The 288,358-nt window shown below is 40.6% G+C and overlaps 8 protein-coding genes across 14 annotated transcripts in view; 1 reads left to right on the top strand and 7 right to left on the bottom strand.

Moving 5' to 3' along the window:
* The window catches only part of LOC121954181 (plexin-A1-like), a 230,490-nt gene extending 190,277 nt beyond the window's left edge, over positions 1–40,213 (bottom strand). For all 4 annotated transcript variants that reach the window (XM_042501521.1, XM_042501533.1, XM_042501523.1 and 1 more), the window contains exon 1: positions 40,116–40,213. The gene's annotated coding sequence lies outside the window, so the exon portion shown is untranslated. The remainder of the gene's footprint in view (positions 1–40,115) is intronic.
* Positions 40,214–93,487: 53,274 nt separating this feature from the next.
* Positions 93,488–156,670, bottom strand: LOC121954162 (MICOS complex subunit mic25a-like). 2 transcript variants are annotated; one of them, XM_042501520.1, is made up of 9 exons: positions 156,436–156,670; positions 155,003–155,099; positions 154,490–154,544; positions 152,764–152,920; positions 133,045–133,128; positions 124,944–125,014; positions 111,435–111,570; positions 99,261–99,280; positions 93,488–93,797 (listed from the first exon to the last, which is right to left on the bottom strand). In XM_042501520.1, exons 1-8 carry the CDS (start codon positions 156,517–156,519, stop codon positions 99,266–99,268), a joined length of 699 nt encoding a protein of 232 aa, XP_042357454.1. In that variant the 5' UTR covers positions 156,520–156,670; the 3' UTR covers positions 93,488–93,797; positions 99,261–99,265. The 2 variants fall into 2 exon arrangements, with proteins under 2 accessions (XP_042357454.1, XP_042357448.1); XM_042501514.1 differs by lacking the exon at positions 99,261–99,280 and having other exon boundaries at positions 156,436–156,667.
* A 1,605-nt stretch (positions 156,671–158,275) lies between these two features.
* Positions 158,276–164,992, bottom strand: LOC121960530 (transmembrane protein adipocyte-associated 1 homolog). Its single transcript, XM_042510289.1, is given in 14 exon segments — positions 158,276–159,235; positions 159,238–159,395; positions 159,494–159,574; positions 160,848–160,930; positions 160,933–160,952; positions 161,160–161,220; positions 161,341–161,451; positions 161,567–161,645; positions 161,839–161,912; positions 162,826–162,912; positions 163,370–163,476; positions 163,479–163,501; positions 163,676–163,859; positions 164,817–164,992. Coding segments are annotated over 13 exon segments (1,167 nt in total). The 5' UTR covers positions 163,849–163,859; positions 164,817–164,992; the 3' UTR covers positions 158,276–159,125.
* A 720-nt stretch (positions 164,993–165,712) lies between these two features.
* trim107 (tripartite motif containing 107) lies at positions 165,713–169,375 on the bottom strand. Its single transcript, XM_042496005.1, has 2 exons — positions 169,259–169,375; positions 165,713–167,873 (listed from the first exon to the last, which is right to left on the bottom strand). Exon 2 carries the CDS (start codon positions 167,860–167,862, stop codon positions 166,357–166,359), a length of 1,506 nt encoding a protein of 501 aa, XP_042351939.1. The 5' UTR covers positions 167,863–167,873; positions 169,259–169,375; the 3' UTR covers positions 165,713–166,356.
* A 332-nt stretch (positions 169,376–169,707) lies between these two features.
* zgc:123305 lies at positions 169,708–186,047 on the bottom strand. Of its 3 annotated transcripts, none has more exons than XM_042501501.1 (20): positions 185,979–186,047; positions 180,344–180,544; positions 180,135–180,230; positions 179,740–180,008; positions 178,391–178,498; positions 178,152–178,260; positions 177,281–178,031; positions 177,061–177,154; positions 176,639–176,826; positions 176,448–176,541; positions 176,230–176,299; positions 175,945–176,037; positions 175,584–175,642; positions 174,389–174,539; positions 174,139–174,287; positions 173,877–173,963; positions 173,254–173,406; positions 172,854–172,968; positions 172,349–172,452; positions 169,708–171,225 (listed from the first exon to the last, which is right to left on the bottom strand). In XM_042501501.1, the coding sequence occupies exons 2-20, from the start codon at positions 180,533–180,535 to the stop codon at positions 171,078–171,080; spliced, it is 3,030 nt and encodes a 1,009-aa protein (XP_042357435.1). In that variant the 5' UTR covers positions 180,536–180,544; positions 185,979–186,047; the 3' UTR covers positions 169,708–171,077. The 3 variants fall into 3 exon arrangements, with proteins under 3 accessions (XP_042357435.1, XP_042357426.1, XP_042357418.1); XM_042501492.1 differs by lacking the exon at positions 185,979–186,047 and adding an exon at positions 182,442–182,803 and having other exon boundaries at positions 178,152–178,257; XM_042501484.1 differs by lacking the exon at positions 185,979–186,047 and adding an exon at positions 182,442–182,802.
* A 2,462-nt stretch (positions 186,048–188,509) lies between these two features.
* LOC121954133 (myosin regulatory light polypeptide 9) lies at positions 188,510–194,497 on the top strand. Its single transcript, XM_042501472.1, has 4 exons — positions 188,510–188,615; positions 191,733–191,936; positions 192,899–193,060; positions 193,611–194,497. The coding sequence occupies exons 2-4, from the start codon at positions 191,753–191,755 to the stop codon at positions 193,784–193,786; spliced, it is 522 nt and encodes a 173-aa protein (XP_042357406.1). The 5' UTR covers positions 188,510–188,615; positions 191,733–191,752; the 3' UTR covers positions 193,787–194,497.
* A 1,162-nt stretch (positions 194,498–195,659) lies between these two features.
* On the bottom strand, positions 195,660–203,794 carry LOC121956524 (flocculation protein FLO11-like). The gene is made up of 3 exons (XM_042504791.1): positions 203,509–203,794; positions 200,784–201,025; positions 195,660–199,580 (listed from the first exon to the last, which is right to left on the bottom strand). The coding sequence occupies exons 1-3, from the start codon at positions 203,525–203,527 to the stop codon at positions 197,985–197,987; spliced, it is 1,857 nt and encodes a 618-aa protein (XP_042360725.1). The 5' UTR covers positions 203,528–203,794; the 3' UTR covers positions 195,660–197,984.
* A 4,803-nt stretch (positions 203,795–208,597) lies between these two features.
* dlgap4b (discs, large (Drosophila) homolog-associated protein 4b) lies at positions 208,598–241,168 on the bottom strand. Its single transcript, XM_042501462.1, has 12 exons — positions 239,901–241,168; positions 239,541–239,755; positions 236,651–236,752; positions 234,700–234,850; positions 231,761–232,016; positions 231,212–231,364; positions 219,437–219,876; positions 218,621–218,709; positions 217,173–217,660; positions 215,074–215,165; positions 211,241–211,411; positions 208,598–210,272 (listed from the first exon to the last, which is right to left on the bottom strand). Exons 1-12 carry the CDS (start codon positions 241,098–241,100, stop codon positions 210,030–210,032), a joined length of 3,600 nt encoding a protein of 1,199 aa, XP_042357396.1. The 5' UTR covers positions 241,101–241,168; the 3' UTR covers positions 208,598–210,029.
* Positions 241,169–288,358: the final 47,190 nt, after the last annotated feature.

Raw genomic sequence — 288,358 nt, 5'->3', positions numbered from 1 at the left:
GGTTTGAAAAAAACGCCAGTGGGCACTGTTACATTGACAGCAAGCAATTTATAGCCAGGTCTGCTGAAGGCTTTCCTGTCATGGTTTGAACGGTATCAACACACTATACAGAAACCCTTTATTGTAATTCTGTCTATATAACCATAACCCAGGCATCAGGCTCTCGTGGCAGCACAGCAGGTCACCCAAGATACACTGCCTCCCCTCAGGGAGCTACAATCACAATGCATACTATCAGGGTAAGTATAATTTTAGCAGACAGAAATATTAAAGCCCTTGAGTGAAATGTGTGCTGCATATACAGCATGATTCTTAGTCTTGAAGGGTCTCTATCTTACACAACACTCTTTCACAGCCAATTCCACCCCCTCCACGCAAACAGCAATCACAATCAACACAATCAAAACCTGCCCGTCTATGCTATGTAGTCACCTATGGGATTAAAGCAGCGTTTAGACAGACAACAGTGCTGCATCAAAAAAGGAAATCCTCATATTTATTTTTTTAAAAAAAGAAAAAAATGCCTAGGCACAATGTGCGTTCTTTTTCTTGATGCAACACTATTTTCAATGTGAACGCAGCCCCACACTGCCCACATTTCATTGCATCCGGCCGCACTTCTTTCCTCACCGCCATCATCGTCCTCTCATACCACCTAATTCTGATAAATGAAGAGCAGGGGCTCCGCAAATACACATTTACTTAGGTCTGCTTTCATTTATGAGCTTCTCCCGAATACACAAATATATTTCACATAGCACACGGTGTACCCCGCAGCTGGTATCCCTTGACAACTTGGGATGCAGACAATAGAGGCGGTATATTAAAAGGGCAGGAGCGAGATAATTTATAGGGTGGTCGTTTTACGTAAAGGACAAGGAGGAGGAGAAGAGGAGGAGTCACAAGGAAAAGTATTTGCTTCTTTGGGCGTCCTCCAACGACAATGCAATGATGAGGCGCGGGGTTCTCCGGGCGTGTGCCGCCACTTGACAGGCCAATCATGTTCCCGCAATGCCAGGACATTAGTTCTCCTGTAAATGCTGATTATGCAAAACAGAATGCAACTCTCCCAGGGACCCCGTGCTTCAATTTCACCTTGACTATCAAAGTGTCTGCACGAAGGGTGTTTTACGACTACGCCGAATCGGAAAAGATGAGAGACACTGTGGAGAGATGAGGAGGGTAGGAAGAGGGGGAAGGGAGATAAAGGAGGGCGAAAACATGAGATAGAGGAAAATCAAAAGAAGGACAGAGACAGGAGAGGCAAAGAGGAATGTGAGGTTTTCCTTTCTTTTACTCCTTATCTCAGTTTCTGCCTCCTGCTCTCCATGTGGTGAGCCACAGGAACAAGGCTATCTGTCTATCAAGCACCGAGCGTACAGGTCAGGGAGTGTGGTCAGTTTATCAACCTCAAAGGGATGAGTGAGTGTGTTCAGAAACCGGTTTCTTGTATTGTGTTAATGCACCTATCCTTGGCTGGCTTTTAGCCATAGAATCAGGTCCGGATATTGTCCAGAGATGCCCTTTCACACATGTAGGAGACAACAGGAGATTGTGTCAGACGCGCTCTGGAAATACTCTGTTTGATTTAGTTGAGGGGTGGCACCTGGGTAGAGCATGCATGAGGCAGGATATGACACCAGGGTCACCTAAACTACAGAATCTCTTGCCATTTCTTGGCTGTCTGTGGTGAATTTAGCATCAGTCCTTACTGAGAGAAGTTCCTGAATGTCACCGTCTCACCTGTTAGACATTTTTGGCATATTCTTATAAATGACCTCTTTTTCACCTTTGGATGTTTGCTACTTTCTGGTTTTGCATGAACCAAATGACAGAAAAATCATCATCACATTCACTCGCTCGTCGTGAATTCTCCAGACAATGACCTGCTCTGTTCACACATGGGGCCAATCGGTCATTACGCAGACTTTGTGCTAGGGAACTGACGGGGTAAAGTACAATTAATCCAGTGCAACTGTCATTATATACAGCTCCTCCTGGTAATGTCTAGATAAGTTTCAGGTTGCAGTGCATGAGTGAAAGGGGCTCTTATAAAAAGTCAGGTAGTATGTGTCTGAGAGAGAATGTGAGTAAATACTCAGTGAGAGAAAAATGCACTTTTGGAAGTATTGAAAGAATTAAACACCTCAGTAAGAGGAGTCATTAAATTGCACATCAATTTTAGTCGCTGCTGCTGCAAATAGTCTGTGAGAGAGAAAAGAAAGAGAGAGAGAGAGAGAGAGAGAGAGAGAGAGAGAGAGAAAAGAGAAATAGTAGTGGCGACATTCGTGGAATAGCAAACCATAGCTCAGCTGAGACAAAGCAGCCCAGGTTCAGGGAGAGGTGGTGTCATCCTATTTCCACAAATGAAAGGCCAGGAGAAGAAATATAGGAGAGAGAAAAAGCAAGGTGGGGAAGAGGAGCATAGTGAGAAAAATAGAAAGCGAATGTAGGAGAAACTGCACGCACCAAAAGACATAGAGAGAGGAGAGCAGAAGGGTGAGTGAGGAGCAGCAGGAGCCAAACAAAAGGCAGCACCTCTGCTGCATTTTAATCAGAGCTCTACCTGCGCTTGAATCAAACGCCAGGGGAGCCCCGTGGATCAAGGCGCCTCGGCGCGGTAACTGCAGACAGAAGGGCCTGAGCTGCAGTTATCAGATATACCCTCACTCTCCACTCTGCAAGATTAAAACGACTCAATGCAGACGCCGTCCTCTTCGACATAAGCAGCCGCAATAAAGTGACGAGCCGGCCTATAAAAAAAAACTAATTTCTTGCTCAACAGTACGGCCGCGCCGCATGACGAGAGCAGATGCCAATTTAAAACGTGGTAGCACGTAGGGAGGCCGGCTGCCTCATTTTCCTTTGTCATTTCTGAGTGAGGAAAAAGATACAATGAGGCAGAGTGAGCAAATGAGAGAGGCAGATAAAGAACGAGAGAGAAAGTGGAGGAAAAAAATCATCCCCACAGTAATTCCTCTTCATTTAGGCCAGCCACGGCTTGATGTAAGAGTGTGTGAATCGCACAACAAATTGCATCTGGGGGTCTCCGGCTGCTTGTTATCTATCCCGGTAATAAGACGATGACATCACGACACACTTTAACGAACACATTAGTGAAAAGAACATGGAGTGAGCCACTTCAAAACTAACAGGAGAGCAAATCAGATGGACTGAAGACAAATAATGTGTTCACAAATTGGGCGGCAACCTTCTCTTTCTCAGTCCCTCCACTTCCACTCCGTCATGGCTGACATGCCCAACTGCTGAGAACATAGTCAATCGCTCAGCTTCTTACACATTCTCCTTTTTTCTTAAATTTCTCAATTTTCCCTCTACCTCCTTATCCCCCTAAGCCCTCTTCAATTTCAATTTCCTCCCCAGCTGAAGTGAAATGGTGGGAAGAGCGCTGAAACAAGGTTGCGGAGTCATATCTGGCACGATCAAGGAAAAACATGTCAATCATTTTGGGCTGGAGCGTGTCTGTGGCTTTGGGAATGGGCAGCCACCATAACGGGAGAGCCGAGGCTGTTATCACATCAGGGAAAAGCATTAGAGAGGACGGGCTGTAAGGGGCCAAGTTGATTGGATTTGATATCGCGACTCCCTATCAATTGACAGGACTGTACTGTGTCCCGATGGGCATTGGGAATCAGAATGAGGGATTGGAAAGGAGGTAGAAGACATAACAGAGAGGGAGGAGGGGTCCTTCCACAGTCTGACTTCATTTTGTTTATTTGGCTTAACGGCGGCGGGAATCTTGAGAAGAGAAGGGGGTGGCGGTGTGCTCTCGTGTACGTTGTGAGGAAATTCCAGATGCTGGTGAAGTAGCAGTGAGCTGCTGGTGAGCTGAGCTGGATCAACTCTCCCTCTCTCACCCTCTTCTCCAAAGCAGCTAAACCTGTCCATTCAGATAATGGTCGCGGCTTGGCCCTAGAGCTGTGCTGATTTATTGCCGGTGGCATATCAATTACAGCGCTTGCCACCGGAGGGGAGACAGAGAAGGAGAAGGTGGCAAGAAAGGGATGATGAGGAGGAAAGAAGAGAGTGGACGAATTCTCGGCTGCTGCGTCACAACATGTGGGTCACATCTGGGAGGAGAGGAAAAGGTGAGAGGGTCAAATTGAAGGTTTAAGAAAGAAAGCAAATATAGAAAGCAAGATGGATATGTGTGAGAATGAGCATCTGAAAATGAATGCAAATTCCCAAGACACACACACACACTCATATATGCACAAAGTCAATTATTGCAACCCAACCATGGCATAATCGAGGAGGTGACTGAAAGCAATACGGTTTAAAAGACACACACTGGGTGCACTTCAACCCACACACACAACTGATCTTCGTGTCTGTGCACAAATGGCCTCAATATAGGCACACAAAAACACTTTATCCAATATGTTATGCGCATGCAAATGAAAACACACATGTACAAAAACCTAATGGGTCTCTATCTTAATCTGCCCTCCACTTCTTCACTCAGCAGCCAACGCACTCCAGAGATTGGAGATTTGCCCGGGGGAGAAAAAGGAGATGGGTGAGGGGTGGGTGGAAGATTGAACAGCACGAGGAGGCGGCAGGAAGCGGGTGGCGGGGTGTGTGTGGGGGTAGGATGGTTAGAGAGAGGAGGTAAGATAGAAGGGGAGCCAAGCCCTGAAGCCTTAATCCTCTCCCAGGGTCTGCCTAATCTCACCGCCACTATCTGCATATGGGAAGAATGGATTACCATCCCCCGACACGCTGACGGACGGATGGGTGGCAATCCCCGGACAGACAACACACTCACAGACAAACACACAACAAGTCTGACTGAAGTTACTGCAGAGGATGTGGGTTGCTCTCTAAAAACTATTTAGGTGCTTTGTGCAAATACACACTCAAACCTGTGCGCAGACACACACACAGGTACGAATGTTGCAGGCTAGTTTTTGCAGCCTCGTTAGCCTGCCAGTCTGACATATGTCCCAATGAGAGGCTGTCTCAGAGGCTGAGAGGGCTAAAAGAGGGGGGGGGGTCAGACAAGCAATCTAAAGCTGAAACAGTCCTCTTAACGCGCCAAAAACTCAAATCTCAACACTGCGACAAAGCAATCACACCGTCTGCTGAGGATTATCAGAGAATGTCAACATTATTGCAATAACTCACTTGGATGTTATCAAAAAATATCAAAGCCCATTTGTCTTTGTCCATGGAAATTTGTTCATAAAGGTCCTCATTTTTCAGAAACAGACGAATGACAGCAGAAAACGTGTTAATAACTTGGTATGGACAGTATTTCTGGAGAGCCCCTGGGGCCAATGTAACAAGAAACAGTCGACTCAACATGTGATTTTCGTTTTTGTGTCATTACTTCATATCATTACTTTATTAAGGAGAAAAAAAGTGACAAAAAAAAGCATTTAAGAATGAGAAAAGAATATCCAAAATATGAGCTAGCACTTTTAAAGTGCCAAAATCAACCGCCCTTATATCGTATTCGAGTCATCCAGAGAGCCAAGACAAATTTCAGAGGAGGTAAGACCAATTTTCAAGAGGTCTGACAACAAAGCAGTATTATATATTGTGGTATCTTGTATCATTTCCTTCCTGCCTTGGCCGGGGGAACAAGCTGACTGGCAAGTCTTAAGGCATATAAAAAGTCCTTATGAGTTCTGTTTTAGTGCCAACGTAAATCAGTTTAGTGGAGGACAAGCGTCAATGCCCTTTCTCGCTCTCTCTGTGGCAGGTGGCCTGCCAAAACAAATGCCTTGTTCCAGAGCACAAAAGTGGTGTGTGTGTGTGTGTGTGTGTGTGTGTGTGTGTGTGTGTGTGTGTGTGCGTGTGCGTGTGTGTGTGTATGTGTGTCTCTGTAAGGAAGTCAGGCACTGGAACAAATTGAGCCCCCTGTCTTTAAAGCACCTTGCTGGGCTGACTTTCAAACCATCAGCCCGTCTGGAGTGATAAAACCTGATCTGGACCTGTACAGCGTCTACCCTTGACGACGTGAAGGAGTTAGGAAAAAGCCACGGAGCAGAAACACTTGCCTCAAACATCGACCTCGCTTCGTTCTGCATTAGTTTTGCTCAAGTAGGTCAGCCAAGAATAAATTCTTTACAGCAGACGCTTTACAAGCTGCTCCACTCTGTTCCATGGAATAATGGAATCTGAAGACTGTAAAATGTTTTTCTGAGAAAGTATCATGAGCCGTAGAGTCATAAAACACATAATAATAAACAATCATTAAAAACATGAAAAACAGGCTTTTAGACTTTACACCACAGATTTTTTTTTTGTTAGCCTGATAATCTGTAATAATCTGACTCGTGACACTTATTTTTCACTGTCCTCTGTTTGTTCCCCAGGCTTGGATCAGTATCCTGCACAAGGACGAGGGTAGAATCTGACAGACAATCCACTCACACATTCAAGGGCTGGAGCTGCAATAAGTGCAAGGACAACTGCTTCTCTGACACCCGATGTGCCTTATGGATAACAGACGTGTGTGTGGGTGTGTGTGTGTGTGTGTGTGAGACAGCTGCCACTTCGAGACAGTAGACAGACTGTGGGCACTACATCACACAAATTCTTCTCCTCCTCATTCCCTGTGACAATAAACACTCTCACACGCTTGTGTTTTCAGAGGTAAATGGGATTATGTGCCGACAGACGTTACTTCAGACACTCAGTGGTATACAAGTATGTGGTTACGTGTGTGTTGCAGTCGGTGACAAATGTTTGCCTGTGCTCTGAAGCTTCAGCACACAGTTGTCCCTGCTCTGCCTGCATTTGTCGAATACGACATGGAGGGAGAAGGGGGTCATCGGCTACTGTGTGTGTTTAAGATGAGGTCTAAAGAGCATGAAAGACTCACTACACACACACCATGGCAACATTAGCCCTTTTAACACAGAGATCCTGCAATCTTTCCTCAATAAAGACCCTTCATTACACCAGACTTTCTTTTATTAAGCATAATGCCGCCCCAGTGTGTGATTTTAGATTGCACACCATGTTAAAGAAGCATAAGAGGCATGACTGGCGTGAGTGTAACACAAATGCGTCAGCCTCTACTATGAAATAATATAAGCATTATGCAGCGCTTTATGAAAAATGGCATAACATTGGCACAGTGGTATAACACTGCAATAACAATAATTTACTGTTCCTGTTGCATGACGTTTGATCACGCCCTCTGGGTGGCGGGTTAAGAAGCTCCCAGCCCTCGTGCTCTTCCTCTTTGAGTTAGCTGCTGACTGCTATCAGCTGCTTTTTAAATCTCTCAGTGTTGGGTCGCACACATAACACGTCAAAACGTTGCACAAGTCCTATCCTACAGGCTTAGTTTTTCGCAGAAAAGTCAATATGGCTCTGATACTATATCTGCTGCTGGCGTAATTGCAGAATGGCAACCCTCCCCATTCTGTGATCATACATTTTACACAGAATGGCGCGGTGGAATAACGGTGCAACATTCCTACCTTGAACACGCAGTGTAAAAGCAGCTTAAGTCTGCTCCGAACTGGAATGCAAAGGGAATGTGCTGTGGTCTGGGCAAACCTCAATGTGGAATTCATCACCTCGTCAAACAAACACATACCGTGTATATTTGTGTGTGTAAGGTAATCTATGTGACAGGTGTGTGTGTCTTGCCGTATCCTTCAAATCTAACCCTACAAAGCTAGTGCTATTTTGGCATTAAAGCAAAGAGTGATACAGCCATTGTGCTTCTAGCACTTTCTGAGCAGCTTGAGGTGGTTGGATAATAAATGGCACCATCTTGGTGCTCTGAACAGTTTCTGAACATTGTGTCTGATTTGGCGGGTGAACACAGGGTGGAGCGCCCCAGGGTGTCTCCCAGGCATGCAGCCCTTGTCATTCCAATAAGACATGAGCAGCAGACAAACTGTATTTGTCTCCATCTTTATATCTCCTTATATCTTCTCCATCCAATCCTCTCATCCTAGCGCCATTTCTTTCCGTGGGTTTTGCAAAAGAGCTCGCAACTCTCTCTGTATCTCTTCTGTCACGTTCTCCACCTTTTATGACTCATAGCAGCGCAGACACCCAAATAAAAAACAAACTGTTCAAACACCAAATTTATAGCGATCACAACACACTGAAAATGAGCACACATTTTCTCCTCCCCGTTTCTTCTCTCAGGGGTGAAATTCCTCGAAAAACAAAGGGCTTCATTCCAGCTGCTAAGACAGAATGAACCAGCCATCGCATAAAACCTGCCCACATTTCAAAAAGAGAGCATGCAGACACACAAACACACTGATGCAGGCACCGTCAGATTAGTGGTTTACTCTTAATCTCTCGACTGTGTTTGTGCGACTGGGTCTTTCTTTCCATGACAAATCCTGTGTCTGTCTGTGTCTGTGTGTGTGTGTGTGTGTGTGTGTGAGAATGTATGTGTAACAGTGTATGTGTGTGTTTATCAGTGTGTGAAGGTGGGAGAGGTAGGCAATATGTAGGTCAAGGCCGCAATAACCCTGATAGGAGTCACAGAGTTACGCATTAATCGTGCAGGTTAGTGCAGTGTTTCACCACTGGCTCAGCAGGGCAATGTCACACTGAGCCTGTACTATTGTCTGTAGCATAAAGCTAATGCTGCATCTGTTTGACGTGGCTTTAAAAGACCAACAGTGAGGTTAAACTATCAGAGGAGGTGATGACACGCAGCAGCAGGTTGTTAACTTGACGTCATCCTCCATAAAGAAGTACATAATATGCCCATGCCTCCCTATGAGGATTAAATATTACATTTCCGGAATGAAATTACCAAAAATGTACAACTTTAAAATCTAGTAAACCTAAAGGAGCTCTATAGGATATTCAGCGCATGAGACATTATCAGTGAATATCCTTATTGTCTTGGCTGCTTGCCATTATCTGTCTGGCACTAGGCTGCTAGTACTGCTGTAGGAAAGGAAGGAAAAGGTAACAAAGGTGTGCCATGGGGATTTCAAAATTAAGACGGATCCTTAAGGTGACAATACAGATTGATGTTTTTACTTTGCATCTATGATACTGGATCTTTGATGACTGAATCCATATATACTAATCCAGATTCATATATCTTTATATACATTGCACCACTCTGTGCGTGTGTGTGTGTTGTAATCTGAGCTTTTATGTTCTCTGTTGTGATAGACGGTCTGGCCGTGCATGTATGTAAGTGCATGTGAGTCCCTGTGTGTGTATTTCACTGACAGGCTGATCGCCTCTGCTATGCATTCTGCTTGTTCGCACATTTTGCGCTGTTAACATTGTTAGCTGCTAGCCACCGCTTCAGTCCCCTCCATGTTGAGAACTGTGTGCAGACAATCTCTGAATCAAAGATAAACTCTGAATATCTTATAAGAAACCTAGCTGTTAGCTACATTTACATTTTTTTAAATACCTTTTCTTCATTTATTTGCTCCATTGCTGATTACATTGTGTCCAACATACTGCACCTAAAGCAAGACAGTGTAACTTTTGTAAAAAAGGGAGAATAATAATATAGTAAAAGTTTGATTCATAGCCTTAATCAGTTCAATACACTCACTAAAGATTTACTTGGCCTATCTTATGGTGAAAAAATGCTAACTAATGTAGCATCCACATTTGCTAAGCATACTGTTACAAGGTGCGGTTTAATGTCAACAACTCTCAAGAATGCAGTGCTATTTGGATTGTCTGTGTGTCTGACCCTGGGTACAATCTGTCCAGCAGCCAAGGCCTGTTGGTTCTTTAAATGACAATTTAAAAAGCTCTGTGAAATTGCAATTTGTGAGACAAAACAAAACTGCACCTGCACAGATATTTTAGGAAACTACCCTGCTGAGTGTGAATGGTGCCGGGCACTGTTATTGCTAATCACAAACCCAGCAAGCACCTACATGCCACCCAATGACTTGAATCAGCACTGAGCAATACCAGTCACAATGCAGGTCAACCTCAAACAACCTGGTGGTTTTCCAACAGTCATTCATACCACCAATTAAGTTGTGGTTAAAGCTTTCGAAGCGGGTTGTGCAGGTGTTGATGTCATGAAACCACAAAATGAGGACAGGTTCAGTCAGTGGACGGAGTCAAGTGGGAGCCAAAATGGTTAACTGTGGACATAATTGACGTATATATGAACCGGCCAAAACATATTGCTATTATACAGTGTAAACAACATGTTTTGGCTGGTGACTGATGAAGTGACTGATCAACTGAAACTGATGTGTACGCCCATGAAATCATATTTTTATAAAACCAGCTTTAAAGCACACTCATATATAAAAATATGGCCTATATAAGGTATGTCCATTTACAATCAACCCATGAATAGACTGTTCTGAGCTCTTTCTGCTACAGCAAAACCGGTGCATTCCTCCATAACGCTGCTTATATTCTCCCCGCTGAGTTCACTTTAATGGAATGCAGCCTGCTCTGCCCAAAACAGCCTATTACCAAACACTGCTGTCCTGAACTGCAACTCCCTCCTTCTACTTTCTCTTCCTAACGCCCTCCATTTATGAGCTTGATTGACCCTTGCCACTAGAGTGCTGAAGTGGGCTTGTGCTGCACTGCTTTGTAAAAACTTTGCCAGAGAGTGTTGATCGTTGTAAAAACAGGCATGCTATTATAAATCCTCTCTCTGAGGATTTGAGGACAGTGCTGTTCATGGCGGTAGTGGGTGGAAGAGGACTCGCTTCAAGGAGAAAGGTATTAAAAAGAATCACTGTCTCCTTTTGTTTTAATAGCGCTATAAAGGTAGCCTCCCCTTCTCGGACTTAATGCTGCCAGAGTGAGCTTATGTGGACCGCCAACATTGTCAGTGCTAGATGAATGATCAGCTCTCCCTGGGATTGCGCAAGTATTTGAAAATGATGTATCAGCTTTAAACCAACAGCGAGCGCAGCAGCTAATGAGAAAATATTTCAAACTGCTGATAACAACTCCAAATTGACATTAATCACAGGCAAGTTTCAATCTTGGAGAACCACAGAGTCGATAAATCGAGGATAAATGGAAATGGAAAAACAAAAAGGAAGTCCTCAGTACAGTCTGCTCTTGGCTGCGTCATATCTGTGGCATCACTGTTTTTTATGTTCACAGGAGGAATGATATGAAACACGAATCTCCAGATAAAGACTATCTAAACCAGAATCCTTTTTGATTTCCATATTGAGATTACATCATAAAAAGGCCCACATCTGACCTGAGCACTTCAAAGACTTGACACAAGTCCAAGACTTAATCTAGCTCATATCTTCTCAGCTCATATCAGACTTGATATGGTCTCCACTTATTAAGTTTATTGAAACAGACAAGTGACCATCTGCTCTCCTTCTTCCCCCTCAGTCTGATTCATTACGTCATCTACACAAATAAATGTCCTGCTTTGTTGTAATGACAATACACAAGCAGAAGCACTTGTATGCACACAAGCCAGAACTCTCAGCGTATCTGGGCTGGTTCACTATTGACTCGGACAGCATCCTTATCCATCTTTGGCCATTAAGGCCCATACTGTTTCCGGATGTGTGCTGCTGAGGAGTATAAGTAACCATATCATTGGCTATGACCACATGGCTTTATCCTATGCTCTAAATGCTTTAAGACAGCCGTGTGGCTTGTGTCACATGGTGTTTAGCAGATTTATGTCCACAGATAGGTCACAAGACATCAGAGTTAATGCAGATGTGGGTTCAATTCTTTAACAGCGAAACCATCGAAAAACAATTTGACAGTCCATTTTAGATGTTGTGGATACTAAAAGGGCACAGACAGTAAGTCTCCAACATTTAATGCAGGTCACAGTTCATCATAGGGATTACAAGGGTTAACCATTAATTGATTAATCGCCAAGAAAAACCTAGTTTTGACCAGTTCTGCATGTTGTTGCATAGGTTAATTTTGCTGCTTTTCAGTTAACTGCACTGCACACAAACTGGGTCTGGTGGGAGCTAACAAGCTGCACCACATCGATCACCGCGAATGAAACCGTCCCAACCCAACAGCTCTGCTTTGGAAACATTGTGCCCATCCTCAAGACTCCCCCAAGGTCGCCATAGTGAGTAAGTGGCTTGATAATGAGCCCAAAATCCCTTTTAGCATTGTTGTATGTTATCACTATTAGCTCTGTTAGCACAGTTAGCAGTGTCAGCATGGCTAGTGGTGTTGACATTGTAAACAGTGCTAAAGAGGTTTTCAAAATGAAGTTGCCTGCTGTTGGGGACTATATGGGGGGAGACTGGGCACAATGTTTCCACAGAAACTCTGGATACAAGCGGTACGCAGTGCAGAGAAGCCAAGGCTAACGTAAACGTAAATGATGAAGACCAGAGGGTGGGCTGTGAGCACTGTGTTTCAACACATTAATGCAGCTCGCTGGCTGTCTGTCGGCAAAGCCAACAGAATATAAAGTAAAAAGCAAAAGACTTACAACAGCAAACACTAAAATTTCACCACCTTTTAATACGGAAAGCCATGCTTAAGTTAAAGCTAGTGTTAATAGAGCGCCCGAGTAAAAGTGAAAGGTCTCTTGTATTTCATGTCATTTTGTCGCTTTTTTTTTTTTTTTAAACAATCTGACATCCACTTGTTTCATTCCTTTCATCCCTTGGAAAAAGATAAGCTTATTTCTAATTTACTGTATATTTCAATATGAAGAAAAAATCATCTTTTGTTCTGCATTGAAATCAAGAAACGCTAGCGCAATTAATGAGCCAATCTGCCACCTAAAACAAACTGACCCGCACGGTCAAACTCATCACAACATACAGGAAGATTCACAACAGCATACACACTAAACAAAGACACAGTCATGCCCAGGAACTCAGTGGGACAGGACCATTCATTTTGTTTAAATGGCACTGTTATATCTGAGTCATGTGAGGCCAACGGCAATTATCTTCAGTCGCGCCGTTGTGGAGCTAAAACAAAGGAAGCTCGTCTATCCCAACTGTTTTTAGCTCAGGAGATATTCCAGCCAACAGACAAGTGTGCGTGTGAATGCATGTGCACTCCCGTGCGTGGCGTTCAGTAGGAAGAGAATAGGGGCTTGTGAGCTCAGACGATTTCCTGTCTTGTCCCAGATCATCAGCACATACTGTATTCCTGGTGAAGCGCGACACACAGAGCTGCATGCATCACCGCTTCACTATAGAGGCGGCGACTGAGACGGAGAGCAAGACTGGTGTGTAAATGTGTGTGTGTAACTAATACCTTCAAAAACAGTTAGTAGTAACTACCTCGCGTACAATAAGGACACTTTAGTCTGCACTTTCTCCTGTCTTTAACTACATAAGGGAGTTAATGCACAGTAAATGATGTCTGCAGAAAAATCTTCTCATGAAAGAGAAAAAAATCTGAATGAGAAACGCAGCTGGAGAAGAGAATGAAAAAATATAACTGCGAGAAGCAGGAGATGGAGTGAGAAAAGGTGTAATAATTGGGGGAGATGAAAATGGTGCAGGTGAAAAGGCGAGGTGATGGAAATGGAGAGAAAAGAGGGAGAGATAGAGGGGTGAGATGAGAAGAGTTGACGATACCTTTTCAGATAGCCGGTGAGGCGGAACGAGAAGGAATGAAGAGAGATAAGAGGAGAACAGTCTGTGCATGTTCAGCTAAAAGGGAAACTTTTTTTTTCCTAAGGTAGTGGGCAACTGAGTGCCTGTCACATAACTATACCCAACACCACTTCAACTTAGACTAAGTACTTCAAAAACAAAATACTCTTTATGGTGCCGCACTACAATTTCCATAAGGATTCTACTTTTTTTTTTAGAGTTTAATCAAGTGTTTCAATAGTTGCGCATTTATAACATGAGCTTAAAATAGGAGTAGCTGGGAGTTATTTTGGCTAAAACCTGTCTGGTGCTCCTATTGAGACAGAAACGGGAGGTTGGGGTGTCTCTCAGCTGATTTTAGTTGCCTTAAATTGATCTTTTCTTTATTATTATTATTTCCATATAGAGTAAAAAGTCCAGTCATCCAGTCAGGTTTCATAGAGTTCACACAACATTACAACCTGCAGCTTTTTTATTTTTTGTTTTTGTTTATTTTTTGATTGTTAAGTATGGGTTTTCTCCCAGTTCTTTTTTGTCTTATTTTGGTCAAATTACCTTGTATGAAATAATATTTCTCCTTCTTCATAAGTATAATATGCAGGATTCTTGTTCTTTTTTGTAAATAAGCTCACCAGAAAAAGTGAGAGTAAAAGCCAACTTTACTCTCCTTGGGCATTTTGCCTTGCTATATTTGCGTTTTTTGGAAGCTGTGTTTCTGATGTCTGCTGCTTACAGTCTGACACCTGGTTGCTATCTTTTTATAAAGCCCTACCCTACCCCCAGCACTGGGGATACACACCCATAAATGCCCCCTCCACAGAAAATAAGAAGAAAAAGAGAAAATACAGGCAGAGGACAAAGCCTCTGCAGACAACAAAGGTTTTTCCTATACATTCATTTAATCGTGGCTTTAAATTAAACATCTACTGCCACAAAGTTGGACCATTCATTAGGAACACTCTTAGAGAGCGGAGCAGACACTGGGCACAGATGGAGCAGCAGAACATCTGGCGCACTAAAGAGAAACCTTAATTGTTTAATCTGCTGGGTCTAAAAGTTTGCGTTCATTTGTAGCTGCTGCTCCTCTCATTTATCAGTCTGATCAGATCTGACCAGATTGACAGATCAATTATCCAGCCTGCGAGTCACAAACTGCTGCTGATAAAAAAAAAAAAAAAAAAAAAAACATAGATAGAGATAGATCCACCTGCACTATATTCAAAGAACCGCAAAAACCTTACGATTTAGAAAGGGCACACAGAGGAAAATCCTGTATATCTTTAAGAGGAATTTACATCTATCTTAACAATAGGCATTAACTAAAACAGTATGACATGTAATATGACTGCTCTGACTTTTGGTAAATGATATTATTTATGGCTACATATTTTAGTTCGCACTGTTGCAGTCAACCCACTTTTCTTGTAAGAAACTATTTTTTATATAAATATGGGATGTACATAAGAAGCATAAATGATAGTATAATGTTTACAGGTTTAACAGATTTTGTTTTTGGCTACAAAAGTTGATGATGAACTACCAGGAAGCCTCTTTTCTACCAAAATATCCCTCACCAGGACAAAAGTCTTAGTAGAATTCCTGTCTTCAGTCCAACACATCCATTTCATGATCAGAGCCTTTCGAGAGGCGTCTGGCTGTTCTTGGAGCCCTCCCAAAAAGGAAGGGCTGGCCCTACTGGTCGATCCAGAAGAACGAGTAACATCAGCCATTGTGAGTCAGTCACAGGGCAGACAGGGGGAGGTAGCAGCGAACAGAAGACAAAACACTCAGCAACCTTGAGCACACGTTCATTAGGTCACATTACCGAGACTGTCTCTCAACTTGGCAGACAGCACAATTAATATAGCAGCCGCTAGTGTAAACAGGGCGTGTGTTTGTGTGTGGGAGTCTGACGGCCTTTGTGCCCGTCTAAGTTTACATTAGACGTTTGTGTGTCTAAATGTAGCGAGAGAAGGAGGGAGGGAAAGAAGTGTGAATGAAAAAAAAGGAGAAACAGGCAGATGAGAGACAAAGCCAAAACTGTGTCCAAAGAGCTTGCCGGTGCTGTTTCAGCAACAGGGCCCAGGACGAGGTAGAGCCTCGGAGGAGGAGGAGGAGAGCATGGGGGAGGATAAGAACAGACACGGAGAGAAAGAAAAACACAGAGGGAGACGTGTCGGAAAGACAGAAATGTGAGCACAGAGGAAGAGAGATAAGGATAGACTGGTGGGAGCGGGGGAAGATGAGAGGAAGAGTGGTGAGTGAGAGGAACGCCAGAGACAAAGAGGGGAGGAGAGGAGAGAAGACAGGAGAGAAGAGGGACTAAATATATCAGCATCTTGTTCAATGCTAGGCTGGATATGAAAAGTCTTCTATAACTATGGCTTATAGGACAACCTCTGCAGCGGATGCTGCAGGCCTGAAGCTGCACACATGCCCTTCTTTGTTTATGTTTGCCAAACTTTTTGACAAATGAAGTGAGAGGGAAGACAAACTTCTCTCTACGAAGCCCCACACAGAGTGTACCCTACTGAGGAAATGAATAAAACTGTCTCATGTCTGAATATTGCTGTGCATGACAGACACAGCCTCACTGGGGGACAAAATCATTGCAAGATAAGAAATCCTCTGCTCCCTGTGGTTTTAAATGTGTTAAATGTTATTTGCCCCAGTCTGATTACGTCTCCGCTCTGTTTCTATTGCATTCCAGCCTGCTGAATAAGCACCTCGCTCCCTCCACCCCTTCCTCTCCACTCTTAGGCAGCCATTTCGCCATAGTGTACAAATATATCACACCAATACCGGCCAGGCAAATGACCTGCCATGTTCCATAGTCCCCCAGGGACCTACTGCCACTCATAACTCCCCGATCCCTCGCTTATTTCAGCCACTCAGCGCCACTTTCAAAGCAGATTGAAAATATTGCTGAGGCATTATTTGAGAGCCATTATGGTGTTTTGTTTGGGTATTTATGCAAGCTAGGTCTCTCGGCTTCAAAGTGAAGTAGATGGCATCGGTAATGATGCAAGAAATGTTGGGATATATGCCACGCTGTGAAGTGTAGGTACAAAACTGGATGGAGAACAGACACGTTTCCTCAATTTGAAGTCGTATAGGACAGGCACTGCGGTAAAATTAAAGTGATTGATATCATCAGAGCTGAAATTTTCTGGTCAGTTGGTTGATTAGTTTGTTCGATACGCTGTTATTGGACCAAATTCTAATTGCTTAGACAATTGCTGGTGTTATTTTCATGACTGACGCCATGTGACCACCACTGCGTGGTCCCAGCTGAAAACGGCTGTTGTTGTTCAGAACTTGTACATGTATGTAACATTTGATCTTTCTTGTATCTGTCCTGCCCCTTTTCTACTGTGATTGGAGGGCTGCATAAAAAGTGACAGTGACAAGTGCAGCGTTTACCCAAAGTTAAACATTTTTCAACTCATTTTTAAAAAGCAAAAAAAAACCAAGATATTGCCATCGTTGTTATCAATGTATTCTCTTCAAGTCAGTAAATGAGATCAAGCTTTGCCCTCGGTGCGCTGTCTTAATGAACATAATAAAAGCAACCTTTTGTTCTCTCCCAAATAACTTTGCACAGAGCAAAATCAGTTCTACAAAGCTCTGGAATTAAACCACAACCTAATATGTCTTTGGTACACGTGGGCCTTGACCTATTATTTGACAAACGCTGTTTGATAATGGGATTCAGCACTAAGCCCGTCTCCATCGCCGCGCTGCAATCCACTTTCCTCTGCAGGTCGGCTGACCCTTCCCTTGGTGTGCTGAAGGATGGCTTGTATGATCTGTTCTGGCTTGTTAAAACTCCTGATTTCACAAGGGGGAAAGGTTAGGGCTCACACAACGACAAGAACCTGTCACCAGAGTCATGCTTGTGACCTCTACCCACAATGGGAGACATCCTCAGAAGATCCCTGCATCTATCTGTCTTCTTCTCTCTCTCTCTCTCTCGCTCTCTCAAGGAATACTCATGTCTCGATCTACACGCCTCATTTGAATTTCAACGACTGCCTTAAACCCTGTAGCGACTTACACACACACACACATACACACAAACAGTCAGTTTTTCAGCTCAATCATCCAAGAGAAAGCACATTTTTTGAAAGAAGTGACTCATGAATTGTGAATGTGTGAGTCGGTGGGGTGTCTTGCTATACACCCTGACCTTTCCAAGGAGAGAAAGAAGTGAATCCATTTCTCCTGGTGTTGTTTATATGAAGAGCGAGGCAGCAATTATTAAAGCCTAATGAATAACTGGGCGAAAAACAAAGCGCCGATACACTCTAGCCATTTTTGCTCCCCCCAAAAGGCTACATTAGCATCTTAAATGCAAATGACACTCTTACTAGAAATGCAGACAAGTCGCTCTTGGGGGGGAGAAAAAAAGACACACTACCACAGTATGCAGCGTAAACATGAGCTAAATGTAACTGCCTTTGAGGCGGTGGGCATTAATTCCTGTAAAGAGGGACAAAAACCTGCAGAGCTCTATGGCCACAAGGACAACTGTTGGCCAGTAAATTGTTGCTTATTGCAGAACAGATGAAGACAGTTTAAGTTCAATTCAGTTCAGCAGTCTTTATTTGATCTCATTTTTGAGTACTCACATGCATCAGTCTGTCACTAAAGAAGGGATATTGTGCAGCTACATATGGGGCTTAACAAGCACACGAGAACATGAAGCTTCTTTGTAAGCTGATTCGCTCGGAAAAGCAGGAGGAGGGAGGAAAATAGACTCAGAGTAAAAGAGATCGACAGATCATGTAGGGTGACCACAACCGCTTTGACCACCACCAAAAACCTCTTAAAGCTGTTATCATGTCAAATAAGAGAAATCCTGGAAAGCCTCAGCTGCAGCGCCGCGCTCTGAACATTTATTTTACAAGCTCCCCGGCTGAGCACACAACCAAATCTCTCACTTCACAATGGATTTCTGAGTCATCCATCAATGTATGGAGTGCTGTGGTTGTGTGTGAATGGATGACGGTTGGCGACGCTCGAGGTGCTCCGTCTAGAAAGCGTGATTCTGCGTGGCCTAGATCTGGCCTCGGAGTGAAAGGGGCTGTGCGATGCCGCTAATTTGGGTCACTGTGTTGCTGGGTTGCGGGCCTGTATTCCTCCAGGAACAAATATGAATGTGTGTGCATAGAGAGCATGCATGTGGGGCTAGTTTATCCACTGTCTGTTTTGCAGCTGCATGCATTTCCTGTGCTAAGCCACGACTGTCTTCTCTCTCTCTCGTTGTAATATGGCCTTGATTAGCAGGCCGGTGGCTGTCGTGGTCTACTGGCAGACTTATTCCAGCTATGTTTGGGCTCGGGGTCCTCTGGGAGAAATATGTCAGCCTTATCCGCAGCTTGGACGAGACCCTCACAGCCGCCTCATGCTATGAACATGACAGGACGTGATGAGAAGCAGGGAGGGGGAAGATGTATGGAGTTTGAACACAGGCAGGGAGCTAGAAGGAGTGCTGCATGCAATACTTTCTTTGTCTCCTGTGGTCGTTGAAGTACGGCCAAGTATTTAAGCGGTAAATACACACAAATGTGCACACAAAACGTACACACACTTGGCTCTCTTGACAGGCATAAACCTCAACAAGAACAACAGTGAAACAGGATCCTGAGCCCATCTCCAGAAACTGTGAAGTCAACAGTCTGTTACTAAAGCGCTCCCAGAACATTGGAAATAGGGGAAATATAGATTTCCCTGACAGCCGCTGTGTCTCTTTAGCCTCTCGGAGCACGTCCGCTCTCATGCACTAACTCAAAGTGATCTCCGAGAAGTGGCACTAAGAAAGCATTTTAGTTTCCCTCTGTGATGGCAGCTTAAAAGTGGCAGCTCTCTTGAGCGGCAACAGGAGAAAGATGGAGAGTTTAGAGGGAGACTTAAGAGGCAGAGCATGCGGTGTGACGATAGTAAGAATGACGCACAAAACCACAGTGTGAACACAGCAAGAGACTTTGCTTTTGACTCCTGTTCCACCTGTAACGCCTGCACGCGTACTATCACAGAGAAAGCAAGCATGCACACAGCAAAGAGGGCATTGCAGCTGATGCACAGAGTAAACACAAAGTAAACACACACACACACAGATGTGGGGCTGGGGCTTTACCACAGTGGCGCCGGGGCAGGGCAGGCGGCAGCAGCAGCAGCTACTAATTAAGAGTGGTTGGCTGAACAGCTATAGTTAGGGCTGGAGCTGGAGGGCTGAGGAGAATAGGGCGACAGGTCTGACACCGTGTCTGTGTGAGTCTGTGTGTTACTCACGGCCCCGGGGCTATAGGCAAGGGCCCCAGTTCAAGTCTTGCTGACTCAGATTCAACACTGCTTGTCTGGCAGCAATACTGCTGGTACAGCTAGCAGGGGGGGAAGAGCAATTTGCTCCGTCTCTGTTACTTTCTCCCTTTCCCACACACTTTTTTTTTTGTGCCACATTTTTAGCGCATCTTTCAGTTTCACTTCCTCTTTCCTGCTTTTCTTTCCCTCGCTCCACTTTTCCAACCGCCCTATCATTTTCTCCCCTCTTTCCTCCCCACTTCCGCACACAGTCAATAACTCAATAAGCTTTATTGGCGGTGAATGCGTTTGTGGAGCAGAGGTGGGGATTACAGTGAGATCAAAACAGGAAATACATTTGTTTTTAATGGTGAGCGACTGATGAACTCTTCCTCGACAGTGATACTCCAAATGAACCGTTCCCCGTCTCGCTTTTATTCTAGCTCTGTTTCGTTTCGACTTGTGGCTACTAGATGTTCCTGTTCTGTGGCTGCAACTGAAGTCAATCAAACTTGTTGGGCAACTCTGAGAATGAACAGCTCCACTGTTTCAGTGCATCCCACTGCTAAGTGTAAACACAATCCTGAGAAATAATGCTTGTCACAGCCTGACATATCATCAATGCCACTTTAACAGTTGTCTTTTAAAACGCAGAACTTTGAATAAGTTTGCCTTCTCAAGGAAGAAATATGGACATATTTGTATTGTGACATAAAAAGCAGTTATTGTGTACTTTTAAGGCAATTTATTGTGTTAAAATGATGTGACCATATTAACATACATTAAAAAGGGCCTTCTGACAGTGTAAGAGGCTTGGCCTAGGTCTTAGTTATTTAGCGTGCCGGCTAATCCTATTGTTGTTGTCTCTGGAGCATAAGTGGCAAGCTTGATGTTAAATCCTTGCTTTTGTCTCTTTGTGTCTCATTTGCTGCCGTTTAACGCCTAAAATAACAGTCCTTCACATTTAAGTGTCGAACAGTTTGAAAGTCAAGTGCCATTCTCATGCATGCATACCATAAACATATACAGCAGAGTGACGCCGTGACTATCAAATCAAACACGCCGAGCATTCAACTGTGGCTACCTACTGACTGACTCACTTCCAATCCGCTGCATTCTCAGCATTTCTGAACTTCCAAGAACGATTAAGTGACATAGTTGACATTTGGATGGCTCAAACCGTGGGAAGGTTAATGGTATGAAATCGGCAAGTTGCCATTCTTACGCACCGGGTCGTACACAGCAACTTGAATTTCTTTCTCAGGACTGAAGTTTACTGTGCTACATACACACCAACACACCCAGACAAACACAAATACACACTTGCTCCTTTGTGTTTGCAGTCTAAACACAGTGTTATGGGAGAGTGTGTCAGTTTATTGTTTGTATGTTCCCTTCTCTGTGCTCCCTGATGTTTACCTCTGCAGAACAATGGACTGGCCCGGGAAAACTTCAGCGCAGGAGGTCTGATCCTGTGTGTGTGTGTCTGCATGCATTTTTCCAGCTGGGTATTGTAATTCTGATTGCATTTCCGTGATTCCTTCATAACAGTCTCCGACTGCCGTATGATGTACAAAATACACTTTTCCTTTGCAATCTTTGACTACCACTGTGCCACCTCAGAGCCGTGTGAACAACTTGGATTAGTGTCTATATTTCACTGCATTTTCTTTAAATCCGGCTGTGAATACGGTGTTATATCTCATTAGTTACAGCATGTCTGTAATGTTAAGTTAAATGTGTCTGCAACTCAGCCAAAGGAAAAACAAAATTTGCTCAGATCTATAATAAGTTTTAAAATCCATCATTTAGTCTGTTGGTGTGTGAAAACACAGCATTTTTTTCTGTGTCCTAACGTTACCCTTTAGCTGTTATTTTCCAGTGGCAGAGAGAGCACTGCATGCTGCAGTCTGTTCATGAGGAAACACACTATAAAATGCAATGACGCTACATGAGCCAAGATGTCACCTCTGCCGTACACTGTTGGATCATACTAACTTTAGTAACAAATAAAGCTAGGCATCAGTACAAATAACCCAGTACCTGGTAGTTTTGAATCGTCTGTCCCCGAAACTGCTCACACTCCTGCAGCAGCACCTACAATCCATACAGCCTGTGTGGTCTAATGAAATTGAGCAAGGTGTATTTGACAAAGTTTGCAGTCTAGTATGCCGAGATATTACCAAAACATCCCAAATTCCAGCGATACACCACACACCAATCCATTCACATTATGGGTATGTGCTCTATTTGTATCTGTATCACTTAAAGGTTACTGGTATTAGTACTGGTATCATAATCTTTTAAACAATACCCAGCCCTTGTTACAAAAATATCTCCAAATTTTTGGGGGGTAAATGTCCTCTGAAAGCACCAAAAGTCATCGCTAAAATATTAACTTTTTCAGAAAAAGTACTTAATATTTCATTCTGTCAATATAACAGCACTATTTTCCACATCATACATGTTCTATAGAATACTGACATGTCAGTCAGCGAAACACCACTTTACCCTGACATCTTACTTATGTTTAAATAGAGAGACACAAACACTCTACAGAGAGGTCAAACGGGCATTATGTGTAGCTACAGGCTTCTAAATAAGCCAGCCTTACACAGAAACTATTGTGTGTGTGTGTGTGTGTGTGTGTGTGTTTGAGTGAGATCTGGGCCTCTAGCCAGCCAACAGCTGGGCTAACTGTCTCGTGTGGGCTTACCACTGAGGCTAAAACTGATACAGCTACTGTGGCTAGAGGACTAGACCCTAACTTTACTATGGCTTAAATTTGAGAGTTAGTGCAGTGAGTGTTACTTTAGCTACAAGTGGCATTATCAGCGTACGACTGATGCAGGAGAAGGCACCTATTCACAAAGATTCCCCATGGTCTGCTCATTTCAAAAAAGAGCAGATTCATCCAACAATTACCAAATCGGTGTAAAAAGAGAACTCATTGTGTTTTATGAGATGAGAAATTGTATCAAAAGAGTGTCAAAAAGCGCAGCATGTGATCTTGAGTAAATGCCGTGTAGCTTTTCATTACGAGAGCTCGACACAGAGACTGAGAGACAGAGAGAACAGAGAGGCCTGCGTTGTGCCCATCCTCACTTTGGCCCGGTGCCAGGCCTGCTCCGACAGAGGATGAGAGAGAAAGGGAGGGCGCTGTGAGCGTGTGTGGATGTGTGTGTGAGGGGGGCAAACATTCCCCTGGCAGGATCCCCGGGACCCGGCGGAGGGCAGGGTTCAGCCGGTGAAGGAGAGGCTGCGTGCCCGGCAGTCAATTAGCGGCTTGCATTTACACAACAAATGGAGCTCCCACGGTTTCTCTAGCGCTCACACGCGCGCACACATGAGTGTATCCACTCAGCGCTCATCAGCACACGCCGACGCAAGGTCAGAGAGATGTGGAGGGAGGAAGAGAAAGAGAGAGGAAGAGAGAGAGAGCAAGAGGCCAGCTATCTGCTGGAGTGGTACTCTACAAACACTAACTCATCAGCTGTATCAGAAACACAAGCAGAGCCACGGTGAGCACAAAGTTAAAAAAATCCCTGCTGCTGAACACTGCAGCTGTGAAGCAGACACGGATACTTGTTCTCACCTCTTTATGTCCTTAGATTAAACACAAGAGATAACAGAATGGGGAGAAATACATCATGATCTGGACTGGAGTTTGGGTGCTTGTTTAAGACAAAACTAGTTATTTGAGGATGTCCAAAGGGAATATGTCACTTTTTTCACTATTTCTGGACATTATATAACCTCAAAGGCAAGGCCCAACATAACTGACGGCCGGGGGCCCGAGGGCCAGTGCAAGTTTATGCCAGACAAGCTGACTGTCCGCTCACTAACCCTTCTGAGAGAAATGTTAGCAAGTGAACCGCACCGCCTACCTGGACAGCACATGTGCGTCACGAAAACTTTTTCTTTTGATTTCAGCCCCCATGTTAACAGGTTGGAGCAGCCACACAGTCCAGATGAGCAGCGTGACTCGGCTGCACATGATCTTGAGATTTGGTGATTCACCAGTATTTTTCTGTGTGACGTGCATTTCTCAGCAAAAATATACAAAAGTTATCAATTGGTTGTAACATTGGCATTACAATGCAGCACACACTTTAGAAACCGTTTCTGTCTTTATATAAATATAAATGACATTCATATATAATAACATGAAAACGTGGAAAAACAGCTGTAATTTATATTACCAAAATTATAGGAAAAAGAGCAATGGTGTTTTTTGGTTTCTGGACCAGTGAAAAAAAACAAGAGATAACCAGTAACCAGCCCACCGCACAACTTTCCAATGATAACACAGGTGAAGAATAAAGGCAGTCAAATCACTGCCTACCACTGATCCACATCTTAACATTAGCTCCCTTTGCTAACCTTGATCAGCAAAGTCTTTACCCTCCGTGCACATGTGCGCCCTCCTAGCCTGTGCAAATATTTGGGTGCTTTGCAAAATCACAGAAAATAGAAAACTACCACGGCAGGAACAGAAAGCATCATTCACTGGGGCTGACAAATAAACCCAAAACAAAAATTTACTTAGCGTGTTGTTAATATAACTGAGCTGGCAGCTGCCAAAACATTAACTGTGTACAATAAGTGATAGTGTAAAGCTGAGGTGAGGCCTCTGACCAGCAAACCTGTACTCAGTTTGCTGGGAGAAGGACAGAGAGAAGGAAAGAAACAGAAAAGAAGGAAGAGGGAAACACTGAAGAGAGACAGTCAGGAAGAAAATACGGGGCAGGAGTGACAGACATCCCTTCAAACGTTTAGCTTCACCCACAAACCTTGTGGAAAACTGCCATGTCAGGGTGACGTGTGAACAGGAGCTAAAGTCAATACTGTTGACTCAATAAAGTTGATCAGATAATACCCTGTCAGAACCTGGTGAAATTCTCTTCAATCTCTCTTTGCAATGTTAGCGTGAAGAAAAAAATCACAAACTTTCCAGGCCAGACAAGGAAAGGGCTGCATTACACTTCTATGTAGATTGAGCAAACCAATAATATCAGGAGACTCAGGGGTGAGAAACTATCACATCATGTTTGAGTGCATTCTACATTAGGAGACCCACGAGTACTGCCATAGCACTATTACAGGATTTCTGAATAAACAGGAGTAAGAGGGGGTTTAAGACAAAATGATGGAGAGAAAGAGAACATAATAGCTCTACAATGACCCAAAACATGTTATTGTTGTCACGATAAATGGATCAACATGGGTTATCAGCTATGGGCTTATGACCCAGTCATCTTTGGTATTAAAGGGTAAACAGAGGTTACTACAGCAAATATGCGATTACTTTAATACGGTCCTATGATTTTCCAGATGTGGACACCGTAGACGCTATTGCAGAAGTTGAAAAAAAATGGAATGAGCTGTGAGATGCAAAATATCATAGAATTTGCCAAATTGTGGATGAAGTTTATAAAAATCACAGTTTTCCCTTCAATTATAAGCCTTTTTTCTGTCTCAATCAATTGAAAAAATATATATAATGCTATGTTTTGGTCTCATTTATGGGTAAGCTGCTTCTGTCCTCTGCTCTCTGTGTGTTTCACCAAGGCTCAGCTCCTACACTCGAACCAGCAGGGACACCAACACCACGGGAACAAAGAGTCGCCACCAAGACTTCGCTCTGTCCTGCCTGTGTCTGTCTCCAACTTTAACCTCACAGAGATGCAAGTGATGGCTGGCGGGGTTAGGTCAAACCTTATCCTCCTGTGCTTCTGGAGTCGTCTGGGAGCAGCACCTGATGATTCTGCGTCAACCTGCCCGTCACTCACATCTCTGTGCCCCTAAAGTTGAATACCTCCGTATACTGACCCATATGCATTGAAAGGGCCCAGGATACACAATCAGCTTTGTGTGCTTTTGAAAATAAGATGTACAGTGTAAATATATATATATATGGAAATAATATTAACTGGGTTATAGTTGTCGTGAAGTATAAAACACGTTACCTGTGAGTGAATAATGACAGTATTGAAAATAGTGTAAGAAATAGTGTAATGTAGTTTTACAACAAATATACTGATATTCATCACATTTTGAATATTTTCTTATTGGACTGAATAACATTAAAATGCGACAATTATGTTAGGCGCACAGAATTACACCAGCTCGTTAAAGTTCTGCTTTTGCAGGAGTGTGTACGAACCTACAGCGGACGACTTAGGTGTTGTGTGAATGACAGCAAAAACGTATGGATGCTGGTGTAAATGACTGAACACCAGTTGATCCTATAGACAATATCTATATCTTATAGATTGGATATTGGGTGACAGGAGCCAAAGACGGGAGACAGAGGTCCTGGAGACAATCACTGTCTCTGTCTGTCTGTACTTCCTTTGCTCCTCCCAACCATATGTCATTCCCTCCCATTGACATTCAGGTGAGAACTGCCCTGTCTGCAGACGCCATATCTGTGTGTGTGTGTGTGTGTGTGTGTGTGTGTGTGTGTGTGAGAGTGTGTGGTAGGGAGCTCAGCAGTTACAGTGGAAGCGGCCTGCCAAAGTTAATGGGAGGAAGACGTGGGTCTATACTGCTGTTGATGAGGTCGTGTGAGTTTGGAGAGTGTGTACGTATCTCATCACCGGCGGGTCGGCTCACTAATGCACGTGTCTCTCTGCCTTTCCGCCCTCTACCTACTCCATCCATTCATCTCCCTGCCTATACATCAATCTATCAGGGACAATTATTGGTGAATCGAGACCAGTGGTAAGTGGATGAGAGGTGACCTGCGCCATACAGCAATCAAACCCCAATCTCTCGCTCTCTCTCTCTCTCTCTCTCTCCATCGCCCTCCCTTTCCCTCTCCCTCCAGCTGTGCTCTGAATAGGCCCTTAAATCACTCTGCCCGGGCCCTTTGATTGGTTGACCTCTCTGCATGATTAAACAGCCATTTTCATCACGTCCTCCATAGGAGAGTGACAGAATGAAAAAGAGGGAACGAGGGGGAGAGACAGACACATGGATAAAGGGGGTGAGCAAGCCCAACCGAATGGGATCTCTCCATGTTGATGATGACAGACGTTTGGATCAGAGTAGTGAGAGACTGAAACTCCACTGAGTGTAAGCTGGAGGGAATATCACCTGAAAGTAAAATACCCACTGTGAAATCCAGTGGACATGACTGGCATGTCAGGACGCCTACCATGAAGGACAGGTGCGCACAAAGCTCAATATCACAGTTGAAATGACGGGCTAAGGCTGCACGATGCTACCTAAAATCTCTAACTAAGTCCTCATTCATCCACCTAGTGCTACACTTTATTCTGTTATAAAGTTAAGCATTGTAATGTTTCTTTAAATACTTAACAGTTACTTCTTCCAAACGTATATCAGTTTGTTTTCAGAAGCTACATGAACAACTTAGGGTGTCCCACATATTGATTTTTTTGTGGCAGTCTACCACAGGTAAAACGTCTGCCGCCACATATTGATTTTATACAGCCAGGTTTCCGACACATTTTCATGAATAAAAATTCCAAAACTTTTTAATGGCTTTTCAAGGACCCATAATAAAAAAAATTGCCCCACTTTCCCAGTGTTTTTCAATATCAGATTCAAATTCGATTCAAATGTAATTTCAGCTAGCTGGCATACATGAATGGAGAGAGGGAATGCGGGGGAAAAGCTGAAACGTCTATGATGGTAAAATGGTTGTCATGCATCGACGCATATTAAAAGTTACGCCACAGCTATAGAAAATACATTTTCTGTTATGTTACATTATGTGGAAGGTTATTCACAAAATTCCATGACTTTTCCAAAACTTTCAAGGTCGTTTTTTTTTTTTTTTGTTTTTTTTTACAAAATTCTAAGACTTATCTAGGCCTGGCAGATGTAATTGTGAATGTCCATGACTTTTCCATGACTGTGGGAATCCTGTGTATCCGGAGCTGGACCATACATTAGGAGAGCTGTTGAAATATATATTTTATTGGTTGTGACACACTCCCAGCACACAGAAGAATGCCACACTGAGAAAAATGGGGGCAAAACAGCATCACCCATCTGTTTTAACCAAATATTCTCTGGTCCAGTGACCGAAAAACGCGAAAACACAGAATCTGTTAGCCAGTTAGCGTGTCGCTCTCTACAGAGCCAGATGTTAACTTCCCATCACTTGTTTAACTAACTTTAGCTGTTTCAATAACAGACACTCGACTGTCCTGCTATTACAGACATGTAAACTAACCACAGACACCTGCTTTGTTCATGGACTCACATTGCAGCACTGCTGCAGAATAAATACAAAGGAAACACTGGAATGGATATTTGGCATCATATTTTTTTTGGCCTGCTGTTCTGACTGGCCTGTACAATTATAGAGGAAACACTGGAGTTTAACCAGATTGACTGCAGTCTGACTTGTCGGTCAAACGTCTGGTTAGATGTTTAGTTCTAATAGCCATTTTCAGTTTAATTATATGAATTCAGATCACTTGTGAATCATTTGCGATTTTAGTTAATTTAAGCAAGTAAGACATGCCTAATGATGGCAATTTCATAAATATGAGTTATAGTCCAGCCCCTATGACAAGCAGCATTATTTAGAGGACTGTTAAATATACAGAAACAATGTCGTTACCCTGAGCAGCTTGCAGAGCGTGAGCAGGAAGCATAAGGTGCAATTTATGCATCGTTCTGTTTTATGCTGCCATTGAGTTATGCAGACAGTCAATATGTTGCTCAAGAGGACTTCAACAGAGATGGTGATGCCTGTACAGTGACTCAATCACACTGTAATGTGGGGCAGATAACAAAAGTTATTACAGGGTCACAATCATTGTGGCTATGACCAGCAGACTGTAACACTAATTCCCTCACCAGTCTAAAGAGTCAGAGTTTAATTTCCTCCTCTTCCCTGAAATCAAACTTCTTGTCCGATAAAATCGCCACCCCCTCGTAACATCTGTTTGGCTTCCAAATAAAAAAAAAAAAAAAACCCGTAAAGCCAGTGTGGCGGGGTGGCACAAGCAGCGGCAGCTGTTCCAAATGCTGCATTCACTCCTTAATTAAAGTTTGACTCAGCTTCCCTGAGTTTTTGTCATCCTTTTTTCCCCAACACTCTCTTTTCCTCTGCCCTGCTTTGCACACAAGAGCTTCTCTCGACAACATTATTTATTATTCTTTGGTGCGAGCTGCCTTGTTGCTGTTCTGAGTTAGTTGCTGCTGCCAAGTTCCCTCCCTTCACTCCTCTGTTGTCTCCTTCTTTTCCCTCAGCCGTTTCTGGCCGAGGTGCGGGCTCTGGCATCATTTTGTTCAGATTTCTCCTATCCCGCCCTTTCACAAATCTAAACGCTCAAGGCTTTTATGTTGATGCAGCTACAAGCAGACTGGGAGACGGGCTACTTTTGAAAAAGTGTCTGTGCTGTGGCCAAGTTTGACTGCAGCACTGATTGCCGAGGGCAGGATGAGGTGTGCCTCTTGAATGAGCTAAAAACAGCTTGTGCCATGTTTTGAGAACAGCACATGTGGCGATGGCTCGGAGATGCGTCTTATTTTGTAGTTTGGGAAAAAGAAAACTCACGTATGGCCAATTTTAAAGTTTTGTTCCAGCTTGATGATGTCTTTGCTTGGAAAAGTTGCCTCTTCTGCCCCATTTTGTCTGTTCTCAAATTAACCACTGGTTTTGTGCGATTGTTTCCAAGGTTATAGTCATCATTCGGTGCTGCCTCAAGTGCCAGTTGGACAAATACTATCTGTCATGTGTCAGAGGGCAGGCAGAGCGAGTCTGCTGGTGCACAAGGGGCCGTGTCACGCTGATCTCAAGAGCCAAATGAGGTCACACTCAGGAACAACGCAGAGCCGAGCCGATCAACCAGAACAGCCGCATTCCTCCACATGCAATGGGAGCCAAGGAAATCATGGATCTCGGTGAAGCAGGGGTGGGAGGAGAACGGCCCTGAGAGAAAGGCATGGAGTGAAAGGAAGCAACTCCTCCCAGCTGCTACGCATCAGCACATCACACCAGTCACAAGTTACACACCCCATTGCATTTGGAATGCGATGGCCCGACAAGAGCTGAATGGTATCGCTGACACATTCCTTCATGTTTGCTGGCTGCTTCGTCACATGCTTGGCCTCCTGAGCCGCACCAGAAAATCCAACAGATGAGGGGACAAACTCGTAGTTGAAGAAACAGCCGAGGAGCAACGCTTATCAAATCTCTTGCTACTCTACCTCTCTTCACATGGGAGTTACTGCTGACCTATGTGACAGCTCCTGGTAGGGGGAGAGGAGGTCGGGGTTAGAGGTCACCGAGCACAACTGGAGCCATCATGGGACAGCAATGTGTAGCTCGCACTCACACCCACCTAAACGCCCCTCCCCCATGATGCAGTAGCAGTTCAGAGGTTTACCCCAGGCTGGGCAAAAAAGCAACATGAGGGCCCTGGCAATAAAACCTCCATGGCCTCATTCCACCTTTAAAGTAGGGATCAGTCTAACCTCTGACCTCCCCCCATCCCACCCCTCCTTCCAGTTTGGGAGCCTTTGGAGGAGCTGCTCTTCTATTTCTGGTTACAATCGACACCCCAACCCCCTTACCGGTGGTCCACCATTGTCTGGCCTGAAGTACTTATTCCCAAAGTGCCCCAGCTCTGCTTGCCTCTCCTCTGCAGGGGGCTGAGGAGGGAGAGACGACTTAAAAGCACCCCCGGGAAGTCAGTGCAGCACGGAGGTAACCCAGGTCTGCTAAAAGAATTAGGCCGACGTTCGACACAACATGCCGTCGAGTGGTTTTCTCCTTAACAAGCTATGTAAGGGAGGAAAGGGAGGGAACAGGTTTTATGGTCCTCGAGCACATGTTTCCACTGAGGGAGCAGAGGAAAAACAACCGGTCTTTTAGGAGCATCCTAAAAGTTTTGTCTTAAGTTGTTGGATGCCAGAAGATTATTATCCAAGCCATGCATACCAGGAAGTTGGAGGTCACAAGAGAAGCAATGTTATGCACTTTATTTGTGGCCGTTTTGCATTGAGCTGCCTATGAAAAGTTAGTGTTATCATTAGTCATCTAATGCCACTAACCTTTGGAAAGTATTTGCATTGATTTGCAGGAGGTGGGGGTAGTATTACGGGGTAACTGTAGCGCCTGTGTGAGTAGAGAAAAGTCCCTTGTACATGTGTCTATGGTCGACATGCTATGCAGTGGCACAATGCCAACACACAATGGAGGCCAGGCTTGACGGGCTACTCATCTCTTCTCCCTCTTTAACCCTTTGAGAAGAGCACAAAAGAGGGAGCTGACAAAGAGGCCATGGAAAGAAAAGGAGGTGGTAGAGGAAGGAGGTGCGGGCTATTCTTTGCTGCTTCAGCACAGTTTTAAGGGGAGTTTCAGCCTGCATTTGTAATTTGACAACTTGAGTTTGGCTCCAGCATAAGCATGGCCCAATGGATGCCAGGAATCCAAACAATTTCTAAGGCAAGGACATAACACTGTGATTAGGGCTGGAGAGTCGGAGCCTTGTTCCTACTACGAGAATCAAACGGGCTCGCACTATTGTTTATGTTCCAGTTGTCTTCAAAATAACATTTTCTGTGGAAACAACATCTGTTACTGTTGTTAACAACAATCATTTGTAATCTGTGGTACAGTTACAAATGAACTAATACTGCTTTCAGCCAGAGATTAGAATGTTTTTTTTAGTTGGCCCCTAAACCTGACAGGTCCCACTTGGCCCTAGTGTGGAAAAGTGGCTGCTGAGAGTTAAACATGGGGAGGTGAGAGGCTGGGAAGTGCTCCAAAGTGATTTAGAGCTAAAGCTACTCAAAATCTACCCTTCTTTTTGCAGCTGAAGTGGGATCGCATAGTGGATTTAAGAAGGCTAACTGCCCATTCTGTTACGCCGAAAAGCGAAAATGTTTTATTCCTTTATTGACTGGTTTTGTGAAGTGTGTGCCTGCATAAGACCTCACAAAACACACTCACACAACAAACTAGCCAGAAGCACCAGCCCACATTTTAAGAGTGCCAGGCACTCGGGGGGAGGAGGGGGGTGATAAACAAAATGAATAAATAAGCACTTATCTCCATCTGGTAAAAAACACATGCAGGTGCTGACATCAGAGTGTGTGGTTTATGAGCCATGCAGCTTGTGTGTGCGCACACACAAAATCACAAGAGAGCAACTCAGGGAGAAGAGAGGGAGCGTGATCCTGCATGCGTCCAACATGCATATGCACACACTTTCTCAATGCCCACCGCTGCCTCAGGGTTGACACCACCATGCTGCTGACCTCTTTGGAATACGTCGCCCTTCCTTCCGCTAACACGAGGGTTATTGCTGGCCAGCTAGTCCACAACACAGCCACAGTAAAGGGGCCAGACAGGCAGCTAGCTGATTTATAGGCTAGCCCACGGCCATGCTTTCCCTGGGCAAGTGGCTCTCTTCAAAGGCCCGCCTTCTATTAGTCTTATTTACAGCGCTGGGGAGAACAGACCGCCTGAATTATTTAAGATTCCCTTTGGTAAATACAAACGAAACCAGGAGGGTGTGTGAGCGCGAGGAGGGGGGAACGAAAGATGGAAGACGGGAATGAAGAAGTAGGAGCTGGAGAGACTGAGAAGGGGGGAAAAAGAAGTGAGCAATTATGAGTTGCTGCACCATTAACATTAATCACAACAATAAATGGCTATGTGCCTGTGTAAACGCTTCCCTGTTTCATCTCCTGCACAGTGGAGACTGTTACCTTACATTAAACACGAGGAGTCCCCATGCTCCCACACACACAAACACGTGCACGTAGCATCCTGCATACCGTCGTCCTGTATAGTGTGCGCACTGACGATGTGCTGCTTATCTCAATGCAAATACATGCACAGGCACACACACACACACACACACACACACACACACCCACACACCCACAGTGTGCTGCCTCCTCTCTCACACAGTGGTTCTCATTAACAAGCCAAACATGCCTGAAGAGGCAGACAGACTCTAGTGAGCACGGTAAACAACCAGTAGGCTCCCTCATCTAAACTGAGACTATCTCAGCATCAGCAACACACACTTTCTGCCGATGACACTGACAGGCGGGGCCAGATGCAATGAACTCAAAGATCTGCTGTTTTTTCCACTGAACCGGTGGAATCTGGTGTTCTTTGCTCAAGGGGAACTCGGGAAGGCAAACATTGAGTATGAGTGATGGCCTTGACATATCAACATTTTAGGCATATTCTGACATAACAGAAAAATATTAATACTGTGACGCCTTATCATATGCATAAAAACTTTTGCAATCCATAGAGAACTGTGAACCTCTATATCGTATTCATTGCACACGATAGCTAATGGTCACAGCTTTCATTTTTCACTAATTATCAACAAGACACCATGAGTTTCTATAAAGAGCAGATCAAATTAGAATTATTTCCTTCAAGGTGATTTTGGCTTTAAAAACCCTGACATGTACCAATATTTAAATTGAAAAAGAAAATAACAATTCCCAATGACAAATTTCACAGCCGCCTATGGCTTCCAAGATAAATTGAATGCTGAAGCAATCTGCAACTCTGCTTCTCTATCACACAGTTCTACCAAGCAGCAACCTGCTGGGCTGAGAAATGAAGCCAACATGTCAGTGCCAAAAACTGCAGTTCTTCTAATGCACACTTGAGGCTGGCTCCAAAAGCGAGTAAATCCCCACAGACCTCGTTGTTAAAATGCCAAACTTTAATTCGGAAACATATATGTTTACAGCCTGGTACAAAAAACGGTTTTGGTTTCTATAGATTATTTCCCTGTCCAAGACAACCATCTGGGGATACATTTTTATATAACTCACCAATTTCACCTTATTTAGGCTTAACCCTACAAATATTTATATATTGTTTATTCTTATAGTTGTTTTATGCAAATATCTTTTCAAGTCAAGCACCTTATATTGCTATTTTGCATGAAAGGCACTTTATAAATAAAGTTGAATTTAACTGATCTGAATTTAAGGGTGTGGCTGCTCTAAGTGACAAGCTGTCAATACGACCCAATATGGTCACTTCTGGCTCAAAATAAACCTAGATGGCGAAAGTCAAAATGCCAAACTTCAAATTTTAAAACAGGAGTCCACAAAGTAGAGCTGGGTATTGTTTAAAAACGTATGACACCATTTCCAATACCAGTACCCCTATAGTAATACTGATGTTAATAAAGTACTTCATCTAATATTTTTTTCCAGGAATGGAGGCATTTGAATGGCAGCATTTAGTTGTGTTAGCAAATCCATACAAATAGTCTTTTTTTCTAGATCTAGATACAAACAGGGTCAAATTCAGGTGTTGTCTGACTGGAGAAGTTTTGATACAACTTGGTGCTGGATTATTTTGGTCGATACCCTTACGGTCCATTGTTTTTATAGTCTACGGTTCTTACTTTTTAGTGAAGTCTGAAGACTGACTGGTGATCCAAAATCAACAACAATATGCATCTTGTACAGTGATTTTGGAAGACTCACTCCACAGAAACTACACAAGGAAGAGAATACAATTTACACAGGAAGAACACAATAACAGAAAGTACTATGTGTAACCAGCCATGTCAGCTGCGCAGTCAAGCAATAAGATGAAAGAACAATAATGCAGATGACAGTATAGATGTTGTCTTGTGTTACAGGAAGGAACTGTGACTTCCTGATGTACTGATCAACTTCCACATCTCTTCTCCTCAGGAAGAAACACAACAAGAGAAGCCATTTTTTATGTCCACACAAATCGGGGACCGAAGCTGCCTGTCTGAGTCAGTGTCTGAGGGGGGATGGACAGAATGCTGACAAGAGCATTGGCATGCCGCAGAGGAAACCTCATATGCCGAGGCCGTGCCCACTAGCTGCAGGGGCGGAGGGATTTCTACACAAGGCCACTGGGTCAGAAGTGGAACCGGGGTCAACACTGCATCTTTGGACCTTCAGGCAGAACCTTCAGGATGACTGTAACTCAATCTCGGTGGTGACATGCCAGGGGACTGAGGGTCAAACACAACCAGTGTTCCTTTGGTTTGGATGAGAGCCCATTCCACATATTATGAGACGCTGTCAATTTGATTTTACAAGAAAATAAATCCAATGCATTCCTCCTGTCAATAAAATTAAGTGCCTGCAAAACGGTGAACAAGTTCCTCGTGCCCTACTTAAGTCAATCTCATCACTCTGCGCTACATGTCGACCAAACTAATCAACAACTCTTTGAACAAAAAGAGAGCGTGTAAATTCTGTTCCCCAACAGATTACACAGACTACAGTGGAGACAGAGTTTATTTTCAATTTGCAGCCAGATTAGCAGGCATGTTTTTGATACTGTCAGAACTGCAGAGATTTTTCTTTTCCAAGTCTTCGTGAGTGAGTGGCCTTTTTAGTGCCTGCTTCAAAAAGCATCCCCCGTACCCGAGCAGCTGTCACTTTCAGCAGGCACTGTGGAGGACGGAAGCGGGGGAGGGGCCCTTTGAAGGAATGGTTAAAAGTGGGCGATAAAAATAAACTGGGAGAGAGGAGAAAATTAATTATACATAACAGACAGTTCACTTGGATGAGCACGACAGAGACGGAGAAACTAAGGCTGCTTCCCTCAAAGAAAAAAAAAGCCATTTTCTGGCTGAGGAAATTTCAGCTCTGCCACCGCAGTGGTCATATTTATTTGGCAACGTCTGAAGTGCGGGATGTAAAGAGGAATCTTTTTTTAAGAAGGTCAAGGCATCAAAAAATACAGACAAGGCTTTCATTTCAAATTCTCCACACTGGCCCTCACTTCATGCATCCTCTCTAATTCGAGCGGTTTCCTGGGACCGAAGTAAAACCGCCAGCCCTGAGCGCACCCTCCTTCTTAAAAATGTGATGTAGCTTGCAGATAGCTCAGTCTGCCTTTAAATTCGCTTCTGATTGGCACTGATGAGGGTTTATGCTGCTGGCTCACCTGCAAACTCACCCCTTGATATGATTCGTAATGCACTAGCACTTTGCAGTTCAACACCGCCCACTGACTCTCAATCCCAGCTTCTTATTCAGGCCAAATGGAGGTCATTCCTATTTGAGCAGTCAGTCAAGACAGGCCCGCCAGGTATTGGCGAGTGAGTTTATTTCATATTAAGGCTTGTCGGCTGGAGAGGTGTTAGCACCATGAGAGCTGAGTGTGTGTGTGTGTGTGTGTGAGTGTGTGTGTGTGTACGACAGGGCCTTCGGGTAGAGCCCCGCTGCTGGTCCCTCTTTAGTGTGTTTTAATATTGCTGCTGCTGTGTGGCTCCTCGCCTCAAGGCACCACACAAACCCCACAAAGACCAAGTGAAAACACTCAAATAGAGAGACAGAGAGAGGGCGGGACAGGCCTCAGAAAGAGACGGAGAGGCGACAACATGGAGAAGCAGGAGAGGATGTGACAGAAGCAAGGAAGGAAGGAAGTAAAGATCCAAACAGAGGAAACTTAGAGTGAGGTGTTGAAAAAGTGCAAAAGACAGACAGATTCAATGAAACACTCTCGGAGCACAGCGCCGGCTAACCTCTTTAGCAAGACTGACACAAATGAAAACTTATGTAATAAAAACATGCCGTTTCCACCGGCTAGGATATGAAAGCAGATATCGCATTACAGCGTCGCCGTGCCAAGGAAGCCCTCGATCATACATGGGCGAGAGAGTTTAGGCTATGGCGTACCCGACACTCTCCGACATAACCCCTGTATTGGTTTGAGAGGAGATCCTCTTTCATTTGGAGTAAAGAACTTGTGCAGCGAGCCAGGGTAGGAGAGAGGACTAGCTGTCCCACCAGAAATGATAGTTGATTTTTTGCCAATATTCAATATGCTAAAATATACAAACTCATTTGGTCAATAACCGATACAGATATATCCACTTTTTTGCGCATCTAATTTCATCAAGTCTCTTTTGTGATGGAATTAACATCACATTATGCACAGATGGAGACATGAAATACAATGTTTTTCAGTGTACTGGTAATATTCACTCACTGTGTACAATAAAAGCATGTTCAAAGATTCCAATGATGTGTCCGATTGTCACCCTGTTGGCCAATTCTGATATTTCATTTTAAGCCAGTATCAGCCGATACCAAGGATGTGCCTGTTTTATTGTGCATCCCTATAGAGAACCAGTTAAAAATGGAAAAAAGGTGAATTTTATGCCCGCATGTATAAAAGAGGATGACGGTGGAAGAGTGGGTTAAGCCACATGTACATGATTTCTTCTCTCGAAAGATGAAGAGAGCGATGAATGGAGGGAGGAGAAAACCAACATGCAACTAGACCAGGAGTAAGAGTGTAGGAGAGAGGATGGGGAGACAGAAAGGAAAAATGAAGGTAAGAAAAGGGCAGAGAGAGAGGCGGCGTGGAAGTATGGAGGTAGTCGCAGACAGCGATGGGGCTCCTGACAGGAAGAGAGACGGGGAGAGGGAGGAAAGAAAGCCTGAGTGGCAGCATAAGTCTGGAGGCAGGAAGAACGGCAGAGGAGTAGGCTGAGAGAGAAGGCAAGAAGAGGAAATGCCTAAACATGAGGTTGTCACACTGGTTTAAAATGTCGAACAGTAAGGGAAACTGGAAAAGGAGCTGGATCTTGCAGTCTCACACACACACACACACACACCGTGAGCGTGAATGCAGTCCATATATCGACTCGCCGCATGAAAGCAATGAATCACAGCACAGCGTACCCTGAAGAATACAGTTATGCACTTAAAGTCGGTTCACATATATAAACAATTCCAATGACCCAGTGAAGTAGTTTCTCACTCCGACTGAGAAAGTCCCATGTGAGCGTGATGGAATTTAATTCCACTCCTTTAATTCCTTTTTCTGAAATCCTTCATTATATGAGACAAAATATTCAGGGCCAGTCTTACAGTGCCAAGCCACGATTCAGTTCTCACTTGAGCACAGCTCTTCTGCTTTGTCATCCATCTACAATCTAATTAGACCTTAAATATGGCACTCATTGAAAAGTCCTGAGGAATGCGACGGGGGGAGTCGAGCCACACAAAGGCAGGACCGGTGGGGTGCAAAGTGCACATGTCAGCTCGAATTCCAAAGTTTGGACATCACGGATTTACCCTTCACGGCAGCAGCCAGACCGGACGGGGCAGACTTTCAAAATGCATGACACTGCTGGTCTATTGTGGGGCAGATCTGTATCATAATTAGGGAAGATTGAGGCAAATTGCTTGTAATTTTCTGGCTGGGTTGCCAGCTTTCATGTGAAATGCCATGCAAGGTCACACTTGAGCCAAAAAAAATGATTTTCTGAGGATCTCAGCTATGGAAGGTGGGAACTTTTTGAAAGCATGATGGGATAATCATCTCGCTTCTCACAGATTTTCCTCAGTTTGATTCCTTATTTTGGGTCACTTAAGAATATGTGGATGTTTGGATATGTCACTTTTCACCTGAGGAACCTGGAACATTTTGTCATTTCCACCCATGTGCCAGCTAAATAAAACAAAATGAGACTGCGTAGCCCTTGCACAAAGAGTCATCGCTATGTTTGGTTACATTACTGCCACTCCTCGCTGTCAGTCACACACCGGTGTAAAGCGATGCCTGTTTTGACTGAACCTGTTACCTCCGTTGTGTGGTTGGCGAGATGTCAGTCAGTCTGGGGTTGAATGATGTAAAGCTGTGACTGGGCACCACCTCCTAAACAAACACTCATGCCACGGTTCAAATCCCTCATCATTTAAACGTGAATGATGGTCACTGCATTTAACTGTCAATAAGAAGCTGCTGCTGCTTGACTGAACAGAGGAAAATTGGGTCATGTCACTTATGATAAAGAGTTATCATGTTAGTCACATAACGCCTTGTAAGAGAGCTGCCACATAAGATAAAATACACTGATCGGTGAAATTAAATGCACAATGTAGGAGTTCAGCTTAAACATCAGATGGATTTTCAGTGATTTTTTTGTGAGAGGCTCCAGTCTGGCCCCTTTTTCTTAAAAAAAAAAAAAGGGTTAAAATCATGTCTAAGCCCTTGCTCGTCTAGTATGATTCATGAATACACGTTTAAAATGGGCTCCAAATGAATTCACGTCGCGCGCGGGGGTCGGGGTGGGTAGTCTAATTTGGTTAACCAGGATTTGATTAAAAAATAGAACTGAGGAGAATCCGATAGAGCAATGAGAGCATTTTCAATAGCTGACAACCAATGCGCACTCAACACACCCACAGACAGCCCTCACCACTCCATCCCTGCTCAAAAGGGGATTTCAATTGCTGTCGAATAACAAAGCTCACAAATTGCTCTCTCATTCGTTAGCAGATTAACGCTCTTTTCACACCACACCAACACAATTTCTAATTATTTCAAGGCTAATAGCTGAATCGATTTTTTTTTTAAGGCAAGCACCACGTCCCTCTGGAGAACACAACTCCTCCCTTAGGTCCGTTTAAGAAAGCCAGGATGTACAAAATGTGTGTGGGGGGGAAAACACAAGCATGGAAGCAAATGTTTAATGTAAAGCCATGCAGCTTCCTCCAGTCTCCCCGGACTATTTATCCAGGCGACAGTGAGTGTGAGCGCCGTGAATACCTGTAATTATGTATGGTGGTGGAGGTGGTGGCATTCCTCCTCTGAGGCAACGCAACAGCTACCCGCAGCCCTGATAAGCCTGCTAGCTGCTAGACGCCAAACACTGAGGTTTCTTTTACTACAAGAGTCCACATATTACTGCAAGACGAAGCTTTTCCAAAGCAGAAAAGTGTGTTTTTGCTGCAGCCGACGCTCTCCAACCAGCTAGAAACTCACCTCACACTGCACCAAAAAAAAAAAACCCACCCATATTTCCATACTTTCAAGCACAACGAGCTTAATGTGAAATAATTAAAAAGAGAAACGTCAATAACAATGAAGTTCGCTTGCTAAAGATTAGTTCGGCGCCTAAATTACCCGCAGTTTAACAGTTTGGTGCGGATCAATCCGACTGGTGGTCACACCGGGGCGCACATTCAACACACCGCTAGCACAAACACAAGCCTCCACACACAAACACACACACACACACACACACACACCTTAATAACTGCATGGTAGAGATACTCCAAATATCCCGTTTTCACGCCGAGGTTTGGTCTGCAAACTCGCTGTGAAAACAGAAGCCGAGAGCGTTGGAGACATGAAGAGAAGCGAGGAGGGGAAACACAACGACAAACTCACCACACGGAGCAATGGAGAGAGAAAAAAAAATGTAACCTAAATATTTCAGCCGGCTCCAACAAAAACTACCTCCTTCCACGCGACAAAAAGCCTCGCGCCGGTGTTTTCTCGGTACTTACAGGTTCAAGTGATCCGCAGGTTAGATATCCTCGCCATGGTTTTAAATTCCAAAACTTGGGGACATTCCTGTCTGGTCACGGAGCGGCGGTGCTCTCTCTCCGGCAGCTCCCTGCGTGTGAATGGAGAGGAGAGGACAGGAATGCAACTCCGGCTCCAGGAGGGAGGAGAGAGGAGGCGCTCTGCTGCTGCAGGGCCGTGCCGCACCCATAGAGGGCGCCCCCGGGCCGGGCCGAAACCCGGTCTGTGTGTGTGAGCCTTACATTACATTAATATTACACAACCAGTCGTGTTCCTACACTTTCACATAATAGTTGATTTTATGATGTACCCTTTAAGACAGACCCTTAATTTTTCATCATTGTGTTTACATTTAATTTAACCCTTTGAAACCTGGATCGACATCAGTTTTCTTGTGCTGCGTACAGATGCCTTTCACAAGCTATATGATCCTTTGAAACCCGGGGAAATTGGTTTGATTCCTTTAGATAACGTGGGAGGAAAGGAGATGACCAACTTAGCAAGTATTGTCCCGCAAATTGCAAGAAATAAAAATGTAAATAAGAAGTAAAATGTAATAAGAAAATTATCTTTCAAAAATCATTTTAAAAAGGCGGGGAGGATTATGAGAACATTATCCAAAGAAATTAAGGAAAAATGTCCCGAAAACTTTGTTCACAATTATAATAATCTTATAGGCCTAATTAAAATAATGTTACAGAAAAAATACTAATAAGATGAATGCATTTATTTATTTATTAAGCATTTTAAGTCTTTTAGGCTCTTTTGTTTTTGTTATTGTTTTTTTTCTTTTTGCATATTTTCAAGTAAGTTTCACTTTAAGCTCATTTTTAAACAATATGATTGTTCAGCAAAAATGCAGTTGTGTTGGGGAAGTTTGGAGAAAATGAGACTTGGATTGTACTGTACAAGTCGTGTGAAAGTTTGTAAGCGGATTATTTGATACGGTTTTGCTGTGTAACCCGGCCCCCTATAACTCCAAGTTATCAAGACTTTTATCCATTTTCAGTTGTCTTCACAAATTCAACATAACATTGAGTAAGTAATGAATATACCTGGGATCACTTGGTGAAGTATTCCTTTAACATTAAGTTTTTGGCCTTACATTTATTAGTTGGTCATGTTCTCAGCTGTATGTGAATGTGTCATGTTCTGAGATGTCAGTTTTAACATTTTCATACAGTAAATAAAGTGCATTAAAGATTTTGAAAATTGCATAAAGCACTTTTCTGTCCATCTACTGTGCCTATGTGATAACTTTAATTATCTTTGTGATAGTTTAGGTGTCATCATACTTGACAGGTAAGAGAAATTGTCGGAATACAATGCCAGGAAATAGATTTTTTTTTTTTTCACGCATAAAAAAGCAACATTTTCTCTGTGTCACATTGTGGCATGGAACACCTGACACTGTTTAAAAGACCTTGAGGGAGTCTCACATTCACTGGATAAATACTCCAGAAGTTATCATTTAATGTTACACTAATGTCTGTCATCATACACTGTATGATATTAGCACAGGGAGTTAAACAGAGTTCTCTTTCAAACAAAGTATTCAGTTACTACTGAACTCTAGCTTGGCGCCAAACTCAAAAGTGCAAATAAGTAGAATCATAGACATAAAATCATTAAAATAACAGTAACCTTGTCATTGTGATCACAATATATTCTGAAACAGCTTTCTGACTCAGAGTTTGGACAAAAAACAAGGTTAGGAACTGGACATCAGCAAATGAAAAGTATTGTGTAGGGCTGACAGACTGGTGTTGGGAGGGGGCAGAGGGTGACAACAAATATTTGCAGGACAACTGAGTGACATTGATAGCGAGTAAAGCCCTGACAGGCACAGTTTGGCCCTGATGTGGTGCAGAACATTGGAAACCTGCAGGTTACATCTACAGCAGAACACGTCTAAGCTAAATTTACAGTGAACGGTGTTTCAAAATAGAAAATGCCCTGGGAGATGATGGGAGACAGGTTTGGTCGCAAGCTTCCCAAAACAAGGCGGGCTCCTAATTAAATGAGGAGGCCCCGGGCCTGGCTGTCGCGTCCCATCAGCTGACACATTCACGCCGACTAACTTATACCAAGTGACACTCGGATGACAGATTTTGGATACAAGCTGCGCCCGTGAGGCTATCTCGCCAACTTTTAATTCTTAACTCTTTTCTTATGATAAGCAACCACAAGACAGTCAAAGTGACTTTGAAAGCTGAATTTCAATATTCATCACGCAGTCAGTGACTATCAGGAGCTTAGACAAAGTGTGTATTGGGCACTGTTCCATGATGTCTCTGCAGCGAGGAAGCTTTTGGGATAACAGAGTTATTCAAACAGGCAGCTCAGGTTACCAATTGCACTCAGGAGAGCAGAGAGCAAGATCTGGCACTAACCACACCACCTGGCCCTGGACTCTGAGTATGTGTTAGAGAGTGTGTGTGTGTGTGTGTTTCAGAGAGGTAGGGGAGTGGGGGGAGTGTATTTTTGATTGAGAAAGATAAAGACATTTGTGTGTTTTATGTGAATAAAAGAGCAGCTGAATTTCAGCACTTGCCAGGAAATTTCCCCCTGAGTCTGTCACACCACCCTGCTTTCAATGGTTTTCAAAAGCCCACTGTCTGCCATTAGAGATGGTTGGTTTGGCCATAGTAATACTAAGAGATTAGCTTCACTTACCATGTGAAAGGCTTCTGGACAAAGCCTTTCCCTATCTTACACTTAAACACTACCATATTGATTAGCTCTGAGTTAGTGAGTCCATCCAGTTCCACTTCAGGGCTACTGTAAGTTCTCATGGGAATACTTTTATGGATATAAAACATATCAGACTGAGTACAAAGTTAGTCTTGTGCAAACCATGATCAAAGACTGCATGCAAAATGGGCTTCCTTTCTGCAGTATTATAATACAGTCAGAATAAAGATACAGCATCTTAATGATGCCTAAATAAAACACTTCTCCATTTTTATACCTACAGTGTTTTGCATACAGTGCTGTTTTTTTTCTCAAAGAGCCAAATTAATCTTGGCCGTCATGATTTGACTAGACAGTGCACAGGCCGAGCAGCTTGGGCTGAAAGCACAGAGAATATTAAATAAATGTACGCAAGGATGTTTGGTGGTTTGCCGCTGTTTTGCTCTCTATTTGCTTGGTGTTTTTTTTTTTTTATTCATGCACTATTAATGGGCTTGTGTTTGGCAAGAAGAACAAACGTTTTAAGTGAGCAGAGAGATACAAGAACTGACTGATCAGAGAAAGAAGAGTCCCAGTTGTCCTTGAAAACACACAGAATACACTAACCTGCATCTGTGCAGAAAACACATACACATAACTGTGCAAACATACAGCCAGGCGAGGATGTGTGCATTAGTGCTGTGCAGCCACATACATGAAACAAAGAAACATACATAGATTCTGCAGCCTTTCTATGTGCACTAAGCAGTAAAGATATACAAAACAACAGACTGTGTTCGTAGAGAAAACACATTTAAATGATCACAGTCGCATGCACTACTTTCATGATAAGTAAATGGACGATAATGAGCACAAATGTTTTAATCCTAAAAACCTGAAAGATGATCGTTTGTTCCTCACCATCAGTCAATAGTATCCCTTTCACTGCCCGTGAAACTCGATCCCTCTTACTTAAAAGCCAAAAAACATCTGATCTCTGCCAATTAGGTGAAACTAATCAGATTTGAGTCAGCGGGTGAAGTGCAGGTTTGGTGGCCTTGTAACCTGAGGTGGCACAGCTCTGACTAAACAGGTAATGAGCCATTAATTGGCTAACAACAAGATGGCTAACTGTTAGATAGCAGGATACAGGATATCATCTGGCTATAACTGCCTGATCTGTTTGTTCAGTCGATCCGATCCCATTTCAGCTCTCAGGATCCTTGGCCGTTATGGAGCCACGCCATCCGCACATGCTGCTGCCAGATCAGAAGAGATAAAAAAACTTCTTGAAATACCGGTTTGAAGGGAAAACATACTGCCAGTTAAAATACAAAAAAACTGCTCTGTCTGTCTCTCTCTGTTGAGATTTAAGACGATGATTAGATGTTTGAACTGTTTGGGTAATTACCTGCTAAAATACCTTCAAGATTCTTGTTTTTCTTGTTTTTCTGTGACAAGATGATTACCAGCATTTGTTACGTGTTTTCTTTTTATCTCACAGGGGCTGACTTAACATGCATTTATAACAAGGAAACATGTCCTCCTTGATGATGAAATCCCCCTTAAAGCCATACATTCATGGGGACTGTTGTTTATAGTTAGTAAAAGTATATATTATTATAGTATAGTAATTTAAGGGAATGAATTTGTCAACAAACAACAAAAATTCTTCCTGTGTCCGCCTTGGCCAACCTCCTCCTTGTTGTTAGTCCACTCATATACAGTATGTGTTCAGAGTCTTTGGTGGAGTCATGATGATCATATCATTAATATTTCATTCTATTTATGTTGTTATAATTATTTATTACAATCTTCTTGTGTCCAATATATATATATATATATATATATATATATATATATATCGGAAAAATGTTGTCTTATTGCCACATCAGAACAAAAAACAGTTAAAAACAGTATTTTATTTGATTGATTTTGCGTACGTGCCATACATTTCCGATATCATCAACACTAATTTTAAAGAAATATCCTTATTAAAGGGATACTTCACCCCCTTAAATAATATTGCATTTCAATTCCTCACCCTGTGTTATGTTAATTCATAAAGAATTCATTGTTTTTTCACATCCCTTCACAGTTAAAGAAGAATCCAAAATCGAATAAAAGTCTTGATGAATTGAAGTTATAGGGGTCCATGTTTAACAACAGCAAAAATTATATTTAAAAAATCCTTTTACAAACTCTCACACAACTCCTACAGTGTAATCAAAGTGTCCGTTATCATTGTATGCTAAATACTTCCCAAACAGACAGCTTTTTTCTAAAGGGGAACTTCTGGAAAGTGAAACTTGTCTATGCTGTCTTTCATTTCAATTCAATTCAATTCAATTCAATTCAATTCAATTCAATTCAATTCAATTCAATTTTCTATGTAAAGCCAATTATAACTAATCACAATTTGCCTCGAGGGCTTTACAACATAAGAAATCTCTCTGTCCTTTGACCCTCACAGCAACTAAGAAAAAAATCTCCCCAAAAAACCCTTTAACGGAAGAAAAAAAAAAGCCAAACTCCATTGACAAAATTAGTAAAATTAACTTGCTGAACACAGGAGCTGATGGTGAACCACTGCTTTGATTAGTTAGCTTGCTTATGTTGTTGTGTATTATTAGTGCTTTTAACAGTTAGTTCTGATTCATCAAAATATTTCCTTGATGTGACGATTTCAACAATAGCATTGAGGCCAATTGATAGCTGCAAAAACATTATACATGATAAATACACTGAGGAAGTCAGAAAATGCTTCATTTTTTTTACCATTGTCTTTGTGCCTATAAACATAGAATGCATGGGAAAAATTCAAAAGCTTTCTCGCACTGCCTCTGCTGTGGGATTACACTTTATGTCTATGTTATCAGGTGTTAGCAAAGAGGAGCAAACCAGACATGAATTTATGTGAAACCTGTTGCAGATCATTAATGCTTAAATGTGAGAAAACATTTACTTCAAGTGAATCACAGAATCACATCTCAACACATCGGCTCATTAGGAAACTTAGAGATCAAACAGTAGCATAAGGAGACATCAAGAAAATCATTAGAGCATTGAGCAACCTGGAGTTGGCGGAGGTGAAAGTGTTTATGCATTTCAACATTATGCATATGCTGCATGTTTGAAATAGTAATGTCTTAAGTAAGGTAATATGAGTTAAGAATATTTCCGCCTTAATTATTCATTCAGAGTGCATTTCAGTTGTGGGAAACCTTAAGAGACTCTGGAGACTTGTTCTTTAAATTGTGCAACCTTATAGGCAGGCTCATTGGCTATGATTTAATGTGCATCTTTTCATAGACCTCAATTATCAATTAACTGTAAGTGCACACCACTGGGAATATCCTCAGTCATGTCCACCACATTAACATCCATTAGAAGTGAATCACCTGTCTGCTGAAGCTGGAGCTCCTCAGCTGCTGAATGTTTTCCTCTGGGCTGCAATCTGTCATGGTGGAAAGAAAAAGACTGGTACGATAATAATTCGGAATTGCTCGTGAATCATTTTACGGTGGTCACAAATCTCAAAATTAACAGTTTGGATCACACTGAAATGAGTGCTAAGCCTGAAGACGGATCCTTCTGATTATGAATGTGACAGGTTGGTAGAGCCCCCACGAAAATACAGAAAATTTGTGGCCTCATTAAAGGTAAACTGCACAGCATTTTACTAAAAAGCAATGCATAGACACATACAAAAAATAATTCCTCTCAATGATCACTTAAGACCCCCTAGAAGTGTGTTGCGGTGTATTTCTCTGCAGAGACCCTGCTGTTTACCTGTATTGTCTTTTTATTTTTTTAAAATTATTTAACTGTGTTCAGGACTTCCTGAACCAACCCTGTGTTACTAAACTGCTTTCCTAACCATGTTGTTGTGGCAATGGAATCAATGCCTATATTATGTTCGGAGACGGTTTTTTTTCAGGTAACAAAACACTACAGTCATGCTTCCTCCCCAACCTCCCCAACCACCTCCTTATACCGTATAAGGAGGTGGTTGGGGAGGTTGCGGAGGAAGGAGTACACAACCAGATTCCTGTCTAAGGTTTAAGCACCAAATGTACTTTGGTTAAGGTTTTGATTTCTATTAAATGTTATTAAAAAAGGGGGCATCCAGTGGCTTAGTGGATTGAGCAGGCGCCCCATGTATAATGGCACTGCTGTGCCACAGCGGTTGCAGGTTCAAGTCCAGCTCACAGCCCTTTGCTGCATGTCGTCCCCTCTCTCTCCCCCCTTCACACTGCTAATCTGTCCTATCTAAAAAAGGTAATAAAAAAATAAAGTTACTATATGTGGAAACTGTATTTCAAGATTGCCCTTTTGGTGTAAAATAATTTAAATATAATGTCAATCTAGATTTAGTGATACGTTCAGTATCAACATTTTTAAGACTTGCCACTTAATTACCAACATTTCCTCAATATGTTATTAGAAAATGTAAGCATTAGATTTTCCTAAAAATGGATTTTCATTCAAAAGGAGGCTACAAACATCACAGACAGAGTGCTTAAAAAACAAAAAAAATATTGCAAGGCGAAACGCCAAATGGACAATGGTGATTTCATAGCAAGAGTGATTCTGGGGTTGGCTTTCACTTTCCATAGCCAGCTCTAAAGGAGAGGATGGGGTTGAAGAGTAAAAGAGACTTGGCCTTTTAACCTGCTGAACACAAAAGTGACAGCAGTTAGCTTAGTTAGCTTGCTAAAGTACTGGCTCTTTCATGACAACAAATGTAACATCCCAACCATGATAGCTTGCAGTATAAGTGCAGCGGAGAAAGAAGTGTAGGGAACAAGTGAAAAGTTTGAATGTTGTATTTGCAAACAGATAATGACAATTCCTGCGTAGTATACCTTTAATTGCTTAAAACACATACGTCCCAGCATGTTTCCATATGTTGAGGAATTTCAATTAGCAGCAGAAGTTTTATAATGTATATAATTGCTATGAAAAGCAATAATGACCTTGATATCACATGATTAGAGCAACAATATTATAAGCATATTGTGCCAGAACACCTCATATGGCGTTTCACTTCAAACATAACAACAGTATTATTGTCTGGGTGCTGTGTGTTGAGTCAAGCATGATGATGAAAGGCTACTTCATGCTAAGCTAGCTAGCAACTCTGTTTTTTTCTCCCCCTGCCCACCTTTTTAAAAAAGCTTCAAAGAAACACATAGATATTTGGTGCAAAGTTTATTTTGAAGTTCCTAATCATAATTAAAATCTAGGTGAGGCGAACGGAAACTAATTACTTACAAACAGCCTCTTTGTGTCATCTCTCAGCTGCCATCAAACAACTAATGTGGCCTTTCTGCGCCGCCTTCTGATGTGCGCGCCTTGGGGTGTTCATGGTAGTGAGACCAGCCTTTTGATTAATCGTAACACACTGCATTTATGATCAAAATTACAGGAACTTGTATTGTGACTTTCTCTTGATGTTGGCTTTTTTCTTCCTTTTCTTTTTTTTTTCAATTCACAGGCACTGGATTTGGAGGACAAGAAGGACAGAAGGAGAAAGAGAAGTAAAGACGGGAGCTTTGATGTTTCTAGATGTACAACTGCTTTTGTAGATGTCCTTTAAGAGTTTTGCTCACTTTAAACTACAATCACACTTTTCTGCTCAGTGTGCAGGCTTGCAATAATAGCATATGGTATGGCTTAGAAATGATCACAAAAGTAGTCCCTTTAGAGGTCCTTTTTTAAGACAGTGTGTCTGTTACACATGCAATATTTTATGATTTTATTAAATATCTAAACAACTATTGGATGGATTGCCATGGAATTTAGACAGACAATCATAATCCCCGCAAATAGTCCAAGGAGACTTTGGTTAACCTAAGAATTTTTCCTCTAAGACCCACAAGTAGATATTTTAGGTTTATGGTGAAACGTCTCTACAATTATCGGAAGGATTGCCATGAAATATATATATATCCACAGTGCATAAAGGACAAATCTTTATGGCATTGGTGATCTTCTGGCTTTACCTTTACTGTCATAAGTATATTTTTTTAACATTTGGTCAATACACTATGACCAAATGATATCCCTGTTAGTCTCAGCTGTATTTTTTATTTAGTCCTAATTAGCAAATGTTAGCATGCTAACACACTTTAACACACACCCTCTAAAACCTGAAGTAAATTGCCTTCCTTGTGCTGCCTTTAGACGCCTTTCACAAGTATTTAAGCCTTTGAACCCTGATCAAATTGGTGTGGTTTGATCGTCAAGATGGCAATGAGCAACTCGGGAATAACAGTTTCACAAAATAGTAGATTTGGATAATTATTTGAAAAAGGTTAGGGAATTTTTTTTGTAATTATCATAGTTACATATTTAAAATTATGTTACAAAATTCTTATAGTTTTTAAGCACTTTCTCCAGGTCATTTGTTTTTCTTTTTTGTTTTGGTGGCATCGTGGGCATGTTGGTGTGTTAACGTTAGGAATTGACTCAAAGCCTCACATAGTGGCTAGCATGGCTGTACACGAATACTCTATGGGATTTTCCTAAATGTCAAACTACAGACTTATCCAAAAGTAATCTGCGAAACCTAGGAAGGCGAAGGAGTCATAGTACCTATGAATGGCTAGGACTAGGATAAGAATGTCAGGGCAAGCCAGTCAGAGGCAGAGTGAGGCAGGCCATTCCTTCACTTTTCTAGGAAAGGCAAATTCACTTCCGGGACACAATGCGCAGGTGAAGTCAGTAATAAAAAAGGTAGGGACTGGGTGCCAGGCCATAAGCATCACACATCCTAAAAAATGAAAATGGCAGACACAGTGGTGAAACACCGTAAACTTGAAGTGGACAAAGTCCATTCCAAAACTTGAGACAATCTGGAGTTGTCTTTTACTTTTGCTGGTGATACTGTTTACAAACAGCAACCGTCAATTCCTGCTAAGTAAACCTTTGACATTAGTGGCACAGAATTCATATGTATTTAAAATCTTGATCATATTTTTATAGGGCAGAAACAGAAAAAAATCCCCAAATGTTTTGAGGCATATAGCAGGTTACAATCAAACCCCTTATTTGCCCTAACCATTCCACTCTGTATGGTTTCAGTCACATAAGAAGAGTTTCATCATAAGCGCTGGTCTTGGATCAGCTCAGCCTTTTTACATTAGGATGAATGAGACACTCCTGTTCTCTGGGAGACTTGATACATTTTGGTCCAGACCTTTTCCTGGGTACCCGTGGGAGACAGTGTGTCAAAACGTCTTCTTCTAATGACTGCCTGCTTCGTCTAGCTCCTTTAGAACCGGGGGCCTTATGCCAAGCTTTTGCCCATGCCAGGTTTTAGGTCTCGGTGACAGTAACAGTTTTAGTCACATCTTGGCAGGTTATGCTTATGCCGAGGGTTTCTCTGAGCAGGAAGTTTGGGGTTTGGCTGGTGTTATATTAACAGGGTCTGTCGTCTCAGCTGGGCCCAGAGCTGAAATCAGATCTCACACACCTCTCTGCCTAACAGTGATGAATCGTGTTGCCTCCTGACCGCTGAGAACTTGCAAAACAACATTAAAACCCAAGACGCACATTAAAGTTTATACCAAAAAAGTCGCACCTGCAATGATTCTTTTTTTTATAATGTGTAAAACAGAGAATACTTACAGCTGATGTCATTTCCATTTTGGAACTGCTTTGCAATGATTAGGCACCAAGTTGAGTTCTTACTGGAAAACAAAAACAATAAATGTTGTCTTAATGCTTTTCCCCATAAATTACCTGCAGTTTCATCATCTCCCGGCAGCTGAAGCTTTTGTCATCGACAGCGGCAGGTTACACATTGTTGCCGCGTCTTTTAGCCCTCTCCAGTACTGTAAAGCTTGGTCCCATCTTGCCCTTGACAGAAGAACTTGTCACCCTCACACAGTAATTATACCACAGCTGACGTCTCCTCTTTCCATTGAATTATTGAGAAGGCGGAGAGGACACAAGATCCTATGTAGAGAGAGACAACACTGTTCATGTCCCAGTGGCCTTGGGGTGAAAAAAAAGTCTACAATGGACGCTGTTGCGCAGAAACACACTGCCTGTAGATTATACTGTTCCCACAGTCAGCTTGGGTCACCTGGAAAGGTGTGTTTGATATTATTGCACATACATGCTCATTACGCCATTTTTTTAGTTACTGCATTAGACACATTTTGAGTTCTAATCCAAAAAATAAAAGTAACAGACTGAAAAATGTGTACAGCAGTTTTCAATTATGTACACAAGCTTCTTTGTATGTATGCAAGACTTCCAGGATGGAGTGCCAGCTTATGCAGGATGTGTTTTACACTCCTTTGGCAACTTTAAACTACGGAAATATAAGTGATTTCTAATCTGTGGTGCCACTAGGAATACTGGCGCCCCAGAAAACAGCTCAAGAGCAGCAAACACAAAATAAATGTGAGCCATGGTAAAATCAGATGGGCCATCCTGTCCTTTTAGGATTGACAATAGAAATGTCAGCACAGCAGACTTCAGCAGTCAGAGTGCCCGAAGATCTGAACTGTCATTACACAAGAAATGCTGCCATGATTCTCTCATAACGCAGACTATGCTTGTGCAGACTCTGCAGTTCATGATATCTACCAGAAGTGTGAACTTGAGTCACATGACTTGAACTCAAGTCAGACTTGAGTCACAAATTTATATCTCTAGATTCAACTTGACAAAATTCAAAAAGGATTGTAACTCAACTTAGACTTAAATACCTTTTTATGTGGACTTGAGAATGGAAAGAAAAATAATTATGAAGTGAATAAACAAACTTTCCCAGAAAACATTTGTATAAGTAACAGTAACAGTAAAGTTATAAGTAAATGATCACAATAGCAACCACAGGAAAAAAAACTTTCACCTTGTTCCTGTTCACAACTAATCTCTTCACGTCTTGGTTGCCATGGCACCATGGGGATTGTAGTTCATGCGGGATGATTTTGCTTTATTCTGCCTCCTCTCTGTGTGTGGGTTAAGGTTTTCTACTTGACAATGTTCTACTTACAAAGATGCAGACTCTAGGGAATCACTCAAACATTGTCTGGACAAATCAACAAGTGCTGACACGTCATAGTGAGATGAACTTGTGTTTGACAAAATCGTCACTGCGCCTCAACAGAAGAGACAGTCGGACTAATAAATACCATTAGTCCATCAGTCAAGACCATCATTTCTCATCATGTCTATCAGCTACTCAAGCTTTAAATGAAACATTTTCTGAAAATATTTTATGGTTTGGAGAATGTTGTTTTCCATCTTTTGAGAGGGTCACACGGTGTCACACTTCGTGTCTCTTACGTAATCCACACCGGGGACCTTACATAATCTATTCGATGGTAAGACCTTGAGGTTTCTGTAGGATTGCACTTGACGTATTTGTTTACCTGAGACTATTTCAGCATTTCCATGGACACACAAGCAAACACACACACACTCACACACTAAATTTCTCCTTTTCACTCCAAACTGTCTTCCGCACAGGAACCCATTACAGAGAGAAAAGGTGACATGTAGGAGTAGCACAGGATGGCTGGCCTCAGTTCAGTGCCTCCATCTCCACCCCTGACAGAGCAGTGAATGGCCCTCACTCACAGCTGTCCTGGACTCACTCAGCCAAGCACAGCTCAAACCCGCAAAACAACACGATATGCTAGGATGCTAAGATGCGCCTGGCAGTGTAATTTTCCTCCTGGAGGAGATAGAGGGACAGGGAGTTATTTAAATGCTAAACAATGCAACCTGTCGCTGTAACCCCAGACAGCTTCCTGATGACTTCCTGTTTGGATTGGTCATACAGAAAGCGATGCATGAGGCCATTTGAGAAAAGTGGAGAAATTCTATGAGGTTAGAGGGCTGATGGTGCACATACAGGGTCATTTTATTGACTTGGTGCATGTAACCAAATATTAGGTCAGGGATAAACTGTATCTGCATTTAGAACAATGTGCATAAACGTCAAATGTAGACTCGCTCCCATGTTGAAAATGAGATGCTTCTTCCATATTTTTCCTATTCATCCAATGCTGCTGAGACCAATTATGAAAACTCAGAGAGTGCTTTACATTATTTGAATATCATTATTGATTTTTTTGTCTTGTATTTATTTATATCATCATTCAATTGTATCTGAGGCTTTGGCAATATTGTTTTACAAATATTCATGCCAATAAAGCAAATTGAATTAAATTGAATTGAATTGAATTGAATTGAATTGAATTGAATTGAATTGAATTGAGTGCTTTACATTTGATCTTATTCCTTTTTATAATTTTAAACAAACAGAGCAGCAGCCACACTACATCACCTACAACTTGAACAGCATGAACAAAGTTGAGCCTTCCTGCAATCTAACGCAGAGCACAAGTAAAGCTGTCTCTGCACAGCTTCATCTAATATGACATACAGCCTGGTGCCATATGGAGGAGGAAAAAAAAGTACATGCTGTGTAAGAGGAAAGCTTAATTAAGGTTATATTACCAACCTACAGGGCCATCAGCTGATGTGACAGCTAATGAAAGGAGAAAACTGTAGCGCTACATGCGTGGGAGTTCATAGAATTCTTTGAGTTTAGTTCATTTGAGTTTTAAAATTTCCCCAACAGCCCCATCGCAGTTATGTTTGACCTCAACTCTTTGGCATTAGTTCCTTTTGTATGAGAACTCTCCATATGTACTGAAGTCTCTGTTTTAAATGTGTGCTATTAATGAAAGAACAGGACATTGTCACTCTATTCTCAGGTTTTAGTGATGAGGTTGATGAAGGCAAAGGGGAGTTAATGAATGGATGAGCTAATATGTTGTCTTGGAAATCAATGTAAAACTTGTACATTTGTTAATTAGCTATTTGTCTTGATTTAAAGTTGCACTTACCAATATTTTGATTGTAACAGTAATATGAGAGGTGACAAAATCAGAGAATTATCACCTGACTTTCATCAGCGTAATTTTCTGCAGCAAGCAAATGTTTTTAACAAGAACAAAGAAAAGTTCTGATAAACATACTGTATAATCGCTGTCTGGTACCAAAAAGTCCAAACCTTACTTAGAATTCCATTAGATGTACATTGATATCTAACTCCAATAAATGCTAGTGTTGCTTTGTGACTGCTGGATCAGTAAATAGACAAACATTTGCTAGCACACTTGTCATATTAACTTTTAAAGGTGATAATATGTCAGTGCTGGGTTTATAGCTTGTTCTGCTGCCCCCAAGTGGCCAAATATGTGGCATTAACTTATGGCAATAACATTTAGTAAAGCAGCAATAAGAAATATGTACTATTACTGCCTCCAGAGAGAAAGAACACTCCTGACCATAAATGTGTACTTGTCAAATTCACTTATGATTAATACTGAATTGCATTAAATTTTAAGCAGAGGTTAAATTAACATCACTATTTTTATGTATTCTCTTCCAAGCTGGAAACATGGTCTTTTCATAAAACTGGGCTGTCTATGCAGTAGAATGGTGCAAATACTTTTGAAATTAGTGCTACGTGACCAGAGAAAACAGAGTTAAAGGGCTGTGGCATTTGCTTTAGCTCAAGAGGTAGAAAACCAACAACTACCAACAGAATGCACCAAGCCAAATCAGACAAATAAATGCTCTCGCTGGTGGGTAACATAATATAATCTTGGTCATTCTGACATAGGAAACAATATGGCAGTCAGCTGGTAACATTCTCACATTAAAGTTCAATGGTAAACTATGTTTCAGCATTTGAGGCGAGAAACAGGCAATGCAGAAACAGAATCTACATTTATATTTGATTAGCGGTACTTAGTTTCACCATTTGCACTGCGCTAAAATATGCTTTATAAGACATTTTAGGTAAGAAATAGGTGACAAAGTAACAGAATCTTGGTTTACATTAGATCAGCACTGGTTAGTTTTACAGTTTGATCAGTTGGTTTATTTTTTGATCCGCTTCTATCCTCTGTGGTGTCTGTGGTGGAGGGCAAATCCTGGATTTGAGGCGAGAGATGAGCAGGAAAATCTGGTAAGATGAACAGACGTTTACCACAGTTCATTTACACATACTACCAATGTACAAAGCTGGTTAAGAATAGCAAAGTATCCCTTTAAAACTTTTGAAAGCATCATCATGGCCATTAAGGCACTGTGCCATATTCGAGCCAACAAGTCTCAGCCCAAGGCAATGGTCAGCAATGGCTGCACTATTCTGAGCTATCTGAGCTATCTGAGCTATTCTTTGTGCTATTGTAAGATGTTTTTCAATACAGGTAAGAAAATAAAAGACATTATTCTGTCATTCATTTTCTTCAGTAGGTCTTCTGTGACAGCAGACAGACGAGGAATGAGAAGCAGCAGGTGTGTTGAAAGATGTACGTACAAAGCAATAGAGCTTTCTCTAACAGCATTTATTCACCGTATGAAACAGAAATGATGGCAAAATTGCTTTTCGATTCATTTCTCTAAACTGAATGCAATTGCAATGAGTGTGACAAGCTGCAAATTGTGCAATCCCAAATGTTATTAAGCAATGCAGACAGGTAATCAAGACGTAGGAACTACACTGAGCTCTGTTGTTAAATGTTTCCATCTCATACCTCCCTTTGTCTCAGCACACACACACAAATAGAATACATGTGCAGAAATCTCTAGTGCTACGGACGTACTTATCTAATGACCTTGCACACATAGTAAAGATATCCCCGTTTGACACAGCTAATTGGTCGACGTGTCAGAGGATGTTTAGCGGCTTAGGAAATCACATCTGCCCATTGATTTCTGCCCACTGCACCCCCTCCATCAGACATTGTATTGCTTAATCCAGTCTACAACTCTATTGTTGTGAATCCTCAATGGATCCTCAGGCAGAGAAGGAGGCAAGAAAGAAAGGCAGAGGGAGGGAGATCGAACAAGAGGAGAGAGAACAAGCGATTAAGAGACACTTGGGATAGGGAAGGTAAATTAGAGACTGCGGGTTTGTGTGTGTGAGAACAAGAGTCAAACAACGGCCCAGATGCAATCAGACAGATGCAGAAGAGAGGGCAGAACGGAAAACACATCCACTCTCCTCCTTTGTGCCGAAGCCTATTTAATGGCAGGAGGTTGTCATGCAGCAGTTTGCCTTCACATGCTACTGTGTCATGCCGCTTGTGTAGGTGCTGAGCTGCTGTGCCAGCTGAAGCGTGCAAGGTTGTGTCGTGGCATCTGCTCTAAGCTTTAAGCCTGTCTACCCTCTGGTTAATCAGGAGAGTTTCTCTGTCTTCCTGTCTCTAAACTGAATACTCTGATACTTTTAGACTCATATTTGGGATCACAGCACAGGGGACACACATACACAAACACACACAGACATGCGTGAAAAGCTAAGCTTGCCTTCTGTTCCTTTCAATAGGAGAACTCTTTGGCAATAATTTGATTGCAGGACATCTTGAATGTCTCTGAGTGTAGGAGTTAGGTGCATCTACTGGCAGAAACAGTATATAATATAATATGCATGTTTTCATAAGTTTATGATTACCTCAAACTAATAATTGTTGTATTTTTGTTCCCTTAAAATGAGTCATTTACATCTACAAATATAGCAGGTCCTCTTCAAAGGAGTTTGCTATGCATCATTTCACCCTTAAATAACTGAGCAAATTGACATGATCTCTTACAAAACCATTGGAGGAAGGTAATGTGCAAGGAAAGACAAAATGACCCAAAAATTTGCAAGAAATTAGTAAAAAGTACAAGAAATGACCTGAAAATTAATTTTAGAAAAACAATGGCAAAACAAAAACAGTAAAAGAAAATTTAAAAAGTGCTTAAATGTTATAATTGTGTAACATCATTTAAATATGATGCTTAGTTCTTGCAATTTGTGGAACATTTCATACCATGTTGCTCATTGGCTTCCCCCATGTTTTTGAAAGAAATCACACCAATTTGTTCAGGGTTCAAAGGTTTAAATACTTGTGAAAGACATCTGAAAGCAGCACAAGAAGAGCAATGTCAGGTTTCACTGGGTGAAAGGCCGGTGTGTGGGGTTTAGTAACATCTACCAGTGAGGTTGCAGAACTGAATCATTTACCTATGCCAAGTGTGTAGGACAACTACAGTGGTTGATGCTAAAATGCAAATGGACCAATCCAGAGCCAGTACGTGGGTTTCCATTAACCCTCAAATTGTGCATATTGAAATTGCGAATATAAAATACACCTAATGGAAACACGGCAATTTCGAGAAAAAAAAAATTACCGCAAAAAAAGGTTTTACATACATCCACATTTCACAAAACTGCCATCGCCATGCTCCTTGGAATGTTATCGTAAGAGGAGAAGGGCATAACATTGCAAGAAAAAGTCTCCAACATCATTCAATTTCACTTAGAAAATATTGCTTAATTTTTCTGCAAAGCTGAAATGGAAACCCACCTAGTGATTGGTTTGTCTATTCCAGGCTACTGTAGAAACAAGATGGCATACTCTGAGAAAAAGGACCCACTCCACACGTAGATATGAAAAGCTCATTCTAAGGTAACAAAAACACAACAATTCTTAGTTTCAAGCAGTTATAGACCAATTTAAAAGGGGACCTGTTATGCACTAAAACATGTTACTGATAATTTACTGTAATAGTCAAAAACACTATTATTTCTTCATATCGTCTGTGCTGGAACACATGTACTCACCCTCTGTCTGAAGCGCTACGTTTTAGCTCCTGCTCTTCAAGCCCCCCTTCCGTAAAAGCCCTGTCTGCTCTGAATGGTCAGCATTTTAGAGTCTGCTGCATACTGTGGTTTCTGTTCTGTCACTGCAGCTGAGGAATGACTGTAACAGAGAATTATAACACTTAATACCATAGAAAATGTCCAATTAAAGCTTCTAAACACACCCCGACATATTCCAGTAGGAATGTGATTTGAAATCTTGGAGAAAAAAACAAACAAACAAAAAAAAAACACATGCAGTAGCGTGCCTGTGACCATGACCATATAAATAAATCTTCCACAAGCTGACATCACCTTGTCTTAAATGTAGAACACTCTGTTACAAACAAGAGTATTTAGAACAGTATGAAGCCTCATTTTTTTGCTCACAAGGCTCATCTTTATATATATTTACCTCATTATTTAAAATTTGGCTATGTTTAATATCAACATCTGAGACTGTAACATCATAAATATGATATGTTACCGTTGGGGTTTGCATTATCTGACTTTGAAAGAGTCAGATAATGCAAAATTATCAGTCTAGAAAGACAATAAAGCAATACAAGTCAGTCAGTCATTTTCTGTAACCGCTTGTCCTCGTAAGGGTCGAGGGCCAATCCAGCCAATCCCAGCTGTCATCGGGCGGAAGGCGGGGTACACCCTGAACAGTTCGCCAGACTATCGCAGGGCCGACACATATAGACGAACAACCATACACACTCACAGTCACACCTAAGGGCAATTTAGAGTCACCAATTAACCTGAGCTGCATGTCTTTGGACTGTGGGAGGAAGCCAGAGACCCCGGAGAGAACCCACGCAGACACGGGGAGAACATGCAAACTCCACACAGAAGGGCCCCCGCCCGGACCGAACCCCGTTCCAACCGGGATTCGAACCTCTTGCTGTGAGGCAACAGTGCTAACCACAAAGCCACCGTGCCGCCCCCAATACAAGTCAGTTCATCAAAATTACAATTAACACTATTCTCTCTTGTATTAAGTGATGTCTACTTAAGTTGATGTTCTGGGCTATTTCATTACTAGAAAGAGCTAAAAACATTCAAAGCTGACAATGGTGAATTATCCAAAAGTTTGTTGCAAAAAGAAACTTGGATTTTTCATTGCTTAGAGCATTAAAAACATGAAACCATTCAATCTTAAAACTTTCCACCAGAGTTATGTAGGGAAATCTGTGTTTTTGTTGTTTTAGGTGAACTGACCTTTGAGGCTTTTGTGCTTACATTATAAGAGACACAATGTACCATGACAGCCACTATGACAAATACACACACACACACGCATACACGCACGCATGCACGCACGCACGCACGCACGCACACGCACACACACACACACACACACACACACACACACACACACACACACACACACACACACACAAAGTCTCCCAGAGCTGTCAGCACAGTTGCTATGGAAACAAAGTGTGTCCAGTTTATATACAATTAAAGCCGCAAAATTTTTGTGACCTTGGCTTGCTGGCCAAACTCATCAGCCTTAACACTTCAGCCCCTGCTGCACCATCGTCTGTAGTTAGTCAGTCGCTCAATAACACATAAAAGGGTTGTGTTGCATTATCGAATCAGGATATACCAACAATTTTAGGGCAGCAGTGTCTCTAAAAGATGGTTATACACCACATCCTCCTTTCCGTCTTTCACTTTTTACAAACACAACATTAGTTTTACACATATTCACACACTCAAACCCAAACCTTGCTTGGTTAATTCGCCTGAATAATTTTCAGAGCACAAACATAAGTTTCCTTTACAGTCCCTCTCACATCACATGACCATACTGGATACATCAGGTCTGTTATTTCCTCTCACTATGGGTGCCAATATTGCTGTAGGAAACAGCAACTTGGAAAACAGCTACATAACAGAAGAAGAGTGCTCTGATTTTCCACCCAGACGGTCTAAATGTTGTGTTGTGAAACTGATCCCGGCGTTGAATGACTGTTTATCCCCCCGGCTGCATTGCTGACATGTTAAGCGTCACATTGATAACTTCAAAGGCAGACACAATATTTTACATGAAATGGCTGAATTTTGCTCATGACTCACTGGCACTGAGATAGACAGAGGCCAGAGATGTTTTTGTAACATTAGAGCATTTGGTTATTTTTATCCAGTAATGTTACTTTTATGTTTGCAGTTGATTTGTGGCAAAAGATTCACAGAAATATCACTAGATCAAAGACTCAGCCTCTGAAAGCTAGAAAGGTGGTTCTGAGAGGTTTAAATCGTGTACAGCTGCTAATGCTGCAATCCAGTGCAAGTCATAAGTCTATTGTTGTGTCGGAATTCCCAACTTCCGATCTAAATACATCCCAGTGCATTTGCTTGAAAAACGCCCACAGCAAACTGATGTCAAGTCTCTGAGCTTCTTACAGAGGACCTACATTAATAACCACACTGCAATTACCGAAAAGAAACTGCATATTAACTGTTTTGCTCATCTTGGCTCAACTACATAATGTACAAAAGCTCAAAACTGTGTAAACAGATGCTGATCATAATAATGTGAACCACCAAAGCCAGAAGCATAAATTTGTTGTTTGGATTTGTTTTGTGGGACAGAGACAAAGATACGCACACTCACAAAGACTTCTATAAAGCACAAATCAGCTGACAACTGAGCTGCAAGCTACAATATTGTTACAGCACGTTTCATAACACACACACACTACTTAAAACACAAGGAGGTGATGTCAAGTGTGTCAATGAAGTCAAGCATGGTGGATCTTGCCTGGATTTAAGACTTTGAATTCTGACTTGAATGACCATTCCACTGCACTTTTCTATGTCAAAGGTAGTTAATTTTTTTCAAGTTCTCAATTATCACATTTCCGATTAGATTTATCACTTATTATCACATTTCCGATTAGATGTCAGTTTCGGTTGATTTTACGTCTTAACTCATTAACGGGTTCATTTTTGAGAAAATAAGGACATGAAATACAAAACAGCCTTTCCTTATAGTTTGGTGCTCCATAGTGCTACCCTTTTAAAGGTGGTGAAATTTTAATGTTATGTGATTTAAATGTTCTGACTTTTTTGTTGTTGTTGTTGTTGTTGTTGGCTTTGCTTTCAGACAGCTGGCCAGCGACATTAACATGTAGAAACATGTCCACTGGCCAGCCGCCATTCTCCACGGGTTCCTTAGCCGCTTTGCAGTGCGCACCATCCTAGCTGGATGGGAGCTAATGTAAGCTAGCTAGCGGAAATGCACATTCAGTGATCAGCTATTGATTCTCACCTGGTGGCAGAATGCTTTGCTGCAGAACATTTTACCCACCCTCCAGTGTCCCTCCAGGTCGCCACAAAAAGTAGGCATCTTCATTTTGACCACAAAACCCCTTTAGCATTGTTAATTATGGTAGCACTATTATGTGTGCTGACACTGGTAATGGTGGTAACAGAGATAACAGCGTTAAAAAAACATCAGTGTCAAAGGGGTTTTACAGCTCAAAAATAAGCGGCTTACTCACAGGGGCGAGATGGGGGGAGATCGGAGGGTGGGCATCATCTTTTCACAGCAACACTGTTGGGACAGAATGGTGTTTTTAACAGTAATGCTGCACCAATAGCTCGCAGCTCCTATCAGACCAAGGTGGTGCACAGTGCAGTAAACTGAAGAGTATCAAAATTATTATTTTGTGCAACCTGTCAAAAATGTTCTCCGTGGTTAACCAATTAACGATTAATTGATGACAATTAACAACCAAAACATCCAAACATTCCACTAATAACAAAACACTCTGACAAATAAGACAGTTTCTTGTGTAGTTAGCAGTTAGAAACCGCAAATACACTCGTTTAAAGTGGTCCTTCAAATGCAAGACTTTTCCAAATATGATACAGACAAAATTGCCACAAGATTTACAAAGTGCATATAAAAAGGCCATGCACTCCCTGTTACTCCAGCAATCTAACTGATGGAGTGAACTCTCAATGGCATCAGCATGAGGTGTAACAGTATGGAGTGCGTGAATGATGGTGTGTGTGGGGTTGCTGGGATAAAATTAGCGAGACAAACAGCGGCCATACATCTGGGTCATCAGCAGTGTGTGTCAAGGTTAAAGGCGCTGCCAATGGCGAGGCTGCCCTCACAGGTACTCTGCCTGGAAACAAAGTGTCTGTGCATGTTTGTGTGCGTCTGGTGCTGAGGTGGTTAGACAGATTCCTGAGCCGCCTGTCGGTGTGAGAAGCATGAAGTCACGGCGCATCAATCAGCAACCTGCCGTCTCAGGTGCCAGAACTTCTATTGTACCTGGAGCGCTGGAATCTGCTGAGAGGGCACTTCATAGCTGGTTAAACACTATCTCTGAACCCTCGCAAAAAAAACCTTCACTTTACAGATCAAAAACTAGCCAGCTTCCATGAACTAGACTTAGCCCAAAGACCCCTGCTGCTCCTGTTCATTTGTTTCTCCTAATAACAGTGGAAATAGTTCAGAGAGAGAGGTGAATCATTTCACTCTGCATGTGTCCTTTGAGATAATAAATGGTCATACAACAAATCTCTCATCTTCAGACGATGGAGAGAGAGCGAGACGAGAAATAACAAGCCCTCTGAAGTGTAAAGCGTGCAGTTGCACATGTCTAATTTCAGGGTCAGAGGACAGATTGCACGAAATATTTTTGTTCACACTTATTTCTTTGTCACGCGCATACAAACTGGATCTACACAATAGTGCATGCAGCTAAAACATTTTGGATTGGCGTGTGCCCCCCTGCCTTTGTATATGTGTAAATCTACAACCCTGCATCTAGAGGAATGATTTTGCCTTTGATGACCTTTTCCTTTTGATCTGTGTACTGCAATATTTTTTTCCTTTACAACAAAAAGCCACACACATGATTGATAATGCATGCATGCTCCGCTGGCTGCTGGCATACTGCTTTGATCTCCGTCAAAAACTGAATGAGAGGAGCTGATAAAATGTAGGGCAACCCTCGTTCTGCTGGGTTAAAGGGAACTGGAATAAGTGGTGAGACCTAACTGCTATATTGCAAACACACAAATACACACACACACACACACACACACACACACACACACACACAGACATAGTGCTGGAAATCAAAGTTACTCAAATCCAACTGATATTATGCTCTCAATCATTTTCCTAAGGGCTGTGTTGGCCTCTCTCTCAGCCGAAAGGGAATTGCACCAACAACCTTGGGTTCCCGTCTCTGCTGGAGGACTAAAAGAAAGAAGGAGATCAGACAGAGGATTGCTGAATGCAGACATCTCCTCTTGTACACGCTGTATATAGACTGGATCTAAAGTTCTGTGACAGCTTTGGCCTTTCCATAAGGGGCTTCAAGACACACACACCAACAAACACAGCATCTCTCATGCACTCTCTTTGTCTCTCTATTTCTCTCTCTCCCTCTGTCTAACAGCGCTGCTAGAACATGCATGTATTATTCATTTAGCAACTAGCAGAATGTGGGGCCTTGTCAAGAACTGAACCCACCACAGCGGCGAGCGGAGGGAAGCAGAGAGCAGCGGAGGGGGATGGGAAGGTGGAGGAGAGCAGAGAGACAGAGAGAAGGAAAGATGGAGATTTGGTGATCTGTAGGTCTCGGTACAATAAACAACAGCAATGCACTGGCACAGGATGTCTCCTGTTGGAGAGAATATACCCACTCCCCAAAGAGCAACATATTCCTCTTCTTCTTTCATTAGCAAGTTGAACCAACAACCTCTCCCTGCTCCTCACCAGAGCCATCTCCGCAGATGAAAATTGCTATTAAAGTTGAGTGTAGCCTCTTGTCTCACTGCCGTGTCACAGCAGCTAAATCTAGGTGGAATATTTAAACTCTCAGCCAGCTCAAATTGGCTTCTCTGTCTCCCCTGGCCAATCTTAAACAGCAATCTGACTAGCATTTTCTCCACTCACAGGCTGTCACTCAGGAGACATCTGCGGTAAAAGGAGTCGTAACACTCGGTCAGAATGAGCCATAACTCTGAAGATGGGCTTGCAGGCTCCTTGTAGAAGGCAGGGGGCGGATGGAGATGGGATAAAGGAAGAGGAAAGAGAGGGATGGGGAAAGATGAAGGGGGAAAAGGTTGTAAAGGGTCAGATAGAGGAGGGTGCAAAGGGAGAATGATAAAGAAGATGTAAGGGAGGAAAAACCAACTATATACAGGAATTGAGGTGATGAAAAATTGAGCCAGAGGGAAATGGAAAATTATGGATGGACTATACATACACTGGTTAAGCTGAAAGGCCCAGAGGATGCCAACATGTGTTTGTGTGCAGTGAGAACATGTGCAAAGGGTGCAGTGGATAGAGGGCAGATAAAGGCCATGTTGTTGGTGGCACGTGGTAGAAGGTAGTTGCATTATGTAGCAGACATTTTGCTAAATTTACAGTTGATGAAAACTGATTATTTTGCTGACTGCTGTTGAGATATTGCACACGGTTCATTTTACCTGATAACATTTGCCTGGGTTTTGTGTCCTGTTTTTCTGCTGCATTGAAATAAGCAAATTTTGCATACTTGGTTGTGTTAGAAAATGACTTGAAATCAATATTAATGTTGCTTTGTGTCTCCTGGATATGTAAATAAGAAAACCATTCACTGACAAGTTTGCCATATCAATATAAAAGGATATGTTATGTACAATACTGTTTTTTTCCTCTTCCCTCAGTTGGCCCAAAAACTATGCTAATGCTACTGTAATTATACATTTGGTAAACGTACTTTTAACAATATAGCAGAGTTAAGGGGTCAGAACCATTTCTGATTTTGAGTGGAAGTATCAACAAAGACATTATGGCAGACAGCAACGCATGCTGCTAGATTTCTGTCCATCCGAGCCTGTTTGTGCACACTGCACAAAGACTGCATCTATTTTTGTTCAACTAATCTGAATGGCCTCGTACTGATTTTAAAGACACTTCTGTAAATAGTGGCTTTAAAGCGACAGTAGGCTAGGTAACCTAAAAAAAGCTTTTTGTCATATTTGCTAAAACTGTCACCATATCCTGACTTGAGATAGATAATCTGTTAGAGAAAACATGATCCTCTGGCTCCTCCTGGTTTTCATAATGCCATTTTCCTGAACAAAAACAACCAATCAGAGCCAGGAGGAGTTTCTAAATCCTCTTCTCCACTGCACAAAAACCTGCTAACATCAAACTTTTTAATGTAATGGGAAAGTGTATTATTGGTATTCACACTGGGTCAGTTGATTCTGCATTATTTATTGAGTCCAGCTCTGATCAGCATTGATAGAAACACGTCACAAGGTGAATGCACTAATTTAAAAAAAAGAAAAGAAAAAAAACACACAGAAAGGCATACTTGTCTTCTGCAGAGCCGTGTACACAGCGCTGTTTTACTGGCAATGGGAAAAGTCTTCCACTATTTTTAGTGAGTTTTCCCATATTTAAAAAAACCAAGTGCACATGCTAATTTTGGTGGAAGAGGGGTATAAAGCAGTGTCATTGCTGTGACAAATGACAGGATAAACGACAGTTTTAGCATATATAAAAAAAAAATACTTGGTTGTGTTAGAAAAATATATTAAAAAAAGTTGTTTTTATAGAAGTAACCAACTGAACCTTTAAGGTTGTAGTATCTGATATAGATTTTCTGATTAAGTGCAGACAGTGACATAAAGACAAAAACAAATGGGAAAGAAGAAAGAAAAAGCAGCAGCGCTTAAACCAGGAGTCGTCACTTGTGATCAGCGTGGCTCCTGACAGACGACATGTGAACAAACAAGGGCCAGCACTGCTGTGAGTAAAAACAGGGCCCAGGGGAGGGGCCGACCCCAAACCATGTGGCCCACCCTGACCCGCCGCCACTGAGAGCGAGGGCACGTCAGCTCAATCACATTATGCTAGATAAATGCCTAGCCTGCGCCAAAATATGTGGGGCTTCTTTGTAACAGGAGGCTGCCACATGGCCCTAATTTACAAAAACACCAACTTGTGACTCTGAAGATAACACTGTGTGTATGGCGGTGCATGAATGTGTGTGTGTGGCACCAACACATGGTTATTATGCCCCCGAGCAAGGCAGAAGACAGCTGCACAGTTGTGAAGACAGTAGAGAATAGAAAGGGCCTACTGGACGTGATTTCTCTGTAGCGCAGCCTCATAAAATGGTGCCTAGTGGCCTGAGAAATCCTTGAACTATTCCATCAACAGACACATTGTGTGACACAACAAATTCATAACTTTTAATGCGTCCTCCCTCCTTTTATTCAGGGGTAATCCTAAAAAGCATCAGCTAGTCTAAGCCATGACATTTATCACTGTACAGCGCGTTGAAGCAGTGTGGTTTAAAGTACTGCGTTAGGTCTGAAGGGCCGAGCAGATGTGTTTGTTGTGAGACAGAGCGCAGGTGAGCTGAGCTGAGGAGCATTACAAACCCTCCAAAGCCTGTTCAATCAACTTCTCCCTTCAGAACAAACTGGTTTGCTTTCAACTGTTAATCTTGCCCTCAGAGTAAGTGAGAGTTGTTGGTGTGTTGGCAGGTGTCATTACCCAGCAGCCCATGGGGGCGAGGGGATTCACAAACAGGAAGTGATGATATTACACTTCTTCCCCCCAGGCTGCGGATTCCTGTTGGGTCTTTGGGGACGCTGTTATTATCATTACAAAAGCGCTCGCTTGTTTGTTAGCTCCACCAGCTGCAGCTTTTACTTCAAATGGAGAAGATTAAAACAGGAAACATTTTTCACAACCCTTCTACAGAATCCACAAGAATTTTATGTGATTATTCTATTTTTTTGAGTAGATTTTGGGGAAGATTAATATTTTGGACAAAGTGAGGAGAAGCGAGATGTAATTTCCCTTGAGGTGGAGCTCCAGGCTGAAAGAAGGAGTGCTCCTGCTTGATTACATCAGCTAGAGGGAGCCGTGTCCGGGGAAGCGAAGAACGGGGGAGCCCCTTTCACTGGCTCCAAGGGAAGAGATCCATACTCTGGGAATAAGTTAATCCCTTAATGACTTCCGAAAATGGCAGAGTCGGATCAGCTTTCTTAGCTCGGATAAGAAAGAGAAGGTAAGAGAGAAGGAAGGAGAGGGTGAAGGAGAGGGACAGAGGGGTTTGAGAGAGAGGAGGGAGAGCTGGATAACTCCCCTCTACCCCGGGGCAGTGTAATTATATCTGAGGATGAGATAAATGTCCTTTTAAACACACTCCCTTGCATACACACACACACACACACACGCACACACACACACACACACACACACACACGCACACACAGGATCCCAGGTAACGTATAGATGTTCCAGACCTTGGGCATTTCTCCACCAGTCTCCAACAGAGTGAGTGATTTCTCTAAACTGCACCCTTGGGCCAGCATACGACCATAAGCCAGCCTGTCAGAAACGCGGGACACACATTTGGTTAACTTCCCAGCGCAGAAACACACACACATACACAAGCAATCTGGGGAACGTGGGCCAGCAACGGTGTGAGAGGGAAATGGGTGATAAAATCCTCATTTTCCTTCATTGCCGGGTCGTTTGTCTTCGTCGTGCAGGCGGCTCGCCAGTCATGGAAATGCTGGCCGGCAACAGAGAGCTGAGTCACGTCAGGCGTTCATCGATCATTCTACTGTTTACTGTTACTCTCACTCGCTCTTTCGTTCTTTCTTTCACTTCTTCTGTCCGGCTCTACCTCACCTCACCTCTATCTCTTGCGCACAAAAACTCCGCGGGTATGACCCCACTCAACCTTTCTTTACTTCTCTCCTCTGCACTCTGTCATAATATTTTGTAAATGGATAAAAAGATTCATAAGGTGGAAGGGGATACTGGTGGATGTTCCTTCAAATAAGTTCAAGACAAACAATGTAAAGTAAGCGCTCTGTCAGCTGAGGAAACAATTTTTTTTTCTCAGTATAAAGGCGGAACTTGGCAGTATTTGTCAATGTACAGTGTCAGAACATCAGAAATATACAATAGCAGAGTCATTTCAGCAGAGAAGCCGGCCTTGCTAACATTGAAAAGATCTGTAGCTTGCAAAGCTGCAGTCTTGTCTCATTTTGAAAAAAAAACAAAATATACAATTGACCATATGATAAACCACTTTCCCCGAAAAGTGACTGCCCAACCATGACTCAGCACAAGAGGCTCGCCAAGTTATATATGAATTTATCCAAAGTCATGTGCAAGGGGTGTACAAAGGGTTTCAAGCTTTTAGTCTCTTAAAAAACTCAAAAATTGCAAAATTGTAAGAAATTGATAAAACAATGGGCCTCATGCGGTGACATTCTCTTACAAGTCAACTCTAGATGCACCAAATATTCTTAATCATCCAAATCTGCTCTTACTCAGGTGTGCTGAATGATGAATCCCACGTGATTATAAGTAACCCATAAGTAAGTAAATATGAGGTTTTCAAGTGTGGCAGTACTGGTGCTGAAAGTAAAAGAGGAAACCCGACAATGGCAAAACATTTAAGATGCTGTAAATGCCTCGTCAGCAGCAGTGGTGCAGGATGTATTCAAATAATTTAAAGTTTCAGTGAGTGGGATTTCAAGGCGTTTATATTGGCAGAAAATGGAATATAATATAAAAAGTATGCTTTCTTTAGTGTTCAATCACTAAAAAATAAGAATTGTTGTGTTTTCGTTACCAAAGAAGTTGTTTATATCTACACAGGGAGCAGGTCCTCGCTTACATAGATTACCAAGTTGCAAAATGTTCCTACAGTAACCCAGAATGGACAAACCAAACACTGGCTCCAAATAGGGCCACTTGTATTTTTGCATCTGACACCATAATTAGCAGCCCCTCCGCAAAGAGAGCGATAGAAAAACAGCACTCATTAGCAGGTGCTAAGTTAGCAGCTATCGGGGATATTAGCTCTGCCTTTTGATAGAGAGACCATGGGAAATGGCTTGACTCAGTTAATAAACCAGATAATATCCGTTGGGTAAAATGATCATTCATGTCACTGTGTGTGACAGATGCAGCACCAGTATCACAAAAATTAAAATAGCATTCGTCCTCTGCAAAAAAAAAAAAAAAAAAAAAATCCAAATGCCTAAATTGAAAACCAAATACCTACCAAATTAATAAAAAACCCGAATATTTGGGTCCAGCCCTACAAATTTCATTAGAATTCGATTTTGATATATTTTTCCCACATTAACAGAGAGTCTAATGGCTTAAAAGTGGAAGCACGGCAGCAAGTTAAATATGCAATTTCTTCACCTGCAGAAAAACGCAGGCGGTTGCCATGAAAAACAAACAATTTATAAAATTCCTCAGTATGAGGAGGTTGTGATTGATGAGAACTGTGACTGGTCTTTCACCACAGCAATCCATTACCACATGGCATGTTTCAAACTCAGCGCTGGTGAAATCAGGTAATGTAGACTAAAAAGGCAGACTGATAGGGTGGAGAGAAGATCTGTCAACAACTCTGGTCTCATGCTGCTGTCTCAATGAGCTGCACAGGTGATGCAGAGAAAGAGAGCTAGAGGTTGGCTGCAGCAGTAACATGTAAAATCCTCTTTTTCTGTGTGGCTCCCACACACACACACACACACACACACACACACACAGAACCTGATACACCTACACTGTGAAACTATCACTGGAATTTAGGAAATCAGAAGTTCATGTGTGCAGGTGAGTGAATTTCAGCTGCCACTGTGTGTGAGTGAGTGAGAGTGTGTGTGTGTGTGTGTGTGTGTGTGTGTGCACGCGCGCGTGTGTGTGTGTCAGGCAGAAGACTGAAGACTGTTCAGCTTGTACAGGATGACTCAGCAGCATTCAGCCCCCACGGGAACACAGACTGCCTGTTAGCGCTCAGCTAATAAGACGCCTGCTTGAGCCGATGCGTCACCATCCCACCTGAACACTGCAGAGAGAGAGAGAGAGAGAGAGAGAGAGGTGGAAGGAGGAGGAGGAGGGGAAGGAAGAAGGAAGAGATGCAGATGTAGATATTATAGAGAGGGAAGTGTCTTGAAGATGACTGCACCTGTCTCCAAGCACAAGCTGCTGCTTTCGTTCTCTCTCTCTGTGGTGTATATTGCACAAAGAAAAACACAAATATTTTATGTGACTTTACACAAGTAGGGATGCATAGACATACAGGTAAAGACGTGCATCACCAGACAGAACAGTGTTATTGGTCGTTTCTGCAAAACCTTGAATGATGTTTACATGATGTTTGAAAAAGTCTAATTACTGTATACACGTAAACACGTTACACCAACTAAAATTATACTGAGTCAAATTTCTCAAAGGACTAACACTCCCAGATAATGTCGTTGAGGGTCTATTTAGACTTTCATTTTTACACTGCCACAGGGCCTGAACTGGCCTAGGTGTTGTGCGCATGCGCCATAATCCCCGCACCAGGCCTTGACCTGGATGTCAAACAGCATAAATTTGTAGAAGAAAGACAGGAAAAACATGATAAGATAGGGGAAAACAGGACAAAGGTAAAAGTAAAGCATAGAGCAGACAGAGTGGTGAGCACAAAGAGTGCAAAATGTGCACTGCTGAAAAGTTATCCATGTTTTCACTGTTCGACATGTTTGCTGCTTGCTACCTTGTTTGGTATGGCACGTAACAGGTCAACCGGAAGAAGGTCCAATAGCAGCTAGCTGAAAGGGAGCTTACCTGCTGGAATCGGTCATACTTCCATCAATAAATCAATTCTCCCCCAGAACTTATATACTGAGACAAGGACAGTATACCAATTAAATGGCCTAATTGAGCTTTAAATGCAAGTCGACTTAACTGTCCATGTAAACGTACTGACTGTATCCAAAATACAAATTGCACGCCACTACCAGATAAAAATGGGTCTTAGTCTTGCTACATACAGGGAACAGTACTTCCTGTATTGTCACGAAACGCTGGCTTTGCACTGAATTCATACCTGGCTGAATCGTTCGATCATAACATAATGCCTGAAAACACTGAGCTGACAAAGAAGATGAGTGGTGACAATCACACAGATTATAAACAAACCCCAAACCATATTAATCAAATCATTTATTTGGAGTCAGTCAGCTTTCTTCAGTAAGCTGATTTCTCAAATGTCGTTTTAACAAGAAACCTGGCTTCTGTAATCTGGTAGGGGTTTAGAGAAACCTGATTTACTCAGATACATTTCTCCTGGAGAACATAGATTTCTTTGCCACGTACACTGGTAAACTGGTAAACTGGTAAACTGGCTGTTGAATCAGGTTTTTTAAACTAAGCATGTGCACAACAAAGACTGCAGACAGGGACGGTAACAGTGGAGTAAGATGAAAAGAGAGATAATTACACAGAGTGATGTGTTCTTGCCCCTGAATATTTGTGTGTTTCTGAAATTCAGACTTTCACATAGAAAATCTGCATTTGCACAGAACTATACTAAGTTCCACTGAGTTGTTGAACCAGGAAGACAGTTTGCAAAATCCATGAATGTATAAAGGGCGCTGGATACAGAGTTGAAGGCAGGACCCAGCTTATTCCCATGAAAGTTGCTCGGTGACGCATGAAGCCAAAAAAGCTTGATTTCTGCATTAAATTAGCCTGATCCTCCACACCGTGTGGCACATAAAGCAAGTGCACCAGAGTCTTGTAGCGGCCAGGCATTTTGCAGGGGTTTTGATGCTTAAAAAAATGCATCCACTTATTAACAAACAATGGCAATGTAAGTCTATGGGAAAATGTCTTTTTTGGGCCACATGGCATCACTTTAAGACCCAGATGTTCAATTCCATGTTCGGCCACTATGTAAAGTTGGCTTCAAAGCCTGGCACTGTTCCTGGGGGCTTGGCAAAATCTAATTCATGTTAACAATGTATAAATAGAAATATAACTATTTTCTTTTTAAACAAATGTTGTGCTAACCATGGGAAATATTCAGTATTCGTAATAAAAGTGAGTTAAATGTTACTAAACCTGGTGGGAATAAAGGCCAGAGCTATGAACGGACCCAGGTATTAAAGAAAAAGCCAATTTTCCTTCTTCTTGTGCATACTTGCTCACAGTACATATTCAAGTCACTCCTGGTTCCTTCCAACACACCCACACACTTACATGCACACACTGAAAGGCCAACTGACTGACACACACACACACACACACACACACAGAACTGTTTTCTTGTGCCCGCTGGCGATGTCTGGCACTACTGTGGACACTGTGTCCAGAAGAACTGAAATAAGTTTTTTTTTTTTTTCTTAACCATGTTTTCAGTTCAACTTTGTGTGCATGTGAATGTGTGTGAAAAAACACACAATAATGTGCAGGGTCGTTTGAGGTCAGATTGGAGATGACTATTCATAGTGCAGACGTTATCCAGCTATCTATTCCAGCAAGGCACAAACCCAAGGAATTTGCTCACACTGGCCTCATTCTCACTGCAAAAAAAAGGATTTAAAAAAATGGCACAGCTGTGGAACAATTAAGCTTTTTTGGACAGTGGAATCTGCAAATTAAAACCGCAGAGATTCCTAAACCAAGAGGGAAAAGAGACACTGCTGCAAACAAGTTTTTCTAACCCGCAAAGAAAAACAGAGAGAATCTATGCGAGTCTGACCTGGACTTTCCCCCAGACGGATGTGTCACAGGGAGATGCATGCATTAATAAGCTTGTGGTCCAAAGTGCATTTTCCCGTCTCAAACTTACACGCCCTGAGAGGCCAATACACACACAAATACATCCCTCTGAAACACAGGCTTCTCCTTTCAGACATTACAACATTCCTGTTTCTCATACAGAGCCAGTAAAGGAAACACAGGCAGCAAAGGAGAGAGACAAAGCAAAGAGGACAACCAAACGAACAGAAATGTTCTAAGGTTGTTTCGTGTGTGTTGGTTTTCTTGTCACTGTTGACGTGCTGTGTTTGTGTTCCTGTCCTGTTGAAAACCTAACACCAGTGCTGGTGTCTACATCTGAGGCTCCATTTATACTGACAGAATTTCTGAATATTTTTGCACACTTTGTGGCACAAATCTGATGTTCTCATGACTGACTACATTGGAAAGAAACATCACGGTGTATAACTTTTCACTCTTCACAGTCACAAATAGATAAGGTCTGTCACAAAGGTAAAAAGAAAAAGCAGATACTTGGTTTTTGTGTAAAGGCAACTTTGGGTTGAGTTTGCTGTCTATAAAAAGAAACTTTAAGCTTTTTTGTCAGCCTATTAGACAACATTTAAAAAAAGCCTGGAAAAATATTTAATATATCAACTCAAGCAAAAGTTAGCATTCTGGGCTCAACTGAACTACTCATTTGTAAGCTTATATGTTGCATGTCAAAGACCTACTTTGATGCATCCTTGTTTTTGTGAGATTCATGGCAATGAAAAAAAAAAAAGTTGTAAAGCAGAGTACCTGCAAGTGCAGAATTTGCTTGGAATTTATGAAAATGAAAATGAAAATTCAATCTGCAGCAAAAATGAAAAACATGTTATATTGTGTTGCCCTTTTATTAAGAGTTGTTGCAGAAACAGTGAGACTGTTCACACTGTTGTTTTTTTTTAAAGACAGTTAAACTTCAACAAGGCTAGTGTGAAACCACGCTATCAGCTCTGTGTCTGCACATCAGCACAGCGGTGCTTTGAGTAAAATGGTGATGTAAGCATGCTAATATGCTCCAAATGAGAAAGCTAAAATGCCACCTAATGGACAAATAAAGAGAACGGGATACAGTGTTAAAGGCGGGGTCTAATTCATTTCTGTGGAAGTTGCTCAGTGGCATATAAAGCCAAAAAAGTGTGACTTCACCAAAATCAACCGCATCTTCTGTATAATTAAGCTCATACAGCAAGCGCACTACAGACTTTTGCAAGCCAAGCAGCTAACTTACAGTTTAGCCCTCCACAAACCTTAATGGAAATAAAATGATTTAATCTCGCGGCTCTTCTCGACCTTCAAAATGTTATTGGACTGAATCACTTTGCAGGGGTTGTGACACTCCAAAAAATGTATCCACTGATTTACAGATATCTCTTTCAAAATGCAAGTCTACAGAAAAAAAAGTCTTTTCGGGTCTAACGGCATCACGTGACAGGCTTGGAATGAGTAATTCCACTGTTCGGATACAAGGAAAATTAGCTTCAAAGCTCAGCACACTTCCTGGGGTCCTATGTTGAACCATCTTTCTTTAGAATGTTAGCATTCTAATATTTGCTGATCAGCATTACACACAAAATCTGTGGCTGATGGGAATGTTGTTAGTTTGCAGGTATTTGGCCATAAACAAATTAACGGACAAATTAAATTTTCTGATCTGATCTGATGGTGCTCAACAATAAGTCAAGGGGATAAGCAATGTTGTTACAGTTCATCTTTAAGAGGTAATTTCACTGCAACCCATACCTCAGACTAACAACACTGACATCCAAAGAAGACACATGCCAGCATGACTAGAAAGTAGGCTTGCAGGTTTGAAATCATTTCCTATTTTTATCATTTTAATATGAGCATTTGCTAGCAATCTCTCAAATCAAATCAACATTTTGCTATGAAAAATGGTACCACTGCAGAAGATAGTACACAGTTTACCAGGTCAAAAGTCTTTCACATCACAAACAGACCAGATCATCATTATGTTGTTTGTGTCTTGAGGAAAACTATCTGCAACAATAACGCAGGAAGGCTGCAGGGGCTATCTTTGTAGCAGTGACTATACACTGTGAGATGAAGAGAATAAAAATCTTGCGGCTGTGTCGACAAGTTCCAAAGGTTAAATATGGTGTGTGTGTGTGTGTTTGTGTGTGTGTGGAGGAGACTAGCATTCACCTCATGAATTATAATGTAAGCTGTCAGAGTGAGCGTGTCTTCAGGATCGTAAGTGGCCAGTTCATGTCAGGACAGGACAGCCTGGTGCTTGATTACAACCCTGCCTGTTAGCAGTCTCACACACACACACACACACACACACACACACACACACACACACACACACACACACACAGAGTCACACACACTATGACCATGACCACCCAGTAGAAACCAGGGAGTGGCAGGTCCTACAGTGCCTCCAACTCCTCGTGTCCTGTTGATTTACATCACATCAGCGACAGTGCATTTGCAGAGAACTGATGATCGTGACATTAAATCACTACAACCCTGACTCAAATATTCTGTAACACCTTGGATAACACAGCATTTTTACAGGACTCACACTCGTAAAATATTAAATACAAATAAACCAGTGACACATTTGTATACAGTCTCCTCAAACCTGTGTGTGTGTTTGTTGTCCATATTTGTCATTTGTGTGCATGGGGTAGTGGGTATATATGATTTTTTGTTTTAATCATGCTCGGCTGCACCTGCGTGTTGTGAGGTACTAGCCGTGCCTACATGTTGTCTCCGAATAGCAAGTGACAGTGGGTACCAGACCAGAGCAGGGAGAGCCCCAAACAGGCAGCGTTGGTGGGGGGAGGTGAGAGAGGGAGTGAGCACCCGAGGGGGCTTACCATGGTGCTGGGCAAGACATGAAGGTCATGTCGCTAAGCATCAGATCAGCTGAGCCGCTGGCCTGGGTGGGGTGCGCTTGTGTGTTTCTCAAAGAGCGGTATCATGAAATGCTCTCGAGGCATCTTTGTGTTTCTTTGTTCATTGGGTTCAGTTTGGGTGGTTGAACCCTGTAGAGCAAGCTTAAAAAAGTTTTCAGAGGATCCAGTTTTCCAATTTCTGTCACCTTGAGACGACGGTTTTGATGGATGTCAAACGCATTCTGTAGCAGCGTACATGGCTGCATGTTCATATGTTACTTACAAATTCAAAATGATTCACTGTGAGGACTAAAACATATTAAGCTCTTAAAGCTCTTGTGACAATGCTGCAAAATGTCTCAATGTCCTAAAAAAAACATGATGTCTCAAACAACAGTCTCAAACAACAACAGTTTCACTAAGTTTCACCATTATCCCCTTCTGATGAGAAACTCAATTCAGCAATCTACATCACTGTGATGGTGATATGATACATATTAAATGGCGTCTGTGCTGCACTTTTAGGGAAAAACCGACAGATACCAAGACAGATACAACTAAGTTGCATCTGCAATTTCCCATACCTCCTTCGTGAAGCATTTGAGCATCTTTCAGCTAACTGTTTGGAGTTTTGAAGTAACTTTTATCTACTGCTACTCTTCTATCATTTTGATAGACTTTCTTGTTTCACTGTCTCAGCATGTCTCCAACAGCAGTTGCTGTTTTTAATGAAGCTCTGATAAATCCACTGCACACTATCCACCCAGCACTAAATAGCACACAGTCAAAGTAAGCAACTAGTTTATGAACACAGTGAAGCATTTAGCAGCTAAAGAGCCAGAAATTGCCATCAGGATTTGCTGAAAAGCAAAACAGAGCTAAAAGAGAGTCAATATTGGACTTTTATATTCGCCAGTTGACCAGAAACGCCACTCTAAATGTTAATGTTGATCTGTATGCTGGTCGTAATGATCATACAAATGCTTATAAATGTCTGATATTGGATGAAAACCTCATGAATGTTGAAGTTGATGTCATATCTGTTTACATACTTTTAGCCTGATAATTAGACTGCATTGCCATTTCTGCGATTCAGAATTTTAGTACAAAGCTAAGATTTTAATGTAGCTTGGAAACATTTTTCCATCCCTTGCTTTCAACTCCCACTGCATCAATTCATTAGTGTATTTCTTATTCTTAGCACCTGATTACAACAAAATGAAGTTAAATGAAACAAGGGGTGGTAAAAACATGTTACAGACACCTGAGTAACAGTTATACTGACTAGAATGGATCATATTGAAGCAACAGAAAGCTCCTTTGTGAGTCAGAGAATAAGAGTGGGATGAGAAGAAAACCAGGATGGGAAAAAGAAAACACTCTTGACTGCAGAGCGAAAAAATATCCATGCTACATTTGGCAGTTGGAGTTACCTTGATATTTCAACACTTTTGATAGAAGTTCTCTTGCAAGGAGAACATTTGTATTTGTGTGTGTGTATGTGTGTTTGACTGAACCTGTCAGTGAATCATCAAGTCTCCTCTCTACCAGTTCAATAAATAACCATTCCCCCAAATGCCTGCTTTACTCACAGGTCAATTTCCCCTGCAGTCTGACAGAGAGGACTCCCTGGAGAGAAGGGAATGAGTCAAGGAGCACAGGCTGCTTCCCAATATACAGAGAGGAGCTGCAGGAGGACCAGTGGATGACTCACCATTCATCCAAATGCTTCTCCACCTTAACCTGCCTGTTACTGTGACCCTCCGTTTGAAATATGTTGCATATCACCAAAATCCCTATTTTGGGGTTAGGCTGACACTACACATGCATGACATTTAATATGCTAAATTGATTAGCTAATTAATCATTTTGGTATGCAGTTGCAAAAAGAAAATTGTGTCAGATTATTGATTTCTTTAGCTGTGTAATAAGTGGGGTAATGTACAGAGGGGTCAAAGTGTGAAATAAACCCCTGCAGAGTGAACCCCTTTATTCTGCTTCATCTTTGGACTTGAACACTTTACATTATCTCCTGCACAGCAACTGGTAAGTATTTTATTGGTACCTGATTTCAGACAATTTCGCTATTGGGGCCATACTGAAAAAAAAAGTTGAGAACAAAGTCAAAATATTATGAGAAAAAATTCAGAATTTAATGCAAATTTAGTTGTACTATTTCAAGAAAACAAGTAATAATATTATGAGGTTAAAGTTGTAATTTTACTAGAAAAAAGTGGTAATATTATGAGAATAAATTCGCAAGAAAGAAAGTTGCGAATCAGGAAGTCACGTGACATGGTATAAATAGCTAATAGCTAATACTCTGTCATAATCCTGGTTAAATAAAGGTTAACTAAAAAATAAAAAAGAAAGTCAAAACATGGTTTTGCATGGCATCTTCTATGTAATGTATTTGTTGAGCATGTTTTGATCGCCATAGTTATGCATGAGCAAATGGATTTAAGTGTAAATACTAAAATCCTGAACAGAGCTGCACTGAAAAACAAACACATTTAAAGCCTGATCGGACCTCCAGCTGGTTGATTCTCTTCAACCACATTAGTACAGTTCAGACAGATGCAGCTGCTGATGAAAAACAGGAGAAATTCAAGGCGAGAGGTTCACTGACTCTGTACTGTACATCATGTAAATATGTTGGTGAAAAAAAGGTCAAAGAATGAACCGGGACACGTCCTGTGGCGTTGTGTGCCTTACTATCTAATGGGTGACGACAGGTGTAGGTGCTAGCAGGGTGAGGGGAAGTAAAAGCCGAGGTCACGTGGAGGTCGAGGGCGGTGTCCTGACAGTCTCATGAGGATCACTGCCTGACCACTACACATCATCTTTTCACACAAACACACACAGCAGATGAGACTAGATTACTGAGAACATCTAATAAATCGAAAGAAAAATAGAAAACGAGGGAACATGATTTTCTTTGATTTCACAAAGGCAGTGGTGGAATGTAACTTAGTACATTTACCCAGTACTGTAGTTCAGTATAAATTCAAAGTGTACTTTACTCGACTATTTTATTTTCACTCTTCTTAAGTTAAGTTAAGTTAAGTTAAAATATGATGTTTAGTTATAAATGAAATTACCAGTACCAGCATACAAGCTGCAACAATAGGTTAATTAATCAGTCAGTCAATTCACAAAGAATTAACTGCCTATTTTAACTATTTTGATAAACATTCAAGTCTTTTTCTTTTCTTTTTTTTAATAAATTTAAAGGGATTTTGTTCCTATTTCTTTTTATAATTTTGAGTTTTGGAGTGTTTTTTTCCTAATATTATTTTTTTCAATAACTTTAAAGTTTTGGGTGGTTTTTTTCCTTTTATCTTTTTATAATAATTTTGAGTTTTTGGTGTGGGGGTGTGTTTTCAAAGATTTGTCTGAGTATGGGTACTTTTTTCTTTTTATACCTTAAGTACATTTTCCTGACTTTACTTACCTACTTTTACTTTACATTGTCATTCGCAGGGTGGTATGAAGACTTTCACTCAATCTGAATATTTGGGGAGCATAGCCTTTCAAGCTGATTAAAGAGGCAGTTCATCCCCAAGTCAAAAAATACATATGTTTCCTCTTACCTATAGCGCTATTTATCAAGAATGTCTGCCTTCTCTTGAATATAATAGAAGTAGATGGCACTCTGCTTGTGGTGCTCAAAGTGCCAAAAATTTAAAAAGTGCCTGTCTCTTTCTATAAAGCATGACTCAGTTACTGAAGATAATCCACAGATCTTGTTGTGAGCAGTTTTATGTAAGCACTATTTTCTTTCTACCGATCTACACCCTCTAACCATTTCTCCGCACAGAAGGAAGCTCGCATCTATTGCTAGCAAACCGAGCACATCTGAACATTCCAGTTGTCATCTACAGTTCACAAGAATTCAAAAGAAAAGTCTGCATTGCCCTTCAGTTCTCCATAAGTCTCCTTTTCTCAACCACACAAATCTCATCAAAAGATATGACACTGAACACAACACTGTGATGCACCTGACATTACATCACTTTTTGAAGACCATCCTACTGTCTGTGACTGTCATCCCTCTCCAAACGCATCCATCTAGAGAGGGACATACTAATTCTTTTCACATTATGTGTTCCTTTGAGTTGATTCAAGTAAATCTCTCAAACCTTTGGAGTTTCTATACTTTTCTGCCAAATATGCTGTTGGTTTCTCCGTGACACTTCATTATAGTACTTGCACATTCGCCCCACAAACCTCTCTTCAATGCAATATCAGTCATCATGTATACGTTTACATCATTGAAGATAAAATACCCATCTATGCATGATTCGTGATCACAACTGCATAAAGTTAGCTTATGCTAACCCAGCAGATGTAACAAAAATGTGACACAACTGCATCGATTTGCTGTTCTCCCTGTGCAAGCAGCAGGCATTCCATATCGAGAGAACGGTTCATTCGGTCTGATTCAGTGGGTGTAAATGCCAAGCTGCCTGGACTCAAGTCCAATTTAATTGCTTCCCATTCACTTATCATAGCCGGCAACATGAGCAGTACCCTACAATAACAGTGAGTGGGCGAGTGGGAAAAGTCAGGGATTCATAAGCACTTGGACGAGTGACTGAAAGACCCATTACAAGTTGGACACGAAAAGACTCGTTCCAAAACATTTGTTTGTTCAATTTCATCCATCACTACATCCATCATCCTGGCTTGTAAATTTTAAACCAAACCAGTGGTTAACCTGCATGTGCACTAATATGAGCTTTTACATATTTACCATCTCCATGGCACTGCAAACTGTCACATACTGTGACATAATATAGAGACCTTTGGTGGCTGCACAGAAAGCCAGATCCCTGTAAAAAACAGCTGGGAGACATGTCTTTGTGGCCTTGTCCAAGCAGAAAGCTTTATCTGCCTTTCAAGGCCAGACAGAGGGGCCGATGTTCGCACATTAGAGTGTGACCTCCGCTAGCTGACAACGTGAGATCAAGCCACAGGCTGTGAGGGAGAACGTGTTGCATTTGGATCTGCAGCGTGGACGGAGCTCTGACACAAAGGTACACACACGCGGCTCTCAAATCCTAAGAAACACAAATATGCTCACCCTAAAATTCTCACACGAGCATTTTTAACCCCTGCATCAAAGCCTCTAAAAATCACACGAGCGCACGGACACACATAAGGGCTTTCAAACCCCCCCAACACACATACACACAGATAATGTGTCTTGATAACGTTATGGATGGATGAGTGAGCAGCTCCATAGAACAGTGATTACTGGCTGCTGTGTGTGAAAGGAAATAGATTAGTCACTGTCTCAGCTCTCTGCCTTTTAATAACACAACATATAAACACTCCTTTATGCTGTCTGGGTGGAAAAAGTAAACTCAATATTCAATGTTAGGCTCCAAGGAAACTGCTTTTTAATAGAGAGTGTGGCATAAAGAGAAAATAATGTGAATTACTGTGATATCCTCTTTGTCATCATGAATGCATGTGCTTTAGTGTATTACACAAATTTGAAAAACATGTTATAAAAACGACAACACTATGAAAATCATCAAGGCGATTATTATAGTCACATTTGTGGCAACTGTTCTTTTGTGGATCTTCCTCAAAGAGCCTCACTAGTGAGCTATGAAAAAGAAGGATTTTATATAAAGTGTTTCTAGATAAAATGCAAAGAAAATAGACTGCGGCAGCCTGGCTGAGGTCCTTGACAGACATAAAATGCTAAGAGAGGAGAAGTTGAATGGAAAAATGTACCTTCCTTTGTGCGCGCTTCAGGTGTTACCGCTGCTCTCTCAAATCACAGGTGCATTCTGGGCAGATGGGAGATGAACCCTGCCTTGAGCAGTTTTTATGCAATCTATTTTTTTTTCACAGATACAAAGACAGATAGACAGACACATGGACAGACAGATAACAGGGAGCAAAAATATCAACTGTTTCCCATGATTACGTTCATATAAATGCTCCATTTTTCAATTCAGAAATCCATTGTCACACAATCCGAGAACAATAAGATTCACTGATTTGCTGGTAAAAGGAGTTATAATCCCTAAGTGGGTGATGGTGAAGTTGGTAATGAGTTTGACAGTATTTTCCTTCACTATCGACACAACGGCATGACGCTGATGAGCGTGACGCCTCCCCTAATCCCATGCGGGTGCTGAAGACAAGTCGTCTGACAGCCGACACACACGTGCGCTTGCAGAAAGGTGTCAAAGAGTCAGCGGCAACAAAGGGTCTTGTTTATTAACGGAGCTCGTCGGGCAACAAATGAAGCATGAAATGAGTATCTCGCACACAACACAGACATACCAGGTACTGTATGGCGAGGCCATGGAGGGAAAGAGGGAGAGCAACCTGTGTCATGCCGTGAAAACGCTCACAAACATACAGATAAAAGAATCAATTTCATGGGTCGTGATAGTAAACAGAATGTAGAGGCATCTGTACAACAGATTGTGTGACCCAGTTTATAAAGGCTGTGTATCGATGTGTGTGTCTGTGTGCCCATCAGAGAGTCCTGTCTGGTGTAAAGGAGTAGTTTGACATTTTGGGAAATACACTGAAAATGAAAAGATCAATACCACCTGCATGTCCATATGGTAAATATGTTATTGAAGCCAGCAGCCTGTTAGCTTAGCTTAGCAGCTAGCACGGCCCTGTCCATATTTAACAAAATCATCGCCTCTGAAGCTCACTAATTAAGATGTTATATCTTATATATATATGGATTAATCCAAACAAAAAACAAAGTGTAAAAACAGCACATTATGGTTTTAGGAGGAATTATTAATGAACTATTTCTTGGCCGAGTGCAGTCGGCCAAGGAATAGTCCGGTACATAAGGTTATATACCTGTTGAAAAGGTCTTGACAGAGCAATAACAGGCGCAGCTATTGTGACTTCACCCACTGGTTTGTGGACTGCCGTTTTAAAGCCTCAATTTCTGCATTTTAGCCATTCCCATCTTGTTTTTTTTGGCACCATAAAAGACAATATTTGGACGAGAGGTTGGAGTTGTGGAGGAGCGAGTGGTGGATCTCATTCAGATACTGCAGAGATACCTCACAGCCAGCCTGTCACTCAAATATAAAGTCAGTAAGTTAGAAAAAAAAAATCACCCCCCGCACAGTCGTCATTGATGTTGAATTTAGCAAGACCAAAACCATTTTGGGAATTTTAACATGGGGTCTGTGGGTTTTTACTCTGTTTTTGGAGCCAGCCTCAAGTGGCCTTTTGATGAACTGCAGTTTTTGGCACTTCTGCATTGGCTTCATTTTTCAATGGTTCCTAACCTATCTCTATATTAGGGCTGGGCGGTATAGCTTTAAAATAATATCACAATATTTTAAGGCTATATCGTGATACTCAATATATATATCAATATTTTTAAATGTCCTCTAAACTAATGTTAACTACTAAAATACAAAATAACTGAATGAACTGCAGTTATAGTAAAGTTAGAAGAAGTAGCTACTGTCATATAGTAAAAGTTTAATACACTACTGTTGTAATAACAATCTATAAAACACGGTTGTAAAAAAGTGAAGTAAAGTACTATTATAACTACATTTTAAAATGTATTGTTATGATTAAATTAATCAAAGTGGGACTCATGGTGCTTTTATTTTAAAGGACCTGGCTCGTCTCAGGCCAGAAGTGTTGTTGTTTTGCTGTGGACCTGAAGCATCCTGAAGCATCAACAGTTGGATTTTAGCGGTACCAGAAGGTTTAACAGATAAATCCTGAAAGTGGTGTTCATCGGTGGAGATTATCTCGCTAAACAAAATGTGTAAGTATTATAAACATTTGTTTACCACAGAGCTTATTTTTTCTGCAATGATCCAAAATCCAATGGAAAAATCCCTGAGGCTTTTTGACAAGGGAACCAGGGCGACGTTAGCTTCCGGGTTGGCCTACAGAAAAACGTCACCCCTCAGGCACTTCATATAGTTCAGTTATAGTTCAGGCAGTTATAGCACACTATATGACTCATGCTCTGCTCAGGGTATACAGGCATGTGACAGGGGGAGCAAACATTTGCTACCTTCCTGTCTGTGTTTTGAGGACAAATAGATTTTCTAGCAGCAGGTTGCATTTTCCTTGAAGTTACCAATTAAATTACATGGTCAGAAAATATATCATTATCAAATTATGGAATGTAATTCTAACTTTGAACAACATATCTTAGGTAGATCAGTGTTTAGAGTCATCAACAGAGCACATGAAGAAATCTGTCTGCTGCATCTATGTCTCTCTCCTTCAAAATGATTGACCTGAACTGACTGATGAGTACCCCTACCTCCCCTAATAGCGCGTAATACTTTAAATTAGGACCCAAGGCAAACATGATCAAAATAGATCTATCTATTGAAACTGCATAGGAGGAATTGGGTGCTTTTGACTGGGGTCTCCCAGGACCCCAATACATTAGTACTCCTAAAAATCACTAATTAAAACAGAAAACAATGATATGAAGTCATTAGGCAAACACTGATTGACAAAGTCATGAAAAATTGGAATGATAAAATAAAGCAAATGTGAGATATGACACAAGTATACCTCTGGGATCTAATTAATTACATTTTCCAACCTTTTTTGAAGAAACAAAGTTGAAATCTATCTAAATCTGACCTGTTTTACTAAGCAGCGCAATGACAGCAGGGAACCTGGCCTGCCTTTGTGTCCTGAAGCAGGAAACTCGAGTAGTTCCAGGAGACTACAACCTGTGTTGATCTCCTTGTGAGGTGAAAAGCGAATTTCCCTTTAGGGATCAACAGTGTCACAGAGAAAGTCTTTGCAGTGCTGCAATGAAAGGTTTGTAAGAGGGGTGTGACACAGGAATGGAGGACTCTGAGTGTAATGCTGCCATCTATGGGTAGAAACAAGCTTCCATTGATGTCTCAGCAGACAACACAAACTCCATCTGCTCTCATTCCAGAGGATGCATCCAAATCAGTCCCCTGCCTCCACCACAACCCCGTCAACTCTGTCTAATATGCCGTTATACCCACACAAAGCTCATTAAAACATTACAAAGTCCACATCTAAGCTTCTCAACCCGCTCCTCTAACAGAAGTTGACGACGCATGACCTGCAGGCCACTGCTGATTGGCATTCAGTTGCCCTGTTGGCACTGGCCAGCTTCTCACCTGGCAGACACCCTGCCAGCAGGTAAAGAGGCAGAGGGCATCATTCAGAGGTCCTTAACCCTGTCACTTATCTGCTACTACTACACACACAAACACACACACTTCCTACCTTCAGGGGATGAGTGCACACACTGCATCAACAAACTCACTCAGACATGGTGCCACATCCAGCTCCGTTCACGAAAGCGGCTAAATATTAATTTCCTTTTGCTGTCATAAATAGCCGCGCTTGATGGATACAGCCCACATGCCTATCATCAGAGTTAAATTGATCACAGTGTGGCTGATGCACATCGTGTGGTGGGGAGGGAAAGGCTTTCTGGAGAGTGATGGATAGCTAAAGTGAAGGCAGCTAATTGGAAGTTTAAGGTAAAATCACACTGTCAGTGGGGAGGGAAATTGGCTGTGTTTAATTTATGTTCTCTAGATGATTCCTGGCTGAAGTTACAAGATGAGAGACAGCACATATGGAGGTTTTTTTTTTTTTTTTAAAGTATTAATCATAAACAAGGAGCGGAAAAACAAAGCAGCAGGGTTGAAAGGAAAAATGATTTGATGTATTAAAACCAAATATTCCTTTTACAGCTTTCATGCTGTGCCAGTCTGTACCACATAATTTCACTGCTACAACTTGCAGTATGCCGTCTTCAATGGAAATTCAGCATGTAACTCCGCTTTTGTCCAAGTGATACAAAGGCTAGTGCCTGTCCCCAGTTAATCAAAGCCTCTGTTGACACAGGACGTCTATGGGAGGACGTCACGATAGAGGGGTTTGGTGTGTGTGTGTGTGTGTATGTGTGTGTGTGAGTGTGAGTGTAAGGGTGATCTACTTGTACTCACACTGCCTCTCTTCTCTTTGTGTGACAGACAAAGCCGATAGCACGCCGTCAATCTGGAAAGATAGGATCATTATACAACCAGCACCCTGCCATTATTGACACTACATTTGTGTGCAAGGCCATGAGTGACAGAGTGAGCACAGAGAAGGAAAAATGAGTGTGTGTTATAAGTCTGTCAAATGGTCAGTGTAACTGTTAGACCAGGCCAGTCCAAAGGTGACAGTGTCTTTCGAACTGTCCAGCTGCTTTTGTCACTTTTTAGGTGTAGAAATGAGTACAACATGAATGCAGCTGAGGTGAGACTGTTTAAAAGTGGGTTGTTATCCACATTTCATCCCACCGCGACCTTTCTACCAAGGCAAGCCTTTCACCCTGGTTCATATGAAGCTGTTTGGAACAGGTATAAATACATTTGCCTTTTGATTCGATGACACCTTGTACAAAGTATGTTTGTTTTAAGTGAACCCTGGCAGCAAAGTGTGGCTTTTACAGCTGCTATGAGTTCAGTTTAAGAAAGGAAAATAACTCCCCAAGTCCATCCTAAAAAAAATACTGTAAAGGTCATCAAGCAGTCATGTTTTTGTCAGTTATCCTTTTGAGAAGTGTTTTTCATCACCCTCTGAACAATTTGCCCTCTAAGTGTTATTGTTCACTTAGCAAATGCCTTGTCCCTACTTCTTTTATATCCTTGCACTTTACTAAATCACATTAATTTGTACAGCCCATAATTGCAGATACAGTCTAAAGGGCATCACACTGACTGTATTTTAATGTTACCAATGAACACAAAATCCCCCACCACACCTTACAATCCCAATCTGAGCTCAGCACAAATTGGTAGAAAATTGAAGAAAGATTGTCAAGGGTGTCATGCATGGAATAGAACAGACTACAATTAGATATTTATAACAAAAAGGCGCACTGGTGCACCAATATTTGAGTCCTCTAAGTGCCCTAATCATTTCACTTAGTCTGTTGTCCTCATTTATTCTGGTACTACTTAAGGTGATGATGCATGAGTGTTAACTGACAAATCTGGGTAAAATGAAAAACATTGAGTGCTGAGCAAAAAGAGTGAAAAGGAACGGAAGAATGTGACGTGAAAAAATTGATAAAATAATGCTGGTGCCAATTTCATCTTATTTGTTATTTAGACTAAAGTGCAATACTTGTTGTTCTCAAGGTAATTTCCTGAAATTGAATCCATCAGTTGGGTATAGTTGGCCAGTGTTTGAGTTTGTACTGATGAAAAACTATTTTTGCAATTAAACTTTGAACAACTAGCAAGTTTGTCATTTGACCTAAAAAAAATTAAAGTGAGTCACTAGAATGATTTGCTTCTCTCTAATGTGACACTTTCCTGTTGTGAGCAAAGTTGTTTTGATCATGAATCGTTTCCTTATTATTAGTAAGATCAGCACCAGACACAAAGGCATCTAACATTCGCAGGACGGCTTCATTATATTTTGTTTTTGTTTTCAGATTTTGTATCATTCTGTAGCCTTGTCTTTAGCGTTCCAGATGTATTACAATTCAAAGTTTGTATGTTGTATGCTTTGGACTCAAAATGCAATTTTCTCAAGTACTTCTATAAGAAATTTCTCAGGTGACCTGATGTTGGTTTTTGCACAATGTAACGCTACATATACGAGTTACATTGTTTGTTTCTGTTCAATTCTGACAGTCACAAAATGACAAAAAAACGTAACAATCAAGTCAGCAGGTGGACCAATGACTTCCAACGCTGTAACGTACGTCCCTACTTTTTTGAATGCAAATTAAACCACTTTTTAAGTGTATATGAACTGAGAAGGCTAGGATACTCGCCGATATATTACACTTGGCCAATGCTTTACTCTGAAACCTGGATCGACGTCATTTTGCTTGTGCTGCATTCAGACACCTTTCACAAGTGTTAAAGAATTAGAACCCTGAAAAAATCAGTGTAATTTCTAAAAAACATGGGGGAAGAGGCAATAGGCAACTTGCTGAGAAATGTTCCGCTAATCGTAAGAAGAGTAGATTTATAAAATTATTTCTAAAATGATGGAGTGATCTGTAATCATCATTATTACATAATTACAATTATTATAATTTTTAAGCACTTTTCTAGGTCATTTTCTTGTCAGCTTTCTTTTTTTAAAACAGAGTTTTAGGCAGATTTTGTTTTGGTCATTAATTTCTGTCTTTCTCCTTTGTTTTTGAAAGAAACTCTCGTTTGCTTTAAAAGCAAACTGCACATTTTCTGTAACTGCAACTCAGCATAACCTCAGATACTCCTAGACCTGTTGCTCCATTCCCAAGGGTAGTTGTAGCAACGCTCTCTGGCATAATATCAAAATATCACACCTTGCTAGGAGCCGAAAGCATGATTGTCGATGGCAGCAAAATCCTTCTTCTCCCGGAAAGCTGCTCTCAAATCCTGTGCACAGCCTGGCAATAAAGAAATGTAGAATCCATGTTAGCCCCTACTGCTGGCGCAAGAGAAGATTCCAGGCCCTAAATACAGAATAATGAGGCATTAAAGTCTGGGGCTGAGGAGGGTAATAAGAAGAATGAAAGAGGGGGGTGTGGGGTGTGGAGGGTATGACGGGAGAAGGGACAATAGTTTCCTGAGGAAAGAAAGAGTGAGGGAAAGAACGAGGGTGGGGTGTGGGGGGGGAAAAGGAAAGATAAGACTGGTGGCTTATCCTAGTTACTGGGGAAGGATTAAGTGATGTGCCACTTTGGTTTGGTGAATTTGTGTGCATGCATACACACACACACACAAACAGGCCTGCTCAGTCTTTCAGACGTGTGCACACCCTTTCTCTCATTCAATCACCCTCTGAGAGACGCACACACACCCAGGCATGTGCTGAGCGGGGTTAAGGAGCTGCGTTGCCCTCTGAGCCAGTCTTACTGGGCTGTAATGACTTTAGAGGATGTCGGATTCTTTTTATCCACCAGTGTAATATAATAACGCAGAAAGGAGGGAGCTATCTTCTTCGAGCTGCCTTTCCAGGCCTCCGTAGACTGTCTTTCTGGCTTCTTCTCTTTTCGCTACCTCACTAACTTTACCAACCATGTCTCTCTCTCTCTCTCTCTCTGCCCCCTGCACCCAGATGAAATATTTGTCCTTCATAACCTTGACCTCTTTCCCTTGTTCCCCTTTCTCCATCTTCACTGGTGTATCTGGTTTGTTCAGCCTGCTGCTTTTCTTTTTGTTCTCTTTCTTTCAAGGCTCTTCTCCTTCCCCTGTGTCGGCCATGACAGTGTAGGGTTCTTGAAGTGCTCCACCCTCAGTCACGTGCTTTGTCAGCCCCAATTTCACTCCACACACTTGGGTCAGGTCCCCTGCTGCTTCAGGGCCCCTCTGGTTATCTCTACATTCTCTCTTAAGTCCTACCATCCTTTGTATTCTGACTCTCCGTCTGTCTTTGTCTGTGGATGCTGGATAAAAAAGAAAGTGGGTTTCCCTGGGGGTCAAATGGAGACACGGAAGACGCTCAGTGCAGCTCACATCAAGTATAAAATGACGGGGAGTCATTTCTCTACTTACAATCAAAGGAAAACTCAGAAATTAAAATCATTGCAGTTTCAGGCCCATTTCGTGTTTTAGCAGCAGATTTTTATCCTATTAGGTAACCATCCAAATATAAATCACATGATGTCATTTCCAGATATTTGCAGCACGGGTGTTAGTATCTGTCCCTCAGGCTGAAAGAGGAGAGCAGGATGCTACATGGTTAAAGGACACTGCATTATGAAAAATGGGTGTGTTTAGCATTGTGCAATATCTTGTTCTCTCAGGCCACAGTCAGAGAATATGAGTCACAATCACTTATATAAATAACTTTCAACATCATTAACCTTTTCATTTTTTTTTACTTTTTGACTCACCTCTTCAGGTTGTTCCTTTGACAGCTAAGGACAGCGAAGCAGCAGATTGATTCCATGTGATTCTGAAAGTATATCTTCAAATGTCAGAGACAAAGCTTATGGTGACAGCACTGATTGAGGTGTGGCCAAAAATGCTGATCAAGTCTTCAAGATAAAGATGTCAGCCAATTGGTATACAACACTGTGACAGACAGGACATAACTATAATGAGTAAAGGGTCGTCCACACCAAGACCTATAACTATAAAAATAACTATACTGACAGTAAAATTGCTGACTTAACTAGATGGTGCAGTCCACACCGCAAATATAAAGACAACAACAGTGGGGAACAAAATCTCTTGGACCACTTTCAGAGTGATGAACAATAGAAAACCTGACAGCCAATCAAAATCTATATATATTTACAGGGTGCCACGTTCATCATGGCAGAGACAACATTAACATTAAGATAAAAGAAAAACCCATACAGCTCTGTCTGATGGAACAGTCTTTATAAAGATGCTATCAAGATGGACATCTGGGATGTAACTGGGCTAACCTTTGAAATCAGTGTTTTGTTATTAACAAAGACGGAGACAGAGGTTTTCCTAAGCTGTTGTCAAACCTGGAGAGGGCAGTGCATGCCTGATGGCACTGTTTATAGACTGTAATCTTTCATCAGCATTGATGCTCACATTGTTATTATTATAGCTATTATTCTTGGTGTAGACAACACTATAATTACATCACAGTTTCTAATCCCAGTAATGCTGTCTATTTTACTTTAGGGGTTGTGTTGGTTGCCGTCTTACCAGTAGTTCGATTAGCTGTTGATATAACGTAATAAATAATTTAACAGACTACTTCTATATGTAATAGTAATTTCTAACATTTTCAAGTAACATGCACAATACTGGATTTTGATGAACTGGCCCTTTAATTTCTGTATAAATCCAAACTGACTTTACTTAACCGTTATTTTGTTGTGATATGGCAGCCTATGAAACTTTCACACATTGAACACAGATCTTATTCACAAACATTACAATGAAAGTACCAAAACACTCACCTCTCACACTCTCCTCCTGTTTTCTCCTCCTCTTCCTCCCTCCATGCTGAGATTGCATCCATCCAACTGCTTCACTGAGCTGCGCGTGTTTATGTGTACGGTTGGTGATTGTGGTGGGGGGTCTAATTCAATTCACCAGCAGCCAGTTCCAGTTCACATTAACACAGTTTAATAAAAGACTATTCAATTAGCTATAGAGCTCCATGTGAGCGTGTGCTGCGTGCAGAAACAGAACGGTGACTGTCATTGATGGAGCCACACACTCCAATTAGGCTCACTGTCGACTTCTCACATATGCAATGCCAAGTTGGCTGAGGGAAGAGAGAAGAAAAGAGGAGAGGGAAACGGTAGGGGTAGAGAGAAAAGTGTAGGGCAAAAGACTTGCTCCAAAAAGAACTAAGTACATGTGCAGGAATGTGTGTGTGAGCATTAGCTGACGGCGTGTGAATTCTACAAGTGTCTAACTTTACTTGAATTGATCCCCATTAAGTCTTTACAAAGGGCAGCAGTTTGTCAAAGTCTGACGCTGCCTCTCATTTGCTGACACCTCTTCAGCTGGATGAGAAAGAGCAGCCAACAAACAGCGCTTCAAGAGCCGAACAAAGGAGACGGCACAGGCTGCTAAAACATATACATTAGGCTCCGTGGCTGACTGTCAAACTTGTCTCTAGCTCGAGCTACGGGATGTCTGAGAGGTTAAAGCTCTGGCAATGAGTCAAAAGAATAGTTTTTCAGACAAACACCTGCGTTTAAGCGGGTGGATAAAAGCAAGAAAATTACTGTATGTTCGCTGCAGAGTGAGCATTACAGTTACTCCACCCCCCGTCAACACACACACACACACACACACACACACACACACACACACACACACACACACACACACACACACAAAAACCTTTGCTTTATGTACATTTTCTGCAGCCTTTTGTAGTCAACTGGGCCCAGTTATTGTCAAGGACTGGAAATCAATAGTGGCACACTGTGAGGCGTGAGCAGCCATCTTCTAACCTTGCACCATGCAGCTGTCTCCCCCCAATCAAAGCTGGGTCGGTTACCACGGCAACCTCAATCCCCAATCTTTCACAGTAATAAGGCGGGAAAAGAAAGGCATGGCACTGAAGGTGCTGGGTTGAAGCAGAGTCAAAGGAGAAGTAGGGAGTGAAAAATAAATCCAGTTCTTCAGAAAATCTGTAAAAAAATAAAATAAAATCGCAGGCACTGAGAGTTTCAGCTGTGACGTACATTTGGTGATGAGACTCATTCAGATCAAACAAACCTCGGGTTCCTTAAAAAACCCCAAACATCACCCAACCATCAAGATTGTGTTTATCTCATTTCACCACCAAACAGCATTCAAAACATCTCATAAAGCCCAGTCTTCCATTTTCCCCACCCATTGTGCTCTCTTATCCCATATATTGGTGAAATATCCCTGATACTTCTGTAATTCAGCCAATTTAATTAAAGGGGGTGGGTTTCTAATAAAAGCCAAATGGCAGATAGCAGTGCCTAGGCTTTTCAGGAGCTTGTTTAATCAGAGAATTGCTGAATGGGAGAAGGCAATAACAGAGTGAATAGAGGCTGGTATTTGTAAAGAAATGTCAGGGAGAGAGGAGGGGATATGAGAGTCACTGGCTGAAACCTCTAATATGGTGCTGGCTTTAATATAGGTAATATGTGCATCATGTCTGTTGGGTTAGAGCTGCCTAATCCCTGGCGAAAAAGTGGAGTTTGCGGTTGGAGGCTGGCTCACAGACACAGAACTGGACTGAGAGACTAATAGACACACTCATGCACACACTCTTCTGCAGATTTTCAACCAGATTTGTATCAAAACATTGTGGGTAGTATGTGTAAATGAACTGTGATAAACTTTCCCCCATCTAACCACTGCCCAGATATCACTCTACCGAATGACGTGAATTGATGCAAAACACGTCATCTGGCGGAGTTCAGCCAGCTCTCCTGGGCTGTTGCTCGAGTGGATCAAGAAACAGACCCACACCTCTTTCTCTCTCTCTCACAAACTCAGTCCAAAATCCGATCAAACGATAAAAAAATTGCATTGCTGTTTAAAATAAATCCAATTTATGTTACTGTGTTGCCTATTCCTTGTCTAAAATGTTTTCAAAAATATATTTTAATGCCCTGTTTTGCTGTAACAGCAAAGTGTTTTTGAACAGGTAGTGGTCACCATACCGTTTCCTGCACAGTGACAACAGAGGCCGAAAATGAGATCAAAAGGTAAAACTAAGCAGCTGATCAAATATAAATCAAGATTCTGTCAATGAGTTACATATTTCTTGCCTCAAATGCTTTCAGAAACATGTTTTAACTTACATCTTAACTGTAATACAAGATTGTTTCTTGACGGCTGGCTGCTATTTTTTCCACACGTAGCAGTGGGTGGGTTAACTGGTTAGCAGTGCAATGCATCCTGGTAGTCGTAGGTTTTCTACCTGTTGGGCAAAAGCCTTCTTTTTCTCTGGTCATGAAGCACCAATTTCAAAAGTGTTTGCATCTTTCTTCTGCACAGAAGGCCTAGTTTTATTAAAAGGTCATCTTTCCAGCAGTGAAATACTTCTTTAAATCAATTGCATTGGTCTCACTCTGCTAGATTTTTATAATAGAGCATATATTGTATGGATCGGTCAGTGGCGCTGTGAATGTTAGATCACGATCAATACCATGGTGGCAAGTGAGAGTCAAACCATGATCAATAGATCACTCCTCACAGCTATCATTAACAGATACACTCTACTGCATTCACATTGACTACCACTTGTGCCAATGTGTGTTTATATCCAGGAACAAGTATGAGGGCATATTTTCAAGTCCATTCATATTCTGTGTGTGTCTGCTGTTTTACTGTGTGCAATACGTGTGTGTGTGTGTGTGTGTGTGCGATAACAAGCCTCTGTCATTCTGAGGTTGCCCAACCATGTCCATATATAAGTGGAAATGCATCTTAACTGAGTCCCTCTCCTTCACACACACACACAGACACACACACACACACACACACACACACACACACACACACACACACGCACACACACACGCACGCACACACACACACACACGTAGAGGGTTAAGTGTGTGAGTACACTGTAGTGCCGTGAGCCGAAGCTCTGTGAGCTGACCTTCTGGGTTATCTCGAAGGTTCCTCCACACCTTGCTTCTAGCACCAACCCCTGCTGTCACCATGGAAACGCAGCTAGCAGGGACAATATGTGGCCCGTCCGGTGTGTTGCTCATGTGCATGAATTCACGCAAGCACTTCTCACATGACGACACTTTCGCACATGGGTTCACTACAGTGAAAAAACACATGAAACACACACACATACACACGCATATTAATACACTTCACTATTCATCTGTCCCCCACTTCATTTATCCCTTATTTCCTTCACTCTCCGTTTCCTTCTCTCTCTTAATGAAACCATGAGCACGGCACACAATCAAGCCCCTGGGCCTGTGCAGCATTGTCAGAAGGGTGCACACGACCCCATTTTCAGTAGTGGAAGCATTATTAGCGTGCCGTGACAAGAGACAGCCATCCGCATTGCATGCACTCGCACGCGTACACATACACGACACAAAGACACACAACCTGCAGTCTCATCACCACCAGATCACTGGGATTTATTTCTTCGACGGCTGGGGTGTGCCAGCGCAATGTAACAATAAATCAACACATCATACACTCTGAAGTGACATGTCAAGATAATACACTCAAAAAACAAGAAGAAAGGTGAGTGGGAGAGAGGAGGGGGTTATTCAGTGATGGTGGATAAATAAATGGATGGATAGAAGGACAGTGGGAGGCGAGAAATGGACGGATTTGATATGCTCTCTCCTTCTTCACGTCTCCTCTTGCTTCTGCTTTCTTTGGGTTTCTTAGCCGTGATTCGTCAGCGCACTCTGAAAGGTAAGAGAGGGAGACAAGGAGGAGGGTAGAAAGAGAAACACGTCAAATTACAAATTTAAAATTCCTAGGACCCAAGGGGAAAATCAAAAAAGTTAAGATGTATCACAGGAAATACCAGTCCCTAACACAAAAAGACAGCAGCCAAAGAGTCACAATGCATATTATTAAAATGCCAACAAAGTATCACCTCTGAATATTTAAATATTACTAAGGGAGAGGTGAGCATTTCTCTTATTTTCCTGAAAACTAACTTCTACATTTGACAGAAAAGAGCATTTCCAACAAGAGAAGTTTCGACTAGTTTTCCTGACATCTAAACAGAAATTTAAACCAATAAAACTGGCTAACACCAGGCTTTTGTATTCAACGGAAAGGGTTGCGATCAGCATTCACTCCAATGTCAGATGACTGCAGTCATCGTGGGCATTTATTGGCTCCAGCTCCGATCAGCAGTGTTGGAAATATGACATTCAAGTTGACGTGCAAATTTTATCCCCTTTGCAAGTGAGATACAATGATGTGCCATTGCAAAATACTGTCCGTCTCCATCCAAGTGGCACTTTAACATTTTTCCAAATTAGACTGCAGCAAGATAGAAAGAGAGACTTAATTTGTAGGAGACATAAAGAAGAAGTAACCACACTAACATTTTCACTGGCCCCCATGCTGCTTGCCATTTTTTTTTCAGCCTGTCTTCGACATCAAATGTAACGCACCAGTTAAAAAAAGAATACAAACACACACACACCCAGATATAAAAGCATACTTGACTGTGTCAAAGCTGTGAACGCAGCTCTGGTCATTTGCAATGGGAAACGAGTATATTGCCTACTTTTAGTGGGCTTTCCTGGGTTTAAAAACCCATGTACATGCACTAATTATGGCAGAAAGTGATATGAAAGAACGAAAACACTCATGAAACAGTTAAAATTGAGCAGAAGCAACAAATTGTTCATAAAACTATTGTGGATATTATCAAAGCCATATGAAACCGTTACTAATATTATTCAATGTATATATGAAATATGTGGCACTTGGCACGGTGCATTATGAACAGTGTACATTATCCTACAAGCCCGAAAACATGTTGCATGATAAAACTCAACATATAACATTAACTGAAAAAAAATTCTTTAGTTAAGTAAAGAACATATGGAAATTTGCCTGATTATTACATCATTTTCACTGGGTGAACACAAACGCATAAAATAGTAACAAATTTGACAATAACTTTAATCAACTAGAATTTCTGGTGCAGACTAACAAGGGTAGTAACATTTCATCAAATAGTTGCCTAATCTTGCATGTGTAGAACCCAACAAATATTTTTCCTCCAGCAAGAAACTCAAGGCAAACTAGCATGGTGTTCGCCTATAGGGTACAGCCAATGCTTTCTTTTACTGGCTGTAGTGGGAAACTATTCATCTCTCTTGCTAAAGCATCTTTTTTTAATAAATTTAGAGTAAATGTTTGGAGTCAATAGTTACAATGCAAACTCTTCTACGTGCATTGTACTGATGATTAAATTATAATTATGTAACAGACTACATGCCCAATCTTAAAAACATGGAGAATTTATTTTTGACAAATCTTTGAGCATTAATAAAAACTTGAGGCCATTACTGCAAATTTTGGGGCTCTTCCTGACTGATAGATGATACTCAGTAACTTGGAAACATGGCTCCTTTATAAGAAACCCACATTAAGAAAAATTAAGGTTAATTTTGATGTAGGCTTGCACAACACTTGCATTTAATCAGCTCACTGGTCAAAAAATTGTCTCCTCAAGTGTAAGAGATGGAAACACACATAATGTACTGTATTCCTTTAGAGGCACACAGACTCCACGCGACAACACAGAAAAACACAGACACACACGTATAAGTTCTAATCAAGTGAATCATAGTAGCCGCAGGGAAAGTCCCAAGTGGTTTATGAGAACAATAATCCAACAGTTGCAATATTTTGATTTTTTGTGAAATTATCCCACCACCCACCACCCCAAACCTTTCAGCAAGGCACTTCATTGCAACTATTCTTTATAACCTGCAGTGCATCTAAGAAACATCAGAGCTTTTCAAAGCTTTTCAATTTTTGGCTTTTATTCTATTTCCTCATTCCACCTTAAAATCTAAAAGCTTGTAACTGCCTCTTGCTTGCTTATCAGGACTCTGTACTGTTGCCATAGCACCAGTCCTTAGTGCAGAAGTGACAGCAGCAGATGAGAGACTGCTCATGAAGAAGACTGTGGAATAGGGAGAGAGGGGCTGCGGTCGTACAAGTTGAAGGAAAAGAGTAGAAAAGAATGGTATTTCATTGATTAGTCAGTGCAAAATTAGAGATGACAGGAACAGAGAGAGGTGGTGTGTGTGCTAGGTGTATATCTGCAGCTGATGCAGGGCTTGGAGCAATAGGTAATATCATTTTTTAGTGATTGAGTGATTTTTTAAATTTAATATCAGTGTATTATAAGCCTATTTCAATTAGACTAGTGTCTTAACTTGGCTACTGACAATTTATCCAACCTGATTGCAAAAAAATCCTTCCACTGTGCTCCTCTTAGCTCCACATCTGGTCCGACTATCATCTACATCATCTATAGCTCTGCAGTACACCTCTTTAATACCGTAACTGCGTCACTTAACCCTTTACTTTAACAAGCCTAGAATTTAGGGATGTACGAAAGTATCGATACACTTGAACATCACAATATTATGTTTCGTGATACTCTATTGACTCTGTATTGATTGTTAAGTTTAGTTTAGATACAAAGATTCATAGCAGAGGCTCATTTTATGTTGTGTTTATACCCTCAACTGCTAAATCCTTCTGTGTTGTAATCTATCATCTGCCACTTGACTCCTTCGCTTCCATTCCAACGTATCACTGGCGTAAACACAAAGAACACAGGCCTATGAAACAGGCAGAGTAGTAAGGCGGGCACCGCTAGCATTGACATTTTTCCTAAAATAAGAGTTTAAAAAATTGCAATAAATCGCTGTGCTTGAAATATTGCAGTATATCGTGATATATTGAATTGTAATCCATATATCGTGATAGGTAACTCATCACCAGATTCTTGCCAATGCACAACCCCAGTACGATTTTGATATTTTATAGCTTATCCTAATGCAGGCTGTACAAGCTCTGCATATGACTAAGACTAGTTCTTCTGACTGTGATCAGCCACTTTAATCCTCATAATGTCCTCCCAATTGCCATACACCTTTAGTCCTCTGGGGGCAAAAATGACCCTGCCTGGTTTGACGGTCATTCAAAGCATATTGTGTAAATTGTCAATCACCTTTAGTCCTACTTCAGTCCAACCCATTACCACACATTTTTCCCTTCGTTTTGGAATTTAGGGCCAATAGACCTTGTTTACATAAGTATAGAAAACATATTTTGACAGCAAAAGATTTCATTTGGGGTCAGAATGACCCCTGGACAACACGGGGGAAGGATATCTCCCTCTTGCTTAAGGTGTTTGCTACCACCAACCAAATATCTGGTCCAATCAGGTAAAATAAACATTGAATCTATAACACCTTTGTCCCGTTAGCAATTAAATTCATTAATAAGACTCATTGTTAGTGTAGGTCATGTGCATGTTATGTTTGCATTTTTAATGTGGCAATGTAAATTGCAATGTACTGCTTGTTTTTCTGTCTTGTTTTAGCTGATGCAAATAAATTGCCTCTGCAATAAGTTAATGATAAACTCAAACTTAAGTTGTGCATAGAAGGGATTAAAGTTTAAGACAAAGTGGTAAAGATTCCAGAGTGGTATTGAATGCTGCGTTTTAAATTTAGATAAGCCATCCACTGCAAGCCGGCCTGGATAAGCAGAAGAAAATGCATTGATGGAGTTTTATTTAGATTTGTTTATGTGTGTTGGTGTAGAGTAAGAAACACTGACAGCTGATTGTGTTTCAGAAACACAATGGGGTAAAACTAAACACCTCTTGTGTCAATACACATACAAACACACAGTCATAGAGAAAGACACAGGGCGACCCAGGGTTAGTGAAGCATTAGCTTGTGGCTGCTGGGTGGGCTAGTTGGCATGCTAACTACCTCAGTGCTCGGCTGGCAGGCAGATATGCTGGCGGGCAGGTTAGCTGTTCACTTGCCAAGTGCATCCGAGGGCATCGCAGCCTGTGCCATTGAATCAGAGATGAGCGGCAAATGTGACAAGGGGATTTAACTTTACTGTTCCGCTCACGTACTGAGATATAAAGGGGGACGGTGTGCGTCTGCATGAAAACGTGTGTGAAAGTAGCTCCGTTTATGTGTGCAGGAATTTATCTACACATTAACATGTGTGCAGGTGCACGCATGTGTGAGTGTGTGGCGGCAGTGTGTGTAGGTATTGCCACACTCATATACAGCAGTGTGATGGGACATTATGCCTCATGCATAGTGTATGAGGTAGTTCCTGAATTTCAAACTGACCCCTTGCACCCCCCACAGTACACACAGTTCAATTTGGTGCCCCAGGTCCAAATTTGGACTGCCGCCATCCACACTTGGATAATTTAAAGACAGGAAAAGCTTTTTATGCACGACACCTTGGGCAGGAGGGCAGCCAAATATTCAAGCTCAAGGTCTGCACTGAATTTAAGACACACACTCAGTTGCCGGTTTATTAGGTACACCAAGCTGAAGCTAATGCAGTCTAATCCAACAGCCCTGCAATAAATTCTACCTTCATGAAGGTTACAATGTTCAGCTTTTGTTAGAACTTTTTTTTAAAGAGGTGCTGACTCAACTTTATTGTCATTCTGGAGGATGCTGCTTGTGGAGCTGTTTAACTGTACTGCGTTGTACTGAAAGCTGCTTATAATATTATGTTTGCCCCATTTACAGTATATCAGCTGGATGTTGCACACTGAAGCTCCAATAATGTCTCTTGCTAAGACAAGATGTGCACAGGCCTTATGCTTGCCTTATTACGTAGATCTTAGACTCTCTGAGTAATCTAAGCACTAATATGTAGACATTACATGGCAGTAATTTTATGGTGGGGTCAAAATAAACACAATGTAATTTGTTGTTCTTTTATTTTATGCTTTCTCATCCTATACACATGATTTGGAACTATTTCTACTTCATTATGACTGATTCTTGCTGAGATGGAGTAGTGTCTGCTGAGGTTAGATGTGGTACACACAAAAACACTAGTACACAGCGTATAGACACACAAACACATGTTTACGTCCACCTGCCAGTTTCCATCCAATTAGTGAGCAGTGTGAGCAGTAGATAGATTGTTTTTTTGTTGGCTGGGAACCAACTTTGCACAGCAGCAGCGTAGAAGCAACACTGTACACACACTGGGTGTGTTCACACCAGTCATAAGTAGTGAGTTACATACAGACAGAAGACCCACATGTAAACACATCTGCATCATGTTTAAGGAGGCGCTCACACACATACACACACAAACACACTTGCCTTGCTTACTTGCCTTTTCCCTGCAAAAAACAAAAATAATAGACAAGTAGAAAATCAATAACTGTCTTCTCTGCTCAGTGCTAACAGTTCTCCCCCTCTCTCTGGAGGAACAGAGACAGTTGCCAGGCAGGGATGTCAATCAGACACACAGTGGCCGTGGCTATGGCTGCTTTATAAACACACAGACTTACACTGATTACACAGTCACAGACAGCGAGTCAGTCAGTTAGTCAGTTGAGGAAGCCTCTTAATCAGTCAGTCTCTTAGTTTGTTACATCTACAGGACCATCTTAACTGTTGATTCACTCTATAGGTGTGTCGGTTGGTTGTCTGGCATGCAGTTGCTCAGTCTGTAAATCATTAGCCATCAAACAGTTAAAGGTACAATCACTGAATTAATGTACTAGAAACAGTCACTGATGTAATTTGATGAAAAGTCAGTGAATAACAAAGGTGGATATACAAATGTTTTTAGGGGAAGCTAATAAAAGAATCGAAGGGCAGATTTTTCCAAACATGTTTAAGCACATTAGCAACTTAAATGCCCTAAGTAATGCTACTATTCTGGCCTCCCACATTTCATTAGCTTTTGAATGATTTTAGCCACAGTGGCGGTCAGTCAGTCCACTACTTTGGACCAGACAGAAATATCTTGAAAACTATTGAATGGATTGCTACATTCATGGTGCTCTGGGGATAAGTCCTGATGGCTTTGGTGATCTCCTGACTTTTCATTTTGTACACCAGCTGGTAAAAGTTAAACTATCTGCAAAGCATAATCAAGTACATCTACGGGATGGATTGGCACAAATTCTGGTTTAAACAACTGTTTGATGGATTATCAAGCAATGTTCAGAGCTACTGAAAAAATACTTACAAGTCAAATAAAATTGAAAAAAGAATATGCAGACATGGAGAGAAAAATAACCTCAGTCACTGAGCTCAATGACGGAAAAAAATATAAAGTTATTAAGATTATAGGGGGCGAGAATTTGATACTTAACTGGTAGAATTGGGACGCAGAATCAGTTTAAAGCTAAGTCACACACACACATCAACGTATATTAGAGCTATGGTACATCGATAGCCACAGAAAATAAATTGCATTACATGGAAGGTTATTTGCAAAAGACTACTATAATAACTTTATTACACAAAAGTCCATGACTTTTTCCAAACTTTCAATGATTTTTACAAATTCCTTGACTTTTCAAAGCCTGAAAAATGTGATTGTGACATTCCATGACTTTTCCACGTTTCCACCATGGGAACCCTGATAATCTTCTATTTTCATTCTTTCCTGTTCGTGCTGTCAGATTAATCTTGAATAGATTAAATCAGTTTTTTTTTAATCAATATAATGTCATTACTACAGCAATACTGCTTGTCAATTATATTTCTCATAATTTTCTTATATACTATGCTATGCTATTTCCTTCACAGAAAAAAAAACATACCCTTGTACATAAACCGACATCACATAATCCGTGAGATCAAGCTACTTACATACATAACAATATGATAATGATGATGAGAAAACCTCTGTCTTCACCTTGTGAGTCCCTTGTCACAATTTAGAGATCGATCACATGTTAAAGAGATGACGATCAGTTCAGTGGAGTATGGCAGCAAGGATGAGATGTTTAGCTGGATGCTGATGGAGTGTTTTATAGATTTGAGAGAGAGAGAAAAAGAGACTGTTGGAGGATGGAGGGGAGGGACATGAAGAGAGAACAGCTAATCTTTATGTGGCCTGTGCCGTCATGGAGTGGTCGCCTTGGAGATGATAGATGTGAAGGAGAGGTGGGATGGAAAGAAGGAAAGACAGAGACATAAAGAGAAATATGTGAGCTAGCATGTGTGACTGTGTGGGCAGTGTGTATGGCTATATGAAATTCACAACAACGCAGGCGGTATGTCAATGTTTCGTTTTCACATGTTGCCAAAGCAGAATAATGGTATGAGATGTGGAAAGAAAACCCTATAAGGCAAGTAATTTAAATAACAATAGGTATTAACAGAATGAAAATGGCAGAGAAAAAAGTACATATATACATTATGTTAGTTTTGCTACAATGTTACAGCGAGTTGCAATCACACAAAAGCTAGAATCAGAGAATGCTCTTGTTATTTAAAGCAGATATTAATGACAGGAATATTACATATACAATCTGTGCATGTGTGTGTGTGTGTGTGTGTGTGTGTGTGTGTGTGTGTGTGTGTGTGTTTGTGTGTGTGTGTCTGTGTGTGTGAGAGAGAGAGGCCAGTTTGCTGCTGAATAGAGTGGCTTTGTTATCAGATTGGAGTTAGCAGGCAGGCCAAGGCTCACAGTGGGGTTCACCACCTGCATCTATAGATAGCCATACACATACATGCATACACACACACACACACACACACACACAGTTACACAAAAACACATTTATTTTTTATTTCCTCTCTATTTTACAGTCCTAAAATCGTACTTTTTTTTTGTCTCAGCCTCTTCTTTCTTTATACAGGAGTGATTGACAGATCATCCTCTCCTCTTTCTTCTTCCTTCCATACTTTCTGCCATCCCTGGCTGACAAACCCTCTTCTCTTTATTCACCCTCTCTACATTCCTCCCATCATCCACCCCTACTGTATCTCCCTCTTACAGTTTTCCATTAACCCTCCTTCACTGACAGGCACTCTTAAGCTTCTATCTCTCCGACTTTTCCTCTCTTTCATCAGTCTCCATCCATTCCCACATTGACAGGCACCTTCTATTCCTCTTTCATCCCCGCTACAAAGACTCATCCCTCATTTTTTTCTCCCCTCTTTTTAGCTGGAAATGGCAGGATTCCCATTCCTATCAATCAACTTCTTCACCTGGACAAACTGAACAGGTTTGAATGAAGACATCTTGATTTTTTTTTTTGTTGCTTGGATTTACTTTGGCAGGAAGACAGGCAAATAGCCGAGTGAAATCGTCTGCCATTACTAAAGCTATTCAGTTCTTTTTCATGGAGAATGGAGGTCTAAACATTTTATTAGGACTGAATGTTGTCTGAGAGGTACTTAAGATGCTGCTGGCACTACATTTAGAGACGGACGGCTCCCTGCGAAAACGTCTGTGAATTAGTTTGTGGTTAAAAGTGCCTGGTGTGGAAAATGTCAACTCAAATTTTTTGAAGAAGGGGTAATAGCTCTACACCGATACAGAGGATGCACAGATACTGACACACATACACAGAAATGCAACACACACACACACACACACACACAAAGACACACAGCACAACTGATGGAGGTGACATTAAGAGAAAAGCACTTAAATGCGGCAGGATTCATCTGCAACCCCACGCACTCCAAACTCCTGCCTTATTCTAGAGGATATATGCAGGATTCCTGAAGTTAAATTCAATACCTTTTTATAAGAGTCTTTTTATACATCTAATACTCCTTATCAGTTCAGCGGTTTAATGATATAGGTGCTTTCCCTTGCTAAATAATGCTTTAAAAATTATTTTAACCTTTTAACACTGCAAAGGTAGGGGTCTGCAAATGCCTGCATTGGTATTTTGCTTATTGTGATGTCATTTCTTAGAGTATCTTCAAATGCTTCATATCTCTAAAATCTGTACAAACTAAAATAAAAGGTAATGTAAGTCAATAAACCATTAAATTAAAGTATTGGAATTGTCATTTCATCAGATTTTATAAAACAAAAGAGACTGTGGACAGAGCAGATTAAAGTATCGCTTTCTACATGTTTTTGCTTGTTGAACACGTATTCATAGTATTGCCTTTTTACTGGTGAAGGTTTTATTGCATGTACAATACCAAACCTAACTGTTGTCAACTCCAGTAATCTCTGAGTTATCATCACGCGGTTTCTGCTGCAGCTTCTCTGCTCTGATGTTTGCCGATTTCACTCTGTGAGGAACCTATAAACAGTAATGCTAGATCGTATCAATAATACAGTCTTCAATAGTTTAGCCCTAGGGCCCCTCTCATAACTGTTTTGGGTATATTTGGAAGTCATCACTACTTTTAAAATGGCATCCTGTTCTTTACTTGTTTGATTCCAAAGTATCTGAAAAGAAACTCAAGAGGTAGACACATTATCTACTGGTAACTGATTAAAGAGTAGCTTTGATTTGTATCTCCTGTTATTTCAGCCGGGAAGACTGCAACATGCATGAAGTTCACACTGTCGAGCCAAAAGAGACAAAAATATGTGCTGGTAGAAGTATCTGACTCCTTGGTCTCAAGAGACAAAGTTAAGGGGTGGATGCAGTACTTGGCAGAGGTGTTTTTTACATGCTGGGAAATGCATGCCCTCTTGTTTCAGTCCAGGTGAGTACCAAATGCATGAAATTCACACTGACAAGCAAAAACTGCTCATAACATGTAGTAGCTAAACCAATGGACTCTTAGGTCTCTAGAAACAGATTTAAGGGTTAAGGTTAAAAAAGTGAGCATAGACAAAATGTCCTTGCAATGTAAAACGCAAATTGGATGTAAGTGAAACAGCACAAACTTCATACTGAATCAAGTTGGAGAGTCAAAATAGTTTGAGATAATCTTATTTTTTGTTAATCTTGTTTGCTGATGCCAAGCACATAAACCACCAGCTGTATTTACATCCAGATCAGACATGTCTGAGCACTGCTGTGGGCAGACACAAGGATTTTTAATTGCTCTGTTCAAACACAGGTTTTTACTTCACCACATCATAGGTTGTTGCGACTGTGAATGTAATCCTTGGTGTTTTCGTAGACAGCAACTCTTCTGGGGGTTCGTCCCTCTGTAACCTTTATACAGATTCACACTTGTCTCTGTAGCTCTATTTTTCTGCTTTGTGCTTAACAACATGTTCATTTACAAGTCTATTTCTAGCACAGGGGTGTCAGCATCGAAGCACTGTTAATTTCACCTGTCACTTCTGAGGCCATTGATAATGCTGATGCATTGGACTTCATGTCGGTCACTGTTCACATTTGAACTTTTCCAGTGTTGGTTCTGGTTCTGAGACTGGTATCTACCTTTTTTTCGGACTTTAATTGCTCTAGGATAACAAAAATTGAATTTTTGAACAACCTGCAGGGGTGAAATAGTAGACTAAAAAGCAATTCTGCTCCTCCGCCCTTTTCTAATCACACAAAGCTAATCCTCTGTCTCTGTCTGTCTGTCTTCTTGTCTGTGTGCATGTGTGTCTGCTTGTCTAGCAGTGATACTATGCTATTACTAAAATAATACAGAGAAGAAAATATACCAGACACCAAAACTGTCGCAGCAGATCTGTGCTGCAGTAATGGCTTTGGCTCACCGTGAAGTTCTATGGCCGGCCTCCCAGCTTCAGGGCGCTTCTGCCGGCGGCTCAGCAAAACTCTGTTGCTGGACTTGGAGCTCAGTGGCTCGCTTCAAGGCTTCATCACGCTTTGCCGCCATCCTACTTTGTCTAAAACAGCTGTTCTCACCCAGATTCACTCTCAAGTGTCAACATTTGGCGCCAATGGATTAACATAAATCTGTACTTATTAGTACAGAAATAATTTGGTTGGTACCCTTAACAGTATATTTATTTATATTTGTATATTTATTGTTATGTATATATTTATGTTATGTTATGTTATGTTATGTTATGTTATGTTATGTTATGTTATGTTATGTTTATGTTATGTTATGTTATGTTATGTTATGTTATGTTATGTTATGTTATGTTATTGTTATGTATATATTTATGTTATGTTATGTTATGTTATGTTATGTTATGTTATGTTATGTTATGTTATGTTATGTTATGGTTATGTATTGTTGTATCTTCTGTGTTGTGCTGACCTGAGCAAAATTACTTCCCCATGAGGACAATAAAGGACATGTGATCTAATCAGAAATACAGAGTTTGGTAACCAGTCCTAATTGGAATACAATATATAACTGAGGCAAAGAGCAATCAGAATCCTCCAAGTATATTTTTAACCTGTTGAAAACAGGAGCCAAATTTAAACTGCTACTGCCCTTTTTAAAAGGCTTTAATTGAGAATAAATAGATTTCTGATTACCTTTCAATATGGCACCATATACACAAGTACAAATGCACCCACATACTGTTTCCGCAAAGCTGTGGTCTGTCATGGTTATCAAGGCAGAACTAAAGTGGCACTTAACAAAGGATCTCAGAGGCTGGCACATGTGCACACACACTTACACATCGGAGAAGACAAATACTGCGTTCAGGAGATCGACGGATTCAAGGAGGTTAAGTATGTGGGATACAGTGGCAAGTGTTGCTACAATGCCACTGGCCCTTGCTAATGGTATTAAATGGCACAGCACTAGCATTCTGCAAATGGTTGGCACTGAAGCCTTTGAGTACTGCAGAGAAGGGAGGGGTGACACTTACAGTAAGTGGTGGTTTGAGAAACGTTTGTTCTTGAATGTGACTTTGAGGACGCCTGTGTTTTGTTTCACTGAGAAGGAGGTTTGAAAGAGAGAATAGATGATGAGAGGCAAAGGGTGGACTCGCAAACTCGCTCATGAGCTTACACTTGCTGGAACGCACGGACGCAAGGACTGAAAAACACACACTGAATATAAAGACTTCCAATGACAATGACCATTTAGTGACAGTATATGAAGATAATGTCACACCAAAAAGGGACACAAAGCTTCATGGTAACGCAGGGCCTTGGTGAGCTGACATTTACCCTGCATCCCTCACACACACACACACACACACACACACACACACACACACACACACACACACACACACACACACACACACGCACACACACACACACACACACATTTAAGGTGACATATGCATGACAATGGCCCAACAAGAGACGCTGCTATTGCACCCCCTGTCCCTCTGCTGTCAGAGAGGAGGTGCAAGGCCATATCCTGAAGCAACTGTCTCTAATGGATGGCAGAGGGCAGTATGTGTGAAAATTGTGTGTGTGTGTGTGTGTGTGTGTGTGTGTGTGTGTGTGTGTGTGTGCGCGCACGAATGCGCGTGTGTGTGTGTGTGTGTGCATGAATCATAAGACATAAAAGAACTTTTGAGTGACATATAAGGAAGGCTGTGCCACTGTAGATAGTGAGTTGGGTGGACTTCAAGCGGTAGACAGAAAAAGTGAGATAGATACTCTAGTGATGTTCAGATCAAGACACTGGCAGAGAAGACAGATAAGCAGGCCGCTCGTTTCATTGGCAGATTGATTGACAAACAGACAGGCTGACATAGAGAAACAGATATATACAGTTAAGGCATATATGAATAAACTCTTGGAAAGTCATACAAGTCGGTGGTAGCTTGGTGGACAGAAGTGATCCATGCCAAAACAATAAGGGACTGCTGCCAGGATTAATTCAACACAAAATTTAACTTTGCTTACACCACTTCATGATACAGAAAATAATGTGAGAAAGAGAGAAAGATGATATTTTATACGTGTCAAGCTTCTTGAACAGAAAGATACAAAAGAGAGAGCGATAACTATGTCCAAGAAAAGCAACAAGCGTAAGGTATCAGCTTCAGACAGAGATTCATTTTGTGGAGAAAAATACAGCATTCTCCCTTTAATCAAAGGGAAGAATGCATCTGCTTTAGAAAATCCTTAAAAGCACATACAGATAACAAAAGAACAGAGCTTTTAAGCTGTCGGGAGGTTTTCAGCAGGATAGAGGCTTTGCTGCCTATTGAGCAGTCATGTTATTGTTGCACAAAGCTGAAAAATGACTGTGTTCAATTACACTGTATGTCTTTCCTAACTCACTTGCAATTTTATCTACCTATGAAAAGCCAGAGTGCATCTCAAAAATATTTTGGTGTATTATTGTTGTCCTTCACTGCAGCAGCTAAGTGGTCTTTTGAAAATTACAAAATTACAATGGGCATGTTGGCCCAGTGTTAATGTAAAAGAATTTAGAAAGTGCTGCTCCTAAAGAAGATATCTAATATTTAAAAAAAATAGACATTTGGTTATTAAACTGTTTATTTCCTGATGACACAATAATTTGTTTGTCAAAACTGCAACCAAATGACTTTTCCAAAATGCGTCTTTTTGCTATGTTATTTTTCATATTGTCACTCAGGACATGATGTGGTCATGTTAGGTGAATGTAATTACCTCCTTGACAAACAAACCCTCTGTTCCACTTTTGGAACGAGCACACAGGCACCTTGTTCAGGGAAAGGTAAAACCTCCATTATTAACAGTCTCACCCTTAACAAAATGTTTCCTCCAGGGTCTATAGAATATTATATTTCATAATGAAATATGATCCAGTCAGTGCACTCTCTTATGACACACTCTGCAGTGCACATTGCTCTCTGTTGACCCTTCACTACCTGCAGCCATAGTAAAACTTTTCCTAAAACTCTCGTCCAAGTGCTCTGCTCTGCCAAGCTGCTGGCTCTGTCAGATCCACTTATAGACAGGCACACTGGACAGCTGCCTGTGTGTCCAGAGGGGTCTTGGGACTGCCCACTCATTTCTTTTCATTATCGCTGACTGATCGGGAGCCTCCGATGGTAGCTCTGCTTGTCTTCCCTCTCCATTTGACCCAATCTCAGTCATTTGCGTACTTGCAAGTATTCTTATTTTAACCCAGCAGCATAGCTACGTAAATGTTTCCATAAAATCTAAGAAAATAATCAGCTCTAAAAAGGTGACTGTATTACGGACAGAGGTATTGAAAAGTAATTGTTTCAACTATTTCAGAAAATATGTTTTATATGTATGTCACTGAGATTTCAGACTGCAACATCTGACTAGATCAAGAGACTCCGTGGGCTCTGAGATGACTGCTCTAAACTGAGTTACATAACCAACACCATTAAAAGTATCCCAAAATAACTATTAGCAGTTCCTCTAATAACTATTAGCAGTTAGATATTCGGGCCAGGACTTCCTCTTTCATTCCTGGTCATTTCAGCCAATCTCTATATACAGATATCTTCATAAGAATGAGGATAAAATTTCAAAAAAGCTAACACCAGACTAGATAGTCATCAGATGACAGCTGACACATTGCATTTCAGCCATTGTGTTCCAGCTCTCCACACAGACTGCTGCTTAAACTTGATGGTCAATGCAGACTACAAATGGAGAAGAAACAGACACCAGAACGTTTCCAAAAACCTAAATCTTGTACTGTTACCTACAGATTTTTCATACACATGCAAAAATCTGTATACATAGATCACTTTGATACCCAAGACCACTTAAAATTATGATGATTCTCAGGCAAGTTCCAGAGCTATATTTAGCGCCTTTTTTTCTGACTTCAAAGCAGATGTATGGGTGTTTATCCGTGAATGGCCATCCAAGAGAATATCAAGAGAAAAATGTATTATGTTCATTGTGTATATGTGTTCAGATTTCACGTTTTTTGATGCAAATCGCCATAGTCTGAGGCGTTAAATGGTTTTAAAATACCATATAGCATAAATGTGCTGTGTCGCAGCCACTGCTGCTGTAACTGCTGACCATGTTGATAAGTGAGTCAAACCACCATAACTACAGTATCTTGACATTGTTTTCAGGACACCAGCATGCACCCGTCCCTTTCACCACACTACCTTTCCCACACATCTTTCCCTCTGCACCCCCCTTTGAATCACACGCGCCCAATACTTTGAAATCTCTGGACCAGATCAAGACTCTTGTCTCTATCTTCTTTTTCTCAGTGGATTCATCACTCCCAGCTACTTTCACTGACCACATCTGCCTACTCTCGTTGCACTGTTCGTGACCCGTCCCATTCATGCCACTGATGTATAGATGGGATGAGTATAAAATGCAAATAATAATAGCAACAAGAGACTTAAAAGTAAGGCCTGATAGAACCATTGGGAGAGAGGGCTCAGCTCTAAAACTACAACAGAACAGTTGAATTGCTGACTTCCTTTTACCATTTATTTTTTTTTTTTTTTTTTTAAAGCGCTTTGCTGCTTGTATGAACATGTATGAATGATTTGGCCCCTCAACAGGTCTTTTTAGAAATGTGTGTGTTCAAAAATGGCAACAGCATGTCTCACACCAGGCTGTGTGACTGTGCAAGCAAATAAACATGCGAGGGATAGCACCTGACAGTTTAGCTGAACCTACCTATGACCTAACAGAGCTCCACAGAGAGCAGTGCAGCTCAGAGCTAATGCAGTGGCTAATGTGACAAAGTGTGCAGTGAAGGGCAGTGAAAGAGGCGTTAATATAGAAGGAGGTACAAATGGAGGATGTGAACTGGCAAAGAAGAGATGGATCAACAGTGACAGCAGCATTAAAGATCCAAGGACGAGCAGATAATACTCAATATGGGTGAATAAAGAGAGAAATAAAGACGTAAAGGTTATAATGTAGGATGTATATTGGATGTAGATAGTTTAATAGGACACTCAAATGTGAGGTCTTTCACGTTAACACACCTATCTTAAATCAAGGAACATTTATATGCCTTTTTAAGTTTGAGCTTGGGATATACGCTCTTCAGAAGTCTTAAAGGTCAACCTGAAAATCCAACCATCCTCAAAAGAATACCGCAGGTCACTCCTGAAGAGCCAAGATTTCATCTGTTAGATTATCTCAATAAAGAAAGGTTAGACAGAGAAGATGTCTGCGATAAAAATGTTTTGGATCAAGATTGTTTTTTCCAAAGCCAGACAGCAACCATGTGGAATTTTAAAAAGGCAGGACCATATGACTTTCAAGTGGACAAAACTCGAGGATTTTTAACATAAGTGTAGCTAAGAGCCATTCAACAATTTGGCCTGCTGTGCCGCAAAGAAAAGATAAAAGTCTACCATAGAGCACAGTCATTTTTGGCCTCTAAACCACCGTCTGAAAAGGACTACATCCCATTTATCAATGCCAGTCAAATCCACCATCTTCTGCCAGTGTAAAAGTTAAGGACTTTAAATTTCTATTCAGAAGACAGTGCAGCATCTGAGGCTGCTCCAGTTTATAGCCCACAATACTTTCACTTACAGAGGGATGGCTGTACTGTTGACACGTTCAAAACAGACTGAAGCTTTCTTTTTCATTCATTTGCCCTTTTACTCTTTCTTTCAGTCTCTTGTTTCCTTGCACTTTCCTTTTCTGGCTCGTATTCACACTCATTCTCTCAAGGATATTGCTGATTGAATCTGTATTAAACAAGTGCCTCAAAAAAGGGGAAAAACAGCTTGCCTTTAGTCTGCACTCACAATCTGAGTTTATAAAACACATGCTCACAAAAAACTGACCCACGTACAAACACATATACACAGATTTTATATTTTTTCCCCTGCAAAGAACACCATCCCACTGGCAAATGGATCTTTTGAACCAGTTTAAAAAGACTGATTGCTTTTATTGTGAGCCTTTGCCTTGCTTTTATCAACCGTTTAAACTGCCAAATTCACCAATTGTTGTTTTGTGCCTTTTATCTACTTTGGAGCCATATCAGTGCGTTTTGTCACGATAATATGTGCAAATTGCCCCATTCATTATTGTTTTTTTGATGGAGAAATTGGGTAAAATAAGCACTTTGTAGATAAGCATAGGGTCTGAACACTATTTGCGAAAGTATCAGCAGAAAGCAGAATGCATTTCAAAGAGCTGAATGCCACAACTGATTTTAATACACTAATAACGGTGTAATCTTCCTATCAGAAAGTTCCAAAACACAGTACACGCCTGGTGACTTATAAATCCGCTCAATAAGCATGTCTCATTGATTTAGCTTCCTATTTGAAGTGTCAAAGTAACCCAACATGCAGATTACAATTCTAAGAAGTTAACTGATTCAGTATAAGGAGCACTGAAAGGATTATTTGTCTCCTCACCTTTTTGTTCCTCTGTCAGTGTGACTGTCAAGCTCCTTCCAGGTCTCACTAATTAACTGCTATCCTTCTGTCTTCTTTAAAAAAAAAAGTGAGCTAATTAAAAAAAAAACATCTTTACAGAAAAGAGAGCCACTTTAAGTACTGTGGCCATGTGTGTTACTCAAGGGGAGTGAGCAAGTAGTGATAACGGCAAAAACAAAACAATGGGAGTGGGAAATTGAAAGTAGAGACGTGTGAAGTTACCTGCCACACACATATTTACACATTACAACAGAGCAACACACCCCCACAAAAAACAGCAGTTGAAAAAAAACACTATTTTCTTCATTCTTTCATCTCATCACACTGACTTGTAGTGTAGAGCCCTCGCCTACCTTCTTGGCTTGCTGGACACAGGTCATGTACTGTTTGGCCAGGCTGGAGCAGTGCAGGGTCTGCTGTGGATTTTCTCTGTAGCACTGGAGCACCTTGGCCTGCAGCTCACTGCACACAGATGCAGTCTGTCGAGGTCTACACATAAACAGAGGGTAGAGAGGAGGGTCAGTATGATTATGGCACGGCACTGTGTACTGAGAATGTCTTCATTTACTATGAATGCTCCAACCTCTTGGAGATGTATAATTGTGCATTTTTTTAAAGTTCATTTGATTGTCAGTTTTAACTTTGTATTAATGAAATGCGCCTTTGGAGATCGGATACAGTTTTAAATGCATCCTATGCATCCTCAGTGTGTCTTGAGGTCCAGTCAATCAGACCACATGTAAAGGTGGTCTGGGCTGCTTATGGCCACATTCTCTCAGCAAAGTGTATGCTAAATATGTCCACATTGAAGGACCATTTACTCAGTCTACTCTCTTGTGTATCCATCTTCCCCCAGATAGGCAAACTTTCTGTTGCTGTCATTACACAGCACTGTAGAAGCAATCAGTTAAACATCTGCTTGGTTAGAAAGAGGTGACACAGCAGCAGCTGTTAAACCTGCCCCAACAAACTCATACTGACACTGAAACAGCTTGAAATCCGTTAATTACCATTGGGTAAGTAACCAACTGTACCTGGTGTGGAGCTCACACTTCCTCAGTAGTAATCTGCTAGTGGCGGGGGAACTATTAATTTGGCAGTAAAGGGTGCGTAGAGCACAACAAACTTTCCAAAAATGCATTTGGTCTTTGCAACATAGATGATGTATGTCTTTATTTGCATAGAAAGCAGGGAAGAAAGATTTGATCAAAAGTGGTCTCTTTAGAGGCATGTGAAGATGCATTTTAATACCAGAAGTGAGGAGACTGACATAGTCCACTTGTTATCTGATCATCCAAGAAAAATGGTTATATCAGATGTAAAGAGGCTCTTAGCCTGTAAAGGGATTGTCTTGTACCAGGTATTGCCAGTGGTGCTGCACCAGTTGCTCAGTATTATCAAAAACATTCCTAGTTGATTGGTATTATGCATTGTTGATTTATTGTTATTGGTATAGGTATTGAGCTCTATTTCCCCTTGCTCTTGATTGTAAAATAACATAAGCACTGACACTGAAATAAATAAATCCACAAAAAAAGATTTTCAATCAGTTTTATGTTTTATCTTCCTATTTATAGAACATATTCAACCTTTTCACTGAAATAAAACATGGAAGAATTGAACATCTTTAACAGAGAGATATAAATCCTTAATTCTATAATTCTATGAGCTTAAAAGCTCAAAACATACATTTATACAGTAACTATAACTGTAGGCAACTGTAATAAGAATTTCTTTTGTCATAGGTTAGACAATTATTCACATCTATTATGATTATGTTATACTGACAAACTTCACGCTGATATTAGAGATGGCCTTACTAGGAATGCAACAGGGCAATGAACAGAGTCAGCAACATCGTTTGACAGGTGACAAACAGCCATGAAACCTTCCTCTAGTTTTTAGACAAAGCAATATAAAGCTGTAAAATAAGCTGTACTCAAGAAAACATTATCTTGAGTATAAATCTACAGCTTCAGTCTCTGGCACACGTGCACAAGATACAGTGGCAGTCTTTGTTGCTTTGAGAAAATAAATTTAAAATAAGAATCACAGGACTAACTACCATAAGTCCTTAATTTCAACTATGCCGAATTGGAATATAATAATAATGATTGAAAATAAACTAAAAAACATACAAATGACTAAACATTGATTAATCCTTGAAGGCTTAGTTGAAACCACAGTAACCGCAGCACTTACAATGTCTGTTTTGTATCATTAAATCTTATGAAGAGCAAAGGAAAATAAAAACACAGGAGATTGTTTATGGTTTGTTTTAGTTGCAGTTGGAGGAGCTAAGATAGTTTCAAAGGCTTCAAGGTGCAGCCTGTGGAGAGAGATGAATTATGCATTGACAAAGCAGCTTAAGAGTCAAAGTCAAACTTTCTCTTTTCTTTTTATCTCACTCACACATACAGTACATGTGTGTAGACAAAAGCACACAATCATATGCACACATGCAAGCAAACACACACACACACACACACACACACACACACACACACACACAGGTAGTGAATGCTAATCCTACATGAGGGTAATCCTTGAGTGCTCTGTTGCTTGTAGTAATTTACCTGCTGTTGTGACAGAACTCGTAACTGGAAGGATTGGGATATGGATATGTACACACACACACACACACACACACACACACACACAAAATTTATTATTCACAGTATCCTGTACAACCGCTCATATGCACACTCATTCCAATAGCAAAAGAATAGAGCAAAACATAACAGAACAAAATTGAATAAAATGGAACAAAATACAAGAAAACCAAACCAAAACAGAGTAGAACAGAATTAAATAAAGTAGAAACTAATATAATATAACGGCAAGGAACAAAACAGAACAGACTAGAACAAAATTGAATAAAACAGAGGAGAATAGAACACAAAAGAATTACTGTAAAAGAAAACATAAAATAAATAAATAAATGTAATAGAACAAATCAGAATATACAGTAATGGAACAGGAAAGATAAGATTAGAATAGAACATTAAAAATACTAAAAGTATTTTAATGTGCTTGAAACTTCTGTATGAAACGAATATTGCATGAATTGCTACTTCTTTGTGTACAGTATCACAGTATGCAAACAATAGATACTATGCCGGCATAAATTTCCCACAATGCCATGCAGTAGACCCAAACCTTCATAATGGACACAAACAACACGGCTCTGTTTCAGTTGGTGAGTGTGAGTATAAGATTTCCCTTTGCTAGGCGAACTATATACTAAATATTGTTTTTTTTATATTGTCCATAGAGGTGAGGTTGGAACTCGTTACCCTGGTTATGCATCTAAAATTGGCAAGGATGCTCTCAGAAAGTGACATAGTAATTACGGCCCAGTTTGTCCAAAAATATGCAGTCCATACTAATGATTATTCACACAAAAAGTATGTTGAACAATCGTGCACATAGGAGTATGTAGTGCATAGTATTATAATTTGGATACAGTAAATATTACCTTCAAGTCTATGACATAGGTCAAATTGTAGATAATTTAAGATGTTTCAAATTTCCTTTTTTCTGTGCATCAAAAGCAATTCTCATTCATGAAAGTTTTTATTTCAGATCTGGGCTTCATTTGTCAACTGCTGCTACCAAGGACGATAATGAACTTTGAACACAGCTCCTCTGCCTGTGTATGACACTAGACAAGACCTTGTTTAGACATTTATTATGTCAAGTTTTCTCATTTTCTAATGAACTTCATGATGTTATCACACAGTCATTTCTTCAGTCTGTATACATTACTGTATTGTTCAGACGAATGAACAACAAGCAAGAGACAGAAAGAGAAAGACAAAGAATTAGTGGTCCATTTTATAAGGAGATGCATGGCTTCCTTTAACATGATGGGACATGCCTATTTATTTTGGGAAGCTGACCACCTGACATTCACGTACGCAATCATGCACATACACAGAACTGCCCTCATGCCATTCCTCCAAGCAATTACAGACTCATGCATCCTTCACATATGAATGAGCCCAGTTGTCCCTACCTTCACTGACAAATACACACAATAAATTTGTGTGTGCGTGTTTGAACTGTGCTTTGTAAATACACTGCATGTGTGTGTGCGCATGAGATAAACTGTACACACGGAAGACTGTGGAAGAAATTTCTCTGCACTTGTATGTGTATTGTGCACTCTGAGTTTGTGTGTGTGTGTGTGTCTGTGTGTGCAGTGGAGGGTGGAGCGACAGGATTAAATAAATCACATGCGGAGAGAATATTCATGAAAGGAGAAGTGAATGCAACCTGAGAGAGAGAAAGGGAGAGAAACAGAACGTGACAGTGACGCTTTTAATGACAAATAACCCTTGCAGTAGCCCATGGCAACCATCACAATCTGCATTTTGCCTCTTGCACTTTGTGCAGTGCCATGCCACTCTGTGCTCAGGATGACGGTTGAAGAGTAGTGCTTTTTGCTTAATGTGTGACCAACAGTCATTCAGTTGGGACACTGACAAGGTATCAGGGTCTATATTATTCACTTGTTGATGTTATTAAGAGCAGGCAAACAGAGTTTCAGTCATGTAAAAGAAAGCTGGATACACTCATCTGAGGTGCTGGCTTTGCTTAATATTAAAATACTTAACAGCCTTATGTTACATGATACAGGATTTCAGACTGAATGGCTCTCATTCAAATTAAAAAGGACATTATGAGATTAAAGACAGGATCTGCCAAGAAAAACAAAGAATTTGTGTTATACTGAAAACGAGGACAGCACTGAAGTGTTGGTCAGTTTAAAATCCATTGCCAAGAGTTTCAATCGCATGATTAAAATTATACGACTGGCTGATGTTTGACTTAGCACTCTGACAGCTGGCCGGCATTCTGAATTACTCCCTAAGAATAGCAGATAACAGCAACAATAGCCCAAAGGTATTAATCCAAGCTCAAGAAAAAAAACTTTTCTCAATTCGACAAGAGAAACTTTCTGATAGCAGGAGTGTTTTAATAATGGAATCTGAAGCAGAAAATTGCCTCTGCTAATCTGCACCAACTGCCTCGTTTGACTGAAATTAAAGGTGAGCTCTTATTAGAAAAACATTAGCCGCCCCAGCTAGTTTGATAGCTAACTTTTGCAGGGGGAGAAGAAGAAAAACAACACTCCAATTGCTTTCTGCCTGTGACGGTTTGCATAAATACGTGCAGAGGTGGGGGGAGAAAGATTAGGCTCAAATTGTTAAAGTATTTCATTATTTTTTTGTCTCACCTTGGCAGCGTGTGGTTTTCATGAAGAGAGCTCAAGTTCTGCGCCACTGCGAAGCATGACATTAGGGAATAAAGTAATAAGACAAAAAAGGAAAAATCGTAAAGGCGTAGCATTTTATTATTCTCTCTGTGTCTTAGTTGGTGTTTGTGTGTGTGTGTGTGTGTGTGTGAGCGGTTATTAATGTATGATTTGGTTTTTTTAAAGCTGCAGCCATGGCATTGTACTTTTGGTTTTTAATATTACACTGCATGGAGGGGGAGAGGAGAGGATCAAAGATATCATGGCTGGAGAGAGATCAAAAGGAATGACAGTCAGAGCATGCATTTTGTATTGTTAGGGGCTTTGTAAAGCTTTTATGATACCACCACAGGGATAACATCCACATTACATATCGAATCGCAAAATTATCAGAATCACATAAAATCAAAACTACAGATTTAGTTCGTCAAACCTGCGAAGGTCTGTCTGAGGACTGACGTCATTTAGAAACCATGATTATCAAGGTAGTCATAATAATCACTTGATCATAATCTCATTGTATGACAACACCCCAAAAACTTCTCTAAATTTAATATTAAATCCACCAAAACACTTACAGAGTCTATGTCTCAAATGGGAATAGCAATCAAAAACAACTACAAGCCACAAACTGAAGACAGACAGAACTCCGCCCGTATCTTCGTACGCTGACAGCTGAAGTGCTGAGAGGAGATAGGAATATAGAAGAACAATTCGCACTCTGTTAGCCTGGCTGATTGATCCCCACCAAACTCACTTTGTGGAAATATAGGGAGAGAGAGATGGGAGGGGATAAGGAGAGTGTTTCATTAAAACAGGTGACATGCGGGAACAAGATAAGGGGGCGCATGTGCACGTGTGTTTGTGTGTGACATCTCATCGCTGATAACTTTTCAATCAGGAGACCTTGCGGTTGGACGACTCAACTCGAGCTGCGGGTGATGTGGGGTGAGACATGCTCTCTGGAGCGTTTCGCTGCTATCACCATCCATCACTAGCCTTTTTTTATCATCAACTATTTCAATTCCACTTTTGTGTCATTTAATTTGTAAGGTTCTTCTCTTTACAGAACTTGTCTTTTGGAAAAAAAAACACACTGTAGCCTTCAAATCATTACAACACAATAAGTAATGCAATACCTGAACACATGATTTACTACTATGAATCCCTACTTTGGCTCCCATGGAGGACACAGTTTTACATACGACGTGAGGCATGTCACACTGGCTTATAAAGTATTACATCTCAACATGTGTTATAGTGAGACTTTAGTGAAGCCGAACTAAATGCCAAAGTCAAATACACACACAAACGAACTGATCGAGGCAGCTGTCGGTCAGAAGCTCCTGTTCTAAGTGATGTTCAACTATTTGTTTTCTGAATGGAGTTTGGCAATGGAGAGAGCTATGTAACGGCTTCAGTTCCCTGTCAGAAATTGCTGTCTGGGGACAAAGTAATGTGATGAAAATATTCTCAATATAGTGTACACTTTAGGTGTAATGATTTTGGGTGGCTAAAATACATTTTGTTGCTGACCCCACAGCAGTACATGGCTTAGCCTCCATGACAGTACAGCTGCCTGCTTCTCTGTTCTGAAGAGTGTGCCGACTGTCATCTACTGTGTGTAATACACTGACTATGGATAAGTACCTCATACAACCCCACTCAAAAGATCTGAACCATCCCTTTAAAGACACACCTTCAAACCGAGTCAAGCCAAGCCAGCATATGTGCATGACAAAGGGCTTTTAAAAACCTAACGGACCTGTGAAGACCACTAGTTTGTATGCTAACAGCAGCCAAATGTTCTTCTGATTGTTGCATACACAACTGTTCACATCAACATAACAATGGTGATGTTTGATAAAGTTATGAAAATGAAAATCTGTTGTTTAATGCAGCAGTGAAAATAAAAAATGTGAATCTTCATTTGTTCATCCTCCCCCATATCAACTGTAACTGCACAGACCAAATCTAACCTGTCTGTTATTCTTGAGCCGTTGCGTTTGTGTGTGTGTGTTACTTTATATATAGACTCTGTATAGAGGCAGTCAAAGAGAAGCACACTGGGGCAGTAACAGAGGCAGAGTGTCTAAGTAACTGCAGCTTTCTGTCTTAATGGTAAATTTTTGTTGGACCAGAGCGCAGACAGGTCTTGTCTCTAGTAATGACTAGCAGTCTACTACCTTGTGGGGCACAGAGATCCTTACAGTTAGCTACCTGTCTGTTTCACTAATTGGACACGCTACCCACATACACACAAGAATAGACACACATACGGAATAAAGTAGATATAACAAACCCACATGAAAGAAGGCTTTTAACCACAAACTGTCAGCAGTTACTTCATGGTGAATCCTCACACAGACATCCACCTAAGGTTCATTTATGTTCTGTCTTTGCTAACACTTTGAGGGTAACAAGGTTTTTTTTAAGAGGATTAATGGATTTTTAGATCTTAAAGTAAGCTAAGCTGCAATGTTGTGGGTCTCTTAGGTGAGGTATTTTTATGGAATATGGGTAGCCTGATACCCTAAGGCAAGGCTAATGGATGAACTTCTCTAAAATGCCCTATATAGGGAGGCAAGCCAAGTGGCACTAGATAACATTTCACCACTCACTATGTCCCCACATGAGGATAATGTTTCAGAGAGTGTGACCTGTCCACTGTAGGAAAAGAGAGGCCATAACCCCGGAGGCTTCCATCTTGTTGCCCTGCAATCAACAAAGTGCCCTCCTCAGGTGTGAGAGCCAGCTTTTAGCTTAAACTTCTGCACTCAAACTATGTGGGGCTGGTTCTGAAATCACAGCTCAGAAATAGCAGCCAAAGTGGGACTACAATGACTGCCAAAAAACAAATGAAAAAGACTTAAAGGGACCTGTAATGGTGGCATCGCTTATAAATAAGCAACAGCTTTGTACCTAATTTCTGTTTCACCATATCGGATTACTTCCTCCACCAGCTCACCACTTTTATCAAATTTGAAACCCTGGTGCTGGTAAATAGCCCATAAAACGATCTGCACCTTTGTACTTATATTGTTGAGTCTTGCACATCAGAAGGTTTCCAGCATGATGCCACAGCTAACCCTTCTTTTCCAAAACTGCCTTTGGTCAGTGTTACTCAGTCACATCTTCTTCCTCCACTTGACCTTAACCACTCCATGCAGAAAAGCCATCAACCAACATCTTCCGTCAGTTCTGAAAACTCAAATCAACTTCTCCACCACTGAATAATGTGCTATGGTTGAGTCTGAACTTCAAAAAATATCGACTGCTTCTCTTCTTAAAATGCATGTATTTCTTTTTTCAGCAAATCACTCTTAATTTGTCTCTCCACAGTTACAGGAGCATTGAGGGGGCTGAAAGTCTTCTACTCCTTTCATTTTAGCAATTTGATTCATTTCCTCATTAAAATGTCAAAACACAACTAGACCTATGTAACATACCTTACATTATCCCAAATAAATTCATACGTTTCTACAATGTTCAAACCCAACGAAATCTGTAATTTCATTCAAGAAATTGAATTTAACATTAACATTTAATTGAATCACCTGTCAATGGTGTCCTATCCTCTTTACCCAAGAACCAACAGACTTCTTAAACAGAAACTGTAATTATACTTCGCAGAACATAGGAGCCGCTGGTTGACTGCTGCCTCACTCAGTTAGTTAGTTAGTGCTATCTAGGGACTTCTTTGGGCGGTACCACAGTATTACAGTATATTAGGGTATTAAGAAATCCTGACGTATGATTTTGATACCCCCAAAAATACAGACCCTCATCTTTTTAATAATATCGCATTGGAGAGGCTGTAATAAGGATGTTTTGCATGCTGTGTAATTCTCATGCCAACGGAGGTCAGTGTGGTGCAACAGGCAGCTAAGCTGACTGTGAGTGGTGAGGAAAACAAGACAGTACCCAGCCTGTAAAAAACGACCCGCTTCATGCTAACAACAAGAGAGAGACGGCAAGGAATATTTTATCTTCACACCTAACCCGGAGACAAATGCAACAAACCAGAAATGCTGACTAACCAAACGACTAACAAGAGCCCGCTAAGCGTAGTGAAGTCGCTGGTCAGCACTACCTGGGCAGGAGGAGGTGTGCATTTATTTGAGTGTGTGTGTTCGTGCTGCACACTGATACCATCATAAACTGTATACTACGGTGAAATTCCATGAAGCTGTGATGATATGAAAAAATAGACACCACCAAAGCCAACTATGGTTAAAGGCGCTGGGCTTCCCAACAATTGAATTTGCCATCTAGCAGCTACAGTAGCTGTACAGTGGACGGGTAGTCGGCTCATCTAACGCTCGTGATAAGTTAGCACTTTTTGCAACTATTTCATGAGATGACTTTAATCACTGAACATGATTTCTGTGTAAGTCATCTCTGCTAGATTTTAAGCTGCGATGATATTTGTTAGCATAGCTATAGAAATGTTTCTGTATGGTTGTTAAACAATGAAGATAACAACACACCCATGATCCAACACTACTTCAAAATGTCATCAAAGTCCATCTTTTAGACAGACCAATATTGGTAGAAATGATATACTGTTTGTTTACCTATTCTGGTCAGGTGCAACAGTCTAGCCAATACAATCAAAACTATCCAGAGGAAGACTCTACCTCTTCTTCTCTGTCATACCCAATAAAATCACAGAGACATAGGCAGATATAAATTCTAAAAAAAAAACCTGACTAAAATGCATAAAGGTGACATAGTTACAACCATGGGCAGCGAAATAACAAGCAGAATTAGGAAAATGACACAATAAGAGGGAAATTCATGGGCAAAACAGGAGCCAGAGACAAAGACGGAGGAAAAAGATACTGTAGCTACATAACATGTTGGACTGTGCTGCAGCCCCCACGACCCCCCTCCCTTCAGCAGTGGGTAAATAGAATAATTACTGGGTGGTCAGTGTAGTGTGAAATGACAGCGTGACCACGGAACAATGAAACGTTGCCCAAATGCTGACAGAACATGACGAGCACGTGGCTGCCTGAATACAAAGTGTGCCTGTATGTGTGGCAGAGATAGAAAAGGGAAAAGGGGAGTGAAAGTTTGTGTGCGCGCACACTGAAAAAATAAAATAAAATAATGAGCAACACATTGTGGCAGGACAAAATAGTCTTTCGGCAAACTCATGCAGAACTGATCTTCTAACCTCTTCCATGCAGCGATGGACAATAGCAAATCCCTGCTAATGTAATCATTAGGACAAAATTTTGGACTTGAATTGTATGCTGTTAAATTCAATGGAGCAGGTGCAAGAGGATGGCAGTGTGGTGGATGAGGTCACTGCCCATCATACAGTGCACAGCTAGCAAAAAGACCAAGCATCTCTTTTTTCCTCCTGCTGTTTCCAGGAAAGACTGCCTGCCACTACACTACACTACTGACTTAAAAATGAGATTCATGCAGTTACTTTTAGATATCCATATTTTTGACCATTTTAAATAATAGAGAGAGGTATGACACCAACTAAAGTCTTTGGACAGAAAGATGTTTTTTTCATGGTACAGCACCTTAACTTGCACTCAGAGTAACAAACTAATGCTGTAAAGTTGTAAACTGACTTTCTTTCATTTCCCACCTTAAAAGGAAAAGGCAGATAAATTTGGATATTAATGATATTGCATAAAGTTTGCAGAGAATTCAGTTACGCCTCTGTGTCACTACAACATCAACAAACACTTTAATGACTTGAAATTGACTCTACCTTCATTATCCAATGAAAAGTCTCAGACTAATTAACTATATGGCTTATATATATATAGTTCACACTGTAAGAAAATGGATAAAGAAAATAACAACTTATTTTATCTATTAGAATTTATCATTTTGCTATTAAATTCTTATTGCAAAAACTTACTAATGTGTCCAATATGAAATTATGAATGTTCAGTAGGGAGATTTTTCAGTTCTGTTTATTGTGTTCCCTCTGCATCTCATGAGACTAACTCAGCTGACAGCAAACAAACAGCTGGCTCCTAATGTATATTTTAATTTTAAAGGTTTTGTTTCATTTTAACTTAATTTTAGGTTTTAATGGTGAATAGTAAGACATAGGGTCTAGGTTAAAAACAAAAAGGATTCATGTGTTACTGCCAACTAAAAGGTGAGGAATGAGTGCATGAGAAAAGCGGATGAAAAAAAGAGATCTGAATTAATTAGCCGTCTTTCATCAGTTTTGCGATAATCATTGCCATGCAAGTGGGAAAAGGGAAAATGAATGGCTTTCTGACTAAATTGGATTCACAGGGCTCTCTCTGTATTTCCAAAAGGGGGTAAGAATGGGTGTTACAGTGGGGCGTAAATTGGCAAGACCCACATGCTCTGGCAGTGAGGCGGCGGTTCAGTGTTGAATGAATCTGACATGCTTTTTGACAGGAGGTGAGGTCTGAGCTCTGCCATTTCAGAGGAGAACCCCTGCTTCTTGTGAAATCCTGCTGTTTCTGTTTTCCTACAAGCAGAATGGAGCCAAGTTGTTCATCATTTATTGCTGGGATAATTAGACTAGTAGTGGCTTCAAGACAAATGATTATATAATGGTAAATGATAAAACTGAGGTGCATGCTAACCCCTAATTCTAACCCACTGTATTTTTAAAAAAATAATAATTTTTCTTTTTTTTAAGCGAGGATGTTAATGTAAAAATTCTCATACAGATGATGGACAACAGATGAGTGCCAATATGCCACAAGAATGTATTTTTGTAAAAATGTATACATGAAATGTAGCGCCCATTCACAAACAAGAATGCATACAACATACAAGCTAAAAAGATTCACACACTTCAAGTTGTCTCTCCGAGTAGATAATGCAATGGAATAAAAACAAGTTGGTGATAATCATATATTTCACCATTTTCTTTTCCACGTCTAATTTGCAAATAAAGCAAGAAAAGAGAAAGAAAGTAGTCTTAACAGAAATAACAAATAAAGACAAAATAAGCAGCACCTGTTAATGATTCATGTGCATTATACATTAGGCTATTATAGCTCCATTCATGTGTTAAACATGCACTTAGTGGACAATTAACATACTTTGAAAGGCCACCTAACAGACAAAAGAACTGCCTCATAATTATTGCAGCATTTTCCAGATATTGTTTTGTTATAAAATGCATGCCCAAATGACATAATTAAACTTAAAACCATGGTTATCACACTGTTTTAAATACCTGTTTTAGTTTATCAAAATCTTAAGTTCAAAGGGATAGTTTGGACTTATTGAAATGAGGTTGTATGGGGAGCTTATAGATAGGTATAGAAAGTTTATTACAAACAGTAGATGTCAGGTGCCATGGCACCAGTTTGGAGCGACAGGCAGGTGTGCCACCATGGAAGCTAAGCAATGTACTGCTGGGGACGGGGACAGCAGCAAAATGTATTGTTGCCACCTTGAAAAAGTCTCACCTAAAAAAATCAATATCAGTTTAAGTTAACGCTATATTGGGAATACTGTCACAGCTGAACATTGACACAGAGAGACCTCTGACAGGAAACTGAAAACATTATTTTGCTCTCTTCAAAGACACCAGCCTCCTTAGAGAAAAAAAAAATAATTTTACCTTGCAGAACATGGAAGTTTCCACTGCCGTGATTGATTAGTTTATGTTATTGTGTCTTAAATGAATCTGCACTAACATTTTTAAACGCCAAAGTCACACAATAACACAAATCGACTTAACTATCAAAGGAGGCAATAGACGAGCAAGGTAAAATTACTGTTTTTCTCAAAGGAGTCTGGTGGCTTTGAAGACTGCATGGATGGCTGCTTCAGTTCCTCGTCAGAACGAGCTGCCTGATGGGAAAGTGGTGAAAATATTTTACATACAGCATACACTGATACTGATTTTTTTAGGTGGCTAAAATACAGTTTTTTCTGCTGCTCCTGTCCAAAATAGCATATCGCTTACACCTGCCTGCTTCTCGTACAAGTACAAATACCTTACAAGTACCTCATACAACCCCACTTCAAATAATCTAAACCATCCCTTTTAAAAAGATATTCTCAGGTATTTATACACTGAGCTGCGACAGATGTCAGAAATATTTAACTCAATATTTGTGTAAATGGAGAGCCCTGATATGTAAATACAATCATTTGTCACAATACTATTATATGGGAGATGAGAAGTGATAATAGTAAATTATCACTTCTGCATGTGTGGAAATTAATTTTTAGACTGTCAGGCAGAGACAGGAGGCGTGCGATTCACATTTACATCATACTAACATTCAACCAGCCTTCACACTCTTCACACAGGTCTCTGCCCACATCTGCTCTCTGACAACTGCTGTGCGGACAGCCCAGTAGTCAGAGCTCTCTCTCTTTTTTTTTTAACTCTGCATATGATGTCTGCCTTAAATTTTGATATGCAGGGTTAGCCCAGAGAAAGATAAAAATCCCACCCTCAACTAATAGATTATTTACAGGTGCATTCAGCACACTGCATTAGCCTATGATAGGCTCGTAAAAATATAACAATACTGAGGCAGTAAGGAGCAACGATGTAATGAGAATACTGAATGGTTCATTCCACTGAAAATGGTGTTGCAAAGTAATTCACAGTATTTACCTGATGTGGGCCTCAGCTTTAGTAGCTGCCTCGTTGTACTGTTCAGCTGCCTGCTTGTAGTTGTCAAGGTTCTGGAGGCAGAGAGACAAAGAGAGAAAGAAAGTTGAGAACGATTCAGTCGTATTTTGCAGCTCTGAAGGAGTTTCCCTTTACATTGTGAACACCTGGCAGACGGCTCAGGCATATGCTGCTTCTAATGATGGCTTTAAGAACATTACGTTATTTCAAAACAGGAAAAACAAGACTGACTAAGTTCTCAAATCGAGTCGCATGAATTAGAATTTAATGGGTACTAATTACTCCTTTCCTTATTTTCTGTCATATAAAATGTTACTGTGTTGTGTGTGCATATGTGGCTTAAATTTCAAATAATGAGGTAAATACAAGTAAAAGTAATCCCTGTGATCAAAAACCTGTTCTGAATACACTGTTTCAAACTTTTTTTCTACTTTCAAGACAAGGTGAAGTCAGCTTGAGATGGATTTCTTTATATGGTTATCCACTCCTGGCATGTTTCTGCAAGTGTTAACATTACAAATACTTTACATTTCCTCATATTGCTACATGCTAACGTCTGCCAAATATGAGATCTTTGCTGCCAATGTTGTTAATTTCTTCCCAATTCTGAAACATATTCCTGCTGGAACGTGTCACGTTGTGTTAAGAAGCTTTTACTGGTGATTTTTCACAGGAGAAAGTGCCTCTATTCTCAGTTTTTTCCTTTGGCTGCAATGACGGATCAGAGACACCAGTGTCATCGAAAATTATTTAAGTATTGGAAATGTATGTATGATTCATCCATGGTCATGGTTTAGACATTTTTAGCATCAGAGTCCTTCACTGTTTGCATGTATACATATGAGAAGGCTCCAGAGTGTTTGAAGGTTAAGATACTGTAAGATCAAGACTTTGATGATGTTTAGAATCCAATTTTGACGCATCTCTAAGTTATGTGAAATACACTTAACGAGTGTGAATCATTGTTCCATTTATTAAAGTGTTTGGTATGTCTTTGTCCATGTACATGCTGTACCAAGAGCTTCTCAAATCTGATTTGTGTTGTCGTTAAATTTGTATGTTCATCTAAGATCAACTGTGTCTCATTAAGTTTATTTATTATTCGTCAAAATGAAGATTGAACAAGAGTACAGGAGTTTTTCACATCAATTTATACAGAAAAACTGAAAAAGCTGACCAATCAGAGCAGACTAGGCTTTTTGCGGGAGGGGGCAGGTGCTAAAACTGAGCACTTCAGACAGAGGGTGAATACAGTTCCATCACAGACAGTATGAGGTCTTCTGCGTTTTATGACCACTAAACATGTTCTAGCAGAAACCCAAAAGTATGAACCTGAAAATGGGCATAATAGCTCTTTAAAAACATGGATTATCTGCATAACATTACCATAGTGAGAAGTATTTAATTTGTTATTTCTTGGCTTCAGTTCAAGCTGTAATAGGCCAATGATGATAGGCAAAATGCATAAAACACCATCTTAAATGTCACATTTGTTAAATTAGAGACCTTTGAATTTTACAGCGCTGCTTACAAATCTGAATGCTGATTGCCTGTTGGTACTTCATAATGCTTTATTTCATGTAAGAAACAGTGGCATTTGAACAGCAATTCCTACACAGGTGGAGTCCGTACCTAGAGGGCAAGGTCATATACAGCACACCTCTACTGGAGTAATCAGTGGTCACAGTGTTAACTACACGGAATTGTGGTTATGAGCTGCGCTGACTAGAAAGATGTCACAAGCATAAGTAGTTTAAGAAAATGTTAAAGTGTGCAGTATTTCCAGCCCCGGTGTTGAGAAAAGGTTTCAAATCATCAGCCCCATAAGATGAATGACCATGTTACAGGCTTTGTGTCAAATCACATGAAATACAGTTTGCCTGGAATGCCCCCAACACAAAGCAAATCTTTCTCGCCACCCTGGCAGTAATCACCATTTTAAACCAATAACCGCAGTGCTCACGCTTTTACTTAATCATTCCCTATATTCCCAATAGATGGGGTGATAGGAGAGGAAGATAATTGAAGTGACTGAGCAGGGAAGGAGATGGGATCAAACACAAACCTCCTCCACAATCCCTAGCCCTCTACTCCTCCAGTGCCCCCTAGTCATTTTCATATCTCATTATTTCACGCTGATCTGCAGACATGCTTCTCCTGATTTGAAAGTCTGGTGTTGGAAACGACTCAAGTAATGTCATAGCCATCTTTTTCCTTAATCCTATCTGCTACTATTCACTACAATGCAATAATCTGCCCCTCAATCCTTTTCTTTCCTTCCTACGTTCTTTAAAGAGAAGACAGTAAAATATAAGTCGTAAGTCTTGTATGTAGGAGTAGAAGTTGTTTTTCCCCAAACTCTATCAGTAATGTTTAAGTATCCACCCAGTAAATTTCAATTTCAGTCATCATGGAAACTGCTGCAGTTGATTGCAGAAATATGCCAAATCCTGAGTTATTTCTATAAGTTGATTTATGAAAACATATATAACTTTGATGAGATCATCAAGATATTGTGCCATGTTCATAGGTTTTTTTTGATGGCTTTGGAACAGGAAAAAAAACATCCCTTTGCTTAACTCTGCCTACAAGTTCTGAATGGCTTGGAAAGTGGCTAAAAGCAAAACACAAAACACCCGTTTTTGCTGTCACTGTAATTCACAATGTGGGGACACTAAACATCCCTAGGTATAAGACTTTATCCCTGCCAGTTATGTTTTCCGGTGTTATATTGGATTTTCCAGGACAGGATTATACTCTCGCTGCTAAGTCTCCCCTTTGCTAATATACACACAAGGTTTAAATACTGCAGATGCCTCACCTCAACTGCAGCTACAAAGACGAGAAGCATACGTCATCCCAGCATCGTGTACCTTTGAAATGAATGACAGTTCCAGACTTCAGAATGCCTGCTCATGTGGTTCAATAATCTACTAAGCACTAAACATTACCTTAATTTGAAAGTTCTGGAAGCCAAGCCCTGGATTCGTGGACATTAAAGAGACAGTAAGTCTCACTTCTTGTTAAAGAAGAGATAGCTAATACTTTGTCTGGCTCCCTGGGAATATGTGGTAAGAAGTTAGCCACATGTTAGCGTCTTAGCCTTTAACCTCAGGTCAAGGGCTCAGTGGGTACACTCAACTGAGGAAAGCTGAGCTTAAACTTGAAAGTCTGTAGTTGCCTTGTGGGACATTCAGTGTTGGAGCCTAGATAAAAAAAGGAGGCCCCACAGGGGCTTAAACCCATGGGTGCCTCGGATTATGCAGGACATAGAGAGTAGGGCACCAGGAAGACAAGGAGCTAGCAGACAGTTTAAAGGTAAAGTGAACTTCTCACTGATGATTGGTGCATCCTAAAAAGGCTCTATCTTGAGCACCAGGTGGGGTCAGGCAGTAATTGATATAATGCCCCCCATTTGGAATAAACACATTTTGCCATGTTAGCATGGTGCAAAGCCAGAGAGGGATCTTTTCCTTTTTTCCATTTCTTGCTCCCCCCCTTTGTAGTTTTGAGTTAGCTAGAGCAGCGTTTCTCAAATGAGGGTACGTCTACCCCTAAGGGTACTTTAGGGTATTTTTTCATAAAAAAACAACATTTTTTTAATTCATCAGTCATACATAAATCCGCAAATAATTATAACAACAATTACTTCCATGTTTCATCATCATGACCGAGAAGACAATTTCAAAATTGAATGACAGACAAATATCAAGAAAATGAATGCACTATTCACGCAACAATACAGCTGAAAACAGGAAGAAGTGAAAGAGAAAGTGAAACCAAAATAAGAACATACCGTTAGTATTACAAAGAATGTTTAAATGGGATTTACCTCATTTCATTGTGCCTTTGTATCTCCGTTTTTTCTTCTAAAAATGTTTTGAGCTGTTCAAGAGGTACTTGACAAAATTTTTTTTTCAAAGACAGTTATTGAAAAATTAAGATTTATAGATAGTATACAGTATATAAATAGTTTGATGGTTATGGGAGGGATGCTGCATCAGAAGTTACTGATACAACTAGAGCTGGGAAACATGGCGAAATTGAGGACACAATAAGTGTGACTGTTGTGTTTGGACTGACAGGTACAGCTTATCCAGTCGAAATGTTGGGGGACCTCAAGGCTGTGTGCCATTTTTGTGTGTTTGAACATGTTTGTGTGTGTGTGTGTGTGTCTGTTGACAGAACAGACCCAGAGCAACAGCCCCAGCTCAGCTCTCATGACAGCGGAGAAGTGGCAGCACTATCACTGGCACACACACTCTGAGCTCTTCCCAGTCATTTGCACCCATGGGGACAAAAGCCCAATGTGGAGAGACAGAAAGGGGGGATGATAACCCTCAATGGGGGGAAAGCAAGGTTTTGGGGGTGTTGGAAAGACTCATGGAGGGGATTAGTGTTGCTGCATGTGTGCTACGTGTGTGTGTGTGTAAGCTTGCATACATGCAGGTGTGTGACTAAATCTGTGTTTGTATGTGAATGCTTGTGTTCAGATGATCCTTGCATGCACACTCGTCTGAACACCCTCCAGCAGCTGTGGATTGAGATGGGCTGATGTCAGGATTTTGAGGGAGGGGTTGTTTCACGCTCCACGCTTGGACGAAGGCGGATTAATTTTTTTTCTTTTTTATTTCGGAGGCAGCAGTCGACAGGGGTGGGGGGGGGGGGGGGGGGATTAAAAGAGGTGAATTTTAAACTGAGACTTGTTTACAGAGTCACAGGGTATGTTGCCACAGGGAGACAGATATACTCCACCTGTACACTGGGAAGAGATTAGGGAGGCATCCACAAATAAACGAGAGAGAGGAGAGGATTGGGAGAGAGAAGAAGTGGAGGATGTACTGGTATGCTTGAAGAAGGGGGTCAGTTTTGGGATGTCTTTAAATGTGTGGAAGAGGGGAAATGCGAAGTTGTGCAGTGGATTGGCCACTCTATCACAATTACTTCTGAGGTGACAGCATACACACATGCCTGTCACAATAAACACACACGCACACACACACGCACACAGGCTGTCTTCTCATTTGTATCAGTGGTGGACTAACAGCATCCACAGCCTTTAGACAAACACAATAGTCTGTTATCATCTTTTATCTCTCAGGCAAACTGGACACCAGAGTGTGTTTTCATACTGGTAATCAACAACACACACGTACATGTGCAGTTATTAGCCTGTTAGAAGGGGCTGCTGTTGAGCCAGAGTAAAATGTTGATTCAGGGGAAGATCACACACCAATTACCAGTAGATTCTCCTTCTTATCCAGCTGCTCTTATAGCTTAAATCTCTGCCTCAGATCACCAACACATGAACATGAGCGCCTGCATGTGTGTGTTTTTTGTACAGGAAACTTAACAGTCCTCTGAGATTATTCCTCTGAGACCGATACTCACACGTAGACGATGGCATTGAACACCTCTACAACTGTGCCTTGCATTAACAGGATCAAATACTGATGTGAGGGAGGCCCTGACAGAGCGATGTAAAGCGGTCTTCACATGGATTATAATTTATGTGAAAAGTGAGACATATTGCTGTTTCAAATTGTGTTTTGCATTTATGTATATGACCTGTGACAGTCACAATTCAACTTTTAAGTGGCCATTTATTTCAGCCCAACTGGTATTTGCCAAAGGTATGAGAGTGTGAATGGAAAGAAAAATAGGCAGGGTAAAAGGAAAGGGAGCATGAAAGGAGGCCTGGATGAATGGGGTGCTAGATTGGAAAATGAAGGAAGAGAAGGAGGGAGATGGACGCCAGCTCAGGGCACTGGCTCAGGATAGACTGTTTAATGCACAGTCCATATAGCCTCTTTATCTCTTGCTCTCAGTCCCCCTCTTTCTCACTCCCTCATCCGCATGCAGGTCAGCGGCAAGCAAGTGAGGGGTGAAAAAAGCGATAGAAAAAGTGACTGCGCTGGCGAGCGGAGAAAGATAGAGCATCCTCCACTCTTCTGCCAATCAGTCTCTTACGTCAAGCATTGCAGTGTGTGCTGCTTGCCGCACGGTGTGCAGGGACCCTTCCATTTAACTTGGATATGTAAAAGGTTTTCTCAGAGGCCTAAAGGAGGCGAGTGCCAGGGACTAGATAAGGTCCCCCGTCTGCCTGATGGGCCCTGTAGGACGGAGGGAGGGGCAGGGAGAGGGGTGGAGGGGGAGTCAAGTCCCAAAGAGAGTCTAGAGAATACTGGAGGTGGAGTTGTTGGTGTGAGAGGACAAACAAGAGACGGGCCATGGGAGGGAAGGGTGTGAGTGTGTATGTGTCTCTACCTGTAAATATTCACCTTTCATTGACTTAATGTTTTGCTGTTTTCAGTGTGTCACATTTTTGTGCCTCCGCACCGTCTGTACACCTGTACATCCCATTCTCGTGAACGCAATGACTTAAAAAAACCTTGAGATAATTTCTCAAAATTTGGCATAAATGTTCACTTGGACTCAGCAATGAACTGATAAGAATTTGGCGATCAAAGGTCAAAAGGTTACTGTGACCTTGAAGCGATCTCATTCTCAGAAACACCTTGAGGGAGATTCTGCAAATTTGGCACAACGCCCACTTAGGCTCAAGAATGAACTGGTTAGAATTTGGTGGAAGGTCACTGTTACCTCACAAAAACATGCTTTTGCCAGTAACTCAAGAATTCATATGTCATTTTGACAAAATTTCCCCACACATGTCTATTATGATAAAATGATGAGTTTATGACAATCTATATCCAAAAAGGTCAAAGGTCATCTTCAGTGTAACATCGTAATCTTCAGCAAAAACACTTTTCTGGCCATTACTCAACGTCATAACTAGGGATAATAACAATTAATTGATAATCGATTATTCAGTCGTGAAAAATTAATCAAACGTGAAATTTAATGGATCAATTGATAGGCTATGCAGTGTTGTTTAAGTATATCAATGTGTTGCTGTAAGCTCTGATTGAGGAAAAAACACATTTGGTATTGTTTGAAATAAGCTAATTAATTAATTAGTTGATTAATTTTATCAATAATTGATTAAGGAAAGTGCTTAAGCATCCATCATTTCACAGACATGGATGTAAACTGTAAGTGCAACGTGACTACGTGGAGGCATCCAGCTGTGAGGTGCTTGTATGCCAGTTTGTTCATAATTCTACAGTCTGCCTCTCAGTCTCATCTTGTGTTTTTCTCATAGTCACCTTCGTTTCTTTACTTCACTTGCACTCTGTAATTTTACTCTCATGCCTCTTGTCCTTTCCTCTAGCCTCTGTCCATCCCTAAAAGCATAAAGCCATCTTTTTCCTGCCCTAAAATCATACACCAGGCACTACCAACCTTGCTTCTCACAGATTCTTTTATCAAAGTTTACTCTCTATGTAGGCAACATTTATCAAACCACTGTGCTTGTGGCTTTTTCAGGGTGCAAAATATCAAATACACATTAGTGCTTAAATGGCGGGAACACGGGTCATAATTTCTTAAAAGCACCAAACAAACCACTTTTATTTTTTTTCCATTTTTGAAAAGACCACAGGGTTGCTGGCAAAAGGACATAGTGATGAGAAAAGCACAGTACATTTGATTAGACAACTGAAGCGCTCCGAGAGAGAAAACGCTGTGAAACCTCTCCTGAGTGCTGGTCCATCAACAGTGAGTCGTGACTCTCATCTGTCTGCTCAAACTTTCAATTCATTTACATTTACATTTTGACATTGGTATGTGGGCTTGACATTTCCAAGGCAGGGAAGAGTGTCTTGTGTCTCAGCAAGATTTTACTCTCTAAGGAGAGTGAGTAATATGTCACTTTAAGACTTGTTTTGATATTCCTGATGTGAGAAGATTTCTTTTCAGTAAAAGCCTACGGGATATTTTTTTTATCTCGTTAGTGAGGTCTCCTGTTATAAATGTCAAAATAAGTGCTGAAAGTGCTAGAATCTCCCTCTCTAAACTCTCACCAAAAAACCACCGAAGGAAAAAAAGATTTTGATCAAACATCATCAGTTAATGCAATGCAACTAATGGACACGTGAGGAAATGTGTTTATTAATCCGATGGGATCTGGCTATGTCCTTTTAATGTCATACATCTTTATTAGAAAGAAAATGGTCCTTACCTTTTTTTCCAGTATTTCTAGTTGCTCTTTGTAGAAGCTGGATATGCTGGCTAGTTCCTTCTCTTTATTCTGCAGTTGTCTGGCCTGAGAAAAAGGGAGGGAGAAGGAGAAAAAAAGACAATATAGAAAAATCATAAACAAACAAATAAAAAAAGTTGTCTTTTAGATAGGCAGAATATGAAGAATGGCTGTTGCAGTGGTTCTTTATATTGACACATAAGAATTAACTACAACCTGTGTAGGCTTGTGTAAATACTCAATTCTGACTGCCTTGCAAATAAGGAGGAGAATCAATCCAGGCACTAATTAAAAAGTTTCACTTGGCAATTTTTAAGTTGACATTGTTACAAAGTGGGTTATGTTAGTCAAAGTAATGGCCTAAAAATTCCATTAACATGTTTGCTCATAAGCATGTTGAAAACATGGGCACTAGCCACTGTAGCCGTATACCTGAGTTTAGGGCTGCACCTAACAACTATTTTCATTGACAATTAATCTGTCGTTTTTTTCCTCGATGATTAGCGGTTTGGTCTATAAAAGGTCAGAAATAGTGAAAATGGTCGATCAGTGTTTCCCAAGCACAAGTTGACATCCTCAAGTGGTTTTGTCTACAATCCAGAGATTTAAGATGCTGGAATTAGAGAATTTTTTTTCCAAAAAAAAAAAAAAAACCCTAAAATGATTAAATGCTAATCAAATTAGCTGGCGATTAATTTAATAGTTGACAACTAAATGGTTGTTTCGTCTCTGGCTGAGGGGAGAAGAAACTAAGCAACCTGTTGCTTTCACTGCCAACCAGACTCAGAAGACAAGACTAGAATACTGTTAGCTAATGAATTGATTGAATACACAACTCACCTATGATATAAGATATAATTCACAGTATCATCAACTCTGCTTCACATTCCAGTAAAAAGTAACTATATACTATATAGTTAGGGTTTATATATATACTATATCAGCAGATGCACTTCCACCTATGTACGTCTTAAAACAGATTAACAACACAGACATTTTAGGGGGACCATAAGTATACCCCTAAGTATGTGGTTATTGCATCAAATTTCAGGTTCACATTTTTCAATTGATCATTCGTCTATGTCGAACTTTTCTATCTCATACATACACTTTTGGATGTTTTACAATTCTATAATGCTTCATGGAAATCTCTATTATGAAAAGTACGTCACATCTACATGGCAAAGTAAAGCACAAAAGAATGGATATGTTATAGCAGATCCGTCTAATGTAACAGAACTTACAAAACTACTCAGGTGGCATGTGACTGGCACAGCGGCGGCAGGGCCTGACATGGCGATGTTGGCGTTAGAATGAGGTGAAAGGCCAAGCTTTGACAAGTAGCAAGATGGCAGATTGGCTGTAGGTTTGGGCCATGGCGTAGCAGCATGCAAGCAGCGGAAGATAGGAGGCCGATGTCAAAAAGATACACTGTGAAAACAAGTTGCTAGTTCAGCTTCAGAGTTGTACATGCAATCGAGATTTGAAATAACATTCATTCTTTTTAGAAAAGATTCTTGTGTTACACGAGTTACGTGATGGAGACAGCTTGTTTTAACGGCATGAGGCTTCACAGTGTGTCAATATTATTACACAATCCCATAACTGACATAAAAAGGGATTCCTTTATGATAAATATTCATCAAAATAACGCAATAAACAGAGACAGAAAAACAGTAATGAGGCGGCACTGCAGCGCTGCAAAATGAAAATAAGAGAGAGGGATAGTCAAAAGAGATGTGCAGGTTTCAAAATTTCAGATGTTAGCAAGCATTGTCAAGACAGCTGTGTGGGTGACTGACAAACATACTACTGTGCTGTGATCCTTCACTGTGCCATCAGCTCAATGTTTTCACTCACTACGCATTACTAATCCATCATCCATCTCATTTTAGATTATTCAATCATAATAATACAAAAAAGGTTTTCTCTTGGAAGATAAAAGCGATGATCACACATTTTTAAAGACTGATGAATTTGGCACTATGCACCGCTTTCCAACCTTTTTTATTAAGGGACCCCTTTTCAATTACTGAGAAAACTGATGACCTCTGACTCAGTGACATATTTTAAAGATAACATAAAATACCCTAACAATAACAGTACAGAAGAACTGATAAACTTTAAAATTAACCCAAACAGTGAACCAAATAACTGTAGTTTATCTGAAAGTTTGTGTAAAACAAGCAATTAGATTAATTTTGAGCAAATTATTTCCTGTGAATATTGCATCAGAAATGAGGAATAATCATACATACTTAATATGCTTCTGTTTCGTCAAATTAAGTGTTTCCTTTTCCCCGAAACATGGCCATTGTTAAATTATGTCTTTAGTTGTTTTAGCGTACTTCTCTAATGCAGGAAGAGGCTGTTGAGCAGAGAGTGAAGGCTCTGTAAGCATAACTTGTGTTCAGATCTTCACTGGGCCCTTATTCTATGAGATTTCTTTTAGTTTATATCTTGAATAATAATCTCAGCTTAAAAAAGTAATAACTATTAATAACTATTTCATTTTTTTTCACAGAAACAAATGAAATGATAGGCCTACTGTATATTTTTATGAAACATTTTCTTACATTCCTTAAGATCAAAAGGGACTTGCGACCTTCAGTGACATTACCAGTGCAGATAAGATATCTTCACATGAAAACATGACACCAAGTCTATTTTCAGAAAACATACCACAGACTGTACCGAAATTAACTAACTCAAACTGAATTGAATGGCAGCAGCTTGAACTGAACTGATACACTAAAAACCTTGCGGCTTGATTTAGGATTTCAGTGTTTACATGCATCTGTCAGAAGTTTGGTCATGCTGCGGAGAGTATGCAGACAGATCAAAGGAGAACCTCAACAGCTGTGCAATCTGAATTGCATATTACGGCTAAAATGCATAAAAGCATAGGCAACATGCACATGGTGCACACAGGATGGTTGAATTTTCTCCAGAATTCACACATTTGATCTGTAGAGGTTTAGTGTGCCTGCATATTAAAATGGTTATCAATCAGTGCTAGGGCTCTCATAAACACACATTGTTTCTAACCAAAAAGGGTAATGAGTGAAGCAGTGCTACAGCAGTGTGAACATGATATGGTGCATGAACACAATATAGAAGGCTGAGAGTGAGGCAGAAAAAGGCAGCAATAGGGCATAGATTTATAACACTGAGATAGACAGTGTGTTTTTTTTTACACACACACATGCACACACACACACACACACACACACACACACACACACACACACACACTGTGTTATGCCATGGTGTAATGGTGACAGATTGCTGTACCCGAGTTGTGCATTAGTGAGTGTGATAAAGATCAGATGGAGCAACACCATCTTGCCCTGGATGATCTACTCATCTTCTGTGCTCTTTGCTGGCATGGTGAATACAGGCGTGTAGACACACACTCACGCACACTTACACACAGACTGACATTACATTTATTGTAATCCAATCTAATCTTATCCTAACTTAACAGGCACATGCATCCCCAAAGAGCACATCTGCAAATCCCTATACTGTGCTCACTGCACTTTTTTCTTTCTGCGGCGGCTGTTTGATGCTTAAGGGCTGTGTGTGTATGTGTGTCTGTGTGTAAAATCACCTCTGCTAGCAGCACAGATGATGTGTAATTTTCTAGCTGAATACCTCCCAAAGTGTTGTTGTGTGGAATGGTGGCGGCAGCGCACTCACAGCCTCGCTTTAATGCACAATGAAAACATGACATTTGAATAGAGAGGAGAGAGTGAAAGAGAGAAAGAGAGAGGAAGAAAACTGAGTTTTAAAAAAGGGAGGCACCAGCAATGGTAGTGTTGCTTACCCAGGCATCCAAATCTGCCGGCTAGGAGGGGGAGAAAAAGCAGGGGTTAGTGAGACGGTACTGCAGAGGGTGTAAGAAAAGCACAGGGTCGGAAGAGATGGCATTAAAGACAAAGAGGAGAAGGATGGAAGACAGGTATAACAGGGAAAACAAAAAGGAGGTGACAAAAAGATGAATAAAGAAACAGATGAAAATGAGGCAGATAATGAGAGAACATGCAGAGAAGAAGAGATAACAGTAGGGCGAATAGTCTATGTGATAGAGAGAACAGGAAAGTTAAAGCAGCCAGTCAAAGAGTAATCAACACCATTATGTATAAGTTGCACAGTTTAGGCTGAGGACTACTTGTGAGTTGTAAAACCTAATTTGCCAGATGTCTGATGCTGTAAGAGATGTAATTTTGGCCTCCAATGATCTCATAATGCATCCAATGTGTCCCAACACGCATTCTGTGACCAAGTATCTTACCACTGATTTGCCAAGGTAATGAAACAACATATGAAATTCTCCTGGTTAATCTTCTACTGGTGATCCTGGTGGCACAGGCAGCTGAACCGTTTTCCACACACTCAAAATGTTGTGGGTCTGGCATGTGATCCTCTCTGCATGTCAGCCTTACATTCACACCCCCTGCCCTGTCCACCCATCTGTCTTGTTTCACTTCACTGCTTCACAGGTTTTAAATCCATTATTTCCTGACTTAAGGGACAGTAAATTCATGTAATAGAAAGTTAATACAATGTTCCCACACCTTCATGAACATCAGTTACAAGGCCTTTAAAGGATTTTCCAGGTCTAGGGATAAATGATAATATCAGCATGTCGATGGTATCAGCAGATAGTATAGTTTTTTATAGCTTTAAAATGAAATATCGGAATTTGCAAACATGCTGATTTCTGCTGAATCACAAACTGATACTACTACTACTGTTACATACATTTGAAGCATTGTATTTTAAGTTTCCATCATAACAGTATGCAGAGACTTGATATTTACTAAAATTAGGTAAGGAAAATAGTGCATACATTGATTTTGGTTTTCGGCCAAATGAGGTGTAAGTGAATCGGCATAATCTTAAAAAACCCAATATCTTGCATCCCTATTCGAGACTGATTGATTACTGCTACAACACTGACAGAATTTATTTTTATATAACTGCAAAAGGAGCCAATTCACTAACAACTAATGTATATATACATATCAAAAGAACTACTTTCAAAAACTTTTTTGAGGTTTTTGTTCAAATTCACACATTTTCAACGATTTCAAGGACCTTTGGTAACCCTGTTTATAGATACGATGAAAATAAACATAGCCAACATTTCAGTGTTCCTACAGCCTTCAAACCAACCAATATAATCAGTGTTGGTCACTTAGCAATTACATGATAGTATAAGAATATAAAGTTAAGGTATTAAAACAGTTGGTGCGTGACATCAAATGGTAGTGAAGTGAAAGTTATGCTTCCAACACAATGAAAACTAAATGTTTGAAATCAGTAATAAGTAAGCATAGTGAGTGTGCACATTATTTTAAAAATACAATGTTTTCATGCAGATGGGGGTTTATTGCCTATTTTACAATACCTCTTAATGGGACTTTGCCAGTAACTGTAAACTAGCAGCTTACTATCTGTTTTTATGATAATTTACAGAGCTGGGTATTGATGAGCCTTGAATGAAGCCATAAGATATTACAGAGTGTGACAGCATATGCTGGGCTACTATATGTTACAACATTTCTATTTCCATTGCCAAATCAAACACACGTATATATTAAAGACAAACAGGACACCATATTTGGGCGTGTTTAGCCTTGCCCACTCAAACCAAGTGCTCCCAGTGCAGCATTAGAAAGAGAACAGAAAGGCATAGATTAGAGCGGTGGGTGGCTCTAATGTTGCCATGCCTCATAAAAACACCATTCAGTTAAATGAGGTGAACTCACAAAGCCGGTTGTTGCAGTGTGTGTGTGTGTGTGTGTGTGTGTGTGTGTGTGTGTGTGTGTGTGTGTGTGTGTGTGTGTGTGTGTGTGTGTGTGTTGGGTAATCTGTGTAACGGATACAACCGCTGCCATCTGTTTAACCTCCCTGCTCTTTGGTGGCAGGCCCTAAACTGAATATGTGTCTGAGTGTGACTGTGTGTTTGTGTATTTGCGGACCCCCACTGAGTGCTCACAGGAGTGTGGAGGTCCCATTTCCATAGATGATAGACTTTAGAAGGGAGGTGAAGGAGCTTGTTGTGATACTGATGCAGACAAACACACACCCTAGCAGTTTGGTGCGGGCCATAACGGACAATGGCATTTCGGGAACATCCACTCATTGTTTTTATTTTGCGGCTCTGAGCTCCCTGGTGACCAGCAGTCAGCAGACTCAGTCTGCACATTAAGAGTCCTGTTCAACTGAGCAAGCAAAAACCCGACCACTAAAGTATCTGATGATGGTTCGTATTTTCTCCAAGATTTAGACCAAGATAAAGCTCATACATCTAGCATTAATGCATATTAATCAAGTTAATTGTGATGCCTCAGTAAACATAAATAACACCGCAGACTAACTGGCTTGCAGGTAAAAATCACACATGAATTTGGCGTGGGTATGTTAACACTTTAAAAAAAGAGCAAACTGCCTTTGATTTTGTTCAAAAACATAGGAGGAAAGCCATGGGCGAGGAAAGAAGAAATAACACAAAAAATAGCAATAAATTAGTAAAAAGTACAAGAAAGTTGGCTGAAACTTAGTTAAAAAAAAAAAGAAAAAACCCACAAAAGGAACATAAAAAACAGTGCTTAAAAATTAAATTCGGTAACATAGCCCTAGCTTTATTCTTTTTTTCCCTAGACATTTAACCCTGCTTGTAAAAAAATATTTTTTTCCTAAATCCACTAATATCTTGCAGTTTGTGGATTTTTTTACAAAGTTGCTTATGGCCTTTTTCCCTATATTTTTGAAAGAAATAACACCAATTTGCTCAGGGTTCAAAAGTTTAAATACTTGTGAAAGGCGTCTGAAAGCAGCATGAGAAAAGTGATGTTGCTCCAGGTTTTAAAGAGTTAAACTCCAGGTAACCATAGCACCAACACTTGTTCTCTCAACATCTCTCATTCTACAATGCCAGTGAAATACGCACAATAAAGAACTGCTTTCTTCCCCCCGCTGCTTGTGTCCAAGTGTATTACGTGTTATTAGTGATGTTTTGATGGTCACGTACAGTGCATTACTAGATTTTAAATTAGCAATACAAGGGCTGTATTTCAAGTAACGTTAGCCATGTTTGAGGATTTTTATTAACATATTTTAAACAGTGGCTGAAATCATGCATATTAAAAACGTTTCAAAAATATTCAGTTAATTCTAAACCATTTTCAGGCCTGGAAAATATATATATATTTTTTTTTAAATATCATAACTTTTTCCAGGAATTTCATGACCATGAGAACTCTGTATTAACCACTGTCACTTTAATGTGAACGTCCAAGTGCAATACAATGAATTCCTCCCATTAGAGAATGTCTGAAAATGTGCGACATTGTCATTATATTTTAAAAAACATGTCCTATCCCTCCTCTCGATGTTGGCCAGGTTTTCACTACACCTCAGTGTGGCCATACCAAAACAGATTTTAACAACTCTGAATTTCTGACATAGCTGAACAATGTTCCTCTGATGGAGTATCAAGCATATCAGTTTCACCCTGATCTAAAATATTTTTAGGTGTACAACCACAGAGCATGAATCATGCTCATCAGTAGAGATAGACCCAGCTTCCCCTCTCCAAATAAGTCAAAAAACAACCTTTGGATAAATTGTATTATTTAATGACAACAAAAGGCAGCTAAGATTGAGCTGCATGTTCAATACACACCACCAGAACTAAAACGATCCTGCATCTACAAAACTATTTTAAAGGTGAAAGGGGGCAAACAATTTACCAGCATAGTAAAATTAACGGTGCCCCTTCTGAACACACCAATTTAATGGATCTCAATACATTTAATTATCTACGCTTAGCTGAATCATGTTTGCTGTGGTTGTACCATGAGGGTCACCAGATGCACCGGCTTGACAACGCTTCATGCTTGATTTAGATTTGAAACCTCAATAATCTGCCAACAGAGTGTGTGTGTGTGTGCGTGCGTGTCAGTGTGGGAGTGAAAATAAAAAAGTGACAGAAATTTGACAGGATGAGACCTTTTGGTCTCTAACACCACCTCACATGGCGAGAAACGCTTTCTTGGAAATCAATTATGTAAATACTGAATTATGCAAATAGTACATTTGAATAAATCTATGTGTTTGGGGAAAAAAAGATTTTGGTGTGGTTTTCTACTTGGAGTCAGGAGTGGAGAGAGAGAGAGAGTGAGAGAGAGATGAGGAAAGAAGGCTAAAATGAGGATTAGGCTGGAGAATGTCACTGGCAGACACAGTTTGTGCAGTCAAACTCCTGATTTGGCTTTTTAATTAGAGAGAAAGAGTGGAATACAGAAAGGGAGGAGAAAATCAAAGCTTATTCACAGACAGCTCTCTTCCTATGTATCTCTATGGGAATAAGTACAGTAAGCAGATTCATCATATGTGCCAGTAATAAATGCAATCGGTACAGCTGAGTGCTTTCACCCCCGGTCTTGTTCTTGTTTGGTCGATGTTGATGCTTAGCTAAAACTCAACAGTGTTTGTGTGGTTTGTCTTCAAAGGCGCACTAAGTGATCCGTGTTCAATAATCTCTAGTATGCTTCTGTATCAAAATAAAGACGATGAGGTGCTTTAATAATGTACTGAATACATTTTTAACTTCTTTAGCTACAGGGAAATACAATTCCTTAACAGTCTACTAAATGACTGAGGAACTCAAAATCACAAAGCTGTTCCTTACATATTGTGCGCTCAATTTATGTACACCAAATTTTTATCCACCACATTTAAATAATTACCATTATTTGTTCCTTAGTTTTCATTAACATAAACAGCTACTAAACCAAAGTGAGTATAGACTGAGCAAATGATTTTTACTGGTTTGACTTTAATTTTTAAAGTAGCAGATTTGTTGTCTTGACATGTAGTGTCAAAATGTAACACAGCCTTCCTTCCCTCAAACACATACAGATGAAGAAGACCCACAAAATAGATGTCAATACACAGCGAAGATGAACAATGCATCAGAAAACCTGTACCCTCTGATTTCTATGTAAACCCACACACTGACAACATCTTATCCACGTAAAATACCTTTTTTACATCAACGCTCCACAAAAGCATTGATTTTTATTCAATTTGCACCGTGAATCAGCAAATCTATGCTACAGTTTCTTGACAGTGTCTTCTGGTGTACAGCACTGTAGGTGTCTACTCACTGCTGCCTAATATGGGAAACTTGTATGGGTGGGGAAAAACACTTCAACACCAAACCGATAAAGAAGTCTGAAACCGCTACCATAAGATGGTCTTGTGGATACAGAGAACAAGAGTTTCCAAGTCTGACAGTAAACATGTTAGAGCGTGCAGTTTTGGGGTGTAAACTGGACCCCGGAGCTTCTTTTCACTATCTACCAAATATCCCATCATAGCAGATATTATGGTTTGTTTCATAAACACTACAGTTGTGTCAGCTACTGCCAGTCTGCCTATAAGCAAAAATACACACAATTATGAAAAAAGCTAACTACACTTTTGGTACATCTGCTAGTCACCGATTTTGGTCCACAACAGCCTCATCATCTGAGTGTGGGACTAACTGAGGCTCAAACATGCTTGGCTGAATCGCACTATGCCAATGCTGGAGAGAGCAAAAAGCTAAAACGTAGCGCAAGCAGCAGTGATGGGCGGGGCGGAGGCCACATCCAGAATTTCTCAATGAGGGCAAGAGAGCTGATCTGTATCCAGCCCCTTTTAGAGACTTTTCTAATATGTGGGAAAGTCTTGTTAAACAAAATTTTAATCACAGCTGAGTATTTTTTGCATACTTTAAATGTTTCTTGAGAGGGACTTTAAGTTTTTGCCAGCACTACACCAAGAGGCATACAGGTCTCTGCATGTGTCAGAGGGTTAACACATAAACTTAAAATGCACAGCCTCCATCAGAGTAGGACAGCAGTTCAGTTACATATGCACAAATCACCACATTAACACCTGTGGGTGCTTTGTACACCTGCATGCACCCACCAAAAATCACATGAACTCATACGCGCAGTACACAGTACAGCAGAAGTACCGGAGGCATGAATTGGTTAGTCTAGCTGCTTGCTCATTAAATGTGAGTTCTGATCACATAGTCGGGGGAGGTTAAATGAATTAGCACTTCATCATCAGCCTGCTTTCACACCACAGACTGTCACACAGACAGACAGAGAAACAGAGACTGAAACAGACAGAGAGGTAGAAAGAGGACAGGGAAAGAGAGATCCTGGATGAGTAAGAGGAATAGGTTTTGTTAATAAGAGAATAAAGGAAGGAGGAATGGGAGAAGATAAGAAAGACAAGGGTAGTAACGAAAGAGAAACAACATCAGGCATTTTCTATTTTCTCATTTACTTACTGTGGCTCATTCACTTGCTCAAATTTCTTCAAATTTAGCCTAAAATAGTGATTTTCAGTATAATTAAACATCATTGCTGTCTCGGTATTGGAAAAAATGTATTGACAATAGAAAGGCACTGTTTGGTTGCACTGGTCTTTGATTAGTTCTAGCTATTTTAACCCACAACAGGAAAAGGTCAAGAATGTTATTTTACATTTTCAACAAAACCGGATCTCCCTGAATTCAGAAAGAATTCAGGGATTATTTGTGAATGCACTGCTTCAGTAAATAATTACTATCACCAGAAAATACAACAAAGACGCAGTACATGATTTACTGCACCCATAAGATGAAGCAATACCATATTACATACAACAAGCAGAAACACAATGTCTCATTAAAATGTTTGAGTCATCCGTGCACTAATACAAGGTCTGGATATTGGTCAAAACCTTCAAGGTATCAACTGAACTAAGCAGCACCCAGCAATAACAAAACTCAATTCAAACTGCTTTCAATCCTTTTTGTACCCAGATTTTAAAAAAGACTATTTATATGGTTTTGCGTGCAGCCAATCAACACAAAGCTTTTTTGATTTACTGTGACATGTGATTGCCTCACGACCACAGCAGCTACAAACCACACAGCCTGTGGTGTGGTGATGTCAAGTGCGGTGTATTTGATGGAGCTGGCAGTTCAGTGTGCCAAGTGAGTTGTACCAATCCTGTGAATGCATCTATTGACACAGCGGGTACTGAATAAAGTAGCGTAAAAAAGGTATCCAATGAAGTTCTCTTTTGATATTGGTATCACACCAACTGAAATGTCTCCTGTGTGCCCAGCGTGTTGAACTGCGGTGGTCGACACAAAAATGCCAAAATGTGAATAGCCCTATCTAGAGCCAGTGTTTGGTTTGTCCATTGTGGGCTACTGTAGAAACATGAACTCCATTGAGGAGGAGCCACTCCATAGGCTACAGAAAGATATAAATGGCTCATTCAATGGTAATGAAAACATGATTCTTAGAGTCAGGCTATAAAAATTATATTCAATTTCTGACAACATTTTCCCTAAATTTTACACACTGGACCATTCATGTTACTGCTATTGGTAGGGGTATTTTTTAAACAATACACAACCCTAACTAATACTGGGCAACAGTAAAATGTGACATAAATAAGATGTTGTAGAATTCACAAGTTAAATGTTTATTTTGAAAACATGCTTTCCTTACAGACACTGAGTCTTTGTCACTTGGTAAACATAGGATATGATTCCACATGTTAAAAACAGATAGAATGATGTTTTTTACAATCCTAAAATAAAGTGCCGCCGACATCAGACATAAAATCAGTGTCATAAAACTGTCCACTGTCTTATTTATGACAGTGATAAATGCGACTTACCAAACTGCCTAGAGGATGAGAAATCTCATAAGTTCTAAAACCTTTGACTCATAATTTAATTGTTCCAACATAAATCCTTATTCCCCCATATAAGAACAAACATCTGAGAAGCATTATTTCTACTTTGGATAATAAGTCTTGTCCAGCTGTCTCATTACATCACGACGGCTCTCTGATGGGAGAGGTATTCCACTCCTACACATTTGTCCTTTGAACCGACAGGATTTGTGCTAGGCGCCGACTCCCTCCCCTTACTGCTCTGCACCGATCAAAATCTCCTCAGCCGGTGAACGCTCTGCTCGTCAGCAATTACCGTCGTTTGAGACGATGGGGGAGCACTGTACGTGTGTGCACATGTGTGTGAGTGAGCGTGAGCGTGCACAAAGGGCTTAGCTGCTTTAACATGCAGAAAAGATGTCAAGTCTGTGATTACACTTGCTGATAACAAGTGGTTTATCCGTGTGTGAATGTGTGAGTCTGAATTGCTGTTGTATTTTACATTGTCGGTTTCCATGGGAAAGAAATTCAGAGTTTATATCTCTGTTTGCAACTTCACAGGAAGTCACACATGCAGGCCCAAAAGCCATCGTTATGGAGTAGACCCCACTCAGTCTCAACACAAACCTCTCTCACTCATATGCCATATCTCAACTTGTTTTTCAATTCTTTCTTTTCCTTTTTCATTGATCCATGCTTCTCCTCTCCTCTGGATTCTTATATAAATTCTCTCTTCCTCTCTCTGTCTTTGACTAACAAGCAGCGTTAGCTATCTAGCTGGCTGGCTGTCGGAGTCAGACATCTGAATCTATTACTGTACCACGGTCCAAGTCTCTTCTCTCCGCCTTTCAGCTCCTATAGCCCATCCCTGTCCATGTTTCTCTCTCTCTGAGCTCGCTGGCCTAATGCTTCCATGTGCTTGCTGGCCTGCTGAGTATCTGCTTTTTCTTAAAACAAACCATTACTGGATGATGAATAGACAGTTAACGGATTCACGATGTTAAAGGGTGTCCATCTTACTGCTGTATTCACAGTGTGATTTGCATTGATTCCATAATCTGCTCAACAATGATGTGCTATCATCGACTGAAAAACAACAGTTTCATGGGTCTTATTTTAGATACATGTTGTCATTTTGGGTCAAGGGGAATAAAATCCATCCAGAGATTATTTCAGGATTGGCTGGATAGAGCTAAACCAACATGTCCATCTGGTGCTAGAAAGCAAACACTCAAAGCAGCTGAAGTGATATGAATTGACAGATTGATGTAACCACAGGCTAGCTGAGGGAGGAGGGATGAGATGGTTGGTAGCAATGTTTTATTTGCCTTGAAATCATAGACGATGTCTTTAAACATACCGAAGGTTAAATAATATCTAGGAGTGCCTACACTATATGTACTAATAGAGAATGGAGATAAAGGAAACACTTAATTAAAAAACGTATGAATGAATAAATCAATAAACGGAAGAGCATTAGCTGAAACAACAGTACACAGATCTATTGGAGAGCTTTATATGTGGTGATCATACACAGATGCCTGAGACAGCAGGGGGCCTGCTGGTTAGCGAGAACATCTTGTAACTGAAAGGCTGCATATTCAGTGTAAAACACAACATTTCAACCCCTGTCAAGTGTCATTTCCTTGTGTTTCTGCGCAGCAGCAGCAATCCAATACTGTTAACATGTGTGGCATCATCCGCTGTGGTCTGAGTGTTTGTCATCTCAGGTCTGACTTAAATGAATGTCGGAGCTTCTCACCATGGTTTTCATCATCTTTCTTTTGGACAGTGTCAAATGCTTCGCTGTGAGTCATCATTCACACACACACACACACACACACACACACTAAGGATGGGGACTGAGGGGTTGAAAAGAGAAAGATAAAAAGATGAGAGTGAGAGGAGGAGGAATAAATGCTGGGAGAACATGTTGCCCAGGAGCACATGTTGCTGTGCAGAACACGCATCCATCCTGCTTTTTATACCCCGGGAAAACCTAAAATGCTACAACAATGCCATCTAGTGACTATTTATGAGGTTACATCCTGTTTCCTTACAACGCTTAAAAACCTCACTCATCCAGGTACTGCATTTGCAAACCTATTCCCCCAAATATGCAGCCATATTAAGTCAAAATGTCATGCGGCAAAAGAAACAATGTGGGTCTGACTTCTTAGCAAGGGAATTAAAACACCTAAACTAAAAATTCACCAAATTCCTACTAAATCAGCACAATCTGACAGTCATTTACTACTATAACATGAAAAAACTACCTGATTTGCTGTTTAACTGCCTACACAACAATCTGGCAAGGTTGTTAAAAGATGGAGGAGGTGTGAGAAAACAGGGACATCAGGAGTGACCAAATGAGCACATCAACTTTCAGACACACATTTCAGCTCAAACTGTACAGCCCACAAAATTCTCGTATCGAGGTACCATTATTTACAATTGAAAATAGGATGCCAGTTTCTTCTCTCAAAATGTTAGGCTTCATTACAATGAAATCTTAGCCAAACTGACTACATCGTGTGAAACTGTGATCATGGGGAAAATACGGTGGACTGAACAGCAGTTTTTGAAAATATATTACTTTAATGATGCATTTGTGGGAGTCAAGGAAACGTCTCTCCTGGGTTTGAATAAACTGAAGAGGAGAAACAAAGAGCAAAGTAGTATGATGCAGGAGTAACCTATTTTCTACAATAAAACTGAATTGAATATTGCCTCTACAGTTAATAAACTTCTAGATGGGGTAGAATAAAACAGAGGTGACGGGAATTAAAGTAACTTAAAATGATCCAGAGATATTCAAAATCCAAATATGACATATACATATCTACTAATACAAAAACCTTTTAAATAACAATTGTTACATTTGTAACACTGGACACTTGTCACTTTGGCTTGAATCTGTGTCTTCTCCAGACACCACATGGCCCCACATGGACCCTTTCTACTAAACTAGTCATAATTAAAACTATACCCTCTATCATTGTTCACCATCACTGTTTTCTTATTGCAGGCAGCAGACAGAATCTAGCTTTAAATATACAGGATGAAAGGCAAATCAGCTGACAGGTTATAAACATTCACTGCCAACCCCAAACAGGTAGTAAAGTCTATTCTTCTCACCCACCTAGGAAGCCTCTGAAATTCAATAGCTTAAAGCAGAAGCTTGTTATTACCTGTGTGTGCGAATGTGTGTGAGTTGCTCAGCGCTGAATGCCTGTGCATACTAATAGCATTTTGTTTGCAGCACGAATGACACCTCTGAGGCGGAGAGAATAGTCGGGGGAGGAAAACAAACACAGGAGGTGCTAATGAAAGAAAGGAGAGGTGAAGAGACGAGGTGTTAATGTAACTTGTCATCTCTTCCGTGTCTTCGCTCAAGGTGTAACTGTTAAGGCCTGAATGTCGTCTCAGAACAACATAGGATGACATGTCGAAAAAGCCGAGTTGCATGTACTTTTTTAAGAGCACTTTTGTAGTCGGGGTGAGAAGCTTGGCATCGTAGGGACAAATGAACATATGGAGTAGAAGTAGCAGTTGGTGGACTAAACAGGCAACAACTGAAAGGTATGGATAATAAAATGTCAGAGAACACACACACTTTAAATTAAAATGGTAGCATGAAGTTATAGAGATATTCAGCAGCTATAGGCCCTAATCAGTCACTGCAAGTGTTCAGAACTTGATCCTGATTTCAGCGGCACTAGTTCGTCTCTGAGATCCCAGCACTTCTCCTGTTCATACTTGGCTTATCTCACTGGTGGAACATTAAAAGGGAGTTTTTCTACACTTTCCAAACACTTCTGTGATAGGAATGCAGAGTTTCCCACACATTTATTTATTTGTGGTGGTAACATTTTTGGAGTGGAACTATTCATTAAGAGCACTGTTGAAATATATATACTGTTTGCTACTGATTGCACCACACTGGGCACAGGTGGAGCAGCAGAATGCCCGGTGCAGTGAAAGTGAAACTTAACTGCTAATTTGATTTTAGCAACAGCTGCTCCTCTCATCAATCGATCGGATCGGCTCTGACCAGATCGACAGATCAATGATTCACCCTGTGAGTCAAGCTCATTCTAAAACTGCTGCTGAGGGGAATATGAACTTATGACAAGTTATGCCGACTGTGCTTTCTCGGACCTGCAAAAACGTCCAAATTTAGAAAGGGGACACAAAATGATTTTAAAAAATGGCCAAACTTGCTACTTCCAGTTTAGTGACTGGAATTGGGATAAAATGACTCAACTATGTGGTTCATCTAGACTTTCAAAATGTAAAAGTATTGAATAGATTTAATCCTAAAAGCCAATCAAGTTATTTTGTGGGAGTTGTGATGCAATTTTTTTTTTAATTTACAGCTGTGTCTCTTGGCATGTAAGTCAATGGGAGAAGATCTTTTTGGGATGCAGGGTATGCCATGACTGTGTAATTTCAGTGTTTGGTCATTACGAAAATCTGCTTCAAAGCCTGCTGCACTTCCTGAGGGCTTATATAGTGTGCATATCTGCTTTCCTCCTTGACTACCAGTCAGCTTTTTTTACACATACTTCATTTAAAATAATAAAGTTTTCATCTCTTGAAGGGTCATTGTGACTAATAATTATAATTACAATAATTGTGTACAGTATACCAGGATACCGTAATACCACCAAAATCATACTACGACAAGTCATACTGTTGCATCCCTACACGGATAGAATTTACATAATCAGATGCTACAATGAAACAGATTTTTGTACAAACAAATATGTAAATACTGTGGTACAAAATAAACTTAATATGCAAAACACTAAAAGAATATATTATTGACTGAACTGTGGATGAACCAAGCAGATATTCCAGACAACACACACACACACACACACACACACACACACACACACACACACACACACACACACACACACACACACACACACACCTCTGATGTAAATCGACACTGAGCCTGTTTAACGTGCAGGTATGCACATATACAGACGCAGATATATATATACACACACAAATAGTCCCAGCGGTGGCGGCTGGCGCTGAGACAGGAGTAAATGGCTAATGTGAGTGTTTGTGACAGGCAGCCTGAGGCAGTGTGGGGAGCAGCTCAGCTCTCTGACAGGTGTTACCTCCACACCCCCTCACCCCTTCCTCACCCAAACACTAATGCACAGGCTGCCTGCTGGGGAGTAAAGAGTGCACGTGGGGAAATCGGCTGGGGGGGTACACGCTATATATGCGTTTGTGTATTGTAATAGCGTCACAATAGTATGTGTGTGATTGCATATCTGTGTGTGTCTTCTCCTCTGGGGAATAACGCAGCTCCCAAACTGCTCAAAGTGGAGCGTTTTACGAAGGAATGGGGAAAGAGAGGGGGTGGAGAGACTTTTTCTTTAAGGCATCCAGCTGTGTTGTTGCCGTTGGATGCAAAGTCGATGGAAAATGCAAAGAGGAGAGGGAAGCCCACCTGCTAAGCGGAGATTCTGATAGCGACGGAGCTCTTGAATCAGATTCCCAGGTGCTTTCAATCTACTCAAAAGCTGAAGCAATGCAACAAAAATATAGTACATCAATCTCCTTAATCATTAGAGTGAGTGAGAGTATGCTAGTTCTTTTTTTTATCTTTTTTTTTGTGGTGGAGGGGGGCAATGTGTTCGTCAGCTAAGCAGAAAAAAAGGTGAGACCAAACAGGAAGGCCAGGTGAGAAAGAGGAAAAGGTGGGAAGTGAAAGGTGCTGGAGGGCAGTCACATTAACAATCAAGCCATATGCTGTCTAGGTTTCTCACATACATCTACTTCAATTCTAGCCATAACTAAAAACAGCAAAACCTGCCCCTTCCTTTGGTTAAACTTGCAAGCCAAACCCCAAGCTTCTTTTCCATTACACACACACACACACACACACGCACACAGAAGAAACCTCTGATCCAAGTGTTGACAATAAGACACTCAACCTGTCAAACAGAACCATCACCAATGACAGAGCTGGGTCACTACTTATTCTCTTCTCTTTAAAACAACAGACAGAATAAACCTTTAAGGTGTCTCCCCACTTCTGCACACACAAACACACGTCCTCTCACACACACACACTGACAAGCTGTATTGACTTGTCAAGTCAGAAAAAGTAGACAACAAAGCTGTGGGGTAAGAGTGTTTCAGTTTCACATTGGGATGCGACATCATTAAATGTTTGGAGCCCATATCAGCGTAAGCTAAGCCAGCGGCTTCATTCAGTATTCATTACAGCTCGCTGGCACCCTGAAAAGACACTGCAGGACAAATCAATTGGAGAGGAGTGAGAGAGAAAAATGTTGGAAATCCAGAGTTTCATTTGAACAAAGCAAAGCAAGTGAAAAAACACAGGGGAGGGAATCACAAATGAACAATTGGCAATAGATCATCAATATACATGTGACACACGCTTGTTAAACGTACAAATCACTGGCAATCACCTCTCTGGCTCTCACACACTGCACTGTTAATTGACTGTGTGTTTAGTGAACTGGCATTGTTCATGTTACCGTTTCTATCCAGTATTGAATACAGTCATTATCAATATAGTCTGTTGAAATAAATAAACATATGAATACTCCAACAGGCTAAAAGGACCAGAAAATTCTCTGCCCTGATAAAATACAGATAGTGTACATCTCCGCCATCATATTTATGTTGCTCCCACACCACACACATAATCTATTCAGTGGAGAGACTCTGTTATCAAACGTACTGTAACAGCTCCAGAACTGAGCGTTTTTAAGATACTGAAATAAAATATCTTATTTTTTTCCATTTGTCTTTGGTGCAATGACAATGACAATTAAACTGAATGTGAGCAAAGAGAAACCAGACTGAGGAAGCACTCTGCTGTGTGAGTGATAGCAAAATAGTGCAATCATTAAAACTTACAATAATGTAACAGAAGATGAGGCATCTCAACTTCAGTGTTGCTAACAATTAAACAGAAAGTAGAGAATAACCAGAAACCTTTGCCTTTACAATACAGAAACCAGGGCTGCAGACATACACCTTAATACTCCAATGATTCACCAGTGCTGAAGTCCAGAGGTGCCATTTAAAGTCTAAACAGTAGAGGGTGCTGGCCGACTAATACAAAAGGTTTTTTGAAAGAAAGGAAATCTAATACTCCTGCTAAGTAATGCAGAAATGTAAACCGGTAAAATGTGTGATCAAGTGATGTTTTAATTTTAGAACATTGTTTCTTAGCTAGATACAGATAAAGATTTGGTGTTTCTATACATATATATTGGAAAGTCTGAAAATTAAAAGAGCCATGCAAAACAAAGTAAAGAAAAGAAAATGCTCATTTTTTCATAATTAATGAAAAAAATGATCCTGTGTGGAGGAAAAACTGCTGTTTACCATTAGTGAGTATAATTTTGTGACATTTTAATGATTTCCATCCATCCTTGGCAATGCGTAACTATTTATTTGTTATTTAGAGTTATACTGAAACTTATATTCATGGTGGAACTGCTTTTATTATAGTGCTACATAAATCACAATGGTATAACTGGGCTAAGTTTTGGCTGAAACATAGCTGGTGCAACAGGCTGCAAGACATTAAGTGTGTAGACTGAATTTGCAAATTTTGTTCAAAAGAATCAAATGCACAGGAAATGTGTGCCTTTGTCTCCTGTGGCTCACTAGGAAACACAAAATACACAAGTTAAAGTACAGAAGTAAACTGTAATAGTTGTTTTGATCAATTTGATTGAATAAAAGCATAAGTAAGTCTTGTTTAAGGTACATGGTTACATGGTCAAAGCTGCTGTGTAAACACACATGGTTTGCTGTTTTGACAAACTGCTAATAAATCAGTCGTTTTGTGGCACATTTATCACAATAAAGTAAATCTCATGAAGCGCACCAATGGAAAACACAACTCTGACTCCTGGTATAGACCCAAAAAGCATCACTCACCAGTAGCTTGGCCTTTTCTTTCTCCTCATGGGCCTTTCCTTTCTCGATGAGGAGGGCAGGGGTCAGATCATCCAGTCCTGCAGTTGCTCCTATCTCTCTCTCCCTCTGAGCCAGTCTGGCCAACTGCTCCTGCACCAGGGCCTGTTCACGCTCAAAGCTGAAACAGAGTGAGATAAGAACTGTTTCAAACCTTTACCCCAATGAAAGTCTGCTAAACATGCAAGATCTTGTTCACACAGAGAGCTACCCAGCAAGGTCAGAGGGATATTGGTTTCTACACAAATACCAATAATTTTGGGTGAAGTTTCCAGAGCACAATAGGACAAAAAAAACATACTCTATGTATCGTTTGCATCAGTATCGTGAAAGTGGCAGAGTGGAAAATGCCCAAAACAACACTTGTACTGACTCAAAAAAGCTTCACTGACAATGCATCACAGCAGTTACAAAAATTGTCATTCATGAACTGTTGGTTGGAATCTAATTGTATTTCGTTAAAATCAAATTAGGTTAGGATTTATCATGAAGAAATAAAACCATGCAGTATTAAGTCACACTGCAAATATGCAATAGCACACACATAATATATAATTTCAGCAGTCTCTCATATAATGCAATCAAATCCAGCAAAGTTGTAAAATACTGCAGCCATAGACTTTATAGTCTCCACAAAAAAACACAATTATAAGCTTCACAAAAACTGCATTTATTGCAGGGCTATTGTATTGGGTTACCTGTAGCTCTTAGCCAAGAGCTTATTTATGTATCTTCCTAACTTTCTGCTGTATCAATGAGAACTGATCACATAATTTTAGCACAAAAACACCAGTGAAATCTAATGATATATTATGTCCAATAAGTTTTCAGCAGAGCATGAGAGTGACAGTGGGTAAGAATTACTGGACTTTCAAATGTGTAAATCTATAGAGGCTCAGGATAGTATACAAGCATTCCAGCAGCACAGCAAGATGCCTGCTATCCAGACAGAGTAAATCATTACGGGCAGCGCCGACAGGTCACTCAGCATGTTTATATATGTTCTCCATAAACATTGCACATTAGCATCAAGTGTCTACTATTCCATACATCTGTCACCTCCACTGGCTATTAGCTGCCTGTGTCAACACAGAGGTCCCAATTTAAAGCTATACTATGCTGGATTTTCCTAAAACACAATGTAAGACTCAAACAAATTAATTCCTCTCAGTCGTCTCCTTTAACACACCAGTAGTGTGTAGCAGTGTATTTATCAGCAGAGACCCTGCCCACTGCCTGTATTTTCTTATTTTGCTATGTTGGGGATGTTTGGGATGTTTATGCGTGTGTAGCCCCACAGCACGCAGGTGAGGTTGGGACTTTTATGAAAAGGTACCGACAAGGTGCAAGACTTTCAGCAGCATGCACGCAAGAGGCAGAGCGCCAAAAAGAATGCAAATATAGCTGAGTGAAATGCCAATCTCAGGTTGGCTTACACTTTGGCTAGCGATACTGTTTACAAATAGTAACCACCAATTCCTTAATAATATGCCTTTAGATATATAACAAATATATGTTAGGATCAAATATTCTGCACAAGGTGCAAAATTCAATTTGCATCTTTCGGAGGCATTAAATTCCAAGATAGCAAATGCCAATGCAGTATCATTATCCGCAGAGCTATGGGAAGCACTTCAGCTCATAAGGCTGGATAACAACTAAAAGCGACCTTGACATTATAAGTACCTACTTTTTGCGGATTTCCTCCTGTATTTCTGCGGCGGAGGGTCCTGTTGGTTTTGGACCTGAAAACAAAATGGAATAAATATCAATTCTATATGGATTAGTCTGCAGAACAGACTAGGTTGAGCAACAAATGTTTGCTGGTATATGAAGGGTTAACATCTGACCACTGTGACCAATCATGTTCCCTGTGAGAATGACATCTGCCTTAAAGAAATAATCCATTCCAAAAAAAAAAAGAAGAAACATCTATATTTAAAACCACATATTTGAGCAGCACAAACCGCATAAATCTGTAAAGTGTAAATCTCATAAATGTAACTACATAAAATACAAAGTTCAGGATTACTTAATTCTATCTTTTCTATAATGAATAATCTGAAAAAGTCACACAGTAGTTTAACTGAGCTTTATCCTGCTTCTGTTCTCATCTGTCACTGAATGAGGACATGTTTACTGACACAGTGGGCCTCCCAATGGGAGCTCTGTGAGAAAGTAAAGGTCTCTGACTGGGACTTACTTGGTGGTGGTTCGTGACTATCTGGTGGAGATGGTGGTGGCTTGTCGCTGTCAGACCCCTGAGAATCCCTCATTCGTCGGAGCACATCCTCTGAGAGCTGGATGGTGAATGCAAGGATTAACAGAAGTAGTGCACATAAACACAGTAACACAAACATATACAAGCCCCTCGGTGTGCATACCGGACAGCTGGAAAGCAGCAGATTAAAAGCAAGTTAAAAAGTTCATCATCCAGCCTGCTGAATTACCCTTGAGCAAATCACATGCTTGCCTACCAGCTCTAGATGTGCTGCAGTACAGCTGTACCTCACCTCTCTGACCCTCCTGAATAGTAAGACATGTGCCTACATATGAACGTGTTATTAATTTACCCTCCTACGGGACTGTTCATTATTTATGAGGGGCTGGGGATGGTGCAAAGGGGAGGAGGCATGTAAAATATAAATATAAAAATATAATTTTAAGCACCCGAGAGGGATTCTGGTTTTTATTTTGGCTTTGTAGAAGAATATACAACTTCAACTTGCGGTATTTTATATTTATTTTAAATACCCTCTGTCATGCACCCATTTTCTGCTGAAGTGCACACACAGTTTGTGATGTAAGGATTTGAATTTTCCTTTTAAAAAAATTTGGCTATTTGTTTTGGTGATAAATTAGCCATTTGTTTTGGCTCCCGCCTGTGCTATTTGCTCCTTGCATAAGCTCCAATACCCGCATTTAGTGTGAATATAATAAATCGTGGTTGTTAATGTTGAAAGAATGATCACATATTTTTCCAACAGTCCCTCAGGGACCCTCAAGGAAAATACTTGTAACTTTGGAAAGGTCACAATACAAAACAAGAAATTATGTCAAAACCCCAGACACACCAGTCCTCTAATAAATAAATAACGGCCCCTAACTTCAGCACCATTTTCCTGATTCAAATGTGAGAAACAGTTTCAATTTCTGTTTATGAAGCTGTTTCGTGACGTTTGCCATCAGCAAATCATTTATCATTAAATTAAATCATTAAATTTGGATACTCCTGACAACCCTGACAGCAGCGTATTGTTAACTAACTCTCTTGAACGTTGCTGACAGCAAATCTGTCTGACGCTTACGGTGAGCTGACGAAATTTCGCTTGCAATATGGCTGCGCAAATGCCAACTTTAATGGCATTTGACAACAAACCTACACGTCGTAACTCACCAGGCTGCTACATGGGTAAGTTAGTGAGCAACGGTATGTGGGCATAACGAAGAGGAGGGGGTGCGACTGGGTTCAGTTGAGGACATGGCAATGGGACCTGTCAGCTTTCCAGTGCACCTTGTACCGACTTCGCTACATAGCCTGCTAGCTTATCAGTATTAGCTTCAGTCGTCGTGCCAAACAGCACAACACAAACTTAGCTTCTGAATGTCTACAGCAGGATAAAACGTTATATCTACCTTCACTCCTTCAATTACTGTGACCTTCTCGTTCTCGTCCAGTCCGAATGACACTTTCCTGGAGGTGCTGCCATTACCTCCCATCTTCACCAGCTGTCCCGTTCCCACCCAATTAGAAAAAATAATTAAAATCTTGTCTGGTGTAATGACGGAGAGACATAAATGAGAGCGGACGGAGTCGCCGCCACAGCGACCGGTGGTTAAAACACTCCAATAAAGGTCAAACTGGCGCTACAGTATCCCCTGATCTCATTGGATAAAATAATTCGGAAGTGACGGGTAGATGGGAATTGTAGTCAAACTGTAGTCTGACTGATGTGCAGCTTCCTGAGACCAACAAAACATAAGCAAAAATAGATAAGAAGGACAGAAGGACAAACAGTCGTGTTATCAACACAGGAGGGAATATATGAAGAAAAAACCCTCTCCCAGAGTGTAGTTACCACAAGAAACCACAGAGTGGAGTCCTGTCCTTTAGATGTCCTGAAATACCTAAACCAGCCATTGTGTGGTATCGTTCTTCAACCTACTCATATCTATCTATGTCTGTCTGTCTATTTTTTGTTTGTTTTTCGTTTTGTTATTTATTTTGATTTAATGACTTGATGTTGTTATGTATATTTGTCTAGGAAAAATTGTTAATAAGGACCAAAATAAACTACCATTACCATTATATGTTTCCAACCGCAAAGTCACTATAGAAATATAATAGCCTAATATCTGACTGGAACTATCTAAAATGTCAATAAATACATTCCCGATGCAAACATTTCTGATAAACTCCCAGAACAGACAAATGAAAGAGTCCATGGTTTATCTGTAGGTCACTGAATGGTCAAATACATTGCATTAATATGGGTTGAATATTATACAATCAATGCACTTAAATAAAAAGGCAATTTACAGATCATTTGCAAAATGATTTCAACATCAAAAATCTTGCCTATGAAGAAAGAGGACTTTTTTACCAATGCACCTTGTGAACTCATGTCATGAATCACATCACTGATTTCCCAAACACTATTCTAACTCCAATTTTATGCAGCAGTTATCACCAACACTCAAATTTCAATATATAATATTTCTAAGAGTCAGGCAAATACTGTAATTTCTTGGAAATACACAACTTCATCACTGCATTGTTGCTTCAACATGATGAAAAAATAAATGTATCTATATCTTCTGCATACAGGTCACCGCTACCTATGAATACTGCTAGCTTAAACACAGTAATCCATTCATACCGAACATAGAGCATTTTCAAGTGGAAATATATATATTTCCTTGGTAGGAATAACTAAATATGGTATGAGGTGGCTTAAAAAGTCATGTATGACTTTGCAGGAATGTCAATGGGTGTGACAAGAACTGATTTCGTGAGCTGAACCAAGATGCAAGCCTAAAACTGATCAGAGAGGAAACTTTTTTCCTTGACGCAGTCGCAAAATCACCCGTCCTTCACACACACCAGTCACCGGAGCGTGTCTTGCTCCGGGGAAATTTAAAGTAAGTCTCTATATAAATAAACAATGTCCACATCATCATATGATGCCATAAAATTGAGCAATATTGTTTAAGGGGTAACTTGAGCACGGGTAATGACAACTGCGGAAATTCTGAACACAGGAAATTAAAAAAAAATACTAACTTTGGAATAGCAACCCTTTTGCAGCAAGCAGAGCAGAACTATGCTGATATGGAATGAGGGCATGTTTAATCTGGAATACACAAAAATCCTTAATAACACAACAACCATTATGACTATGGAGCTAATAAATGTGCTTTCAGTAGCAAGAATGATTCATCTGGTATGAGAAATGAAAGCAAAAGCCCAAAAAATAAATTAAAAAGGAGTGAAATGGCAGATAGCTCGAGACACTATTTGAGAGCAATCTAGATGGTCTGTGAACTTCAGTGTGAACACACTGCCTGTATTAAGGAGTTGCTGTTTTCATTATCCTATTGCAGTGACACACATCACGCTCAAACCTTTCACTTGTTCACAGACGGGATGGCGTCTATTTCAGAGGACAAAGTACGCCTATCAAAGTTAATTAGCACTAGTCCTTGCCCTGTGTCGAGAGGCACGGCGATTCAGTAATAAATGATTAGCCAGTTGAGTCACAAATCTAATACAAGGCAGCAGATAACAATTTCAGCTGAGATGCTGTTATTCAAAGCTTTTGGTGGGAATGTGCAGATGTTGAGTTGCCATCAAAAAAATGTTAAAGACTCGGGTGCTTTAAATGGATTTTAAACGTCATTACTGAAGGTTAAGCAGTTGATGCATGATGCTGGAATGACAAGAAAATGTGCCGAGAGACGAGTCGGTAAGCTCCCACATTTAAGAGCCCGTTGAACAGAACGGAGTCTGACGGGGCCGCAATCAGGGACAGTACTCCTAGTGTGGAGCTACAGCAGCAGTGCACTCTGGCAACAGTGTTACAAATGCAGTTGCTAAATTCATAGTCCTCCACATAATTGGCTAGCAAAGGTCTGTCCTTAAGTGTCCACTTGTTAACTTATCCTGGCGTCAAACCATGATTACCCGTTCTTGGTTTCCAACTGTTTTGTTCTGCATTTTTTGACCAACTCCTCTGAGCGCCACCCTGCATTACACACCACATACATACAACATTAAAGTGGAGCTGTATAACACCCTCTCTTCTTCCTCTCTCCTCTTCATTCTTTCACGCATTGACAGGTCTCCAGCGTTCAGCTTCTATACTGTTAATGCTGCTGGACCCATAGGGCCCGGAGGCGACATCATCCAAGTATGCTCCAACCATACGAGAGCTGCCGGACCAGAGCCATCGATCTGAGTGGAGGAGTAGAACAGGCCCTGGTCAGTCAGCTCTTTGCGGCCAAGGGTTGTAGCGACCGTCGGTGGAAGGTGGACGTCACTTTCATCCGGTTCGTCCACCTGTGACTTGTAGGAGAACAGGATCTTGGGCTCTGAACTGTGGAATAAAAGGAAAGCGGTGACAGAAAGGAGGTCAGCTGTCCGAAGGGCTGCTATGATGTATTCTGTGTATTTTGTATTTTAGTTTGTACAAACCCAAAGAATCCCTTGAGGAATGTGACATAAATGAGCGGAGCAAAGGCAGAGAAGTACAGGAAGGTGGTGACATCCACACAGCTGGTTTAGAAGAGACAAAAATAAAGACAAGTTTCACACTGTGTAAACAGGCATACTAAAGGGTACATTCGATATTTTTAACGGTGGACCGTTTTTCCCCATCTTTCTGAGTCTAAGTGACTGATAGGGACAACAGTTTTTGAAATTGGTCAAGTATTGCGTGAGACTGCTGCAGCCTAAACAGGCTGCAATGTAACCAGTCAGAGCATTTGGGTACTGTCAATTTTTTTATTTTTTTTTTTTTAAAGTGCTTGTTTTAGCCTCTGACAGGCTCAGACTGTTATAATAATAATCATCTGACAACATTATGGACACTATTCCTACACAGATGGATTTTTTTTTGTTAAAGGTTAAGATCCTTTTGTTTAACCAGAGACAGCTCTCAAATTACTATCACCAAACCCACCAGACTGCATTCAAAAACAGTAATTTTATTATTGTCAAACACACTTCACATTCAAAGTTGAGAGGAACAAACATCTTTGGTTTGTCTTTCCACTATTCCAACAATCACCAACTCTGGTTTAGTTGAAGTAATTTTTTTAATTCACCTACTTAGAGGATGGCTTTATCCAAAACGTTTTTTTTTTAATCTACAAAATTATACTTAAAATATTGTTTATTTATATGGAGTCTGGTGGGGTTGGTGATGAGGATTTCGGGTCTGTTTCTGGCTATTCAAAGAGGATCTTACTCTGTCTCTATAAAGGATCCTTTCCATAATGTTGTCCATCACTTGGAATAATAATCTGAGTCTGTCAGTGGCAAAAACAAGCACTTTTAATAGATGTAAATTGATGGTGCCCAAATGCCCCAAGTGGTTACATTGGAGCCTTTCTCACAGCTGCCAGCAGCACAGTTTCTCTAAAACTGGACCTATTTAAAAAAAGTTTATTCCCATTAGTCAGTCACAAAAACATGGGGAAATAGGGTCCAGGTTAAAAAACAATACCAGAGTTACAGGACTTAATGATTATCATCAGCTTCAGCAAACACAACCAATGGATTTCTGCCAAAAGGAAAACGTCTGTTATGTTCTCATCCACATAGGACCTTCCAAAACAGAGTCATCCCTCTAATTGCAACCCAGCCAAACAAAAACAGCCACCCAGGCATTTTTCTAAGCAGTGTGTGTTGCAAATCTATTCAATTTATCCTCTTCTACCTAAAATACTTATGTGGGTCCATTTATTCATATATATATATATATATATATATATATATATATATATATATATATCAATAGGATATATACTCAAAGGATTATACTGACCAGAGTCCCTCTATGATTCCGGCACACAGCAGGGCACTGCCCAGGCCCTGGACGAGGTTCAGTAAAGACAGGATGGCAGCATATATACATAGAAACTCCTCTTAGCTGGACAAAGGAAACAAAACAACAATTAATTGGCAACAGAGGACAAATGTTTTCAATTATACAGCATTGTGTGGTGGGAAAAAAAGCCCAACATTAAGAAAGCAGCACATCTTCCTGGATTACTTAGAATAAATGATATATACTGCAAATCTTTAAACCTTTTGCATCTAATTTCTCATCTTTGCTGCAATGAAATCCATAACTTACATGGAAGAGATATCCTCTCCCTCACTGGAGTTTTAGGCAAGATCACAATCAAAGAGTACACCTATAAAGAGGGATTACATCATCAGTCAATTATTATATACAGTGACAGACTATTTGTAAAGTACGGTTTTTGTTTTAGTTCATATGCTTTTCTTCTGCTGTATAGTTACAGATTACTGACCAAAAAGAAGAAGCAAGAACTGGCCAACCAGAAGTGCCTTCCTCCGTGTCCATAGATGTTAAAGTCCTCAGCAGACAGGTGGCTGTCTGGATACAGGATCTCTAGTGTGCCCTAGAACAAGATCTCATTTATTGCAATTGAATTAAGACAACATAACAAAACGTCCCACTGTGTGATGTTCAGTGAAGTTTTTAACACTATTTAACCTCTTATCATCCATTATTACCTGTGTGATGGAGTAGCCCAAAGCAAGCACAGCAGTGATAGCCAGCACTCGCTTTATACTGGACTTACTCTCCAGGTGACTGATAAATGAACACAGAAAGAGGCTTTACAGGAACAAAATCTGTGCAAATTCACTAACATTCATTATTAGATTCAGGGCTGAACAGGATCATTAGAAACCAAACATTTTGAAACAGATGCTTCATGTCATGAGACAGAAACAATGGTACACATATACAGTAAATGAGAACTGAAACCAGGAGAGCCAACAAACCAAAAGCCAGTCCCAGGATGACAACACTGAGCTCGATAGCCAGCAAGAAGAAACGGGTGATTTCCCACAGCACCTGAAGAGACAACAAACATCATGGGATCCACTGTGACAAGCGCAAACAAGCTGTGTTGTAACACATATTGACCCTGGAACATATGCACAGCTTTATAAGTCAGGCCACACTCTAAAGCATTATATAATCATGTGTATTTTTTGTCTTCAACAGCGCAGCCATGACAGTATGCTACGGGAACAGCAGGCCCATAGGGATCTGTCTGGTATGTGAGGAATGTCAGCCATGCCTTTCCTTTTGGACATGAAAGCCAAACAAAGTCATGCTGAAGCTCATATCGACCCCTCTGGGTATTCAATAAAAGGGGATATGGTGACTGCTATTTCAGTGTGGCCAAAGTATTTATGCTAGGGCTGCAATCTGTAATGTACCACCTGTAAATAAAAAAAGGTTGGAACTACTTACACCGTTGAAATGAGAGAGACTCAAACTTTAATTGGAAAAATAAAATAAAATAAAATAAAAAGTTTACAAAGGAGTATATCAACTGAACCATTTCCTCCAGGCTGTATATCTCACCACACTAAAAGTAGATCCTCTTCTAAAAGGACATTATTTTCTGTAGTTTACAGTAAACATGAACGTCTTGTGACAAGCACAGCTCAGATTATGTTCCCAGCAAAAGAAAGAGAAGAGTAACTTTTTTTTTTAAAAAAAAAAAAAAAAAGAAGAAGAGAGTTGCAAAATTTAACTAGCCAGATTTTTATTGTTGCACAACCATGAGCTGTGGGGATTTACTTAAGGTCCAATCAGTAACTATTTTGATCGTATATATGTCCATGTTGACATCTTTGAATTACTTTGAAGTAATTCCAGAAAACATTACTTTCTGTTGTTTCAATTTTGAATAAGCCTTTTTCTTTTCCCACGATTAACGACACAAACATGTTTTTTTTATGTTTCCTGTGCTTACTTTGTCTATGATGGTGGCAGCACTGGATGCACTGACAGTCATGGACACTACGGCCCGGGTAATCCCAACCGCTGCTACAACAAACACCTGCAAAATACAGTGCAAAACATGTTAGACAATATATACCAATCTGTCTTCTCAACACAAGAAAAAATGTCCTGGAGTAGAACTGGAGGAAAAGCATAGGTGATAGCGACAATGCACTGGTTCACTGGTGATATACAGCTGAGTTAATTCTGGCCTGCCAAGCATTCTCTAGAGTTTTGATTGTTTTTTTACCATTACTGTAATGGTAACCTAAATAGACAGAGGCAGTACATTTTGGAAACAAAGAGTAAGGACTTGAATGGAGATGGAACAGATTATAAAGCGAAACAGTAAATGAGAAAGACACTTTTGAGCAAGTCTTTCTGCAAGGTTGTTTGTCTTGTTGTCAGACAAAAGTTAAAGGTATTAACAGGTGTACTGTCCCTTGGCATGGCGCCAAGCTCAAGATAATTACTTTGATTACAGGTTATTAATGTTTCCGTCTTTTGTGTCTTACCAGCAAGTAAAAGGTGACAAAGATGGGGCTGGAGGTGAGTCTTATCTTTGCCCTGGCTGAGGGCAGCTTCCACATCAGGAATACAAAGAAGGCCACATTAGGCACAGTAGTAAAATGTCCCAGAACCGCACTCTAAGACAGAGAGATGAATGTGAATGTGATAATACAGAAGTTTCTGAAAAAATAATTAGATCTATGCAGTATATATTTTGTGCAGTTTGTTGGATATTCACTTAAAATAGTGAGGGTTTTTTTTTAGTCTTTCATAGATTTCAGCGATTTCTTCTACTGTATGCTGAGGAATACCTGGAGTCTCCGATGTCCTCGTACAGAACTTGTAGACATTTGTGAGGCTTGGTGATGTTGGCTTCAGAGTCAGGTTGCCAAGTTGGGAATGTTGATGTGTTCTCAAATGGTGTAGGTGAAATACTGCCATTGTACTGAGCAAACCTAACTACAGCAGTCACTGTGGGTAGCATGGTGTTGGACCCTGAGGGAGGAAAAAAACCTGGTTATGTCAGATATTAACCGGAATTTTATTACTTATACCACTACATCAGCTGATGCTGACTTTTAAGTCATCATACTAACAGTTTCCTCTTTTTGGGGAAAGGTTCTGGTTGTACAGTAAAGGGACGGCCCTTTGGTGACATAAAAGGGTGCAGACTCCTTTTATATTATAAACATATGTATACCGAGCCTGACTTGTATGTCATGTGAGCACAGCAAAACATTTGAGAAACTGAAAAAGCTGCTGCCTCAGTTAGTGGTGCAGAGGTTTAAGACTTTAGGAGGTGTGCAACTGTTGCACTGTTGTACCAGGCAGGCACCCGTCACAGCTTTCCCCACTTCAAGATAAACATTATGTAACAGGATCGGCTGCTTTATCAGCAATGTGTGGTGTTAAATGTCAAATCTCAAACGATCAAACCGATCTCATCGTGTCTCAGCATTTATTTACTCAACAGTTGGATAATTAAAATGATAAAATAGCTACCTATCCATAACAGTAACATTTAACAACATATGACAGAAAGGTTTTAATTCTAGACCGCTCTTGCTGGTGTAGGTTTAAGATGACAATGGGGAGCTAGTTAGTTATAACGTGATGTTGATTAGACTAACGAAGGAATCCTTCATATGATTAATCCCGATTTTTTTCGGTTGGTATTACAGGGGATTTCAGACGGTAGCTAACGCTGCTACTTGCAGCTAACGACGCTCGCAGTTTAGGTTGTTTTTATAGCAACGATATTCTCAGCGCTTTCCTTAGAGACAATCAGAGTGATGATGGCAACGCTAACGAAAAATGTGGCTTGGAAATCGATATTATGTACCCCAGCTAAAAAGCCGCTTGGCTTGCGTTAGCATCAAAACAAACGTGACACTACAGCGAGAGCAATGACGCTGACCCAGAGAGCTTCAAGTGCTCAAAATAATCACTTACCGATTCAGTAGACTCGGATTCAAAGGTACAACTGCTGGAAAACGTTTTATAAATAATATAAGTTCAGCACATGCTGTCATACACCATGTAATCGACCAGTAAATGGATCACCGATACTGGACATGGCTATACCGGACAGTTTCGTTAACAAAATTTCCCAGCGAGGTCAGCTGACACTCTCACCAAACAAGCGGAGGAAGTCTCGCGAGATGACATTGTGACGTATGTGGGGGTTTTTCCTCGAGAGAGAAAGAGAGAGAGAGAGAGAGAGGGGCAAGCTGTTCCCCCTAGCGTTAAACTTAAACATTTTAAAATGCTTTTTTTTTTTTTTCTCTTTTTCGATGGTAGTATTTGCTCTCTTTTGTACATGTTACTTTTCAAGTGGGTTTGCTCATTTATGCCCTTGAAATAAGATTTCTTTAGTATGGGAGAAGAAGGACCAATAAAAGGTTGTGGTAAAGTTTGTCATTTATTTATTCAAATTGGGGCAATTAAATACAAATTACCAGAGTGACATCTCCCAAAGATGTCAAAGAAGGGGTAATAATATGATGATAATACATTATGAAGCTTGGGATACTAGGCCTTTGACAAGGCAAAATGTCTATTGTGAAAAAGGCCTATAGATTGTGAAAGGAGTTTGTGAGACAGAAATAGAAAAAACATCAGAAAACACAAATATTATTCAGCATTTACATCTTTACTTAGTTTAAATCTTTACACTTGGAGTACATTACCCTAATCAATAATACTCATCTGACAGCCTGCTGGCCTGCGAGAGGCTGCTAAGTGGCTCATTGACCATTTCCCAACTTAAACAAACAAAAATTCAGGCTGGGTTTTTTTTTTTCTTTTTTCGACTTTGAAAGTAAATAAGGTGCGTGTGTAAGGAGTGTGTAAAAAAAAGCATCAAAATCGGGGTTGTTTATTTAAAAAAATGCCAGGGGTGGATCCTGCAGACCTCCCAACAGAGGTCTGGATTAAGCCCAGAATGCCCTTAAATCCTAGAAACACCCCTGTAAACACCTGGTCTGTGCACGGCTGCAAGGCAACGCATTTATTGTATATAATGATAAATATTGATAAAGTTCATTTAGTATTTGGCCACTGGCCTCCTGCTATTTCACAAAAGTGGAGCCCACACAAAGCAAGTTGAGTATCCCTGTTTTACAAGAATAACAATAGCAAAACAAAGGCATTTATTGACAGTATATTTCTGGCACATTGCAATGAGAATTCCAGTCACATTTAATGCTTGCTTTTTTTTATTTTTTTCTGTGTAATCTTATTATCATACAATGCATAAAAAGTATTATGCAAAAGTACCAGGTGATAAGGAAGTGCCATCATAATTCCTGAACTCTCTGAAACAAGATCCCTGTGGAATGAGGAAATCAGTCTGTGTCTTCTCACAAGACACAACTAAAGTCTTTAGCTTCTTTACTCATAGAAATTGTGACTCAAAAATATTATTACCACACTCTTTGTACTATGGAGCACATTTGCTCAGCAGAATATATAGTTGATAAAAATAAAGTGATTATGAACAAACAGTGACACGAGCTTTGGGGTGGCCTGACATCATTCTGTAGGCCAGGTGCACTGGTTCAGTCAGGTTAGCCTTAAATGTGTACACATGGGTCTTCCCATTGACGGGGCTGATGTTGTAAAAGCTCAGCCTGTGGGTCTTGAAACTCAGTCTGACCTCCAGCCTGCGCGATACTGTGGTCCTCTTCAGTGGCACACTGTGTCCCTGCTCAAAGGCAGTCAGCAGGTTGTTGAACCACATCAGACACCAGGAGCTCCGGCTGCTCTCCAGAGCAGAGGGCATCCCGCTACGTGCCAGCTTCCCGCTGTAGCACACGCCGATGATCCACGGAGCACCTTCAAGCTCCACCTCCCAGCTGTGATCACCTTCATAGAAACTCTGAGTGCTGAGGACCTGGAAGAAGTTGGTAAAACGCTGAGGAGAAGGTGGGTACGGCTGTTTGGTGGTGCTGAACGTAACCGTCTTCAAGTCCTCTGATAGGACGAGGTTGGGGTGGGCTGTTTCTAGGTCAAAGGTCACCTCTGAAGGGTTGAGAGTGTTTCGAAGGGAGCGCTGAATCTCTCCAAATTTGACTCTCAGCTCAGCGTTCATATTTTCCAGCTTGGGACAGGCTTGCGCAGGGTTGACTTTTGGTTCAATGTGGTCGTCTTCGTCTCCTACAGGTTTGGACATTAACTCCTCAATGTGTGGCTGTAGAGTCTGAAGCTCGTCACTGAATGCATTCTCGTCATCTTCAGTCAGGAGGGACTCCGCTCGGAGCACAGCTTGTCTTAGCTGCTTCGTCAGCTCCGAAGCTTGACTGACTCGATTGCCTATGCTGGCCTCGCCTGGACCAATCTCTTCTTCGATCAGCTGCATCACCTGGGTGCTATAGCTCTGCGACAAATCTTTTATCTGCTCTAAAAGTCTGGATGCTTTCTCTCTCAGCTGACTGTTAGCAGTGCTCACCTCTAACTCCCGTTCCCTCTCCTTCCTCAGCGCAATCTCCGCCATCTCCAATTTAAGGTTCAGCTCTGTGATTTGAGAGGCCATTCTGAATTTGGGTCCATCCATTTTCATCTTGCCTTTGCCGCTGCTTTGCTCTTGATCCAAAGAATAGGACAGCTCTGTGGATCCAGACCCAATTTGAAAGGCATCCTTTGAATCTTTGGTGACAGAGGTATGATCACTCTTGACTGTTACATGGTCGATATCAGAAGGGTTTGCGGTGGAGCTGACTTTGCCAACAGTAGCTTTGTAGGACTCTATGATACTGCACATTTTGGAGCTTTTCACAAGTGCTTGTGTACCCTGGTACTCTGTCTGGCACTCAGGACAGCTGTGCTGGTCAAGGCCTTCTCCCATGGTCTGAAGGCAGGCCAAGCAAAACATGTGACCACAGGGAAGAGAAACGGGCTCAGAGAGGAGATGCAAGCAGATGGAGCAAGTAAGCTCTGAAGCTAAAACGTCCAGATGATCCATTTTAGAAAAGTTTGGTTCAGTCTCACTGACAGACATGGTGGCAGGCCCTGGAAAAAGACAACTCAGGGTAAGACTTCAGAAATATGTATAGTTAAATATTTTAACTTGGCTGACTTATTTGACTCTGTTTAGATTGTGAATGCTCCAGGTAATGAGTTAAATATTTGTAAATGGCCAAAGAGGAAACAAGGACTTGAAGTAAAAACAGTTTTTAAAAGTATATGAGGGTCATAGCCTGGACTTCAGTCACAAGTCCCCTCTCACAAAGAAAATTTGGACAAACACCGAAAATAGTCGATTTTATTCTTTGCATTGCTTCAATATTTGACATTATGTCAATTGTTCAGTTGTTTCCTTTGAATTTTGTTGTCCAAATTGAATATCTATATGCCGAAACACTGCCATCGTTTTTGTTTGCCTAAAGGTAACCAAATTTGAATACACCACATCACTGTGTAGAAATAAGTGTGCAACTATTCATGGATGAGAGATGGCAACACTAACATTTTAATCATAAGTTTGATACTGCTAGCTTATCTAAACTAACTAATGTTACAGCTCAGCTGAAAAGGACATGATTAATGTCTAAATCTCCCGCTGTCACAAGCATGAACCTCTCATTCATGAGGTGATGCACGCTTGAGTCAGTTCAGTAGAGAGAAAATAGTTCCTACATTGAACTGCTCACAACAAGGTCTGTGGATTATCTTGAGTAACCTGGTCATGATTTCTGAAAAGAGACACTGATGTTGAGTTTTTCCAATGTACTTTTTATGTGCCTTGAGCACCACAAGTGGAGTGCCATCAAGTTTCATTGTTTTCAAGAAAAGGCTGATAACGCCAACACTCTGCAACTCACACCAAAACAATCTAGATTGATAAATAGCACCACAAGTAGTGAGATAAATATATGTATTTTTGATTTTGGAGTGAACTGTGCCTTTAATGTATCTTAGGTTCACGCAAATAAAATGACCACAAATATTAGGTTAGACTATACACAAACTACACTATGGTGTCATCGAAATATAGCTTTTCTAAGTGGCACATTTACGTCGCATGAAACGTGTCTGAAGGAGCGAACAATGTAGGTCACAATTGTTTGTGCGTTGTTTGGCAGCGTTGTAAAGTTTCGATTTTCAACCAACAGAATATCCACGTGGCCAAATCATCAGTTTCGATTGCCTCAAAATAATCAACAGAACTTATTGTGAATTTTCAGACTTACTTTGCTGCAGGGTATAGCTTTAATTTCAATTAATGTAGTTTTACTTCCTTAAAAATAATTAGGGTGACGTTTATTCAAATACGTTACTGAATGCACATCTCATAACGCGCAGCACACAAATTCTTTGCAAACAACTAAATTGTGCGTCATATTTCAAAGAAAAGAAGTAAATAGAAATTAAGGGCAAAGATTAAAAAGCCTTACCTGTTACTGCACTGCTGCCTTGTGTCGACTCTTCCTGTTCAGGCAAAAGTCAATAAAGAGGCACTGACGCAGAGATCAGCGGTCAAATCCGCCTTTCAGACACGCAGCAGCTGCATCTGCCTCGCTGTAGAGCTCAGTGTGGTAATACATCTTGAGCAGCATGTTTCAGCCTGACTTTGTAAAAATTGCCAAACCTTAATCCACTCTGCCCACTGTCTAATATGGTCAAGGGCAGGCCTTCAGAATTGTTGATTCAGCTTAAGTGCTTTTTATTTTATTTTTCTATATTGCAAAAGTATACAGAATATAGTAAGAATGCAAAGCAACTATACAGGGACAGCAACTGAAATTCGAACTGATTGCAATCAAGTACAAAAAAGGAAAAAGAAAATGTATATTGAACGTAACTATCAATCATTTCCCAACAGTGGAGAACAAAGACAACAGGCTTGCATAAACAGCGTCAAATGTATTATTTATTTATTTATTCATATTTCTACATTTGGTTTAAAAAGTACCAGCAAAATCCTCAGCTCCAATGCATCAGCACACATTTGGATGAAGAAATATATGCAAAAGTAATAAATAGTCATAATAATACGAAGGCACAGCTACAGGCGTAATCACTGCTGTTCCCCTCCAGTGTCCATTTACACTTCTCTGGTCAAGTCAGTCTGACCCACCGCCGCATTCATGTAGTGTACAAACATTTCTAAACTTGGTAATGCTTGAAGGAAGATGTGAAATGTGCATGTTGTAGTTTTATAATGATCATATGCTCAGATTGACTTGTCATCGCAGTCCTCAGGTATTTAAAAATAAAATGCTACGGTCTGAAGCTCCATATTCAGCTGCAGGCTTTGGTTCAGCAGTTAACCCACCTTAAATCTAGCCTCCCATCCAGAGCTCTAATTACTTTTGACTCAGGTGAGTGAAATGTAATTAGACCCTTGTCCTTGACAGAAAAAGAATATTGCTCAACAGATCTCAAACAGACTAAAATGATCCAAAGCATTTTAAAAACATTCTCATACCATATTTGGTTGCTTGGTACATGTTGACACTCACATCCAAAGACACTATTTTGTCTACTAGACATACAATCTAAAATGTATGAAGGATAAGTGGTTTGTTTTGTAGCTCTGTGTGTGTGTGTGTGTGTGTGTGTGTGTGTGTGTGTGTACCTGGGCATGAGTAAATTAAAATGTCCACATCAATTACAGAAAACAGGCAACAGTTTTGGCGTGTGTGATATAGGCATCACTTAATGCTTTTCTAATACAACTCGTTTTCTCTCTGTGTTTTTGGTGTTTGCATTCAGAGCTGAAATGTGTCACAGTGTTAGGAAACATCAGATAAGAGTTTAAATTCGTATTTTGGAATGACTATGATTCTGGTAAACAATAATAAAATGTTCAAACAGTCCAAAGGCATATATGTCCAGTTGTTCAGTGTTGAATGTTCACATTAAAATGGCTAAATATTGCATAAACAGCTTAGCTAGAGGAGCACTGAGATAAAGGGCTGCATCATGATTTTTAGACTTATTTTTGAAATGTTGAGCCCATGCCTATTATGAGTTAATTTGGCTCTATCTCTATATGACGGGACAGTCAGCTCTTTCTGCTCCAGTTTATTTTTTATTTTAAGTCTCATAAACAGGCACTACAGTTGGCAGGTCTATCAAAGGCAGTATTCAGGCATGCTGGGAAATATCCTATCAAATGCCTTTCTGGAAGAGGAGAGAACAAAGGCAGTTTACTATGTGTGCCTGCCTGAAAACAAGTATGTGTGTGTTTAGGAAAAGGTGAGTGTGTGTCTACAGTAGTGCATCCAGGTCCAGTTCTGGCAGAGGCTCCTTCCAATAGGCGAAACTGCTGTACTCAGGGCAGTCGAAAGCAGAGGTGCTTCCCCCGACAGAGAGCATGGGGAAGAAATGTTCCACCAACTCACTGAGGTGGCTGTACCTGCAAACACACACACACACACACACACACACACACACACACAAAACTGACTCAGAATCAGCTTAATAAACAAACATATATTGCTTTCAGCTCATTTGTTCACACTGTGATACAGGGACTGATGCCGACCTTACGCCAAACTAATTTTTGAATGATTTTACAGTCAGACAAATTTCCAGTGACAGAGTAAAATAATGGGAGTCGATCTTGATCTTGATCGTTTGGTGTAAGTTTGGGGTTAAACTTCAGTCCGAGCTGTCTAAAGTCAGTCTTTTTCTTGTCTTGACCCATCCAACAAAATGAGACAAGTTTCATATTATTGAATGTAGTCTTGGCTCATGCTAATATTAAAGTGCAATGATGTGAATGTTGTCAATAAACGACAGCTGAGCTCTCTCCAGCACCAAACAGGAAGCAGTAAACCAGGTAGCTAGTATAAATGGAGGGGACTCTGCAGAGGAGCAAGATCGCAAACAAGTCTAAGTTCTCTTGGCTTCTGGGAAAGGAGGAAAAACTGCTGAAGCAGTGGAGTGAACAAGAATCTGCGTTTAATTTGGTGTGTATCGGATCCACCAACCAACACTTATTTTAGTGAAATCTTCATTTTTTTAAATATGGTTTGCCTCTCTTGATTCCCACAGTCTTCTACTAAAATAGTGCAGCAAACCAACAGAGGCTGGTAGTGAATTAAGGGGACAAAATAAAACAGGTTGTAAGCAAAAAACAGTTTATCTGTATTGATCATATTGATGCCAAATTGACAAGAATATAGATGACATATGACATATCTTGGGTTTCTAGTGTTCTGTGTTTTTATAACATGCAGGGAATTTTAATATGACAGATTTCTTAGCAGGAGTTTGATGTAATATTTTCCACCAGGAACAGGACAGGAAATAATCGCAAATTGAATCTGATTGTAGTTTTTCAAATAGTGACCCTGAAAGATCCCTGATAAAAACTCACATTGTATTTAGATATAAAAGGCTGTTGGACTTTCATATTCTAAAAATAGTTTCAGTATTCTTGTGTATGGTAAAAACAGGAATAATCCCAGTCAGGAGTTTTAAAAGCATAAAAAGGTGGAAAGGGTGTTTATATCTGTGTTCTGTTGCACACTTACGAGGACTTGTTGCCTTTAGTCCTCTCTTGAATGAGCTCTCCTTTTGGGTTGACGGTAAATAACCTGGTGTCAGGCACCCCAACCTGCTTATAGGCATAAGCATCCTGCAAAATGAAAGGAAGCAAAACAAATACAGTTAATACAGACCTGCTTCGGCTTGACTTTAACCTCTGCACTATCTACATACAATAAAAAGACTGTTTGGCTGTTATAGCACTAATCCATTATGATAAATCATTAGCCACTGTTTACTCAATATCCAACAAGCAAACACCATTTCTTACACTTACAATATACTACGGGTAGTACATATTAAAGAATACAATAATACCATAATACCATTTTTTGCCTTTTTCCAGGCATGATATCTTGTGATGTACAAACCAAGGTTTGTGCTGGAGGCTAAAATCGCAGCCAAATGTGCATTTTAGCAGCCGTAAAAACCTTGACAGAAAAAGAATTGTCGCTGAAGGTTATTGCTGTATTAAGAGCCAGTGCTGCTTACGTTAGTCCTGTTGCCGAAGGCTGCGTAGAAGGGCCGTCTCTGTGGGTTGAACAGGTCCTTGATGTCACTGAGACAGGCTATTTTAAACACCTCCGGCTTCTTCTCAATAACCTCTCTGCACAAATCAGGACAGACAGTTTAGAATCAAAATGAGCATACCGTTAATGTCTCCTTGCATACATTTATGCATTGCATAGAGTAGTAGCTGAGCAGAATGGCCTCTCTCATGTAGGAGAAGCCACTAGAGGTCAGCAGCACATTACATTTGTTTTCATACTTCAATCTGAGATACTTACTTTACACACAGTTATATCCAACATTCCACTATTTCTATTCATTAAAGTAACGGTGTGTTAATAGGATGCTATCTGTGAAGTAGTTCAGCAGTTGTTTTTGTTACCTGTGTAAAGCTGAAAAGAGGCTGCTGGGGGCCAACAGTACAGGGCCCTGAGGGAGGACAATGCCTTTGTCATTGACCCAGTGAAGGTAGTCTTTAGTAATGGCAGCCATACCTATGGCCCGCGCTGAACAATACAGGAACTTATAGCCATTTCTGCAAGGAAAGGAACGACCATCTTAGCATTTTAGATTTATTAAAACAGAATTAGAAAAAGCTTTTCACTTCTGTTTGTAACTGAGCGGCCCCATAGCATGAAGCACTCCAATACTTACATCATGTACCTGCTACAACACATATGCACTGTATCCTGTTTCTCTCGATATGTGCAAAAAAAAGATAAACGCTTCAAATATAATCCAATCTTTTTTCAATTAACTGAACAGCTGCGCTTGTTTTCAAAGGCACAACATATGGCATATGAAAACTGGGATAAACAAAGAAACATCTGGCAATGCAGATTAGACACTTCGCCGCATTTACAATTACATCATCATGAGACCATCAGCAGTGAACGCATTGAATCTGTTTGCTTGATACGGTGTGAGTAATGTGTGGGAAAGTTCAGTCAAAGAAACTGGTAAAATCTGACTACCTCCCCCCAGAAAAAAGGAATTTTCACATACTGATGTATTTTGTGGTAGAGTTTGGCGATGCCTTTGTGTGTCCAGTCTTTTCCAAACTGAGGTAGAATATGACCCAGAGCATCAGACCTGCAGGAGACAGACAGTGAAGACTGCTCATAATACTGCGACAATAAAGGTTTAAACAATGATCTATCGTGCTTCATCTCTCATAGTGTTCAGGAACTATGAATTGCTTTGAATCCAATTGTCTATTGGACTATCTGTACAGCATAGCATGCAGAGAAAAGGCCATGCTTTTTACTTAGTGATGGTGCCATCGATGTCGGATATGATGACGCGATCATTCCAGTTCCACAGGTAGATGGCAGCCTCACAACGACAGGTGCCTTGGTACTGTGTGGTGACGCTAAACACCACCTTGTTGGCTCCATCACGTAGGTTTAAGTGCTCCTGGTTATGAGAAAGGAGAGTTAGCTTGGCGTAAAGCAAAGCGGTCACAGTAAAAGTTAAAAAAAAAAAAAAACCCAGGTTGTACAATGTATATCTCTTACTATCTGTTTAGAGGTCAGGCGTAGTGATTTGCGGTACATCTGGGTGATACACTGAGTGGCATTGAGGGTTTCTTGTGATAGGCTGGAAGGAATCATGGCTTTTCGGCCGAGGCCTGCCGCCTCATCGCTGTCAATGTCATCCAGTGTGGCTCTGCAGAAACACACAACCAGTTAACAACTTATGTTTGAATTATATTTGTCTGTCACAACGTATTTATTCTCAATAATAGATGTCATGTCATAATAGATGACAGACAAACACTGAGTGACAAATAAAATGATTTAGTGATTTGTGCATGAAAAATTCATTACACGTGGGAATCTGTATCAATGACTGGACATCAAAAATCTTAAACTTCGATTATGTCAAACATTGGCATAGCTGCTCATAGTTAAGTATCATGACAATTGTTTTTGAGAATGTTTATTGAGTAATATACTACATGGACAGTGCTTTGGCACCCTCTGGTGGTGCAATGACAAACTACATAATACTATTTTAAATTGGCAATTGAAATTCACCACACAAAATGCCACACAAATATTGAATAATGATAACAATTAGGCCCAAATTCATCAGTTCCTGTGTTTTGGAAATCCATCTTAAGTTGACATGACATCATAAAAAATGTCATGAAAATGCAACTATGAAAGTCAAAGACTGCAAAAATTGTGATTAGTTTATTAGGGCTGCTGGTTGTGTTTTTGTTTGTTTTTTCAATGTGCTTGTCTATAGGCGACCCTTAGAATTTAAAGAAATTCAGTCAACGGGATACAAGTCCCTACAGATTTCTAAATTAGACATATAAAGGAACTAATGTAAGTGGATCAGGCTTGTGACATAATAGCTACAGATTCTTGATGAACAGTTCTTCTTTACTGCTGCTCATGGCTATTTTTAATGCCTACTTTTATGTCTTTTTCACATCAAACTGTATTTCAAGCCAAAATTTTAGCTTATGTACAGAATTCTTCAATTGTGTGTATTATGAGAACCAAATAAACAAAATACAGATGGATGAACATGTACTGGCAGTCCTTGTATTAGCCTGCCCGGCAATAAGTCTGAATGTCCTTAAGTACACTCAAACATGAGAAAGACCAGCTGTGGATCAGCGGGAGCAGATGCCAAATGAAACACAGCGTGTAAGAATTGTTAACTTGTGTGAGATCATTTCTTAGTGAGGTCACTTACTTTACTGTGGGAGAAACACTTGTAAGTGGCTCCTCTTGCTCCTCCTTTGAGGTCTTTTGCTGAAAAACAAGAAGTTAATATGATCAGCTACATTCAACAAAAAGCAACGTGAAGTGGCAGTAATGGTTTGGTTTGTTTTGTTTTGGTTTTTTTTTAAATCAGACATGTTGTTTCTGCTTCAGTCACTTAGATCTCTACCACCCTTCGTCTTCTTCTGTCTTGCATGGACAGAGCGTAAAACCACTCTTAGTGATGCAATAGATGTATTATTGCATAGTATTGAAGGTACAAACATGCTACATTTCTTTTCTGTCAGGCACAGCATCCTAAATCAAGGATTCAGGAATTCCAAAGAATGTACCTGGTTACTGTCCATGTCTCTTCTCCTCCAGGAGAACCACCAGCGTCCAGACTTTTTGGGCATCTTATCCTTCACCAGACGCTCTATCGTACTCTACGTGACAAAAATACACACAAACAAGCATGATTATATCTATCCTGTCATCTCTTTCACCAGCTATCTACAATCTCATCTGCTTTTGCCGTCAACTCGTGAATCAACAGAAAGAACTCCGTGGTAAGCTTAATTAAGGAACCCTTCATAAAAAAAACATTAGTGAGGTGTAGTGTAGAAACAATAAAATACCTTGGGTAGGCTTTTTTGGAAAGTCGTCATTGACAAGACCATGGGAGCAGCCACTGCCCAGTTATAATAGCTGGGAAAGATAAAGCCAGCCGATGAACAATCATGGACATTAACTTGTTTAAGCACTGAAGAACATCCTCTTAAATAAATACTGTACATAAAAAGTGAAACAACATTTTTTAAATGTTTTCATGTATGTAAACAAACCCAGAGCTTACTTGGAGTTGATGCAGATCACAAGGCTTGGATCCTCGATGATTCCTGGATTGTTTGCAAAATCCTGGTATGTCACGATGTGCTCCATAAACTTTTCTGGATAAACAGCAAAAGCGACGGGACAACAAATTTTACTCCACTGGGACAACATGCTCATTCCTTCATGCTCTAGCACGGATTCACTCTCCCTCACCTTTAGTGATGTGGCTGGTTTCGCCATCTTGTCCGCAGAGGGACATGCTGACATCCATGTTGTAGGAGGTGGAATCTGACAGGTACTCTGTACCGCTGTCCAAGGCCCCGCTGCCCACGGACTGAGGTGACTGGCTCCCTGAGCAGGAGCCCCCCTCTGCCCCATGCTGAGACGTTCCCTCGGTCTCACTGTAGGAACACTTACGACACTTAATTTTTTTGCCACTAAAGGGCAACACTTCATAGATAAAACAGCATGATTGTTGGGTTATTTTAATGGAAATTAAACACTGCAGGCAAATTAGTGACATAACTGCCTTTCAATATACGCATGCATCTGTAACTGTTTACAAATCACACAAATGTAAGACGGGAATTTCATAAATAATTAAAACTGAGCCACACATTTAGTGTCTTTTTTACCTCTTTGGGAAGTACAGTGCAGCCACCTCAGGATCCAACTTAGTAAGATCGTCCAAGTAAATATCTGTTGGTCCTAGATGGTGATTACGTCTACCTGCAACAAAATGATGCAAAACCCAATTGGTTACATAAACAGAATTATTTTTTTAAATGCAAAGTTGAGAATGAGATTTGAACAAACAAAGTAATTAAAATCAGAGAGCTTAGAAAAATGTGTCACCTTTCTTCTTGTCCTGCTGCTCCACTCTGGAGGATGCCTCAGAGGAGTTTGCTGATCCCTCAGTTTTGTTGGTCAGTGAGCCTTCACCACCTCCAGGTCCACCTTCCTCCTCTGCTCCCTCGGCACAGGGATCTATCCCACTGTCCCCCTCGCTGACAGGGGCACTGCTGCTGGAACCCTGCTCACTTTGCTCTGATGAGGCACCCTGCTGCTGTGGACTCGATATCTCTGTACTACTTGTCGCAGTGACTGTGCAGCGTTCGCTCTCTTCTATAAGTTGTTTTTGTGCGTCATTGAATTTGGTCACACTGTCAGTCACAGTAGTTATCTGCTCCACACTGATGCGTCCTTTGCTTGCAAGAGAACTGGTGCCATTAATTAGATTAGCTGACGAAAAAGATGAGTCTTTGTTCCCCTTTTCTCCTAATGTGGATTCAGGTGCCTGTGTCGAGTCCTCATCAGTTTCCACTGTTGATGCACAAGACTTGAAGAGGTCACTGGGGGTGGAATGGGCAAAGTGAGAGGTTTTGTCTCCAGATAAAGGGGTGATTTGCACAGTGTGGCTACCTAGGTCTAAGGACTGAGTCCTGGGTTGTGGCCTGACCACTGTTACACTGCCCATTCTGCCACAGCTGATCACAGGCTCATGGCCCATGTCAAAGGAGTCCTGTCTCTCAATGGTGCGGAAATGAGAACTGTGGGAAGGGGAGATGCGCTGCAACTCCACTGGTGTCCTCTCAGATTGACACAGCTGTTGGGAGGAGGTGCAGAGAGAGCAGTTTGAGTTTGTGTCAGCATGTCGATCGAAAATCTGCGGCACAAGTAGGCAGCAAAAGCACAGCTACATCTGTGTGTGTGAGTGCTGTCATACCGTGGGAAAACCGCCCCAGTTCCACTGTATCTGAGGCTCAGACGACTCTTGGGGTTTGAGGAGCTCGGAGTCGCTCTTAGGAGAGGAAGGCCGGCTAAAGAACACGCTGCTGTGACAGAGATAAAGAGATAAATCAGCATGACTTCGTCTTTGACAAAGGACACTGAATTTCAGACTGCCTCAGTGAAGCAGCTCAATGCAATAAAAAAAAAATCATCATAAAGATGAACCCTTCTCACCTTTCTAAGGGGGACTGCTCTCCCTCTGAGTGTGGATGAGTGTCTCTGGTCTGTGTGGCCCCCAGCTCCTCATTTGGCTCCTCAGACAGTGAGTAGTACACTGATTTACTTAAACACACACAAGAGGATGTTTTTTTTAAAACTACTGCCTTCACATGACCCCCTGTAACAGGTTGTTCTTACTGACAAATGCACACAGGCCACATTCACACTAATACAATTTCATTTTCAAACAATGTGCCTGTGTAAACAGGAAGCAGACTGTCTACTCTGTGGTTAGTTAGAGATGGAAAAAAGTAAGACCAGAGATTTCTTTGCTTGGACCGACAACGAGATGGAACTATTTCTGGAAGTAAAATAATTATCGTGCAGTCAAGGTGGGACGAAACAGACTGGGAGTTACTGCAAAGCGAATACGCCAACATATCAAAGCAGGACCAGGAGGAGTTTAACACTGCCAGATGGGAAACGAATGTTACCCACACAAGAAGGATAAATCACAAAAGATATGTAGGTCTAGCTGCAATGTCTTGGACTGATATGTCACAATGATTAATCAATTAGACTTTGACTATTGAATTGATCATCAACTAATTTCATATAACAAATAATGGATGGAGTAATTTTTTGAGGAATAAACTTATCTTATCTGATTCCTGCTTCTTATATGTGAATATTTTTTGGTTTCTTGGTTCCTCTTTGACAATAAACGGACAATATTTGGGTTGTGGTCAAAACAACACATTTGAAGACGTCAGCTTGGGTTTTGGAAAACACCGAAACACAGAAAAATTCCAATTTTCAGACATTTTGTGGACCAAACAAGCACTCGATAAATCCAGAAAATTGATAATGAAATTAATAATCAGAACTAGATATGACCAAATTGGGTAACAAACATGGGCATCATCATTATTTTTTTAAAGTCTCTGTTTCTACATGCTTAGACCAACACACAACCCCAGAGTTTTCAAACTAAAACGGGGTCAGCAGCAGTGTTTTCAAAGGTCTTTCTTTTAGTTCTTTGTAAATGCCAGAATAGTGTGTATGCCAGGCGTAAACACTGCAATAGTGATGCGTTTTAAAACAAAATGTATTAGCATGGATGTAGCCTCACAGTATGTGGCCTTCTGCTAAATAGTTTTGTTCTCGCGGCCGCTGTTCTGCACAGAGAATTTCTTAGTGACCAAAATGCTGAAACACTGTGATATCTTTACCAAAATGTAACAATGTCAGCGATAATAAAACCTTTTATCAGGTGTACATTCTAAAAACAGAAGCACTATAATTTCAGCAACTCTTAGAAATCACTGTCAGTGAAGATTTTCCCTCTTTTTTCCATCACTGACCTGACTTGCAAAGGTTGGACAGGCTCATCTTTCAAAGGACTCTCCTGCCCGGCCTCACTTTCTCTCTCCCACTCCCTCTCTCTTTCTCTCTCATCCGATGAGGAGCGGGCCTCTTCTCTCAGGTGAGTATCAGAGCGCATGCGTTTGCGACGCCGTTTCTTCCTGCGGGTGCCAGACCCAGCGATGGAGGATCCCTCAGGGGTCTCCTCTATCTCCTCAGGGACCTCAAGAGGGATTGGGGAGGTGCACAGGTGGGCTGGGACCTCAGACTGAGCAGATAAAAAAGAAAAGTTGGACATGATGACTTACAGATACCAGACTGCCCAAACTGATGCACTGTTACCAAAGAACTGAGAAAGTGGACAATATAAGGAGCTCAGGGTCGATCATCTTACCTCCATGTTTTCATTTTCCTCCACAAAAAACGCTTCTCCATTGTCTCCCAGCTTCATGTGCAGGTCAACTGACTCTCCATTTATTTCAATGTCCACCTAAAATCACAGTGTTGCAAACATGTGTCAAAGAATCAGCAAAAGCAGAGAAATAGTACTGTAGTAGAATTGTAGTTGAAAGAATTGAAGCAGTAGATGAGAAAAACACTGACAATTTTTTCCTTGGAGCGCAGCACACCCAGCTTGCCGAAGCGGACATGAAAGGGGGAACACTGGAACGATCCATCGGGCTGTCGCACCACAATGACGTCGATCCCTCCCGTGAGCGTGGCGGGGTTAAGGCCACGGTACAGCTCCTTCACCGTCACAAACACTGTCTCCGCAAACTGGCCCACAATATTCATGGTTTGTGACTGAAAAGAAAACATGAAGAAGTGAGAGCAGTGAGGCCAAGTGTCTCGGCACAGGAACAAAAACTTTGTGCACTCAGTATTTCCCGTTGTCTGCAGGTTTAATCCTTCACCCTTTTTTTTCCCATAGTGTCAGCAGGACTCGATGTCAACATTGTTATCCATTTCTAGTTAATATAAAAGCAGCTGTTTTAGAATTATAACTTATTACAACGGGGATCCAAACAAAAGAGCAGATGGCATTCAAGAGGGCATATTTAGCATCTACTACATTAAGTGTGAGTGAAAATACTTGATATAGCTCATTCTCCTGGCAGCAAACACAGTTTCTGTGTTATATGACCAAAGCTATTTCACATATCACAAGATTTTAAAGTTTTAGGCCAAGTAAGTTCAAACCTTTCCACTATCATTTGCTCCTAACAGGAGGATGACTCTTCAGTGATTGCAGAGGACACTTTTCTACTGTTTTAACTTAACCATATATTGACCTTTGGAATCAGATGTTGACCATGACTAATAGGCTAAATTTTAACAGCTGGGAGGGAAGATTAGATCTATCAGAGACACTTTTTTAAAGATTGTTTTTTGTAAGCCTACTGAAGTCCTTATCTTCGCCTCTCATGATGATAATGTGAAAAAATTTAATTAGCTGGAGTTCTAATGTTGTCAGATAAGCTCAGTGCAATATATGACTCATTTGGACACACATGTCCACACTGTTAGACAAATGTAAGAGTATACATTTTAGCTTATTTTCAGAAGTAATTGCAGGTAGGTCAAAAAAGGGATCAATACAATTCCTTCTATTCAGTACACATGCACAGAACATGTCCAACAACAAGTAGCTTAAGTAAGTCAGGAAGTCAAACATTGCCAGAGGCTACTGAAAACATCACATTTGACCTAGTTCAGACCCGCATCAACACTGACTCTTCAAAGTCTGTTAGATTTAGAAACAAGTACCCTGAGCTGCCTTATGAGCCCCTGCTCCTGTCATATACTGTATAAGAGGAGCCACTATAGTGAAATTCCACTACAGCCACTGACCTTGTAATACTATTTTAAATTCAAAATTATCTGACATAAATAATACTTTCATTCAGAGAGAGAGAAACTGACGTCTAAAGCTGGAGGCCAGAGGAGGTAACCTTCAACGTAACATTCAACGTAGACGACACAAAACACATAAAGGATTGGTCGACCATAATTGTATTTTCAGGGCTACTACCCATACCAGCACTTTGTAGTTAATGAGACCAATAACCAATATTTGGAACCGATATGCATTTACAATAAAAATCCTAATCTTTCTGTCAGTATTTAGAATTTGGAATATCACAAACTCCAACAGAGCAAATGTTTAATCAAAACTGAAACTTTCAACATCATATACAGCAAGTTCCAAGCAACTTTTTTTAATAAAGTTCAGTGAAAATGTAATAAAAAATGAATAAACAAATATAGCTCCCTGAGGTTTTACAAAGTAAAATTGACTCCCTGACACTTTCTTTGCACTTTTGAATTAATTAATTTGATCTGAGCTCGTTAAAATAAAACACTGATATAGATAATCAGCAAAATGCCAAATATCAGCTCCAATAATTGCCCAGGACGATAATCTGTTGACCCCTAACATAAAGCTTATGTCTTGTTTTTAACCAAACTGATTACTGACGTGCCAGGATCTGTCAAAATCTACCGAGCCTCAAAGCTCAACCAAAGACGCAATTTAGATAGAGTTCATTACTCAATCACTTTTATGTTACTGAAAAAACATTTTATCAACAGTCTATGTAAACTTGTGTTTGTTCTGAAGACATAAAGAGTCACTTGGCAAATGCCTACACAATAAATCCAACGTGTCTATAGCATCATCTGTCCAAAGTCCACGTCTTACCCACAGTGAAGGATGCAGATGTCCCCTCCCAACCAGGCTGTGTTCCCTTGACCTCCCTTCTGCCATACGACACTATAAACGCTTTTCCCTCCACTGGAACTCAGGAACAGTCTCAAGAAACTTTACCTCCATTTCCACCAGAAAAACCTGCCATCTCCATTCTGCAGAAAGCTCAGCTTCATCTCAAGGCGAGGGCCACGCACCCCCCCTCACCATATCTGTCTGGAGATGTAAGGCTACATTTTGTTAGCTTCGACAACTGAGAGGTAGCTACGAAAGTTCGTAAGGTCGATTACAACTGCTAAACTAGATAGGACTCTCCACTGGAACAGTGGTCATCAGAGATGACAGCGCTCTAGTCCTTTCCATAGTGAGCTAGGATGCAAAATATAGCAATCTGCGAGAGTGTCCGAGTATATTCAGTCACACGCTGATGCTTCCTCTATCTCACACAATTTCACAATCACATACACACTCTCCTGTCACAACGAATTCATACTTCCCCACTTGCACTGCACATGACAGCCAGACCAGCAGTTTCTGAAAGGCTCGGACAGGCTATTCAAACACGCTTGGCATGAAAACACACACACACACACACACACACACACACACACACACACACACACACCACACAGTTTCTGGGCTTGACCACAGCTCTCTGGGCTATCAAAGATAAGGGGACTCTCCAGCAGTCATGCTCTATCAACACTGGAAAACCTTTCACAGGCGAAGCCAATTTGCGAGGAACTTAAGCAAATAACTTGAAAATAGTGATGGACACCACTGCCCATGGGAGAGGACCTGACAGAAAGGTAGGCCTAAACTGGAAAACAATGTCCAACAAAAACAGAAGTCATTAGATTTAATGCTGATAATCCCTGCTGTCAGAAAAATAACAGACAACAACAACAAAAAAAAAAAAACCACACTTAGGCCTATCATGTGACTGACCCACTAACGCAAATATAAAATATGAGTGTGCAGCTCCTGGCCTTTTGATGCAAATTACATCTTTCTGTACCCATTCAGGCTTCTGTATTTGATTTGGAGCGATTCTTGATTGAAACTGCCAAGTCAGCTGTATTTAGAAAGTGGGAAGAACAAAAGCCCACAGTAGACAATGGCTGTGAGAGACGACAAAATGTAGGGCAGTAGACGGACAACAGAAGGGAAAGACGAGGGGGTTAATAACTGACTTAGAAGGATCTGTTTTGATCTGTACCAGCATGCGGCTTCACATGCATTCAACACATTCCTGTACTTATCCCTCATGTGTAAACTGGCAAAATCCCAAGCTTCATTGCCTTTAAGTTCTTCTCGTTGAGGAATTCAAACCGATGACGTTGACACTAGGGCGGCAACGAACACTGTTTTTGTTATGTATTAATGTGTACATTCATTTTTATTAACCCTCTGAAACATGAGGGAAATTGCCTTATTTTCTTACAATAACAAAAACACCTGGTGACAAGCAGCTTGACAAATTATGGCCCAAAAATGAGCAAGAAATTAGTAAGAAATTACATGAAAATAAGATAAAAAGAAAACAAGAAAATTGATTAAAAAATAAAAATCTAATTTTACTTTTTGTAACAACTTTTAAATATATAATTAAGATAATTATAAATGTAGTTTTCTGCACATTTCCCCTTGTTTTTTCATAATATCTTACATTCCCCTGAGCTAATTTACAGATAACTACCTTGTCAGCTTTTACTTTTTTTTTGCAGTTTGTGGGAAATGTCTTGCCAAGTTGCTCATTATGTTTTTCCCCATGTTTTTGAAAGACATCTAACCAATTACACAAGAAAGTACAAGAAAACTGAAATTGATCCAGGTGTTAATGTGACATTTTTAGATTTTGTGTTTTGTCTGACTAAGAGTCCGAATCTTAAAGATATTCATTCCAGTGTTTAGTAGGGGTTGACAGATTATTGGGGCAATGTTTGGCATTTTATCAGTTATCTGTATCAGCATTTTTTTTTAATGATCACTGATAAAATCAATTAATGAGAAAGTATGCGTATTACACTCAACCAACACCAGGGAAGACAGTCTGCAATACATACAAGGAAAATGTCAGCACGGGAGGAAAAAACCTGTAAAACCTCAGGGAGCAACTTTTATTCATTCATTTATTTTTTAATTTTTTTTTATTTTTACTAAACATCATAAAAAAATGCAGTGAACTTGCTGTATATGATATTGAAAGTTTCAGTTTTGATTAAACATCTGCTCAAGCGATTTAAACAAAGCTTTGTGTTGGAGTTTGTTATCTTCCAAATTCGAAATTTTGACAGACATATTTTCATTTTTATTGTAAATGTGTCTCGGTGCCAAATATCGGTTGTAGTTCTCATTGAGTTCTAATAATTGGTGCCCATATCAGCCCTGAAAAAACAATATCAGTCGGCCCCTGGTGTTAAACATGCTAAAAATATGTTTTTTCCAAATAGAGTCTAATGGCTTTGACAGGAACATAGATGGGGAGCTGAACAGTTACTGGCTTCCTCTGTCTGTAGGAAAGGTAAAGCAGTGAAAAAACTCTTAAAATAACATATACTCAGACTGCTATTACCTTTTTAAAAATACATTTCGTTGCTTATACCCAACAGTTTTTTAAGGTGAAAAAGGCAAAGTCTAAATGTATTGGCTTTGTTTAATGTCTTAATGTTTATTCAAGTATTAACATTTTAAAACTATTTCCACATAGGCTGATAGACTAAATTTAATTATTTGTATATTACTTTAAATGTCCCTTAGCTATACCAGTTTCCCAGCTAGTCTTGGCTTTAGTGACCTTTGCCTCCAGACAGGCAGAGGTTACCTCAACCTAATGCGGTGTGTTTCAGCATGTCTGTCACCATCTCTTGACCACTGTTACACCAAAAAAACTCTCTTACATGTCTCTTACATCAGATTTGAAGATTTCATAATAACGTTATCTATCCCCATCCGTGTCTGCACTGAAAGTGCAGTCCCTCTGGATACAAGAGTCATTTCGTGAAGGCTTTGTAACGAATTCAGAGCAAGACAGTTATTTCCTACGGTACTAAAAAAACGATATAAGATTTAGTAACAAGAAGCCACCCATTTATTCTTATTTAATGTATATAACGCAGACAACTCGAGATAAACTACAAATTCCAACAACTTCCGCAACGGCTTTACGTGTCATCGTATGGCGCAATTCTGTATTAGTCACTGTAACTCTCGATACTTAGTACACTAGCAAAAAGACAAAATTATTCTACCGTTGATGTAAACGTTTTAAAACTATACACACGTACTTTTTATGACATAGCTAGAGCCACACAGTTCAGAACTTCATTCACATTTTGCTGTTTCACAGGGAATTCAGCGGTGACACATCCTTACGACTTGACTTTAAACGACGAGTAAGTTACAGCAAGTACAAATAACGCTGATAATTGGTAAACTGTTACAAGCTGACACCTTTCAAGACTACTTGAGATGTTATAGACAGTTTGTTCTTTCTGCGTTGATGCTGAGAGAGTGTCCAGAGCTGCTTACCTTTAGGTCGAGCTTCAGATTGAGAAAGCAACAGCCATCCTGGATGCTTCCTAGTGTACTGCGCCTGCGCGTCACACAAGTCAATCACTGCAGCAGCCAATGAGAAATCTAGAAAGGAAAAATGACCCACCCCCAACGTTAATTTGTAAACAAAGCCTCCACCGATGCATACATTTTTCATGTTTAAGAAAAGAAATAAACAGGTTTAATATTTTGCAATCGATAAAATCAATAAAGACTAATATATTGTATCTTACTGGCAAACGTTGATCTTGGCTGTAGATAAACACTATCACTGAGAACTCTTGGCTAAACTAAAATCATTAAAAAAAAACTTGGACAGTAATGCATAAAGTTGAACTCAAAATCTCCTGTGCAAACATTACACCTTTAGCATACGCATACTAACAAATTCTACATTTAAATAATAAACTTTTAATCGTGCAATAATTTTGATACAGAACTTATGTGAAACACACATGCACCAATATTTATTTACTTTTACCAATCCCGCCATTACATTATAGAGTATGTGTTACACACTAAAGGGCAGTAAAATAAATGGGCAGTTACAGTAGATTATGGGCACTCAGTAGTTTGGAAAGCTCCATCAAACGGCATGCATCAACATCAGCGCTTGAAAAGCAGTGCTCTGCTCTACGCAGTTTCAGATAATGTTGTTGAGTCTTTGGGATGAAGCTTTTCTATCCTATGAATCCAAAAGTGTCAACAAAGAAAAACCCAAACTTTTAACCTTGGCACCTTGGCTAGTAGCAGAGTCTGTGATGGTGTACAGAAGCACCTGAGAAAATAGTGATAAAAGCATGCAGACACAATTTGGGTCAACAAAAATGGTATAAAGCTGTGTATGAATATCTATCAACTAAGAAAGTTGATAACACATGATACTATACTAAAGCTGCACTGCACTGACTGACAGCAAGAGATAACTAACATAAGGCTACTTCTTTATTTATCGCACAAACCACTGTGTTTTCTATGTGTGCACAGATGAATTGTAAAAAAAAGTTTTGCATACCCAACACACTGTATGCCTCACAATGTCATGTGTGCAGCCAGACTGAACTATTTTACAGCCCTCCCTCATCATTTTCGCCCTCATCATCATTCATTGACTGGTTTTAAAGTATTTCAGAAATAATAACTAGTGACGCCCAGCAGAGGGCATCACTGCACATAGCCTTATCTGAACAGAGAGGCCTCCTTCCTTTGCCTGAACGCTTCAGTTCATGATCTGTATCTATTTTTCTATAATTAAATCTCAACTTAAGAACAATATATGGCTGTCACTACTCCAATTTTTTAAGAGTGAATAAGGCATTTATGGCATTTCTTTAACAACTAAAAAAAACAAATGATGTGCTGTTTGATTTCATTTGAATACACCATCAATGTAATGAAAAGCGGATCAAAGACAGGCATGTTAGGGCACCTGATGTGGATAGTGGATAGAGCGGGCTTCCCATGTATAGAGGCTGTGTCCTCGCTGCAGGGGCCGCGGGTTCGATTCTAGCCTCTGCCCTTTGCTGCATGTCACCCCAACTCCCTCTTCCCCCTTCACACTTGTGCTGTTCTATCAATTAAAGGCAAAAATGCCCCAAAAATATGTTTTTTTACAAGAAAAACACATGTGGACAAATATGGTAAATTGTCATTTGTAAATCAAATGTTCAATGTCCAGAGGGTTGGGCACTTGTACCAAATACCTTTCTTTTTTCAGCAACACTGAAAAGACTAAATGGTCATTTTACCCATATAATGGAGGATGTATAAAAGGGTTATAGGGTTGCTTAAAATTATTATAAGTAATTTAAGATACCCCACCCAGAGGACACCCACAGCGTAAATTATGTCTTCCCCAATGAAGCAGATGAAGATGTTAAACACAAATTCAGTCTACCAAGACAGAAGGTATTTAAAACCTTGACTATATCTCCAAAGAACAACAAGCTATCTGACAAAGTGAAAATGAGCTTTGCTGGCTGCCAAAAAACATCAGAGCACATTTTCTTACAGTGAATAATTGTCAAGCAGGTTTATGCTCCTATAATAAAACACGATATGACAGAGTGTGAGCAACCAGAGGACAGATGTTACCTCCATGACATAATTTAAGGTGTTCCCTGCACGTTCAGGCCCCAGTGATGGCCAGCCAAACTGCCTATTTAAGGAAAGCCCACAGCCTTACAACAGAAACACTGGCTTTCAAATGCTGATCTGCATCTGCTCACAACTCTCTCTCTCATGTTTCCACACTCCACAGTTCAGAGCCTCCTCTAAATGTTTGGGCCCTTTTCTCTAAATAAGGCAGCCTTATCGTAGTTCCTGTCATTTCTGCCTTTTTTCCCAAACATCCCAAGCAGCGTCTGTGGCAGTAGCAGGCAGCAGCCTGTGCATTCTTTTGCCTTGTATGGAGAAATGGCCTGGCCTGAGATGTCTTTGTATGGGACAAGCCGCCCTCTCCATTGGACGGGCCAGAAAGGGGAGGGACCCACCGGGAGTCTGATTCTTTAAACAAACTTTCCAGTAGGACTGCCTGCTTCCCTTCGCACTGCTGTGTTGGAACCAGACAAAAGGAGTTTCAGGGACTTCTAGATATTTCTGCCTGAAGCAAAGGTGAGACAGAAAGCTGGTTTTACATCTGTATTGCCTATTTTGTATAGAGTGTTAAAAAGCTTGCATTTCATGTGCTTTGAGGCATGGATGTGCAAAACATCTAAGCTCAGTGGTACAGTGCGTAACTGTCAGAGCGCAGAGTGAAGTGGAGGATAGAGTTACAGAGAGCTTGAGTGGATCTTTGATTAAAGTGACCAGATAAGTTACAATAGAGATGTTGACGAGGTTAAACAAAGACCCGTAGATGAAATTTACCTTTGACCTGTGTGTGTATGTTTGTATATGCAGCGTAAATGCACTGTTCCCATGTGTGTTTACTTCCGTCCCATAACCACGGCATATTTGATGGAGGAATGTCTGAATGCAGCTGACCCAATTAGATCTCACATACACTCTCTCTTAAACACACAGACATGCACACACCTCTGATGTTGTCTTTTTATAGGCGATGAGAGCTTAACTTCAACTTTGCTCTCTGTTTGTTTTGGGAATTCCTGACCGTTGGCGTTTCAGCCTTCACTGGAGTTGTGGTGACCTGCAAGACCCAGAGTTAGGGTGAGGGATGACAGCCTGACTGTTCAGTGATATCAAAGTGTGTGTGTGTGTGTGTGTGTGTGTGTGTGTGTTCTTGCTGGGCGAAGGGACAGAGGAGCTTTGTCGTCCCACTGGATGAAAGGGTTCACAGAGGAGCTTTGGTGGACAGAGAACAAATACAATTGTCAGTGCAAGCCAAGACGAGGCACGTCAGCCAAACGCTTACGTTACTGAAGCAGTTGTTCTCGTCCTCTTTGTGAATCATCCACTCTGTGAGGAATGCACAAGAATTCAAGTGCTGCTTTCCCTGCACCTTGAAAATGTCAAATAATCACACTTATCAAAGACTCTATCCTCACTGATTGTCTAAAGCAGACACAGGGTTAAACACCAATCAGCCTCTCCCGGGAGACAGTGCCCCTCTGTATTAGTGGAGCCAAACAAGAATGAGATTATGGAATTCCTCTGTTCCCTGAAACTTTAAATTGGAGCTAGACGCTGTTTTGTTTCCAGCTTCCTTCACGACTGTTAGATGGAGAATGGGAGGGCTCTGTGCCAACAACACACACCTTCCAGATTTCTTCTTTTTTTCTGGCACACTACGGGACAGAAGCAGCCAAACAGTAGTGAAATTAAAGGAGACTGATCCAACATGTGTCTGCAGTGTGAGAGAGGAAAGAGTGAAGTTAGTGTATGACATTGGGAGCAAGATAATTACAAGTACATGAATTTCCTTCCTGTGATGTTACTGGGAACATGCAGATCCATTTTTGGAGTTAATGTCTGCATGTAAATACTGCTGTGGACAATCAAGTTATTCATCAAGATGGGACAGAACTGGCTGGTCACACTTTAATTTGCATTGAAAATATAAGTTATAATTCTGCTCTTCTGATAAAGTAGCGTTCATTTGTATAAAGATAAATAGAGAGAGCAAAGCTGTTTAACTCTGCCTTTACCAGCTTTTCTGAGTGCAATCATACAAGCAACAGGGACTGCTGACAGACTTCTCCAGCCCATTAAATATGATGACAGACAGTGTCACACAGGCAGTGTCCCCGGAGACAGAGATTTGGGAAATATGGGGCAGCAAAGAGCTATTTATAAGCGCAGAAGTACACTGCTGAGTAGCCTCTCCTGTAATGTATCATAATACATGGACATGGAAGTATATTTTGTTGCTAAAATACAAGAATGTGCTTAAAAATTGTTGGTAACCAGAAGAATATCTTTTTATACTGTATTTTTTTTAGATTATAGGAGGAAAATTTGCAGGGGAGTCACCTAAAATATTTTTTTAAGCACTGGGGAGGGAGTTATGTTGTCATTTTTACATATTTTGGTTATATTTTGTATTTATTTTAAATATTCTCAGAACCATAAGTGGATTTTAAAGACATGTTGTAAAAATGTCCAAAATCACATTATTTATCATATCCAGAAACTGTTAATTATGGTTATTTATTGTGGAGGAAAGCTCAAGGAAAATTATTTGTAGCTCCGGGCAGGGTCATAATTTAAAAAAGACAGAAAGAAAGAAAAGAAAGTCATACTCCATACTCCAGCCACCCCCCTGATAAATAAACGAAAGTCCTGGGGAATTAAGAAAGTGGCTTTCAAATTTTAAGTATTTTAATGTTCCTACTGCAGCTCTGTCTGATGATGATATGTACTTGTATTTCACTGCAGGTTAACACATAACTTTTAATTACCAAAAATGCATCCATTCTTATTCTCATCAAAGCCTTGATGAATTTTCAGTTACTACGGTCTTTAAATGCTCTTATTTGAGAGGAAGTGCATTTTTTGGACATGATTAACATTTTGGCATCATCTCGTGTTTAGATTGCAGTGTAGGACTAAGTGCTATACATTTAAAGATGCATTTTAGACTAAATTCTAATACTGGTGCCAAAAAAAGTTCTCTAAGGGATGTAATATTTAAGGTGTAAATTAAAGACTAAAAACAAAACATTGCATGGCAGGAAGGTGTGTGAGATCTCACAGTTCACCTCAGTGAATGATCTAATTGTGTGAGTAACTGCCACGTACAGTATTCACATCACCTCAGCGCCTCTCAGGACATGACATCATACCTAATCAGCCACATTCACCTGCTCCCTCCTGCCGGTCCTGCCTGTTCCTCTCTCTGCTTTTGCCCACTGGGTATAACACAATCACAGAACACACATGACAAGCCCTTGCAGACCTGAATGTGAGTGACAGGTCTAATTCTGGAAGGATCTGAAGTCAGCTGCAGCGTGCACTGTGGAGACATGTCGTTTTCACACCCATCACTGTACGCGACATTTAGGGAGAGTGTGATTCTCTCTCTAGAGGAAATGAGAGAAAAAGATTCTCTTGCTTTGGGGCAAACGAGAGAGAAAATATGAAAGAGCCTCACGGATGCTCCAGTTTTTTGCATGGCAAACTATCAAATTTAACTCTTTTCAAATGGGTGCTGATATCAGTATTAATGTCGAGCTGCCTTAACAAGCAATGTTCCCAAACTATTCTATCCCTGATGGTGCAGCATTATAATTATTACCTAATCCATGAGTCATGCCCTTCGAATGTGTGCAGGCCCAGACCCAGCCGCCACCATGTCGAGCAAGCGTGCCAAGGGAAAGACCACCAAGAAGCGTCCTCAGAGGGCCACCTCCAACGTCTTCGCCATGTTCGACCAGTCTCAGATCCAGGAGTTCAAAGAGGCGTTCAACATGATCGACCAGAACAGAGATGGTTTCATCGACAAGGAGGATCTGCATGACATGCTGGCTTCTCTGGGTACACTGCTATGTTCTCGCTACACAGAAATATTACACTGCCTTTAAAGGGCCACTACACCTATTATACATATGAAGTTTAGTTTGCTTGTCATGAGGCAGACTGCTCCTCACTAACCTGTCAAGAGACATGATATATTCTTTAACTCCAGCGAGAGCTCTCTTATCTCAGAAATACTTGAGATAACAGATGACAACATTGAACCTGACAAAAACCAACATAATCCTGATGACATCATTGTGATTATCTCAGTTTGGGCTCAGTAATAACACATTTTTAACAGTAGTCACCCTAACTTGAAAGAAATGGACATTTATTGGGGCGGGTTTGGGTGGGGGTGGGGGGTCAAATGAAAGATGCTACAAGCTGCATCATGGGAAATGCAGGATTCAGTGTTATTGGAGGCAAAAAGTCAGAATATCTCAGCCTGTGCTGCTTCAAATTTAAACACTTTTCTTTTTCAAACATGTCTCTCCACAACTTTGTGAAAGAGTAATGCTAAATTCCTGAAATCTGCCTTCGATTTCTTGAAAATTAATGTAATGTTTTTTCTAAACTGTGGCTCTAAAAAGGGCCCTCAAAACTGCTGGATTGCATTGTTACATGGAGGGGCATCTGTGGAGCACAGACCTCTGCCCAGGCCAAATTCTGTGTCTCACAATGTTAACACATGAAAAATAATTTGTTTATCCACCCTCTTATTTGCATCCACACCAAAATCTAATGGGATCCTCTATGGCCCATGCCACACCCTTTCACCAAATTTAACGAAAATCGTGCTGACAGCATAACCTCCTTGGCTGATGTAATCAGTTCTTTAACAAAATATGCTGAACACTGGTTATAGCTACAGGATTCTACTGCATGCACATAAAACAGCCCTTCCTGGAATTGTGCAGTCCCCAGTGAAAGTAGGTACAGTAACATCACACACATTAAGTGACAGTGTTGTCCATCCTCAGGTAAGAACCCTTCTGATGAATACCTGGAGGGGATGATGAGCGAAGCACCAGGGCCCATTAACTTCACCATGTTCCTCACCATGTTTGGAGAGAGGCTCAACGGAACAGACCCAGAGGACGTCATCCGCAACGCCTTTGCCTGTTTCGACGAGGAGGGATCTGGTGAGTCAGTATAAACAGAATAATGTATACACATATATCAGCACGTTCACGGTCATTGGTCGTTAAAGTGGAAAAAGACGGCCTTCCCTTCGAGTGTTTCCAAATGGTATTATTTGTTGGTGCTGCTGTTGCAAAGACAACCAAATCACTTTCTGTTAACCTCAGAGCCTAGCAACTACAAACAACACAGGACACAATGCATTTGGTTTTCCACAGTTACTTTGGTTGTGCCAGGGCCCCAATCTGCCATTTCAGCTACTGGGATAGAAACTGCAAAGAACTTACATTGATACTCTGGTTACTGGGGATAAAAGTGCTATCTTTGGTTGACACACTTCCTTTGTGTCAGGAAACAAGCTGTCATTTTTCCCTCAGACCGTACCTGATGGCAGAGAGAATTTCAAAGTCAAAACAAGGCTTACAGGGAACCAAAATGTAGACGGTGTCATTGTGCCATAGCAATTACATTGTGCAATCAACATTTACCTTATGATATGTTCCAGGAAAAAAGTATCTATTTCCACTTCATTTGGTGTCATCTGTGTCGAAGGTGTGATCCACGAGGACCATCTGAGAGAGCTGCTGACCACCATGGGCGATCGCTTCACAGATGAAGAGGTGGACGAGCTGTTCCGTGAGGCGCCTATTGACAAGAAAGGCAACTTCAACTACGCAGAGTTCACCCGCATCCTCAAACACGGCGCCAAAGACAAGGATGACGAGTAGAAGGAGACACCAGCTGCCTCAGGGCCCCCGCACACACACTGCACCACAAATTAATCCCTAGTTCCTACCCTCATGGACCTTTTAGAGAAATTAAATAGGAATAGTTTATATCAAAGTCTTTTATAAAAGGGTAGTGGACATTTATTTAGATTTAAACGGTTATGAATGGTAGGAACTTGAGATTAGTTTGGGACCCGCAGAAACATTTTGCAATACACTACTTTAAAAATTATGTCATCATTGAAGGTTACCAAGAAGGTGTATTTGTATCTCAGAGCTACAAGTCTTCAGCCACTGTGACTGCCGGTTGGACTTTTGAGATGCGAGGTGTGTGCAGGGGTATTTTTGGACTGTACGATCCAGTGCCACATACAGTACCAGCAATGTTTACCTCTTCCTGCCAATTAGCTACAACACCTGCACAAGCACTGCAACAGGTCCCCATATCTGTAATATTTGTATCTGTTTGTTAGGAATGGAAAATAAGTGATCGTTCTGATTGTGTTTATTAAAAACAATGATAGAATGTTTAGCGGTGGAGCTTTTAGTCCAAAGTCTTCCTCCCGTCAGCTGGTTGTGTGTATTTGTTGAAGGACCAGGTATGTTTGTGTTGCTGAAGGGATTCAGTCTTGAATTGTTGCTCAGGCAAATAAAGTAAGTTCATTCATGCCGTTGACCGCAAGAAAAAAAAAGTAAAGGAAATGTGTGTTTGCGGTGTTGTTAAGTCATTGTCTTTCAAACAAGTGATTCATACTTACTTCGCACCCTTACATCACAATCAGCATTTTTGGATGTTTTAGCTTTGACCTACAAAACTGTACAATGTACTTTACACTACCAACATTTTCCAAAGGATTTTGTAGTTTGAACTGTATACAAGAGCATGAATATAGTAACATGGATATTTTTCAAATTTCTAATGTTAATGTTACTATTTTTGTCACTATTGCTAGTAGTTATAAACTAAAGACAAAGTTCAGTTATCAATTAAAAAAAAAAACAAACACATTTAACACATTGGTACAGTCCTACAGAGGGGCTTTACTTTGGCATGTCTGCCAATGCTAACCACTAATTTGGACTGTCTCCAGAGTTGGGCCAGCACATGTGCGACCACCTCAAAGCGGGTTGCATTCAGAAGGGTTAGGTCATCATTATTCATAATGCAGATAAAGAAATCTCAATAGGAGTGATGCCTGTTTCGTTAGTTTTTAACTGCTTCTCATGCATGACATACACTTTAGTGACATTTGGATATTCAAGTGCTTAAAAATGTTTATGACTTTTGACAAGATTATGCAAATTGTGACTCTTCTACTTCCTAAAAAGCAGAAAAAATTTGGGGGAATGTTGTTCAGGTAAACTATGCCGGCGCTACACCTGTGGTTCCAAACACTGCAATCAAACACTGGGGGGGGGGGCAGTTGCAGATAGACAGGAAATATGGGAGAGAGAGGGGGAAAAACACACAGCAAAGGCCTCAGCATATGGAGCGCACACTCTAGCAGGTGAGTGCGAGTCCGCCCTGCACAGCAGAGTTTTTGACTCGTCATATCAAAGGGGAAAATGCAGGCTTTACTACGAACATTAACCTAATCTCTTCAATGAAAGCGTCTCAGTGAGCCGTGACAGCATGACAGTGAGCCAGCATGCACAATATCAGGACCCTGCTGTGACACGTCAAACTGTCTTCCATAGCTAAATAGCTATTATAAGAGGGCAATTGAGAAAATGTTTTGACAATTGTATAATTTAGTTATTCTCACAAAAATAAAAATTGCTTTTATGGGCAACAAAACTGATAAGAAATATCATTTATGAAAAACTGAACTTTTATTTCTTTGAAATGCTTATACAAAACACACATTTAAAGTTTAAGGCATATATTGCACAGACTATTGAGAAGTTTTTATATAAAAAAGGGACATTGTCCCTCAGTCGTAGGTTTAAGGCACAGCAGCCAGTCTTACTGCCAAAGGTCAGTCATGATTCATAACTTGAGCTTGAAATACATTTTTGAATGCATTTGGCTGTAAAGGAACTACATAGTTTGAGATAAAAGTTCATGCCAATACAAAAAAACAACCCAAAACATGACCTTGAAAATATTTACATGCATCATCACATTGTCTGATCTGATTGGAGCATCTAAAATCACATATAAACCTTAACCTATATAAAAACATGCCTGCCTAATCTTTAGCCAGCCATTTCCAGTATCTCAACCGTTAAAGGTGTTGTCACAGTGGCATGATGTAGTATGAACAATAAAAATATTACTTTAATACTTAGTATTCTACACATGACCCAAGCCTGACATGACCTGTGTAAATTGAGGTATAATGCACATCAGTCTAGTGAGTACCTGTAACAAAAAAAAAAAAAAAAAAAATCCTCAAACTTTCCCACGACATCCACAGAGCATTACTGGCAGTGAGGAGGAACAAAAAAGTGGAAATACAAGAGGAGAGTTGAGAAATGCAGTGAACAAAAAAGCTTTTCTGGGGTCAGAGCTCAACTGCACTCTGACCTGACATCAGACTTTCTCCTGTCTTCTCGACTCCTTGCACATAGAAAATGTAACCGTTAAAACCGAACACAGCTCAGTGACACCAGAAAATATGACAGTACTGAAGGTTTGATGCACAGTCCTGCTACAGTAGGAACTTCTCCACATGATGCTACAGTTAATAGATGCCCAGATGGCATTCAGCCATATATTGTGGTTTATGCTACAACAGTTTCATGGAAACTACAGCTTTGTGAATGAATAGAAATTCTCTACAAACCATTTCTAAAACACGGGTGGAAAGCACTGATGAGGAAAAATGTGATTTTCACGCTAGGGAAGAAAATCCCCGAGCAATTTCAGCTATGTCAGTACATCTGCTACAATTGCTTTGCCTAGACACGATACACATCAATTCATCTCTCCCACATTTAAGACATTCAGATTTGAAATACATTGACCAAATCATAATGCTCCAAATTGACAGGGAAATTTAGCCATCCCCCAAATATGAGGCTCCATTGTTTAAAGTGTTTTGCACCACAAAAGATAAAAGGCGCCAGGTCTTGCAGCAAGTGTAACGTTTCAGTCCAGGAGCTGCAAGAGCTTGATGTCATCAGATCACCAAGCTGCTCACCTCTCCACTCAAATTGATTTCTGTAACAGATCCAATGTGACCCTTTCCCCTTCATCCTACATCCACAGCCCTCCCCCCTCACAACAATCCCTGAAATCATATTCAACTGATGAAGGTCACATTAAGTCACGGACATGAGTCCTTCACCTAACCTCCCACCAAAAAAAACCCCGAAAATACAGCTTGTTTTTATGAAAATGAAACATGTGGTACTTGAGAGCATGTGTTGAGTGGTCGAGATGACAAATCATGGAGGCCAATGAATTCCCTTAGCTATAAAAAGACAGGAAGACAGGAAGAGAGAGGGGTGGAGACAGACACATTGTGGCGAGTCACTCAGTCAGGCTCGCCGCAGTACAATCAATTTCCCTTCTGCACATCACCAAGGAAAATGAGGGGAAATGTAGTGGAATAAAAAATAACCTAAAATCTTAAAAAAGAAAATCTGAGTTGCTATAAAAAAAATTGTGATGTTGCTGCTGTGTGTAGGGAAAAGAAATCCTCCTTTTTATCCTGGAGGGGAATGGATGATAGGCAGCCAATGATATCAATGTCTTTTGTACATTCAATAAAGTCCAGTACTGCTACTGAAGAGGCTAACTGCTGGTCCTGAAAATGACACCAACGGACATTTTTGTACAATTAAGGGATATTTCTTCCTCATCCATAAACTGTAATGTGGAAAGAGATTTGAAAAATGGCATCAAAAACTTTATACATTTCACTCTGCACTGTCAGGAATGTTCCTTTTGAGAAAAAAAATGACATCAATATGTTCTTACCAGCAGGCGCCTCCATCAAGAACAATAAAAAGTTGCTTGAAACAGCACAAGTCTCTCTAACACCGCATGTTTGTTGCTTCACTTTGTCCCAATTCATACGTCTGATCTCATTCCCTGTATTCTGCAGGCACAGGTGTTAAGACGAAAAAGGGACCGGTGATGAAGATACATTCTCCTATATACAGTGTTTTCCAGCCAACAGGAATGTTTGGCCTCTCTACTCTCCATATATATATATATACTTTTTAAAAAGGTGCCAATATCCAGCTCTTAGTTAACAGTTTCACTCACTGTGTGCAGGCTGTGCTGGGGGCCCCACACTGTGGTGATGGGGGTCTTTACCACTTGAAGAGAACTGGGTTGCCTGGTATCGGTATGGACCATGCTCCAAACACTGGGCACCACTGCTGCTGCTGAATTCCTCTGTGCACTTATACTGCTACTGTCGCTGGTGCTAGAGGAGGAGGAGGAGGAGGAGGAGGAGGAGGAAGAAGGCTGAGGTGGAGCAGTGAGGTGGGAAGCCAGGCCCAGAAGAGGTGATATTGTTGGCGTAGAGGAGTGTGTTGGAGCTGAAACAGGGAGAGGAGTTTGGACAGAAGCAAGGGCTGGAACCTGGGCTGGTGATGACCCTGTGGTAGAGACAGGAGGTGGACATGGAACTGTGACTGGGATTATGGGAGACTTGTGGAACGGCAGGTAAAGTGGGACTCCTCTGGGGTCTGCAAAAGAGGGAATGGCTTGAGGACGAGCAGCTGGAACAAGCGCTACAGTGTGGGATGAAGCCTGGCTTGGAGCAGTGACAGAGGTGGGACTTGCGGCCGGGAGAAAGACTGGTGATGGCACCGAGACTGGCCTTGTAGCAGCCTCTGAGCTCGAGGCTGGAGCTGAGGATGAAGCCGGGGCGGTAGCCGGAGCAGCAGCTGGTTTCTGAGTATTCGGCTGACCTAAAACTGAGGCAGACACTGGCACTATGGTTGGCAGATGGGCAGGGGTGAGCGGAGGCTGGTGTGGGCTGGAGGCTCTGGCAGTGTCCTTCTCCAAGGGGCTCCAGATGACTTTCTTCATTGGCAGAGGAGATAAACTCGGGGCTGAGACCAAGACTGGAGCTGGGTCCGGTACAGAGGCTGCTAAAGAGATAGGCACTGGAGCCTTTACTGAAGTCACAGCTGACACTGGAACAGCCATGGCCTTCTCCATCAGGCTCTGCACCCTGGAAGGATCCATGACTTGTTGGCTGTCCTCTGGAGGTGGCGTGGGTCCCATGTCACTGCTGTAAGCACTGCACTGAGCCTCCTTCTGTTCAGTCATTACAGCTTCTGTAGGTCTGTTCTGGCTCTCCTGGAGCCTCTTCAGGTTCTCCTGCTCTGCTGCCCTCTGCAGAGCTGCATCCACCAGGAGCCTCAAGTCGCTGAAGTCCTGGCTGGGGAACAGCTCGGGAGGAGTCGGAGGAGGCGTGTTGAAGAGGCCACTGGTGGGGCTAGCTGCCATTGTTGTGCTGGTGAGACAAACCGAATTAGCCCCGTGTTCCTCTGCTTCCCTCAGAAGACTTTGCGTGTCCAGCTTCATCAGCGCCTGCACTGAACCCTCCTTGCCAGGGTAGCCTGCTCCTGTCAGAATAGCCGTCGCTGTGCTCCCAAGAAGACTGAGGTCCAGTGTAGGGGTGGAGCGGATGACAGACGGGCGTTGCTGAGTTAAGCTGGTGGAAGAGTTGCTCTCTGGCGAGCTGGCTCCACCTCCATTTGACGAGTGGCCTTCACTTTTACTGCCGACCTTGCGGGAGATGGTGAACTTGGTGGGATCTTTTCCATCCTTGCGAAGCAGGTCAGGAAGGAGGCGGCGACGTGCGTTAATGAACCAGTTACATATCTGGGAAAAGAGGAGAAAATTTAAGTGTGAACAGAACTGATACTGGCTGCTCACTTACTTCAATAAAAAGATAAAAAGACAGAAATATGCTCTTTTATATTTTTCTTTTGAGGGCCTCCATTGATATTCCTGCAAACACTTTGATTAATTTTTTTTACTTAACTGCTTCAGTCACTCTCAATTAGCCAGATCTATAACTCAGTCCTTGCCTTATACTCAAGATCTAAAAATGATCCAAGGCCTGTGATTTTAATAAACACCTACACATTTTTCTTCATCTGTGTCTGCACAGGAGGCCCTACTCACCCCCTCTAGTGGTTCAGCCTCCCACACATCGAAGAAAGAGTGAGACAGACAGATATGAGAGCCCTCAGACAGCTGGCAATAATGAAGGTCTGAGCTCAAATATGCTGAGCCACAGAGAAGGCAGCCAAAGGCATTCCTGTGAACTGACTACATAACAAGAAACTCTGCTGCTGCTGATGCCTCATGCTGATCTTTAATGCCTTCTCTCATGCTGCCTGTCTGACCGTTTGTGCGTGTTGAGAGGGAAAAGAGGAAATGTCTACCGCTGATGCAATGAAGTGAAAAGGAAAGGCTGGGAAAGTCAAGCAGCAGATACCATCTGATTGCTGTTTTGCTTTTGCTTGTTTATTGTGCTTATAAAGTCAAAAACTGATGGCACAAAAGTAAGAATAATGTAAAAGGTATTATGACCGTAGTTTTGACACCTTTCTTGTGTGTAGCGTCAGACTTTATAACGATAAAAGAAAACTAAATTGAGTTCGATGTGCAGGTCATTGTTGGCTTTTTGTGCTACAAGACAAATAATACTAGAATGACTTGTTCAAGCACTGTTTTTGTTACAAAAATGTCAATACATTCAGTTCAGCTTTATTGTCACCTCCCTATGCATTTAGATGCAGAGCAGAATGACAGAGTGCAAAATATTTTAATAAATAACAATAAAAACATTAAAAACCTCCTCACAGTCAGTAATAATGAATGAATGAACAGAGCATCAGGACTCAGTGAAATCGGTTTGTGTATATATGTATACGCCATCATAAACAAAGAAAAAGGACAGTAAAGACAAATGAAAATGTCACAAAGTTGAATGCAGGAAGTGTCATTTCCTCTGGCAAGAGCTGAGGGCTTCTGGTAAAGCAAAACTAAAGAGATTCATTGAAATCAGCTCCTCACCTGCAGCACGGAGAGGTTGGTCTGGCCTGATAGACTGAGTTTCTCCTGCTCAGATGGGTAGGCGTTGAAGCGGTGCTCGTACAGCCAGCTCCGCAGGATCTGTACCGCCTCCTTGGGCAGGTTGCCGCGGCGACGGCGCTTCCCAAAGAGCCCCCTTCCTGACAGGTCGAGCGGGGAGCCGTCATCGCTGTCCGACACAGCCGAGGAGTGCTCGTGCTCCGGGCGATGCTCTTCTTCCAGAGCTAAGAAGGGGATGCGAGTTGTCAGTCACTTTTGCTGTCACAGAGTGTCACATTCTGACGTCCTTTTTTAATCAGATCTGCTAATCATTTGGTGGTGTTATCCTTATTTTGCCATGTATTAAGTGTGAGGAATATCTTGTACGAATGGCATACACTCACCCTGGCTCCTGCAGAGAGTGGTTTGGTTTGATCCACTTTTATGCACAAAATAAAACCTAAACTAACAGAAGTAGTTTGCCCTGATTTGACACCAAGTAGCCAACAAGTGCACAAACCTCATCAGTTACTTTTAACCTCATAATTTCACCCAATTTAAAGTGAGGTTGGCGAAGGCTTCATGGTCTGAACATATTTAAACAATGGCTCTGAGGTTTGAACTTTGTTGTGGGATTTTTTTTGTCAGTCGATGGTTGGCCACTGGAGAGAATCTCCCCTCAAAATGGAGCATGCCTGATCCCAGGGGTGGGCCACAAAATGCAGTAAATGTCTTTCTCTGGGGCAGGGTGAAACCTGACCCCCGGGGCAGCGCCTGTCTTCACAAAGAAGATTGTGTGCATATCAACATCACAGTAGCCAGTGGCCCAGGAACCTATTGACCATGCAAAGGAGGCTGTTTTCACCTCATGCCACTTCGGCTCAAGACTGCTGGAGTAGTTGACAAATCTTTTGAATTGTGCATTCCTCAACAATGAGGGAAATCCTGAACCAAGAAAAAAAAGTGGGGGGAAAAATAAAAACATACAAATGCAAATTCAGTGCATTTTTTCTTATTTCTGTAAAGAGCCTTCCACCTAAAATGTGTTAGAGCAGGACTGAGGATTGTTGAGTAACAACTCTGAGTGCACATTTTTAAACTTAATGTCTGGTGATGTTGCTTTTAATAGCGTTTGATGATTTTTTTTGTGCATATTTTCATGTCATGTGTTGTTGTTAATTTGTTTTAAACACTCTTATTCTAATTTCTGCAAAGCAAAATATCCTTGGGACAATAAAAGTATTATTCATTCGCCTAACCTTATGATATTTATGTCCCAATTTATAATTTCAAACAAAATGTTGTTTTCGTAGGTAATGAATGTAATCTAATGTGTCTGTTTCTAAAGTGTCTGTTAAAATGCAACACAGACCCTTTCATTACACTAGCAATGCAATAACTGATCAATTTGCTGTCAAGTATCAAAATAGTTGCAAATTAATTTGAAAAAAATGTATGAGTATTTTTGTTGGTGTTAAAAAACGAACCCAGCTTCTTAACTTTGAATATTTTCTGTTTTTTTTTTTTTTTTACTCCTTTCGGTTGTGGACAAAACTAAACATTTAAGGAAGTCATCTTGGTCTTAGGGGAAAAAGAGCAACACTTTTCACCATTTTTAAAAATATTTAATAGTAGTATCTGCTCTATGTTAATTATTACTTTGATTGTGATTTTTCGGTAAGATTTTGCATACATTTGCAGAGAAATATCCCTAATAATGTTGATTTCAGTCATACCACCAAACTGTTAAAACTTTTCAGATAAGCCTAAAATGTCATCAGTTCCTGAATTAAAGTCAAATTTGGTCTAAGTGGGTCTGAAAAAACTATAGTCAGTAAAATCAGTGTCCCATGCATTCATTCGCCACATTCATTTGTTGACAGACATCTCAGGTTAATAATAGTGAGAAAGGATGTGGCCCACAACAAAGCTGCATTCCTCCAACTCCACTGAATCACTGGAAAGTCATTTAGAGATTTATCATACGATATTTACACCCATTCAATGTGGGATTCATTTATTAAAACAAACAGCCAAGACAGATTTTAGGCAGATGTTTGCTTAGTACATTATGTCACTTCAGCAAAAGCTACAGCTCACATGCAAAGTGACCAACTTTTTGTTTACAAAATGTCGACATACATTTGGTAAATCTGTGCCAGAGATTAGGTAGTTGCTGTATTTAGATGACCCTTTTTTAAAAATGAGGGAAAATTGACCTAAAAGCAAAGTTAGGAAGCTCAACAGTGCACCAAACTTCACAACACACCGAGGTGAGGATTTGAATCTGACCGTTAGTAACGACACCAAACATCAACTTTGGAGAGCAGCTCGCTTTGTCAAAGTGATAACGTCATACTCACTGTGAAATGATACACTGCAAAAAAGAAAAAAAGAGCCTTACAAATAACGCTAAATGTTACACTGAAACGAGACAAACCGAAGACCTACTCAGTAAATTAGCCATCTGGAGCGCACAAAGGAGGCAGGCAGCAAAGCACAGCCTCCCGCATGTCACACCGCCAGATGGACACCATGCCTGCCTCCAGAGATAACTAGCTGGCTAGCTGTCCCTCCAAATTTGAGCACAAACACACGCTGCATTTGCTCGCAACAAAAAGCCCGCATACCAGGCAAAAACAACAGCAAAGACACAACAGGCTCGCGGACGGACACTTTGCGGGTTATAAACGTGCAGGGCGGCGATAAAAACACGAGTGTAGCTCACCTCGTTTGAATGCTTTCATTCTTTGTTGATGGCTTGCTTGAAAACACGCAGCTGTCCAAGTTGCTTGCTGTACAAAGCGTGCCCGCGAGCCAAGCGATGGTTGACACAACGGCACTTTCTTCCAAGAAGGTGTTGCGCTTTTTTACACGGACTTAAATGCCTCACTTTTGGGGTTCCGCCGCATGAAAATGTTTCACCGGAGAGTCCGTTTCCATCGCACTCCTCGCTGTTTGCCAAGATAAATGTTTTCTGTTTTGTGTCGCTTGTTCCTTTTTACCTGCACGCAGCAGCGCCAGCTCTTTGCCAATCTTGACAGTCGCAGCTGAAATGATCCCGCCTCATCAACAGCTGTCAGCCAATCACTGGCCTCTGTTGCGACTCCTGGACAGCCGTCAGCCAATCAGGGCGCTCCGGCAGACAGCAGACGGGCTCCGTGTAATTGTGACTGACGGGAGAACCATTTCATTCAAAGTATAGCGCAGTCATTGAAACAATGTTGTTTTCTCGACGCGGTGCAGACCCCACGGCTGTAACGACGCGAGTGTGTGTATAAATAGTGTCGAAATGTGCTTCTGTATTCATTGTCGTCGATTTTATTCCTGTGAGCGTGACATAGTGTGGAGAGGCTTTACGTAACGTGGAGCAAAATGTTCTTGTTACATAAATCATAAACGTCGAAAGCGTCGACTGCAATTTACCAGTTCACAACACAATTCACCTCTTTTTTTTTCGACACACACTGACGGGATCCGACTCTGATGTGATATTTCTATCGATTCTACAGTTGGTTTGACTCCAGGCTAACGAGGCTGTGTTGCAATGCATTGATTCCTCGAAGTCTATGGGAGAGTCCCCAGGCCAACTGAGCTCTCAACTGAGGAGGCATTTTAAAAATTAAGTCAGGGACAATTCGTTATTTATGAGGTGAAAAAACAATCATTGTTGGATTTTCGAAATTTTTGGTGGTCCTTTAAAACATCATGTGCGAGGATCATTTCCATTAGAAAAAAGAAAGAATTACTGTAGGGCTTAAATAGTACCATTTAATCAAAATCACTTTAAGTCTAACTCTCATTCAAAATTTAGCCCAAAAACAAACTGTCTGCAATGATGTACCACCTTGCGCGACAAGAGTGAGAAACCACACAGGATTTTGTTTTTGACTTTTAACTTTCAGACGTCAAAGGATAACTTTTAAAACCTGCTGACTAGTTTATGATGGAGGGACAGTCATGCATTTCCCACCCGTCACTCAGGGAGGCTCAAGGAAAATTACTTGTAGCTTTCTCAAGAGTCAAAATAAATTCACACCCCAGCCTCTGATAAATTATGAACAGTCCCTTACTGCAAATTAGCATCATACAAAATTATCAGCCAGCCTGTTGATGACCAAACTTTTTTACGTGTCAGACTATACCTTCTGTTACTATTTGCTCTGAGGTCAGGGGGAGGGAAAAGCAAAAGGAAAAGATGTGCATATGATTAACACAGATAAGAAGCAATCATTCAGTCCTAGCATGTTTTGAAAACAATAAACAATATGCAGTTTTATACCTCTAAAAATAGTCTTTGATAAAGAAACAGAATCATCTTGTTATTAAAGGTAAACAAACAGCTTCAAGACAATGAGCAAATACAAGCATGATGAACTTTTTGAGAAAGTATTATGTGCATTTTATTGAATGTTACGTCTCTTCATTATACATTTGAACAACCTTGAAATAGTATAAATAGATCTACAGCATTGTAAAAGATGGAGTTTTTTTCCTGGTCTGGTCTATTTACAGAAGACAACTTTGAGAAGCACGGGGGGATGAGGGGGGTGCAAGATTATTAGTTTAATTTTAATATCAAAGACCCCCTTTTACTCAGTATTGCACATGTACTTTAAATGTTACCAGAGTATAATGACAAGAATCTAGGTAAATCTCATTTTAGGAACAACAAACCCTCTCACTCACAACTCGCTCATACAATACAACCCTCTTTTTTTTAACTAAACCCCACAAACCCTGACGTACACACAGCCTATAGAGTATTATACTGAACACATCCTAGTCTTTAAAATATGTGCTTGCTTCATAAAATATTTGTTCTAGTATTTTCACAGACACTTTTTGCTATATCATATCTCTTGTGGTAGGGGCTCTGCCCCTAAGCCCGTCCCCAGCGTTATGCCTGACTCAGTGGAACAAAGCACAGATGCTATTGAGCTTGCTTTTTTATTTCTTATTTGTTCAAGCAGGCCTTTGGACTACTGTATGTGAGTGGATTCACTGGTATCACAGCTAAAGTAAACTTTCTTCATGGGATTAAACTATCTCTCTATCATCCAAGCTTGTTTCTGCCTGTGTGATTAAAAAAAAAATCATTTGAATCACCATTTTCTCACAATGAGAAACTTTGATAAAAAATAATGACTTAATATCGTTCCTCATAATTTTGAGATTTTGGGATATGAGGTCAATATTTTAGTAAGTAATATTTTTCGAGAAAGTCTCTTATCATTTTGAGTTCAAATTTATTTTTTTGAGATATGTAAATAGTTACGTGGAGGGTTCTAATTAATTTGAGATACTAACCCTTTTTTTTAAAGAAAGTTTCTCATTATATTGAGCTACTAGGTCATCTTAAGAAATCTAATTCTTTTGAGATATCACTTCATTATTTTGAGTCAGTCATTAAATATAAGTATGTCATTTTGAGAAAATATCCCATTATTTTCAGAAAGTATCTCATTATTTGAGATACTAACTCGAGTTAAAAACAGTTTCCAGTAATTCTGAGTCATTAAAAAAACTGCATTAATTTGAGATACTAAGTAAATATTTTGAGAAATGTTATCTTGATATTCAACGTTAATATTTGAGAGATCTCGTTATTTTGAGATACTAATTCATTATCAGATTTTTTTGTCATTGTTTCAAGATATTCAGTCATTATTTTGAGAAAGTTTCTCATTATAATGATCTACAGGATTGGTTTTTTCCCATCACACTGGCAGAAATGGGCTTCCATACCATATTCTCATCTCTTGTAGCCTTCACTGATTGAACTTTTTTCACAGTCCTGGAATACAGAAAAATACATAAAACAATCCTACAGGGTAGCTACACTTTATATAATGTGTGATATCAAACCCATCTTTAGAGGACAAAAGTGAAAGCTGAAAATGTAAGCCAGTATCACAGAAGATACATTCTGGACCATAGCCACATTGTAAATGATTTAATTTATTACCTCTTGCCTCACCTTTTTACATTCTCTCCCTTGCATTTATGGATAAAAGCATATTTTACTTAACTATTGTGGTAGACGGAGGCACACTGCAAGCATTGAATGTCAAGTGCCTTTCTTAAAATGAAGCTTTAGCAAAACAGATCACTGCTTAAGCAAATACTGATAGTATGACAGTTTTGACTTTATGGGGGGACCGTTATCACCCTCAAATCAATGGCATTACAGCAACAACCCCCACACAGTCAGCTGTTTGGATCATGGATAATTCTACCCAGGAAATAGACCTAGGTGTGTCCCACTGTTATCTGTGTGTATTGGAGGGAAGCCTTGTTTAAATGTATGAGAACAGCTCTTTTTTTCTCTTTAAGTATGCCACTGACATCTCATGGCTTTCCACACATCCAAGTTTTAGTGGGCTGAAAAAACATCCCTTTTTTCAGTTTGTGATCATAGAACAACTTTCTTTGTGTTCCTACCCTCCCTCCGTCCCTCCCTCAGCGAATGCGAGATGCCACTTTGTGTTTGATCTGCGTTCAAGTCAGGCAGACCTGCGGTTTTGTGTGAGGAATGGTGACAGCAGGGTTTGGGCCTAAAAAAGTGGCAAATGGGGAAAAGAAAGAAGGAAATTATATGTTATGAAATTGTTTTAAATGTTAAAAATATTCTGGCAGTTGTTGCATATGGGAGAGATTTAAATAGTTGGTGCAAAATATGGCCTTCAAGCTGTGTTGCTGACATAAGAACTGTCCTTGAGACTTAATCATTTGTAAGAATATTACAATGATATCCACTGACAATAACAATCTATCTGAAAACTGGGAGACACCGCTATTGACACGACATGGCTCGTTTCAGAAAAACAGCTTGTCAGACAGACAACTTTTTCCTGGCAGTCAGGAATCAAATCAAGCCAACGATGGCGTTCAAGTAACACAAAAGGCCTTCAGGTGCTAACGACGCTATCCACCCTGCTAAAAATCAAGGGGGGTATTGACAGCAACAGACTATTGACACCCCTGAGCCATTTTCCTTGCTGAGAATCACCCCCAGCCAGCAAACACAACAGACTAACAAAAGCCCGCCATCAAGAGAAAGCTCTCTCTGAGATAGAGCGAGAATGGTAGTCACCGGGCTTTTCCAATTCAGTGCCTCAGGCTGCTTTTTTGGGTCACAGTGGGTGAGGAAGAGGCATTGCAGCAGCCAAAGCAATGGAGTTGCAATGGTTTAACATGTCTAATTAGGGAGGGGAAGTTAGGCTTGCTTACCATTTGGAGGAAACCAAATGTGAGTGGAAGACAGCAAACAACTGCGGTTAATTGTAAGGCATGTCGGGGTTGATTTTATGGTTGGATGTTTGTTTCTAGAGAGATATTCTAATGTATGTCTATGTGAATGACACATAAACCAAGAGGTCTCATTGTTTTGGGAACTTACTTCAAATGAGACAGAGGAGTCTGTACATATGTGTAATCCACACAATGTGTCCCGTTAATGCAAAACAGGGCAGGGCTGAATGTCCTCTTACAGGAATGCCTTTTCATTGTATGCATACTATAATGTATTGTATTTTGGATGGAAAATTAAACACTGTTGCCCTCTGGAGGTCAGAAATCAAAGCGTGCAGGCCTGTGCATATGGAAATAATAACCCTGTAATACGTGTGGTGCTGTGGCTACACTCCACTCTGCTTTTACAGTAAGCACTGTTACTGTTGAGCTCCCTGCTGCTAAAATTTAAATCTGTCAGATGAATTTAAAATAGTGAATTCATCTTTGGCTTATGCAGTCTTCCATAACAAGAAAAAAAAAGAAAAGAAAAAGCAAGCAGCATTTAATAAATGATGAAAACACAATGGCTAATGTATGCAATGCTTTAATTAAATATTTGATCTTTGAATAAAAAAGTGCAGGTACTTTGGATGATGTTCAATGACGGGAAACGATGATGGTAAAAAATAACTAAGATTGATTTTGTTGAGTGATGGGAGGCAAAATAAATCGAAATGCTCTTGGGAACATAGTATAAAAAATAACAGAAAGACACGTCCTAATGTGTGTCCCCACCAAAAATAAAAATGCTATCCTGCATATTCAGCCTGCTGCATTACTTTGATAAAAGCCCCAGATTCATTGGAGATGTACGAGTTGAATGCTAAGTGAGGTTAATAAAAGCACTTAAAGAAGCATCAAACAAACAGACGGAACAAAAAACCTGACTGAAATATTCACATATCTGCAGTTACAGCACAAACATGAAATTTGAAGCTCATGGGACAGAGAGAATCAAAAAGAGATTTGAGTTGAAGACATTTCCCTACAAAGAAAATAATTAGTAATATTATGGCCGCTGACATTCTGGCTGGAAATAGAGATCCTCATGCTCGGTCATCATCAATATCGGGATGTGCTTTCATTAAAAATCATTAAGAAACTAAACTTTACAGATTCTCACCAGTGTTTAAAATCTTTGACACAAGAACATTTTGAAGGACACACACACATACACAAGTTAATTGTTAGGAACTATATAAACCACCCTTTAAATCTGACTTTGATTTTCATCATACCAAAAATATTCATAATAACCAGATCTAAACATATTTTTATACAAAACAAAGGACGAGAAAAGTAAACAAATAAATACAAGGAAGACGTACATAGGTGTGAGTTTGTAGTGTGTGAGTGCAGTGATGTAGTGTGCACAGTGTGTGATGGCCACAAGGCGGTGTTGTGCAAAGCTACAAGATGGCCAATGATCTGGGAAGAGAGGAGGACGATGGGAGACAAAAGAGCATTATTGTTTGCCTTCTGTCCGCTTAATAGATCTTATAGCCAAGATAGAGGAACGTTTAAAACAGTCTTCATATAGATTCTTTAGGATATAGTCATCATAATAACAATACTTTCAATTTTATTATATCAAGAGCAGTAACAAGAAAGGACAAAGTTCATCTTCTGAGGTTTTCAATGGCAGCCTCAAAGGAGGAGTCTCCTGCCTCGTAGTCTGTTGAGTCCACACAGCTTCACTTTTCCTTTTTCTGCTCCGTTAAATCAGCGTTTGATGCCACCAGGACCAGCCCATAACTGTATGTCAAAAATGCCCAAATCCACCCCCACCCCAATCTCTGAGAATTTGACCTTTCCTCCCCCCAATCTCCATCCAGCTTTACTCAGAGTAGCTCATTTGCATTGCAAAAGTTTTCCTCTCGTTTTTCCAGGTATTTCAGTGATACTTATCTGTCTTTTGATCCAACCCTACTTCCTTCCCTCTCACTGTCTCTCTCAGAGACGAGTCTGGGCCTCGGGGACATAGATTTCGATGCTGTCCGCGCTCTCTGTGGCGGAGTTCTGGCGAAACGAGGCAGCCTTTTTAGCAGCCAGTAGACGCTTGCGAGCCTCATGTCTCTGCTTCTCTGCTGAGGCCGAAGAAGACGTGGATGAAGAGTCTGCACTCTTCTCGCGGCCCAGCTGTGGTCGTCCCTTACCGGGCTTCTTTGATGCTGGAGTGGCCTCCTTCTCCTCGTCCTGTAGTGTTGGAGTGATGAAACATGACAGACAGAGAGAGGGAGAGAGCAGTGTGTGAAGGAAAGAGAAAAGACAGATAAAAGACAGTGAGAGAATGTAACAGGAAACTGTCTTCATGAGGTTCTTTTAGTCTAGGCAGGTTTGGCAGACAGGACTTTGACAGAGACATTATGGCAGTGCTGATTTTTTTCATTAAAGCTTGAAGTAACATTCAGTGCTTTTAGGTGAAAAACAGAAAAACATGACAAATAGACAATTGGTAAAAATAGGGGCAAACAGAGAAAAACAGTCATTTATATGACAATTTTTGAAGACATGAAATGGTAACATGAATTGATGAAGCACAAGCACAATAAAGGGATCACAAGACAAACAGTCAGTGCATCAGTGCATTAGCATTGCAAAGCAACATGAAGCAAGAGCACCTCAGCTATGAATCCATAAACTTGAAATATACACAGATACAAACATATAACGACAAACCACATACCAGACAGAGAGAGAAACGCTGACACACACACACACACACACACACACACACACACACACACACACACACACACACACACACACACACACACACACACTACAAGACAACAGAGAAACAGAGAAGGAGCAAAGCAAGACAGCATTCTGTCACATGAGCCAGTGCATCTTAGCCATGCTCCACTGCAACCAGCACATCAGTAAGTGATGCATGCATGCTCAAAGCAGGGCTTTACATTTAAAAACACACCAACGACAGCCCTCTTTGAGATGACTTTTTCCATGCATGCCTAAAGGGATCTCTCTAGCCCCTTTGTATCGGACAGGGAGGCCCTGTTAAGAGTTCATCCCACGCAGGGGGGAAGTCGAATGGGGAGGTAAAAAAGAGTGGGAGAAATGGTGGTGGTGGTGGGAGGAGAGAGGCCGGTTTCGGCGGCTTTCCTACCCCAGCCAGGGCACTGGGCAGCAGGGGTGGGAAGTACCTTCCGCTCAGGGGGCGACTGGGCAGCCGCAGACGGAATTGGCTGCCAGTCATTGGACTTGAGGTGGTAGAGCTCATCAAACTTGAGACTGATGTCCTCGATAGAGAGCTGCAGCAGGTCCCAGAAACCTGCCAGGTCCTGGGCTGTGGGCCGGGGGTTGGCATTCACATTCTGACCAAAAGAGGGAGAGGGGGGTGAAAATGAATGATCAACCAAAGAATGATGGGGAGAGAGGACACAGTTAATGTTGTTGTGTAGAACCTAAGAAATACAGTATATTACTTAATGATGGTTCAAAGAAGAGCTTTAACTATATTCAAAGGCTGCTGTGGCTATCAGCATGCACTGTTGCTAAAAAAAATGCTGGCACTCAGATGGCAATTAGCACACACTCTTCCTATTCAACAGCTGATGTATTCTTTAACTGAGATTTTACCTGCAGAGCTTTTTGTTGCTATGATGAATTGCACATGTTATGCTTGAGGCCATGGATGAGGCACTCAGCTTAGCCAGAAATATGATATGAATTTGTATTCACATTTTTATTTATTTATTCATTCATTCCATAATGCACATGCGAGAAACTTTGTATATGTGTAATGGAAGTTGGAGAAAGACCCATGGGGAAGGGGCACGTTAGGGTTAAGGAACATTAAAAAAAGATTCATGAGTATTTTATTTACCTCTCTACCTCTGTTACAGCTGTAATAGTCAGGCTACATCACATGATGCATACATTTATTTATATTTATTTTATTTGTTAAGAGAATGTCAAATATGTGTTTTATTTGTTATTAGATTCAATGTTGTTTTCTTTTTTTGTATGTAACCTTCTATGTCAATCTTTCATTGCACTGATATTTGTCTTGCGGCACTGACAGCAGTTATTGGTTGATGTATAGCTGCAAGATGTGTCAAAAATAAATAAAAACAATTGGTCAAAAAAAATTAAGAAGAAAAAAAAAATACATTATATTAGAGAGTAAAAAGCATCACAGGACAGGGGAAAAGCTGCATCTATGGAGTGGTTTCCCTACAACTGAACTAAATTAATTTCACACAAGCCAGCATGTAGTGCAAAATAACACCTTATCTTTGAATCAAAATGTAAAAATACCCATAGGCTTTTATTCTGCTTCCTCTATTTGTTAGACTAAGTGTAGGCGGCCCATTTTACCCAGCGTTACAACCAGCTGGGATTTAGCTAGTCAGAGCACATTACCCTACTACATGTCTATTGTACTGCTTGTTATTGAGTGTGCATACTGTACGGGAGTGAAAAACACATTTAACACTCAGCACTTGGGCTATGGCTCCTGACAAATCAGCCTTTAAATGGCTGCTTGGCCTAGGAGTTGCACAAGAAAACAAAACATAGAAATGAGTGAGTCTACTTTGAATGAATTCATGCTCATCTGCAGCAGAGGTGGATCAGGTATGTCATTAAAAACAAATAATGATAAAATAAATCCAATATATACAATCATACTCAACTTTATTTGAGAAGATGCTGCCAGTAAAAAACTAGGCTACATTTCTAAAAATACTCCTAGTCCTAGTTGTGTCTATAATGTGAGAATCAGGGCAATGGGTGGGGTATCAGCGGGTCAGCTTTTGTGGGTCACCACTCCCATAACCACCCATGCCAGTTTTTTTTTGTGGACCTGGTTTGAAACAGCTGAATAACATGCAACAAAATTCCTTGGGCCAGACTCAGACCAGTGAAGTTGTGGTTCATAGTTGGCGCCCCACACTCCCAGACCACCCAGCACCCCAAAAAAGGTGTTTACTGGCAGCTTATTACTGCACTACACCTCTGCACTGCATTACTCACATACTGCACTTGTCTTCAAGTGCTGCTCTTTCCATATTGATCACTAGAGGGAGCCATTTCACAGCTCAATTCTTTTGTTAAACTGAACTCCAGACGCAAAAAGGATCACAACAGAGCTTTGTTGTTTTTAGTGACATAGCAATACTGAAAATGCTATAAATGCTTCAACATAGACAATCAAAATAAGCCCAAACATTGAGCCAGAGAAATACAAGAAGGACATTCATCCTTTGAAAATGTCAACAAAAAGAGATGCAATCATCCCGCATCCAGCGTCGTATTAAGATTAAAAGTAACAACAGACTAACCCCCCCACTTGTTTACAAACAGCTGACACTGTTTGCCAGTCTGTGCAGGCTTTACACAAACCATAAACAGATATAAAGTAAATCCTGCTCTGACTTCTTTCCCCTGACACAGCCACAGTTTGTTATTCTTTGGGCAGACTGGCTTTGTTTGTGCAGGCTTCACATTTTTCTTCATATTTAGGACGTTGCATTCACTGCTGTGGTGTCCAGATATTTGGGGAAAAACACATGCTGTGCTGCTATACTGATAACAGACCCGAGAAGCTATGGACAAGCAGTTATTACAATTATTGCTTGTGATTACCTTCCTAACTAAGTGAATTCTTGGACAAGATATGCTAAGTAGCTTCTCTGGAGAGCTACCCAGTATGTATTGTGCAAAATATTATTACAAGTTTAATCATTGCTAAGCAAACTAAATCACACACTTATGCAAATAAGGTGGCTTAAATAATCAGGTATATGCTACAGTGATCAATCCATACAAAGCATTCATTGTTGATATGCCTACCTAACGCCAAATGATTTCTTCACAGTGAAACATCAACTGTGTCAATAATACATTAACATAATGCAATGCATAATGCAATTAACAGTGGCTTCAAGTAGACAGTTGATGTGGCCATATGATCTCGTTCTCTCATTTCTCTTGTGGTTTCTTGCTACCTGACCTGAGTCTGATGGGCCGTGTCACTATCAGGCTACATGTCTGCATTAGGTCATTTTGTTACACACAGCTTCAGGATAGGTTTGGTCAACTTCACATACAATCTATTTAGCTAATCTATTTAACAGTTGCATGAGAAAAAAGACAGAGAATATAGAAGATCTCTATTTTTTCAAATTACCTTTTCAATCTTTTATTGTAGATTTTAAAAAATATATTTAAAAAAAAAAGGAAGAAAAAAGACTGATTGTGTAGACACATATTCAGAGTGAACAGGGAGTGAAGTATTAATGTACTCAGGTTGATTATGGGGTCGATGTATTCGTATTTTCTAGGAATCACTCCTTTCAGTTTATTTTTTTGTTTATCAGTATTGGACTGTTAAAAAAGAAAAAAAGTATATGAGATGATTAAATATTTGAATTTTATTTGCTTTGCTGTCTCAATAAAAGCTTAATCAAAAAATGTCTTTTTAGAGATGTTTTTTTCTTGCCACGGTGACGGCTTCGGAAGACCATAATGACATTGTAAAATGTTTAATTGTATCTGTAAGTGTAAAGGCATGTTACGTTTCATTTACCAGCCATGATCAACATCTGGCCAATATTTGGGAAGTTGAGTTTCACATCTACAAAAAGGTTAATCAGATTTATTTGAGATGCTATAGTGATACAGTGTCATGTGCTGGTAGTTGGCTACAGTTTGTAAAATGCCATTTCCAGTAAAACACGTCATTGGAGAGGAATGGCTTATTGGCTTAATATAAGCTCCTTGTATTTTGCGCTGGTGGGCCACCATGCCTTATACTGTGTAGGCCTAATATGCTGTGTATCATGGCTGTTCCAACATTAGTCAGTGTTCATTTGTGTGAAAGCCTTTATGTGTACTGAGGTGATCATGTATTGCAGAAGATAGAATTTCAAACGTACTTTAGGTTTAGTTCGATCTCAGAAAATGTGGGTTTTGGTTTCATGCCTGTGCTGACAAGGAGAGTGGAAGTGTCACAAAAAGGCAATATACACACCAAGTTTTGTTCACACAGTCCCCGAAACTGCTGGAACTTCTGGGACATTAGGAGCTGGGCACATCCGACTGCACTGCGAACCTTCCCCAGCACTGGAGAGAAAACAAAAACCAACACATATAAATTATTACAGCAGGTAGTGAAACATTTCAGTGTACTTTGCAATGTCTTGCCCAACTAACTTTACAGGGTGGCATGAAGAGAATGACAGTGTATGGGACAACGTTATCCTCTTTATATGCATCTAAGTTTATATTAATACTCTAGCCTGCTGTCCATCAGTGGTCACTACGCTTGTCTGTCGCTGTGTCAAAACTAGGACAAACATCTGCCCAGACAAAATTGGGACTGCTGATCGCTGGATTGCAGTGTTATAGCAATGTGATTATAGTATGGGGAGATCGAGCTCTAGTGTACAGATTTGCATCAGATTTGAATACTGACTACTTTACTGTATAAAAGGTCAAGGACATTTGTTTGAAAAAAAGAAAAAACATATGGGCTTATGAGACACAGAGCCTTGTTCATGCAGTGATGTGCTTCTAATATGAACCGAGCATTCAAACTTCCCCTCTGTTTGTTTGTTTATGTGTGTGTATTTGTGTGCTGATGTTGGAGCACTGATCTAATCTGGAGGTTTAATCAGTTCCAGAGTAGATTTGTGTAATTCAGGGGATTACAGGCCTGCTTGTGTGTGGTAACCCCAGGTATTACAGCCTCATCCCCTCCATGCTGAGAATGTCTGATTGTAGGGCCGGAGGAAGAACCCCAGAAGAGAGCACAGCCCTATAACTGAGCTCTGAACCACATGGCGAGGTCAGACAGCAATAGACCTCTGGAAGGAGGCTGAGGATGCGGGGTTCATTCGAAGGGCTTGCATATTTGGACTTTAAGCAATGCTTTGCTTGTACATTTGGCTACGTTCTGCTATTTCTGGGCCAAATAACTTAGTGTAACTTAGGAGATGGATATTTATTGTGCTAACCCAAGAGAACGTCTTTAAAATGTGATTGGCCATCATCATTTCAATAGAAATAGATCACACTATTATTAGTTTTGTATCTCTTTCCGCAAATTAAACACACCTCTGTATCCTTTTTGTTTATGTCATAAAATCTTGCGCAAGTATTTTAGTGAGGGTAGAAAACAGACTGGATTATGCAATGATCACCACAATGTACGAGCTGGCCAGATGAACTTGTCGAAACTTTGACACAACTTTGTTCACTTTCTCACAATACAAACACGCCTGGAGTGGGAAACTTGGGAGGCATAGAGACAAAGAGGTCTGGGACCAGATGCATAAAACTCTGTGTAGACTAAAACTGTGTGTACGCACAAATACAGAAATATGCATTTGCATTCTTTTTTCATTTTATTTATAAAGCCATGCATACGCCTGATCCTGTTTTATAAATCTTCATCATCACTGCATCATGCTCAAGCCTTATTTCAACTCCCACGGTCCGCCATAAATGGATGTAGAAACACCCTTAAATATCAATTTACATATCAATATTTGTGCCCCTCCACCACTCAATAGACCTGTAAGAGAGAAATACAGGAAAGAAAGTGCAATTTTACTGACTGAGTTGTATCAGCCAGGCTCTCCAGCAGTGCCTGAGCAGCCGTCAATACGCATCCATACCGCTAACTCATGACATTTCTGCAAACCATGATCATTATTATTATTATTAAACATCAGGAGGATGATCAATGATTCATTCATTTCACTTCTTTTGAACTGACTTTACAAATTACTTCACAGGATAAAATTAAACGATCACTAACAGGGAGATGAATGTAAATAAAAGTAATGATGAGTTCATCTCTCGTAAATAATTTGAAATCAACCTTATAAATGCACCCTTGACTGACATTTTACAGAATGCTGTGTAAGCTGCAAAGAAAAAGCCTGATGGCACAATCAGTGAAACTGGCAAATACCCTAAAAACCATTTTATCCCTCTTTCACCTTATATTTATTCTTGTTCTCATTACCTCACCTGCAGCTATCTCAGCTAAACAACACGTATATGAGTACACATCATTTGTGCATCTGGCCCCTGGGGTTATAGTGAGTGCCCCGGCATTCTTACCCTCCTCTGAGAGCTGGTTATCTTTGGTCTCCTGCTCCATCTGTTGGCACCAGCCTTCCATGCGTCCCGTCTCGGCTTGCAGCAGCTTCAGGAACCAGTGGCCGTCTCTCCGACACAGCGTCCCCCCTCCTCCGCTCTGGGGAACACTGTTGTTACTCCCATTCCCACTCTCCAGCCAAGGGTCTGGAGGAGGTAGAGATGAGGGGTCTAGCGCTGGGTCCAGACTTTCTGAAAAGGAGGAAGAGCTACTTCGTGTGGTTGAGCGGTTGAGAATCTGCCTGGGCGGTGGAGGTGAGGAGGTGTCACCAGTAGCGTCTCCGTTGTCTAAATAGTCCTGTCCAGGTGGGGAGCTTGTAGATTGGCTGGCACTGTTGACCATAACTTTCTTTTCAGATTGTTTGGCGTTGTTGATATGGGAGATGACAGGGATGTCCTGTGTGTCTGAGTCCATTTCTTGTTTTGAGGCCATGCTGCTGGAACGACTGAGCCTGAAATAAAGGGCGAGACTCACTGTTACAGATGGGCCTTTTCAAGAGAACAATTTTCCCAATTTAGTTTTCTGTGTTCACCGTTATGTGCACAACAATGGACAAACAAAACAATAAATTATTCAAGAATGATGTCTCCGTTACAGGAACAAATACGTAATGCTTAGTTGCGACACAGAGTCACTTCTGCTGATCAATAAATGAACAGAATCGATCCAAGACTGGGCTGTGATATGAATGCACTCAGACTCAGTGGGAGTCTAGCTTCTTGTTTTCACATAGCAAATCAAAAAGTAGGCTGAACATGAATGCTGTCTGACTCAATATCATTTCCATTTCTTGTTATAACTCAGGAAATGCTTACAAGTGGCGATTAAGTCAGATAAGGAAATATAATAAGTGCATGACTGAAGAATCTTAACCAATTTTAGATATGGACAAGAACAGCAGAAGACTGGGAAAGCGCAGGGTCAAAAGCAGCTGAGGGATCATAGTATAGCACAAATGAGTATACAACAACGAAAAAACACAAGGAAGGAGGGGGTAAAAATGAACAGAGGAACTCTTGTTTAGCTGATAAAATACCAGGAAGGAGTCAGAGCAGCTGCTACACACAAACACAAAACGCAGCATGCAAAACTAAGAAAATACAGGAGGAAGGCAGTATGAAACTTCCTGGAATTCAAGACATTACAAGCACAGAATGCAAACTACACATCAATAACCTAAGAATAAGTCTCAGATATTCAGTAAGCAGAGACACGTTCAAATAGTAAAAGCTCATGCCAGGAATCCACTTAAACACCAACAGTACAACACACAAGGATAGATTTCAGACAAAAACATTCACATTGCTTTCACATCTACATAGCTTCTGTAAAGGGAAAGAATGGTCAGAGCAGTGTGTGTGGTTGTAATATAAATTCCTCACGTTGTTACAAGGACAGGAAGAGGACTTACTGCCACCCGTCCTCCACCTGTACTCCAATTGACTGAAATTTGGCCAATGGTGGGGTCTCCTCTCGTGGAACTTCCTGAATACAGTCAACCTTAAAACAAATAGTGAAACAGTGAAATTAAAAAAGCATAATCACTAAAAGAAACAAAAATGAGGAATATTAGCTCAAAAATCCCCCAATTCTAGCTCACGAGTACAGTTGTGCAGGGCTTTTAATTTGCCAAGTGACAAACCAAAACATCAGAGGAATAATTCAGAGAAAATCTGTATAATTTTGCGCTTGGTTTTCTATTAAGTGTCACGATTAATGGATTTCGCTGACAGAGCTCTGCTAATATGCAGGGTCTGCAAAATGGAGAAAAGGGCTGTTATTTCAGTACAGACAGAACAGAAAGTTAGGGTCTGGGGGAACGCAAACTGCAATGCATTTTCGGTCTGCTACAGCACAGTATGCAGCCAACTCTAATGATAGAGGGATGTTCACCCAAATGAGACCTTTAGCTTGCATGCACAATTTTGGGCTTGAGGTGACACACTCAGACATAGCTCTACACCACAGAGGATTACTGTTAAAAATGATCTTTTTCCCTGGATTAGAGCTCATAAGGCAGAACAAGCTACACTTCAGAAAACAGTGACTTGGTACTACAACCCCAGGAGGGCCATGATGAGAGGTCTAAAACAATAAAAACAGTCAGGAGGAGCAGAAATGAGCATTCTCTATCGTGGTTCTATGTTCCCTGTGTTAGCATGAGTCAATATAACAGCCCTGATTCAACTGCACCAGCCCTCGACAGTGCTACAGTCCCATTGCCTACCTGTATGCCAATGGAGGACAGCTTCCGCCTGGGAACTGGCGCCACTAGGGGCTCCTCTGCCACTAGATTCCCTTTGTTTACTCCTGATTTAAGTGATTCATGCTGAACTACTGAGTCACTTGTCTCAGTGGAAGCATTAGTGGTGGTTGGGGCGATTGGATCTCTCGCGGTGGCGATGGGAGTGGGGATGATGTGTGGAGGGCGGGGAATGCCCCGGGCCAGACTGTTGGCACGGGTGCTGTCAAGGCTGTCAGAGGAGTTGCTATGAGCGTGGCTTGACTGGCTGTTGACCTCCGACCTCCGGTCCTGCTGGTCCAGGTAGTTGTCCTGTGCTGACTCTGTGCTGCTCTGTACTGTCACAGAGATGTAGGGTTTGGAGGTTGTGCGTGGCGGCACTGGTGGAGGAGCAGCCTTCTTACAGGTGGTTATGCATGTAGAGACTGAAGGGGAAAAGGGGAAACAAGAGGAAGAAAACATGAGAAAGAGAGAAACAAAGGAAGAAGGACAACAAATGATAGAGGCAAAGATGTTTTAGCAGACCTTTGAGTCTAATCATATCCAGGCAGTAAACTCAAAACACAAGAACAAACCTTAGGACTTCCCAAATATTCAACTATTTGTGGCAGCCCACCACTATTAACAATCTGCCGCCACATTTAGATTTTCTTTTTTGCATACTCTGGGCACAGAGGGAGCAGCAGAATGCCAGGTCAGTGAAAGGGAAACTATTCATTGTGTTGAAGTTTGCATTCCCTTGCCTCTGTAGCAGCTGCTCCTTTTGATCGCATCAGCTGTGATCAGATTGACTTAACAATTATTTACCCTGCAACTCCCAACTCCACAAACAGCTGCGGAGGAAAAAGATCTCATGAAGAGTTCCGCCTGCGCTGTATTCACGGACCCGCAAAAACATTGGAATTTCGAGAGCAGACAGAATCATTCAAAGGACAAACACACACATACATAGGAAAAAAATACATAGAAAATTTGCTGCCCCCTTTACCTGTCAACCACCGCCAAACATAGATTCCAATTCTGTGGGAGACATTGATCCAATTACAGAAGAGGTACTAAAACAGCTCAAAACATCGCCCTAATTGCTTGTCAGCATCATTCTGGGAGATGACAAACAAGTTGTCTCAGGATGTCCACATCATAATGAACATGAAAACACAGGGACATTGTTGCATGAAAGCTGGAACACCATCAGAATCAGTGAGGCATCCCGTAAAGTGGAAAATCAAATAAGGCAGGACATAGAACAAACATACCGTTTGAGACAGGTGACTAAATGAAAATCACACACACTCTTCACTTTAAAGCCTCGATCATGAGACAGATGATGAACTCACTGAAGCAATTAGTTGACCATCTGACTCTGAAGACCGAATATGGTTGAGAAGCTGAAGGAGGACATTTATCTGCACCACTCCCTAATGTCAGACCAAATATGCCCTCCAGTTTTAAAGGACAATAGGAAGGTACATCAACCATAGAGAGAGAGGAGGGAGAGAAACAGATGTTACATCCATATTTCTCAGGTTTTTTTTTTTATTTAATGACTGTTATCAAAGTCCCTGGTATGAAATACAGAAAAAAGTCTGACACCAATGACAAATGAGCTGCCAAAAACTGAGGCAACTGACAAAACTATACAAAAAATTGGACACAAAGTACTAAGCTTTGTATTGGATTATTTTACACTGCTTAGTGTCATGGTCACATGGAAGCATGTAGGGTTAAATATCTATGGCTGAGCTTCTTACAGTGGGAACTTTTATGTGGGCTTAAATGAAATCCACACAGCGTGAGTCCAGCACTCAACATAAAAAGCAGATTTTTTTAAACACAAACAAAACTCTGTGAAAAACCTCCCTTCATTGCTCAGTCCTCTGCCTGTCTGACTACATTATTCCACTAGCAGCAGAGCCACTCTTATCCATCAACCAAATCAATTGTCTGTGATGAGGTCAATGGATCCTTTTACGGTCAGAAGTGTATCAGCGTGAGCAGAAATAAACAACCTGTCTGTGAGCAGGAATTCTTCCAAAGACAATGAATCACAAGTTTATGTGCTACAAATGAAAACTACAACTGTATGTGGTTGAGACATTACAGGCTTCAGTCATCTAGATCATTTCCAAATGAAAATAAGACTGAATTCTCGTGTAGATTATATGAAGTCTGAAAAGCTCTTCTGTTGCCTATATGAAAATCCAAAGAGTCTTTGATGCCTTCAATCAGCAGACCACAGGAATTGCCTCATGCTGCATATGTACATAGTAAATGTAGAGTTCAATGCTGAATCACTAAAACCTATAATCTAAACAGGGAATTTTTTTGTAACACTATGAACCCTGCGGCTACTATATGATCCCTTAAACAGATGCTTTACTCAACACCACACTGGAAAGAACTGTGGAAAGTTGATGGAACCTGTACAAGACCATAGAAAAGTTAGTACAGAGAGGGACAGATGATATTTTGAGGCTGAGCAAGGAGAAATTAAGTTTGTTTAACTCAAAGCAGTTATGGCAGCACAAGGTACTTCAGCCTTTTATTAAATAAATGTAATAATTTCATTTGTGGATACAGAGTCTGTATTTGCTGCCTTTAACGTATTTGCTTACGAATATCAGTTTATAGTGAGGATTGCACCTCAATAAGAAAATCAGTGGGACAGTTTGTGCTTTCATAGTCTGATATTAACATCAAATATGCTTCCATCTGATGAAACTGTGGCAGGAGCAATTTTAGTGTCAGGGATATGAATTTAATCAAATGATTTTGTAATGAAATTACATGGTGTGTGTCTTTGGATGTCACTTACAAGCAGAACCATAATCTGTGCACAACACCAAAAACAAAATAAATTTGTCTATGGGCCATTCCATTGGCCATGAGTTCATTTACACTAATATTCCCCTATCATTATGAATATGACAATATTTTTAATTTGATACAGGTCATGTAAATGGCATATTCCGTTTGGACTTTCCAGATTGGCCTTTTTTCTGAAAGTATGTCTTTCGATGAAGATGTGTGGGAATTGCTGATATTATTCAGGTATCAGGGGCCTTCTTTCGACATGTATAACATAGTTTGTGACACATGCCATCTTGCCCATTTGTCGTCAGCTCTGTGCGTTGTTGTGGACGCGTGGTACACAAACCAGTTTTGTAAAACATGCATACCTAAAAGAAAAGTCCATGTTTTTGGTTTCATATAGTAACAGAGTTACTTTCAGACATTATGAAAGATCTGGATATAGACATATTTTTGAATGTGCATGGATTTTACAAAGTCAACACTTTTAAGAAGGTGGTTGAAGAAATGAAAGTGGAAGGCTGCATTTGCATGGCTGAACAAGTCTGATATCTGATATGAAAAATGGTAGTGATCTTGGAAGGGAAAAAATCCCTTCATGATACAAGTACCCCAACACTTTCACTTTTCCATATTCTGACATGAAAACAACATATTAGAGAGTATTAACTGTAATATGCATGTCTGCATGTAAATGGGAATATTATTGGAATATTAATTTTCATTAGCCACGTAAACAGCTTATTAATAAATTGTGTTTTTCAGATTAAGGGCAAAAAACAGACTATTTTTTGCATATAAAAGCAGTTATATCGACTCTGGTAACTGGGCCATACCTTTCTGTAAAGCTCAGCCATTGTGTAATAAAAGGTGTTGTACTCAAAATGTACAAGCCCACACAGACACATAATCACCAGACTTGAGATACTTCAGTCAATCTCTCAAAAATCCTGAGATTGTAATAAATAGTCACAATTTCCTGTGGTGACATCTGAAACAAAACAACATGACAGCATTTGATGACCCTCTGAGGCACTGCATGAAGCAAACACTGTTTATGCCTCGTGCTGCTGCACTGAATGCTGTAGTCATCAAGGATTTTGAAAAAGCCTTGCAGCAAACATGTGAGCGGCTGAGAAAACACTCAAACAAAAGGGTTGTTGTTCACTGTAATCCGCTGCTAAGCTTTATCTCTAATGTTTATGCAACCACACCTATCACAAAACTCATATGACCTCACACATATCTTTGTGTCAGATTAAACTCTTGAACTGTGAGGTGACAAACTGTTGTTGGTCAGTTATTCTGGAGAATTGAATCTGCTGGCTGAAAGGTCATCCTGGTCCTCCTCTCAGAGCCTCTGTAGGAGCAAACTGTTTTAATGTGTTTGCATCCTGTTATTTAGAAAAGCATGCTATTGTATTTTCAGTTAGCTATTTAACCGAAAGATTATCTATAACAAAGGCTTCAGTTAGCTCAGCATAGTTCGATATTTGCCATATCATAGTTCCCTTTAATGATTCTGCCAGTTTAAAACAAACAAACAAAATGACAGTGGATTCAGCCCAGGTCCCCAGGAAAGCTGCTGAGCCCAAATTCCATTTTTCTCAGTGGTCGGTTGGAGTATTGCTGCAAATATATCCCGAGCTCAAAGCGACCCAAAAAGCATTTCCCCCATAGACCACTATTATAATAGAGATGCCTGTAAGACTGATGACAGAATACCTCGAACTGCAAGAAGGTCAGTTATGAACCTTCTACTATGAATTTTTCATCCATTGAGGATTCATATTTGTAAAATTTCCCTCAAGCCGAGAAAAGGTATAGAAAAATCTGTGACACCACCACAATGTAAAGTCTATGAGCCTGGCGGAAACTCTGGGTTTGTGCCAGTGGGAGAAAAACATATTCAGTGGGCTGCATACTGCGTAAGTAAACCCGGAAGCTAGAAACGTTTTTGCCATGTGTGCCAGGTGAGCAATTCCACTGAGCTAAATAAGCATCATCTGGGCGTTTGGTATCTACTCACTATTTTACATCTGCAATTCAGTCAAATCATTCTCTTGTGTTCGCACTCTGCAAAAGTAGTGTGGAGCCAGTTGCAGACTGGTTCTGTGACTGATCAGCATCAAAGCTGAGACACTAAACAGCAAACTGCTGTGATTGCACTTGAGGTTATATTTCAATGAAGCCAAAACTGACATCATCTGCAAACAACAGAGATAACACCCAAACCACACCCAAACTCAACCATCCTGCCAGACCTTCTGCCTTTATATCCCGCACGTGAACATCAAAAACGACACTGGACACACACCCTTTAGAATGTCCAGCCCTTTTTGTAAATAACAGGATTATCATACAAACGTCACTCATCACTCACTGTGATGCTTTACTTGTTGGAACACATCTTCCGCTGCACAATTTAAAGATGGGAACCACTGACCCAGTCTGTTAGTCAAAAAGATGTCCCTGAAAGCCACAAGATAGATGTGTATTTGTGTCAGCTGTAGCATCTTTGTGATATCCAGTGCTGTCATTATTTTACAACAGATCCTGTCTACTTTTGGCATTTTGCAAGACAGAAATCCAGCCCAACAAATCTATTTTAAGAAACACTCACCATAGCTTAAAGGCCACTAGCTGTAGATTATCCACCGGCCTCTGACCACCATCCTTGCCTTAGGAAAACCTGCTGAGACAGCTTTTCACTGTCCATGTCTGTCACATGACAGAGATTCATAGATGCTGGGCGGAATAGGGCTGTCACTGTTGTGGCAGTTGTGTTGCGAGGGCTCCGCTCCTGCATCCCAGTCTGCAGGATAGCTGTCACTAACTGGGTGTGCGAGAGGGCGTAGATGCGTGTGTGTGTTTGGACACCTGCCTTGCAGTTCTCCAAGTGTCACATCATGCTTTCGTCATTGTGAACAGAATTCACCCTCAAGTCTTAATACCACAGAATCTGCTTTGCCCACAAAACAAGCCCTGAAATCATAACTGACAGCTGCCTCTGAGATTAGACGGGAGATAAAGTAGGGGAGCTGGATACAATAAATGGGCCGGGCCAATATTATAAGATGATTTCAGCTTTTGACAAATATATCAATGCTGTATGGCCAATGGATACCAAGAAACTATAGCAAGGAAATGTCAAGATAATCTTTTAATTAGCAAACAGCCTCATCATTACATAATTTCCCCACCAGAGAGCGCTGACAAATTTAGCCACATGAGTGGGATCTCTTGGGATGGAAAAGTTGGGGGCCCCCCCACAGGGCACAAATCTCACCTTTTCCCAACTCTAGGCTCTGCTGCCCCAAAATTACAGACATTCATGCCACCCTTAGAAAAATTTTTCTCAACTTTTGTGATGCCTGGACTCTTCATATACTTCCATCATTTTGTCCAAATATATTACTGTCTGACTGAACACACTATACTAAAAACTGATGATGCTCCCATTGACCTTCGCTATACTTTTGTGTTTGTACATCCTGTAAAAAGTATGATACCAGTAGGGATGTGCCATATCATTATCATCATATATCATTCATGATGATACTGATATATCTTTTAATATGACAAGTGAATTAATATTGTGATAATGGCAATATCCCAACTTGTTGACATAATTTCACCATACCATTAAGCTTGGCAACAACAAGTAAGGCTGAGAGCTACCAGTTACTGTTGTAAAACTAGTTTAGTTTTTAGTTTGATAATATTTGAAGGAAAACTATTACATTTATGCTGAAAACTATTACACTTTTTTGTAGCAATTGTTGTTATAATTGTGTTCTTGAAAACAATAAAATATTGTTATATTTTTTAGTATTTTGTCATTTCACCAAAAATATTGTTATTGCAAAGATACCCTGAAATATCCTGGTATTATTTAAGGGCCACATCAGCCACCCTAAATAACAGTACCAATACCAGTGCCCTTAAAGTGATTCTGATAACGAAAGAGTACTTCATTTGATACCTCTTTTCCCCTTTAAATTCGATACCTGTGATGTGAATGGAGGCAAACAGCTGTGTAAAATGCCACCAGACGCCACCGGCATGTAATATAGCTGTACTTTTAAACGTTTGGTGGCATCTCGGCACACTAAACTGCCAACGCTGTCAAAAACACAGCGCTCGACTTCACCACGCCATAGACTGTATGGGTTGTAGCTACTGCAATAGTAATCACATTATGCATTAAACTGAAGAACACTTGCAGTGACTGGTTGCAAGCAAACTATACAAGCAGTCTTTTTTCATCTGGGTACAAAAAGGATTGAATACAGATATCTATGAAGAGTTTTGATACTACTTGGTACTCGTTATTTCAGTTGATTCCTTACAGGTATCAAGTACCAAACCCCAGTCCTAACTGTCAATTAGGATATGTTAGCATGCTAACATGCTAACCTAATAATAAATATTTGATTATATTTGCAGCATCCCTATATCTCATTGCAGAGATTAAGGGGATGCAGTGATGCTACCAGACACAGTGTAACAATGGTGTGCAAAGGAAAACCACATAGCAGATCAGACAGGTTTTAAACAAGTTTGAAGTTCAACCGCAACATCCTCTGTTCACACTGTGTTAAGTGTGTTAGCTACTGGTTTCACAAGATCCCAGATCTCAGCAGTGAAACTGGTGAGTAATTGGGGGCAGAATGGCCAAAACTGAGAAATGAAGGCTCTTAAAACAGAATTTTATGGTGTAACAAAAAGAGTACAGCGTATAACTGACTCTTGATAAAGGTCCGTTAAAAGCCAGAAAATGCATCCACCCAAAGTTCCCACAGACAGATGGGTAGCAAGTGGCACATGCTCTAATTCAGCTCATTTCCTGTATATGCTTATTTTACAGAACTCAGCCACACAAACATACACAGCTGCGCAAGCATAAAACACATCAAATGCGTGCAAGTTACTGGCAATAGAACCAGTGCTGACAACGCCTTTTTTTTTTTTTTTATAACCCAAACACTCATTAGTACCGGAGAGCAGAACTACAGAGATGGACACTGAGCCAAACACTGCAGCTGAATGTGCATACAGGAGCTGCTCAGTACAACTTATTGGTTGCTGTACAGAAGAGAATTTAACAACAGAGACAAGCAGACGCTTTGTGCCAAAATGTTGAGTGGAATCTGGAGTGGGCACTGAGCACTGCTGTTTTCATGCCATCTGGACAGTGGTGCTGTTGTCCACTGCAAGCTCTGGTTCAGGATGTGATTTTCAAGGCTGGGAAACAATTAGCTCCACGAAGCTACAGCAGCTGAAAAACAGTTTACCAACAACCCCATGACTGCTTTCCACTGACCCTTTCGGCAGTGTAAGCAATTTGCTGCATATTAAAAGATTACATCTTGGGTAAATACTCATAAAGTGAAAGAAAAACCACAAAATGGGAAACTTTGGTCAACCTTTATGTGCTGGAACCCACACAGTTAATTGCATTTTATGGTTTGACATTGTAAGACTGCAGAGATAAATAACCAATCACAGTAACCACAATAACGTCACAGTCAGGAGCACAACTTTTTAGACCCCTAAGTCCACAATAAGGTTTTAAAAAAATAGAAATATTATCCCACAGAATGTCTATGTTATATTGACACAGTCACAGCCACAGTCAGAAATAATACCGATAACAGTACAGTAAAATAGGGGCTTTTAGCCGTAATTCAGTGAGGAGACTTGGGTCTCAATTGTTCATCTTTGTTAATTTTACTGGATTTAAATCCTCATTGGGTACATTACAGAATGCATCATTTCACTGATGAACCATGATCCAATCTGCCTCTCATCTTCATTATGTAATCCACTCCAAGGATGGTCAAACAATCTCATTAACTGCGGGGCAGATGAGACACTCAGGATGACAGTTTCGGTCCAGCTTCCTCTCATGTTATAAAGCCTACTGAACTATTCACCAGCAACAATATAAATGTTAAGCCGATTGGTTGAGGTGGTTCTGTTCGGAGGTCAGTTGGAGCTGGACAACATGCAAGAACAATAAAAGACAAAGGGTGGATTGTGATGCCCTATTTAACTGTTTAATATTGTTTGCCAAGTTGCCTGCTGTCTGCCAGTTGACCCGTCTGCATTGTTTAATCAATAAACAGCCACAAGATATGGCCAACCTTGCCTGAAACCATCACCACTCCCCTGTCACCAAAGCCATTATTCCGATGAATTATCGCATTAAATGCTTTCAACAACAGCACAGCTACAAAACTGCACAGCCATTATATTAAATGTGACCTCAAAATGGGATTTAATCTATGTTGTCATACACAGAACCAAACTGGGGCAGCCCTCAAATAATCCCTCCGTGAAGGCCAATTTTCCATCCCAGCAACCAAAAAGAAGCAGCTTTTATGAAGCTTAGATGACTATATGGCCATTCAAAACAACTACATATAACTTGTCCCACACAGTTTTACCAGTCCCACTTATTCTGACTCCCATGGTGGAGCAGCACAGCCATGAGCACACACAGTGACTTTTCCATTGTCAGCAACAGAGCACTTTGTAATGCTCACACATATGCTCAATAATTAATATAGTTAAGAGTGCATCAAACAGAAACACTACAAGTATGATAAATCATAAAACAAATCAATCATGGTGGTAAATTGTGGAGACAAACAGATCCATCAGATATCAATCTCAGATTTTGGAAACTGGCCCTCCTAATTTCCTACATGCTGTTTTAGCTTTGCTTAAATAGTCTAAATGTGTTTGCATCAGACTCTTCACTTACCCAACACTTCTTAAATTGAACACGTTAAACACATTAGCCATTCACTCTGAATGTAGCTACAGCTGGGCTGCAAAAGAAGCACATTTACATGTCAACTCGTGCTGAAAGTCAATGTTGTTATCAGTGTGAGACAGACAGTATGACAGGAGCAGTGAGAGTCATTTTTGCTTAGGGTGCGCTGCTGAAGTTAATGCTCAACAGCAGTTGCTTAAGTTTATGCTTGAATTCAATTTGTGTCAACATCACACCCATTCAGTGATGTAAAACTTGGCCTTAGTGCGATTCACTGTCGGATACCGGGTGCTAATAGAGTCAAGTAGGCGACAAACTAAAAGGAAAGTATCTAACGTTAACGTAACTTACCGTACAAGTTTCTGTGGTCAACGGTTAAAGACTCACTCACCAATCAAGCTAAAGTACAGACGCGAGGGAAAACAAACTCAGCACTATTAAAGTCATGACAATAACGATTTAAATACTTACCCTGCTGCCATTAGAGGACAAATATACAGCAAAGCAGCGTCTTGAGTTCAAAGTTAAATTATATTCGGGGCAGCTGTGACCGGAGCCGACACTCACTGTCCCTGTCCGGGCTGAGCGGAGGAGCAGCCGGTGGTTTGGTTTGCTTTGTTTGTGTCTGTGAGCGCGAGGGAGGCGTGGCGGCGTGTCTACGGATGCCTTCAGGGGCGCCTCGGAAAACTCAAAACTACACAGAAAAGTGATTTTGAGGGACGTTGACTTAATTTTGTTAGGCAATTGTATAAAAACATGGAAGATGTGGTAAAGCTGTTGTTAGGGGCGTTTCTAGGATTTTAATGCCATTGGTGGTTTAGCCCGGATCTCAAGGACAGAGTCCACTTTTTTTTTTTTTTAAAAAAAACAAACTTTCAGATTAATTACGACGAAAAATATGTTAGTAGTTTTTAATAATTAATATTCAGTACAGAATACTTTCATATGCCATCATTAAAAATGCATTGACTAGAGTTGGAAAAATATTTTAAAGTGTGTGTTTATGTTAAACCTTTGAAACCTGGAGCGACATCACTTTTCTTGTGCTGCTTTCGGACGCCTTTCACAAGTAGTTAAACCTTTGAAACTTGAGCAAATGTGTGCAATTACTTTCAAAAACGTGGGGGAAAAGGCGATGAGCAACTTGGTAAGAAATGTTCCACAAATCCCATGAAATCAGTAGAACACTAGACTAGACACTAGAATCTTTTTTTTGCAAATTTTTGGGCCGTGCCTTTTTTCATTGTTCATTGCCTTCTAGTCATGTTTTTGAAAGAAAACAAGCCAATTTACTCAGGTTTCAAAGTGTTTACATTGGTAGGATCTAACTAAGTAAAGTTAGTGAAGTACACATATGAACAGAATGACAGATTATTCCTTTTTTATTTTTACGCCTATTATTGTCTTTGAAAAATATATTTCTAGCCTATATATTTTGATCCAGGGTTATTTATAAAACGTTCAGCCCACGCCCAACAATGCTACCAGTTGCTTGTTAGGGACACAATTCTTTTATGTGTAACAAAAAAAGCACAATGCTCTGTGATATCAAACCACAAAGAACAATCAAAATGCACTTTTGTTATTGCACAGCATAAAATAAAATCCTCCAATCAGCAATACCACAATAGAAACTGAAATATTCCACGAGCCTGAAGGCAGCATATGCTCTTAGGTCTATTAGGAAACTATGAGTAAGAGCGACACACTGTGGATATTCTATGGTAACAATAACCCAAACAGATGCACATGCTGTATATCCATCCTCTTATTCTGAAATCAGGGAGCAGTCAGACGACACCAACTACTACAAAATATTTTGTATTATGTGTGTCATCACATAGGTCTACATTCACAATTCCTCTGATACAACAGATTCAACATCAAGATTTTTGCGCTACTATGTCCTGCAATCATTTCAGAAACAACCAAAGTTCTACTGGCCTCTGCAAGAAACCCTTCTTGCATCTGCTTTGCCTTGTTTGTCAAAGCACTTTGCAAACTTCTGTTTTTAAAGTTGCTATATAAATAAAGTTGCTATTATTGTTATTATTATTATTATTATAACAACTTTAGTTAGGCTTCAGGTTTTTTTGTGTCTTTTATAGTCCTCGAAGGGGTAAATTGATAACAGTTCTTTTAGGACAGATGGGCTGGTTTGTTACCTGTGTGTGCAGGTAGGATGCGTTGTCTTTCTGTCCCCAAACGCTGAAGAAAAATTGCAAGTTGTTTCTCCTTTGGAGCTTTGTCCAAGCCAGTGGCTATCAGGTAAGAGCCAAACTGTTCTTTCCATGTCTTCCACTGTGTAGAAAGGCCGTCTAGCATGGGCAAAAAAGGCTGCATTTAAGCTAAAAAAAATGCTGGTGTGTGCATGTTTGAGGACTAGTGTTCCACTCAGGACTAAGACTACGAAGAGCATTCAAAGTAGTGTGAGAGAAAAGAAGAATTTGGTGTCTGGGTTGCTCTGGAAAGGGGTCACAACTTTGCAATAATCATCAAGGTCTACTAATTAATTGCTAATTGTTTTGGTTAAATAACCAAAACAGATATGCACTATAAATATTGTGTATGTCATTAAAAAAACATTCGGATCTCAGTTTGGCAACATATAACACTACATCATGGTGCTCCATTTCCTCACTTAACATGCTTCAAGAATTCAAATAAATTCATTTGCAGCAAATGCATCATCTGTTTTTCAGCCAATGACTCACCAGTGCTGGTGCTGTAGGTGCGAACAGTGGTGTCAATCGGAGGCGGTGAGCAGCCCGAGTCTATGGATGCTGTGTCGTCATCTTGGGAACAGCCTGCCTGGATGGCTCTCAGGTAGCTGTGGCTGCGGGATCGGAAGCATGTTGGCATGGGCAAGTCTGGAGGCTCTGGGTTGTCCTGAGAGTGGGAACGGGAATCTCTGTATGTAGACTCAGAGCTGCGGTCCTCATAATGATGACTCATTTCCAGGTCCCGTAGCTGGAGGAAGAAAAGGCCAAGATTAGCAGAGACAGCAGCAGTAGTGTAGAGAAGGCGAATAGCTCTGCATGAGTGGGTTCATTTTGATCACAGTAGCTGCTACCAGCTGCTGACCACTAACTGCCCAGTTAACTGTCCGTAAAGGGCAGCCTCCATTTGTGAGACACATCTCATAGCATGCAATAAAATGACACCAAAAGGGTCAAAAGTAGGGATGCACCGATTTACTAACCATCAGTATTGGACGATATTTTAGGGCTGTGCAATTTATCGATATCGCTATATGAGAGAGACACTGACTTAGATTTTATGAGTGTTGTTTTTACTAGTTTTAAAGGCTGCAAATTCATATTAAGTTATTCATATATGCCTATTCTGTGACAGCTTATTACCATTATGCCTGGAGTTTTTCTTAAGTTCTATGCATTTTGGAGTTTTTCTATTGAAAACAAAAAGGTTCATATCATTTTTCTATTGAAATGGAAAAACTTTGAAGCTAAATATCTCAGAATGCAGTTGGAACCTCATAATTCTAAGGTGGCGATTGTCATTATATTCACATTTCTGATCTTTATCTAAAATCTCTTTGTACAAATATTTTGAAAAGGTTTCAATTTTCAACCCTGCATTATCACTGCATATAGTCCCAGAGGTTGCTGCTTGATCTTACTAAGAAGAAGGTGAGGTACTGGGAATTTACTCATTAATATTCTGAAGAGGAGGTGCACTGAATGATAAACAACAATAGAAAAAAACAAAACAAAACATTGGTATCTGTATTGTCCATCAGCCAAACTTTTATTTAAAACATTGTATTAATATCAGTCCAATATTTTAACGCTAAATCCCTTGTCAAAAGTCTAAGTGTGGCAAGTAGATACAAAAGGTATAATTAGTGTTGCGACACATTCTCTTCTCCCATCTCATCAAATATCGCTAGTTGGTCAGATAACTTTCACATCCACATATGATGCACTGGGTTTCCTCCTGCGTATGTTCTGGGACAGTGCGTCAATTTACGTCTGTTACATGCATTGCATCTTTTCAAAATACACTTCTGTTTGTCTCAAGAAAGGCAGAGTTTCTGCTCGTTACAGTGTGTTTACATTGATTCCCTTGTGCAACACACGTACATGGTTAAGTTTAGGCAACAAAAACACTCAGTTGGGCTTAGAAAAAAAAATCACGGTTTGGCCCTACATTCATACGGGAAGCAAACAGCGGGCTAAGTCCACCTTCACTCCAACCCGCCCTATAGGGACTCTCCAGGTCCTTATATATTACGTTGTTATTGGAGGCGTTTCAAACTAATGGCATGCAGCAGCTTTATAAACTGATGCTGCCTGGCGGTGTATCATACCGACCCGAAAGTACCTTTTTGCATCAGTGTCTGACGTGGACATTACTGACCAAGCAGCTGTATTTTAAGAGTTGGGAATGCGAACGGGCTACAAAGTGTTTCAACCCCAGTGAAACCAGTGTTGCTCCTCCTGCTTCCCTTCATGCTGAGTTTTTGGATGGGCTGTCATTTCATCTGTAAAATGCATTTTCATTTTTTGACATTTCTTACATGTCTAGCTATACAAGAACTGTCAATTTTCAGAAAACAAGAGAAATCCCAAGGCCAGAGACATCACTTTGAAAAGTTTTCTAGTATGTTTTATACAACAACGACATGCTCTTTCTGAGACTTCTTTTGAAGAGTAAGAATCAGCCTTGCTGATGATGGGTTTCATGTCCTGCTGATTGACAGAAACAGCCTGATGAGGAGTCAAAAATGTGTTTGTACCAAAGTTATTTTGATGGTTCACTGACTGGTAACAGAAGCATATCAGAGGGTGGGTGCAGGAGAAGAGACACACAGGAAAGTGAAGCAGAGAATTTAAATGTACATGCATTTTGGAGTCATGTTAAATGTCAGTTATAGGTGATTTCCACTTGTTCTGATTTAGCTTCTTGTTCTGAATTAATTTTGTTTGGGAAACTGTTCCAAAATATAAAACTTGACCTCAACAAGTCTAAATTATAATGCCTATTAATTTAAATGTGTTGGATATGCTGCTGTGCATGCAAATTACACCAATAAATTCCCATACTGGACACATTTATCGAAATGTAGTGACCTGTCAAGAGATTGGGTGTAAATCCTGTACTAATAGCCTGCACTGCCTCATTTGACTAGTTCATTGAGAAAGATCAGAGCCACTCTGCGTAGCTGTTCATCATCTTAGTGACCTTGTCAGTGGAAGGCTAATAGCTCTTATGTAAGTAGATAAATTAGACTTAAAACTACCAATGTCATTCATTTAGGTCTTAGGACCATCACATTAATATGAGATTCATTCGAAAAATAGGAATTCTTTGTTCACAGGAAGCTCATTTTATTACCGTCATTCAAGCTGTGTCTGTGAAAATGCAAATTATACTACGGAAATGAGCATTAGTAGCTCAAGGCAGACAAAGGGCTCTTTGAAAATGACTGGTGATTTGAAAGTAGAGAGTTTGCTTAGAGCTAAGTCGTGTAAATTTCAAGCAAGAACAAATGTACTCTTAACTCATTACAAAAATATCAGCTGAACTAATACGAGAACAAGGGACACAAACAGACAGAGAGAGACAGTTTCATTCTTTGGCCTCTGACAGCTCATATTTAATTGTGATCCTTGTCCAGCCAAGCACTGACCTGTGCCAAGCAGCTACGTCTGCCCAAGGTACTGCAAGCCTGGCTGAAGTCATCATCATCCCAGGGTGGCAAAGACGAGACTGTACCACCGATGCAGTCTAGGTTGTCCAGGCTGCGGTTATTGGAGAGCTCTCTGAGAGATGGAAGACAGCTGGAAGAGGAGTAAGAAGAGAAGAAAAACAAGATAAAGGACATGTATTAAGGCTATGAAATATAAGGAGGAAAATTAAAGGCGATGCCAGGAGTGCATGAGGACATATTCAAGGAACAGATTGGTAAATAGTTGATGTTAAAGGGATAATTTGGATTTCCTAAAGTGGGGTTGCATGAGGTACTTATCCTTAGTTAACTGATTACCTACAGTAGATGGCATTGTGCATGCCTCCAGTTTGGAGAAGCTGGCAGAAGTACTGCGACCAAAGCTAAGCAATGCACTGCTGTGAATGGGGCAGAAGCTAAATGTATTTAAGCCACCTAAAAAAAATCATTATCTGTTCAAGTGCATGCTGATTTCAGCATATTTTTCATTGCTTTACCTTGTTTTCAGAAAGCCCTTTCTGACGGGTAACTTAAGTCTTTATATTTAACTATGCTCTTTTGAAAGCCACCAGACCTTTTTGACAAAAACAATATTTTTGCCTCACAGAACACAGGAAATGCTGGTTGACTGCTGCCTGTATTGCTTTGTTTATATGTGTTATTGTGATTCTTTGGTGTTTAATAGGGTTAGCTCGGATTCACCAAAGTCACACAATAACTCAAACAAATTGTACATAACATGTTTTATATTTTTTAAAATTGCATTAATCACCAGCTGATATTTCTGTCTTTAATAGGTTGTACCACACTAGAGTGATACTGATATCACATAAAAGTAGAAGACCTAAGAAATCAAGTGATACCAACTATGTCATGCTAGCTTGTCAGGAAGGGGACTGAATAACACCCCAAAGTTAGGCTAAATTTTGGAATAAATAAAATGGGTTGTATAGGTAACCATGAGTCTCTCCTTGACAGATACAACCACTTTGTGATAGTGTTTTTCTCTCATTTGATTCCTAATCAAATCCGTGTGTACACTGAATATGATATTTGTCCTTTCTGGGTGGAACTTTTTTCAGGTGGTTAAAATACCTTTTGCTGCTGGCTCCATCCACAGCAGTACATTGTGTAGCTTCTGTGCTAGCACTCCTGTCTGCTTCTCCAAACTGGGTCCGTGCTGACCCACATTTGCTGTAAGTAATACACTGACTATGTTTAAGTATCTCAACCCAACTTCCAAAAATCTGAACTGTCCCTTTAATATAAGATGACAGGGAGGCAGAAAGGAAACATGTATCAGAAGAGAAGCAAAAAACCGCAAGCAAAAACCGTGATTGAAAGAGAGATAAAAGGAGGATAAGGTTGCTTTTCAAGATACCCCTTTCATTTCCACTTTCATTTATGAAAAATCAAAATTTCGACCCTTGACTAATTTTGGCATCAATATTTGCAGCATCTGAGCATGCAAAGCCAGTGATGTCAGGCGATGTGTGTACACAGCTCTCTGTGCCATCATGGTGCCAAAGACAAAGAACAGGTTTATGTCTTATTAAAAACAGCCGCTCTAAAGTCACGTTTTTACACAGTCTTTGTTGGCACACAGTGATAGTAACATGACAGTAAGATGCCATGCCATGGTGTATGGCCACAGATGTTCCCTAATTTCCCCGTTTGAATAGTATCAAACTCAGCTACGTTTCACCTAAAAGTACCGGGCAGATGGTATTTACAGGCTTAAGGGAAGCTGGCAGTTGTTGGCAGCAGGGCATGAATTTGGCATTTGGAGTTGCCACTGACTTTACAGACGTCTGAGGAGGGTAGTGCAAAGTCAATGATTGTAAACGATCCAATCAGACAAAAGCGTTTTGCACCACACTCCTGAGACGTGGCTTACAGATCTATCACTGACCTGCTCATTGACCTGCCCAGCTGGTGCAGAGAGGACACACTGTGGAGCGGAGACCACAGGGCATCCAGCTCCCCCTGCAACAAGGTGTAATCCAGGGTTCTGCTGCTCACGCCAATCAGGGTGGAGCAGACCGGAGGAGAGTGGGGTTGGATGGTCAGGGATTGGCAGGGGGAGTAGGGTTAGTCATTCAAGCACGCTTTAGGGAAGAATAAATCTTTACATTTCTAAACAGAGACTTCAAAGCAATTTGAAATGTTTTATTTATGTGGAGTTGTGTACTGCAGGTAGGCCTGTGGCTGTTTCTCAGGATGATGCCCTCTTGTTTCAGTCGCATGGAGTCTTACATCGACACTCTGTCTCTTATCCTATCAGAAATATGCCCACTGTTCAAGTATCATATAGGGAGGCAATGATATTTCCACACTGCAAACTCAAGGACCATCCTGACAACAAAAACAAGAGCTGCTTTATAGACAGGATTCTCACAAATTTTCATGTACAAACCTTCAAAACATTTCCTTGACTTTAAGGACCATTGATAACAGTTATTTTCTTCTAGTCCCCCTTTCCCTGCATTTTTCAAATAAATCAGATTCAAATTCTATTTAAACATCATTTTAGGGCGCTGACGTACATGACGAGAAAGACGGAAAAATGTAGAAATGTACGCAATGGTAAACAAAACATCAAACATATTAGAGCTACATTCCGTTGACAGCTAAAGAAAATAAATTTTCTGTTATTCAACATTACATGGAAGGTTATCCACAAAAAAATACTGTGACAATTTCATTACACACAATAAAACTTCCATGACTTTTCCTGAAACTTTCAATGATTTTTACTCATTCCATGATTTTTCCAGGCCTGGAAAACATGATTGTGAAATTCAACGACTTTTCCAGGGTTTCCATGACTGTGGGAATCCTGTATAGAAGGTATTGTCACAAACACCGTCTTGAGTTTTTCCATCTCCGGAGTTATCTTGGTGAATATCACAAGTTGATTATAATAGAATAAAACTCTAAAAACATAAAATACGGTAGGGAATGTCAAAGCAAAGCAAGACCAAAATATATGCATCATTAAAATTTCATAAGTTTCTTGAGCAAATCCCTGCAGACAGTCTTTCAGAGAGAAACATCGAAACTAGATGTAACTGCAGCCAAAACTTTTTACTTCTTTAGGGCATTGTGATTGTTCCTCTGATGTGCATAAGCACTTTGAGCTCTGAGTCTGAGTAGACTTTCCAAAACATGACAGTTCTGTCTTGCTTAACATTGCTTTAGAATGAAGAATATGAATGTATTTCCTGTCATTTCATGAGAAGACACATATAACCCAGCCATGTCTTGCTGCGCCTGCATCACATATTGTGCAATATGTCTGCTTCAGAAAGCATGAAATTTAAAGACAAGTGAGGCGCGATGCCAGTCACTCAGAGAGATGAGGCTTATTTGTGGTGGTTTACTGGTTGAGTGAAAACCAAAGTCAGTATCATATTATGTAAACTACACTAATGTTGTCTGTGTCGAGCTACACTGATGCATTGTGTGTCCAACAGTAGGAAGGTGAGTCAGAGCTGAGGTTTAGTAGTGAGGCTGGCATGTGGGGGACAACAGGGAGCCTGACACCACTTAATTCTATGCGTGAGTAAGCTCAGCATGGACTGTGTGTACGTGTGTGTAGACTGTATGCATTTGTGCTTTCCTGCATACTGTATGGTGAGTCTGGGTGTGGTAGTTTCCTTCCTGTACACCCAGAGAGGAGTGGTTTATTTCTTTATTTTTTGATTGTTAAGTGGTTGTGCCAATCAGTATTTATAACTGCATGCTCTTGGGACGTGTCTGGGTGTTCTCTGAAAATCAACACTTTCTGCAGGCACCCATTTTAAAGGCACAAACAGTATATTTTGATCCAAAGACACATACAGGATATATCTGAAGCCCTTAAAGCTGTACTTGGTAACTTTTATAAAAAATCAAAACTGTCACTGTATTCAAACCGCAATAAATGAGACATTTAATCGCTGAAAAAAACAAACTCCTCTGCCTACTCTATTGCCTTGTAGCTCCTCTAGTGGCATGAACAGAAACAACCAATCAGAGACAAGAAATCAAGAAGTCTTTAACACAGCTCTAAGCCATGTTAATCACGTCTCATGAACTGCAGTCAAACTGTCCAATTAGGCCACGCTGATCAAATATGAATAAAGATTCTGTCACAAAATCGACTTTTTCTTGTCCCAACTGTTTTTCAGAAACATATTCTAGTGTACTGTTTCGTCTTAAAATGAGAAAGTTGGTCTGGCCAGTGGATGTTGCTCAGTGTGTAAGCTGTTTCCAACATGGTGGGCTGTTCACAGATGCCCTTATTTCCACATGGTGGCCGGTTCAAACCTTCTTATTTTACAGCTAAACAGTACACCAAAGTATGCTTCTGAAAAAAACTGAGGTGAAAAATAGGCAATGCAGTAACAGAATCTGGTTGTTGCTGCCTTGCGTGGTCAATTCTAGCGAATGCCATTAGGGGCTGGAGGACGAGGAGGAAGGACATGATTTTTAAAAAGACTATCTGTCTCATGTGTCTCTTATTTTAGAATATACTGACAATTAAAGCAACTATGACACAAAGTTGTTTTGACTGTAGCTTTAAAGTGATACATAAAAAAAACCCATTTGTTTATTTTGTAGTTGTTCTTGCAAACCTTACAAACGTAAGCCAATTTTAGTCTCTTTAATAAAAGGACTGTAGCTGTCTGATAGCAGTATTTAGTCATGAGTCTACTTTGGTTTACAGTTGAATCATGGATAGTCCCCTGAACATGAGGTTGTCTCCCTTCCTCTGAAAACTATCATGTGCTGCATAATAACTCAATCTGTTGTCTTACTTGCGTGGGGGTAGCTGGTCGCTGAGAGACTGCTGCGTAGCCCTGAGGTAGCTCTGGCGACGAGCAGCGGTTTTTGGCGAGGGTTTGGGGCTTCCCTCCGAGTCGTCGCTGTCTTCCATGTCTCCCATGGCCTTCACATAGCTACCACTGCGCATCCGCCGACATGGGATTTCATGGGCTCCTCCACTGCGGCCTAAAGTGCTACTCCAATCACCCTACAAACAGGATAAAATTGGTCTTTTTCACTGTTTTTATGCTCTTGATCACAAGGATACTTTAACCTACACACGGAAACACAAAAATAAATACATTATATATCAAACTTTAATCAAGAGCCATAATGTAATCTGGCCTACTCACCCTTCGTCCAACCTGCAGGTAGTTGCAGGTTAGTTCAGGTTGGCAGGATTTGGACTTGAGCATGGACCTGTCCAGAGTTGCTGAGCCCTTCTGGATCACCTGTCTCGGCTGGCCCATGGTCAGCGTGGACCAGGACCCTCCCTTCATATAGTCATTATCATTTATTACCATTCTTCCTGCTCCACCTAGTCCATCAGCTCCTCCAAAACCAGGCCCAGTGTGCGTCTGATACTTCATGTCGTTGCTGCTTTTGGAGGAGCTGATGGTGTTGTAGCCACTGTGAATGTATCTGCCTTGTCCCCCATGGCTGTCATGGCCAGTCGGACGCCCAAGAGTCATCATAGCCATGGTGTTATGGTAGCTGCTCAAATCGCTGCTGTCCAAATCGTCTGAGCTCCAATAACCTGACATGTTGGAGCGTGGCCGTCGCTTGGCAGTCGCCTCTGATTTTGTACCCCGATCTTTACTTTTGGATCTGCGATTTTGCTTCCCACCATCTTCGGTGCTAGACGAGCCTCCGCCGCTGCCAGTGGAGCGTCCGTTGACATTCCCTTTCATGTTGTGGCCCTCCAGTGACTGGGACTTTGCAAAGAGCTTCTGCACTGAGTGCAGCATATAGCGGATGCGACCAGGACTGTCTGTGCGCTGCTTGGCGGCAGCAGCAGCAGCGGACGTTCTATGAAACTGCAACGTGCTGAATCCATCACGCCCTCCAGGTAGCTGCTTGTCAAACTCCAGCAGACTGGATGGCGCCTGGTTCTTGGTCATATGATGTGATATAGTTGCTGAGCCGCTTGTAATCATGGGTGTACGTGCACTCAGTCCTGCCATGCTCATGCCTGTCCCCATGCCCATGGACATGGATGTTCCCATGGTCCCTGTGCTTATCCCCCCGATGCTGTCTCCAGGCGGGGAGAAGTCAGACTGGTCGTAGGAGTTATAGTTAATTCTGGGGAAGGTGCTGCTATTGGACAGCTGGTTATTGAGAGGCAGCATGCACTCTGGTGGAAGGGAGCCAGGGTTGGCTGATGGATAGAGATGAGGGTCCATGGTGCCGTAGTGGTCCATTGTGGGGCTCAGCAGGTAAGGGCTACGTGGGAGAGTGCTGGTCTTCTGAGAGTAGAGAGCGTCTGCATGGCCGGGGGAAGGCTCACAGGAGTCAGACAGGTGTCTGTTACGATTGGTCCCCAAACCTTTCATGGTGGTGAGGAGGTCCAACCTTCTAGAAGACCCCCTGGCCAAACCGAGATGACTGATGACCTTGAAGGTGATTCCTGGAAAACAGAGACAAACAGAACAGAAAAGCACAACAGAAAGGGGAGAGGTTTAGAACCGGTTATCATCGTACTGTAAAAAACACACAAAAACACATTCATATTCAACAGCCCCTATCAGCTCAGCCACACAAACACGCCTACTTATGTGCCAAACCAGACTACAAATAGGCTAGCTGTAGGGATGTTAGGGAAATACTGTGCAACGAATGAGCCAGCTTTCTATTGCCTCCCACAGCGAACATCTGTGTTAAAATGCTGGAAGTGGATGGAAAAACAACATGTTGAACAATGACGAGCAGCAGCCAGTGGGCTGGGGCATATATCATGGGAAAAAAAACCCTAAACAATTCCTGGCAGTCATCTGTAACTCCCTACACCTCCACAACTATGTGGGGCTGCAGCACATGCCAGCAATCAGTAAACAAATATCTCCTCTTTTCAGTCTAATCTTATTCTGTAAGAAGATTTAGAAGAATGTTAATTCAACCAGCACAAACATTTTCATTCATGTGCACCAATCAACAAATAAAACTTTGTGTTGGCGTAGCATTGGATATTGAATCATGCACCTTTCTTAAGAAAACCAACAAACAAATGATAAAAAAGTCTAAATAATAAACCCGCTGCTACTTCTTAGCACATCCTCCCGGTTAGTTGTGATACAGACCAGCCAAATCTTTGGGAGAACCCTTTCTATTCGCCTGTAACACTCTTTCTCTGCCCGTTCTTCCATCTGTCTCTCCTTCTATCTCTTCCTCCACTCTTCTGTCTCTCTCCTCTTCTCACCTCTAGTGGGTTTCCCTGGCACTCATCACCGAGCTCCTGTCGTATCTTTGCGTTGCAAGCCAAGGATGGCGAGCCGACTGTCATAGTGAAACCAGTAAAGAGGATTTGACCAGCGGGGTGTGTGGGTGGGTTGCAGGAGCTGGCAGCTACACCTCCTTGTCCTACTAGTCAAGCTGCGCCAATGCCCTGCCTGGCAATGCAGCAATGATGGTACTTCATGGATGGAAAATGACAGACGATGAAAGGGAAGGTGATAGAGACCTTTGTGGTATTTATGCATTGACAGGTATTTTAATGATTCAGCATGCAATAATCAGCGATAGGACATCATTTTTTTCTAGATAGGAATGCCAATGTGAGCTGGTCTGCTCTCCCTTACATTTATGTGAAGAATACTTCTGCCTTCTGGTTTTTGAGGAATACATGAATAAATGAAATATAGAAAGTAGCAGCAAAGTGTGTGATTTCTTTCTATCATTCCTCCTGGAATAAAGGAGCCCTGCCTGTCAGGGAAGATACCATTTTTTGAAAGCCCATTCAAACTCAACAATGTGCATGCTGCTTTCTTATCTCTGTTGGTGTAGTTAAGTGAATGCAGTTTAAAAGATTACGGTTCTACTTACGGGTGAAATCCCAGAAATGAATGTTTCCTTTACTACAGGATGTGGACCTCACCAGGCAGAATTCTGGGCCATTTATTGCCTGTCTTAGCCATTGCAGTAGTCTTGGCAGTTGCAGCTGAATGACATGTTTATATCAGCCCTCATAACTTAAATGTTTAATATTCAGATCATACCTTGCATAATCTGTTGGATATTTAACATAGCTGTATCACACTCTGCCATCAAATTCCTCTCCAAGATTGATATATAGTAGTATATTAAATTTAGATAGGACAGGGGAAAAATGAATAATGTTTCTTGACACTAAAGCTCTGCAGAGTCCCAGCAGATGTGAAGCAAACTAATAAAGTGGTTAAAAACTCAATCTCATCCCCAGCACGGTACATTTATTCTTAATTTATCCAGAGAGAGTCAGCGAGGCAGGCAAGCAACACCTTAAATTCATACATTTACAGCTGCTTCGCACAACTACAGACTTGTACTGGTGTGCCCTGTGAGCCATCAACCTAACCACTGAATCATGGTGTTCTTATAGCATGTACTTTCTGTAAAAATATCAGACAGATGAACTGCAAAACAACAGAAACTACCAACGAGCGGAAAGGACACTATCGCTCATCTGTTATCTTAACATATTTTCCCTGTAGAGTAAGTAATATTACGTGCCAATCATGCATTCGGTGGATACTTTAGCACTTGAAATCAAATTTAAATTCAAACTACAGTCTCCAAAAACTGTCATAAGTCAGCCTGGCCCTACACTGTACAAAAAGTTGATTTTACTAAAAAAAAAAAAAAAAAAAAAAAAAAAAAAAAAAACATCCAGGGAACTGATTGCCTTGACTTTTTACTTCCTTTATATCTCCACTTATATCTACCATTATCTCTTTTTAAATTACTTAGATTTACGTAACTTTGTGCAGTTGTTTGCAACTTAAAAATGACAAGTTTAATTAAATCAATCTTCCTAGGTTTTGGCAACTTCAGTAAACCATGTTTACTGTGCTATACATCTGTAATCTGCTGGTTGCATACCAGTCAGTCATACTTGTATTTTCTTAAACATGATATCAAAACAGAATGTGCAGATCTCCTAACTTCATCTTTGGCAAATCATCTTTATCATGATGAAGTTATGTCAGACTAACTTTGTTAACTGAAGTTGCACTTACACTTAAAAATAAAAACACCAAGTGAATATACCTTGTTCTTTCTAAGTTGCAACAACTATTTACTTTCCTTATTCACTGCAATTGGTTTCCAAGATTATTTTACGAAAGATAAACTTCTCATATTTTACAGTGTGAAAAACAACAACAACAAAGAAGTCTACTTTGTACTTGTGTTAAAAGGACATTTAAATCTACAAAATTGAATCATTTGTAATCATGTTGCAAATGAAGATGTTTGCTTTAAATCTCAGGGCTCACCTTCACAGAGCTAGAAACCTGCCGAAAATGAGAAAATTGCACATGGCAGTGTACCGACAGACAGACAGACAATAAGTGATGAGATGTCGAAAAGCATCTCGCTTACTTAATTGCGCCATATTCGTACCAAAATGTGACTTGATTAAAAGAAGGCACTGGAATGTATTGTGTGTTACCTTGCCTTTATATAAAATGTGCTTGCACACACATTACTTTAACACACTTCTAGCAATTAGCTTTTTGCAGGAAAAAAAAAATCTTCTCATAATAAGCCCTGGTTTTCATGCCACCATTATTAGCATGCTGCAGGCACAGACTCATTGAGTGTCATTAACAGAGCCTCTCTGAGTGCCATCTCCGCTGATAGGGTCAAATCCTCTAAATCCTTTTACACCACATTAGCTAACTGCCTCATATCCCGTCGTGACACGCCACTCAGCTAAGCTTAGCATACCCTCCTCAATGTGTCAACCAGTACGCCTTGAAATGACAGTGATACTTGCATCATTAATGGAGATAGGATTGTAAACTGCGCACTGCCATTCAAAAGTTTTGAACACTTTAGCACAATTGCAAAAAGTTATGATTTTTTTGTGTTAAAGCTCTTTAATAGTACATAATTATATGAGAAATGCAACTAAGTAAAGGGGAAATGATACCAGTCACTCTAATGAACAGTTACAGTTAGTCAAAAACATACTGTAGACGTGCCTTTTAATTCACATGTTCTATATGATTAGGTGGCTGATCACCTCAGTGCACCTGCTTTAATGAAGCACTGATTATGAGCTAATTAAGCTGATTCATAGGCCCTTAAAGGCATCCTCAGTGATTTTGTCATAGTGCCCAAATGTGCCCTAAAATCCTGTTAAAACATTAATGAAGTTATTCATACAGTATGAAGACTTAGTTTTTCTAATTCTATCTACAATGAAACTCCAAGACATTGTTTGAGATTTAACACAAAATATTGAAATGCAAGGTTTTCATATCTTAACAGAAGCAAGCTTACACAGTGCCTTATTGCAATAGTATCACATTTACACAAAGCCAAAACTGTTGATCATTGTCAAGAACAAGAGAGTAACTATTTTTTCAACATTCGGGGGTACACTTATGAAACCGGGGGTTGGGGGTCCTCTGACAGAAAATTTAAACCATCAAACAGTTTCCTGCACTCTGGTCAATTTTTATGCACCAATTTGTGCCTTTTCAGAATGAACTTATGGTGCAAATGTCTTTAATTATGTCACAATAAGTCCTCTGCCACTTTCATGTTTCAACATTGGGGACAAGGCACAAAAAATTGGATATTTGGAGCATCAAACTCTTAATTTCCTGATTTCTGGTGACTGAAGCACAGATTTCCGCCTTTGCGGCTTCAATTTATGGTGTAAATGTCATACATATTGTAAAAATAAAAGTCATATACTACCATGATATTGCAACATTGCATGGCACACATGAAACAGTGGGTTTGGGGAAGAAATTTTGAGCACTAAATGCTTCATGTCATAAATGTTTATTTTACAGAAAAATCCACATCTATGCTTTCAAATAAGGGAAAAGTTTAAAACACTTGTAAGACAGGCATCAGCTTTTCCAAATAGTTTAGATTTCCCTTGCCATAAAAATATTGGATAAAATACAGGGAGGTTGTTGCAGGTAACATGGTTTTCATTAAGCATTGCAAAAAAGGCGTGAATATCAAGCCTATCAGCTAATATTTATGCATCATGTATAATTACTGATGTCAGTAGTTCTGACACACACCTGCCACAGTATAACCACAGAGGTCAAAAGACCTGCTGACCCTCAGAGAAGAAATAATTCAGGTCAAGCTTCTGCATTCATTAACACAGTGGACAGACAAGTGTGTGCACATCTCGGTCTGCGTGTACAGTGCTTACAGAGAATAGTGCACACAGGAACGTTAATGTGTCTGTGTTTGTGTGTGTTTTTACACCCTGCTTGGAGCGTCTGGTGGTAGTATCTCCCTGCCTTGTGCACTGGGGAGCTGCCATCTGCTCCTCCAGTGGGAAAAGATGCGTTTGGCACCGTGTCCAATTTATGACCTTACTCATTCTCTCAGCCACCACAACCTCAGAGCCACGGGCAGTTCACACTGCTGACCAGAAGAGGGCGATCACACTCAATACAAGCTGAACAGTGTTTCTGTAAAGTTCAACCACGCGCTGATGTTTATGTGCAGCATGTGGGGATGTTTTGGGGATTTACCTGTTCAAGTCAAAATTTATAGAATTATTTGTCAGCCATATGATATGATGAAAAGGTCTAAGTGGATGTCAAGTAATGTCTGAATAATGACTAACTGAATAATAACTAACTAAACTGGAACTATATTGTGTCTGAGGGACTCTATGTCTTGCTTAAAGGAAAATGTAACCAATGTAAAAACTACTCCATAGCAAGTAAAAGCACAATATTTAACATCCTCAAAAATAAGTGTACAAATGTTATCAATAATATTTGTAAGCAGTTTCATGTAGGAACTACTTTCTTTATACAGAACTATACTGAACTACACCCATCAACCGCATCATCATGCAAAAGGAATCTTTCATCTACTCATGAACGAGAGGCTCGTGCTCGGTACAACATGAAAAGTAAACATCAATGGCGTCCTCCTGGACTAAGCTGCAACGTTGACTAGCTCAATGGTGATATGGTTGGCAGGTTTGGTAGAAAGAAAATAGTTGATACATTAAACTGCTCACAACAAAGTATGTGGATTATCTTGAGTAACCAAGTCATGATTTCTGGAAAGAGACATTGCTACTGAGTTTTTTAAATCTATATTTTGTAAGCCGAGTGACCTCTAATTCCACTGTATTTGACAAAAGGCAGCCATCATTACAGTCGATATCTCCAACACTCTGCAACTTGATATTTTTGATTTTGCTGTGAACTGTTGATTTACTGCTCGAACCTTGAACAGTTTAACTGAAACCATCTGTGAAGTTTACAGGGAAAAACTCTGTGATGGAGCAGCTGACAACTCATGGACATATGAAACGTGACAGGGGCCCCAACTAGACGCTGCTTTTTTATAAGAAGTCGCAAACCCAAAAATGTATTATATCTTAATTGGAAAACTAACTGATTACTGCAGCTGTCAAATAAGTGCAGTGAAGTAATACCTATAATATTTTAAAATGTGGGGTAGAAATATAGTAGTGGCATAAAAATGGAAATACTCAAGTAAAACTTTTAAGAAAAGTACTTGTACTAATGTACAGCACATGACTGAAGTAACTACTTTCTACCACTGCCAGTTTATAAAAAATACTACAACACAGGGAAGAATGTTTTGGACTATATTGGTAAATGGTTGGAATGTGAACTGCCCAGTTCACCAAGACTATGTCTCCTCTGTGACAAAACTGTAGCACCAAATTTAAATAAATCTGTATTTAGAATATTAGAAATGGCCCAATAACCTGTGTCTGGATGATCGTAGGTGTTGGAGGGAGCCTAAAACTCCTACCATGAACGTGTGGAGAGTGTAAACGATGAAAATTATTGCATGTGAAAAGATGTTGGGAAGACTGGAAATGTGACATGGTTAGAAACGATGGGACAGTTTCAGCGGATGATTACTGGAGGGAACAATTTGACCATGTAAAGACACTGATGATGATATAGCACACTTGTGAGTAACATGTTGTCAATACTACCTGCCTGTTTTTTTTTAGTTTTTTGTTTTTATATGCCCATGTGTTATTCTGTTTCTGATTTTCTCTTTGAAGTGTAAATAAAAATTAGAATTATATATATATAAACACTACAACATGTATATGTATGTATATAAACACTACAACACTAGCAGCGGGATGAATATTTTGGGATGAAAATTAAAAGCCTTTTCTGTTAATATTTAACAATGAAAAAGCACTACATGAAGATTTCATCCATTTTAATTCCACCAATATTTGCTCAATTACCACACTTGCTACCATGAAATAGTTCCAAGATATTGTGAACTCATCACTCTGAGACAAGGAGGGAATTTTCATACCCAATATTTTCATTCACAGACCCCAGCTTTGTCATCCTGGAAGCAGAAAAGCTGGTTGCTACATACTGTATCAAAACGTCACTGAGGTTGTCTGTGTTGTAGCCCCTTGAGTTGCCAGATTTTTCAAACGGTTGCCAGTTTCTACATTGGCAAGTTTGTGGGCGGCCAGATTTAGATTAGAGACCGTGCAAAGGACATCATCCCCTCATCTGAGCAAACGCTGTACAGAAAGGCAGTTTGTCAGAGCATAGCTCAGTCAGTCAGCCCCGAGCCCATCTGCTCTGTAGGCTTACAGCACTGCCCTGGAAGACAGGGGCCAGCTCTGTGTGTGTGTGTGTGTGTGTGTGTGTGTGTGTGTGTGTGTGTGTGTGTGTGTGTGTGTGTGTGTCTGTTCCATGTAACAAGGGGAAACGAATACTTACAGGCTGCTGGTGAGGAGGAGGGGATAGCAGGAAGTGGGGGGGGGGGGGGCCGTGGAGAGAAAGGTGTGGGTTTTGACGGCAGTGAAAATGAAAGCAACCTGAGGGGACTGAGAGGGTGTGAAAATGAGTAAATGTGTTGTAAACTGTGCATTGGGGAGAAAGCGAAGGAATATTGCGACGCAGAGGAAGATGAGAGACAGAAATCAGCAAGTTGGGAGAAACATGGAGGAGGGAGAGCGAGAAAGGTTGATGTCGAGACTCTGCATATATGAAGGAAACAAGCCAACATTTTAGTCTCAGAGACGTAATCAGATGGAGGAGGAGGTGTGTGTCAGTTTGTTTATCCCAGAAAAAAGGTGTGAGGGTGTAAATGAGTGAGAATATGTGAGACATATGCATGTGAAAAATAATAATTGCCTATGACTGCTTGAAATATTTGAATTTCCTTATTTTAAGTTATGAGGGCCCTGTGCAAGTGAGAGGTAATTTAATAATTTGTCAGTCACTGAATGCCTCTGAGTGTCTGCGAGAAAACACAAACAAACACTCATTCGCATGTATGTGTGTCACATAATAAATAATTAATATGTGTGCGCATACATGCATGCGTGCGTGCAAGGCAGGCTAACCTTGTCCTAATTACACTCTATCTATTCCATCAGTGCTGTGCTCTGGCCTATTTTCACTGCTATAAATTTACCAGTCTCCCCTCTGTTGTGATAGATGACCCACTCATTTTAGCCCATCTCTGAAGACTGTGAGCCAGAAAGGAAGTCAGTGAAAGACAGTGGCACCACTTCACTGCCTGTGATGGCGATGGAACTTTCCATGTCCTCAAAACATTATACAGATATGGAGGGCTGTTTTTACTGTTTTTTTTTCTCTTTTAACGCAAGAGAAAAGCCTCATGTGAGAAAACAGTGAATACATTTAGGGAGCTACGCATGCCACCTAGAGATCTCAAGAGTGTTTTACATTTAAGAAAGCAGCTCTTCTTGCTGTTACGGTGTACAGAGTGTTTATGAATGTGTAGTCCTGCTGTTAACAGTGTTTGGAGACTTCAAGGCTGTGTAATGAGGAGCAAATTTGGTCTCAGAAGACGACTAAAGCACTGAATTGTAGGCACAGTTTTACAGTTGCAATTCAGTCACTGTTCCTGACCTCTAATCTGCCTGGAGGGGAGCAACTGAAGAGACAAGAGGTCAATAAAATGTCACATTTTTATATCGCTCAGGTTTGTAAATACACAAATGTTAAATTAATTGCTATTAATCTAAAAAATAAAAAAAAATCCAACATATATACAACATGCTCTTTCTCCAAAGCCTACGTATGGTGTTTCGTTATCTAAAAGAAACATTGCCTCTACACATAATCCAGGCGGGGATTGTGTTGCCACAACAACATAATTAAGGAAGCAATTTAGTTACATAAAAAACCATATAATTTAATGCCAAAGCCATATGATGATACAAAATGTATCTTGTTCTTTTAACTTTCACCTCTAATCAATGTGGCAGAGTTATCATGGGCCACGTTCAAACATGTATCACCCACTACCACCCCTTTGACCTTGTTGATGTCCCTTTATGGATCTGTTGCAGCAGTCTACCTGCAGGTGTGAGGGCAACTGTGTGTACACCGAAGAAATCACTTTGATGGACTAGTGTGAATATAAATGCTAATGAACAACTTCCTCCTTACGCAGTCAGTCATGGCTGTCCTACATGGTCAGAATTACCTTTTAAAGCAGCAGCACTTAAAAGAAAGATTTACATGTTTTCATGTCTGTCTCAATATAATACTCACATGTATGCCGAGACTTTTTTTACATTTCAATAATTTCTCCTTTTCATGCTAGCCATAAAGTTATCCCTTTATAGCATGACTCCAGTATAACAGAATCCAGCACAAACACATTTTAAAGTTCAGTAGAAGCTAATATGTGGCTTTAGCAGTCTGAGATAGTCAAATCAAGTGGATATCAAGTCGCTGTCTTCTCAGCACGAAATTCCCTCTTTGTGTTTCCCTGCAGACAGTGTTTTCTTGCTGAGCCGGAGGAGAGAAAGAGACACAAAGAGGGAATTTCGTATTAAAAGACTTTAACTTTGGAAGATACCCATTTGATTTGGCAAATATGGACTCTTGACGCCTCAGTCATATTAGCTTCAGCTAAACTTTGGAATGTATTTTTTCACAAAATAAGGACTTTTGTCTTTTCCCTTCAAATCTTTAAAGGATGCATGTTTGATAGGGGGCATGATATAACTGTTTTGGGCCTGACTTGAGCTGAATTTACAGGAATGTGAACATTTATAGTAAAGTCCTGTCAAATGGAAATCAGGGCGTCTTTAGCCTTTGTGCTGTGAAGTATTTCCCAGTGAAACGGAATATTAAGACGGAGAAGAGTTACAAGAAATCCTTCTCATTTGACTTGAGAACTATAAATTGGGCAGACTCAGAGTTTAGCGTGATACGGAGCTACAGCGGACTGTTAGTTCCACACACCTCCCTCACCAGCCCATTTTACAGAGATTGCTGTAGGTCCACAATGAAGTCCCCTCATTAAGCTGCCTTTGTTTTTCTTTTTACACAGAACCAAACAACAGCGGCATCATGCTGCTCCAGTGTGTGATTTTAGAGAGTTTTTCCTATTTGCAAACATTTTCAAACACTGTTCTTCTTCTTTGAGTAAGCTGCTAACTGCTGCTGCCTGTTACTACCTCAATTAACTAAGGAAAGACAACTCAGTCCCCCTATATGGTGACTGTACCTTTAACAGAACGGCGAGGCGACATAATAGCACAAAATTCCAGCAGTGCAAAAGGGGTAATGGGTAGATCAGAAGGAGGACGAAGGAGAGATGAATAAATTAGACCTTTATCACATCAATTTGAAAAGGAAATCAAAGGTTTTGCCTGTTGATTTTCAAACGCACATCTCCTCCAGTCTCTCTCCATATTGCTCTGTTAGTGACTACAACCCACAAACCATCCACATCCAGTCTGGTTTTATATGATCTGTGTGGCTAACTAGTTGCCCAAAGTCTCATTTGTTTGGGTGAACTTTTGTAAATGCTCCTGGGTGTGGGATGAGTCATGAAACATTTAAAGCTGTTTTAAAGGAAAAGAGAAGACAGGGATTTTGATGTGAAAATACTTCGATACAGATTTTTTTTGGACACATATTTGGCATGTAACAACAGATAAATGATCAACTAACACAGGGACATGAGATTAAAACTGGGAAAATGTATTTTTCATGTCATGTGCAATTGAATCTGCAGGAAGTGAGAGTAGTAGGTTAGCTTCTTGCATTGAGGCCATGACACATGACATCTGAGAACTAACTAGTGGCGACGAAACCCCCTGCTGCATCGCCTCATGTCGCTGTGTCTTGGCCATTGCCAGTGTCATAGGATCACATCACATCACACATTATGTGCAGAGGAGATTCTCTCCATACCAGCAGACGGCGGTTGTCTGTAATACATATTCAAAATGGGAAACTAGAAGACCGCCATCACGCTAGTTAGCCAGTTAGCACATGAATGACACAACCTAATATTTAAAGAACAGAGCATTTTGACTGTGCGTCAGTAAAAAACAACACAAACCAACAGGAAACATTTGTGTTAAGCTCTCATTTCAACCTTATACCCTCTTGACTTTAGCTGTTTGCTTACTTTTTTTCACTTCTGTTTCTCTTCTCGGACAATCAGAGTGATTTTATTCACCAACAGACTCCACAGCCGCCGATTCAACATGCTGAATCGATGAGGGTTGATGGGGGCCAACAGTACAGGACACAATGTGGGGGGACGGCCAGCCATCGGCTTGGTGTGTCAAGGCCTTTAGAAACACATTAGAGAGGATCGAACACTAACCTCATAAAATAACCAATCTGAACCCAATTTCAAGCTACAGACATGGTGACCAGACATGGCCTGATGCTACTTCATTCGACAGTGAATTTTATATTTGGGAATGACACAGAGATGGGTGTCTCTCGCTGGGCCTGCACACAGTGAAGCACAGCGGGAGGAGAGGGTTGTGGGCTGCAGCTGTGGCCTCTATCTCTAGATTCAGGGCAAATCACAAGGACTAATGCAAAGAGACATAGAGATGTGCACATATGCACGCACACACACACACACACACACACACACACACACACAGAGTAAGGATTTACTTCAAAGGCTAAAGGATCCTGACATTATCTATTACACTGAAGGCTCCACATGCTGTAAAACTTTAACCATAAACCTCAGCTGTTCTTTGAAATCAAAGTATCACATCAAATTAGAGCTGTCTCTCTTTAATTATATGCTATGGCAAACAACATAGATAACATCAATGAGCATTAATATTTGAAGTTCAGAGCAGAATTCAGTCTTTCATGTTTTTGCACAACTAAAACTGAGGTTGACTTTCAGAGAACACGACCAAGTTAAATGAAGGGGTAAGAAGAGGTTTGATGTTTTTTATCTTGAGTAAACTTTTGCAAGAGCTGAAGCTTTAATGAAAGCTCCCAAATCTAGTTCCTAAGCTTCAGCTCAGTGACGTCCTGTGCTGTCTGTGAGTTGCTGTATTGCATGTGTATGAGCTGTGAGCAGTCACCCACAGACTGTTATGAACAACCACAGCACGGCTATAAATCCCACCAGGATAAGCCTTAAACCTCACTCGCTTCAAAATGCCCTTGGCCTTACACAAACAATAGCCACAGTTCAGTCAAATACATCCACACAGCCTTGACCACCCACCCCCGACACAGGAAGCAGCAGTGCAATGAGACCTCCTGCTGTGAAAGCAAAAGGTGAAAAGTCACTTCCTGTCGAGATGTGACAGAGGGGAGCAGAGGACAGAGGTCCCCTCTGGATTCCAAGTGGGTCAGTCCTGCATTCATACCTCAAAATCCCCACGTGACGTCACAATAATGCCCTAATGGCCGTCTGTCAACCTATCAACAACACAAGGATGAGCCATTGCCATGACAACAGTAATAAAGCCAGCAGGACAGGCAGAGATGGTGCGTATAGATGGTTTTATATCACACAGAGCCCTGACATTTGGGAGACATGAGCTACAGCTCTCAAACCATATAGCTGTTGTCCAGAGTCACATGGATGTACATGTGACTTTAGTTTCAGAGAATATTTCTGCAACACAGAGGTCGACATTGCCGCCTTGAGTATCAATTTGCAGGCACGGCTTAAAATCACTTCATGCACCATGCGGCTAGTTTACATGCCCTAATCCATAGCTTGTGGTCATGCAGCATCATTGTTGTGGAAGGACTATTCACCAAACAGCCATTCCAGACACCATGAAACACTTTGATTGGTTTTATTGTGTTCAGTATCATTTATGATGTCATGTAAAACCTAAAAAAATATTCTCCTCAGTTTCTATAGTCAGACTTTAATTTGACGTAAAGGAATACTTCACCCACAAAATGACCATTTGTAAATCAATTAGTCATGCCACGTTAACTTGAGTTCTCAAAGAAAAGTTTAACTTACATGCCTACATGAAAAATGGCTAACATATTTATTGGGGACCATGTTTAACAGCAGTAAAACTCTCACACAACTAGTGCAGTAGTCTCATTTTTTCAGACATATGATCACAACTTCCCAAACACATGCATTTTCACAACCTTACTATTTAAAACAAAACATTAAATTTTCACAAAAAAACCCTTAGTAATGGAGTCTGGCTTTGAAAAGAGCTCAGATAAGTTTCCCTTTCAGTTGAGCTGGTTTTAGTGAAAGTGTGTTTGGGAAGTACTGAGCATATGACTGGATAAATGAGACCTGGATTACACTGCATGAGTTATGGATGCTTTGACATAGTTTTGTTTCTGTTAAATGTAATCCCCAGTAAATCAGCAAGTCAATATTTTCACAGGTTGTCGAGAAAAACAAAGTTTTCTTGATTCATTTAAGGTACCACAGCATGACTAAATGTAGTTTTTGTTGTTGAAGTATTACTTTAAACAAGTTATGTTAGTGCTACTTGTACCTCATGCCCTGGGAATGCTTTGTCAAATTTTAATGTTTCTTTCAAACAAACCAGGGCACTTCACTGTTAAAGGACAGCTGGCTGATATCTACTTATCTATGTATCTTGCCATTATAAAAGTGCAAATATTGAAGTATGTAAAAAAAACAGAGTCATTATAATTTTTTTATGACGTCTTATCCATGTAATTGTGAATAAGATAATAAGACCCAGGGCCGTGATTTTACCTAACTCAACAACAGTTGAACTTGTAACAAAAAAAATTGTAAATGTAAATAAAAGTTGTAAACAATACAATAAGGGTTCTGTTGTATTGTTCCAAAGTGCATTTTATAATTTAGAGGCTGTTTCACTATGTTATAAAGTTTGAAACACACTGTCGAGCCACAACACGTCATATGACCCATGTCAAGACAGTTGTAGAAAATAACACACACACACACACACACACACACACACACACACACACACACACACTGTCCAGTGGCCGTGTGTTTTGGCCTTGAGTCTGCTTAATCAACTGTCTCTCATGAGGCTTCCTTCACATTGAGGTTTGAATATCATCACTGGCACTCATTACCTAACTGCACTGAGGCAGGTAATGTGAGTCTTTGCTGATAGAAGCTCTGAGTCAGAGAGGATGTTGACCTTGACATAGTAACATGGAGTGATTAATTTTTTTGCATGTTCTATTCACAGTGTGAGTGGGCTGTGTATTTTGTCCTTGTATATCAGAACCATTTAACAAATGTTTTCTCTGCCGTGACTCATCTGAAAATACACAGATTTCAAAGGTAGCAGCACATCTCATCTCAGGGGAGAACCAACATTTCATATTTTCATTTTAGGCACTGTAAATAACAAAAAGGTAGAAAAATATAATATATGTTTGTGCGCAGGAAAATGAAGGCAGCAGAAAATGGGATGAAACAATTCAGTATTTTTCAGAACAGATACCCAGTTTATATTCCATGCGAAGGACAGAAAGAGCACTTCTGTGCTGTCCTAGTCCGACTGAAGAGTGTTTCCATGCCTGCCTCTCACTGTCTACACACAGAAGAGGCTTTTTAATAGCACAGAATGAGCACTTTATAATGCAAGTGTGTAGAGACGAGAGAGGAGGGAGGGAGTGAAGAGACAAAAGAAGTTGTATACTGTGATTCAGGGGATTGCCACAGTCTCTTTGTGTGCAGACAGCAAAGAGAGAGGAATGCATCAATCACAACTGTCCTTTGCAGCCTTGCTGTCCTACCTACATTCTCATTCACAGAGTGCGCTCAGCTCTGATTGTAGTGTTTCAATATTGTGCTCGTATGCTTCTTGTCTTTCCTCTAAGAAGCTATCACTGATCTGAATGTCCCCTGGCAAATGCTACGTGTCTGGCCTTGGCCCAAAAAGGAAAGCACGAATTGATCTGCCACAGAGAAAGTTGCACGATTAATTTGTTGTCAAGCCACGGTTCGCCCTTTTTGCACAGCTACTGTACAAAAGCCGGTGTCAAATGCAACCTCCAGATCCAATTCTAACACCTCTAGCATGGCCTATTGTGAGTGTGATGTCAGCTATACCCGCTCATCCTCCACCCCAGGGACACTCCCATCAGGGGCCTTATGGGAAGGATTGAATGGAGTTCCGTGATTGGAGCTTCCTGTTATCTCCTCACCACAGCAACAGGGCTGGCAGGACCCTGGTCTCTGCAGAGAAACTGGCAATACATGTGGATCTGCTGAGGTGTACATGTGCCTGTGTGTGTGAATGTCAAGAACTACATTTGTATGCAAATGCATGTCTCAGAGTGCATGTGCGTATGTGTGATATAGGCAGTGTGGGTGCAAATATTAGAGAGAAACTACAAAGATAGAATGTTGTGTGTATACTGTACATTTCTGAAGGAATGAGGGATGGTGGTAGAAATGTGGCTCCATGTGAGAAGTGTTCATGTTGGCGGGTATAATCCTTAAACTGAATCTGGTGCAGTAACATGTATACAGTTTCACATTCCTATTAAAATCACATAGTGCATGTAAGCTCTCTCAGGCCATTTCCAAAAGGCAGATCCACATGTTTATAGCTGGCAATTGTACAGCTTGTGCTCACTGATATTTACAGTAGCAATGAAAATAACATTCAATCTTTCCACAACAAAACATGACATGATCCTGCAGCCGCAATGTTCAATGATCTGTGAAATATTGCAATCATGTTTCTTTGACTTTCTAATTAGAATTGTAATGTTGCAATGTACAACTACAACTGACCAGGACTAAAAAATATCCATTTTTTAAAGTCTTTCTGTCTATAAACGAGTCCTTGAAATCTTATTTACTAAAAAAGTCTGCCAGTGTTGGAAGAATATTGCTCTTGTTTTCACTACAAAACACGATTTTTTTAGATGAAGATGTATACTTTAACTCCACTACATTTCCCCTGAGCATCTTAGCCACTTACTACAAAAAAAGGGAAAAAGGAATGAAGGGACGGATAGACGAATGAAGTTATGGTAAGGAAGGAAAACTAGATTTTGTTCATCAAATCCTTTAATTTGTATTAAAAACATGAAAAGATCAAATTTTTCTTCACGTGTAATTTAGGCTCCTTTCTTAAGGTGGCGTATGTTACAAAGAAAAACCCTTAAAATTCTTAGAATTGTTTTAATGCCAACATTTGCTTGTACTTTTACTTTCAATACTTGATTACATTTAATATAATAAAATTACTTGGATATTCTTTTATGGTAAGATATCTGCTCTGCGTCTGTTAGCTGTGTAAAGACGACACTGTTTGGCAACACACTCCCCATATCAAATATATAAGGTATTAATATGTGAAGAGTTTGAACGCACTAACACTCATGTAGGATTGTTCCAAACATTCTCACAGTCTTATTTATTATCCAAACGCTGAAGCTTCTTATCTTTGCTGTAAGCAGCACTGACCAACAACACTGCCTTGAGAACTGCTTGAAAGCCCCTGCACCAGTTTCCAGGTGTACAGTGAGTTGGTCCTGCGGAGTTTTAAATGCAAGCACAGAAGCTTCTAGAAAACTCACTGGAAAGTCTCACATCCTCATCCATTATTGATAACGCCTTAAGCCTTCCTGTGCTGGAGATGACAAACTAAAAACCAGAAGTGGCAACTCCGTGGCATAATACTGAAGGAAGGGTTGTGTTTGAAATCTGAATTTCCCGAGCTTGTCCTGCAGTGAGTCATCCTTTGATGTCCCATCACTGTGTTTGCAGGGAATAGCAATTAGCTCCTAATAAATGGAGTCAGTGCTGGAGCCTGTCCCCGATGGTTAGCGAGGAGCAGGCAGTTAAAGGTTAGGGGTCCAAGGCTGCGGCATTGTGCGTGCGTGAGTATTTGTGCACTTAATTGTAACTTTCAGTGGGTTTAATTAATTTAAAAGCAACATTACCAGTTGAGTGCTGAGGTCAGGAAGAGGACTTACATTGGCAGCTCATTTCTCAGAAGCCGCAATCTGAGTAGGAGGAGGTTTCCTGAAAGAGATATGAAGAAAACGGTGTCAGCATTTATGCCTGTTACGAACAAATACAACCTTTTTCATGCTTTACTTGTTAACCGACGAGAAATCCTGAGCATCTTCTGCTACACACTCACACCCCCACACATATACAGAGAGCTAAGGATGAGGCTTCGCAGTCAGGTTAAAATGATCTGATTGAGAGCCAATGCTGGAGGGCAACTTGTGTTCAGGCTCAGGCCAGCAAAGCTCCACCTTGTTGTCTACTTTACTCCTCTCTGCCCTACTTTCTCTCTCTCTCTTTCTCCTCTCCCACACCTCAGAGGGTAGTACAAAGGCACCGACTCGCTTTAGCACATTTCAATCACGGCACTCTCCCACTCATCCATATTCCAGTCGCTTTTATAACACCTGCAGTGTAACAGAAGCTATGACAATGTTGGATCAGGGCTTTTCTCTGCATACAGTCTCACACTCACCACGTGTCCTGTCTGATAACACTATGGAGTCCACACCGAGGATCAGTACTCGGACACAAGATTGTGTGTCGGATATCTGCAGCAGTTATGCGTGTGTGTTAAATGTACATCACAACCCTGTCGAACTCATAACAAACACTGTCTCTATTTTCTCCTTATCATTGCCAATGTCAGAGAAAGACTTAAAGCTTCTCAGCACCGACTACAAAAAGCCTATACTTTGACAAGTGCCATCTCAAATCTGTGGAAGACTCTCTGAGGTCATACATCAAACTGCATCCCAGCGCTCTTATTTTGCATTATGGATCTCCCTCTTCCTTGAAAATTCAGTTAGAAGACGCCTTTGTTCATCGGTCTAAAAAAGACCTGCACATACAGTTTGTAGAAAGGTATAACCTTGATGTTAATATTCAAATGCAGCTGTGTTCAGTGTTTTATGCCCCTGTATTATTGCTTTATTCATATCCAACTCACACAGCATGAAAACTGTTGGATATTCTCTTTGATTCTCATCTGTGATGGTGGCAAACACACAAAGGTACTCTACACATGTATTAAATGCCAAAAAATGCATCCACGCCGGAACTCGTTCTGGTTTCTAATTCTACACACAGATCTTATCAGTTCATCGTGAGCAAACACAACCTCAGCTCTCTGCAGATCCATCACTATTCATAGTATGGTAATTAAACTGCACCTTTCAGTGTTAGCAGGACAAACAAGTGTCCTGCTTCAACATGTGGATGGGAGGAGTCAGATATCAATCCCCCAATATCTTTGATTAATGGATGACCTTCTGCCGCCCCCTCAGCCGTTCTATTAAATCTTTTTTGGAATGAGGATAAAGAGACTTACATCTTTGGAAATACACTGAATATGTATGGAAAAAGTCGGTTGTATAATAAATACATGAGTTTCAGGAGCTTCAGGCTAAACCATAAAAGAGGTTGTTTCTCCCCGTCTTCTAAAATCACCTGTATGAGTGTTTTTCTATCTGGTACTCCACATCCGCAGGATGACAGCGTTTGCCAAAACCGTTACAAATCACCATTACAAAAATAATCCATATGAAATTTTTAAAATCTGCTACCTCTATGGTAAAATGGTGTAGGCCACTAAAGTTAATTGGATAAGGTTATGGGTAAGATCATATTCAACGATAAATTGCTATCTAACAGGAGAGAGGATGCAAATGGCCATGTGTTTCAAGGTCAGAAACGTTTTTTATTTGACCATCCATCCCAAACTCCTCCCTCGTAAGTTTTGTGGATTGACAACATTAGAGTACATACACAACACTATTCAAATGTGCACTTGTACCCTGTGATGTCTCCAAACATTTGGATGCACATTCTCTTTGGTAACTGCTATAACCCAAATGTGTTGACCTTTCTATTGCCAATAACAGCAGGCTATGTTCAGACTACAAGCAAATCAGATTTGCATTTAAAAGACAGACGGAGGCGTCAGTAACTATGCAGCTATAATGGCCTTCCAATGTGGAAAAGAGGCTTGATAATGCAAACAACTGCAGTATCAAGCTGTCTGTCCATGTCGTTCTCCATGTTGTCTTTCGTAGTACTCTGCTAGTATAGGCATGCATTCTGCTCAGGATTTCTTTCTTTTTTTTAAAAGATTATTTTTTGGCTTTTGCCGTTATTTCATGGGACAGCTCAAGCGTGAAAGGGGGAGAGAGTGGGGAAGAGTGACATGCAGCAAAGGACCAAAGGTTGGAGTTAAACCCGCAGCTGCTGTGGAAAGGATCCAGTTTTTGTATATGGGGCGCCCGCTCTCCCAGGTGAGCTACCGGGCGGCCATGCTCAGGATTTCTGTCGCTGTGAATTTGTTATCATGATCATTACAATCATCATTGTGTGCTGGGTTGCAAGTGATGCAAAAGACACTTTAAAATCCAATTTTAGCGGCCCTTTAGCTTTTGCTGTTTGACATAAAACTCATCACTTGCACCAGTACGGAAGTCTCAACAGACACCACAACACCAGTATATTACTAAATACAGAGAGCTTTCCCTGGTGGCAATAGGTTTAATCAGAATTGTGTGAACTTTTTTGCCAAGAGCTTAAATGTAATGGATGTTCATTTATATAAAAAAAAGTTGCTCTCCAGATTTAAAACCAACCATTAAGGCAAAAGGAAAATATCTCAATTAATACTGATCAGACTGACAAAGACTGACAAAGAAATTGGCAAATATAAATGCAGCAAGAACCTGAAATGGAACCAGAACACAGTGATGGCTCGAAATGTTAAGCTGTTCCTTTGGTTGGCTTAAGTAACACGATATTGCAGAATGAACCAGCCGCCCTTCAGCACGCTTTAGAGGTGGTGGCAGTATAAAATGTTCCTCAGTCAGCCCATTCACAGTGCCCGAAACGCACCACTATGCCCCAAACATCCATGACCATTGTAAATTTATAAAAACACTTTCACCACTGTGTTTAGCTTTGATTTTCAGGACAGAATCAGCAAACAAAAAAACTAAAAAGTGCTGTGACCTTTTGCAATAAAATGTCAAGAAAAACTTCACCCAAACACACACACACACACACACACCTCTGAACAGTGTTAAAGGTCACCTCATATCTGCTTCAAGAAGACGAATGACAGGAACACAATCCAGCATCGCCTGTTAGTTATTATTAACATGCATCACGCTTAACTGTACACAGAGAGTGAATGTGATTTTAAGGAAGTAAGGGCATCCAATCTACATGTATGAGATACAAATAGTGAAAAGCAATGGGTAAAGGTGACTTTCCCTCACTTTTTTCATGTATGATCAAAGCAACTTTGGAAAGCCATCGGGATTCCTGACACTTTGATTCACTTGCATGTGTTTGAGCTCATTCACAAAGCACAATTCTAGTTCTAGATGAACAAGAATTAAAGACAAATGAAGGACACTTTAGACACTAAAGAGTTTTGGGAATTGAATTGAGGATGGGATTCATGCCAAACCTCTCCTCTCCCACTTCATTGCTCACTGCGGATTCGAAGGACTAATGTCAAACTGCACTTCACAGCACTGGGTTTGTTGGGGCAGAGTAAGATAAATTAGAAATGAGATTGTGAAACAGATTGAAGCATCAGGCCAGAGGGATCTGCTGATTGGGCTCTTCATTTTGGGAATGCATTATAAATGTCTGTTCAGTGGCTGTGGAAAATCTCTCTCACTGATGGAAATTGGCCTCAATTGAGAAACAATTACATTAGATTAGATGTTTCGGATTTTGTAGCTAAACTGAGGGCATTGGTGATTGAGGATTACTTTTTATTACAGCAGATGTCACAATACAGGACAACTGTGGTTTAGAATAACAAAAACAACATTTATCTAGCAAATATTTGTGCTTGATATATTTCAGTGAAAGGCCTTAGTTAATGATTGGGAATACACATTTTAGGAATCCTTCTTTACACATTGCTCAACTGCTGATTATGATAACAGCAGGCCTCTCACACTTTCTCTAAATTCCTGTAAGGTCAACTGATTTATACTCATTCTGGTGACATTTAAATGACCGGAATCCTACTTCTCAAAGATGTGATGTGGGGAAAACACAACAGGAATTTGTTTTAAACATGAAAACAGTCTCTGAGATGCCCTAAGAATTAATGTCTCATGTATTACTTCTTGAGGCCTCTCTAAGTGCATTATGGTCTGTCCAGGGACACCAGCACCATGGGAGTTCTGTTCAGCTGTCCAGCGGTTTAAGAATATCTCATCATAGATTTGTTGTAATAGATTACAAATGTTACAAGAAATATGCTGAAACAAGTTACATCTAACATGTTCTGTGTACTTAATAAAGTCAATTGACTTTTTTTGCAGTACATTACAGTTTACATTTCCTTCATACTCATACATTTTGGTTTTGCCCTTTATTTTGGTCCAGACTGAAATATTTCAACAACTATTGGATGGATTTACATTAAATTTTGAGAACAGCCTCATAGAAATATGCCTGTAGACCTTTCATCCTCTTAATCCTTTACCTTTTTACAAATTAAAAAAATAAAAATTAAATCAATATTCTGTTCAGAAACCCTGTTGTTTTTATTCTCAAAGGTCAAAGAACCTGCAGGTGTACTGATCCTTGGTCTGTTTTAGCTTTTTCTTATAAGGTAGCCACCTTCATAAGAGACCAATAGTTTACTTGATTACAAAATGTTTTTGCAAGCTTTAAGTTTTATTTTTGATATGACATTGCTTTTTACTTCACAGTGTTTTATTCTCTGTCAATTTTGTTACACTGACACAAATCAATAATCAATCAATAAATATCACTTACCTACTCAAGACTAATTCCAAAAGGCAGGGAGCCAAAGTTGTGGAAGTAATCGGCTCTAAATCAAACAAATCCTTGTCATCACTTCTCAACCTGCTGCAAGACCAGAAGGTTACTATGTCCAGGTACATTATCCAGCAAACATCGATTATTCAAAGGCTCTAAGTGCTATATGCAAATTGTGCACACAGTTGCATAAATGTTGAAGAAACTATATTGAGCTGAGAAGGTAAAGGCTGGTGAAAAGGCCAGCAGACACGAGAGCCCTTTAGAAATCTGTTGGGCCATTTTATGAAGAGGAGGATGAGAACGTCTCCTACTTATACAATTTGTAGTATTCAGTGAGCAGATGGGAGGCAACTTGAGTGTGACTGAAGATGAATCCCACAAGTGAGGCAGTGTGACAACGCTTTTGGAAAGAATCACACACTCATTCCCAAAAATCTCTGCATGTTATAATTATGCTAATGACTCAGTCGCTGGCTGCGGATATGGCAACCGGATTAAATATGGTCACTGCAATAATGGAAGTTGTGTAAGTGTGTGTGAGTTTGTGTGCGTGTGTGTTAGAGAGACAGAGAGAGAGAGAGAGAGAAAATGAGGTGCAAGTGTATATGACACAATATGACAACATTATGTCCATTTATTAATGTTGGTTTTAAAAATAACCTCTTTGATCTTTAAATAACGACAGTTTGGGTAACATCAGATGAGGCAGTGTGAAAAAGAGCTGCCCTGTGATGAAGAGTTTGTCACAAGATACAACAGCCCATTCTCGTTCCAAAATCATCAAAAAATGTCAGTAATATCAGCGTCAGACCACAATGCCAAAAGCCACCTTTTGGGGTGGTATGACATGCCACCGTGCAGCGTTATTTTGTAATGTGGCTGGACCAAACCATTGGCAGTTTAATGATATGCCGCCGGTCGGCCATACTACAAACATAATTTGTGAAACAATGACAATGACAATGACAATAACAATGACAATGACAATGGCAATGACATAAAAAAGCCGCTGAAGCCATTTGGGGAAGCTGTATCAATTTCAATATTTCAGTTTTATTTCCACTGTATCTCAAGTCATAAATGGTCACATTATAACATCTAATGTGACACAACAATTTTTGCAGCGATAGGTATTTCAACAATAAGACATGAAATGCAACTTTAGTTCAAAAAGAAAGCCAGCTACAATAGTGCAGTACTGGCACACAGGATTAATGAGCCACTGCAATTCGATGTCTCCCAAATAATCAGCAGCATAACCAGCTATAACATACCAGTCTGGTGTGTTTAGAGGTGTGTTGGGGTACTGACACTTACTTACACTACGCTCTGGCACGGCACTGTAACATATGTGTTGTACTGCCATGAGAAGGCAGAACAAAATGAAAAAGTTCTTTAACATGAACACGGATACATGTGTATGATTTCAGGGCCTACTACACGTCAATGGAAGCACTGAACTCCTCTGCTCTGCAGCAGCTCAGACTACCATCTGTTTTCCTATTCATTCTTTGAACTCACTCCTCACTCTGACCGAGGGGATGGAGTACAGAGGGAGGAAGAACAAGCGCTGGAAAAACAGCCAGCTCAAGTCGTCCTCAGGGCCAAAAAGTTGCACATATAAATACATCGAAAAAAAAAAAACCCCAAAACTCTTTTTGCCAAGTTTCTGCTCATGCCCATCATTACAACTTTAATGAGTTTGCACTTTGGTTTCAAAAGTTCCAAATAAACCATTAGGTCAGCAGGGATGCAGTGTCAGCGCTCGACAAAGATCAATTGGTCTTTCTATTTCTCTTTTTATTGAATTACCCACACAAGACTCATACAAATACAGGAATTAAACAGCACCGGTATTCATTACTCTCTAGCTTCCCAGTGGCATTATCAATGCAGCTGAGTTCAATTCAGCTCAACTCAACTCAATTTGATTCAATTCGATTCGATTCGATTCGATTCAATTCAATTCAGTTCTGTACTGAATGCCATCTCAACCAGACTTTGATAATGTTCTCAGTACATGATTTCCACCTTGCTCTTGATATAACTTTTTTTTTTAACCTGTTCTTATTCAGCAGATGTATTTCAAACCATTTTTGAGCTATCTGACAACCAAATACCATAAAATAACAGTATAAAAGTGGCTCCAGAGGACCTAATTCATATTTTGGTCTGGCCAATCTAATTGGTCTAAGACTACAATTCTTCTGCAGGTGAATAACAAAAAAAGAATCTTTCTTAAATTCCCAAACCGGCTCTAATCACATTTTTTAAAGTGAGGGGCAACATTCTTTAAACTGCAGATATGTTTATCTTAAATCTAACCTTTTCCAATATGATACTGTCAGATTAATGCTTATACGAATACTGATATTTTGTACATATTCTGATTAAAACTGACTTTAAGTTATTGACAATTGTTTGCAGTAGTCTTTTGGTTTTAATTGATATTTCTGATACACATTTCTAACTACATTGGTACATTCATAAATTATTCTGGTTTAGACCAAACACTTAATTCTTTGACAATGCACTAAGTTCAACAGCAATATCATTATTATTTTGTTTAATATTTGTTGAGGATGATATATCTGTCAGATACAGGATGGCATAATTTCAATCAGCGATAAACAAAAACTTTTTCTTTGCCTCTGTCATTATTGGATAAAGATGTTTAGATCTGTAGGAACCTCTGAAGGAAACTGGTTGTTGCAGAGAAATTTGTTCCTTTTATTTCCCAGAATTAAAAGGTACCAGCCAATTAGTTGTACAAATCAATCGAACCACTTAATTAGAATAAATCAGTCTTGAAACACCGGTCCCTGGTTTCATATACTCAAGCTTTCTAAAATTCATTCTCAGTGCAATCAATATGCACTTCAACTGTTTTTATTGTTGGACTGCTTTTAGAAGACAGAGCCGCATATAGAGAAAGATAAACTACATATGAATCTGTTCTTTGCTTAACATATTCTTCAAACACCAACCCGTCAATTTTCTTTTCAGCCCTGTGAGACAAGATTGATCACTGTGTTTGCTTTTCTCTGTATTGTGCTAAGTATCCAACCTTCTCTTCTATGCTGTATTTTGTATACGTCTATACAATAAGTACAAGACATAATGTAAATGTTGTAGCGTGACGCCCTCAGTTGTACCTGTTATAAGCCACAAAATCCATATATGTATCAGCTGAAGACGGTCGAGTGGCAGACGGTGTAAATGGAGACTGCTGGTAAAATGCAGGCCGACTGTGAACGCAGCATGCTAGCTCTGCAGGACCTGGCTCAAGAAAGAGATGCACTGCCTTCAGCCAATTTGCGGGTGCACACACATGCACGCACACACGCACGCACACACACACACACACACACACACACACACACACACACACCCACCCACACACACACACCCGCCCCCAACCACACACACACACACCCACCAACCCACGACCACACCTGACTCTTAACGGAAATAGTGACTTGGACTAAATTACCACACAGCATTTCTTCAGACTGCTTTGAAGTGTCAGAAACAATCTATCACTGCTGCCTCAGTGCATGAGTATGATGTAGAATAAGGGACTATTTAGTACCTACTTGAAATTATGTGAGTGAAGGTGGTGAGATGAAGCTGTTGGTAATGAAAGTCTGTCTTACTCTCCATTTCATAACTGTGAAATAATGTCTGCCTTGTGTATAAGCATATGGATATGGATAGCATATAAAACATGTAGAGTATTGTCTTACACTCAGAAGCTTGTGTGTGTTTTTGTGAGTTAATGTTTTTGTATGTATTCTGTGTGCCTATTTGTGTTTAATCGAGGATTTATTTAAACAGCTGCCAATGTTTAATGAGGATTGCATCCAGTCTATTATTGATTCATTAATTTAGCCCACAAGAGCACTTTCTCCAGTTTGGGTGTTCTGGCTGGATGGACCGCTGGCCAGCTTTCACATATGTCAAAATAGCAGGTTCCAGGTAAAGTCTCATGTAGAAAATAGATGCCAAAAATCTACAACTGGTCCTTACTTAAGTGCTAGAAATGCTGCAGGAACCTGTAGGCCATATTACAAATTTTTTTGTATAGGCTAGGATACAAATCCCAGCCAACTGTAAAGAATCTGCAAACATCACAATTTTTTCTTTTATAAGACACATAATTCAGTACAAATATTTGAATAACGGGCAACATTTTGAATCAACAGATTCCAATTATTAATTGTGACATGCTCTACATTCGAGTGTATCTGTAGTTACACTACACATTATATTTTTGGATTATTTGAGAAGAAATAATTCCACAGTTATGTTGAAGTTAATTTAAATTATTATATACAGTTTTTTTTATCAGTACAAGAACTTAAACTATTATCTATATATATTCATGTGTACCTTTAAGTTGCTATTTAATGTCTCCTTAGCCTAAAGCAAGAGTAAGAGCAATGTTAATATCCTACCCGTTATTGTTTTCATGGACAGATGTGAGTGTAACATACTAAAGTTGACACGTGTAAGAGTTGAGTGAACAGAGAAGCTGGATGTACGCAGTCTTGCTAAAAAATTCTCACTGCAAACTCGTCACATGGTCCTGCTCTGTCAGGACCTTTCTATGTTAACACCTCTAATGGGAGGTGCCTAAGAGGCATCCTGATCAGGTGCCCAAACCACTGGCCCTGACCAGTGGCTCTACTCTGAGCTTCCTTTGGATGGTGGGGCAGAATAAGATGGATTGGTAAATCGAGAGCTTTGCCTTCCAGCTTAGCTCCCTCTTCACAATGACAGTCGACCCCGACACCTGCATCACACAACTGCCTGTCCATTTTACGCTTCACTTTACCCTCACTTGTGAGCAAGACCCCAAGATACTTTTATCCATCGCTTGGTGCAGTAACTCAGACAGACATCAATGTTGAGAAAAGTCAGGCGATCACCAAAGTTTTTAGGTTTTCTTGTCTGGGCACTATGGATATCTGTGCCAATTTTCATGGCACTGGATCCAATTATTGTCAAGATATTTCACTTAAAATCATGTATCAATCAATCAAACATCAACCTTAATGTGGCGCCATAGAAAAAGTGAGGGGATCATCTCTGAGGACCATGAATGTCCAACACATTCTCATCCCAAGTCATCGCATACTTGCCACTTTGCAGTGGAATTCTGTGTTTACTTATTATGCTCGAGGTATCCCTCTGCGTCTGCTGTTGACGTTCTGGCATGGCCCTAATGTGATGTCAACTAATGCATATGTGCTACAGTGCTGTGAATTAATGGCCATGGTGGGATGAGGTAGGTAAAAGAGGCACATGGCAAAGTGTAGAAAAACAATATTCACATTCAGACAAGAAGCTAACACCAGACTGCCACATGAAAGTCCAGGGTTTGTTGGATCCATCCACTGCCACTCCCACCCACCCTATAGGGACCTTTTTGCTCCTTATACATAATGTTGTTACCAGTAGTGTTTTAACCTGATGCCATCCAGCGGTGTATTTTGTGGACGCAAGAGGTTCTGTCCGGCCGCATTTAACTGATGCCAACTGTCCGCGTATCATGCTGCCATGGCAGGTGCCTTCCGGCCATCTAACGGCGAATACCAACACTGCAAATGGTTCTGTCCAGCTGCCTTCTCAGCAGACAATGTACATCAACATATCATGTGGGTGCAAAAGGTGGCTTTTGGCGTCAGGTTATTACACTGCAAAAGGTGCAGTATCTGACAACTTCAGAATGAGAACAGGTTGGAATGTCTGTCCCAAACTGCAAGGCAATCCGTCCTATTGTCAGATACAGTAACAGGTATTTCAGCCTGAACCAAAGTGGTGGACCAACTGAACCCACAGATAGACTTTGTCATCCACAGAGCTGCTAGCATGGCTAAAGAAAGGCAGACAGACTGCAAATGAACGTCATCACACACACAAAGACAGGCAGAAACAGTAGTAAATGCATGTCCATATGGCAGATGCAGTAGCTGTAGGCTGCGATTACCCTGTCAGTGACTACAGTATCACAGTGCAACAACAGGTTACAGCTGCTGTAACAAACCAAGGAGAACTCATGGGAACAATGTGGCCATTCTGCCTCTCAGCAAGGTTTCTCAATGGCAAACATGGGAAATGCAACATGAGCCTCAGGTATAAATGTAAGTGTCCACATCAGGCTCACCACCGTGTGTATTGTATTGTATTGTGCTGGATCTGACTGGTAACCTGATTATTTCCCATGTTTTGATGGAACTATGCAATAAAAGCATCACCATAGAGATATGTGTTGTGATTTAGTCTTATTTTCAGCTATATAACACGGTGTGATTAGAATCCCATCAGTGAGCCATGAAAACAAAGACGCAATGTGACATCTCAAATTTTCAATTACGCTGGCAGGTAGCAGCCATTAAGCTGCCATTACTGTTATTAAACTCTCTGCCTTCTTTATTGCAGGATGAAACTCAGGAGACACTTTCCAAGCCCCAGTGGGAGACATAGATATATACGTGTAACTGAATAAGTTACATTCAATTACAGCCTGTTGAGACCCATAGCATTACCAATGATGCTATTACTGCTGTCTGGAATATGGCCGACAGTACTGCCAACAACCTGGCCATGGCAGTGATTCTCAATTTAACATCCTGTTTATTGGTTTAGAGCAGCTGCTGATGGCAAAAAGTCGAAGCTCATTCCCTCCCTGCCACTGTGATATTGTTAGCCTTGAACATAGCGTCACCGGGCCCTTTGTGAGTTACAGGCCAGCAGCCTGCCCATTTGAAAAGAGAGAATAGAGTACAGGAGAAAGTGGGCTGGAGGGATAAAAACCTAACTGAAACAAATGATGCGCTTGCAGCACCTGACCAGACGGCCCAGATTCATGGGAAGCTAAAGATGGATGAGTGTCGCTGGGGATGCTTGCATGAGAGGAGGGAATTGGATTTTACAGAGGAGAACAAGACGGATGGATGCAGACCAAGCCACCCTGTCTCCACAGCTAGTGGCTCTGCCGTCTGATACCTCGGTGAAAGGAGGGCCGGCACGTCACATTTAACAGACAAGAAGGGAGGACAGGCGTGCTGGAAAGTAGGACAAGAACAGGCTGGCCTACTGTAAAAGCCCATGGGATGTTCACAGATAAAGAAAGACCACTCACACTGACAGCAGAGTGCTGCATTACTGAGTTGTAACAATGGCCCGTTAAGACAGCAAGACAGCAGTGTGTGTGATTTTAAGCTTTTATTAAAGTTTGTTTATGTGCTATTTATATTAGCTCGCAGCAGGGATTAGTCACCAGCTATATTACAGGTTTGAGCTTATTTACCTCTTTTCAAAGTAGCAGTGATTTAAAGTGGCCTGTGAGTCACGTGTAATGGCTACTTAGGCCTCAGAGAGCATTGGGATGCATGCAGGGAGGTCAGAGTCTTAAAATATCTAGAATCAAATAGTGCACATATTTCCAGCCATTACAGAAACCTGCTAAGCTACACACTGACATGCAATTAATCTAACAGCCTCAGGGTTATTACGATTCAAAAATCCATTGAGACAAGAGGTATCAGAATTGGGGCTTTATGCTCGTTTGACCTGGAAAGGACAACACTTGCTAAGTGATCACTTTCTGGGTTAAAAAGTCAGTTTCTCTTTAACCATTATTTAATAAAAAAAGTGCAATCCAATTATGTTTATCCTTTCCATTGTCACAGAGATAATGCTAAAGAATAAGCAGCTTCGGTAAACCACTATAAGTGACGAAATAGGGACAGAAGGGCATGGAGAGGAATCTAGGCTAAGTATGGAAGGTCTCAATGTGCTTTTGCTCTGAATAATAGTCTCTAAATGGTCCATGCGTGTCATGGAGTATGCTTTGTGCTTTTTATTTTGTGGTTCCAATAAAGAAGAGCGTGAAGCAGACATCTGGACAGTCTTCGAGCACTGGCCCAAACAGCTGCTACAGCTCAGCAGCAACAGGATTGTGTGTGTACAACAGTGCAGGTGTTCCTCCAAGAATACACACGCAGATTTCTTCATGCTGGAAATCAACATAATCACTTCATTTGTGTCAGTTGTTTTGCCGAGAGGGACAAACGAATGATCAGTAGCTACCATTACTGAGGACAACTGGAGTCATGTTTTACCATCTGCACCAGAGCTTAGTGTTGAATGAATCTGAAAAAATATATTTTAATAAAGGAAAGTAAGTAGTCATTCTGATGTCTTAAATTTGCTGAGAGTGACGCTGTGATTAGAAATGATGTGTTTAGAATTCCAAAATCAGAGTGAAATATTGGAGTGCAATCAGTAAGATTTCCACTGTGTTTGTGGAATCACTGGATGAATTTGTCTAATGCAGTAATTGTGCAGCTTTGATGGCCCTTTGTTGTTCAGTGATGGCTGCGATTGGAGGCATACTGTATGAAGTATCCGTGCAGCAGCATACAGATGTGCAGATGTCCCTGTTCTTTCTGTGTAACGGCTGATCTAAGACTTCTACTCTCAATCAATTCTCTTTGCCTCTGGCACAGCGAGGCACGTAATGTCACACCTGGCTGTGCAGCTCCGTCTTAGTGTTTCATCACTATTACATTTGGACCAGCTATCCATGTTAGAGTCATTCTAAAAGGAGTTCAGTGAATTGACTCAGCGATGGTCCCTTGATACCGAGACACTGATGCTTGTTGCACTTGACACACGTGTCAGCGCTTGTGTTAAGTAATGATTAGCACACTTTGTGTTTGATGACATCTGACGCTAAAACGTCACTGAACAGAAGCACTTAGATCCACAGTTTTGGCATTTACTACAAATTGGGTGGCATGTTTTTCTTTGATGCCACGTTAGAGATACTGGCTGAAGAGCAGACAGATATGAAGGTTTCAAAATAAGTGAAACCTGGATCATTCAGACTCCCTTTATGTACAGAAATAGATGCATGCGTTTCAAACGTTATAAAAGTCACAGCCTTCATACTTCTATGTCTCCTTTATGATGATAACAACAAATAGATGGCACTGGAGGGCGGAGTCAAACGTCTCATAAAACAAAAAACAGCGTTGGAAACAATAGTGGTCTGCAAGGCCATTAAATACTTTGAGGACGGAAAATAACCTTCAATATAGTATGTATTTGTTGCATTCTGCCACTTTTTCAATGTCTTTGTTGTCTCCTACAGTCATATCTTGCTAGAACTACACCACACTGCCCCCACAATCTCCATACTCCTCTGTTCTGTCTATATCTGTACGCTATCAGATAATGTGCACAAATATGGACAAAATGAAGGCAGAGTGATGGAACATCAGATTACGTTTTTTTCCAACTAAGACATCCTAACCTGCTCCATGCATCAGCAAACAATGCAATTTTGTGCACTTGCTGCAGCTCGGGCCTGTTGTCATTGGTCAAAATCATATACTGTATAATGTATATATACTATATAATATATAAAGATATATAGAGTTATATACACAGTAAACAGTCTGTATATAGAGTATATGCTCAATATCAACCCTGATTTTTCTGTTTTCCCTCCTGTCAGCAGTCAAGATGAATGAAGACAGACTCATTTACGGCATTGAGGTTCACAGATTAAAAACTTAAGAAAGTTTGATTATTTGTGAGAAAATATCTTATTAAAGTCTGCAGGCTCGCTTCATGTTAGGAGGAGGTGTGATGCCACCATGAGGTAGACATTTGCAGTGTTGATTACAGCTCACATTGCCTTTTAAAACACTGAAAGCATAGATGTACTGTGATGCCGCTACTCGCTGCAATTCTTTAACATGAGAATATGAATATTAGAGGATGAAATGAACATGTGCTGTTCTCTTAGAAGCATTTTTGTGCATGTATCAGATTTTAAAAATCTGAAATCAGTGGGGTGATTTGCCACTGCTTCATCAAGGTTGAACACTGTTGCTGCTATACTTTCTGCAAACCATCAGACATCACTGTAAAGCTTTTGGCTTTTTCCAAGGCAAAAGAAAGTCCCTGAGGCTCACAAGGCTTCGTCCATCTATTATTACTGGCCACAGAACACACAATTAAGTGATTCTACAATTCTACAATTTCTACAATTTCATTTAGCAGACGCTTTTATCCAAAGCGACGTACAACACAAGCAAGAATTTAGACTTAAGGAAAAAACCCTTAGTAAGTGCAAAAAGTGCTTCAGGTGTGATTGGTCACAGGTATTGCCGTCTAGTGGCAGAAGAAGTGCCGCACAGCCCCCCCCCCCCCCCCTTTTTTTTTTTTTTTTTTTGAAACCAAAGTAATAACCAGTAGCGATCTCAGCATCTGAGATTCAACAATCTCAGTATCACTACTTACGATCACTGATTGTAATGCATAAAACAAATATGGATTTTACCATTGAAATGCTGCCTGCTAATTCCTTATGAAACATAAGGAATCAAGAGCTCAATGCCTTTTGATCACACTTAAAACAACATTCCCTGCGTCTTACTCTGATATGAGAAGAGTTCAACGGCAAGGTAAAAGGCAACTCTGCTTTCAAGTACTCATTTCTGGCAGCTCACCCCCCTGACACCTAAACCAAAGCTAGTGTCAAAATGTGTAGATAAATGACTCGTAGATTGCATGTACACATCAATCTACTCTCTTATCAAAGACGTTTAATTAAAAACACAGTAAATTTGATGCTAATGATATTGGATAGTTTTGAGAAATAAAAGCTAGCTGGGATTGATATTCTTTGCTGAGACTGTGGAACACTTTGTGATGCATCCCTCTGAATCCTCATGAGGATAAATCACAGAGACACACACATTTTGTATTCCTAACTTTCTTTTCCTTGTGATTTAAATACAAAGTTTTGTTACACCTGTACATGACTGACAGCAAAATATTGTGACAAATTTAAAATCTGGTCTTCTGCTACATTACGACTAATCCAGACCTCCAGGGTCTTGTGGGCTAGGCCCCCTTTGTGTCCCAAGAGTCAAGACTATACTTGGGAAAGCAGTGTTCAGTTTTTCTGCACCACAGAAAAAACTCCCAGAAAACTGCAAATCCGCTGCAACTCTCAGTTCTTTAAAATCAAGGCTAAAGACCTTTCTGTTAGCCGCTGCCTTTTATTTAGTCAAATATAAATTAAATGTGACACTACACTGTAACATGTGCTGTTGAATTTTATACCTGTCTTAGATTATTTTAGCTCAATTTCATTTTCTGTTCCCTAGCTCTTTAATGACATTTTGGATTGTTTTTAAATAAATGTGTTTCTTTTGCACTTTGTCTCTATGTTTTTGTTGTTTTATGTAGAGCACTCTGAATTACCTTGATTTTTAAATGTTCCAATTTAAATAATTATAAGCTTGGCTTGTCTTGCCTTAAAGAAGTGCCTTGCCTTAGTGCAAATACCATGAGTAAGTTTACATTTGACAAAACAGGAACAGTTTGACAGGCTGTGCCAAATATATTTTCATTTAGCACTGAATTCTCAATGTCAGATAATAAACTCCACCTGTTGCATGCAGAAAAGACCCTCCTGAATATTTATTTCCTTTCTTTCTTTATTGCCTCTATACATTTTGTTTGTAATACCTTTAGAAAGATGTAACGTTTGACAGTTTTGTTTCTGAGGCTTGCAGTCTTCTTTGTGCTACAAGCTTAGCTGTTTCTCATCACTTGCGTAGCTGAATGGCAGTTTAGTTTGTCTCATACATTAATGTGGAGGACTGACATCAAACGCACAGTTGTGATCCGTCCAGCAAAAGGCCTATACTACTAGTCATTTACCACGGCAACCCCTTTGCTTAACGACCACATACTCACTCGAGCAAATGCTGACTTGTTCTGGAGACAGTTTCATTGTTGTTTCTCTAGTTTAGGAAGTCTGAGCTGAATCAGAAAGTGCCCCAGATCTCTCTTTCCATATCTGTGACTCGATCCCTGGGGAACCCTAAAACCCCGATGACGCACTGCAGTGACGCTAGCCGCCTTAGCATTCACAGCCATCACTTCTGACACACTTCCTCCTCCCTGAACTGCTTTAGAGGGGTTTCCAAACAAAAACACAATGCAACACGGCTTTTCTTTGTCATCAAGTTGAAGTCTATATTTTGCTATCATCTTTTTAAGGCAATCGAACCAATTCTACTGCTGATATGATCAACTGTATAAGACGCGTCCCAACATACATACGACAGTATGTTTGGCGTAAAAGATTAAGATAGTGTTCATTGTATCTGCTTTATTCACACAGCGGAGGAAGGTTCTCTTGTGCAGTTTGTCCTTCATGGTGTCTTTAAAATATACATATTTCTATGAGCTACAGGACAAAGTGGGAATCACATTCTCACAGTACAGCTGGCTAACCCACTTAACAAGGGCAAGAGGAGTAAAAATAACTGGGCCTTGACATTCAGTTTTAAAGACTAAAACTGGAGGCTGTATTTCTTTGACTTCTAGGAATTAAACACAAGAATTAACTTGAGACAATGGGTCAAAGAGGAATTAAAAAGTCTGTTTACAGCAATTTACAAGTGAAGGCGTAATTATTTCTCAAGGTTACTATACAGTAAACACTGAGATGCAAGGACTACACCCATATCTGTCACATTATAATACTGGTCATTAATAGAGCTGCATTCAACTCAGAACTACGTCGGATTTGACTGTTTAATATAAGTACTTCATAATCTGTTTGTTAATCTGCTTTTTTTCATTTTAAGCCTGAGAGTTTGTAATAGTAAACAAACCAAGTTAGTCCTCTGAGCTAATGCGAGCAACGCTAAAGATTGGAAATGTGCAATGTCTTTTGCTGACACTAGATATCAAACAAAAGCCAGAGAACATATCCCATCAGTTGACCTAGCTGTAAATTCACCCTTTTAAAACAGAGGGCAGATGATAACATTATCTCGGAGCCTGACTGGGCAAAGCCTCTCTTCCTTTGTCCAACAACAACAACAACAACAACAACAACAACAAAACCATGTTGCCCTGCTTTAAGAATTTGATTCAACTGAGGGGTCTCCGCCTGATGATTCGGATCTTCGGCTTTCAGGAGGTAGTCCTAGTTCTTATTATAGGCTGCTATTCTCCATATGAGGTGTAAGGATATGGAATATAGTCTGATTTCTGTGATGCCTATATTGATGTGTTTATAGATTAAATAATAAAATGCCAATATTTGTTTTGGCTAATTTGATCATCATGCAAAATCCTCTACAACAAATATAAAGCTGCCAAGATAGTGTTTTTTAACCGCAGATTTTCCAAAGATTGTAATTGATACATTATAACAGGTTCTGCTGTTTGTAACATTAATATAATAATGACTAGTTTACCTTTTTTTTGTACCTCACTATTCTCAAACTGTTTTTGTTTGAAATTCACTGGCTGAAAAAGCATGTAGTTATTCAGATTTTTGTCAGCGCTGATGTAACATCATCAGAAACAACTGCATTAACAGTTGAGGCTGCATGCACACCGAGGCACACCGAGGCGGCACAGAGTACACACATGAAAGCAGAGCAACTCGAGCTGAGTCCTCATTCTGTTCTGCTGAGGCTCCATCTTTGAACCAATAAGACTCTTCTGTACATTTTGTACTGAATGATAAATGGGGACAAATTAGAAAAATGGGAAAGCATGAATCAACTACCGTACACCGTGATGGTCTCATATTTGTACAGACATTATGTGCGTTGCTAATTAAATCTGGAAGGAAATAATGAGGCAGTTTAATGTTTTTCACATACAGTGAAGGGAGAGGATGTGACAAGAATGTCAAACAAGCAAGAGTGTGGCTGCTTCCTGACATATGAGGTTACACAATAATGGACACACTTTGCCTTCATGCTATCTAACATGAGATTTAAAAACTTGACAATTTTAAAAACAGAAAATAATGCAGCTTACAGCAGTTAACTGAAACATTTAGAAATGCGCACCACAAACTGAAGCACAGAAAAAATCCTCATGGAGTTACGCAATATTAATTTCCACAGCCATAACCTGAAACAAAATTGATCCAATTACACAATTAAAACAATGGATTAGTATTCTCCATGCAATACTTTAAAGAAACCTAGAGGCATCTCCGGTCAGTTTTCTTATTCATACACATTTCCCACTCAGGGCGAAAAAGCAGATTCCTGTTCCTTTGACTTAAATAAACAGGACTGCTCCTGCTCGAGGCTCTCCTTTAATTTTCCACTTCATATCCTGAGTCGAGCTGTGTAAATATGACGAACAACCATGCTGTCGTGTCACAGAACGTATCCAGTGTCACCTGCAGAGAGGAAGGATTGGTACAAACTGGTGTTTTCAGCAGCGTGCTGTCATTCACGGGCAGAGACGCTCACTTAATGACGACGGCCTGAAACCCCGTTTTCCTGGAGCAATTCTGAGTGTCAGTAACTCATCTGCAAAAGGATGTGAATAGGTGATTCACTGACTGTCAGATGTGTCACAGGATGTGTTCTTCCGCTAAAGTTATGGATGATTTAGCTGATTCAAGGAGAAAACAAGATGGGGATGAGTCTGCGTATTCCTCTGACCTCGGTGGCTGATTAATAACCTGCTATGTGCACCTCCTGGGAGTTTGGCTCAGATTCACGATTCACAGGTGAGAAGACTGCAATTAGTATGGATGGAAGGAACATTCGGCACGGCGGGAGAGCACACAGCATGAGCACTGCTCTACTTTTTACGTACACGACTTTCGCATGCAAAAAAAACTTGCATGTTGGCCTTTTTCAGTCTAAGGAGAGCCGTGCCAGCCCCCTTGCCTTTACTGTGGTCCAGGCTTTGTGAGAAACTTGAGGTAAAATCCTCCACTAAACAGGCCGCACTTCAGACTCAGCTGTATTGCTTTCTTTTTTTTTACCGCCCACCGAGACTTAACACATCACATTTAAAATGCTAAGTAGAATTGAATATGTCAACCATAACTACAGAGACTCTATTAGTCCTCTTTAATGTAAATCACAGAGGCGTTGGGAGATTCCTTTGAAGAGTGGGAACATTACTGTGACACTGCTAAAGGCTTTAGAGGTGCTCAGGCATTGGCGAATGCGCGGAAATACAGCTTAGTCATCTCTGACTCCAAGCTGTGTGTTTACTGGTGTGCGAGATCTCCGACTTCCTCTTTTTTCACTCTTTACCGTCCGTGTTATCTGCCTCTCTTCTTCCTCATTGCTGCTCTAACGTCACATTACCTAATGAGATGTCTTTACTTCACCTTTTTCATCTGCTCCACTCTCCCGCATGAGCTGAAAGACGTCTCTCTGTCATTCTCTGGTTCTTTCTATCTTTCCCTCCTCCTCCTTCCACTCTCCTGTCTATCTCTGTGTGGCTGTTGAAAGCTCTTTAAAGATGCCCAAGGGCTTAACCACTTTGACATTATTACATGAGCCTGTCTCACTCAAACCAATCCCAAGCCAATTGAGAAGCTTACGTCTTTGCCACAGCAGCTTTACTGGTACGAGGGAAGCTCCTAAGTACACTGATGTGACCAAACACTGACTGTCGACTTCAACGCACCTACCTGATTCATGGATTTCTGCTGTGTTTTTAACTGCTGAATGAACAGACATAAAAATAAAGTATTACTTGAGTCCATTTGTTTAACATTTCTGCTGAAGAGCAGATATAGTTAAAGGGCAATCTTATGTAATCCCAGAGTTTAATATTCTATATGTGCTGCACATTATATGCTGTAAGAGTCACCGTATGCAAAACATAAACTGATTCGGATTCAAATAGCATGCTACATAGTTAGCAAAAATCATATATGTACAGCACACATATTTTAGGTGCTCAAGGGGAGTACATGTATTAGTACAAGGGTCTGTGTGTGCATTCATTTGGATATCAGCTACTTTATATAAGCAGCTTATAATTGTAGATGTTTTGAATACATTAATTAAAATTGTTATGATCAGCGGTAAAACATTGCTGGTTTTTAAACAGTTAAAGGCTCTATAATGCAGTGAGCCTTTAAAAGTTTTTCACATTGTAGTCATTTCAATCATGCACACCCCCTGCCCGCAAGCAATCAGGAGACAGTTAATCATCATAACTGATATAGTGAATGACAGAATCTGTAGCTAGGTCTGCATGCATAATTTCCCGGTCAATATCTTTTACTTTTAATATACTCTTAACTGATGGTGACTCATAGTTGGTTGACAAATTCAAGGAAAAACATATAGAAACATAACCAGTGTAGATGCTTCCCTTCCCAACACAAAGTTTCACTGAACGATTATCTGAAAATGTAAGAAATGCCCACTCTGCTCTCTTCAAATACTGCCACTTGATCAGTGGCCCTACACGCAAAAATATGATGCATCCGATTTGGATGTTCAGGGATGGCGTGTCAATTTATGCCGGTACATGCTTTGTCTCTTTAAAATACACTTTAGCTCATGGGAAATGTATAATTTATGCTTGTTTATTGCATGCAGTCTTTTTTTTTTTTTTAATGAACTTAATACATAGGCTAAACACTTTGTTTTTAGGTTACTTAGATTTATGCAAAAAACTATGCGTTGTTAGGTTTAGAAAAACACCATCATGGTTTGGCTTGATATAAGTAGGTTTGTCACTATTGTTATATCACATCATGTAACATACACCACAAGCATAGTATGCTACATTGTAATGAAAATAACTCAACTGATATGTGATTTCAATAGAAAATGAACAGTGGCCTTCCACACTAAAGTATTGAGTTTGTCTGACCCATCGACCCCAAGAAGACATTCTTGCTCGTTATTTTGGCAGTTGATTTGAGTGTCAAAAAATGCTGACCCTTGTGTCTCATACCGCCGCCAAAGGGTGCCTCTGTGTATCTGTGTATCAGTTTGCCACTGACCAAGCGATGGTATCTGACAAGTTGGAAGTGAAACCAGTTTGTTAAATAATGTTAATCATCTGTAATAACCTCCAGAGTAACCAGGTGTCAAACATCAGGTGAACTAATCCTTCAGTCTATTGATCTGTTGAAATGTTTCTGCATAGTTTCAGCTTTAATCTTAAAATGACTTTTATGTTTTCATTTTTTCATTGTGTATCGCATGTCAGCTCATCTCTGCCCCACTGCACTGGTCAAAAACGTACATAACCCTATTCATTACTACAGTGCTTCTATCCCTTTTATGGATTGTGATATTAAGTGAATCAGCTCAACTATCACTCAAAGAACGGCCAGCAGCCCACACACACGCAAAAGTTTCAGGACAGAAAACTTTAAAGAAACAACAACACCAAAAAAACTTTCTTGGAGGTGTCCATATTTGTCAAAGTGTGCTGGGTTTAGTTGACCTGTCAGCTCGATTGGACTTTGCCTTTTGCTTAGCGGCCTCAGACACTGGAACAAAATGCTTTTTGGAGGCAGAGGCAGAGACACAGCAGGAAATAAATGGCAGCAATGGGTGAGGATAAAAAAAGGAACAGACAAACCTTCACATACAGTGTTAGATATACAAAGAGGATGACATAACAAGAAAGAGACATCTAAAGTGGTGGGAGGCGTATTTGTGTAATCTAACAGCAGTACCCCTAAAAAAAATTAGTTAAAAAAAATGTATCTTTTTTTAAGTCTTCATTTCTGTTTTTATTTTTGAGAGACAATGCGACAAGCAGTCTCTAAAACTCCTGCTCAACCTTGATGTGATGACTTTAGCTGAGTTTTTAAAAAACGAGCCTGAATCATATTTCCCAGACTGCTGGTCCTCCTCTCACATATAATACGACTGCGTGGCTGTGACACAGAATGTGATAGCACCACTTGCTGTGCCAAGTACACAGTGTGTCTCTGGAGGGGGGGGTACAGGAAACTGTCTCATCCCAGCGCCCACGCTGATAAGGTCCATGTTCATCGTTAATGGGTGTCGCTGAATGAAATCCAAAGATTAACAGCAATTCAAAACAATGTCGGAGTGAGCTCTCGTTCCTAAATAACTTTGACAGTAGACTGAAAATAGCACTGGGTCTGTTTGAACATGTCAGCTCTTCTCTTTGTTAACATGGTTATATTTGGACTTCACTGTAGCAGAGGATCAGTGAATACAGAAAGCAGCCATAGCTACGGTTTGCTTTACAAATTTGCACGAAATCCAAGCATTTTTAAAACACTTAAGTCACATCTGTTGTTTCTCCTCAGCACTCTGCCCAGCAGCCAGTGACAGCACTGAAATGAATAAAACCATGTGGTGCTCAATCTAAACAGACATATGACTCATGTATTTCAAGCAGGTAACCACACTTTCTGAACCAAAACATTATTCAGTAATTATTAGAATATACTGTGTTTCCTTTTCTGGAATCAATGTTCGAGAGCAGCACATTGCTTTTCCACCAACCCTCGTATGTTAATCCATGTAGAAGATGGAGCCTAAATCTTGTCAGTTCTTATACAGGTTTGAGTTTGAGTTTACTGCATACACTTGATGTGTACTTGATGTGTGATGGTGATGCACTGGATGTGTGTGAGGTTGCTGCAGCTCTGTAACTGTTTGTTTGTATTGTCTGTCCTATAATAAAGACAAAGTAAAGATTAGACTATTATTTTTAAATCTTACATAACCTTGTTTAGCTGCTAAGCTTCCATACATGAACCGACCAAACCATGTAAAAACAATTTCCTGGTTGGTCACATGATACAATTTGGCCTAAAAACTTAGTCTTAGTAACTTACTTAGTCATAAAGATGTATGTAAATTAGCACTTTTTTTAGGTACATCAATTTCCCAGTATCAACATTTAAATAACCTTGTTATAATCATTAAGTCATTAAAGCTACAAAATTACTTACTCTGATTCATGATAACCAAAACCATGCAGTTGGGAGGTGGGGTTCACGGAAACACTAGTGCGTTTGCTCTGTGGGCCCATGGATCTGGAAGATCTGGGTATTCAGTTCTCATTTTACATCCATGACTTGAGCCGGCAAGACCACGTTTGGATTTATGTTTATTGTTTTAAACAGTATTTCACTTGTAGTGTTACAAGAGAAAAGGAAGTGAGGATGAGAACTAGCAAGCGCTGCAAATGTAACTGTCTTAAATAATGAGTTTAGCTGGGTTTGAATAGAGCAGGACAGAGCTGCAAATGTTAGCCTTCACCCTAATATAGAAGCACTCAGACTACTAAAAGCCTTTATTTTGCAGTGCAAAAGTTCATGAAAATTAAAAAAGAAAAAAATTAATGTCCCTCTTTCACAGTATAATACTGTATTTGCTTTCTGTGTGAAAGTACTCATGACAAAAAGAACCGGTCACAAAAATATGCTGCCGTGTGGACTAATGGCATGAAAAAAACACACCCCATGTGTAAAAAAAAAAAAAAAGTCCTGTGGAAAAATCCCAAGCTCGACAGACTTGCTGTACCTAGTTACCGTTACTTAGCTATGATTGGACAGTTGCTCTTCTGAGGTGGGGTTTAGTATTTGGTAAATTGTATTCTTAATTAAATCAAATGAATCAAATGACATAATTGTGGCATTAATACTGATCTAAACCCATCACCTGTATCATATCTTTGATTTTAACATTTGCCATAACGCACACATTGGTATTTTATAAAAAAATGAAAAAAAAAATTCAGCCTGGAAGATGGGTGTATAATACACTCAAAGCAATATTTTCAACCATGGTTCACTATGAGGCCAACCAACCACAACATTGAGAAGAGCAGAAGCATTGATTTGTGAGAGGCTAGGCGAGAGAGAGTATGCCTGAGTGCAAGCATGTGTGTGTTTGTGTGAATGCTATTTTCGCTGTTCTTTTCCTGCAGGTTGGACACCTGCCTGAGGCCTACGTGGTGCATTCAACAGCACAAGATGTGTACGTCACAAGCTATAACTGCTGTGTGAGTGCATGCCAACCCACATTAGATGGGTTTAAGTAAAAAAAAAAAAAAAAAGAAAGAAAGAAAGAAAAGGGGCCTTCATGATATGTGTCTGTTACCTAAATTTTTGCAGTTTGCACTTGTGTTGTTATTTACTTTCCTGTGTATGTGAGGAAGAGAAACAGATGTGGGCATCTTCACAGAAGTGCTCGACAGCCCCCTCCGACTGCACGCTCCAGGCTCCAGCACTGCTTTTTTTTTTTTTTTTTTTTTTTTGCCTGGCCAGATGCTCAACTTACACACACTTAACACACATACACACGCACAGAAGCAGACACACACATCCAAACACCAGATGTGCTCCTCCACTCCCTTGCAACAGACCACAGGAGGTCATGGTCAACTGTGGCTCACAGAGAGAGAGAGAGAGAGAGAGAGATTGAAAACAAACAAACAAAAAAAAGCTGCTAACACCACACATTAACATAACCACTATCTCTCCTACATCATTTACCACGTCATTATAATTTCCATCCACCCAACCATCTAACCCAGATTTGGAGCAGACAGCAGGTGGTTTAAAATCCTAAGCCAGACACGGTCACGCGTCACAGTTCCGGAAAGGCTCAAGCACGCCATTTTAATGGGTCCATAAGACAACTGTAGCTGACTGAAAGGGTGGGACGTGATGCTTCAACTCAGGTTAATCACAGATGAAGAGAAGTGTTTTGTAGGAGAGAACAACAGAGGAGAAAAGACAGTGAGACTGAAAGGGGCCGAGAAGGGTCGAGATTAGAGAGAAACAGGTGAGGGATTGCGACTGTAAAAATGGAAAGTGACCCAGTGACCTGAGTTTGCTGGCAACATTATTACATGTGTGTGAGACAGACATAGATGCTCTTCATAGTTTGATCTGGACAGGAGTGTCTTAATAAAGCTTTGCACATGGTTTGACATGTGGGCATCCTGCAAAGTGACGTGTTGACGTTTTAAAGAGAAGTTGTGGCCAGATGACGTGGCCTTAATCTCATCTCCTCCCAGCCCCCCCCCAGGGTCTATTTACCATTTCAGCGTGTTAGCCTTATTGCAAACCACTGCCTCACAGCACACAGAAACACAGCCTCTTGGCAATATGTGCTTTGCATTATATTTGCAGTTCCACTTCTGTGTATTCAGTGTTAATGTAGTCAATCTGGTGCAAAGTAATCCATAAGCACACCGATACATCTACGCACAGAAGATGCATGTTGATAATGACAAAGTTAGCATTGCAGCTATGGGGGCTTAATCTAAATCCTTTACTCCTTCTGAAGGATTATTGTGGATGGCGTGCTAAAGAGATTGCTTTGTGCAGTTAGTCATATTCTCAGACCAGGAACTTCTTCATCCTCAGCAGAAGAATGAATGGAACATTTTGACGTAGCTGTGCATTGTCTGACACAGGTGGGAATGCAAACCAGATGCACTTTGAATCCATGTGTAGGACTTATTATGCGTATGTGTTTTAAATGGCAACCCAGCTGGCACCAGACATCAACATGATGTCAGAGAGATGTTGACTCTTGATGTTAGATGGATATTATAATTTGGTTAGAAAGAAAATTGGGATGAAAATATTTTACTTGTTTAAGAATTTCAAATTGTGTGGACCATTACGACGTTCTTCTACGTCTAGATGACATTAGCATATGTTTGATTTGGCTTTGGCTACTTAACAACAAATCTTAAAACAAACAAAGTATCAACATCATCTGGTGATAGTTGTTGTTCTAAATCAATTTGAAGTTGGCATTAGATGTAGTCCTGACATTGAATTTTGGTCACCCTACATCATAAATTCAACTATATATTTATATCTGACGACACTGGTGGCCAGCTGGGAAAGTTTTAGTAAAAATACAAGTGTTTGGGAGCATGTGACTGAATAAATGAGACTTGGGTTATACTACAAGAGTTATGTAAGAGTTTGAAAAAGGATATTTTGATATAGTTTTGCTGTTGTTAAACAAAGACTTCAAATAATCAAGAATTGTCTTAATGTTTGGATTCTTCATTCACTTTGGGGGCATGCAAGAAATACAAAATCTGCTTGGCAAATTCAACGCAACACAGGGTGTGTGTGAAGTAATTCTTTAAAGTACAGTTTTTGCATGAAGTTTTAATTACTGCATGTTAGAGATAGCATACAGCACTCTGTGAGACCTAAGAGCATCAACAAAGCATTGGCATTATTTTAGGGAGGCTTTGAACAAAGGCATCTGTCAGTTGGGTTTAGTCTGAGTAGTGCTGTCTCCTCACAGCAAGATGATTTTGGGATCAAGTCTTTTCTTTGTGGAGAAAATACACCTCCAGTTCCCTCCCACAGTTCTCAGACCAAAATATCACAAAGTTGTCAATCACTTGAAATGTGGATGAAGAGACAATGATTGACAAAATGAACAAAAACCTTGTGAATAAGATAAAGTGCCAACTAACACTCCTGCTTCTTAATTTGGACTATAGCTGTTATGGGATGTGTGTTTGTATGTGTGTTTGAATACAAATACAAAGCCTTCCTGTTTATAGTACGAGCCCACCCCTCTAACCTTCTCTAACCTTCAGGCGACCGCCTCCCCATCTGACTTTTAACTGCCATATCTTTATCTCACTTTCTCCTGGGAGTGCTAATGAGCGCTACACCTGCTAACATCTGGAGCCTGCCACTTCACAGTGCTAATCACTGCTAACTCCCTATATTCTATTCCTCAGGACCAGAGCATTAATATAATATACTATATTCTCCACCTCTCAATTACTGACAGAGAACAAAGCCCATTACCCGCACAGTCCCTGTCTCCTCGTTAAAAAGAAGAAAAGCCTGTAAAAAAACCTGCCCTCCCCAAAGGGTGGAGGAGGTGAGCAGCCTGCTGTTACCGTATTTCAGGGAACTCGAGCAGAGCGGTTAAGACCAAGCTGAGGTTCCAGTAATACAGTACCACAGCACAAAAAGAATGTGAAATGATATTCATGGACCTACATCTGTTGTTGAATATCATATTGATTCATTCTTTCTTGTCATTTACGTCCTTGTCCACAGTAATGTTGCAATTTTCAGGAATGTGGCAACACAGGGCGATGCATCACTGTATGTCATGCATGGTTGGTAACTGGAACTCAAGGACATTACCATATTAATGAACTGGAAATACCAAGGAAAAGCCTCCACGGCCTTGAGGCCACAGTCTTTTTCATCATTCTTGTCTTCTCCAAGCCGAACGGTGCTTGTGTTTATGGTCTTGTATAATAAATACATGCCCACAGAGAGAAATAATTTCTCATGTAACCATTCATAGAATATTACACATTAGGCATATACTGGGTTACTGGAAAAACAATGATGACGACAAACTGATATGAAGTGAGAGATTTTTAAAAACAACAAATGAAATGAATGACAGTTACAATATAATAAAAGGATATAAAGTTCATGGACTTTGCTCAAGTTAAATGCTATTTTATGGTGACATTTCTTCCATAAATAAAAAAAATAACGGTGGCACTCACTTTTTAGGGAATGGTGATCATTTCATTTGGTTGACAGATATTACGGTGCTTGCTCAATATAACAGGCTATAACTCTTGAAAAGGTGACATTTCTTTATCATGCTCTATCCAACTGATTTGCTAAAAAATGGTGCATGTGGTCAGTGTCATGTTGAGTTCAGACTGTGGCTGTGGACAAATACATGATGATCTACAGCCCTCAGTAGCAAAGCATGAACACGTTTAAACCATGAACATGAGCCTTGTTTACATCATTGTTTGAGCTTTTTGTGCAAATTTTTGGCCTCTGGCTATATCTTTGTTAGTTTGATGGGAAACCCTTGTGTGGACCCAGTTTATTGTAACATACAGGTTTTTGTTTTTAGGCTCATGTCACCTCCTTTCCCGCTTTGGAAGACAAAAAGAAAAACCTGACAACAAGTTGAAAGGAAATGTAAGTGTCATGTCACAATATTGCAGCAGAATTGGTCTCGTCATCTCTTATTTGGCCAAAGAATTCAGTATCAGAGAGTGTCATGTTAGAAGACAGCAACACCAAAGTGACTCTGGTCCCAAAACTGCCCGCTGTCAAGAGCTTGAAAGAGTGTGTGAGTATGTGGCTGAGGAGAGATGTGCTTTATATTGCTCTATTTTTGGCACTGACTATTTGCTTCACAAAGTGCAAGTAATGGTGTGAGTTTCTGTCGGAGCATCATCAGTTGATTTTGCTGTAGGCTAGTAGTGATTTGAAATGCCTACAGTCATTTCACTTGTCTTGACAGGACTTTGTAGATCTTATATTAAAGGGTTCCTTTGTACAAGCAAATTACTTTTTTTCTTTGCCACTCAAGTCTTACCACAATAGATAAATCATGTCTAAATCGCAGCCAAAACAAAGCTTCCCTTAGTAATAGTAACAGCTCTTCATAGGAGAATAACAATAAAAACTGTTGATGATGTGTCTCAGTTTGGTTTTTCCATACAGTCCAATTACTGCTTTAATTGAGGCCAGCCTCGTTAATTAGCATGTGAGATAAATTGGTTTGCTGGAAAAGGAAATTCAAGTGGAGGGTGAGAAGAGGTTAAGAGATGTGTGGGCGAACATTTAAGAACAGAATGTGTCTGGAGGGGTAGAGACTATAATTGGGCGAGTAAACACACAAAAAAAACAGTTAAATGTTAAAATCATGCATGAATCACCACATTACTGTTGTGGCGTAGTGTACCTGGGTGCCGGGCTTGGCCGAGGGCTGTGTGTTATGTCATTGATGCTAACGCCAGGTTTGAATGTCAAATCTTTATGTTCCCAAAGAAGAGGATGTGTTACACTCATACTTTCGGTGAGAATTTCTTGCTCGATTGCAGAGAATAATAGAACAGAGAGATGGTTCGATGCAACATAGGCTCACAACTCGAGCAGTTGGTACCCAAAGGTTGGGTCTCCAACAAAATGTTGGCCTGAACTTGTAAAACTGCAGCACATTATACATTCACATCAGGCCTGTTTGAAGCAGTATGCTCATACTGAGAAGCATTTTGTTTGCTTAAACGAGAACAATTTAAATCAGCCTCAGGTCACATTCAAACAGCTAAAACAGATCCAGGACTGACTCTCGGTGGACCAATCAGAGTGCACATTATCACTGCATATTTTCAGTGATGAAAAGAAAAGAGCCAAATTCAGGTCAGCCAGACAAGCATTCGGTCAAACACCCTCAGACTGAGTGATGCTGTTTACTCAGTATTGTGTTACATAAAGCTTTTGAACTGGCGGTGTGTGACAGGAAATATTCCTGTCAAATATTTCAGTCAAAGCTAAATTGAGCTTTTACAGGTTTGGATTCTTCAGTATTACCAAATGTATCAAGAAATGGTTGTTGCATTATTTTCTAACCACATCTTAATGCTTTGTGTTGTTGGAGTAGTCATCACTTAAAGGCAACCAACCAAGGCGCTAGAGTCAAAAGCCCATTTTAAACAGACATCCTGCAATACTCCTGTTAAAGAGATCTGCCATTATGCCAAACCGCTTTTTTCCACACTGAACCAAACAACGCTGGCAGAGTACTGACAGGTGATGTGCCTCATGTTCTAATACCACATACTGGCGACTTGACAAGCTGAGCTGCAGTGGATGTTCTAAAATGGTTTCTTTGATCTGAAATAGGCTAATGATAACATCTAGTGTGCATGTGTGTTTGTAGTCCTTATACACAGACGTCTATTTGGCTCTGGGACT

The sequence above is a fragment of the Plectropomus leopardus genome, chromosome 2, assembly GCF_008729295.1.
Source record: "Plectropomus leopardus isolate mb chromosome 2, YSFRI_Pleo_2.0, whole genome shotgun sequence".
In the NCBI taxonomy this organism is placed as follows: Eukaryota; Metazoa; Chordata; class Actinopteri; order Perciformes; family Serranidae; genus Plectropomus; species Plectropomus leopardus.
Note: the sequence above shows the minus strand (reverse complement) of the source record. Positions and strands in the feature narration are given on the sequence as shown.

Excerpts from the sequence above, each read along its gene's own strand:
- LOC121954162 (XM_042501514.1), bottom strand. The coding sequence starts at position 156,519 with ATGGGAGGTAATGGCAGCACCTCCAGGAAAGTGTCATTCGGACTGGAC. Across the intron at positions 154,545-155,002 it reads TAGTCACGAACCACCACCAA|GTCCAAAACCAACAGGACCC; the intron begins GTAAGTCCCAGT and ends TTTTGTTTTCAG. Across the intron at positions 125,015-133,044 it reads TAGAAATACTGGAAAAAAAG|AACCTTGACAACTACAAGCA; the intron begins GTAAGGACCATT and ends CTCTGCCTCCAG.
- trim107 (XM_042496005.1), bottom strand. The coding sequence starts at position 167,862 with ATGTCTGTCAGTGAGACTGAACCAAACTTTTCTAAAATGGATCATCTG.
- zgc:123305 (XM_042501484.1), bottom strand. The coding sequence starts at position 182,507 with ATGGCAGAAGGGAGGTCAAGGGAACACAGCCTGGTTGGGAGGGGACAT. Across the intron at positions 180,009-180,134 it reads AGGAAAATGAAAACATGGAG|TCTGAGGTCCCAGCCCACCT; the intron begins GTAAGATGATCG and ends TTATCTGCTCAG. Across the intron at positions 174,288-174,388 it reads GCCTGACCTCTAAACAGATA|GAGCACTTAAACCTACGTGA; the intron begins GTAAGAGATATA and ends TCTCATAACCAG.
- LOC121954133 (XM_042501472.1), top strand. The coding sequence starts at position 191,753 with ATGTCGAGCAAGCGTGCCAAGGGAAAGACCACCAAGAAGCGTCCTCAG. Across the intron at positions 191,937-192,898 it reads TGACATGCTGGCTTCTCTGG|GTAAGAACCCTTCTGATGAA; the intron begins GTACACTGCTAT and ends GTCCATCCTCAG. Across the intron at positions 193,061-193,610 it reads TTTCGACGAGGAGGGATCTG|GTGTGATCCACGAGGACCAT; the intron begins GTGAGTCAGTAT and ends TCTGTGTCGAAG.
- LOC121956524 (XM_042504791.1), bottom strand. Across the intron at positions 199,581-200,783 it reads CCAACCTCTCCGTGCTGCAG|ATATGTAACTGGTTCATTAA; the intron begins GTGAGGAGCTGA and ends CTCTTTTCCCAG.
- dlgap4b (XM_042501462.1), bottom strand. The coding sequence starts at position 241,100 with ATGAAAGGTTTGGGGACCAATCGTAACAGACACCTGTCTGACTCCTGT. Across the intron at positions 234,851-236,650 it reads CTGGGCAGGTCAATGAGCAG|CTGTCTTCCATCTCTCAGAG; the intron begins GTCAGTGATAGA and ends CTCCTCTTCCAG. Across the intron at positions 210,273-211,240 it reads AGTCGCCCCCTGAGCGGAAG|GACGAGGAGAAGGAGGCCAC; the intron begins GTACTTCCCACC and ends CCAACACTACAG.